The sequence below is a fragment of the Peromyscus californicus genome, unplaced genomic scaffold (genome assembly GCF_007827085.1).
Source record: "Peromyscus californicus insignis strain IS unplaced genomic scaffold, ASM782708v3 Scaffold_8__1_contigs__length_139910024, whole genome shotgun sequence".
NCBI classification, from domain to species: Eukaryota; Metazoa; Chordata; class Mammalia; order Rodentia; family Cricetidae; genus Peromyscus; species Peromyscus californicus.
Window position 1 is genome coordinate 57,199,784 of NW_026294606.1, and position 249,956 is coordinate 57,449,739.

Genomic DNA, 249,956 nt, shown 5'->3' on the forward strand with positions numbered 1-249,956 from the left:
GCCTCTCTCTCCTCAAGCAGACCCTCAGCCCCTACAAAATGGAGCCCATCCCACCACTGCTGAGACTCTCAGAGGGTTCCTAGGGAAGCGTTGAGATGAAGTCTAACCAAGTTTAAACAGAAAAGCTCCCAGGGTGTGAAAAATGGGTAGTTCAGGGCTAGGACTGTATTCAGTTGGTAGAGTATTTGCCTAGAATGCAGGACTCCCTGAGACTTGATCCCCATCACCAATCAAACCCAGCATGGTGGCACACACCTATAATCTAAACATTCAGGGGTGGGGGGCAGAAGGATCGGGAGTTCAAGGTCATCCTCAGCTACACAGCAAGTTTGAGGCCAGTCTGAGCTATGTATGAAACTGTGGAGAAAGAGACAGAGAGACAGAGACAGAAACAGAGATCTAGAGAGAGGATTGGGGAGGAAGGGAGGAGAAACTGTAATACAGCACAAAGTAAGAAAGGAAGAGGCTAAAGACAGAACAAAGGGCGAAAGCCCTCATGGTGGTTGGACTCTCCCCCAGCCCTCCTCACACCAGCTTCCCTGAGTCTCTGGCAAGAGCTCTCTGGAAGTACAGGCCCATGCTCACTCCTGCCTGGGCCTGTCTCTCCTGGCCACTTTGGGCTGCAGGAAAGGCAAGATAAGGAGAACCATTACCCTCTTCGTTTATTCTTGCAATCAAGTGTGAAGTAAACAAGAAAGGACTTAATCTTGGTTGTGCAGATGAGGAAATGGAAGCCCTGAGGGGTCAAATGATTTGCTCAGGCCACTCAGCAAGTGAGTGGCCGCTGCCAGAACCTGGCCCGGGTCCCAGGTTTGTGGCCTCAGTCCCTGGCTTGTGACCTCCAGAGCAAATGTGTTTTTCACCACAGGGCCCTGTGTTCTGAGCGCCACAACCTGACCACCAGAACAAACGGTCCCAAATCCTTGTAATTCCACATTCTTTTTTTTTTTTTGGTTTTTCGAGACAGGGTTTCTCTGTGTAGCTTTGCGCCTCTCCTGGAACTCACTTGGTAGTCCAGGCTGGCCTCGAACTCACAGAGATCCGCCTGCCTCTGCCTCCCGAGTGCTGGGATTAAAGGCGTGCGCCACCACCGCCCGGCCCATAATTCCACATTCTTAGAACAACAATCTGCTCCTAACAGTGGCTGACGTTTCTTGAACCTTTAGCACACATGGGTCCTTTTCTGAGCATTTTATATTTATTCTCTTGTTTAACCCAGGTAACAATCTTGAGTAAGGAAACCTGTGAAGGTTGAGAGCTTTACACACACACACACACACACACACACACACACACACACACACACACACACACACACAGCCTGCATTCAAATTCAGGTTAGGGCTGGGTGTGGGATTCTGTTGGTAGAGGGCCTGCCTGACATGTAGGAAGCTAGGTTTTGATCCCCAGTACTGTGTAAACGGGGTCTGGTGGCACATCCTGTAGTCCTAGCACTCAGATGGTCAAGACAGAATGACCAGAAACTCAAGCTCATCCTTGGTACATACAGAACCCCAGACCACCCTAGATACCTGGTCTTTAAAAAAAAAAAAAAAAGTTTTCACCAGAGAAGTGCAGCCATACAAGACAGATACACTTCAGGATCCCAGAATACAGCCCGTCTTCTATAGTACTGGGTTCAAGCCTGGACTGTTTCAGGAATCTCCTGAGAAGCCCTCAATAAAACAGACTTCCAGGCCTCCTTCTGAACCTTCATTAAAACATGAGCAGAAGCAGGTGTTTTTAAGAGGCCCATGTATAAATCTAAAGATGAGTCAAGTGTGGAATCTCAGCCAAGAACCCAGGGCAGGAGGGGGTGCTGGAGAGGAAAGAGCGTATGGAGAACAGAGCACTGACTAGGAACCACAATGAGAAGAATCGTTCCAAGGAGAGCCGTGGCACATGGGAGGTCAAGCTTTACAGGATAAGTGCACTGTGTCCCGTTGGGGGAGGCTGTTCCCTGCCATGAACACAGAGGGCCATGGGAAGAGAGGCCACATTGTTCCAACAGCAAGCTCAGACCTGGCGTGCCCAGTGCCAGGTCACCTGGTAGCACCACACAGCTGGCTGGCCTTGGAGGAAAGGGTGGGTCCCCACTTTGAAGCCATTGGGGCATACTTCCTCCCACAACGACTGAGTGCCCTGGACAGGCCACAGGGACACGAGACAAGAGTCTGGCTCACCTCAATGTCTGTATCACATACAGCAGAGCCAGGAGCATAGCCTGGGCCTCTGTGAGGACTTTTAGGGTATGCTCACAGCAGGGTGCAGAACCCACTTGTCACAAGGAGACCTGGAGAGCCATGTTACAAGCACATCAACACATCAGAGCTTTGTGCGCTGATTCCTTATCCCTGACCTTGCCAATTGCCTTGCTTCTTACTGACCACTCAGAGACAGGTCCCTGCCTTACTTTTTTATTTTTGTTTTTTTCCTGTGCTAAGGATTGAACCCAGGAAACTTGCACATGACAGATAAACACCCTATCATTGCCCTATACCCCAAGATCTTTTTTTTGTTTGTTTACTTGTTTGTTTAATTTTTAAGACAGTGTCTCCCTAGCCTTAAACTTGGGATTCTCCTCTATCAGCCTCTTCAGTAGCTAAAATTATAAGCCGGCAGCAGTACTGGGACCAGTATCTGACCTTACTTTTCAAAGGACCCATGCCTAACATCAAGCCTGGATCACAAAAAGTATGTGATAAGTATTTATCTGAGCTGAATTTTCCTTTTCACATGACTTCAAGGTCCATCTATCTCCATCATTCTATATTCATATCATATGTTGAGGGTTTGACTAAAAGAAATACTGAGGTCTCTTCAATAACCTGCACACAGAAACTGAAAAAATGGCTCAGCTAGTAAATCGCTTGCCTCCTAAGCATAAGGACCCAAGTTCAGATCCCCAGTGCCCATATGAAAAAGCTGAGGATTCAAGGATTAAGTGCACTTGCAGAGAGAGAACTTGGCTTCCCACCTAGTGCCTCACAACTGCCTGTAGCTCCAGCTCTACAGGATCTGACACACTCATCTGGCTTCAACAGGTGACTACATGCACACGGTACAAACACATTCGCTTAGTTGCATACATATATGGAAGATATTTATTTAGGTATGTGTGTAGATGTTTTGCTTGCATGTATGTTTATGCACTATGTGTGGAGGCCAGAAGAGGGCATCAGATTCCCCTGGAACTGGAGTTACAGACTAATGTTAGTGACCATGTGGGTGCTGGGAATTGAACCTGGATTCTTTGGAAGAGCAGCCAATGCTCTTAACTGCTAAGCCATCTCTCTAGCACCCATAAATAAATTTTAAAAAAATAAAAATTAGGCACAGTGACATGCACCTATAATTTGTACTGCTGGGGACATGAAAATAGGAAGATCCCTGGAGCTCACTGGCCAACCAATCTGGCCAAATTAGTGAGCATAACAACCAGTATGAGACCCCATCTCAGAAAAGAAGGCTGAGAAAGTGATCAAGAAAACTCCAGTGTCAACCTCTGGTTTCTACAAACACACACACACACACACACACACACACACACACACACACACACACACACATGCACGCACGCCCCACTAATGTGCATGCTGGAAGAATTTAGCATTTGCTTGATTGGTTGGTATAGAATGAACATCTAGCTGCTTTCATTTATGTGGGTGTTGGTTTGGTTTGTGTATCCAGGTGGACTTAACTGCCACCTTTAGTACAAGACACTCTACCATGATACCCGTAGCCTTCCACCTCCACCTTCCCTTCCATTTCTGCTCTAAATGTAAACGTGTTTGAAGATGTGCAGTTGTGCTTGCCTCTGTCCAACCCTGAAAGAGCTCACTAGGCATCCTAGTTTTACCAGCCAGGTAATCTTTGACAAAATACTAAACCTGAATTCAAATTAACTGTTAAATAGACAAAAAAAAAGAAACACATACACACACACACACCTCGCAGAACAATTAGAAAGACTAAGGTTCCTAAATAAAGCACATGATATACAGTTGCTAGTACGCACCAGCAACTATTATTATAGTGTCGGTTTAGGGACAGCTCAGCTCTGGGACACTGGTGTCAAGTTTATGGTCTCCCAATATTGGAGAACCCTTGATTGTCTTAGGCCTATGAACAGAGAGAAGGGCTGAAATGCAGGAACAGAGCTCAGAGACACAACAGGTATAAAGGATGTTTATAGAATTCAACACCTTGTCAATAAAGCTCTACTCAGTCATAATGACATTGTTGCATTTTTGTTCGTGAATCAGCACACACGTGTGCGACATGCTTTGTTCATGAGTATAAGCAGCATGTCTTTTGGGTGTGGATGGAAGCATTCCAAGCTTGGAAAGATCTGACCAGGCCCAGTGCCAGGCCCCCAGTGCAAAAACATGAGTCCTGTGTTTCTCAGTCACAACCTCTGTTCTCGGGACACAGAGGGAGGCAGATTGCTGCCACTCCTCTGGTGGTAGAGTTGGACGGAAGGATTCTGGGAAGTAGACGCAGTCCATAAATACCTATTAAATGCCTATCATATACAATGTACCAGAATGACATTCTTGAGTGAATAAAAATCAAATTTATTGATACTTTTTTATTATTTGAGTAAGTGAATATTTAATACCAGCTCAATTTGAGTTTTGCAAAGACAGGAAAGGGGGCCTTTGGCCGGGCAGTGGTGGCGCACGCCTTTAATCCCAGCACTCAGGAGGCAAAGCAAGGCAGATCTCTGTAAGTTCGAGGCCAACCTGGTCTACAGAGTGAGATCCAGGACCAGCACCAAAACTACGCAGAGAAACCCTGTCTTGAAAAACCAAAAAAAAAAAGGGGGGGTGCCTTTTACTGGGATACCAGTTCTCAAAGCCCCATAGTGTCTAGCTATGACTAGAGCACTATTCCCAGACATCTACAACACGCCTGCCATGACCTACGAGGGAAACTCATGAGAGTGAGAGAGAGAAATAGGGGGTGGGGGAAGGTCTTGCCGATGAGCCAGGCGTGGTAGTGCAGGCCCAAAATCTCAGCATTTGAGAGGCTGAGACAGGAGAATCACGAGCTTAAGACCAACTTAGGCTACACAGCAAGTTACAGGCCAGCCTGAGCTACATAGTAAGATCCTGTCTTACTCAACAATACACAAGAAAGTCTTGCAGTTGGAAAGTTGCTGCCTGAACAGTCAATACAGGCAGGAATTGGGAGGTAATGAATATGGATCCTGAGAGATGGTTCTATTGGTGGTTCTTTCTTTTGCTTTACATTGCAGACTTAGTGAGGACCAACAAGAAGACTGTGCCATATGATAAATGCTGTCTGTCTGTCCTTTTACACAGTTAAGGGTTTGGGTGGCTTTATTCCTGGTAATATCGAAGAGTCCAAACTCCTCCGCTGAGCCGCTCTTACACTTCCTGACTTTAACAGCAGAGCGGGTTCCTCCACCTGCATCCAGCCTAGCAGGCTGCATGAGCTGGACACCCATTAGAGTCAGGGAGGAAAACCTGACAGCAAGGACCTTAGTGTGCCACAGTCAAGGTTTCCAGTGTCTTCAGGCATTCTGGGTTGCTCCAGCTCTACACATACCAGAGTTGAAGGGATGTTCTCCTCAGAGTTCTGTCAGCAGATTCTTTTCTGCTTCTACCATTGCCAGTTCTGAAGTCAAGTCCCAGCACGTATGCAAACAGCTTTCCAGGTTAGGCTAACCCAGACTCAAAGCCACAGTTCCTCAGAGCCCCGATGTTAGACAGAGTCCCTCTTTGCTTCTTTGTTGATTGACGCCCCTGGGCTAGGACACATTTTCCATTCATCCCCTCTTAGGACAAGCCCCAAAATGCTTCCTTATGTCTCTCCTTGGAACATGCTCAGGAAGCATTTACACACATGGCTTTTGATGCCCGAAAAGCTTCTGGAGCTGATTAGCGTTGTTGTGCCTGCCTGCGTTACAGCGTAAGGAATCTAAAGTTCAGAGAGATTAAATGCCTTGCCAAGGACAAACACAATGACAGGCCACTGAGTCATTCAGTCTGCCCCATAAAAGTTATTTAAACCACATAGAACCCAGACCCTGACAGAAATTAAACACAAGAGAAACCATGCAACATGCCAGAAAAGTGTAGCTAAGAAATAGAGACTTACAGCTCAGACCAAGCCTTTTTTATGAGTAGAAATATTCTCTCCATTTGAGACATTTATGCTGTTGGGTTGGGATTTTGTAGAATGAGCGTAACAACTGAACCAGCAGGGAAAGAGGGACTTGTAGGCCAGTAGACATGTAGAAGTATCCATCGGTGAGGTCAGCTCTGTCTAGCTAGAAAGATGGAGAAACTGGGGTGTTTGATAGCTCATCCATAGAAGAGCTGATGTGTGACAACAAAGGACTCAGTCAGTACAATGCTTGCTTTATAAGCACAAGGGCCTGAGTTAAATCCGCAGAACTGAAAACTGGGTGTGGCTGCACACACGTGTAGTTCCAGTGCTGGGGAAACAGGGATGGGCAGATCCTTAGGACTTAAAGGCCAGTCAGCCTAGCAACCTACTTGGTGAGCTCAAGCCAGTGAGAAAGTCTGTATCCTCCCCCAAACAAGAGAGAGGGGGTAGGGAGAGAAGAAGGAGGAGGAGGCAGTGCCTGGGGAATGACAGCCAAACTGCTCTCTGGCCTCCACATGTGCTTCTACACCCGCATACACATGAACACTCAGGCACATACACATAAACACACACACACACATAAATATTGAAAGCTCTCCATGTGTTAAGATCTGAGTCCCGAGCATTGCGTGCACTGTCTCAAAAGATCTTTACAAAGAGCTCTAACGCATGGACATTGTTGTTGGAGGCCCTGGTGCCTCTGCTGACCCACCCACCAGTGCCGATCGCATCGTTCGCCACAGCGAATCCAGCCTCCATCACACACGCTTGGACTCCACCACTAGCGAAGATGCTCGCTCTGCGGGTGTCACTGCATTTAGGAACAGCACCCCAACTCTATGCCCCTTAGTGCTTCCCACATGGCACACTTGAAGATTGGTCACCGTCCTCCAGACCCGAGGTCAATCTACAGAGTCTGGGGACAACACTTTGTTGTTTCCCACTAAGGAGACATCACAGGGCCTCCTGGGACCTGACACATTTACAAGGCATTCAGTAATCTGAAGGGAAGACATTCCCAGACTGCTCACACCTGCTGCATAGCCAGACAACAGGGAAGAACGAGGCCGTGGGAAACCAGGTGACCTTCCCACTAACTTGACCTCACTCCAAGGGCCAGAAGGTATAACGTCTCCGTACCACCGGTCAGTCTCAGCGTAAAGGCTCAAGGAGGATGCCAGGAAACAGTGGGGTGCAGAGGTCACTGCAGGGCACACCCACCTAGATGGGAGTCAGAATCCAGCTACCTCTGACCCTTGTCAGAACAGCAGTCATAGCAACACCATGCAGAACGTGTGGGACAAGCTCTGCACGTCTAGTAACACATTCCATCCTCACAGCCACTTGTGTGGCCTCGTGTCACAGATGAGAAACTAATGTGACCGTCTGGATCATAAATGTCCCCAAAGGCCAGTCTCCAGTGCTGTTAGGAAACAGTGACACCCTTAAAAGGCAGGGCCTCATGAGAGGAAGTTAAGTCATTGGGGGAATGCCTTTAAACAAAGCATTGGAACCTAACCCCTCCTCTCCCTCCCTCCACCACCACCACCACCACCACCACCCCTGCCACCCTGCTACCGTAAACATCTTTGCCCCACAAAGTACTCTCCGCCATGATCCCAAGAGCTCGCTGGCCAGCTAACCTACACAAAATGGCAAGCTTCTGCTTCAGTGGGAGACTCCACCTCAAGGCAGTAAGGAGAAGAGCAATAGAGGAATATGCAACCAGCTCCAGCTCCCACATGTGCACGCACAGAGGAGCACAACCCACACACTCACTTGCACGTACTGTGATGTCCTCCCCTACCACACAGGCCCAAAGCAATCATGGACTGGAGCCATGATCCAAAATGGATCTTCCCTCCTTATACCATAGTTGATTATCTTATTATTTTGTTACAGTAAACAGAAGATGATAACACATGAGTCACAGAGAGGGTGACCTTCCTGGGGTGACGTCAGCTAGCTGGCCCTTCTTCTCACCGTGCCTCTGCTCTGGTGTGCTCCTGGAAATATTCTGTCTTCCCAGTACCTAGCTAATGATTGAACACATTCCACAAGATCCAAAGGGCACAGAAACATGTGCCCAGTCGCTGGATCACCAGGCACCTGCTATTTTATGGACAGTCATAAATGACAAGAGGGCACAGGGTTCTGGACTCCAAAAGGCAACTCTGAAGACACACAGCCAACCCATATGGACATTCCCTCCTTGGATCCAAGCTTCTTTTGCATGTGAGAGCCCCTGTGAGACTTCCAAACACTGCTCACATATGCAGGACCAATGATGCTCTCCTCCGTGACCACTTCTCCAGAAAGCTCTTCCCTTGGCCTACACTTCTGTCACTTCTGTCTAAAGAGCCTCCTCTGACCCCTCCCACACGGACATAACTGGGTCATGGTGAGAATGTGTCTTGACTCAAATCTAGTTTACTAACTATGGAACAGTAGGTGAAGTGATTCAGTGCTCTGTGCCTCAGTTTCCCCTCAGAGTGTGAGTAAAATAGACCACAGCCCAACATGACTGCTCCTGCTCTGGTCTGGGTGGCCCCTGGCCTTAATATAGCACAGCAATGGTCAAGACATCAAGAGGGCAGAGCCAGGTCATCTGTGTCCCCAGCACCCAGCACAGAGTAGGTGCTCTGTGAGTGGTGTCTCTTTGGTGGAGAGATTATTCTTGATTACTCATACTGAGGCAGGAAAACCTAAATAATCCAAAACAAAACACATTTCTTCTCAATTACAACTTCATGAAAGTCTGTCTCACTCAGAAAACTAGACAGAGTATGGACTGCATTCCACAGCTAAACGATTTTTCAATTTCTTATGGTATGAGTTTATCCTCAGAAGATTGCTTTTACTCAATTCCCTTGTAAACATGCGGGGCAGATGATTCATGCATTGATTCTGCACATAATTCCTTAAAGGAGAAACCACCTTGGCTTCTCTTTGTTAATCTAATTGTGCTGTGGAGTTAACAGAAACCATCTCTCTGCCCTGGTGCATGTGCTAGAGTGAACCCAGAGCAAGAGGGAGGCGAAGAGTCTGCATCCACCAAAGGCCCCCACAGGAACTACGCAGGAGCCCGCGAGGCTTCCAGTCCAGCCAGCGTTTCTCCACCTGCAATAGATCTTAGGAGCAGTGGCTGATCCATGAGCCTCTTCTGAGGGGAGGAGGGTCTACCTGCCTGCTTGGTGCTGGCCTGGTTAGAAGGGCAACTCTCCCTGTCTGTCACTTGCCTCTTGTGCCCACTGGTTCCTCGGCTTCACCACTCAGAAAGCCCCAGGGTTGGTACCAACGTGGGCGGTCAGTTCTGTCTCAGAACAAGGGCAGCTCCCGGCAGAACCCAGCCACTCCCTATCCCGGCCGGCCGTGCTGCCTGCTGTGGCCTTCCTCTGTCTGACCCCAGCCCTCAGACCTTCAACCTCTCTCCCGTCTGTCTCTCAGACTCTGCCCACGTCTCTCCTCTCAGTCTCTATCCCAATCTCTACCTCTTTGTTTTTCTCCACGTGTCTTTCTTTGCTTATCTTTGTTTCGTCTCTGTCACTTCCACCCCTCCCTCTCTTTCTCCTCTAAAGAGGCCACAGCAGACACACACACACACACACACACATACACACACACACACACACACACACACACACACACACACACACACACTCCTCACTCCGCTCTTGGCTTCCTGCCAGACATTTGTTTCCACTTCCTTTCAATGAGGACAAGGAGCAGCAATCAGAGGGATGAGGGGAAAGGGGGGATCGTGCACGTTCCTGGTGGGGGTTCCTTGGACTTTTGCCAAGAGCTAGTCTCCCTTGTTCTCAGAGCCCAGGCCCTGAGCCTGCCTGTCAGGACTTTTAACTCAGAACAGAAATCCAACCAGTGTCCTCTGCATCCCTCATGCAAGGCCACTGAGTGTGTGTACACAAACATTTATGAACCAGTATACTCACAATATTTAGACACACACTAATAGAAACATGTTACACACCCAGACACACATCCAGCAATATAAACACTTGCACACATACTCACAGGCATGTGCTGATACATACAAAGCTCCCACAGTCACACATATACATGAATGCACTGATAGACTTACACACTTAGACATGCCTTTAAGTGTGCACACAATCACACATGTGCACACTCACAAGCATGTGTTGATACATATGCAACACACTCATGTATATCACATAAACATTCAAGCATACACTGGTAGACTTACACACTTAGACATGCTTCCAATTGTTCACACAATCACATACACACACACTCACAGGCATGTGCTGACATACATGCTAGACACTCACATACATTCACACACAAACATACAGGCATGTACTGATAGGTTCACATACTCAGATACACATCCAAGTATTGTTTAGTTCATAGGAAAACACAACACACTCAGACACCTGCAAGAGTATGTGCACACTCACACATATACACAACTCACAGGTATGTCCTGACACAAACAATATATTCATACATATTCATATAATCACAAATATAGTAGGCATGCCCTTCAGGTTCATACACTTAGACATTTCTCCAAGTGCCAATATACTCACATGCTCAGCTACACATCCAAGTGAAAAACACTCACACATGCATTGCACTCACAGGTGTATACTAACACATGTGTTCAGACATATTTATATATCCATATAGGCACGTGCTGACACACAACATACACAGACACATTTGTACACACACACACACACACACACATACACTATCCCATGTGTTTTGTGCTTTAGCATTTCCATAGTTAAAGGAATGCATGACCCCAGCAAGCCACCCTGATTGAATAATGAAATATGCAGTACAATGCAAATGACAGGAAACCAAAAATTGGACCGAATTTAAATAGCTGTGGTCTAGGCCTTAGGTTACTCCATCGCTTCTGTAGTCCATCTGTCCTCTGCTCCTAAGTCAGCACACACTTGGCTTTAAAGTTTCTACAGCTCTCACTGGCATTTGCTCATTTACTATCCCTGCCGCCCAGCGCTCCTTTGACAGTGGAATGGCCTGGAGGAGACACTCTGCAGGGTTGAGGACTCAGACAAGGCTCCAGAGTCAGACCTGAAGGCCAGTGTTGGGGACCAATCAAAGTCAGCTGTGTGTCCCATCTTCCCAGGTCCCAGAGCCTTCCCTCCTCAGGACCCACACACTGTAGTTTAAAGCAGTCAAAAGCCTATTCAGATTAAGGAGCCCTAGGCCCAACTCTTAACTGTAGGAGCATGAAAGAACTTGAGGCCATGTTTAATTGTAACAATGAGTAAGGAGTCATGACTACTAGATGCAATCTATGAAGTTAAGTTGGGTCCTGGACCAAGCTAAAATAATTCTAAAAGACATTACTGGGACAGTTAAAGAAATTTGAACATAGACTACAGATTAGATAACAGAGCCCTATAAATGTCAAACTTTTTTTAAATTTTAATAGCTGTACTATCACAGAGAGAGAGACAGAGACAACAGACAGACAGACAGTCAGCATGTTCATGTTGCAGGGTCTTCCAGGTCCTTTCAGTGGACAGAGGTAGGAATGTGCATACCTATAAGTGTATTTCTTTCTGTCTATAAGAATGCCCACACTCTATGTCTACTGAAAAAGAGAGATAAAGGACCACAAGTTAACACTGCCTCCTGGTACACCGATCCAATACCACAAATATATATCCTACTTTTCTCCATATACTTTCAATTCTCTTTTCAACTGTGAGAAAACTGGTTCTTATCATTGTTTGCTAGAACCCAGATAAACAGAAAATGTTTATAAACTTGCTAATCCATAGTACCAAGATAAAAAAATTCGTTGACTAGGCTCCATACCTTTATAGAGTTTTTAAAATAAATGGACAAGTTTTAATTATATAACTCAAGGAGTTTTGATTTAAAAAAGTATTTGTCTAGTGAAACTTTGATTTTTTTCCAAAATAGATAGAATGTTTCTATCACTCCAGTTCCTTTGTACACCTCAAATCCTCACCAAAGGCAACCATCGACACATTTCTTTAACTGTACATTATTTCTGTGTAAGCTGGGGCTTCATGTAAATGAAGTCATATGCATCGAGATCATGATGGGAGGACGTGCAGAGATGACCGGTCACACTAGTGGAAGCCCATGAACTGTGGACTGGTGGCTGTGGAGCTCCCATGGGACTGGGGTAGGCCCTCTGGATACGGAAGATGGTTGTTTGGCTCAAACTGTTTGGGGGGCACCAAGGCAGGGGGATCGGGATCTGTCCCTGGTCTATGGGCAGGCTTCTGGGAATCTGGTGCCTGTGGTGTGACACCTTTCACAGTCTTGGTACAGTGGGAAGGGGCTTGGACCTGCCTAGGCTCAGTGTGCTGGGCTCTGATGACTCCCCATGGGAGACCTCGATTTGGGGGATGTGGGGTTGCAGGGTGGCTTGGGAAAGAGGGATGGGGGTGGGAGGAGGGGGGATTGTGGAGAGTATGTGGAGTAGAAAATTTCTTAATAAAGAAAAATGAAAAAAAATGAAGTCATTTGTGCACATGTGTGCACATGCGCACACACACAGGTACTCTTTTTGTCTGGACTCTTTTGCTCTGAGTGATGCCTATAAAAACTTTCCACATTGTTTCACACATCAGTAATTTAACTCTTTTTATTGTGGTACTTTTCCATTTATAAGTTACATTTGTTTGTTTATTTACTTATTTGTGAGGGTGAGCACATGGTATGTATGTTTGTGGCACATATGTGGAGATCTTAGGACAATTTGCAGGAATCAATTCTTGCCTCCCACCAGGTAGATCCCAGGGATTGAACTCGGGTCATGAAGCTTGATAGCAAGTACCTTTACTTGCTGAGCCATCTTATAGACCTTCTATTCTCTTTTGCGTGGATATCTGTGTTGCTTCCAGTTTTTACTAATATCATGAATAGCCCTGCTATGAGCATTATTGTATGCATATTTTATAGACATGTAGTCATATCTTCAATAGATAACCTAAGAGTGGGATCATGATTTGGTGTTATGGTTTGATCCTGGCTGCTCACAAAAGCCTGTGTGTTGAAGGTTTAGTCAACACACAGTAGAAACAGTGGGAGGTAGAACCTCATTGAAGAAGATAATTGCTCATGCACCCTTGAAGGATGTCTTGGGAACCCTATTCTTTTCACTGTGTATCTTTGTTTCTGGGCCACCAGGAGATAGTCAACTTTTCACCACCCTGTGCTCTCCAAGAGGATCACAGAAACAAAGCATTCAGGCTAAGGAAACTCTGAAACAATGTCCCCCCAAATTAATCTTTCTTCCTTTTAATTTGCTTCCTCAGGTATTTAGTTATAGCTGGGGTCACAGGAAAGGTATCTGTTAGCTTTGTAACCAATCACCAATTTTTTTCCGTAGTGACTACACCATCTTCTCTCCAACCAGTATGGAGAGGACTCAAGATGCCTCAAATCCTTGTCCCACATAATGTTCTTGTTTTAATTTTAGCCAATCTAGTAGATGAAGCAGTACATACTGTGGTTTGAAGTTATTGTCCTGATGGCCAATGGCTCAAGCATGTTTTATGTATTCGTTGACCAATCAATTATATTCTTTTGGAGTTGTCTAAGTGTTTTTCCCATCTTAAAATTGGGTAGTTTCTCTTCTTCCACCCTAAGTAGTTCTTTATAGATTCTTACTACAAGACCTTTGTCAGACAAAGTTGTGAAAATGTATTTCCCAGAATTTTCTGGGACTTCCTTTGATCAGAAGTTTTTAGTTTGTGTAATATCCAATTCATTGTTTATTTTTTAATGTATCATTTTTGTAGCCTAATAAATAGATCTTTCTCTCCTAGATGATGAATACATTGCCCACATTTTCTTCTAAAAGTTTTGTAACTTTTGCTTTCATATTTGTGTTTATAATAATAAACCTTGAGTTAATTTTCGTGTGGAGAAGCAATAGTAAAAAGTTATTTTTTTTCTAATTGATGTATGCAGTTGTCTCTCAGCACCATTTGTTAGAAAGGCTATTCTTAGAGAGACACTGTGACTCGCTTCTATAATCCCAGCACACAGGAGATGACAGGAAGGATTAGGAAGAGTTTAAGGCCAGCCTGCTCTACATAGTGAGCTGGAGGCTAGCTTGGACTATGAAGTAAAATTCTGTCTCAAACAAATAAACAAAAGACTATCTTTCTGTCCATCAAAAGACTACCTTTTTGTCCATCAAAAGACTATCCTTTTGTCTTTTATCAATTGCCTTGATGATCTTGTCAATGATTAATTGTCCATATAAATGTGGGTCCTCTATTTTGTTTCATTGGTCTGTCTGTAGGTGGTCATTCAGAATCTTGAGGTCAAGTGGTGTCAACCTTCTGAACTTTAGTCTTTTCTACAAATTGTTTCAGTTTTTCTACTATATTTAATATTTTTCAGCAATATTTTGGGGTTTTGTTTCCAGTATTTGAAAAAATATTTGTTCCATCTTCCATTAAATGCATTTCAACATATTTTATTTACTGGAGTGTTGTAATGGAATTGGGTTTTAGTTTATTTTTCTCTGCTTTTATGGTTTTTTTTTTTTAGTTTTTCACAAGTGTGTATTGCATGTTGAGCATATCTCCCCATGCCCACTACCTTCCCTGTTCTTGACCTCCTCTTCCCATTAGTTCCCTCTGTCTCTCTAAACAGTTTTACATCTACTTTCATGCCATACACACACACACACACACACACACACACACACACACACACACACACACACTTTTATGTATCTATGAAAAAGCTGAGAACTTACATCTGAGAGAAAATGTATATTTGTCTTTATGATAATGGATTACTTTGCTTAACATGACTACCTCTAGTTGCACTTATCCTGAAAATGATAAAACTCTGTTGCTTATGGTTGAAAAAAATCCATCACATATATACATAGCATTTTCTTTATCTGTGGAATTGGCTTTTAAAATGCCAATTTCTAATTGATAGTTTTTTTTTTTTTTTTTTTTTTGGTTTTTCGAGACAGGGTTTCTCTGTGTAGCTTTGCGCCTGACCTGGAACTCACTTGGTAGCCCAGGCTGGCCTCGAACTCACAGAGATCCACCTGGCTCTGCCTCCCGAGTGCTGGGATTAAAGGCGTGTGCCACCACCGCCCGGCCTTAATTGATAGTTTTTACTATATAAAATGCAGTGGATTTTTTTTTTTTTTTTTTTTTTTTTTTTTTTTTTTTTGCATCGAGGCCTTTAGTGAGAAGTGTTTTAATGGACCAGAGAGAATGAGCTGTGAGAGAGTGGGTTCAGTGAGTCAGCCTATGTCTGAGTAGCAAATGAGGGAATGAACAGAAACAGAGCTGACACGGACGGCACTCGCTCCCTGCACAGCACTTAGCTGGACATTTTCCATACTTAACTTCTGCAGCACCTTGTGAAGTCATTCAGAGTCCATATTTTGCAGACAAGGAATTATGCAACACCACATGTAGCAAGTGGCAGCCAGATTCCACTCAGAATCTCTGAGCTCTAAACACACAGGCTCTTCCCAGAGCCACTGCAAAGCACTGGAGAGTCCTGTGCTGAGAACTCACAGAGCAACTATACAGAGAAAGGACAGCCTGGGTTACACGTGCTGCCTCTTGCCTAGCCTTGCAGGCAGGAGACTGGAGGGAGGTGTCTGATAGGTGGCCCACCTATTCCTTCTGAGGCTCAAGTTCAATTATCCCTGAGCATGGCAGACTATGGAAGAGAACCAGGGTCTCAACATATTGGAGAAGCAAAGCAGAGCCAGTGGGTCAGCATGAGTCCAGTCATGTGTTTCCATAGAGCCTCCCTGGGGAAGTTCATGAGCAGATTGGTAGAGCTCTGAGAACCAGCCCTCACCACAGGAGAGGCATGCCCCTCTTGAAGTCTGAGAGAATGATAAGAATTTAAACCCAATACAGGAAGGTACCCTTTGTACCTAGCTGCCCCAAACTTGCCCAAACATGCTCAACACTTAGGGCAGTTTTTGCAAATGAGATCCCAAGCTGCTCAGTTTTATCCAGCACCTCTAAGCTGAGGCTCAAAATTCTATAATCTAAACCCATGTTTGTGAGTAATCCCCTAATTAGGACATTTGGGGAAATACAGAGTTGGTGGGGATATTGCTACTTTAACAGATTAGAAAGGAGCTTATGCACTGGGTAGACTGAGATTAGAAACAAGCTCACGGGTTGGGTAGGAACAAGACAGATTGCCTCTGCGGTGTGCATTAAACTCAGGTGAGTAAGTTAGTAAAGAACCTACAGGTAGAAAGAGCTTCTCTTGGAGAGGGGCAGCAAGGCTCAACGAGAGGCTGGCTCCTTGAGGTACTGGATGAGGCTGGAGTGAAGCAACATGGAGAAAAGACAGGACTCGGGCGTGAATTTCAACATCTTTGAAAGAAAAGCATCCCCGCTCTAATTCTCCAGAATTGCTAAAGTCAGATCATGGGTCTTGGCAGCCCGAACAAGCGAGCTTGGCCGCCTGTCTTCAATAGGCTGATTGAACAGAAAAACAAGGAGAAGGCCCAGTGCCGTGCGCCCTCCAGTCCGTCTTTGGGATCCTGATATAAGGTCTAGGTTAAATGGAGGGTAAGAAGGATGCATAAGCAGTTCTGGTCCAGCTGTGGTCACTGACCCATCAGTGTCCAGCTCCAGTCTGTCCCTCAAGACGGTCTGACAAGTTTTTTTTTTTTTTTTTTTTTTGGTTTTTCGAGACAGGGTTTCTCTGTGTAGCTTTGCGCCTTTCCTGGATCTCGCTCTGTAGACCAGGCTGGCCTCGAACTCACAAAGATCCACCTGGCTCTGCCTCCCGAGTGCTGGGATTAAAGGCGTGCGCCACCACCGCCCGGCTTGACAAGTTTTAGAATGGCGTTGAAGATGTTCCTGGAGACTGGCGTTGAAGATGTTCCTGGAGACAAGCTCCCCCTCCGACTGGCATCAGGCTTCAACCTTTTCTTCTCTTAGTATGAGAGATCCCTGGGGAAATTCTGGTTCCTTGGGGACTGCTGATAGTCAAAAAGAGAGGAATAAGTGTCTTTTTAGGATATCTTTTCTCCTGCCAGGAAAGTTACAGTAGCAGCAAAAGTTACCCAATGAGTCAACCACAGTGGTCAGGGCGGGACGAACACTGCCTCTGCCTTTTAAATGAAGGATCAGAACTACCTCAGACCTTATTTCCATTATACTGTACTTTGTTTAGCCTTTTGACACTGATGTTCTCACGTGTGGGAAAGGATAGGAAAAGGAATTCCAGCAGAGGATGGGAGAGAAAGGAGAGCAATTGAAATACAGCCAAGTGTTAGTACAGAGCACACAAAACAGAAAGAGCTTTGCAGGACCAAGTGGACCCCTGGTGATGGGGACACACAGAGGCTCAACCTGGTGGTCCACAGCAGGGGCACTGTGCTGGGGAGCAGCCAGGCCCAGAGGGTGGGAGGTCAGATTCACAGCTGACATTTGGAACAATCACTCCTGAATAGCCACCTTCGCTCACAACAATCTCTGGCCCTCCCCTCAACTCCTTGACTCTTAAAAGCCCGGGTCAAGAGCCTCTAGGCTTTTTTTGTGACCTTTTTCTGCAATGGTGGTTGCCCTGGAAACCCCTGCAGCTGGCTCTTGGCCTCCCAAAGCAGGCACTGTAATGAGAATCTCAGGCAGGTTTGTTCTGCTCTACCAGTTCTGAGGACAATGGGTGGAATGCTGGCCAAAGAGCTCTGGTTTCAGGACCTGTCCCCAGGACACGCCCCACAACTCACCAAAGTAAGGGAGGGAACAGGATCTGGGAGGAGAGGTGAGGAGGGGGATGCAGAAGCTGAAGGCAGGGTGACTCAATATGGAAACTCCCCATCACGACCTTTCTGGAAAGGGGCCGATGCTAGTTACAGGGTGCTGTGTCTGTGTGGGATTACGTAACAAAGATTGACGTCTTTGGGGCCGTGTGTGTGTGTGTGTGTGTGTGTGTGTGTGTGTGTGTGTGTGTGTGTGTGTTCATGTACACACGCATGTGAACAGAGGTCAGCATTGGTGTCTTCCTCAATTGTTCTCCACCTTATCTTTTGAGACAGGGTCTCTCACCAACCAGAGAATTCACTGGTTCAGCAAGGCTGGCTGGCCAACAGGCTCCAGGGATCCTCTTGCCCCTGCCTCCCAAGTGGTGGGATTACAGGTGTGTGTGCCACCCCTAGCTTTTTCTATGATCACTGGGGTTCTGAACCTCATCTCCAAGCTTGCATGGCCAGTGCTTTCCTAAGTCACCTCCCCAGGCCCAGCGCTCACACATTTCATCACTACATTCTTTCATTGTTTTTAAACAGTAACTTGCATGAAAACACACTGCTCAGATCTGTGAATGACCCAAAGCACAGAGGGAGAGATAATCTGTTTCAGATAACACAACTGATACTTAGAAAACAAAACAGAACAGTAAAAAAAAAAAAAAAAAAAAAAAAAACCTTCTCATCTAGGTAGGAAAATGGACTGAGACTCATCAGTTCAAGAAAAACATAAGGAAACCTGTCTGCATGGAAAATGTCTTAAGTGAATACAAGTTAGTAGGGATCTCACGGCTTGGGAAGCAGATACAACTGGAATACGCCTGTATTCTTGCTTAGTTATTATTTGCACCCTTCATATTTTGCCTAGGAGCTGGGAACCCCCCCCCCCCCAAGCGTACATGTCTTAAAAGTCAAGCTGGCCAAAAGCAATTTGAACTAGGTTCAAGTACTGTATTTAAAATGCATATAAATGTGTCAGAATCTCATCAATGCCATTAAATGAATTCTAAAACCAAACTACCTAGGTTCAGAGCCTAGCTCTAGGAATTACGTGTGTGTCTTTGAGGAAGTTACTTAACCTCTCTGTGGGTGTTGCTTGCCTCATCCACACAATGGAGACAAAAAGGCTACCTCCCTCCAAGAGTTTTGGTTAGAACTGAGTGGGTTAAGTTATGCAAAGAAAAGCCTTAAAAGAGGAAGCAAATGCTTGGTGATGTTTCTTTAGTTTAGTGATTTGTGTATGCTTTCAAAAGATGGAGAAACATTTTGCCTGGAGGGATCTAAACTCTGGCCAACCTCAATACACTCAGGTCTCAATTCTGAGTTAATCTCTAGTCCAGGCTAGCCAGGAACTCATTATATTGCTTAGGCTGGCCTTGAACTCTCCATCTTCCTACTTGAGTGCTGGGATAGTAACCATCCTGGCAGGAATAAAGATACTCTAAAGAGACATTGTGTCCTTCCCTTTGGCCATGAGACTCTTAAAATAATGGACCACAAGAAATTGGGATTTCTCCAGGATCTCATGCTAGAAGAAGGAAAAGGCTGAACTATAGCGCCAGCCTGATGGGGAGCTTATCTCCTGGAAGGAGATTTCACTCAATTTTTACAACCTGCATCCTGTAGGATAGATTGAATCTCAAACAATGATGGTTCAATGACCAGGATCAATGACCAATGACTATGCATACCTCTTATCATCTGTTTAAACCTCAACCTCATGAAAGTATCCCAAAGATGGACTTGAGGGCCTTTGGACCTCTTTGTTCCCCTTTCCAACATGCTACATTAGGAAAAAAAAATCTCTTTTCTCCACAGTTCACCATGACTTATCTCTTTAATTGGCCTGTTGAGGACAGGTGGATGAGTCTAGCTCATTAGAGCTGCCAGGAACCAGGATTACAGGTGTCTGCTGCCAAGCACTAACCCCATTCGCTCCCTGTTGTCAGGTTGTGCTGATCCACTCCTGAGAGAGGGATGAGAAGAGCCAATCACCCCCTCCCCAGCACGGCTTGAACTACAGGTGCTTTTATGTTGTCCCTGAGACCTGGAGGTTCCTAGTGAGAGGTCTGTCCCTGTACTGGCTGGACTTCAAAGACTGTCGTCTAAGAACCTGTGGCCACTAGGAAAACACACCTTCCATACCTAGAGCTTAGTGGAGCTATGAGAATTAAGCATCACTACTTTCTCCCTTAGCTACACTTTCTTTTCTTCCCAGTGGGTTTGGGAAGGAGCAGAAAGGCTGTTACCCTGTGAAGATGGAGCATTCTATAAATGTCTATTTGTCCAGAGAAGAAAAACCTTGCTTTGGTTCAAACCCTCAATTTGTTTGTAGCCCAATACATCATCATGCTCAGATCTCAACCAAAATCAGTCTCCTCATGAGCACAGTGGTTTTAATGCCAGGAAAGCCAAGAACCTACACCATCCACCTCCTCTCAACTGAGAACAATCTTGTATCATTGTTTGTAAGAGCAAAGTCACTGTCTAGGAAATAAGCTCCCAGCAGGAGATGCCAGAGCCTTTTGAGGCTTTGGAGGGCGCTGGGGAGATAGAGTTCATCAGTTAAGTGCTGACAAGCATGAGAATGTCAGCTCAATCCCCAGAACCCAGAACAACAACAAAAAAAAGGCACAGTGGTGTGTGTCTGTAATCTCAGGAACTGCGAGGTGGGAAATGGAGACAAGCAAGTCTCTGGAGGCCGGTTAGTCTAGCCTACTTGATGATGTTCCAGACCAAAGACCCTTGTCTCAAACAAAAGATGGAAGGACATGAGGAATGACTCCTGAGGTTGTCTTCTAACCTCCACAAACATGAACACGTGTGAAGAACCACACTGGCATACATATGCGCTCCTGCAGCACCACAACTGCACATGCATGCACACACACACATGCACATGCACAAGCACACACACACTCACATCCAGCTCTGTAGTATTTTCTACATTGCAGAAGCACATCCTTTCTCACAAACTCAAAACAAATTTGAAGCAACCAACACAAAACAAAACAAGACAAAACCCACACTGGAAAACTGCCAGACCTGGTCCTAAAACTTGAATGTGCTTTCTCCCCATTTGCCCTAACATCTTCAGTTCTTCTTACAGGCCATTCATCTTACGAACGCCAAAGCATAGGACACTAGATGCTGTCCTAATGGCTTTGCAAACGATGCCTCATTTAAGCTTTCACACCAGCTCCATAAATGCATGTTGTTATGATCTTTCTCCACATTTTCAGAAGGGGAAACCGAGACACAAATGCATAGCTGTAAGTAGCCACATCTGGAAGGAGACAGCAACAACCAAAGTGTACAGTCTGAACCCGCCCTGCTGCCTTTGACTCTGCTGTGTTCATTGGTATTTTCCGAACAGAATAGACCCTTCCAGAAGGCAGAGATAACTTTTTCGTGGAGTATTTTGTGATAGATACTGAAGGTAATCAACAAATGCATTATGACGTTGCTAGCTGTTCACAGTAGCAATGCTCCAAATCTCATTTACCTTAAGACACTAACTGGGCAGGAGGAATCAGTTCCCTACAATATGTTCAAATGCTTTGGAAACAACGGCAGCCACTCCAGCACCCTGACAGGAGCCAACCTCTCAGGATGTCTGCTCGCTTTGAGGGGAGAGGGGAAGGTGCCTTCCCTGCAACAGTGTGCATGACCTCCCCTGGACCTGTAACCACCACACCCTTTTCAGTTTCCCAGACTGCAAAACACCGTCTTCTCCCGCATTGTTCTCTGAGGAAACTTGGCAGCAGGCTCAGAACATGTTTCTTCCAGCCCCCAGCCCTGCACATGAAAGGCGGGCTGCTGTCTGCAAGGCCCCCAGCCGCCCCTAAGGTCCCTGCCAGAGCTTGCTTAGGGAGTGGCCCTGTCTCTTTTGTCAGTGTCCTGACCTGGAGAGGCTGAGCTGGAGGGGAACAATAGCTGGCTGGCACGGGGCTGGCGGGCTCCAAGCTGCTGTCTCAGCCATTTGGTCTGACCCTTGCCTCCACCCACGCTGGAGACGGACAGAAGGGTAGCCAGGAGGACCTCCAAGAGGCTCTAGCTGATGTCCTTGGGAATGTCCCATGCTTTATGCCATGCAGGATGGCAAGGGGGCTCAGCTCTCCAGCCGGGGCTACCGACTCTTCTCTCCTCAATCCCATTGGGTAAGCAGTCTTTAGCGTCCACATTGGACGTTTTGCTTTGAGAGGTTCTCTGGGTTTACTAGAACAAGGCAGGAAAACTCTAGCTACAAGGCCCTCACTTAAGGTTATGACAGCCAGAAACTCTCTAACTAGAAATGCCTTGGGTGCCCCTCCAAGGCTGGCAGGTGAGGCTGAGGTCTGTCTACCCCAGGGAAATGAGGAGGCAAGGAGCTAAGCTAACAGGCTGCTTCTTTGTGGTAGCACTGTCTCCATCTAAATCATTCCCTGGAAACTGGAGTACATTTCGAAGGTGAAGAAAACACCCCCACATTGCTTGAGCACTGCTCCATCGCGGATGTGCGGTGATTTGGATGTGAAATGTCCCCACAGCTTCGTGTGTCTGAACCTTTGGCCCCCAGCAGAGAACACTGTTTGGGCAGGTTGTGCAACCTTTAACACTGTGGCCCAGCTAGTCGTCAGCCTTGATGATTTCCACTTCGACTTCTGGCTTACACGCTCTGCTTCCTCATCTCCGCCATCACAGACTAAGCTCAACCTGCTTTCAGGCCTTCCCCACCAAGATGAACCATATTCCCTTGAACCATGCACTGAGATGAAGCCTTCCTCCCTTAAATCGCTTTTGCCAAGTGTTCTGCCATTATAGTGAGAGAAGTAACCAATGCAGGGTGGAGGCTTCCTATGCAAAAACTGAGAACCAGAGAAGTGATTGACAGTAAGGCATCCACTCTTTCTCACTTCAGTAAGTACTTTTCCCTTTAACATGTACTTCACACTTTAACATGTTACTGTCAGCTGCGGTCACCCATGCAGGGTGAGGGAAAACAAGGGCAATTACCAGGACCTAAAGAGAAATTTGCACAACTCTGAGGATGAGAACCTCTTAACACTTGGAGCTCAATGGCAAGCATTTGCTCAACATGCACAAGGTCCTGGGTTTGATCTCTGCTCTAGAAGGCAGGAAAGGGGTGGGAGGCTGTTGAGAGGGAGAAGGGGAGGTGGGAGGGTGGGCCTCTAGGAATAGTGGCACACATCTGTAATACCAGCATTTAGGAAGTTGAGGCAGGAGGACTACTAATTAAAGCTAGCCTAGGGTATATAGAGAGACCCTATCTCAAAAATCCAGATGAAAAGGGGGTAGGGAGGAAGGAAGGAAAGAAATCCAAAGGACAGACATCTCCTGCAGTCTAGGAGGTGAACTGGGGCACTCAGGAAGGTAGCTATCCAAGATGAGGGACTGCCTAAAAATAACATGAACTTCAAGTCACTGAGTGACAGTCTCTTCCCAGGCACAGCTGGGTCAGTCAGTGCAGCAAAGTATTGGGGGAACAGGAGACAAGGAGACTGAGCGTCCCCAGGGGAGTTAAGCAAAGCTATTTTGAAGCCAGTTTATTGGACAGCCACAAAGATTCCCACATGTTTTCTCGGTGACCATCAGAGACTCTTCGTGCAGGGAGCTGATGAAGACAGTCAGCCCAGGACAAAACTGACCTAGCTAGAGGTAAGAATACAAGATGGGGAAACAGCACAGACAAGCAAATGGCTGGAGGGGTGGAATTTTATGGGAGGCTTTTAGCCAGAGCAGAAAGCCTCTATTTGGGAGCTTTCTTTGCTCTAAGGAGCCTGGGGACACTCCAGCAACTTGAGGGTTGGCTAGGGAGAGAGGTAGCTGAGGAGTGACTTGTTGGAAGCAGCTGATCCGACTGTCCAGGCTAGTCCCAGGTGGGACTAAGGTGTGTCTGAGGGAAGCAGGAGGAACCAGGCACTAGTTGTCTAGAAGGATCTATCCACTCATGTCCATAGTGCTGGGGATTTTCCAAGTTTCCTCGCCCTAGTGTTCTTTGCAAAGCCAGGTTCAAAGGTTCTGTCTTCTCCAATCTATCATCTGCAGTAGTTCCTGCTGCTCAGATCCCGTGCCCTGAGATCCTATCTGTAGCTCCAGGTGAGTCAATGTCCAAGACTCCTGTTTGTCCCCAACTCATTGGGCACAAGTCCACACCCTGAGATAGGAGGTTACCCTCTTGAGCCCTCTTTCACCACTAAATTCAAATGCCTTCCTGTTGTCGCTGTGCCCTCAGAACATCCTGTATGCAAATAGGAAATACCCATCAAGGTTTCAGTGGCTTGTGTCCCAACCCTAGAGCTGCTATTTGTAGAAGTGATCCGGACTCAGCTTACATCTGTTGAGAAACTACTATGTGCATGCCTGAAGCTTCACGTGTGTGACATCATCACTAACCAAAATGGATGATCTTGTTGGATAGAAGCAGACGGTCACTACTGTGGTATCTGACTTATAATTCTTTATTCTTTTTTTTAAATAAAAGTATGTGGATCCTTTCTTTGTAAAATAATCTTAATAATGATCAAGTCTAACTAAAAAGATTCTCTTTAAGTTTTTTATAGTTTTTCAATTTTTATTCATGTGTTTCTCTAACTCTTTCTCTGTGTGTGTGTGTGTATTTGTGTAAGTGCCCACCAATTCCAAAAGAGAGCACTAGATCCCCTGAAGCTGGAGTTACTGGCAATTGTAAGCTTCCAGATATGAATGCTGGGAACAGAACTCAGATCCCCCGCAAGAGCAACATGTGCTCTTAACCACTGAGTCATCGCTCTAGGGCCAAAACAAGGTTTTATTAGTAGTAAAATAATAATATTAGTATTATTATTTAAAATAATAATAAAAATATTACCAGTGTTATGGTCAACAATTGAAACAAAAGTATAGCATACAGAATCCTACAAAGAACCTCTTTAAAATATGTGAGCACTTAGATAAATTAGAAACTATTTCAGTTCCTATATTTTGTAATACAAACTAGACATGAGGTTTGAAATTATACACAGCTTACAAACTAGGATGGTTAAGAATCAGTATTGAGTGATAGTCATTTTTATTCAGCTCGTGGTTTTGCAGTTTTATGACAGTGTAGAGGTCATGTTCAATGGAAACTATGCTTCTGTTTTTGAATTTTAATCATTTGCTACGCTGGCTCAGTGTGGTATGACAGTCTCCAGCGAGCCACAACTGGCAGTCAATCCCACAATCAAGTGGTATGTAACTCACATTCTATACTGTACTAAGTTCTAAACTGTGATGGCCAATGGATTAGATATTTCAAACGCAATTTCAGCGCATTTTGAATTTAAAAAATTAAAAATCGAGTTACCTATGACCTAGCTATGCCACTCTTGGACATTTACCCAGAGGACTCCATAGCAAACCACAAAGATACCTGCACACCCATGATCCTCGCTGCTCTAGTTGTGACACAAGGACATGGAGCTGTCATAGAAGCCCATCAGCAGATGGATTGATAATGAAAATGTGCTGCAGCTACACAAGGGAATTTTACTCACCTATAAAGAAAACCAAAATTATGAAATGTGCAGGGAAGTGGACGATCTGGAAAGTATAATAAATGAGACAATGCAACCTCAGAGAGTCAAAAGCATCATATCCCCCTCATATGTGGCTCCTAGCCTGTAAAGTATTCATGTGTACACTGTGACTGAGTAAAACCTAAAAAAAACTAGAAAGAAAACCAAAAGAAGGCGAAAATAAGTGATAAAAAAGGATGAGGGGTAGGCAAAAAAAAAAGACAGATGAGATGTGAAACAGAAGGAAACTAGTGGGGTGGGGTAGAGGGGGAGTCCATGAAGAGAAATCAGGGGGAAGCAAGCAGGGGACAATGTGGGGGACGGAGAATTCATTAAAACACACTTTGCTCAGAAATGCCATAATGATATCTAATACCTTGCATGTTAATTTTTAAAAATCGTTTTAAAAAAGTTAAATAAGTTAAAAATAGAAACTTGGACATCTCCCGAGGAACACTATCATCTGATGTTGACTTCTGGTCTCTACATACACCACACACACACACACACACACACACACACACACACACACACACACACGTGCACACCCACACCCACGTGCACACCCACACCCACACAAGCACAAACACACATGCAAATCAATTTTTAAATGTAATTTAAAGGGACTAGAGATGGCTTAGTCAGTAAGAGCTCTTGAGTTGCAAGCATGAGAGCCTGAGCTCAAATCTCCATCACCTACATGAAAGCTGGGCATGGCTGTGCAGGCCTCTAACTCCAGCATTCAGGGGAGGAGGTAAAGACAGATAGATAGATCCTAGGAGCTCATTGGACAGGCAGCTCAGTCTGGCTGAAAGGAGGAGCTTCTGGTTCTGAGAGAAACCTTGTTTCAAGGCAACAATGTTGAGCATGGTAGAGGAAGATGGCCAACATCTTGTTCTGGTTTCTACATGGACACACACAGGCACATGAACCCACACTCTCCCTTGCACATACCACACACACACACAAATGCAATTTCAGCTTAATGAAATTCTCAATTTGCAGTGAGTTTATTGGTGCATCAGCCTGTAATAAGTCAAGGAACATCTGTATACAAGTAAAAGCTTCAGAGGCATGAGAGTGGAATAAACCAGAAGCAATGAGCTTTGCTACAGGCACAGCAACTACAAGGATTCCAGGAAGAACATCCCAGCTGCCAAGGTTGTTCCGAGAAGGCTTCATGCAAGATCTGGAGCATGCGCCGAGGGAACTCACTTTGTCGTGTGTTAGAGTGGGAGCAGAAATCTGAGGGCAGACCCAGAGAGGCCATGAGAAGTAAGGAAGACCACACAATTCATTGAAAAGTTCTGGCAAGAACTCAAGTCATGTACTATGGGGTAGTGCAGACTGTGAGTACAGTCTGAGGCTTGGGGATGGGGTTAAGGACAGATGAAGTGGAATTTTCCAAAGGTTGGTGTAGATATAGTGTAAGGTAGACCACAGGGGGAAGACCAATGAGAAAAAGTCAACTCCAGAGCCCTGTACTAGAAAATCTGGTCACCAAACCGCCTAATGACCCAGTTCGTGTCATGAACAGCTTGATGAAGTGGCCTCTTCTTAAGGGGTTCCATGAAGGGTGAGGCTGATGCCAGGAATTGAGATACTGACAAAGAAGAGGTTGGGGCACATTGTCCTGTCTACCCACCTTCTCTACCTAGGGCAGAGCTGGAGTACTGCCATCTGCACAGAAAATAACCCCAGGGAATGGAAACAAAAACTTTCACTCCCCAGGCGTGGGATCTTGTCCCCAGGTGTTCATCTGTGTGGGACTCCCCAGTGTCCTGCCTTTGGAGAGCCCTGGCTCTATCCTGGATCCCCACACAAAGGCAAAGCCTGCTCTCTATTACAGCCAATCCTAGGCCTTTGGATAGGAGTGACATTTTTTACTTAAACTGATAGCATACTTAAATGGCAGAATTTCCTACTTTCTCAAGATCTGGAGTAGTAGTCCCTCTATAACTGTACCCCTTCTCCAAAATGTGTGCCAGTCCCAGATTATGCCATACTGCCTAGTTGCTGTTTTGTGTCTTTTTACTCTCATACTACCCCCCATTCTTCTCTTTCCCAAAAAGAAACAGAGAGGAGAGTATGTGGGCACCCAGGGAATGGAGATATGTGACAGTCTTCTATGTCACGGAGAGCCAGAACATGTCCTTTAGAATGTCAGGAAGAACATTTAGGACATTCTTCAAATTGATGATTCAAGCTCTAACCACGGTGGAGGACTAGACTCCTCACCAGAGCTTTAAAGGAGTATCTGCCAGAGCTGGGGAGATGGCTCAGTTGGTGAGATGCTTGCAGTACAAGCATGAGCGCCTGAGTTCAGTCTCAGGCATCTGTAAAAAGCCAGGCATGGGACCATGCACCTGTAACCCCAGCACTGGGGAGGAAGAGAAAGGCAGTCCCTTTGGCTGGCTGGCCAGCCAGTCTAGATGAATTGACAATCTTCAGACCAGAGAGAGACCATGACTCATAAAATAAGGTGGAGAGCAATAGAAGACATCCAACATTAACCACTCACCTCCACGTGCATACAGGTGCACACACAGAAACACACACAAAGCAGGGGAGGGGTGTGCTCAGTTTATCTTCCCGTCCTGTTTATGTCTTCCTGTCTATGTGCCTGCACATGGTGGATGGTCCCCAGTGTTCAAGCCTTTCTCTTTCTGTATCACTTTAGATAAATCTCACACACATGTTGGGGACCCTTGTCTTCAGAATCTCAGAATCTAGGCTTGATGCTACCCTGTGAAAGTTAAATACAACTAAATTTACATCTGTTTTTCAAATCTTAATATTCATGAGACACCAATCTTGAACATCAGAAGGGATTGAGGAGGTAGATGACATGGTCACAACTATCTAGAGCTAGCTAGAAGATTTGGAAGGTGTGGTTGATACACAGGACCTGAAACACTCAGGGCTTGAAGTTGTCCCACTGGATGACAAGGGGGCTCATGCCTGAAGAGGAAATGCACTCTTCTGACCCTGCAGCTATCTGGACTCCAGACTAAACTTCCAGGTGGACTGTAACACCTGTCCTGGTTTATCAAGGAACCTTCCAGGGATCTAGTCAGCTTTCCAGGCACAGGCTCAGGCAACCATCAAGGGCTGAGTGCAGGAAAATGGCTTTCCCAGCCCACTTACTCTGAGAGCTGGCCACCCACAGTGGTTCCATCTAAGCTGGGAGGTCTGCTCTGCCAGCAGACGGTGGAATGGCATAGCTAAAGGCTTCCTGGGAAAAATGAGCTGGGCCTGCTTTCACCTGTTGACCACCCCCGCCCCCCACCCCCCACTACCGACAGCTGTACGAGATGAATGAGCCCCACTGGGGCCAGCAGCTAAGGACAGGCTAGCTCCAGCCCCCAGATCAACCCCCAACCCAAGTGTGTCCTCTTGCTCCTGTGCATGTGCACACACACACACACACACACACACACACACACACACACACACACAATGACAAACGTCCTGAAAATGTGGAAAAGACTCAAACTTCACTGAGTACAAGGATTCAGCCCTCCACCCAACCCCAGTGTCACCCCCACTAGGAGCTCATGTGAGGGAAACTTAATAGGGTGTTCACAGGATCTTGAGCTGTATGTTCACGGCCCATCCTTTATGGATTTTTTTTTTTTTTCTGTCTTCTCTCCTTGCATCACTAAGGATGAAGGAACCTAGTCTGTGTAGAGGAGGCAGCAAAGCACATCAGTACCACTTCTGGGAGCCACCTCTGCAGCAACTCTTCCTCAGCCACCCAGGAGCAGATGCAAACAGGTGGCCCATGACCAGGTGACCCGTGGCAGCCATGATTTCTTGCCTTTCCTCTTCATATTTGCCTGCTCAAGAAATATAACCCTGGTGTTCAAAAAAATCTCTTTATACATCACATTTGGCAAATTGTTCCTCCATTCACTTTGGGACCCTTAGAGATTCCCAGCATTTAAGCATGTTGCTGTCTGTGTGATTCAAACACAACTGAATTGTGCATCTGTCTCTCAGAGCTAAGTGGACACAAAGCACAGGATTAGGCTATTAGAAATAGAAATAGAAATTTGGGCAGAAAAAGAAACTAATGGCATGTTTGGGGGTTCTGTGTCTCATAATGTCATATCAGGACTTTTTTTAAAAAATTTGGCTAATTTATTTTTACTTTTATCTTATTTTACTTATGTTTTTTTTTCCTCTCTTTTTTCCCTACAGGTCCTTTGAGTATATATTATGGCTTCCAGTTTAATGTTTTTATAGGACCCCTGAGTGTGCAGACGAGTGGGTCTCTGCATCTGTATCTGTTTCTTGTGCCTTTTATGGCGCTCTTTTCCTTCTATTGGTTTGTTTTGTCCTTTTCAGATGTGTTAGTTTTTGTTCTCTTTTATTTTATTATTATCCCTTAGATGCCTGTTTGTTTTCTAAAGAGAGACAGAAAGGGAATAGATCCAGATGGGAAGTGAGGTGAGGAGGAACTTTGGAGGGGGCGGCACGTGTAGCGGGAGGGGAAACCGTAATCAGGATATATGAGGGAAAAGTCTATTTTCAATGAAAGGAAAAATAAAGATAAGAGAAATAATTTTTTTTTTATCCAGGTGCAGTGATGCATGCTTGTAATCCCAGCAGTCAGGAGCCTGAGGCAGGAGGATTGTAAATTTGAGTCCAGCTTGGTTACATAGGAAGTGCCAGGCCAGGATGGGCTGCACAGCAAGAAAATGTCTAACTGAAGAAGGAAGAGCACGAGGAGGAGGAGGGGGATGGAGGGAGGAGGGAGAGGGAGGGAGAGAGGGAAGAAGGGAGGAAGGGAGGAAGAGGATTTAAAGGGATAATAGTACCAACTTTACATGACTTTCTGACGAAGGAGAGGAGGGGCTGGGGCCAAGTCTGCATGTTCTAAAGCACGGAGTAATGGAATTCCATGTGGAGCGCTGATATTAGTACCAGAAACTAAGAACCATCTTGTTTGTGGAGGAATGTTTTGTAAAATTGTCCAGATCACAGCGAAAAGAAGGAAAAGAGAACCTACCATCGCCATTGCCGGCCCATCAGATCATTTCCTGGGTCTTGCTGGCAATATCTGACCTGGGAGGTCACAGAAAGCCCCTGTGAGAACCCCCCCATTCTAATATTCATAATCTAGTTGTTAAATGTGATCAATATATTTTTCTTGTCTAAATAATTCCTTACTATTCATGGTAGGAAATTTTGAAAGTACAAATAAGCAAAAAGAAGAAAACATAACTAATGTGTCTTCTCACCCGGTGACATGTCATTCTTCCACTTTTTCTGCAATGTCTAAGCTTTCTGTTGTTAAATTGTAGCTTGTAGAATGGTAGCATTGGTTTGAGGCATATCTATATTAGATTATGCATTTGCTATGCATGTTCATATGCGTATGCTATGCTGGCTCAATGAGAATGACACACTGGAAAGAGTTCCTTATAGGAATCATGACCGTTTGACTCACATTACCTCTTGAATGTGTCGTTAACCCAGATGTCTTTGTACAAAGAAAGCTAGGGCCCATACCTATTTGTTTCTCAGCCCCCAACATAATCATCTACCTTAACAGAACTTCTAAGAATTTCCGTTGTTATTATTTGGGGTTTTTTTTTTTCTGTTTTCTTTTGTTTCCAGTGCTGAGAATTAAACCCAAGGCCTTATGCATGCTGAGCAAGCACTCTACCATTGAGCTCCATCTCCAGACACTGCTGAACCCAAACATTATCATTTTTCCCTTTTGCCTTCCAGTGCTGTACGGCTGTGATGCACATTGGATAATGGTACACGGATGCACGTGTAAACTATTTCTTAGAACTCTAATCACTTTCACAGCAATCTATCCACACCGGCAGTAAATTATATAATAGCCAATGTGCCCAGGACTGGTCCTTGCCATGAGAAACAGTTGTTCGTTAGAGTCCACAGATTAGAGACAATCATATAACATGTCAGCAGATGTGTTCACAGGCTTTAACAGAGCTGGAGGGGGACTTAAAAATGAGTATGCACCTTTCTCCACCATGACATCCTTCCCTTTACAGATGGGGACATGTCTGCAGACTCAGCCTGAGCCAAAGGCCTCTTTCAGAAACCCACATGTTTGTTCCTGAGTCCCCGCATGACTTCTTAGTGATCTTTGTACCTTCTGATTTGGATACATGCCTGGAGTTGTCATTGAGTTAACATTAAATCACTTTATTTTGGGGAATTGACCTTCCTTGGGGGAAAGAGGGTGAATAGGTGAGACAGGGTCTCTCTATGTAGCCCTGACTGTTCTGGAACTCACTAAGTAGACCAAACTAGCCTCAAACACAGAGATCCACCTAGCTCTGCATCCCGAGTTCTGGGACTAAAGGTGTACACCACCATGCCTGGCTGGAGGTAATTCTTTACGTAGCCCAGGCTGACCTCAAACTTGTGACCAAGGATGACCCTGAACTTCTGATCCTCCTGCCTCCCAGATTATAGGTACCCAGCAGCACACTCAAGCTCATGCAGTGCTGAGGATGGAACACAGAACGTTGTGCATGCTAGGCAGGCATTCTACCAACTGAGCTACAGCCCCAGCCCCATTGTAAATCATTGTGCTTACACTATCTTCCTCCAAAAGTAAAAAATCACTAAGAGAAAGTGACAAGACTTAGGAACTTTACCAGCCCCAAAGAGTTAAGAGGGGGCTGGTGATGTCAGGGAGAGCCCACGGCTGCCTGGACAGGAAAAGAACTCAGGGCTGTTTTTCTTCTCTGAAAACCAATCCCTGTTGAGTCTCGTGGGCTCTTTAAACCAAATGTCTTTACAGCTTGAAATGAATAACTACATGACCTCAGCCTTCACGCATGCAGGCCCTGCTGTTATACCTGGAGCCTGGCTGCTCCGGGGGCATCCCGTAAATAACCCGGGTCTGTACAACACATGTTGGAGACAAGCTGCCATCAGAAATGGTTTCAGCTGGAAAGCCAGAGACTGTCTCTGTGAACACTACAGTCATCTGGGATCGATTTCTCCACTCCCATTAAGCCCAGACCCTGGCTCCATTTGCATTGCTGAGACCATCATACGGAACTCATTTTTATTGCTTGGATGTTGGTCTCTCAACCACATCAATTACAGCCCTTTGTGTTACCATTGGATGAGTGTGAAATGAAATGTTGACAGCTTTGTTCTGTGAAGCAGTTCACAGATTGTGTGGAGATGGAATACTGTGTTCGTTGTGAGACTAAAGGAAGAAAAATTATAACTATGGACTTTAGGCTAAAAAGACAAATCAACTCCCTCAAAACACAAATACCACCCCCCCCCAAAAAAAAAATCAGTAAATTGTCGAATTGAGTGGAGACTTTTGGCTGCATTCAAACCTAACTTTGTAAACTTTGGGCAAGTGAGTCCTTGAATTCAAACCTAAAGAGTAATTTCCATGGTTATAGAAGTGAATATAATAGCATTGTTATTATTAGTATTAGCAGTGGTACATGAAATATTGAGTGGCTATTTGTTAATCTCACAGAGACTTGGTAAAAGTTTTTTTTGTGAAGTATATTTTAATAATGTTTTCCCTTTCTGAAATTCCTCCCAGATCCCTATCCACCCAAGTTATGTTCTTTCTCTCTCTCTCTCTCTCTCTCCTGCTCTCTTTCTCTCTCTCAAACAAACAAAAAACAAGAGACATGAAAGAACCCCCAAAATGAAAATTAAACAAATAAGCAAAAGACCAATTAAGGGGAAAAATGCTAGCAGGACCCACACCTTTAATCCCAGTACTCTGGAGACTAGGCAAGGAGATCTCTGTGAGTTCGAGGCCAGCCTGTTCTACAAAGCTAGTTCCAGGACAGCCAGGGCTACACCGAGAAACCCTGCCTCAAAAAACAGAAAGAGAGGGCTGGGCAGCAGTGGTGCATGTATTTAATCTCAGCACTCGGGAGGCAGAGCCAGGTGGATCTCTGTGAGTTTGAGGCCAGTCTGGTCTACAGAGTGAGATTCAGGACAGGCACAAAAACTACACAGAGAAACCCTGTCTGTGGAAAAAAAGAGAGAGAGAGAGAACATACAGTATTTGTCCTTTGGGGTCTGTGTTACCTCACTCAGGATAATTTTTTTCTAGCTCCATCCATTTACCCACACATTTTATAATTCCAAAATTTTTTAACAGCTGAATAATATTTCATTATGTAATTGTACCCCATTTTCATTATCCATTCATCAGTTGATGGAAATCTAGGCTGTTTCCAGTTTCTGGCTCTTATGAATAGAGTAGCAATGAACACGTATCTCTTGGATGAGCATGTATATCTGTAGCAAGATGAAGAGTCCTGTGGGTGTATGCCCAAAGTTAGTACAGCTGAATCTTGAGGTAGATCTAGTCCCAGCTTCCTGAGAAACCACCACGCTGATTTCCACAGTGGCTGTACAAGTTTGCACTCCTACCAACAATGAGCAAGTGTTCCCCATTCCTTGTGTCTTCATCAGCATGTGTTGTAATTGTTTTTTTATTTTTAACCTTGGCCATTCTGATTGGTGTAAGTGGAAATCCCAAGGCAGTTTCGATTTGCATTTGCTGATGACTAAGGATCTTGAACATTTCTTTAAGTGTTTCTCAGCCACTCGTGTTTCATCTTTTGAGAACTCTCTGCTGAGTTCTATACCCCAATTTTAATTGGTATATTTGCTTTCTTATGTTCAGCTTTTTGTTGGTGGTGGTGGTTTTGGTTTTAATTTTGGTTTTTAGCTCTTTATATATTTCAGATCCTAATCCTCTGTCTGATGTATTATTAATGAAGATCTTTTTCTGCCATTCTGTAGGATGCCACCTTACCCCAGGTGTCCTTTGCATACAGAAGCTTTTCAGCTTAGTGATGTGCCTTTTTTAATTGTTGTTTCCAGTGCCTGTGCTGACAGCATCCTATTCAGAAAGTCTTCTCCTGTGCCGATGAGTTCAAGACTAGTCTCCAGTTTCTCTTCTACCAGATCCAGGGTATCTGGTCTTAGGTTGAGACCCTTGGTCTATTTGGAGTTGAGTTTTGTGAAATGTTGTAGGTATGGATCTATTTGCATTTTTCTATATGCAGCCATCCAGTTTGACCAGCACCATTTGCTGAAGATGCTGACTTTTCTATAGGTTGTATTTTTTGGCTTCTTTGTCAAAAAGCAAGTGACCATAGAGGTGTGGACTTATGTCTGGGTCTTCAACTCAATTCCTTTTATCAATAGGTCTGTTTTTATGACAATATCGTTCTGTTTTTATTGCTATAGCTCTTTAGTAAAACTTGAAAGCAGGAATGGTGACACCTCCAGCAGCTGTTTTATTATTCAGGATTGCTTTAGCTACTTTGGCTTTTTGAGTTTCCACAAAAAGTTGAAGATTGTTTTTTCAATTTCTGTGAAGAATTGTGTGAAATTTTGTTGAGGATTGCACTGAATCTGTATATTGCCTTTGGTCAAGATAGCCATTTTTATAATATTAATCCTACTAATCCATGAACCTGGACGATCCATTTTCTGGTGTCTTCTTCAATTTATTTCTTCGTTGTCTTAAACTTTTTTATACAAATCTTTCAATTGTTTAGTTAGTTATTCCAAAATATTTTTGAGACTTTTGTGAAAGGTACTATTTCCCTAATTTCTTTCTCAGTCTGTTTGCGATTTGTGTGTAGGAAGGCTACTAATTTTTGTGTGTTAATTTTGTGTCTTGCTACTTTGATGAAAGTGTTTGTTGGCTTTAGGGGTTCCCTAGTGGAGTCTTTAGGGTCTTTTATGTGTAAAATCATATCATCTGTAAATAGGGATACTTTGACTTCTTCCTTTCCTGTTTGTTTCCCCCTTGATCTCCTGCAGGTTCTTTTTTTTCTGTTGTTTTATTTTGTTTTTGTTTTTTGGGGTTTTGTTTTTGTTTTTGCTCTAGCTAAGACTTCAAGTACTGTATTAAATAGGTGTGGAGAGAGTTGGGGCATCCTTATCTCATTGCTGATCTCAATGGAAATACCTTGAGACTCTTTTCTTTTAAGTTAATGTTAGCTGTGGGTTTGCCATCAATATCCTTTATTATGTTGCTGTATCTCCCTTGTATCCCTAGTCTCTCTAGGACTGCCTGATGTCAGATTTTGTCAAAGGCATTTTCTGTATCTAGTGTGATGACCATGTGGTTTTTGTCTTTCAGTCTGTTTATGTGGTAAATTAGATTTGTTGATTGGTATGTAGAATCATCTCTGCATCTCTAGAATGAAGCCAACCTGATCATGGTAGATAATGTTTTTGATGTGCTCTTGGATTTGGCTTCCAAATAGTTTATTGAGAATTTTTGCATCTATATTCATAAGGGATATTGGCCTATAATTTTCTATTTTTTGGTTGGGTCTTTGTATGGTTTGGTGTCAGGGTAATTGTGGCTTCATAGAAAGAATAGGAAATGTTTCTTCTGTTTCTTTTTTGCAGAATAATTTGAAGAGTATTAGAGTTAATTCTTATTTGAAGGTCAAGTAGAATTCTGTACTGAATCCATCTGGCTTCTGGGCTCTCCCTGACCATTCTCTCTCTCTCTCTCTCTCTCTCTCTCTCTCTCTCTCTCTCTCTCTCTCTCTCTCTCTCTCTCCCTGCTTCCAGTTTGGAGAAAAAAAATGACTGCTTCTCTTTTAATAGGGGTTATGGGTCTGCCTATTAGATACTGACTTAACTTTGTAGGTTGCATATATCAAGAAATGCACACATTTCTTTTAGGTTTTGCAGTTTGGGGGAATACAGAATTTAGAGTATGTCCTTATGATTTTCTGAATTTTCTCAATGTCTGTAGTAATGTCCCCTTTTCATCTTTAATTTTATTAATTTGTGTCTTTTCTCACCATCTTTATTGGTTTTGTTAATCTTGTTGGTTTTCTCAAAGAACCAGCTCTCTGTTTCATTGATTCTTTGTATTTGTTTCTATTTCATTGATTTCAGCCCTGAGCTTGTTTGCTTTTTGCCCTCTACTCTTCCCAGGTTTTTCATGCTGTCGGGCACTTCATACCATGAACTTGCCTCTTAGAATGGCCTTCATTGTGTTCCGTAGGTTATATATTCATTCTCATTCATTTCTAAAACATTTTAATTTCCTTTTGGATTTTTGTCTTTATTGATTGGTTGTTTTGTTTAGTAGTGAGTTGTTCAGTTTCTTTGAGTTTGTATACTTTATCTGCTTCTGTTGTTGATAATCAGTTTTAATCCATGGAGGTCAGACGGGATGCAGGGTTTGGGGGTTGGTTGGTTGGTTGGTTGGTTTGCTTGCTTTCAGTTTTCTTATATCTGTTGAGACTTACTTTGTGTCCTAGTATGTAGTCAGTTTTGGAGAAAGTTCCATGAGCTGCTAAAAAGAACATATACTCTTTAATGTTTGGGTGGCATGATCTGTAGTGTCTGCTAGGTTCATTTGACATATGATGTTATTTAGTTCCAGTATCTCTCTGTTTAGTTTTTGTGGGGATGACCTGTCTATTGGTGAGAGTGGGGTGCTGAAGCCTCCTACCATCACTGGGTGAAAGTCAGTCTGTGATTTTAGCTGTAGTAGTGTTTCTTTTATAAACTTGGTTCCCCTGTGTTTGGTGCATAAATGTTCAGAATTGCAATATCTTCTTGGTGAATTTTCCTTTAATAAATATGCAGTGTCCTTCACTATCTCTTCTGATTAGTTTTAGTTTGAAGTCTATTTTGTCAGATATTAAAATGGCTACCCCTGCTTGCTTCTTGGGTCCACTTGCTTGGAATACCTTTTTCCATCCTTATACCCTGAGTTAACATCTGCCTTGATTGAAGCTGAAAGATGGATCCTGTTTTCTAATCCAATCCATTAATGTGTCTTTTTATTGGGGAATTGAGACCATTAATATTGGAAGTTGTCGATGAGTCATATTTATTGATTCTTGTTATTGTATTGTTACGGTGTGGGGTTTTTGTCACGTGTTTTCTGTGGTTTGACCTGGGTTTCTTTTCCTTCCTCGACCCTTGTTTTTCATAGGTGTGGTCTTCTCATGGTATTTCAGATATCACTGATGCTTTGTGCCTGGATATTTTTTAGATTTAACATTTTCTTTGCCTGAACTATCCATTTCTTCTACCTTGTTTTCAAGGCCTGAAATTCTTTTTTCCATGTCCTGTAGTCCATTGGTTAGGCTTTTCTTTGAGGCTTTTTGTTTGATATCCTAAGTTTTTCATTTCCAGTTTTATTTCAGTTTGGGATTTCTTTAGTTAGTCTATTCCCACTTTCGTGTCTTGAAATGCTTCCATTCTTTCACTTAACTGTTTGTGTTTTCAATCTTCACTAATACATTTATTCATATTCTCTATAAGGTTCTTGAACATATTCACAAATAGTTGTTTTAAAGTTGTGCTTCAGCTAACTTTCATTTCTCCAGGCATGTTGCAATAGGGTTATTGGCTTCTGGAGGGGGCATATTGCCTTAGCTAGTCACAGAGGCATGTATACAACACATTGGACCATCCAAGCAGGATTTTATCCTGGTTCTTCCCTGAATTTTTTTCCCCTGTTCTTGGATGTGGAATCCAGATTGAGCCTCAGTTTCTTCTCCTGTCAGGTCAGGGAGTATCTGAAGTCCCATCATTCTCTAACTCCAGGGGACTCTTGGCACCTTTATAAGGTATAGAAATAGAATCATCAAAACATAAAGTTATGGGACTAGGAATGTGGTTCAGGCAGTAGAGTGCCTGGCAGTCCGAGGAGATGTAGCATGAATCTTAAAAAGTTTTTATTAATAAAATCAAACCTGAGCCAGGTATTGGAGTGAATGCTGGAAGATCAGAGAAGCAGAACAAGCCACAGCTACCTCAGAGGTTCAATCCCCAACACCACATAAACTGGGTGTGGTCGCATGCACTTGTTAATCAAGCACTCAGGAGATGGATGCAGGAGAATCAGACGTCCAGGGTCATTCTCAACTACATAGTGACTTGGAGGCCAGGCTGGGCTACATGAAACCCTCTATCTAAAGAAGAAGAGGAGGAGGAGGAGAGGAAGTCATGATGTGTAACTTGTGGAAATCATTAAACTCAAGTAGTAGAGATGCTGTGTAAAGCATAGGACTCTAGTTAGAAAGGCCTGGGTCTCCCTAAAACGAGGTCAATGATAACCCTAGATGGGATCATAAGCATCCTTGGGAGAAGGACTAAATTTGGGTTCCAAACCACATTGTGAAGGCATCTTGGGAGCTGTTCAATGGTGCTGTAATGGTGCTGCAGGCCTTCAACTGCAGTATTAGTCTCCATGACAGACTCCTCCAGGAGAAGAGACTTAACTGGTGATACTGTAGAGCAGGGGATCCTAACAGCACATGAAACACAGACTTTGGTCGTACAGAGAACTCCTGAACATCCTAGAATGGCCTAACACTGTGCAAGGACTCCTGAGCCCCCTTGAGGCAACTCACAGGCCATGACAGTTCCATGGAGCATGGAGAAAAGGGGAATTTGTAATGGGACTTTGCAAAGTGCTTTCTTGCTCCTCTGTTTTCTGCAAATGATTGATGGACACACTTGCCAGGAAGTTGAGCCTGATAAGTCATTTCCTCCTCTGAAGGCTCTTGACTCACCTCTAATTCACCTATGAGTCTGCTCCTGAGCAGACAACCCAGAGATTGGTTTTTCTGAGTTGTAATAGACCGTGGCTTCTTGACTCACAAGTACTGTGGCTTGTACAGGAAACCCAGGCTGGAGCTGAGTCCTAATCCTGTTCTCTGCAACAAATTCCATCCAGCTTCAATTTCTGCTCCACAGGAACTGGGGGATTATGCTACCCAGACTCACCAGAGTTCAGTGTCTAGCTGTAGGGTCCAGTGGAAGCTGCTCACACTTCTGATCGCCACACAAGAAGACATCAGCATGGTGCACAGTGCAACAGCAGCTTTCTCCAGGCTGCAGTCAGCCACAAATATCACCCCTTACGAAAATATACCTGCAGTGGCACACAGTGTGCTTTTCATCAAAAAAAAAAAAAAAAAAAAAAACTTTTAATTATTCAGATACCATATGTCTTCTAGACTTACCCCTCAGAGGCCTTACAGTCTTCAAAGGAAAGAAAAGATTCTTCCACACTGTGCCTTTCTGTTTATGGAATGTATGCTTATATAGGGCCATTGACACACACACACACACACACACACACCTCCATAGACAAACATATTTCCCTTTCTGGCTGTCCACAAAATGTGCCTGCCATGGTCTGTGTATCCTATAGAAATGGCCCTGAAATGACTGAGAGCTCCCCCAGAGCGAACCAAGTTCTCGAGAAGAAAGGACATACTAGCTAACATCACTGAAAACTCTTGGGCCAAGGGGTAAGTCACTGTAGGAGGACTCAGTGGAGCTGAGGGGGAAAAGCCTATCTGCCCATCCCAGAGGAAGGGGAGTCTGAGCAGAGGCTGGATAAATTATATAAAGCCATGTCAGAAGCTTAGACTCAGGGGCTTCCCTTCCAAAGACCTTCACACACTGAGTCTCCACAATGGATGCACCACCCACTAGGCCTACTAAGCAACCTCAGAGGGGATGTCTTCCGATACAATACTCCAGTGCACTGGGAATAGAGAGCAGCTGAGGAGGAGGTAGGAATAGGGGGCCACTTCTGTTTCTTCCCCAGGAGTGCTGACAGACAGCTTCAGACAGTCACCGAAAAGGAGCCTGCTGCCATTTTCATGAGAAATGTAGAAACGTAGCTCGGGAGACTGTTCTCTTTCCCTTCGAATGCTGTGCCTTGATTTAATCCTTGACTAAAAACAGCTGGAATATGAACATCAACCTTTACTGGGTACTTCAGTGTTCCAGGCATGTTCATTATAAATTCATTTAATCATTTAATCCCAAGGGAGGCAAGAGGCAGGGGAGGAACAGCCTCCATGTTTTTCTAGCTTTTGATAGCTAAAGCCTTAAGCCCTTGAGAGGAATGGAGAGGCAGAGTAAGGGGGAGAGAGAGAGAGAGAGAGAGAGAGAGAGAGAGAGAGAGAGAGAGAGAGAAGCATGAACAACTTTGAGGGGAGAAGGACTGGCCCTGGAGAAAGATTTCTCTGAGCCTACAGGAAGGAAGCAATGAAGGAAAACGAAGAGCAAGAGGGGAGTGTGGGGGCTGGAGAGTCGGCTCAGCAGGCAGAGAGATTGCTGTTCAAGCATAAGGATGAGAGTTCAGATACCAGCACCCACATCACAAGCTGGCAGCCAGCTGGGCACGATCCCATGCACTGAGAAGGGTGGAGACAGGAAGGCTGCCGTGGCTCGCTTGCCTGTCAGCATACCTGAAAATTTGAGGCAAGAGACTCCACCTCAAAAACAAAAAACTAAAGGAACAAAGTGATAGAGGGATGTCCTCCACACATGTGCATATACCACACATACACACACTCTAAAGTTTTTCAAGGGGGTGATGGTGCTGGAGATAGGCTTCAATGGTTAAGAATGCACACTGTTCAGAGGACCAGAGTTAGGTTCCCAGTACCTTGGTGGGGTAGATTACAACAGTCTGTAAATACAGTTCCGGGGGGATCCAAAACCTCTGACCTCTGCAGGTACCTGAAGGCACGTGCACTCACAAACACACACACTTAAAAATAAAAATAAATCTTAAAAAAATAAAAATGAATAAAGAAAGTTGAGGGTGAGTACTGAAGAGATGGCTCAGTGGTTAGAGTATTAGTCATTACAAGCACAAAGACCGAGATCCCACAGAAAAATGCCAAGTGAAAATGGCAGTCTACCTGTAGTTCCAGCCTCGGAAGGTGGTGTCAGGGGATTCCCCAAGGCAGGCTGGCTAGGAAGACTAGCTATCTAAGGAAGCTCTGGGTCTGAGTGAGAGACAATGCTTCAATGAATGATGTGGAAGAACAATGGAGAATGATTCCTAACAGCAACCTCAAGCCTCCACAAAGCCATGCACACACATGCACATCCCCCTAGACACACATGCTCACATGTGTGGAACACACACACACACACATGAAAACGGGAAAGGAAGAGGAGTGTGGCTTCTCCGTCTGAATACCTGTGCCCACATCCCCAGCACTCAGGCAGAAAGAACTGGACCCTGAATGAGGCAGATAGACAGAGGACAAAAACCTCCACCTCAAGCCTAGCATAGATGCTCAGAGTGGAAGCCATCAGACAACCACAGGCATCTCATCTCTGCTTCGTAGCTGACTGAACACACAGGGCCACGCGAATCTCTAAGAGTCAGTCAAGAGAGTTTGCCCTCTGTGAGACCCTAAGATTACACCGCATTCTCGCGGTAGAGGAAGTAAAGTCTGTGAAAAAATATCAGGATCAAGTTTCACAGCAGTCTGGCAGAATGTGGGCTTGAAATCAGATGTCTAATTACGTTAGAAAAACTAAGTTCTCTTTCTTTTGCAACTGAGTCTTGGGAAGGAAGTTTATATATGTTATTTGTCTTTAAATTATCAACTTAACACCTAGTAGCAGTTTTCTTAATATTTTTATTGAATATTTGCACCCCAATCCCAGTCATTTTCCAGTCCTTCCATGTCTGCCCTCCACCTCTATAAAAGATAAAAATTAAAAAACAAATAAACGAACCCCATCTTGCTGACCCCTCTGGGTAATGACCTTCTCTGTCAACTGCAGCCTTCTGTGCATACGCCCTGCTGCTCTTCCATCTTGCCTGCCTCTCCATCACATATTTGATCATCGTAAAGGCATTGGAAGTTGCAGTGTGTCACCCAAACAGCTTTACTTGCAAGTATTCGTGACAGTAAGTCATTAGTCTAGTTAAAGGCCTCTGGTTTCTGCTACACCATCAATACTGGACCCTCATTGAGACTCTCAGATATCTTGCTGATTCTCTGGAGATCCTGCAGCCATGGATCCTCATGATCGGCATCTTCTTGGGCTCCAACAGCTCATAGATGGGGTAGATGTTGGGGTGGACCAACTCAAAGCCCTGGGTCTGAGCCTAGGTGGTAGCTGAGTTGGTCAGCCCATGCCATTGAGAGCCCAGCTCTTCCATGCCAGTGGGGCCAGCTCTCCTGAGTACAACGGCTGGGGTACAAAGGACGGGACCTGAGCAGCTCTCCCAGGCCAGCTCTCCCAGGCCAACTGTCCCAGGTCAGCTCTCCTAGGCCAGCTCTCCCATGCTCACACCATGGGGCCACCTTACCCTTGCTGCCCAGGTGAGGGGTGGGGTCAGCTCTCCTGCATAGTAGTAGTAGTAGTTGTTGTAATAGTAGTTTTCTAATGAGTATTTATTGAATGGTAGTCTGAGCTAGAGTGAAAAGAATCGATGGGACATGTACAGATATTCAAGGGGAGTACAGAGAACTCTGAGATACATAGATCTGTTTATAATAATCCTATAACATTTAGATACATTTTTGCTCTCATCTTCTCATGGTGGAGTTTCCAGCAACTCTGTGACCTGAGATTTTGTAACTGATTGAAAGAGGAAGAAGATATGAAATCCCTAGTGCCCTCCATTAATCTAGATGTTAAAAAGATTTGCAAAATATAAAATTATTCCACTCTTTTCACTGATTATGTTCGTGGTACTGGAAGGTACTCTTCACACTACTGGAAGAGAAACGTAGCCACCAATCCAACTACAAATGCTGCAATCTGCAATGGTGACCTGCCTGCATGATTTGCTGGTGTGATAGTGGCACAAACACTGTGGGAGTAACCAACCACTATCTGATTGGATTTAAGGTCCACTCCATGAGATGGAACCCATGCCTGACACTGCTCAGGTGGCCAAGAACCTGAGACTAGATAGGCCCTGGACCAAGGGAAAAACAAAATACCAGTATTCTGCTAAAGCAGTGATTCTCAAGCTTTGGGTCATGACTCCTTTGGGGATCACATATCAGATATACTGAATATCAGATATCTACATTATGATGCATAACAATAGAAAATTACTGTTATGAAGTATCAATGAAATAATTTTATGGTTGAGGGTCACCACAACATGTGGAACTGTATATTAAAGGGTCACAGCAGTAGGGAGGTTGAGAACCACTGTGCTAAAGGAACATAGGAATAAAAAACGACTCCTAACAGCATTCTGCTGTATCCATTATCCAGTGCCTCACTCAACCACCATTAGAGAAGTTTCCTCCTACAGCAGATGGGAACAAATACAGAGACCCACAAATGGACAGTGTAGACAGTGAGAGAGAGACCTTGGAACACTCAATCCTAAATGGGATACCTTCATCAGATCCAGCCCTCAGGGCTTAAGGAGTCACGCAGAATAGAAAAAAAGAAAGATTATAAGAGCCAGAGGGGATGGATGACATCAAGCAAACAGTGTCTTCCAGACACAGTAGAACTGAAGCACATATGAACTCATAGAGACTTTGGCAGCATGCACCCATCCCTAACCAAGCTATCTCCAATCGATAACTTCCTACAACGGAAAAATTAATTTTCTCCAATGGAGTGACCCTGGGTATACAAATCACACTTAAGGGCAGGTCCCATAACCACCAGTAGATGGCCAACACAAAACAAACTCAATGGTATTTTCGGAGATTTTATGTCTCATAATTGCTTTGTTTTGGCGTTTTTTATTTTACTGGTCTTTTGCTTGTATAGTATGGTTTTCGATTTTGTGTTTTTATGGGTTTTGTTTTTTATGTGTGTGTCTCTGTGAATATATGTTTCTCATGATTTTTTTTTTCTGTTGTTTGTTTATCCTTTTTTAACTTGCCTGTTTGTTTTCTAAAGAGAGAAAGAAAGAAAGCATGCAGTTGGATGGGTGCAGAGGTGGAGAAGGTCGGGGAGAAAATGAGGGAAGGAAAACCACAATCAGAATACAGTGTATGAAAAAATATTTATTTTCAATTAAAAAATAAAGAAAATAAAGTAATGCCATTTTCACTATTTTTGTATTTAAATAACACAATTATCATATTTTATTATAATACTTTCCCTGTATGTATGTATGGTTCTCAGATGTACTTATTAACTTACTTATTTTAAGATGAGTCTTGCTATGTCACCCAGGATAGCTTCAAATTTATAGTATACCTGCCTAATTTCTCAGCTTTGTATGTGTGTGTGTGTGTGTGTGTGTGTGTGTGTGTGTGTGTGTGTCTGTCTGTCTGTCTGTCTGTCTGTCTATGTCTCTGTGTATGTATGCACACTTACGTGTGCACCACTGCCTAAGCTCCTGTGTATGTGAATGCAGAGGCTATAGGTAAACATCTTCATACTGAAGTCTCTCTCAACTTTGTTTTTTGAAACAGTCTCTCACTGACCTGAAGCTCACCAATTCAGCTACAGTGGCTGCTCAGCAAGCCCTGAAGACCCTCCTACTTCCACTTTGCTGTCACTGGGATTACAGGCATGCACCACCATGCCTGACTTTTAATGTAGGTGCTGGATCTAACTCAGCTCCCCATATTACAAGGCAAGGACTTTATTTGCTTAGATATCTTCACAATCTCTCAGATTTAGTTTTTCATGGTATATATTGACAGGCACAATCCATACAGGTGAGACCTTGTGCCAGCTTACTTTCCATTACTATGATAAAATACTCTGACCAAAAACAATTTAGGAAAAGAAAATGTTTAGCTTAAATTTCCAGATCACATCCTATCATTGAGGCTGTGGGAAGTCACGACAGGAACTTGAAGCAGAAACCATGAAGGAACACTGCTTGCTTGCTCATTTGTTGGCTCATTCACACTCACAGTCATCTGGCTTCCATATATATATATATATATATATATATATATATATATATATATATATATATATATATATATATATGCCACCTGCCCAGTGGACTGGGCCATCCTACATCAATTAAGACAATCAAGATCATTGCTCACAGACATGCCCACAGACCAACCTGAATTAGACAGCTATTCAACCAAAACTCTTTTCTCAGGTGATTCTAGGTTGTGTGAAGTTGAGAGTTAATGCTAACTAGGACAACTCCTTTGGGATCGTCACCAATTTTCCAGTGCCTGGGGATTTGGCTCAGTAGGTGAAGTACTTGCAGGTCAAGAGTGCACCATTGTCTAAATCACCTTTTCACACTGTTAATTCATCTCCAGTTAAAGGACCTGAGACGAATCCCCAGCATCCATGTCAAAAGCCAAGCATAGTGACATGCAGTTATACTCCCAGTTCTGGGGATGCAGAAACAGAAGTTTCTCTCAAGCTCATTGGTCAGCTAGTCTTAGAAAATCTGTGGGCTCCAGGTTCTGTGAGAGACCCTGTCTCAAAAATTAAGGTGGAAAGAACAGCATAGTGATGACACTAGCTGACATGCCAGTGTGGACAGGGGAAATTCCACACGGTCCCGCCCCAAGATGAAGAGCTACACATGGTCAAAGCTACACATGGTGGAATTAATTTCCACCAGGGAAAAGCTACTGCATAGGATGTCTAATCTCCAATCCCAAGTGGTCAGACCTGGACACAAGTACACACAAGCAATGTCAATTGGACTCATTAGGTTGTATACACACACACACACACACACACACACACGTAATGATAATAATTAAAGAAGAGACTGCATTTTGGAGGGGGAACACTGGGAGCAGTTTGAGCAGGTGGAAGAAGTAATCTAGATACAGTGGTCATGTACAAAGTTCTCAAAAAAATTAAATTAAAAAACAAACAATAAGGTGAAGAGCAATACCAGAAGATACACAACACCTATTTAGCCTCTACACACACACATACACACAGGAACACAAATGCACACATATACTGCATGCATGCCCATACACACTTACACACAAATAATTTTCTAGAGTGCAAAGGGTTCCTGAGGGCCACTTCTTGGGGAACAACTAAGTAAAAGAAACAGCAATCTGTAGGAAGTCTAGGAGGGCAAATCTACAATTGGCTGTTTAACCTTGAATAGTCCATTCAATCTCGCTGGCATCCTCTGCCCAATGAAGATGCTAGACCAAATGTGCTCCAAATCCACCACCCCCCTCTTTTTTTCTGTTGGTTTTTCAAGACCCCGGTTTCTCTGTGTACACCTAGCTGTCCTGGAACTCACTCTGTAGACCAGGCTAGCCTTGAACTCAGAGATCGGCCTGCCTCTGTCTCCTGAGTGCTGGGATTAAAGGTGTGTGCCATCACCACAGTGTTGCCTTCATCCCTTATACCTCATTCTTGGTTCGTTCTCAGGCAGAGATATGAACTGAAAGTTCAATGGAGTCGAAGGCCCTTCCTGAAAACTGGCTCCCTGAGTACACCAAGGGAATGCCAATGGGGAGGGTTTGCAGGCTAAAAATAACTGCCCTAAGACCTGGGGGTCAGAGGGTTCCTCTCAGGGCTAGAAAAGGAATGATGTCAGTGCCTGGAACAGTCAGCATTCCTGGGCAGCTCAGGTCTGTGGGTGACTGCTCAGGAATTCATGATCCTTTTGTGCCTCCAGAAATGTCAACACTGTCTCTGCCTGAGCTCAAAGTATCTGTGCGTGAGTGTGTAAGTGTGTGTGTGTGTGTGTGTGTGTGTGTGTGTGTGTGTGTGTCTACACTTCATCAAAATGAAGTAGTAATCCGATTTAGGCTCTAACATCCTTTCCGGGAAAGACTCACAGAAAAACAAAGCTCAAGTCTTGTTTTTCAGTACCCACCCCTTAGCCCTGCAACCTCAGCTGAGAGGAGGGCGGGGTGTAGCTTCTAGCAGTGCCTGTATCCCTCCCTGCTCAGGTCCCCTCTGCAGCCTCCTCCGCTATTGCTGGAGCCCATGATCCTTCATGGGCTTACTGGAAACCAACTCTGAAACACTGTTATAAATATCCAACGATAAATAAACATGAGTTATTTCTGAAATGTACCCCAGAATAGCCAACTGCCCAAACAGCCAAGGTTGTGCTTCAGATCCTGGGAAAAACAGAAATGTGGGTATGGTTTATATTTCCATTGCCTAAAGCAGAATCATTGGTCAGGTATGTCTAATTTTAGTTTTCTGTTTCCATTCTTCTCCTCTTATATTGAGGAAAGAGGGAAGAGAAAGGAAAGACAGGAAGAGAATGGGAATAAAGGACTGTTCAAAGAGAAAAGGGAGATTCTATTATTCAACTCTGGTGCTTATGGTGGCCCCAGAAAAACAACAAGTCTAGAGATCTTGATGTTCCCTTGACCCTCTAAGTACAAATTATAAAGATCCAAGACGGTAGAATGTTCTAAGTTTCCAAGTTCTAAAAGAATGTATTTCCAATGAATGGAAATGCAGGTAACTAAGATAAAGCAGAAAAGCCCCCAATGAAGCCCAGAGCTAACTTGAAGCATCAGAAAAGGAGTTTGGAATGAAGAAGAAGGGTCTGGACTTAAGACCTGCCTCACAAGAATCCCTAGGTCATCAGTCATTGTTCTGTTTGTTATTATGTTATTATGGAGTCAAAGAGACCCGATAAATTCTCTCAATGCCCTGGCCGATGTTCTCAGCCACAGAAATGTCCCCACTCTCCCCATGCACGCTCTTCACTCTTAAGTCTCAGCAAGTTCAGCAGATCACTGAATCATTGCCAGGAGAATGTTTTCGACTCTGGATGAGTGAGCTGATGATACTGGCAGGAATGTCCCTCTTCTAGGGAAACAGAATCATGCCCTAGGTATCTCACAGGGAAACAAGCCTGACATGGCTGAAATTCCTCCTGGCTGGGTCGTCCAGGGCCAGGACAAAGACCAAATCGTCCTAACAGTAGGCAGACATGCACCATCTGCCCAAGAAGTTGGCCTTGGAACTCTCCAAGAAGTCTTAGGATCACATGAACCCCTCATTTGTTCCTAATCTGCTCTCTTCAAATTCCATCTTCATCCAAGCCGGAACAACCTTCCCTAACTGAAGTTGGCTTCTGGCACTTTGCAGATTTGACCTCAGCCTTTCTGGTCTCAACTCTCCCCAAAGGCCCCATGGACCTGTTTCCTCACTCACTGTGCTAATCTAACTCTAGGTGCTTATGCACTCAGCACTGCCCTTCGCTCTGGAAGAGTGTGGTCCACGCATTAGTACTCCGCTTTTAAAGCTCCAAACACATTATTCTTGCTTTACCCTCAGCACAGACTCAACACCTGTGGGTTTCTCCACCTGATGAGGTGTCTGCTAGAAGTCAGGAAGTCCACTCACCTTCCAGAGAGCACTGAGCATGCAGTCATCAAATCTTAAGCACTGTGAAAAATAATGACTCAATGAAGAGAGAAACCATTCCATGGGTCACTAAAGGCCTTTCTCCAGAGCTGTTCTCATGATTGACAGAACCCTTGACCATACTACACCAAAAAGCTAACTCTAGAACTGCAAGTAACTGGAGCTTTAAGAAAGTTTGTTGGGTCTAACAGATTGAAATTTTTAGTGAATTATAAATTATGCCAAATTTGGATGCCAAAAAGAAATCATTGACACTTGGTAGAAATCACAGTAGCTGGACATAGTGGCATACACCTTTAATCCCATCCCTTCAGAGTCTGAAGCCAGAGCTTCAGGAGTTTGGACTACACAGAGAGATTCTCTCATAGAAGACAAAGGGACTGGAGAGGTGACTGAGTCAGTAAAATGCTCGCTGGACAAGCATGACGACCTGAGTTTCACTCCTAGCACCCATGTAAAAAGTCGGTAAAGCAATGTGAACGTGCAATCTCATCACTGAGGAGGTAGAGACAACAGGATCTCAGGGCTTAGTGAATAGCCAGTCTAACCAAATCAGCAAGCTCCAGGTTCAGCGAGAGATCCTGTCTCAAAAACTAAGGTGGAAAACCTAAAGAAGACATGGCCTTCACACACACACACACACACACACACACACACACACACACACCAACACCCATATTCACATGTATGTGCACATATGCCACACAGTCTCTCACACATGCACACACACACACGTACAGACACACATAGGCAAACACCAATACACACATAAAGAGATCAGTTAGTCGTCTCTGATCTTTAGCGAATCATATAACTTTCCAATGCCAAAAAGACTGTTCTTCCGTTTGCCAATATCACAAGAATGGCCCTTGGCTAACATTAGCATGAACATTGAGATGTTTATCAATTAGTGGCAACAGATGTTTAAGACCATCACATACTCTCTCATCTGATTATTCTGGGACAATAGATTTGCAAAAGGTCTCAGAGAATTTAGGGCATAGTCTGTGGTTATGGAGCAAATTTAAATCAACTGCCCCAAATGAATCTCAAACCCTGATGTTTATTTATAAGTCTTCTACCACATCCCAGCTGTGTGCTTCAGCAAGCTACATAGAAAAAATCTCTGGTAACATAAACACTTTCTCTTCATCCTAAATGCAATGAGTTTGAGTAACAGAAACAACCTCCATCAAAGACTTGTTAACATAACTCTGCCTTTTATATTAAAAACTACTCTGGGGGCTAGTGAGATTACTTGGTGGTTAGTAGCACTTGCAGAGGACCCGGATTCAGTTCCCCACAACCAAATGGTGTTTCACAACCACATATAACTCCAGTTCCAGGGGACCTGACATCTTTTTCTGGTCTCCAAAGGCACCTACAAAAATTCAGGTTAAACGTTCATACACACACACACAAAAAAAAACTTTAAAAACTTACTCTGCTTAATATTATCTTCACACTGAACAGTTTCTCTATTGGTCATTCTATGGTAGCTGTTTTGTGGGTGAAATTAATCAACTTCTTTTTTACATTTACTTTAGTGTGTTACATTTTTCACATTTATTTATTTTGAATGTATATAGGGGTCAGAGGGTAGTTTTCAGGAATCGGTTCTTTCCTTCCACCAGGTGGATTCCTAGGATAAAACTCAAGTCATCAGGCTTGGTAGTGGATAATGCCTCTATGCACTGAGCCATCTCACAGGAACAAAAACGAAACAACTCTTTAACACAGAACTTCCTTGGGTTATAAGACATAGTTTACACCATCTTCATCCCCTATGGAGTGATGGGTTTTGGAGAAGACCATTAATTGACCTTAAGCACTGAAATCTGAAAGCCCTTCCTATCTCTGACTATGACAAATTTCACCTTTGATTGAGTTTAATTTTGTGCAGGATATTTCCTAAAAACCTAAGCCCACTGTGCTCAGGGTTTTTGATTTTGTTGTTAGTGCCTCAAACCCAAAAGGGAAAGCACAGGTGAGCAGACAGAGAAAGCATACCTGTGACAGCTTCCTGGACATAGCAACCCAACTGTATGTCTGTGCAGCTCCGTGATGAAGAGTGTCCAAAGAGACACAGAGCTATGAGCCGAGTCACAGTTGCAGTTTTAAACAGGGAAGACTAGATCCTAATTGCTGAGACTGGGAAGTTGTGAAATCCATTCACAGTCTCATTAGGAAGGAAGAAGGGGGATTGAAGAGAACTGCCATTGGGTGTGAGAAACAAATAGTTTCTTGACTTTGTGATTTGTAGGTTGCTTTACAATTTTTTTTTTTTTTTATAAAACACATGACTTTTCACAGCCGAGCAAGCAGGCAACTCCACTCCAAGATCACTGCAATCTTTCACTACTGAATTATCATCCCTCTGGAGACTTTTTTCTTTTCTTTTCTAAATTACTGGGTCAGGAATTTAGATTGGAGCAACAACAATAACAACAAGGCCTCCAGGGTCCCATTATGGTTTCAGTCTGAAATGTCTCCTCCAGGCTCATGTTTTGAATGCTCAGTCCCCAGCTTGTGGCACTATTTTGCAAGGGGGTAGAGCCTTTAGGAGGGATATCCAGCCACTAGGTGTGGACCTGTGAGGGTTCTGGCTATGGTCTTTGCTTTCCAGGCTGCTGCTACCTGAACAGCCTTCCACCTTCAAGCCCCTATGCTTTCCCACTGTGATGGACTGAAAGCCCTCTGAAACCGGGAGCCAAAACAAGCCTTCTCCCATTAGCTATTTTGTCACAGCTGAGGAGAAAAAAATAACCAATACAGGCCTTAGTTTCAGTACCAAAAACTAGTGGCTAATAAACAACCAAGATTTCTCTCTCATGGTTATAGAGTCCTAAGTCTCAAGCATGGGAGCCATCGTGGTCAGATTCCAGCAGGATCTACTTTCCTGGCTGCAAATTGTTGACTTCTCTTTAGACCCTCACATGGTAGAAAGAGAGTGAGAGCACTTTGGAATACCTTTTAGAGGAAGACTAACCCCACTCTTGAAAGCTCCATCCATAGGACCTAATCATCCCCCAGGGGCCTCACCTCCTCATCCTGTCACTTTGGGGTGAGGACTTCAACAACATTCAACCACAGCACCAGGAAAAAAGAGGTGTGTGTGTGTGTGTGTGTGTGTGTGTGTGTGTGTGTGTGTGTGTGTGTGTGTGTGATATAATATAATCAATGGGGACCCTGAAGCATCAATACCATTTGGTTTCTTTCATGACAACATGGGCAGAGTTGTTCTCCCTAGTGTTAGGTATACTGAAGCTTAGGTCAGAGTCTCAAAGCTCTGAACAATGTCTGGGAAACTAGCTGTAAAGACATTACAAGTTTCTCTGGCATTGAGCTAAAGCTTTCTCTGAAAATGTTCCCTGCTTTCTTTCTATGCAGTCCTATAGGGAGATGCTGCTGGGATTAACATTCTGAACGCATTGTTTTAGTTCTGGATATTTTTCCAGAGTTGGGAAAAAAATTCATTGAGCAAAAGGCTCACCATGCACACTTCCATTTGCCTCAAGTCTAAGAACAGATAAAGATAATTTCATTCTGTAAGTCAGAAGTGTGGCTCCCCTGGGTGGTAGAAAGGAAGTGAGAATCGGAGGACTCTTGGGGTTTCTTGTGTGGTTTCACCAGTGTTGTCTCGTCATATGTCAACTAGCAGAACACTTCAACATGTAGCTCTCCCTAAATACACCAGGTGAAGTTAAGACAGAAAGAGACACCAGCATGTGCAAAATTCTCTTCAAATGTTGGAAGTTCCTGTAGTCTGGGCTTATCTTTATCTCCTAAGAATGGCTCCCTTCTCAGCCCCCCATAATGATAATAGCATTTTATTTCTCAAATTACAGAAGATCTGCTTGACTTAAGGAGAAACCAACTCCCCAGCTTCTCATTTCTTTATAACCCAGTGCCCTAAGGAGGTTGTACAGTGAGTCCTCAGACTCTGCAACCTCACGAAACAGGCGTGTGATACAGCATCCCCTATAGTCAGCACTCTGGGTAGTTAGGACTCTGGGAAAAGGTCCTTTCTTTGCAGACATAAAAAACAGGAAGTGAAGAAAGTGCAGGTTCCCTGCCAAGACCCTCCCCACCAGCCACGAGGCCACTTCATTGCAAGATTCTACTGAGGAAGATCTGGAATGTGAGATGGAAATGGAGGGATCCGAGCAATAATCTCAAGGCAATGTGATCCTCAAAACTCACACAAAAACACCACATTATAAGTAAACCGAGTGCTACTCCATGTAAAACCTAGTCAGCAATCCATATTGTCACCTAAAAAATAAAACCCAGTTTCCAAACAAGCCCATGGGGTTACCAGCAGCCTACCGTGAAAGGGAAATGGAAAGACTGGATTCCTGCTGTCAAAAACAAAAACAAAAATCCTGCCAGCCAGTGAGTGTGGACCTAGTAGAAGAGCCCTAGAAAAACCACTGCAAGGGATATCCTATAACACAGCCCCTGCCAACCAGATTGTCACATAAACTCCTCTAACCAGAATCCTAGAGTTCATGATGCCTCTCACCACAAACACCAATGAATGGAGACCAAAGTGGAACCTTTAAATTGTGCTTTATTCAGAGACCCAGTGATCTGAGAAACCAGTGTAGTAAAGCCAGTCCTAGAGAAAATGGGCTTATCCATCGTCTCCAGTCAGCAGACTTTATGGGGGGTAGGAGAGGAACAAAGACAACAGTCATTTATTCCAGAGCTCAGTCTTAGCCTCCTGATGAGGTGGTCAGCCACTTTTCTGAGATTTATGGTGGCCATGGCATCCCTTCCCCTCTCCCCTCTTGAGGTACTGAGTCTAGTAAGTACGGGCTGGTACCAACCTCATACTCCTCCAGGAGCACCTGAGCTGTGGGTTAACTCACAACAAACCAAGCCTTAGCCATGTTTGTGTGCTATTAGTAACATGTCTATGCAGATACTTTCCTACAATACAAAGCACAAATGTGTTTATACTGTGGGATATAAAAGTGCACATATCTGTCCCTCCTGTCACTCATGTATAGATATTCTGGGGCCACTGGGTGGAAACTCCCTGAATTTCTGTCATTGTAACTCTACGTGTACCTACAGTATCCTGAGAACCGTGTGTGCACCCTTTAGTGTCCTCAGCAGACTGAGTGATGCAATGAACGAGATATTTCTAGAAGATCATCTGGCAGCACTATTCAGAAGGTTCTGAGAAGCAGAGAGACTAGAAGCAGAAAACACAGCTGGGAACCATGTTTTGGCCTAAGGAAGGTGAAAGAGTAGAAGAAAAGGCTTTAATGGTATTAAGTTGAGGAGCAGAGGGGCTAGCTGTGAGTCTGGTCTCACTCACCCTGAGCGCACTGAATTCTTCTGCAAGAAAGAATGGTATGGTGTGAGCAAAAGGTGGACTCAATGGAAGGATACCTGAGGAGGAGGGATCAGGGAAATAAGAAACAGGGGTGAATGAAGGGGAAGAATGGGTAAAATTAAGTTTGCATGAAAAAGCCATAAAGAGATTTTCTACCTCTTCATGTTAATTAAATTAAAGTAAAAGTTACATCGGAAGGTTGTGTGTGTTGGGAAGGCCAATTTGGCCATCCAGTTAAATGAACCACAATGCTTGCATGGTTGAAATTGAGAAAGAATTCTCTTGGGTTCAACAATTTACAGTTCTGTTGTTTGTTTTTCTTTGGTTCAGTTGGTTTGGCTAAGTATGGTAGATCGTCAGAGCAGCAAGTGGAAGATGATTTACAGGAATAAGAACATGAGAAACCAATCCTCCTCTGTGGCAGCAGGGATGGGGACGAGGATAAACAAGCTCCTCCCATTCCCTCCTAAAGCCCCAGCGGGGTATGCACCAGATACCACCAGTGCCCACAAACTGGCAACATGGCTTGACTCCAACATGAGTTAAGTTCAAGCAAGAAGGTCTTACCTTCTAGGTGTTCAAATATCAGTGAGGCAGAGTCTTTCTGAGACATACTGCTTACTATAAAGCAGCTACTAGGCATTAAGTGTGGCAGTTTGAATAAGAATGGTGCCCTAGGCTCATATATTTGAATGTTTGGTCCCCAGTTGGTGGAAATGTTTGGGAAGGATTAGGAGATATGGCTTGTTGTGCTCTCTTATATACCTGGAAAGTTCCCCCATTGGGTCACTGAAGTACTGACAGAGCCATGTAAGGTTAACGGGAAGGGCGTCTTTTCTCATTACTATCAACATTCAACTGTTTATTCATTAAGTGTTTGCAAGCTCTAATTCAAAGGCCATGGCCCAGCAGCAGTTTCTCCAGTGCCTCCAGTCATAGTGAGTGAGTCCATGGTCAGGGACAGGCAGGGAAGTTCTAGCTTCGAAATTCAGGAACTCAAAGTCAATGGGTGCAGCATGAACAAAGTCCAAGAGAGCTTTCTGGCAGAGTTGATGCTTGCAGTTATGAGTGACTCACAGGTTAGGGGAAACTGAATCATATTTCAGCCTCCTCATTTCCTGGGAATCTGGGTATACTGTTATCATACACTTTCAGACTTGTGCATGAACAGCATATGGCAAGGCTGGTACAGCCTTTTCAAAGAGAAAAGGCCAAGACGCAAAAGAAAACCAGGAGTTAATCAATGACAGAGCTAAGTATAGGATCCAACTTCCACTTCTGGATTTCTACACACTATCTGTCTCAGAAGGCAGTGAGAATTTTCTTATTTTATCTCACTCCTCACTGCTTGAGTAACAGGTATACTGGGTAGTGATCACCACTCAGAACAGCTTCTAACAGCTGGATTTGCATTTAGAGCCTGAGTTACATCTCTTAAAATCATTAAACTTCACTATACAGTCACCGGGCTGTTGTTAGGTCCTAAAGAAACACTACCTGGACAATCTCTAAGAACTGTTCTGGGATGGCTAACACTGACTGTCCAGTTGACAGACCTAGAATCAGCTAGGGAACAAAGCTTTGGCTATATCTGGGAAGGTATTCTACACTGGGTTCATTGAATGAGTGGTACCATTCTGTGGACTGGGGGTCCCAGACTGAATAAAAACAAGAAAGCAAGCTGAGCACCAGCATCCATCACTATATTTCCTGACTGGAAAGGAAGTGTGGCCAGCTGCCTAATGTTCCTGTGGAGAGTGAATGGAGTCCTGAGTGAATGTGTATTAGTGTCATGAGCACAGTTACATGTTGTCAAAGACACCAATGCCTCAGACCCATGGAAATGGCAAAGCCTTTCTCTGGTCCAAGTACTGTTGTTACAAATTACTGACTTTTAGAAAAAAACAGTGTATGAGGAAACTTCCTTCTCCCAGATGCTTGCTAGCTGAAATTGATCCCCTATGGCAGTGATTCTCAACCAATTAAAACAGTTCCTCAAGCTGTGGTGACCTCCAACCATAAAGTTATTTCATTGCTACTTCATAGCTGTAATTTTGCTACTGTTATGAATTATAATATAAATACCTGATATGCAGGATATCTCACACATGGACCCTGTGAGAGTTGCGACCCACAGATTGAGAGCCTCGCCCTACAGAGCCCTCCTACCCAGTTAATTAACCCATCTACTTGTTCCACTGAATACAATAAATCTGTCTCCTCATTCAGCTGTCTACAATAAACCTATCTCCTCATTCAGCCATAGACAATAAACCTAGCTCCTTCCTCGGTGGTACGTAATAAACATGCTGAGCTTCCAGGATGTCGTTGGTGTGTCTGAGTAGAGTGCATGGCCCACCTGGTCTGAACTTTTCTGTACATGTGTCAGTGTGTCTGTCCTTTCATTGCTCCTGTCAAGTCAATCCCTAAAGCTGAGCAAGTTGTGGAACTTGCCACCATGCCTTCCTTACCATTGGACAGCACCTTCAAATTGTGAGCCAAAATAAACCCTCTCTCCCTTAGGTTGCTTCTCATCAGATATTTGATCACAGCAGTGAGACAGGAAGCAACACATCTAGCAAGCTGAGAAGCAAGCAGACACCTTAGAAGGATTTCTGGATGAGGAAATGCACACAAATTTTGGCATAAGATAACAACTCAACTTTAAAAGAAAATAGTTTATTCAAAGCCAAGTATGAGTGACCACAGCTCAGGGACATGCATTCAATTATCCTGAAATGACATGTTCCATGTTACATGAAGTTGTCTAGTTACAGAACAAAAGAAATCATAAATCAACACATGTCCTAGTTATATTGATGGGCTCAGCAGTTAAGCTCCAGAATGGCAGAGCAATCTAGTCTATAAGATTCATGTGTCATGTTAACAGCCTGCTTAACTTTAGGGTTGCTGGAGGCCAGAGTCTGCAGGCTTTGCTGTGTATTCTCAGAGTCATCTAGTAGCCATGAAGGTTCAGGGTTAGATGCAGAGGTTGGCATAAATGACTATTAAAAGGAACTAAAGATAAGCCCAGGCCAGCTTTGGCTCTTGACTTCAAGCTCTCCACAATCACCAAGTTCTCGATGGCTGAGGTCAGGAAGTCTATGGCTTCCTTGGTATTGATATGGCTTTGTCAGAGAACTTCAGTTTGTACAAACAAGCTAACATCTTGCGATTTCCTTTCCCAGCTCACACCAAACTGTAGAGAGAAAGCTGCAGCATGGAGAGATGCTGCAGGAACAGTCCTTTGTTGTTCACCATACTTCCACCCTAAAATTTTCTTCTCAGCACTGGACCCCACTAGAGACTGGCTTTGATGTCCCTCCAGTTCTTCACTCCCCTTTACCTCCCTATAAGCAATGAGTAAGCCAAATGGCTTATATTCATTCATAAGGCTGGGTGAGTCCCCAGTTGGAGAGTACCATGGGGCTTCCTCGTCCTTTATTCTACAAGTGATCTTCATTTTTGTAAAGCTTCAGGAGCTGGAGACTGGAGGGGAGGCATATGCTGCCTAGCTGATCTGAGTGCTTGGGTGGATAGCTTTGGTTTCAAGAAAAGAATATCTATAGATCCAGTCTGGGCTGTAGAAATGAAAAACTCAGCTCTAAAAGACAAATAAGGGACTGGGAATGTAGCTCGGTTGATAGAGTGCCGGCCTGATGTGCACAAAGCCCTGGGTTCCATCCCTAGTACCACATAAGCCAGGCACATCTGTAATCCCAGCACTCAGGAGGGGGAAGCAGGAGGATCAAGAGTTCAAGGTCATCCTGGGCTACATAGTGAGTTCAAGATCAGCCTGGGGTACAGGAGACCCTATCTATAAATATAGAAATAAATAAAATCTTTTGCCAGTTTTTCTTTTAGAATCCTTATTTATTGCATACAAATTCATCAGTCTTAGAGCTACTCCTTCTGTGATGCTGTAAGAGGGAGGCTTATTGTGGTTTTCTAAGCATTGGGACCACTTTGTAGGTTTTTCAGGAAATCCAGATCTGCCAGGAACCAGGAAACTGGGTGTGTTTAGCTATTCATATTGGCCTAGATGGTCATGGAACAGTCCAGAATTCCACATACCTGACCCACCCTAAACTCAGTATTTTGGTTAGGTGTGTTTTGTACCACCTCATCACTAACCCTGTGGTTTTCAAATGCCTCCTCCCTGCTTCTGTTCCGCCAGGTTCCTCTTTCCCCAGAGGGGTCTACTGAATGGAGCCAAAACCAATACTGAGAATTGGAATGGATCAGGATTTTTCCAAGGGAGGGGCTGCCTGATGCCTTTTCCTCTATAGTCTGCATTCTATCTCCACTTTCATGTTAGCTGCACACCCCAGCTGGAATAAGAGCATCTCCCCCAGCTCCTGACTGTGAAGATTCTCAAGTTTCTTTAGATTGGCGACAAAAGGGAGACATTGCAGCACTGGAAAACAGTGTGTCCTTTCATCTGTCTCAGACCTCAAAGCGTCATGATCCTCAGATACAGAGAAATCAGTCCTTCCGTTTGCCCACCATCTCAAGTGTGAGCCTTTCTGCTCTGCAGCAAGATTCAAGAAAAAAAATGAATAACAAAAACTCCACCAGGACGTGGATAACCACCATCAAATATATTTGCTTCAGAACTATGGTGACAGCTCAGTAGAGTGATTGTCTTGCAAGAACAAGGATGTGATCTTGATATCTAGAATCCAAGCCATATATGGTGAGGCACACTTGTAGTCCCAGCACTGGGAAGTCAGAGAAACATTCCTGAAGGCTCACCAGCCAGTCAGCTTTGTCTATTTAGTGAGTTCAAGGCCAGTAAGGGACCTTGTCTCAAAATTTAAAAATGTGGACAGCTCTTGAAGAACAACATCTGAAGTTGCCCTCTGGCATTCACATATGTGCATATACATGCACACACACACACACACACACACACACACACACACACACACACACATGCATCTTGTGGTTGGAGGTACAGCTCAATGACAGACCATGTATTTAGCATGCATGAAACCCTGGGTTCAATCCATGAAACGAAACTAGTTTATTAAGTAGTAAATACACAAGTTCCAATTTGTATTAGTTATCTCTGTCAATATCATTCTTCCCTCAAGAACATCAATGGCCTGTATCTGACACTACTAAGGTGGTGAATAGGAAGTAATACGGAACAGCCCTTCCAATTGTGGTGTAGATTACATGAGATGTTGTCTTTAGATGCCTGGCACACACACACTCAGCCACTCAAACTACTAGTAGTGCAGTAGATGGGCACTAGTTTATAAACACAGCTCATGAAGCTTTCTCAGACCACCTGTAGTGGTTTGAAAGAAAATGTCCCCCAAAGAGACTGACACTATTTGGAGATGTGTCCTTGTTGGAGGAAGTATGTCACTGTGGGTGTGGGCTTTGAGGTCTCCTTTGCTCAAGCTAAACTCAGTGTGGTACACAGTTCACTTCCTGTGTATCAAGATGTAGAACTGTCAGGTCCTTCTCCAGCACCATGTCTGCCTGCATGCTGCCATGCTTCCCACCATGATGATAATGGACTAAATCTTTGAAAATGTAAGCTAGTCCCAATTAAGTGTTTTCCTTTCTAAGAGTTGCTGTTGTTGTTGTGTCTTTTCACAGTAATAAAAACCCTAAGACACCAGCCATGGCTGCCAACTTCTTTCTTCTGTCCAAACTCTGTGATTCTCATTCAGCCCCTATCATGGGTAAAAGTCCAATACGATATCTTGTATTTACCAGTGTCCAGAACAGTGTTGTGTCACCAAAAAGATTAAAAACAATAGCACTGTCTAATTGATCCTGAATGTTCTCTACCGACAACACTGGGTATTCTCAATTCTCCACTCCACATGATCCCACTCTCCCTTCGTAACTGATCACAATGGGTTAGCATCTCAGTGAACACAAATGCAAACCAAATGTGACCAACAGATATGAGTGGATATTTATACCTGCAGCAGGTAAGGAGAGCATGGGTATTATTTCCAAAGTAATGTTCTCCTCAAACCAAAGTACTACAGTGTAGAAGGAAGTTTTCCTGTGTCCCGCCTGGCCCACAGCTGCTTGTAAAATAATCACTCACAGGCTTAATATTAATTACAAACTGTTTGGTCAATGGCTCAGGCTCCCTGCTAGCTAACTCTGACATCTTAAATTAACCCATTTCTATAAATCAATATTTTGCCAGATGGCTGTAGAGTTACCAGTGTCCTGGCATCTTGTTCTTTGGGCAACTGGATGGTGTCTGCTCTGACTCTGCCCTTCTTCATGCTGTATCTTTGCCTGAATTTCCTGCCTGGCTATAACCTGTCTTGCCATAGGCCAAGGCAGCTTCTTTATTGACCAATGATAGCAACACATATTCACAGCATACAAAAAGACCATCCCACAGCACTACAGGAATTTTATTTAGGAGGCTGTATATACTCATATAGCAAAGTATTTTAGGAGGGGGTCACATTCCTGAGCATGGTCAGTTTACAGTTATAGTTTAAGAAAGGAAGATAATGTATACTTTTCAGAGCATGCTTCACTCAAGACCATGTATGGGGTATGTGCTTGAAAGACTAACATGAAGCATAGGAATGCCTCTGGGAATGGTCAGCTTGTATCACACAGATAGTGGACAAGAACGCCCCTGGGTGTACAGCTTTCGCCAAAGTTTTAGCTGACAAAAAAAAAAAAGTAAAGATCACTTTGAAGGTGCATTAATGCAGGAGTCTGTGTCTACCAATGCCTCCCTCACTGAGTGGCTAACATCTCCTTTAAGCAAAGCCAGGTAAAACAGACAACCCTTCAATACAGAATGAAACAATTCCCTTGAACAATTGCCACACACACACACATTTTCCACAGTCAGTTTTGCACATAGGAATTCAAGTGTTTTGCAGTGTGAGGAGACTGCCATGGTGAGCAGTCATGGGTGGAAGTTGAGGGACTTTCTAATCCCTCTACTGTCAGAGAGAGGCCTTGTTAGAAAAATGAGCTAAGCTTGGATCTCAGTGGCAAGGGAACCATGGGGAGAGTAATGAGATCATGTCTGCAGAGGCCCCCCAGCCCCTTGGAAAAAGATCCTTCCATCACTTCTTAGAACAGACTTAGTCCTCCAGCCATTTCTGCTCACACCATCTCAGTTTTCCTGTCTGGCTACAGCCACCACCAGCAGCCTGTCGGATCCTGCCAAATTTCCATTTACTTGGCCTCTGGTCTTTTCATGCTGTTAGGTTTCTCCCCTCAGGACCAGATGCGGGTCTGAGCATATGAGCAGAGTTTGAAAATGTGTGGTCCCCACCAATCATTTAATCCTTCAGATAACTGTAATAAAGGGTACCTGGGGAACTGAAGCTGCATGTTTAGTTCTTTTCTATCTTTATGCATTCCCTCCATCTGTCTGGATGTAGGGATCTGAGGGAGGAAAAGACAGTGGGTTTCTTTGTAGGAGGTGTGCTATTGGGGAATATAGTAACTCAGGCTTTCAGGATCCTTTGTTGGCCTTCAGCTCTGTGTGGTTTCCATTTAATGGTTTCTCATTGCACTCAGGTGGCTGTAGATGGGGAACCCCTGGGGCTCCTTAAACAATTCTACCCCAGACACCATGGGACTGGGCTCTAATTCCACCTCTCATGTTGATTTTTCTTGGTGATAGATGATAAATCCCTTTTCAACTCTGGTTTCTGTCTCCCATCTGGGAGACAGCCATCCCTGTCTGGGAATGGTAAGATACTTGAGGAGGTTCACTAGCCTAAGGAGCCACTGGAGAAGGAGGATGAGGATGGATATGTAAATGATAGGAGCAACAAAGGGTTACAGATGTTGCAGTAAAATGGAAAAGCCAGCTACTGGAGGTAGGGCCAGGAAACACTGGCTTTCCCATGTTGGATGGCAGCAGAGGGACAAGGAAAGATGAAGACAGTTGAGTAAACAGGGGCATATAGGCAGGGCCTTCAATACTGTGCAAAGATTTTGAAATTTCCATTCAGGACCAAGAGTTCTAAGCAAGATGTCAATGGAGTTCGGCAAAATCAAAGGCAGAAAGACTCAGCCAGGCATATTGGTACACACCTTTAATCCCAGCACTCTGGAGCAGAGATAAGTGAATCTCTGTGAGTTCAAGGCCAACTTGGTCTATGTGATAAGTTCCAGGTCAGCCAGGGCCACATAGTGAGATTTTTGTCTCAGAAACAAAAACAGGCAGAAAAACTCACCCAGTAAAGGATATTTTGGAGGCATCACGTGAATAGGAGACACTCAAAACAGTCCAGCAAGCGCCTCAGTCAAAGTGCAGAAAATAAGTGACTGCGGAATGCTCACCTCTAAGTGGGACGTCTGTATGAGAACCATCAAGGAAGAGGGAGAGGCAGATGGTAAGACCCAGAAGTTGTGGGGGCACTAAGGTCAAATGATGTCTTGTAGACATGACAGAGTCGTTGCACTCACGAACTCACAACACCTTTGACTGCCTGTATAATGCCTGCTCAGGATCAAGCGGATCCACATCCCAGCATGGAAGGGAATAGGCGCCCCAGCCCCTATCTCTAGCTGAGCAGTTGGTGTCTACAAAGGGAGGAAGAGCCCATTTTCTTTCGGTATATGGACCCCCTGGTAGGTTAATCCTGCTTCCATGGATGGGCCCCACCCCCATGCACATGTGAGCAGCATTAATTAGGCTCTGTGGGTTATTTAAAAAATGAACTGGAGAGGGATGTGGGAGGTGCATTGGGAGGAGTTGGGGGAAGGAGCGGGAAGTGAATTGCTCAAAATGCATTGCTGACGGTATGAAATCCTCAAGAAATAAATCAAAATAGTATATTTAAATTTTTTTTTTAATGTGCCTTACGGCCACATGAGAGCAAAGGTCCTTGCCCTGTACCCAGACAGCTCAGGCACGATTGTTCTTCCACTGTCACTCTCTACACATATCTCATCAGCTCATTGCTCAGTGCAGCAGGCAACATCAGGACAGGACTCGGTGTTCTCCTGTAAAGATGAAGCCCGTGAACTCCAAAAGGAGGCGGGGGTCTTGGCTGCTTGCCTCCCTCACTGGGAGACGGAACAGATTAAATGTGTGGATGGAGTGATTAAAGTGTGGATTCTGGTATCTAATGCCCTGATGGGAATCCAAAGTGTTCAACTTTGACACTATGTACCCAGTGTGCATTTCTTGACTGCTCTGGAACTCCCTTCCCTTCCTAGTGATCTAGACATCACAAAAATATCTAGCCCATAGAGATGTTCTTTGAAGTTAACATGCTAATCCATGCAAAAAACTTAGGACCACACTTTGCACATTAAAGTTGCCACTAAAATTAGTTAATATGCCGATTGTCTTTGCATCAAATAAATAATAATAGCTTTGAAAGAATTTTGGAGGTTAGGGCTGGAGACATAGCTTAGTCAGCAAAACGTTTGCCACACAACCATGAGGACCTAAGTTTGATCCCTAGAACCCACATAAAAAGCCAGGAGTGGTAGCATAGAATGTGCAATCCCACTCTTGGAGAGGTGGAGACAGAGTATCCTTGGGGCTTGCCTTATCTCCAAACCCCAAGTTGCAGTGTAAGAGCTATCTCAAAAAAAAAAAAAAAAAAAAAAAAACCCCAAGGTGGACAGATCCTAACAAGACCTTTGGCTGACCTCTGGCTCCCACATCTGCATGCACAAGCATACACATGAACACACGCACATATGCACGTGTGGACGTGCGCACACATAAGAATTTTGGAGGCAAAAAGTACAACTAGCCCCAAGTTGTTGGTGAGTAAATAGAAGATCAGAGAGTTAAATAACTTGGCCAGCATCTCCCTGTCCTGAAAGGCTCTGATGACCTACTTCTCATCACAGGCATGGCAAGAAAGAGGTTAGTTTTACATTGACCCAGCTCATGTTCAACAAGCACAGGCGATAGGGAGCCACGTGCTTGAGTCCTTGCTGGTGCTTTTTCAGTCCAGGCCCTTGGACAGGCAGTATAAAGAGCCAGCTCCCAAGGCCCAGGCCTTGGAGGCCAAGCCTTGGCTTGTTCCATGAAACCACAAGCTTGTACTTTTTCTCTATAATTTGTGGGAGGCATCAGCATTTCCTCTTTGGAGAAAGGGCAGCCAGCCCTCCAGGGCTGAGGCAGGCATGGTAATCAGTAACAGCTGCAGGCCTTGCTGGCCAAGGGTCAAGGCTCCAGCCCCGTGCTTTTCCCTATGGTTTTGCAGCCTGGCTGATCTGGAGCTCAGAGCCGCCACCAGAGCACCAAGCACAGAGCCCCATTCTGTCTTGAGCCAAGCTGTTTATATTAGCCCACCTGTCAATCTACAAGGAGAGACTAGAATCACACAGGTCTCCATTCAATGCTGAAAGGATGGATTTGCGAGTCAATGAGTGAATGCATCTTTCTACCTCTTTCTTCCTAAAACACAGTCTCAGGGGAGCTATTGCTCAACCTAATTGGATTTTCAGCACTGTGCTGAGATGGGAGTCAACCAGTTTCATCTCTGAGTCTCACCAGTCAGAGGAGCAGACAGTTCTCTGACCCCCCCTCTCCCCAGACCCTCTCTCCTGCAGAAAGGGCTCATGTCTACTTCCCACTGCACAGCCAGTGGCCATGCACTTGAGCAGACAAAACAGGAGGGAAACACATCTCCAAGCTCAGCACAGACCCCTGGCTGTGGCTGGACAGGATGCAGAGGCAAGCAGAAACAAGAGGCAGTTCTGTGCAGAAGGAATAAATGAATAAGCCAGGACTTAGGTGTCCCTGAGCCTTGGCCCTTCTCTCCCGGGGGCCTATGAAGAAAGGGCTAACTTAACCAAACAGGCCAGGAGAACTTCTGCAAAGAGTTAACATGAAAAGCCACCAGAAGGCCATCTCAAGAGAGGCTGTGGTTGCCGGAAGCCAAGGAAAAGGAGGGGAGAAGCATTAGACAGGAGAAGGCTGCCTCCCAGTCAGAACAGCGCAGAGGCCGTCTGCCCTGTGCTCCCAGGTGACCATTTTCTCTCCTGTTAGCTGGCTCAGAGTGGGAAGCTCTGCCTGAGGGACCATCCCCTCTCTTGGTGCACACACACCCCCTTCACACACTCCCAACACTGACCCTTTCTTCAAGGCTGGGGATGACCCCACTGAAGCTGAACACACAGCCCATGCATCTAAGCCTTGTCTCGTCGCAGCTTGAAGTGGTTTGGAAGTGAATCTGTTTCTGGGTTTGTTTTGAGGCCAAAATGCTTGTTTTTACTTACTCTGCTCTTTCTTTTTTTTTTTTTTTTTTTTTTTTATAAACTTGTTATGACTGGTTCTGGAGACTTTATGGAGAAAACAGAATTCACAAGCCCTGGAGAAAGTGGTCAGTGTTCCCCTGAGGAGGGCCCATCAGCCTGAAGGAAGATGTAGGAGGTACTTTTCTGCTTGGTGTGACAAAACCCCCGCAAAGGCAATTACTGACGAGAAAGGTTTATTTGGTTCCTAGGTCAAGGGTTCAAGCCCTCATGGCGGAGAAGGCATGGTAGCAGGAATATGACATGACTGGTCACATTACATCCACAATCAGGAAGCAGAGAGAGATGAATCCTGGTGCTCAATTTGCTTTCTCCTTTTTATTCAGTCAGGGATCCCAGTCAGCCCATGGGATAGTGCTGCCCACATTTTGGGGTGGATCTTCCCATCTCAGTTAACCCAGTCTAGAAGCTCTCTCACAGATATGCCCAGAGGTTTGTCTTCTAGGTGACTCTAGACAAGTGGTTCTCAACCTGTGGGTCACGACCCACTTGGACACGTATCAGAATTTACATTATAATTCATAACAGTAGCAAAAGTACAGTGATAAAGTAGAAACAAAGGTAATTTTATGGTTCAGGGTCACCACAACATGAGGAACTGTATTAAAGGGTCACAGCATTAGAGAGGTTGAGAACCACTTCTCTAGATCCTGTCAAGCTGACAGTACTGACCATCACAAGAGGCCTTGGATAAGGAGAACGAGCAGCCATAAGGGACCTTACAGTCTCAGGAGCAATGACGGGAAGGTGGGAAGAGCCACCTAGAAAGTGCTTCATGTTGACTAGCGAGTCTGATCACACATGAGGGACCATCTGAAGCCCTTACTTTGTGTTCTAACCTCACACACTAGGAGTCCTTCACTTCTCATTTGCTCAGAATGACACAAAGGCAGAATTTAGGTTCCAGTCTACAGAGCCAACCAGGACCAAAGAAATGAGTGTCCTGGGCCAACCCTGCATTTGGTGGCACCCTACTAGCCCTGTGCTTAGGTCTGACAGCAGGAGCATATGGATTGTGTGCACAGGGATGGCTGTGGGGAGCTAAGGAATATGTCACCAGCAGCATTCCACTGCAGTCCTGGAACAGCCAGCACAGCACCCCAGACTAAACAGAAGATGGGGAAACACTGCTTCCAAAGAACTGTTATTTTTACATCCTCTTTTCCAGAATTGTATACAATGTACCAAGATATGAATCCAAATCAAAAGAAGTGGTCAAAAGGGAGCAGAGGGCAGGGAAGATACCCATGAGTGAAAAGGATTCATTCCTTCCTCCCACTGGCAGAGTGTTATTTCACCTGGGTGGCTATGGCTTAAAAGAATGCAGATTCTAGGACCCCCATCCGAGACTGACAGAATCATTCCAGGAGCAGGGATGATCTAAGGACTGTGTGTCTCCAGTCAAAAGTTCCCATAATTCTCTGCACCACTGCTCGGAGGCTGTGACCCAGAGAGATATCTAGATGCTTAAATGCAAGACAATCAACAGCATTATAAAAGCACTTTAAAGTGGCTAGAGAAGTGTCACAGGCATCCACACAAAAGTGTTAGGACTTCCTGTCGTCATTATCCTAAGAGTGCCCAATGTAACAGGGCTGTTCTGTGTGGTGCTCCACCTTCATGGATGGACTGATGCTAGTAATTAAAGGCCCAATCATGAAAACCTAGAAAGAGAGAAAGAAAGAAAGAAAGAAAGAAAGAAAGAAAGAAAGAAAGAAAGAAAGAAGGAAGGAAGGAAGGAAGGAAGGAAGGAAGAAAGAAAGAAAGAAAGAAAAAAGAAAGAAAGAAATGCAAGCACGTTAAATTTGATTTTATTATTTTGTGTATATGGATTTTTATTTTATTATTTTGTGTATATGGTGTTTTACCTACATGTATGTCTGTGCACCGGGTGCATGTAGTACCCCTGGAAGCCAGAAGAGGGTGTTGCAAACTCTGGGACTGGAGTTACTGAAGGTTGTAAGCCACTATGTGGGTGCTGGAAGTTGAGTCCAGCCAGGCCCTCTCTGCAAGCACTCTTAACCACTGAGACATCACTCTAGCCTGTATAAAAACACTTTAAATGGAAGCTGTTGGTCTAAGTTGCAAAGTTGCTCATCGGCAGGGGAAGGGTTGGAGGTTCCGAGACAAACCACCTAGAGTTACTGTTGTGTTGTTGGCTTGTTATGGTTGTTGCAAGGAATGAGTGGAAGGTGTGCCCGGAGCTCTGTTTTGTTCTAAATATTTTTTTTCCCTACCAAAATTCAGCCACCTTCCCACCCCATCTCCAACCCTTTCAACTTGACCTCTGGAGCAAAATTTCTGGTCTATAACTGATGCTATCTCCAAACACCACCCTGCAAAACAGGCTTCGATGGAAGGCCTTTCTCAGCTCACAAACTTGGAGCAGATTTCTATCCTATTCCCTAAGGAACACTCTTGGACAGGCTCACGGCACCAAGACAGGACAGGGCTAGCCATGGACAGAGGTAGAAACTGAGATGGCAGGTGACGTACCTAAGGTCACACGGACAAAGGAAAGGCCAAACAGTTGTCAGAAACCAGGGGAGCCATGGAACAGAAGCTCAGCCCTGGCCTAGTTCCTGCAGAACTAAAATCTGAAATGGAGGCTGGAGAGACAGCTCAGCAGGAGGACCCTGAGTTAGGGTCCCAGCACCTATATCAGGCAACTCACAACCACCTGTAACCTCACTTCCTGCGAATCTGATGCTTCTGTCCTCTCCTTGTGCCTGCACTCACATGCCCATACCTACACACAGACACACACATATAAGTTATGCATATACATACCTAAAATTAATTTTAAAAATAAACCTTTTTTAATATGGCCATATTAAGACACATGTATGGTTCCAGCACTGGAAAGGCAGAGACAGAAGGTTTCCTGGGGTTCACTGGCCAGACAGCCTATCCCAACTGGAGAGGTCCAGGATTCATGAGAGACACTGTATCAAAACCTAAGGTAAACCAGGCAGTGGTGGCGCACGCCTTTAATCCCAGAACTCGGAAGGCAGAGCTAGGGTGGATCTCTGTGAGTTCGAGGCCAGCCTGGTCTACAGAGCAAGATCCAGGACAGGCACCAAAACTACACGGAGAAACCCTGTCTTGAAAAACAAAACAAACAAACAACAACAACAACAAAAAAAAACTAAGGTAGAAGAGCTGGAGAGATGGCTCAGAGGTTAAGAGCACTGACTGTTCTTCAGAGAACCCGGGTTCAGTTCCCAACACCCACACAGCAGCTCACATCCTTCTGTAACTCCAGTTCCAGGGCATCTGATGCCCCTTCTGACCTCTTCAGGCGTCTGCACATACATGATGCACATATACACACACAAACACATACACATAAAATTAAATTTAAAACATAGAGAGTGATTGAGGAACAACACTTGAGGCTAACCTTTTGCCTCTGCATGGGTTCATATTCGCATGTGCATACACACACACACACACACACACACACACACACACACACACACACACACATACATGCATACACTGAATTAGCCCAAGTGTGAGAGAGTTCCATTACACAGGATGAATGTGTCATTTGAGTTCTACAGCACAACCTGGTGACTACAGTTAGCAGTCCTAGGCTGTACGCTTGAAGTTTGCTGAGTCCTCCTAAACGGTTCCCACCACACACAGAAATCATACCAGACACAATAACTACTTTGGCTGCGGTGATGATCTCACAGCAGACACGTGTCACAATATCACATTGTATCCCTTAAACTTACACAGTGCTGTCGATTATAACTCTACAAAGCTGGGGAGAAAACTCAAATTTTCAATTTCAGTTAAAAGAGAGAGAGAGAGAGAGAGAGAGAGAGAGAGAGAGAGAGAGAGAGAGAGAGAGAGAGGAACCTAAGGACAGAAAGTGTCCTAAGAAATAGGTCTTGTCCAAAACCTGAGTATTACAAGTAAACAGTCCAAGGGCCATGGAAGTAACACTCCCCCTAAAGAGACTAACTCAGTTGTGACGTGTGAGATAGCAGTCCTGCTTCAACTCCTAGGACTGAATTGCATTCAGTGACCCCAGAGTCACAGAGGTTACTAAGGACTGGAGAGCAGTGAGGGGGTCTTCTCAAGGACACCCTATCAGGCCCAAGACTCTGCAGCTTGGAGGACCCCAGCTACCCTTTCCCAGCAGTTGACACAGACAGCTGGGAACCTCTTTGACAGCACCAGACTGGTGCTTTGGTGCCTCCATGTGGCCAAATGTCTGAACAGAAAACTGGCTACAAATTAGGACTGGGAAGCCTGCCCTTCAGAGCATTGCCAAGGCCATTAAGAAAATCTGTGCATATTGACAACTCAAGGCCATAAATTTGTGCTCAGCTCTTGGCTGACAATATTTTAACGTGATTCCTTGACTCACCCATACAATGGACACCACAATCTGTCCCTTCCCCAAATTAATGACGTTTGGTTTTCTTTTGTGACCCATTTAGTTTAACCATCTTGTGACTATTAGGTTGGGACTGTCCACTGGAGCCTGACGGGATCACTATTGGGTACATAACAAAGGCAATGCTTCCCGATTCCCTGAGTCTATCATTAGGAAAAGTTCAGCACCAAGTGGTGGCACTCCCCGAGCCCCTCTTTCCTTGTGTCTGTCTATGGATGAGCACATTCTTTTGCAAACCCAGCACAATCACATACAGTTGTTGAAAGTCACAGTTCTGAGTCCTCTTTTTTCTTTTTTTTTCTTTTTTTCTCATTTCTTTGGTAGATGGTGAACCACGAAGAGCCACGGGAGGAAACCTGTACAGGCAGCAAGATGGCGGTGAAGATCTACAGAAGAAACAAGGAATCCAGGTGGCCAGGTTCTGTTCTAAACGTTGCTTTCTCTGTTTCTAGCTTTGCTGACTCTGGATTGAGACAGGAGCTATTAGCCTCTTTGACCCTGTTCTACAGTTATGCCAGGCTCATAAAGGCCAGGGCTTTCTGCCAGACATCCTTGTTACCCTGGATTTCAACCAACTCACAACAGTTACTTATTCACCCCTCGACTCCATAACATGGCTAAAATTTAGAGTCTAGGTTTCAAATACTATGGAAACCTTTACCCATTGACCCCAGAAACACTCTCTCCAAGTAGGAGCCTTTGGACCCCTTGGCATCTCCACAGGCCCCACCAGCCACCCATATCAAAGCTAGGTCTATCTGGAGGATGAGAGAAAATGGCTGCTGAGATGCTGGGGCCCTTTGCTGTATGGAGAGCATGTGCAAGATCCAGTAAAGTCAAAAGTCTGATGAGGATAAGCAGGTTCCCTCCCACATGCAGGGGTAGCCATGGACCCTGAGGACCACTGTATATGCTGATCTCCTCCCCTTAGCAAACACACTAGAGCTCATTCTCTGAGCCAGGTCACGGACTGGGGATAGGATTGGGGGATAATGGTACACAGGACCTCAAAACCCTTCCTGTTTGAATACATATAAAGGCTCATTAGGAAATTATTAGAATCAAGTATGAGTGTGACTATTATCAAATCAGACTAAAAACCAAGTATTGGGGTATAGTTACAAGCCATGCCCACAGAGAACCAGAAAGGGAATGATTCTTCAGGGATGGTCTAAGGAGGTGCACCTGGGTTGTCAATCAGCTGAGCCCTGAAAAAGAAAAGGGATTTTCCTGTAGCTAAGAAACTTTTGTGCCCACTGAAATCTTTTCAGAGTGAGACACAGGCTGGGAAGTGACTGTCTGGGTATCTGTTGTTCTGCTGAGCCTCTCTGCCTCTTACTTGTATTAGTTACTTTTGTGTTGCTGCAACCACGTATCTGACAAGAAACACGGTGGAAGAAAAAGGTGGAAACATGGTGGACGAAAAAAGTGGAAACACGGTGGAAGAGAAAGGTGGAAACACAGTGAAAGAAAAAGGTGGAAACACGGTGGAAGAAAGAGTTGACTTTGGCTCCCAGTCTGAGGGGATCCATCCATCATGGCAGAGAAGGCATGGCGCAGGAGTTGGAGGTAGTAGGTCAAGAAGCAAAAAGAGATGAAGGCTGGCACTCAGCTCACTTTCTACTCTTACTCTGTCTGGGACCCAAGTCTATAGGCTGGTGCCACCTACATTAAGGGAGGGTGTTTCTCCTAGGTCACTCTAAATCCACTCAAGTTGACAATCAAAATTCCCCCTCTCACTATTTTTGCATGGATATCTAAGAATAGTGTTCAGATTACATCACCATTTACAAATTTTAGCCGCTAGAGCCACAATATCCAGACCCTACATGTAAACCCACTGCTTTCAGGACTTCTGGGGCAGGTTGAGCATGTCTCAGTTATCAGCTTCATCCATGACAAAGTACCATAAACTCAACATAGACATTTATTTTCTTGCAATTCTGAGAGCTAGGAGTCCCAAGATCGAGGTCACAGTGGAGGTCCAGTTAAGCCCTGCCTATGTATGACTGCCTTCTTGCTGTGTCCTCACATAGATTTGGCACTAAGGGACAGATCTCTGATGTTTCTCCCTCTTCTTGTATGGGGTAGTCCTATCAGACCAGAGCCCACTGTTGGGACTGCATTTACTCTTAGTCTTGTCCTTCAAGGTTTCTCCTACAACCTTCTGAGAAGGTGGTGCTTCCAGGTACAAATTTTGGAGAGAGACAAAACTCAATCCCCACCAGGCATGCTAAGCAATGAATTTAAAAAAACATGTAGAGCTGGAATGGGCATGATGGTGCACAAGCCCAGCGCTTGGGAGGTTAAGGCAGGAGGATCCCAAGTTCTAGGTCAGCCTGGGCTACCCTATCTCAAATAATAATAATAAATGAGTAAATAAATCATGCAAAAAGGAAGAGACCATGACCAATTTGGGTGTCAGGCAGAGTTGTTGAATTTGTGCAATAACTGGGAACACACACCACCAGCTAGAGCAGCTCCTAAATCACTGGGGAAAGCTTGAGGGGAATACCCTGGCCTTTTCTGTCAGCTCTATTTGAGTAGGTGCTGACTCAGGCACTTTTTTTTCTCATCCTATCCTGTTTTCACTAAAAAGAGGCATTTGGGGAAATTGGGAAGGATTGATGACAAAGAACAAAGTTAGAGAAGCTGTTATATTGGAGGACCCTGAGTAATGCAGCTGTCCCTGGGTCTGAAAATTGAGGGGCTTTCTACTACACCAGGTGGCCTGAAAGACTGATAGAGGACTGGGCATGTAGCTCAGTGGTTGAGTGCTTGCTTAGCGTGGACAAAGCCCTAGGTTCAATACCCAGCATCTCGCACTCAGAGGAGAAGGAGAGAGAGGGGAGAGAGAGAGAGAGAGAGAGAGAGAGAGAGAGAGATGGTCTCGTCTCATCTCTCATCTCTGTTGGAAAGACCATGGAAAATGTAGCAATGCCTGGCTTTTGAGTAGAAGCCCTGTCTTTGCAGAACATGCTTTTGCATAGCATTGAAATCAGTGATCAAGTGGCATCATGGAAACTACTTCTCCAAGCCTTTGAATGAGCAGAGCAGGTCACTCCTGGTACCCATCACACACCATCAGTCACAGCCTGGAGCTGCTTTGAGCTCACCACTCCACTCTCCCAAAGCTGCTAGCTATTACTGCCACATGAGCAATGCTTAATGTTCTCTTTCCTGCCTTGCCTGCCTCTTCCTGTCTTTTGTTCTCCACCTGGAACTCCAAGAAACATGAAAGGGGTTGTTGAAGTGTTTGGAGTGGTTTGCACCTTTCTAAACGGGTTGGAAATTTTAAGTCACCTTTTTGTCAGTTGGACTGGGAGGTTGCCTTTTTCTCTAAGTACTGAATAATGGAGTGGTTAGGTAAGACCAGAAACAAGAAACTAAGGAGTCTTTATAGACTGAGTTCCTGCACCAAGCTTCACACAGTACTTTTCTAAGACTTGGAAGATTTAAAAGAGGGGAGGGGGCTGTCCTGGCAGCTGGTGAGGCTATGATCTGCTTGATTCCTAGTCTTTCTTAATAAGACAGCCTTATGTTTGTGAATGTCAATGCACCATATCAGCAAACAACAATAAAAAAAAAATGCTGTAAATAAGGTATCCTGAGCAGGCAAACACCCCTTTATTCCAGCTTTTCCTTTTTCTTCCTGTCTAGAACATGGATAATGTTGACTGGTGCCACGGCACCCATTAGAAGCTATGAAAGAAAGGTTAAGAAAATAATAAAAATGTTTTCCTTGATATATTTAAGCTTATATCCAAAGGGTTGCCCAACTATGGTCCATGAACTAAATCTGGATTCACCACTTGTTTTTGTAAATAAAGTTTTATTGAAACAGCCTCATGCTCACTTGTCTAAGCTGATTTTGTCTAAAATGGCAGAGAGAGATTATGTGGACTACAGAGCTAAAATAATTTACTATCTGAGCCTTGACAGAAAAGAATTGGCAGCCTCTGTAGTAAACGACAGGTTCACGGCCTACTCCCAGATCTGTTCTGTAAAAAAAAGCAATCTTCTGGCTTTAAGTGGGAGATTTGCGATTAGCATCTGTTACTCATAGTCAGATTAGTACAATATTAACTCTTTATAGTTTACACAGTTATGGGAGCAGAAAGAAATGAGAAAAACACAAAGGCCAAATTCCCTCCATTATGACAAGTTTCATTGCCAACAAGCTAGACATGGCCTTACGTAACCCCAGAAGGCTCTGTTCACACCATAGCATAGTCCTTTCTTCTTTTCTTCCCTCCCTCTCTCCCTTTCTCTCCTCTCATTCTTCCCTCCTCCTCCTCTTTGACCTTGACAGGGTGGTAAGTCATCCAAACTGACAAGGAACTCAGTAAGATGACTTGGAACTTCTGACCCTCCTCCCTTCGCCTCCTGAATGCTGGGGTTACAGATGTATGTTATCACACCTGGTTTAAGCGGTGCTGAAATTGAGAGCATGCTAGACAAAACTTTTTTTTTTTTTTTTTTTTTGGTTTTTCGAGACAGGGTTTCTCTGTGTAGCTTTGCGCCTTTCCTGGAACTCACTTGGTAGCCCAGGCTGGCCTTGAACTCACAGAGATTCGCCTGGTTCTGCCTCCCGAGTGCTGGGATTAAAGGCGTGCCCACCACCGCCCAGCTAGACAAAACTTTTTATTTTTTAACTTGTAGCACTCAACAGAGTAGTTGGAGGTCTTTTTAAAATGCAGATTCTCAGCTGGGCAGTGGTGGCACATGCACTTAATCCCGGCACTTAGGAGGCAGAGGCACTTGGATCTCTGAGATCAAGGTCTACAGATCGAGTGTCAGGACAGCCAGGGCTACACAGAGAAACCCTATCTCAAAAACAAATTTTTTAAACCTTTAAAATGCAGATTCCTGGGCTCACCATTTGAGTTTCAAGTAAGTCTCAGGTGGGCCCAGGGGTCAGCTTTTTACTAGTTCCCAGAGGTGCTAGAGGGGTGTGTGTGTGGAGGAGCGACCCTTTGAGAACCACTGTTTCAACCAATTGCATTCTCCTCCATTCCATCCTTTCACTTCGGCTTCCAGCCCCAGTTTACCTGGTGGTCTGACAGTCTAGTGCTTTAGAACGCCTGCTGCTCAAATCTCATGGGGTTAGATTACTAGGCCACAGCTAAGGCCCCTTTTTATCTGTGACCTCTGCTTTCTGCTTCCTGGAGAAATATCCCCTAACTAGGAAACACACTTTGCAGATCTTAAACCTGTGTTTCTTTTTGCCATCTGCTGCCCTTGGTTAGACTTCCAGATTCAGGCAAGTACTGTATGTACTTTGTGCCCACGGACAACTGACGGTTACCTCAGACCAGGTGTGACTCATTACTTTCTTCCTCGTGTTCTGAACATGGTAGTAAATGATTGATGAGCGGAAGAGAACCAAAAATTTTCGCCCTATCTCTACCATGTGGATGAATAAGGACAAGCAGCCCTGAACTGTGTTTCTTTTTTGTGTGTATTGTATTTTTCCAAGTGGATCAAAGCCCTCTGTAAAGTTTTCCCTTAGAGCAGACTCAGGAGGAAGGAGCTACTTCTATTTTTCACATGGAAACAGTAACTCAAAGCAAATGTCCACACAGCGGATGGTCACTGGCAGACAGCCTCACATGTCACTGCTAACCCTGAGATGTAATGACTGTGTGTCAGGAAGCCACTGCTTCCAGCCAAGTGACAGAGTGGGGACAGTTTCTTTCCTCATTTAAAAATATTACTCTGAGATGAGCCTTTGGCTGCAGGCTACTTTCTTAGGAAACCCTATTGCAGAAACTGGAGCCTCTGGACCCTCAGAGAAGTCAGAAAATCTGTGGGTGAGTGGAGTGTTCTCAGGTGAATACACTGAGGAAAGTGACTCTCTAGTGCCAGGACTGTTTTCTCAACATGTTCAGGAGAGTACAGGAAGAGTAGGAACCCAGGGATCCACCTGTCTCTACCTCCCCATCACGGGGATTTTACACTTACACACACACACACACACACACATGCGCACACTACCACACATAGCTTTTATTTTTTAGTAGATTCTGGGGATTAAACTGAGGTCCTTGTGTTTGCAGACATTTTGTCAACCAAGCTATCTCCTTAACATAAATAATCTATTTTGAAAAAAGTCAAAATAGTTTGAAAAAATTCAAGACACGATCCATATTAGGCAAACTTCCACAGCCCACCCAAGTCTCAAAATACTTTCAGCATTTAGATCAAAGTTTCTCCTCATTTCTGCTCACCCTCCTTCTGCTTTTCTCAAATTCAGTGTAAGGTAAAAACCTGTATTTTAAATTGTACTTTGTGTAGTCACTTTAGGTATAATAGTATTTGTTCACCCTTTGATCTTCCAGATATATCATAATCCCTTCCTGCAATGAGACATACTCCCATGATGTCTTCCCCACAGTCCCGGGCAGAACAGTACCTTTGGTGGCTTGGCAGCTCTTCTTTATTACCTGGACAGGATGTGGCCAAACCTAAGCTCTGTCATAGTCGGACAATTATTAATAACTGTTAACTGAATGCAAAAGCATGCATTGTGATTGGCTGGCTGAGGAGACAGGAATCACTTAAATTATTTGCTTCTGTAAAGAACTATGTTCTGGTTTGTGCACGGCACTTCTCATCTCTTTATGTGATGAAAGGGATCAAGCAACTCTCTGATGACTCTTTTATAATGACACTACTATCTCTTGGATGTAAAGGTGCCCCCCACCCACACAGGCTCCTGTGTTTGAATACATGGTCCCCAGTTGGTGGCACTGTTTGGGGAGGTTGTGAAACTTTAGGAGCCAGGGCCTTACTGGAGGAAATGCATCACTGGGGGATGGCTGGCCTGGAGAGTTAGAATCCAGTCCAGTTTCTTGTCTGCATTCTCTGCTTTCTGATGGTCCCAGATGTGGAGCCATATAACAAGTTTCAATCCAGCCTCTTTACCGTGATGGACTGAGTTCCCTCAAACTGTGAGCCAAGATAGACCCCTTCTCCCTTATGCTGCCTCTGTTGGGTGTTTTTGTCACAGCAGGGAAGAAAGTCACTTTTTTACTAAGGTTCCACCCTCCAAGTTCATTCCTCCCAGAAGCTTCACACCCTAACACCATTCCACTGGGAGAGAAGACTCCACCCTGTGAAACTAGACCATGGCCAGCCACACGAAGCACACAGTATTCACTCCTGTGCCTCTTCCCTTGAGGGAAAAAAAAAGACTCTGAAATCCAAGATGAGCCCTGTTTCTATGTCTCTTTTCAGACCATTAGTGCTCCCTGGAGAATGTGAAACAAAACACTGGAAAAGGAGGGATAAAGGGAAAGCTAAGGGGGGATAGATGGAAAAAGGGGCCATGAAAAGAGTAAAGGTTCCTTCCTGACTTGCCTCACTCATGTCCCTCAAGGAGCAGAATGAGCCTCAGGACTCAGGTTAATACCAAGAAGTGGGAGTTGCCTTTGCTGAGCCCTTGGCACGCAAACTTATAAACAGGGGAAATGTCCTGGATTGGGGCTCAGGAGCAAATCCTCCCCAGCTTCAAAGGCTGTGATCACAAGAAGGGTACACCTGGAGACCAGCTGCAGGGGAATAAAATCTTATTTAAACAAATAAATGAAAGCAACAGTGAATATGAATCTCTTCATTTATTCACAGTTTGGAAACTTTAGGCTTCTCAGAGACACTGTTTGGACTGTATCAACTGGAAACATGTTTTCATTCAAATTGCCAAAATAATATAAGACTTCCCTGATGCTGTAACTGAAGCCTAGCTAGAGAAGCCATGTGGGACCATAGTGGGTAAAAGAGAGAAGGCAAAGACTCTAGGGGCTTGGAGTAACTTCTAGGCCCTTCCACGAAACATGGGGATGCCCAAATGGCAGGCACAGTCCATAGCTTGCCAATGTCTTTGTGGTACAGCCTTAGCCTGTGGGCCAGCTCAGCTGCTTGCAATATGAGTGAGCTGGAGGGCTTTGTTCTCAGACCCATTTTTATGCTCGCTTTGGTGAATAAAGGAATTTCACTGCTCAGAAAGGAAGGGTATCACCCCGGGAAGAAAGTTTACTTTTTAACTAAGCAACCCAGGGAAGAACCAAGCATGCCAAGGTATTCTTTTTGTCACAAATGATTTCCGAATTCTCCAAAGACTTACCTAGAAGTTGGATGGATTATTGTAGGTAGCATTTCAGAGATACAGGAAAAGATAACACCTTACCTGGGAGACTATAAGGCACCCAGATACAAACAGTTTCTTGGATCCATCAGCACCCTTTTTTCCCCTCCAGCCCCATGCCTCAAACCTGCAGAGACCAGGAGGCACTCAAGAATGGGGGTGTCTAGCAGCCTGCACCGCACAAGCTGGGAGAGCTGATGCAACTGCGGAATGGTCCCTTACTTAGAAGCATTACTTTTTTATCTCTCCAAAGGCAGGGCTTGAAGATGGGGACTTTGTGCATAGCACCTCTAAAACAGAAGGCTTGTCATCATCTAAGGGGTGAGCCATGTAGGAGAAGTAGGGCTGAACCCTGAGTGGTGTTTTATCCAGCGCTTTCCTTCAGAGGAGATGAGAACAAATCTGTAAGCCAAGCAGCACAGCCAGTGTCGCAAGGTTTAGTTTATCTATGAGTAGGTCCAAAATAAAAGTCAATGCCTATAGAGGAACAGAGATCACATGATCCAAACAACTGTTTCACAGCACAGAGAATCCAGTTTATAATAATCATACAGTTCTCTCCTTTGTATTTCTTTTTTTTTAAGGTATTTTGCCTGTTGATGATGCTTCTTTATGCATTAGCTATTTCTGAAGAAGAGCTGGAGATTCAGCTCAGCAGTTAAGAGCACTGGATGCTGTTCCAGAGGACCTGAGTTTGATTCCCAACATCCATAAGATGGCTCACAACCATCTGTAACTCCAGTTCTAGGAGATCTGACACCCTCTTCTAGCCTCCACTGGCACCAGGCACACATGCAGTACACAGATATATATGCAGGCAAAGCATTCATACACATACAATAAAAATAAAAAAGAAAAAACACTGAAACCCATTGGTAACCTCTTTCCCCATCTCCCCCTCTCTGTCTCTCTTTGTCTCTGTCTCTCTCTCTGTGTGTGTGTGTGTGTGTGTGTGTGTGTGTGTGTGTGTGTGTGTTGAGATAGAATTTTACTATGTAGCCTTGGCTGTCCTGGAACTTGCTATGTAGGCTGGCTTCAAATTCAAAGAGTTCCTCCTGCTTCTGCCTCCTGTGTTGGGATTAAAAGTGTGTACCTCTACTGTGGGATATTAGTTTAAGATGTGTTACATTTGTTTATGCTTTGGAACATTTGTTTAATGATGCAAAGATGTGCTGCATTCTTTTATGTTGCACTTGTTTAACTCTGTGAAGCTGTGTTATTTTGTCTGCCTAAAACACCTGATTGGTCTAATAAAGAGCTGAATGGCCAATAGCAAGGCAGGAGAAAGGATAGGTGGGGCTGGCATACAGAGATAATAAATAGGAGGAGAAATCTAGAGAAGAGCAGGGGAGGAGTGAGAAAAGGAGGAGAGGAGGACACCAGGGGTCAGTCACACAGCCAGCCACGGAGTAAGAAGGAAAGAAAGATATATAGATTCAAGGTAAAAAGCCCAGAGGCAACATGTAGTTAAAGAGAAAGGGAATAATTTAAGTTAGAAAAGCTGGCTAGAAACAAGCCAAGCTAAGGCCAGGCATTCATAAGTAAGAATGAGTCTCTATGTATTTATTTGGGAGCTTGGGGCGGGCCCCCAAAGAGTAAAAAAAAAAAAAAAAAAACTAGCTACATACCATGTACAGCTAGTTTTATATTTTTGATTATGTTACTTATTTTATACATTACAAATGTCTTCTCCAAACTTTCAACTGCACATCAAGTTTCAAGGTGTCAACAGAGCTCCTGAAAGACATGGCACCCTCCCAAAGTCAGAAGAGAATGATTTAGATAGGCAGAAGATCTACAAACATCAACAAAACCAGAGATCAGCCATAACCATGTACCTTTCACACTTGAGCACTTTAGGCTTACCAAAGCATCCTTCAGTTACCTAGCTTCAGCCCCACAAAAACCTACGAAGATAATGGATCTCATTTCCTCACTTAGAGTAAAGAAATCAGTCATTGGTTGGTCAGGATCATCTTAGTGATCCAAGCCTGACCTGTTACCGCAACTGAGACAAGTCAGGCTCAGAGAAGCAAAGAAACTTTTTTTATCATCACAGCTCTGCTTAATAGTGGACAAGGAGCCAGGTGTGATGAGATGTGCCTTTAACCCCTGCACTTGGGAGGCAGAGGCAGGTGAGTCTCTGTTGAGTTTGAGGCCAGCCTGGTCTACGTAGTGAGTTCCAGGATGGCCAGAGTTACACAGTGGGGCCTTGTCTTGAAAAAAGAGTGGTCAAGGACCCAAAATGCTAGTCATCAGGTCCCTAGGACAGGGAGTGGCCTTACTCCACTCTCACAGGATAAAGCCCATCTTAGCATCTGTCCTTGAAAATAAGACACAAGGACAGACTTCATTCAACCACTTTTATTGGGTAATAATGGTGAAGAAACCTTATTCTATACCAAAAGATAAACTGGATGGAACTGCTATTGGGTTTTATTGCTAGAGGCAAGATTCTGTTACAAAGATGAAAGAGGCAGAATCCAATGCCTTTTCGAAGTCATTGTTATTACTATTACATGCAGAAACGTGGATTTATTTAAAACTTGTACCTAAGACTATAACTGAAAGAAACTGGCTTTTCTTGGTATAGAATGACTAGTTCTTGGTATGGAATTCTCCAGTTCTCCCTGTTGTATTATTAAGATATAGAATGTTAATCAGGAAAATTCAGTCTGAATGCAAGCCTTAATGTTTCACCCATAATGTAGGACTCATTTTTATTACTATAGGAAGCCATTGTGCCCACTTTCCTTTCCTGCCTTGGCTGACAAATCTCGTTCCCATCTGATTCAAGTCTTGCACTGATGTCTTACATGTGATAGATATTCCAGAAGCATCTGCAAGAAAAATGAATTCATGGGTGCTGAGGTGTTGCCATTGTACTTTACTAGTTTTGTAGCTTCGAGGAATTAGCTTAAAAGGGTGGGTGAAGTCTCCATTTGGCAAATAGAGAAACAAATGAAAAACAATCCCGAGTCTTCAAACAGCTAGGCATGGTGGTGCATGCCTTTAATCACAGCACTCGGGGGGCAAAGGAAGGTGGATCTCTATGAGTTCAAGGCCAGCCTGATCTACATAGCAAGTTTCAGGCCAGCCATAGTCAGATGGTGAGGCCCTGTCTCAAAAAAAGTCTTCTAACAGCCCTTTACAATGGAAATGGCTATCCGTGGGAATACATGCCACCAGGCCTTCATATCACCTATTGTTTTTATTGTTTGCATGGCTCTTTACAAATCTTGTTACAACATATATATATATATATATATATATATATATATGCATATAGAGAGACATATATACATATACTATATATATATATTCTAAAGATTTTCCAACTTTCTAAAAGATTTCATTTTTATTTATGTATCTCTCTCTCTCTCTCTCTCTCTCTCTCTCTCTCTCTCTCTCTCTCTCTCTCTTCTGTGTGTGTGTGTGTGTGTGTGTGTGTGTGTGTGTGTGTGAATACTTGAGGAGGCCGGAAGAAGGTGTCGGATCCCCTGGAGCTGAAGTAATAGGTCACTGTGAGCTGCCTGATGTGGATGCTGGGAACTGAACTCTGGTCCTGAGCTATCTCTCAGTTCTCAACATAAACTTTTTAAAAAGAGTTGGGTCCTAATATTGGAGACAATTATTCCAAGAAACACTGCTAGATGGAGGGATACAAAGACTGAACTTTCCCCACTCTGATCTGTAAAGCCCCTGAGTGATATACCTGGGTGCAGGTAGACCTTGGAAAGTGCAGGCTGCTGCCCCAGAAAGACTGTCCAAGTGGCAAGATGCCTGCAGAATGGTCATCCTAGGCCACAAGGTCAGGTGCTTAGAACCTGATGCTTCTGTGGCATGCACCCAGATACAGGAAAATCAACATCAGTGTCCTGAGTCCCCAGTATTCCCTGTGCACCTTGAACTGTCTGTCTTGAGTGCCTTAGAGGGAGGTCAGTGCGAAGAGGAAACCTGGAGAACTGAGCCCAGCCTAGGATGACAGCATTAGTTCCAGAAGACTAGCAAGGGTTACATCCACAACTGTGATGTCAGACACGGCCACCTGGTGCTCCAGAGATCTTCTCCAGGGTTCAGAAGACATCGAAAAGGACAGCCAAAAAGAACATGGAGGAGCGTCAATCTATCTACAGCAACAATAGTGTTTCAGAGAAACAGACAGAACTCTTTAGGGCCCAAGGCTAGGCACAGCAAGGTGATAGCCAGGCAAGTCACAAGCCTTTCCAGCCACCTGCTTGCAGCTCAATTGTAGGAAAGGTAGTCGATGAGCCGTGGAGGGATATTTAACTTGGCGACTTTCTCTAGCCCTCGAACGCCAGTGGCCTTCCTCAAGCTCACCCTGCAGAGCTGGGAGAGGGTAAGAGGTGTCTCTGGAACGAAAGGATCAAGGAAATTCATCAGGATAATTTCTAGAAGAAGCACATCCTGCGATCTAATGAGTGCTAAGGCAGAACCTAAAGAGCCTCCCTTTCCCCCTAGAATTAGAATGGATCCTGTGTCATCTCTGGAAGGTCAGATAACCAGGAACCCGAGGAATGAAGCCAGGCAATAAGGTTCTGGTGATATCCACAGGGATCCATTTTGTGGGGTTGGGTCTTTCAAGACAGGGGTCTCTTGTTTTGTTGGAGGGATTGTTGGTTTGTTTTGCTACTTACTATTTGGCAAAGAGACTTATCAGCAAATAACTAATTTGTGGCTAAGAGGCTCACTTGTCACAAATGAGGCATGAGTAAGGGGTTTATGCCAGGGAAGGAGCTAGCAGCCTGCTCATGCTACTACAGGCTTCCTTCCTCCATCACATGCCACAGGAATACAGCAAGAGCCGGTGCTTCAGGACAAAACAGTCCTTAGAGACAGAAGTACCCCTAGTACATCCTAGTGACCAAGGACAGGAGCTCAGGACTTGATTCAAAGAGGTCAGCACAAATTCAAGGAGAACTAGCAAACTGGGGGCCCAAGATGAATGCTGGTGATTCCTGGCAGCCTGGGTATATTGGCTGGGTTTGTGTCAACTTGACACAAGCCAGAGTCATCAGAGAGGAAGGCGCCTCAGTTGAGGAAATGCCTTCATGAGATCCAGCTGTAAGGCATTTTCTCAATTACTGGGCAGTGAGGGAGGGCTCAGTACATGGTGGGTGGTGCCATCCCTGGGCTGGTGGCCTTGGCTTCTATAAGAAAACAGGTTGAGCCAGCCCAGGGAAGCAAGCCAGTGAGCAGCTCCCCTCCATGACCTCTACATCAGCTCTTGCCTCCAGGATCCTGCCCTGTTTGAGTTTCTCTCCTGACTTCCTTTGATGATGAACAGCAATACAGAAGTATAAGCCAAATAAACCTTTTTCTCCCCAGCTTGCTTTTTGGTCCTGGTATTCCATCACAGCAATAGAAACCCTAACTAAGGCACTGGGATATGGGAATATTTGCACAACAGAGCCTGGCTCACTTTCATAGTATTCAAAGCACTTGGCTGGGGCGCTGCTGCTCCACGTGTAGTCCGAGGGCTTCTTCCCCCGGTTGTCCCGGGCGTAGATGTTGCCTCCAAACTCTATGAGCATCTCGATGAGGTCAACGTTCTTTACCTTGGCCGCATGATGAAGGGCGGTCTCGTGAAGTTTTGCTGCGTTCACATTGGCCCCTGGGGGGCCAGAGCAGAGAATGTCTGTCACCAAAGGGAGAACGTAGAACCAAGAGGAAGACCAACCTACACATCACCCTTCAGCAGAGCACAAAACAATCCCCGCCCAGACAACAAAATCAGGACAGACTCTACTGTACCTTCTCAAAATCCAATAGTAATAATTATTTTTCCTTATGAAAGTGAGGGCAGCAGTAATTATATATATTAATATATATATATATTCCCCCAAAAAAGCAAAATAAAAGATTTCTAATGGGCCAAAAGTCTGTTCTGAGGTGCCCTGTAGTATGTCCTCACAGGTCCCTAGATTTCTAGAGGCTCATCCTGAGTCACCCAAATGCTGCAGTCTATACTTGGACACAGACACGCCAGCGGACACAGCTGCTCTACCACGGGCACCGTGAACTCAAAAAGTAACAGGTCGGATGAAAGAATGAATATTCCTTAGATATATTCTTTCATACACTTGGAAAGATAGAGGGGAAACAGATAATGTGCTTGAAGGTTAGCTGTGAACTCAGCTGGGGCATACAGAAAGATTCAAAGATTTAGTAAGAAAATATAGCATTTAAAATACATTAAAAAATAAAGACTTAGGCTCGCAAGATGGCTCAGCACAAGCCTGGAAAATGAACTCAATCCCCAGAACCCACAAAAAGCAGGAAGGAAAGAACCAACTCTACAAAGCTGTTCTCTGATCACACGAATGTGCTATGGCATGCACACCTGAACTCATGCATACAATCACAATAAATAAAAATTTAAGGTAAATGTTTAAAAGTTAAAATTTTTTATTACAAAATGGTCTCTGTGAAACGTCCTTCTTAACACATAACAATCACTGGTCCTATATAATGGATTTTCTAAGGCCTCAGAATTTGTATAGAAGATGTTAACTTCTTTGAAGTCTCCTCCTGAACCAGTAAAGAATTAATAGATAACAATTAATTCGGAAAGATTAAATTATTTTAAAGAAGCCGGGCGTTGGTGGCGCACGCCTTTAATCCCAGCACTCGGGAGGCAGAGGCAGGTGGATCTCTGTGAGTTCAAGGCCAGCCTGGTCTACAGAGCTAGTCCAGGACAGGCTCCAAAGCTACAGAGAAACCCTGTCTCAAAAAACAAAAAACAAACAAACAAAAAATTCCCCAAATTACAGTTTCAAACCACAGTGGTAAAACCACGGTGGTAAAACCACGGCTATGCCAGCAATATGCCACTGTTTGAGTGAGCATTTTCTGAGCTATTTCTGCTACTGGAAACATTGTTGGAAAAGCCCAGCTTTCTGCTTTAAAATGTGCTTACTTCTCTGGAATTATGAGCTGTACTCATTACAATGAGCACAGTGTGATCCTGAGAACGCTCTCCACTCCTCCTGGGAATGAAGAAAGCTCAGGTCAGGAGGGACTGCCTGCTGACTCCCTGAAGGAGAAGCTTTGAATCACACACAGGAATTACAAAATGGCATGAAAGGGAAATCAGGAAAACTTGTCCTGCAATCCAGTCACTCTATTCCCTCAGACGGTTTTCTTTTAATACTTGCTTATAGGAGTGAATAATTTTTAGACTGTTGCAATCATTATGCAAAAATAAACTTTAATGCTAGATACACAATTTGTAATGAAAACTAAATTGTAAAGATCACAGAATCTAAAATCCAAGTGGCTTTCTCATATTGATTCTTACAGTATTCTTGCCAACCAGGAAGGAATGTGATTATCTCAATTTTAACAATGGAGAAAAAGACACAAGGAAGCAAAACACCCTCAAGGTCGGAGAAAAAAAGGAAGCAGGAAAGATCTGGAACATACACCCCTCCTTCCTCACTGTTTGCTACCTTGGCTCCTGAGATAAGGCCTTGGACCATGAGTGACTCTTTCAAAGTGGCCTTCCCAAAGTCAACAATAAAGTTTTTCCATAATGTGTGCTTGGCATTATTTGATTGGTTAGAAAGGAAGGAGCAGAGGTAGAGAGATGGCTCAGCGGCTAAGAGCACTAGCTGCTCTTCCAGAGGACCCGGGTTCAGTTCCCAGATTCCCAGCACCCACATGGCAACTCACAACTGTTTGTAACTCCAGTTCCAGGAGATCTGACACCCTGACACTGGTGAACATAAAATAAAAAGTTAAATTAAAAAACAAAACAAAAACACAGAAAGAAAGGAAGGAGGGTAAAAGAAGGAAGCCGACTGGAAACATCAGACCAAGTGTGTGCACAGGAATATGCATGGGTTCAAGTTAGGGCTCAATGAAAGCAGAAATGTGAGATATGACCAACACGGGGAGATTTTCATTAGAAAGCTGGAGCAGGAACAGAAGGAGAGGGAGGGAAGAATGTCAGAAGGGAGTGACTTTGAGGCACAGTGGCCAAGTAGTGGGAGGTGGTAAAGCACCTTCTAGGCATTAAGAACTGTCAATTTCATGCTTCAGAAAAAGGGGTCAAAGCTAGCTCATTACCAAAATCCTAACTTCAAAACAAAATAGGATTAATGTGATTTGGAGGAAAACCAGTGAAATGAGGGTCACCCCAACACACCCTAGCACACAGCTGAGAACAGCCACAATCCTGGGACATCAGCCCGAATGACTCAAAACACACTCACATGGGCTCTGCCAAGGAGATGGAAGTGCAAATAATCCTTAACTACCCAGTTCTGGACGCTTCCAGAAGAGTTAAATATTTACTATTAGTGGTCAGATGAAAAATTACTTAACTGTAATAACTGGACTTTGATCCTCACCAGTTCTCTTCCTCTGGAAACAGTCTAGTTCCTTAACTCAGCCTCTCTACCTACAAAAAGAAAAGGAGCAACCGCCTCTGTTCACCTGCACAGTTCAGTATGACCACTCCATATATAGCTCAGCACCTCCAGCTGAGCCAGGACCTCTGATGTCACTGCAGAAGCACCTACTGTATGTTTCTGGAGTTGTGGAATGTGGCTCTCCTTGGGTTTTCCAACAGGCCTATGACTCAGCCTCCGCAGTATAAAATCTCATTGCTTATGTAAGACTCCATGTGTGAGGACCTAGGACTATGCTATCTCACTCTGCTTCTACAGAGGTTGGAAATTCTTTACAATGAGAAAGTAGTTCAAAGGGAAAATACTTAAAAGACAATCCTGTTGAGGGAGCCCATGAGAAATTAAAGTGGCTTCTAGTCTACCTCTTCCAGACTCCTCCTGTCTTCAGTTCCTGTTTGGATCAGGGCTCAGGACCCTCTTTTCTGCTTTTCTGGTACATTCTGCCCAAACTGCATCTTTTCTTAATGCTTAATTGCCTCCATGGAGAAAGGAGATGCCCCCTGCCCGAAATTCTACTCATCCTCAATTTCCTGGATATATAGACATTTCCCTTTAAAAACTATTGGGAATTGGGGTGTGGTGAGCGGACAGACCTACCCTCAGCTCCAGGGTGGGTTCTGACTGATACAATCCCTTTCCCTCTACCATAGTACTTGGTTCAAGTAATCCAATCAACATTTGACAAATCTGGACTAGAGGGATCAGGTTTGGACACAAGACCTCATTTAAGTCAATGGAGCATTGGGGGAGGTACACTAGCGACCCAGAGAGGGAAACTCTTCACTCTTCTGAAAAAGCTAAGAGAGAGCCTTAAATGTAAAGGGCTGAAGGGCTGAGAGATGCAGTTCTCACAACTGCCTATAACTCCAGCTCCAGGGATTTGATTTGATGCCTTCTTCTGGCCTCTGCAGGCACTCACATACATGTGTCTCTCCCTCCTCCTCTCTCTCTCCCTCTCTCTCTCTCTCACACACACACACAGCTTTTATCAGCTGCATCCATTTATCCACTAACATAGCAAATAGCTAACACTAAGAAAAGCAGATTTCAAATTCAAAGGCATAGTGACACTCTTGAACCATGAGATCAAAATGACTATACTTCTGCTACACTTCTCACATTTTGTCACATGAACCAAAAAACGACCTTCATTGTTCACCCAGTTGTAATTGGCTTCCTCATTCCAACAGCCATCTTGGTGCGGTTAGATTCTGTATTCACGGAGCCAACCAGCCAAAGATTTAAGTATTCAGAAAACCAAAAAGATTTCATCTATCCCAAACATGTGTAGACCTTCTGTTCACTTTGGGAATCTCTCTGCAGGGAGCTTTTTTCAAATATCCACCACAAGCCAGATTATACGTGCTCCATTCTCCTATATGCCGCCAACCCCATTTCCCATTATACCTCTGACTCAGATTCAGATAGAAAACCTCATCAGGCAGACATTCTGAACAGCTGCCTGTGTTCACTAAAAATAACCATTCACAGGCCTGAGGAGACAGCTCATCAAGCAGGAGTACTTGCTGTGCACAGAAGAGGACCTGAGTTCGAATCTCCAGGACCCATATAAAAAGCACGGCTCTGTGGCCTGTAACCATGTTCTGGGAGGGGTAGAGAGAGGAGGATCACTGAGGCTGCTAGCCTATCCTGAAATTCAGTGAGAGACCCTGTCTAAAGGGAATACGGCAGAGCAGAGAGTGGCAGAGCAGGACATCTGATATCCCCTTCTGGTGCATGTACAATACACACACACACACACACACACACACACACACACACACACACACACACACACACACAAATAATAAAGTAGTCACATGCATTTACTAAGTGTTGACTGTATACCAGACATTGCAGAAACATTATTGAGAATATTCCTAACACCTGGAAAAATAGATTTTCTTTTTCTAGTTCTATAGATACAGAGGCTAAGGCACAAGGTCTCTCTGAGTAGTAGGAGAACCAATTTCAAACCCTTTTCTGTCTGCTTCCACTACCCAGACCTCTGCTAGCAAAGCGCAGGTAAGTCATCCACTCAGGTAAATGCTAGTTTGGGTAAACAGCAGCATACCTGCATTGAGCAACACTTTAACACAGTCCAAATGCTCTCGTGCACAGGCAACATGTAGAGGGGTCCCGAAATGGCAATCGTGAGCTTCCAGATTGGCCCCAACGTCAATAAGAAGCCTCACACATTCAGAACTCCCTTAAAAGAAATGGAGAAAGATGGAAATGTTCATGAATACGTATACTGGAGATGGTAACTAGAACAAACAGCAGCTGAAAAGGTGGTCCTGCAAGGAACAGAGGGTAAACAGCCTATATTTCTGTGGAGGCCCACAAAGGTTTCCTAGTGAGATCTGAGCTTGCTTTACCCAGCAGAGCTGCATTAGAGGATTGCTTGACCATGTGCATGGTTTCCAGGTGACTGGGATGGTCTGCACTTAGCTGTGTTGTGGGGAGGTCTTTTGCTCCACCCCTTGGCATTCCTATAAATAGCCCTTTCAAAGAGACAGGAGGGGGCAGGTGGATAAGGATCTAGGCCCTCCCGAGGCTATCCTATGTTTCTGTTTCTCTCCCCTCTATCCTTCTGTCTATATATCTCTTATCCCTCTCTCCTCAAGAGTACCCTGGGGTAAAATGTGGGAGCCAGTCTCCCAGCTGGTCCTCCACGTATGTCAACATACAAAGTGGTTGGTAACTCTGCATGGCCCTAGAAGAATACAAAGACATCTCTCCCCTCAGGAGTTCACTTGGTAGTAAAAGGAAAGGGTCACAGCTGCTTCCCTGCTGAGTACAGAAAACATGGGAAACCACTTGGACACAGGGATCAAAGACTATCCTGATCCTCATCTCCAAGTTCCTGGGGAACATCCAGGCTATAGAAAACACACATAGCTGCTGGCATCCCACCAGTCTCCTTTCTCTGGCACCTCTCTGGCCGCTTCCTGTTCCTCCTGTCTTCAGAGCCAGTTTGGATTGGGGACCTGTTTCTCTCCTTTCCAAGAAGATTCTGCCACAGACTCCATCTTCTCTTTCTTTCTTTCTTTTTTTTGCTTTTGTTTTTGTTTGTTTGTTGTTGCTGTTGTTTTTTTCGAGACAGGCTTTCTCTGTGTAGCCTTGGCTGTCCTGGAACTCACTCTGTAGACCCTGCCTCTGCCTCCTGAGTGCCAGGATTAAAGGCATGTGCCACCACCACCGGGCATCCATCTTCCCATATCACTTAATTACTGCCTTGTTGCTGATAGCTGCCCAGTAACCATCCCCATCCCTAAAACCTACACCTACTGCTAGCCACACTCATCTTAACATTACAACCAGCACATAGTCAGTCCTCTTTCCCAGAGGTCCCTGCTCCTAGATAAACTCTTTTCAGTCAGTGCCATTGTTCCCAGCTTAGCCTGAGTCACTTCTTATCTCATTTTTGAACCTTTCCCTCAGATCAAATCCTACTTGATATTGGGTGGGCAAGGAGTTAGATGTGAGGTAACCAAGTACATCTTAGCAGCTGTGTCTCCTGATGGTCAAGTATCCCTGGTGGACAGGCATCATTGAAGCTTCAGTTAGGTTGTTCCCAGTGTATCAGAGATGAAGGCACGAAGGCCTTTCCCCACACATGCACGTTAATGAAGGGTCCACATCCCCAAACCTGACATCATTAATACCGCTGGCATTGAGGTTTTCGACATACTCCTCTCCTTTCGTGGGGTTTGTTTTCTTAGAGTATCAGAAGAAATACCCTAAAGTGGAAAGTCTGGTCCACCATAATGTAGGAGGAGAATATGCTTCCTACCTCACAAATGTTCATAAAATGTCTTTACGATCCACAACTCAGAATTCTCTGGGCTGCTCACACCTGGGGATTGCCCATTCCAATCTTTCTGTGGAGTGTTTGTTTTGCTTAGCTTCGATAAATAAACTTCTGCTTAAACTCTGTTTCTTGACTGAATTCTTTTCTTCAAGAAGACAAGAACCGAGAGATCCTACTGGTCCCTCCCCGCATCCACACAGGCCACCCACACAGGCCACCAGGCTCCTTTGTGCTCTAAGTGCTTCGTCCCGGGCCATTCAACGGTCCCTATCACGGAGACTCACCACTCATGCAGGCCTCGTGTAGCGGGGATGCTGTGTACAAAGGCGGGTTGACCTTCGCCCCATAGGACAGCAAGAGCTTCACACACTCGATGCTGCCTGAGGCACAGGCATCGCAAAGAGGGGTGCTGCCATCAATGTTGCGTGCATCCACCTCAAACAACAGAAGAAACCAACGTCAAAGGGTGAAGTAAATGAATGTGATGAAGCTTGTAATCTTTATACAGATTCATCTTTGCAAAGATGATGTCTTAAAATTACCAGTTCGCTGCTATGCGCCAAGCCAGGCAAGGGAGTTCAAAGCGAAAGACGCGTGGACTGGAGGCAGGAATGCGTAGGAGTCTCTTAAACCTCACTGAAGGTTTGCCCCTCCCTCCCAGGGCAGGATAAAACCCAGCCTCACCCTCACTACCAACCCAGGCAAACAATAAACATAGGGCAGAAAGGAGAGGCTGAGGTTGCAAGCTGGAGAAACGGGTATCAAGATGAGTTTTAACTCAAGCTTTGGCTACAAAAAAATAAAAGTGCTCCATACTGCTTAGCATGCCTCGCGAAAAGAAGGCAGCTCCCTGGACAGGGAAAACACACTTAGAATTTATCTAAGTTTGGCTTCTGCATGGTTACACACTGAAAACTGTGAAACTTGGTCAATTCCAAGCTTTGGGGATGAGTAAATGGTGCGTTGCCTTGGCTCTGCTCTCATCTGGTGAGCTCCAAGACCAGAGCCTGACATTCTTTATAAGCACCAGCACAGGGGATGGTGCAGATCCTGACAGCTCCGCTAAGCAGGCAGACAGCCTGCAGAATGGAAACCACTGGCAGCTAAAACTAACTGTGCTGTGTGTGAACTAGGCATGCGGCGAAGGCATCCAGGTCAGAAGTTTGTTCTGTTACTTTCGTTCCCTGATCCTGAGTCAGTTGTTTTACCAGCACCTCCCTTGGATAACTTGGAATCAAGAACTCTGTTGGTTAAACCTACACAGCAACTGTTCAGCCCAAGCCCAACTGCTCTCAGAGAGTCTGTGCCTGGTCCATGGCTGCCCTGCTCTGCCCTGATCATCTCAGAGCAGAGTTATGCTAAACCACTTTGCTAAAACTGCCCCATCCATAAACACTGCCCTGCTCTGGTCCACAGCAACCATCCCACCTCCTCCCATGGCTTTCAGCAACCTAGAGCACCCTGTCTATCCATGTTTGCACGAGCTTAGAGTCTTTTCTTCTCTCTAGTGTTCTCCTGAGCCTGGCCCATCCACTCCCACAGCTGCAGTTAGGTAGCTGTCAGTCCCATGTGGTCACCCACCTGGGCACCAGCTGCCAGCAGCAGCTGCACACACTGGGCCTGGCCCTGCAGACTGGCCGCATGAAGAGGTGTGATGGAGTCCACGGTGACCTGATTAACACATGCCCCGCTCTCAATCAGCTGCTGAAGCTGTAGGCTCTCGCCCCGCTGAGCTGCCTCATGCACAGGGGTGCGCTCCACCCAGAAACCTGCAGAGGAAACAGAATGCTTACTAAGACCCTCCTACTTCCATCAGAACAAATGAATACACATGAGGCTCCAGGGCCCATTGGCAGCCAAGACACCATATGTGACCATGCAACTGGTCCCAGTGCTCCTATTAAAATCCATAAGCAGGGCTGGAGAAATGGCTCAGCAGTTAAGAGCACATACTACTCTTCCAGAGGACCCAGGTTCAATTCCCATCACCCACATGGCAGCTCACAACTGTCTGTAACTCTAGTTCCAAGGGATTCAACATCCTCACACAGATATATGTATGCAGACAAAACACCAATGCACATGAAATAAAATAATAAATTAAAAAAAGAAAGTTCCATAAACAATCCCAACTAGCTAGAGTGCACAGTTCAAAGTCCTTGCCAGGGCATATAAGGATGTTTGTGCTATGGATCTGGCTCACACTATGATCCCATTTCCCACCCCTGGTCCTATATAGACACAGCTATAGCTTACTGCTGTGCCTAACAGTTCCACACATGTACCTCTGTACACTGTACCTTACCAAGAGGGATGTGCCTCATAAGCAGCAATATACAGTTTGAGAAAATAGTGAGAAGTAGCTAGTTAACAATTTAAAGTCAGTGTGAGAGAGGAAAACCCCAAAGCAAGAGAAGTTGCATGCAACTTTAAAAAGAAGAGGACCACAAGGTAAGCCTTAGGTTTGTATTGGGGTGGTGAGAGGGAGAAGAAGAGGAGGAGGAGGGATAGGGGAGGGGAGGGAAGAAAGAGGAGGGGAGGGGAAAAGAGAGGAGGGGAGGGAAGGGCAAAGACCACCCGGACCAGAACAGGCAGGCCCTGAGGCGGAACCATCGCATCACGTGCAGGTCCTGCCATGTATCATTCCTGGCATATCTACAAAGGATCAGCACACTCCACTTCCATGCACAAAGATGTGTAAGATGCAACAGGTAGCTCCTAGTTAGGGGTAAGGTGAATGCAGAAACAATTCCAAACACCGCAATAATGACAATGGGAAAGCGCCTCCAGAGATAGGAATTCAGAAGCCATATCTCCCAGACACCCAGGCAAGTGCATGGAAGCATCACAGAGAAAGACAAGCTGTGACTGCACAGGTCAAGCTTTGCTTATTCATCTCTGTGTTCCCCGCACCTAGTATGCATGTTGCTTGTGTTCACCTGTATGATGGAAGGTTGCATGAATGGATGGAATGGCTTCAGTGAATTTTCCTTGTATAAAATACACAATTTGAAAAAGACAATCTAACTTTATTTCTTTATATGACTGTCTTTAGAGGAAATGCAATTGCTGGTAACCACATTTTCCAGTAAACAAATACCAACTGCAATAGTCTTAGCAGCAACATGAAGGACAGAAATCAGAAGCAGCAAATGTGCCAGTCAAAAGTGGAAGGGAAGGAAGCAGAGAAGGAGCAGGAGGAGGAGGAAAGGGGAGAGATTCCAGTCCATCAAAGGGCACAATCAACAGAGGTAAAAGACAATGCATAGAATGAAAGGAAATATTTGCAAATTACATATCTGATAAGAGATTAATATCAAGAATATATAAAGGACTTCTACAATTCAACAACATCAAAAAGTTCAAGTTTAAAATGGGCAAAGGGTTTTAACAGACATTTATCTGAAGAAGACATACAAATGGCCAATAAACACAGGAAAAGATTGTCAACATTGCTAATCATAAAGAAATGCAAACCCAAATCACAATGAGATGCTACTTCTTACTTATTTGTTGTATAGCAGTTTTTTTTTTTCCTGAGATAAAACATTCAATCCTAGAGGGAAGCTCATTAAGACTATTGATATTCTGGATATTCTAAGTGAAGGTAAAACATTACATTCTGCAAGAAATCTTCTTAAAACCCAGAAAACAAACAACTCAATAGCATCAGGAAGTTCCTGAAACTGACCAGATTCACAAGGTCTCTCACTATCTGGACATACATAAATAGTAAGAACTGATAAGAGGCCGGGCGGTGGTGGTGCACGCCTTTAATTCCAGCACTCGGGAGGCAGAGCCAGGTGGATCTCTGTGAGTTCGAGGCCAGCCTGGTCTCCAAAGCGAGTTCCAGGAAAGGCGCAAAGCTACACAGAGAAACCCTGTCTCGAAAAACCAAAAAAAAAAAAAAAAAAAAGAACTGATAAGAGACACTCTCAAATAAGCCAAGCCTAGAAGAGGCTCAGACCAACTGAGCTGCCTGGAAAGGACACTCTCCAGTGTGGAGCTGCAGTTGTGCAGTGAACTCCAGTTTCCAGCTTTCATGTGCCATCATCCATGCTGCATTTGGTAATGCAGCTGTTTTTGAGTTATCTCTGATCCTGTAAGTAACCCTTCATCTATACTCTTATAAGTAAACCCAACAAACTCACCCATACTCTGGCAATTAAACACAACAAAGATAGAAATAATACAAGTGTTTATCAAGAGATGAGTGGATAAGCAAAATGTGGTATACACACATAACTTTACATAAGAAGAAAATCCCAGCACTTGTGAGGCAGAGGCAGGCGGATCTCTGTGAGTTCGAGGCCAGCCTGGTCTACAAAGTGAGTTCCAGGAAAGGCACAAAATTACACAGAGAAACTCTGTCTCAAAAAACCAAAAAAAAAAAAAAAAAAAAAAAAAGAAGAAGAAGAAAATATGAACACATGCTATATGAATAAACCTTGAAAACACTATGTTAAGTGAAATAAGTCAGTCACAAAAGGTCATATGCTATCTGATTCCATTCACATGAAGTACCTAAAGGAAACACAACTGTAGGGACAGAAAGCACCATAATGGAACTGAGGAAGGTGGAGAGTTATTTTCTAATAGCTGTATGGAGTCAGTTTTGCATGATATAAAGAGTTCTGTGGGTGAAAGATGGTGATTGTTGTGCTTAATATGCAATGTACTTAATGCCACTGAACTCTACATCTGAAAAGGTTAAGCCGGTAACTTTTTGTTATATGCTCTTTACCACAATCTAAATGTTTAGAAGGGAGCTGGAGTGCTGGATCAACTGTTAAGAACACTGGCTGCTCTTTCAGGAGGCCCAAGCTCAATTCCTAGCACCTCCATGGTGGTTCATAACTGTAACTCCAGCCCTGGAGGATCCAATATCCTCTTCTGGCCTCTGACGGCAGTGAATACATGAGGTACAGAAACATATGCAGACCAAACCCCCACACACATATAATAAAAGTAAAATGTTTAAAAATGTGTTTAAGAGTAACTATATTAGTTACTTTTCTCATTACTATGTCAGAACATCTGACAAATGCAACTTGAGGCAAAGAGGAGTTTATTTTGGCTCAGGGGAAGAGATAAAAGCCACCACGATGGGAAAGACAAAGCAGCAGAGCATAGGCAGCTCACACATTGTGTTCACAGTCAGGAAGCAGAGAGAGATGGATGCTGGTTCTAGCTCTCTTTCTCCTTTTTTCTTTTCTATTCCATCCAGGACGCCAGCCCATGGATGGGAGCCATCCGCATTCCTTTGGGTCTTAGTTGTACCTCTCTGGAAAGGCTCTCACAGAAATACCCAGAGGTGTATCTCCCAGGTTATTCCAAGTCCAATTAAGCCGACAAGAAATATTAGCCCTTACAGAAACAAAAGGCCAGAGAAGAACCTGAGGATGGAAAGAGCTGCCACCAGCTCACTGACATCAGCAAAAGACAGCTTTATAGCAGGCAGGGGCACTAGTCGTGGAGGGCATATCTGACACTCCTGGCCACTGGAGAGCTCCTCTGGGGTTACAAATTAGGGAGGACTAAGGCATTCTCTTCATAAAAACCAAGCACCAGGAAGGACAACAAAAAAAGTAAGGGGAAGGACAGCTTGTAGGTGAGAACCTTAAATCTATTCCTGAAGATTGAGTGCAGGAAACACAGTCAACTGGGAAACTGGCTGGCCAGGTTTCACGACAGGATGGTCCAACTTAGTGCTAAGACCCCAGTTCTGATAAAGTGCCTCATTCCTGAATCTCAGCATTGTATCCTGAGGGTAGCGTTGTGATGGATATCTGAGACCATGCACTGTTTCGGGAAGCTCCCTCTAGGGCTGGAGCCCCATCTTCAATCCTTGCTATATAATTGGTCTCCCATTACCAGCTTGCTCCCATCTCCCTTCCTCCTCATGTAGCCAAATAATAAGTTGGTCATTTGGGACCTGATCAGAGCCTTTCAGTGACTTCTATTTTCTTTTGGAAGTCAAGAAATTTTTACTTTTAAAATTTGAGCTGGCCAGGCAGTGGTGGAGGCACATGCCTTTGATCCCATCACTCGGGAAGCAAAGGGATCTCTGTGAGTGCAAGGCCAGCCTGGTCTACAGAGCTAGTTCCAGGACAGCTAGGGCTACACAGAGAAACCTTGTCTCAAAAAAAAAAAAAAAAAATTGAGCTGCTTTTGTGTTCAAGGTATTTCTCAACCATGTCTTTTTAAAAGTTTTAATTATGAATCTCCAAAATATCTTTGCACAAAAAACATAATGTAAGTGACATGCAATGTGACCCACTCAGTGTTTAAAAAAAAAAGGAAAATAATCCCAATCTATATTTTTTTAAAAAGCATACAATGGGGTAAAAAAACAAAATGTTTGCCTCCATAAAGGGACTAGGGAGTTGTAACTTAGAAAGACTAGGGAAAAGAAAATGAAAGAGAAAGAGAAAGTGAAAACAGATTGCCTAAGTGGTGACAGAGCCAGGGAACACCGGACCTTCGTCCTTTCCTTCCTGGCCACATCCACTCACCCTGTAATTTGCCGCCTGTCTCCTTCCCTGCTGTTAGCCACCTAAGATGTTAATACATAAGGGCACTCTCCCTTAGTCCCCAAGTCCCAGACGCAGGCACGCAGAGCACAATGAGCCTGGGTTTCATGGCACAGAGCCCTGCACTCTCACTCTGTCTTCTCTGGTTTTTATTTTGGTAGTAGTCTGAGCTGGCCTTGAACTCACAACCCTCCTGTCTGAGCAGCTGAGATTACAAGCATGCACCTCCATGTCTGGCTTATCTTATCCATTTCTGTTGAAGAACTTTGGAAAAGGTTTTCATTTGAAATCAGCAGCCTTAGTTTTCTCATGAAGGACATAACTTTTTACAGGGCCACGTTATGGAGAGAAGATAAGGATGCATGCTGTTTTGTTCATTGAAAGTGGGTTTATTACTGTTACTTCCTTTGAAACCCTTTTTTAGTCTCAGGTATGCTTTTCTTGCTTGCTTGTCAACAACATCTCTTTGAATTCCTATTTTAGGGTAAGTTTTCCATTCCAACCCTTCAAAGTATCACTCTAAGCCTTGGAAAACATCCTGAATTCTTGCTAAGACTGGTGGTCACAGAAAAAAGAATGAAGCTATGGGGTTCCCAATGATACATGGAAGATCTTTTCTGTCCCTTCTCTCCAAAGGCCTCATTAAATTGAGAGAGGGGGAATCCATCCACATAAGCAAACAAAAACAATCTAAAAAGTGGTATGGATAAGTATTTTGGTTACAGCAGGAATATAGAATTATAGGTCAGAATGTTATACAGGTAAAATTCCTATGGTGGCCTCCAGGACAGTGATACTGTTTTGATCTAATACATTCAGTTTTTTCATTTAGACCAGAAATACAAATATCCGCAAGACATAGTTTTGGAGAGCATATTAAATTTTTTAAATGACAATCTCAAAAATATCCAGGACAGTAGAGGTGCAAGCCAGCATGCCTTTAATCCCAGCTTTTGGGAAGCAGAGGCAGGTGGATCTTTGTGTTCAATGCCAGTCTGGTCTCTAGAGTGAGTTCTGGGACAGAGAAACCCTGTCTCACAAAAAAAAAAAAAAAAAAAAAATCCAAGAACCCCAACAAGTATGCACCCACTAATTGAGAATATGATTTTCTTCTCTACAAGCTATGCAGAAAATATACTTGGGAGTGATGTTTTTAAATATTTATTTTTTTAGAAACAAGGTCTTGCTATATAGCCTAGGTTGGCCTGGAACTCATGCCCCTACTTCCTCTGCTTTCCAAGGGATAGGATTACAGGTGACTGCCACCATGCCTGGCTCTGATGCCATGCTATCCTCTACCTGAACAAAATAAAATGTATGCTTAACAGGCTTCCATGGTTAGCCATCCATTGCTATTCACTTGAATCAAATACTGATCACGCTATCAGGGTCAAAGTCTTGGACCAGCCTAGGGTGCCAAGAAAAACAGATGTTCATTAAAGGTTTTTGATCATTCTGAAGGTGTTTGTTTTGCAAAAATCAATTAAAATATTTATCTGCTTTGTTATGACTGCAATTTCCTACTCAGCTAAATTAACTCTTAAGATTTTTTATTTTCTTTACCTTACTGTTTTTACTCCTGTAAAAATGCTGGGGTAGGGTGGACGTTTTGGTTTGTTTAGCTTTGTTGTTGTTTTGTTTTCTTTCCAAGCTTTCACAATACACTTTCATTTATCGTATTATTACTTTGTAAGCAAGAAAAAATTTACTTCTCCAAAGAATGCTCCTTCACCTTCGAATCCACACTATTCTAAGGGTGCCCTAAAGGTAGAGAACACTTCTTGAGCGATAGGCATGTCCCAGTGTTGGGCCGTGTCCTCATTCTGGAGCAGCTGGAGTACAGGTAGGATGCTGTGACCCTGCATGCACACTGCACCAAGCGCCCGGAAGGTGGTGCAGCACCCGCATTGGGCTCCTGCTGAGGCTGCCAACCAGTGTGCCCAGTGCACACACACTTCCCAGGTTCTGCCACGGAACTGGGCAACGACCCGCGTGATCCCCAAAGTGTGCGGTGCTCGGGTGAACTGGCGGTTCTGAATCCCACACCTGGTACAACACAGGGATAACCAGCCCCGCAGTGCACAGGACTGGAATTAAGATGACAGACATTAAACTCCGATCTGAGATGCTCAGGATCACCCGGACCCTGCTCGAATCTCTACATCCCACCCCACCAACTCGGAGCGGGGAGTGCTGCCCATCTCCGGGATAAAGGCCATCCATGAGCTTATTCTGTCCCTAGGAGCTGATCTCCTGGTCCTGGCTCCAGCCCCTATGTGGTGCCCTTGGCCTCTGCGGCGCGAAGCACGTACCCACATCTCCCAGAAAGCAGCCGTCCCCGGCGCGCGGCTCCATGCGGCTTGCCGGCTGGGGGCCCCTGCCTACCGGCCTTGTGACTCCGGGCGCTGGGACCTGAGCCCGGACTTAAGCCAGGACCAAGCCAGGACCTGAGCCGGGACCTACCCCCGAGCGCAGGCCGCTGGGCGTGGCCTGACTGCTTCCGTAGCCACCTCTGGGAGTTGTAGTTTCTGTTGATTCGCAGAGCGCAACTCGTGCGTCCCATTCTGCTGTCACCACCAAAGGTGTGCATACTTGCACATGCAGACTGAAGTGTGCAAAATGTGCGCCCGTGTTCACACGTTACACGTGTGAATACGTGTCTATTAACAAGTCCGATGTTTAGACGAAAAGCCCGGATACCTGTGTCCGTATGTAAAATGTTTGGTTCCTAAAACGCGTACCCACTTGCAAAATGTGCCTAGCTGCCAAAACTGGCCTTCTATAGTTTACACCAATCCTGCTGAGCAAAGTATCCTGACATTCATGCCTTTAAAAAGAACCTTCCAGTGAAGCTAGTGATCAAAATGCCTGATTCTTTTCAAAATAAATAATAACTTTCAAATAGTTGAAGTTCATTGACGAAAAACACATTTCTTGGTGGACAGTTTTAATCTGGTGTCTCGCTAACCATTTTAGCAGAAGCAAGCTGGCGTGCCATGAGCAGCCAGGCAGAAATGAGAAACCAGTCTTCCCCGGGGATTCCGAGTCAACCAGTAAGTGAACAGTACTATGCTTCATTATGATTTTCTTTCCTTTTCTTCTTTCAGAAGACTTAATCTTATCAAAGTTAACTGCAACCTCTTGGGATATTCTCTCACTTTAACCTGTATTGAGCCTCAGTATAGAAATACATTCTGACTTGAACATGAAAACGTCAGGATTGTTGGAAACAGCACTAGAAGTCATCCTCTGAGGTAAGAACGCTTGGATGACCCTAAACTTTATATGCATGTTGGACCACAGGTGCTGCATTTATTTAGGGGGCCTTGAATGCTATCTGTTGAAGATCCAAACTCCTGGGGAAGTCTTGGAATAAAATTCCAAGCCTTTTAGTAATGTGTGTTTACTACATCCTTTTGGCCATTTGTCTATCAAATTTTGGCTCTTGTAGTTGTTTGTTTCATTCTTTGTATGATGTGTATGTGAGTGTACCTGTTGGTATGTATGTGCCAGTCAGAGGATACCCTCATCAGTCCTCGCCTTCCACTTTGTTTCAGACAGGGTCACCTGTTCACCCCTGCAAATGTCAGGCCTGTGAGCTTCCACGGAGCCTCCTGCCTCCTCCTCTTCCTCTCATCTAGGTACAGGAGTGCTGGGATTATGAATGACTGGCTACACCACTCAGCTTTTATTTGAGTTCTGAGGATCTAAACTCAGGTCCTCACAGATGGTGCAGCAAGCGCATTACCCACTGAGCCATCACCTCAGCCCTTTTGCATGTTTTCTTGCAAGTTTATTGCATTTTTAAACAGATGTAATGGGCTTTGGGGGGGGTCTTTTTGCTTTGTTTTGGCTTTGTTTGGTTTGGGGTTTTTTTTTTTTAGTTTTTGGAGACAGGATTTCTCTGTGTAACAGTCTTAGCTGTCCTGGAACTCTCTTTGTAGACCAGAATGGCCTCAAACTCATAGAGATTCACCTGCCTCTGCCTCCTGAGTGCTGGGATTAAAGGCGTGTGCCACCATACCCAGCTGTAATAGGCTTTTATTTTATTATTTTAACATATTTGCTGTAGAATTCTATATTCCTTCTTGTCAGTGTGATATGTCTGCATGTTCGTATTTTCTTCAACATTTCTTCCCTGACAAGTATTCTGCAGATCTGAGTATATGCCACACAGAGCATATATGAATATATACATGTATGTATACAAGTTTTATACTAATGCTTTCTACATGTTTCTTAAGCAATCATTTGCTTATTAATTGCTTGTGGTGTTTTTCCTCCATTCTGATGGCTGACTTTAGTATTTATTGCAGAAACCCTTCCTCTTTTTTTTTTTTTTTTTTTTTTTTGGTTTTTCAAGACAGGGTTTCTCTATGTAACAGCCCTAGCTGTCCTGGAACTCAATTTGTAGACCAGGCTGGCCTCAAACTCACAGAGATCTGCCTGCCTCTGCTTCTCTAGTGCTGGGATTAAAGGCGTGCAGCATCACACCTGGTGAAGAATTAATTCTTATATCTGACCAGTGGAAGGGAAAAATTAGTATAACCACTTCGACAAAGCTGAGTCAGATTGGTTCCCAGAGTGGTCCCCAGGATGCCATTCTGGAAGAGCTTCAGGATCCAATTTCTCTTCCGCTCCATAGCTTTAAGTCCTTCCTTTATCAGCACGGTGGCTGACTTCTTGCTGTCAGAAAGGAAAAAAGTGATTTGAAAGCTAGCATCTGATTGGTCATTTATTCAACAAGTTCTTTCAGAAGGACCACTCAGAACGGGACAGTTCTCAGCTCTAATGTACTGGTAAATCCCCATTGGTCACCATAGACAGGAACATTTCTCAGAGGTAAAGGTAAGAAATGTGGTTTTAGCCAGGCGGTGGTGGCACATGCCTTTAATCCCAGCACTCGGGAGGCATAGGCAGGCAGATCTCTGTGAGTTTGAGGCCTGCCTGGTCTACAGAACAAGTTCCGGGACAATCTCTAAAGCTACACAGAGAAACCCTGTCTCGAAAAAAGAAAAGAAAAAAAGGAAGGAAGGAAGAAAGAAAAAAAATGTGGTTTTAAGAAGAAGTTGTATTTCATTCCACCTGCCAGGGAAGGAAGGCATTAGCAGGTTTTAGGCAAATGAGAAGGTATTGTATCTTTTTAATGATCAAAGAATTATCTTACTGAACTTTCCCTCTGTAAAAGGGAAACACCTATCACTCAGGCGCTAATGTAAGATCATAAAGTCTCTGAAATTTGTAAAATGTTCAAAATTGTTCTAGGAAGTTCAAAGGCTTCTTTTTGCATTCAACAAATCAGGATAAAAAGTATACAAGCCTGAAACACCCCCCACCCCTTTTTAAACTAATATAGAATCTTATCTTTCATTAGCCAGTCACACTTTTATGAAACCGCTGAACTCTTTTATGAAATCCATGTTTTGACTTGTAGACTTCAGTGATGTAATAATCCTTGTTCTGGTTCCCTCTCTGCTTTATTCATTTCCCACCTTCCCTCCCCCCTCCATCCCTCCCTCCCGCCTTTCCTCCAGCCCCCTTTCCGTCTTTCCTTTCTTAATTCCTTCTCTACCATAACTTTGTAATAAATTCAGAAATCAGAGCGAGTGAGTCAATTTCGTCCTTTCCTAATGTGTTTACAGCTGTATTAGAAGCGTTGCATTCACCTGAACTATAAGATCAGATTGCTTATTTCTGCTAACGGAAAAATCAGTTGGGATTTTGATGAAGAATGCATTTAACTTATAGGTCATTGGGGAGGCACTGTCTCCTTAACAGTGTTCAATGTTTTGGCTCAAAGCATGGAGTAACTGCCCATTTATTTGTCTTTCTTTCAAAATTGTTTTGTAGCTTTCAGTATTCATGTCTTCCAATTCTTTTGTGAAATCTATTTCTAAATGTCTTGTTTTTTGTAGTATTGGAAATGCCTTTCTTAAATTTAATATTTTTCAGTATAAATGTAGAACACATGATTGATAATGGATTTTTTAAAATATTGACCAATTCGACAACCTTGCTGAATTCATTCATTAATTCTAATTGTGGTTATGCACATGTGCATTCTGGAGATTTGGGACATATACAAACATGCTATGGTCACCTTTTCTAATATAAATGAATTTTTTTATTCTCTTTGCTATACTTCTAGTACAATATTGAAGAGAATTCTTGGGAACAGACAGATCTAGTCTTATTTTTGACCACAATGGGAAAGCATTCAGTGTTTCACTATTAAGTATGATATTAGAATGGGTGCTTTATAGACATCTCTATTAAGGAAGCCCCCCTAATTTACTTTTGTTTTTTTTTTTGTTTTTTTGTTTTGTTTTTTTTTGAGACAGGGTTTCTCTGTGTAGTTTTGGTGCCTGTCCTGGATCTCGCTCTGTAGACCAGGCTGGCCTCGAACTCACAAAGATCCGCCTGCCTCTGCCTCCCGAGTGCTGGGATTAAAGGCGTGCGCCACCACCGCCCGGCCTAATGTACTTTTTTTTTTAATCATGAAAGGATGTGTTTTCTCAAACATATCCTTTTGAATTGGTATAATAACCATAGTTTTATACTTTTGTATCATGTTGATTGCCATTGGTATTAAAATGTCCTTGCACTTAGATGTGATTTATTCTGTTATGCTGTTTAATCATTTTAATTTTCCATGTGATGCTGGCTTCAAGGTTTTTAGGAGTTTTTGCATCTTTATTTATAAGAAATGTGGTTTGTAATTTTCCTGTTATATTTTGCTAGTTTTGGTATCAAGGTAATGAACTCATGAGTGATTTTGGAAATTTTATCTCATCTGGTTTATAAAAAGGGGTTGTGAAGCACTGATGTCAGTCTTTAAACATTATTTTAGAATTCACAGTGAAGCTCCCTGAATCTGGGATTTTTGTGTGTGCAAACTTTTAAATTACTGACTTAAACCTACTTGAGATCGGTTTATTCCCATTTTCTATTACTTTTTAAAATTTTAATTACACTTATTTATCTGTGGTAAGCATGTGTATAGTCATCAGAGGACAACTTGCAAGAGTCAATTCTCACCTTCCACAATATGTGTCCTAAGGTATGAACTCAGACTGTTAGATTTAGAGGCAAGTGCCTTAGCTCACTGAGTCATCCTGCTAGCCTACATTTCTATTTCTTCTGGGGTCAGTTTTAGCAATCTGTTCCTGTTTCAAAATTTGTTTATCCAATTTACCTAATTTGTTGTCATGAGTTGTTCATAGTAGTTCCTTAGAATTTTTTTTTCTGTGTCTTTATCATTGTTCTATTTCTGTGAAGAGACACCATGACCAAGGCAACTCTTACAAGAGAAAGCATTTAATTGGGGGCTTGCTTACAGTTTCAGAGGTTTAAGTCTATTAACATCATGGCAGGGAGCATGGTAGCATGCAGGCAGTGCTAGAGCAGTAGCTGAGAGCTACTCCATGACCATTAGGGAGAGGGGAGTGGGGCTTGTTGACTCAAAACCCACCCCGAGTGACACACTTCCTCCTAAAAGGCCAAGCCCTGTAATCTTTCTAATCTTTTCAAAGAGTTCCACTCCCTGGTGACAAAGTATTCAAATATATGAACCTCTGGGGGCCATTATTATTTAAACCACCACATTCCATTCCCTGACTCCTATAGGCTTGCAGCCTTATCAAAATGCAAAAATGCATTCAGTTCAACTTCAAAGTCACCACAGTCTATCACACTCTCAACACTGTTTAAAAGTACAAAGTTCAGCCGGGCGGTGGTGGCGCACGCCTTTAATCCCAGCACTCGGGAGGCAGAGCCAGGCGGATCTCTGTGAGTTCGAGGCCAGCCTGGGCTACCAAGTGAGTTCCAGGAAAAGGCGCAAAGCTACACAGAGAAACCCTGTCTCGAAAAACCAAAAAAAAAAAAAAAAAAAAAAAGTACAAAGTTCAAAGTCTCTTCTGAAACTCATGTAACCCCCTATAAAATCAAAACCAAAAAAAAGCAGATTGTATACTTCTAACATACAGTGGCACAGAATATACATTACTATTCAAAAATGAAGGAAAGAAGCATAGTGAGGAAATACTAGACCAAAGCAAGGCTAAAACTCAGTAAGGCAAACTCCAAATTCTGCATCTCCATGTCTGATGTCAAAGGGTGCTTCAGATCTCCAAATCCTTTCAGCTTTGTTGACTGCAACATATTTTTCTCTCCTGTGCTGGTTCCATACCCAGTCTGCAACTTTCCTTGACAGGTATCCCATGATTCTGGCATCACATATCTTGGGGTCTACAACATAATCCAGGATTCACCCTCACAGTTTTTATACATATCCTCTCTTGGCCTCCATGCTGAGACACCCCTGACCTGGCCTGGCCAGCTTCCCTTAGCTACAAAGGGAAACTCCACAATCCCTCTCTTGTATCCTTGACTATAAAGCCAGAACCACCTAAATGCTCCCACTATTCCAGTCTCTCCCTGAAGCTGCCAAGTTCCACTGATTGATAGGGCTGGAACTTGGCCTCCTCCTTCAACTGCATTTGCAAGAGCTTTCTCTTTTTAATGGTTTCCTTTACTGCTTAAGCTTTTCTTTAATTACTTTCAGGAGTTGGAAGCTTGGTCCGGTGGGGCTTTCCCCTGAGGCCAAAACTCCCTTTATTCCATTTAGAATCAAGCTTTTTTCTTTTCTTTTCTTGTTTGTTTTTGTTTTTTGAGACAAAGTTTCTCTGTGTAGCATTTGGAGCCTGTCCTGGAACTCGCTCTGCTGACCAGGCTGGCCTTGAACTCACAGAAATCTGCTGGCCTGCCTCTGCCTCCCGAGTGCTGGAATTAAAGGTATGCACCACCACCGCCCAGCTAGAATCAGGCTTTTCTTTAAACTTTTTGTCTTTTTGATCACAGGACTTGGCTCTAACAAAACACTTCCTGGTGCTCCTTTTCTCCTCGAACTGCACATTTTCACTTTTCTTTGTCTAGATTGCTCTTTTTCATTATAGATCTGCATAAGAGTGACTACTAACAACCACATGACTAAGTCAATACTAGACTGTTTTTTCTTTATAAGAGAAATGAGCAACCTGTTCCCAAGCTGGAAAGACTGACTTACAGTGTAGTTTGAGGCTACCTGTCTACCTTATCTATCTCTGTTACTTTCCAGTAATGTGATAATCACATACCGGCCATATTTTTGCACTGAACTCATTTTGTGTGGTTATGCTTTATTTTGTTGTAGACACTTCTTGGGATTATGCAATGTGGCATAATAGAAGGCCTTAATTTTTTTTAATTTTATGTATTTTTGCCTGCACATATGGCTGTGCATCACTTGTGTGCCTGGTGCCTTCGGAGGCCAGAAGAGTGCATCAGATCTCTTACAACTGGAGTTATAGAAGGTTGTGATTTACCATGTAGATGCTTAAAACAGAACCTTGGTCCTCCAGACCCTCAGGAGGCCTTCTTTTTAAAAACTTTTATTTTTTTATTTTTTTTTTTTACTTTGGAGAGTAATGTGATTAGATAATTTCAGATAAAACAAAAATTAGATAAAATCCTTCCCTTTCCTGCTTCCAAACCCTCCCCTATACTTCTTCTTGCTCTTTTTCAAATTCATTGCCTTTTTTCATTGTTGTTACATATGTATATAAATACACACACACACACACTTAAATACGTAAGTACAACCTGCCCAGTTTGTATAACGTCATTTGTATGTTTTCAGGGGTGACCATTTTTAGTATTGAATAACCAATTTAGTGTGCTCTTTCCAGGGGAAAGCAGTTTCTTCAGATTTCAGTCTTATTTAGCTACCTGTAGTTCTTTCTGTAGGGCTGAGGCCTCCTGGGATTTCTCCCTTTCATGTTAGCTCTGCAATCTTTCCACCCACTCTTCCACAATGTTTCCTGAGTTTTAGGTGATGGAGTTGTATTGTAGATGTATCCATTGAGACTGGGCCTCATTATTCTGCATTTTGATTGGTTGTGGTTTTCTCTAATTGTCTCCACCAGTTGCAAAGAGATGTTTCCCTGATGTGAGACTACAATTATCTGTGGGTGTAAGAATAAATATTTAGAGCTCGGCTGTGGTGGCATATGCCTTTAATCCCAGCACTCTGGAGGCAGAGGGAGGCAGAGGGAGGCAGATCTCTGTGAGTCTGAGGCCAGCCTGGTCTACAGAGTGAGGTCGAGGACAGGTTCCAAAGCTACACAGAGAAACCCTGTCTCAAAAAAGAAAAAGAAGAAGAAGAAATATTTAGAATATAGTTGGGGATTAGGCTGGTAAAGTAGTTATAGTTCTCCAAGATTCATGATATCACCAGCCCCAAGAAATTGGCTAGGTTCCCAGTACCAGGCATGATTGCTTTCTTACTGAGCATGTCTTAAATCCAATTAGAGAGATGTTGGTTACTACATATGTGTACCATTATTGTACCCTAAGGGTTATCGTGCCTTGTTGGTCATTGTTGTGGTTCATAGGTGTCATAGCCGGTTAGGTTGATTCCCTCTTTTGGAAGCTTACATGGTGCCTTCTGGTAATCATCAACTAGCTTTCAGGTCAGTTACAGCTCAGGGGCCTCTGGGTCCTGTGTTTGAAGTGCATGATGTCTTCAGTAATAGGAACTCACTTTCCACCCCAGGAAGCCTTCTTTACTAAGAAGCCATTCTCTTTCTAATTTCCCCCTCTTTTGTGAATTGTTTACCTATCATACAAAATAATGGGTACATGTGCTTTCAGTAAGAATGGCTCCCAGAAGTTCATATATTTGAATGCTTAGTCACCAAGGAGTGGCACTATTTGAAAGGATTAAAGGGAATAAAAGTTAAAGGGAATTAAAGTTGTGACCTTATTGGAGGAAGTGTGTCATTAGGGACAGGTTTTGAGGTTTCAACAAGCCCCCTCTCTGCCTAATGATTATGATATGAGGTAGCTCTCAGCTACTGCTCCAGCACTGCCTGCATGCCACCATGCTCCTTGTCATGATGACAATGGACTAAATCTCTATAAGCATGCCCCCAATTTTTTTTTTTTTTTTTTTTGGTTTTTCGAGACAGGGTTTCTCTGTATAGCTTTGCATCTTTCCTGGAACTTGCTTTGGAGACCAGGCTGGCCTCGAACTCACAGAGATCCACCTGCCTCTGCCTCCCGAGTGCTGGGATTAAAGGCCTGCGCCACCACCGCCCGGCTGCATGCCCCCAATTAAATGCTTTCTCTTATAAGAGTTGCCTTAGTCATGGTGTCTCTTCACAGCAATAGAACGGTGATTAAGACAGAGTATTATGACATGTGTCTGTGTTTATGCATATATATTTCTTGTTCTTTGCACGTATTCACATCTGAGATTGCTATTATTCAAATGAGAAAGTAAAATTAGCAGCTAACTTAAGAGCAGATTTGGAACAAGAAGATTTCAAGTAACATAAATCATTACTGGACCAATTTTACAGGGCTTTCCCCCCAAAGCAGTGGAATAATTAACTCAGTATGCTCTGGTTCTTTGAATGCACTGTTCTTTGTTTTCTTCCACTGGTTCTTTCCTCTTTCTACTGCAATGAAACACACTCAGTAAGTCGGTATTTACATATTAAGATTGTTTGGAGTAAAATTTTGTACAAGGTACCATGGGGGACGGGAAAGAAATGGAAACTATAATCCAAAAACCAAGTCTATTCTAGTTTCTTCCTCTGCCTCACTCCCACACCTCCAAACTGTTGTAGAATATTATTTTAAGATGTGTTACATTTGTTTATGCTGTGGAACATTTGTTTAATGATGCAAAGATGTGCTGCATTCTTTTATGTTGCATTTGTTTAACTCTGTGAAGCTGTGTTACTTTGTCTGCCTAAAACACCTGATTAGTCTAATAAAGAGCTGAATGGCCAAACAGCAAGGCAGGAGAAAGGATAGGCAGGGCTGACAGGCAGAGAGAATAAAGAGGAGGAAATATCTGGGAGGAGAGAAAGATCTAGAAACAAGAGAAGGTGGAAGACTCCAGGGGCCAGCCACCCAGCCAGCCACAAAGTAAGAGTGAAAGATATACAGAATTAAGAAAAGGAAAAAGCCCAGAAGCAAAAGGTGGATGGGATAATTTAAGAAAAGCTGGCAAGAAACAAGCCATGCTAAGGCTGGGAATTCATAAGAAATAATAAGCCTCTGTGTGATTTATTTGGGAGCCGGGTGGCGGGCCCCCCAAAGAGACCAAAGAGTAAAAAACCAACAACGTCAAACCCAGTGTGTTATGTGGTCATTAGAGTATTTCCAAAACACAGATCTCATCAGATCCCATCATATATCTGATGCACCAGAAACCTGGCAGTGGGCTATTTCTTGCCCTAACTGGTTTAAGACAAACCATTAAGGTGTACAGTCTGTGCAGTTTTTGACAGGCACTCTTGTGGTTTGGCCTAGGCTCAAATTTGCTATGTAGCTGAGGATGACTTTGAATTCCTAATCTTCTTACCTCCACCTTCAGAGATTATATGCCTGCACTACCATACCCAATTTATGCATTTCTGGGGATCAAACCTAGAGCTTCCTGCATACTGGATAAACAACTGAACTACATCCTTTGCTTAGGTTTTATGTACTTTTATTCTGTCTGTATGTAGATGTGTGCAGGTGCATGTTTGTGTGTGGTGCATGTGTGCAATATGTGTGGGGATCACAAGTCAACTTCAGGTGTTGTTCCTCAGCATCTGTCCATATTATCTTTTAAGACAGGGTCTCATTGGCCTTGGATTCACAAAGAGACTAGGCAGGGCTTACCTGCTTCCCCTTTCTCGGTGCTGGGATTATAAACTGGGCCACCTCTTCCCCTTACATGAGTTCTGGAGACAGAATTCAGATCCTCATGCTTGTGTGGTAGGCAATTGCCTGACTGTTCTCTCAGCTCTTAGGCACTGTGAATATCTTCTGTTTTTTCACTTTTCAGGGATCCTTCTTGGATTCTTGAACACTTATTTTCACCTTTGTGGGGGAGGTTACACTTGTTTTCCTTTCTGCTCATAAAACTCTACCTCAAAGGATTCATTTGGTCACTTTTATCTTTGAGTTTTAACTTCAAGCATTCCCTTTTAGGTGCATCTTAATCGTCCTTCTTCTTCTGTTCCAGTCTCCAACTTCCAACTCCATTTACTAGGTTTTCACAGCACATTATTACCTGAAATAATTGTGGTACCTTATAATTTAATTCACCTCTACAATGAACTCAATTATGAATAGGGTCCTTCTTTTCCTTGTTCATGGCCCTAATCTCATAATATAGCACTCGGCACAAGTATACTATGCTATTGAATACCTAAGTCTCATTGTAACAAATATTTAAACCATGGCACATGGTCTATGGCTTGGTACTGCTTAATTTCTTTCAGGGATATTTATCTCTAGTGAGGAGAGACCAGAATTGTTACTTATAGTCACCTCAACACTTTCCACATAGATAATAAACTTCAAGTTGGTTTGGGGAATTCACACAATGAACTTAAGTTTTGTGTGGATTTAATATTCAGTAAATTCAAACAGCAGTGAGGTTTCTGAAATGTCACACTTGGGCCAGACCAACCCACCCAGAGTCACCAGAGATGATCGCTCAGTTGATGGCCAGTTGATAGTCTTTACCCAGCTGGCTGAGACTATACTCAGGTAATTGGACCTAAGTGTAGCCTCCAACATTTACACTAAGGGGTTTTTAAGGGCAAAACTACATGCTGGTATTTCACTCAGCAGCTGCAGGGGGTAAGGTATGAACAAGCAAGCAGTTAAACAGAAGCTAAATTAGCTGGGGCATGGGACCTAGAATAGAGTTGGCTAATTTTCCACAGAATTCTCCATGAAGATCAGATTCCAGTTAAACCTGAAATGGCCTCAGCAAGAACACAAGATGGAAGAGTCATTGTACTATCTTGTCCTGTCACATTATAACACCTGGTACACGAAACACCGGAAATCTGGCTTAAGCAACCCGCAAGACACCAGAGGCTGACCTGACTCAGGATGCTGGCTTCCTGTGCACGCCATCCATATCCGGCCGCCTATGTCCCGCGAGAAACGACGGAACTGGCTTGGCTGTCCAATCCAGAGCGAGCGGTGGCCCTCGCGCCTGCGCAGAGAGGAAAGGCAAGCGCAACGTGGACGCCGCCGACGGTCGCGCCTGCGCCTCGGCGTCCTCCTTGTGATTGGCCGGCATCTGTTAGGAGCCCACGGGAGCTTCAGTTTTCACTTTCTGTCTCTCCGGCCCCCTCCCTTTTTCCTCGGGCCACGAGGTTTTACTTCCGGTTGCTGGCGCCGGGGGCCAAAAGAGTCGACCCGTTCCCAGCGCCGGGGTTGTTCCGAGGGCTGCTACCCGCCTGTGAGGCTGAGGGAGTGGAGCGCGCGCAGCCGGGAGGCCCGGGTTTGTGAGGAGAGGTCGGGAGACGCCGCAGGACGAGGGGCCAGGAGGAGAAAGGGACGGGCCGGCCAAGCATGGGAAGGACACTGAGCGGCGAGCTCAGCTCCTCGGGGAAGGCGGCCGCGCCGGGGACAGGTAACGCTCCCTCGGGTCGGGGGGGCGTCTCGGGCGAGGCCCTCCACAGACAGCCGTGGGCAGGGGTGAGCTCCGCCGGGATTGAGGGCGGCCGGGCGGGGGTGGGCGTCGCTCGGGGGCCACTGGGCAGACCCCTCGGTCGCCCAGGACAGGGAGCCACGCTTATTTTTGCTCCAGCTCGGAGAAGGTAGTCCTGGTGCGAGCCCGTGGAGGGCTTCGGAAGTGGTCTCTGCACTTGGGGGCGGAAGGACTCCGGAGCGTTTCGTGTGTGTGTGTGTCGCCTGTCACCGGTCAGCTCCATTCCCGAGGGATGTGGGAAATACTGCGCTCAAGTTTTCCCTGTGTTCGGGGCGGACTGGCTCGTTCCTGGAGGTTTCTTAGGGAAACGGCTCAACTCAAGTTTGTGAAGTCTGTGGAATCCAAGGCAACACGTGGCATTACTTATTTATTTATTTATTACGTGTCAATGGGCCTCCCCATATGGAAGTCAGCAGCCGGCTGGAGGAACGTTGAAGGAATAGTGGTTGGTCCCGAAGTTGGTTAGAAGACAGTATCAGCCAGCACTTGGTAGGAAAACGTGGCTTAACTTCAAAATCGGAGATTGAAAGTTTTCGAGTTTCTTTTCATCGCGATTTAGCAGTTTGAAATGCCTAACTTTAAGCAACTCTAACGAGTATTCTCTCTGAAGGTGAAATTAGAATGGGGAAGTTAATGAAAATCTTTCCTAAACTTGTATAATACAAATGACCTGAGGACTCACAGTGTTCCCCCCTAAGAAAGCAAAAAGAAAACGGATGTATGTATAATAGTATAGAATCTGAGATTGTTGGAAATCCTACCTAACAGGTTTAGTACAAAGCACATATACCTGATAGTGTAAGAGAATGCTTTTCTATTGGAAAATTGTCTTGTAGTAAAGGAGAGCTCCATTGTCACCAGTATATCAGTCAATACCTAGTGAGCCCACGTTGAAAAAAGAAGATAACTATTTGTCTGTAATTATTATTATTATTATTATTATTTTTTTTTTTTTTTTTTTTTTTTTTTGGTTTTTCGAGACAGGGTTTCTCTGTGTAGCTTTGCGCCTCTCCTGGAACTCACTTGGTAGCCCAGGCTGGCCTGGAACTCACAGAGATCCGCCTGGCTCTGCCTCCCGAGTGCTGGGATTAAAGGCGTGCGCCACCACCGCCCGGCTGTAATTATTATTTTAAGGAAGAGGATGTTTGAAATGTGTTGCTAATACGTTTCCTAACCATTACATTCTTAAATAAAAAAGATAAATGACAGGCATCTCTTCTAGCCCAAACATTTGTTTAAATAAATTGAAATTTGAAAACTGCCAGGAAACTTGCCTGATATTGTTACCCATAGCATATCTATTTAGTACAAATATATTAGACATGTTTATTCTTTGTGTCTCATCAGTGGACATTTTAACATTCTCTTTTTTTAAAGATTTTTATTTATTATCTATACAGTGTTTTGTCTGAATGTACATCTGCATGCCAGAAGAGGACGCCTGATCTCATTATAGATGGTTGTGAGCCACCATGTGGTTGTTGGGAATTGAACTAAGGACCTCTGAGCCATCACTCCAGCCCTGTTTTAACGTTTTCTTATAACAATACTGTAAGCTGTGATTCCCCCCCCCCCTTGCAGCTATTATAAACATGCTTTAGGTGCTGCTGATAATGTTTCTGTAGAATCAAATTCTTATGAGAATGCTGGCAGTCTGTTAAATGCCCTGGAGTGATTGTATTTTTAAATTTTCATTTCCCCTTAGGTATGGTTTTCATTACTGCTAGGCAGCACTGGATGGTAACAGTGTTTTCTAAACATCTTTACCCATCTAATAGTTAATAGGTCTTATTTTAATTTTTAATCTTGCCTAGTGAGTAAGAAAGTCAAACATTTGGTACAGTCCATTATCCCTTGTTTATGACCTTGGATCTGAACCCTCCTCTTTGACCTATTTAGCAGTTACCATACTGTTTTAGTTATGGTAGCTTTATAACATACATTGATACTTTATTTTGGGGGACCAGGGAATGCTGTGGATTCTTTTTTAAAGATTTATTTATTTATTATGTATATAGTGAGTGTTCAGCCTGCAGGCCAGAAGAGGGCACCAGATTTCATTGTAGATGGTTATGAGCCACCATGTGGTTGCTGGGAATTGAACTCAGGTCCTCTGGAAAAACAGCCAGTGCTCTTAACCTCTGAGCCCTTTTTTTTTTTTTTCCTTTTCTTTCTTTTCTTCTTCCAGATGAATCATCTCAATTTCTATAGAAAAATCTCATTGGAATACTTGTGTTTGCATTGAATAGCTTATTCATTGCATTTATAAGTTCATTTAAGAAAAGATATTGTTTTTCCCCCCTTCTAAGAGAATAGATTTTTATTGTGTGTGAAAATGCATTTACAAAAAAAAGGAAGACTGTCTCTGCACCTTGCTTAGTAGAGCACTACAGATACCTTAGAAATGGTTTGTGTTGTGTCTATTCTAGAAGGAAAGTATTGTTGAACTGTCACCATGGTCTTCCTTTCATTAACCCACAAATATTCACCTGTTTTGAACTTAAAGAGAATCATATTTTATATTCATGTTTTGTTTTATATGCCAAGATTTATGTTACAGCATGTGTCCATGGTCTTTTACACATTTTTTTAAAACTGTAGCCCAGGCTGGCCTTGAACTTATGTAGCAAAGACTGGATTTGAACTCTTGATCTTTTTGCTGCCTTCTCTTAAATGCAAGGATTACAGACATACTGCCACGCTAAATTTATGCAGTGCTAGGGATTGAGGCAGGGCTTTGTGTATTCTAGACAAGCACTCTACTACATCCTCAGCCAACTCCTTTACAGTTCTAAAACTATTGCACACTCCAGTTATATCTGTTTAATGATAATGCATTAGATGTTAAACTGATTACTTTCAAACATATTTATTGGTATCTTTAAGAACTAAACTGATTACATCTTGACTTAGGTAACATTTTTAATGAAAAATAGCTATTTCCCTTCCAAAAAAATTAGTGATAAGAGTGGCATTGTACTATGGTTTTGCAAATAGTTTTCATGTGACCTTTAATTGCTCAAGTATTACTTCTGCACTGACATTGGCTAGCAAAGTGTTTGGAAATGGAGAGACATTTTAGTGATATTTTCAGATAGTTGTGTTTTCTTTCATATTCATCAATTTTGATAATATAGTTTCTTAAAAGTTGCCTACAGTGTAAATTTGAAACTATGAATGAACTTATTAAAATCTGTTTATCTAGTTTGTACTTTGAAGGGTTTTCATTCTTCCATTAGTCTTTTGGGAAAATACTGGTTCCCTAAATTGTACAGGTCTTCCAAATGATGACATGTGTGTCTGTGTGTGTGTTTTCACATTAATTAGCATAATCACCAAGAATATATTCTGTTCCTCACCATACCTCCATTATTGGACTGCTCCTAATCACTGCTGCCATAAACATTTGTCATTGCATTTAATAATTTAATTGATCCTACAGTTTTGTTGGTGGCAGATGTTAGGCTAGTGGTTTAATCTCTTTAGTGGTTAAGGGCTACTCAGATTTTTTTAAATTAATTCAGGGTGTCACATTTGGTAAATTAGATTTTTCTAGGTTTTTTTTTAATATTTGTCATCAGAGTTATTATAGGTACCTTCTTACTATTGAAACATCTTACTATTTTACATCTCCTTTTTAAATTTTAATATTGAGTATCTCCTTTTTTTAAGACTTTTTTTTTAAAAGATTTATTTATTTATTATGTATACAGTGTTTTGTCTGCATGTATGCCTGCAGGCCAGAAGAGGGCATCAGTTCTCATTACAGATGGTTGTGAGCCACCATGTGGTTGCTGGGAATTGAACTCAGGACCTCTGGAAGAGCAGTTGGTGCTCTTAACCTCTGAGCCATCTCTCCAGCCCCTTAATATTGACTCTCTCTTACTGCCCAACTTGTTTTGATTCATCTTACCTCTGAGTTTATCATTTATATATTTGGTATATATAAATATATTTATATATATTTTATCATTGGTATATATACCAATGGAAAAATATATTTTAAATTTCTCACTAAACGATTTTTATATGCCTAGATGGTACCTACACTTGTATATATTGTTTGTTTATTTATTCATTTATTTTGTGGTACTAAGAATTGAATCCAAAGTTTAATAAAGACCAAGCTACAACTGAGCAATATCCCTAGCCCTATACTTTTATATTTCAAGTAAATACTTAAAAGGGTATATGGAAGGGCTCTAAATGTTGAATAATAGAACATATGCCTAGTATGTGCACCATACCTAATAAGTAAAAAAGCATCTGTTAGAATTTTCTTTCTCTTTTTTTTTAGACTTCATTTTTATTTTAAGTTTTATGTATGTCTGTGTGAGGGTTTATGTACTTGAGGGCAGGTACCTGTGAAGGCCACAACAAGGTGTTGGATCCTGGGATCTGGAGCTATAGGAGGTTGTGAGCCACCTAATGTGGGTGCTAAGAAATGAATTTGGGGCCTCTTCAAGAACAATATGTATTCTTAATCACTGAACCATCTCTGCGCTGGCTGGAGTTTTGTGGTTGGTTTGTTTGTTTGAAATATCTTTAGGGGCAGAACATTATAATTTATTTGCATTAATATAGTTCTTTGTATTTTGTTTGCCCTGTCTTATGTTTCTAGTCTTTTCATTTTTACATTGATTTAAGATCCCCTGTTTTTTTGATCTACTTGTTTGGATGTTACATATTTTCCTACAATTCTCTGTTCTTGATTTTTCACAATTAAATTTACAAACATCTTTATCTTAGAATTGTTAACTTCATTAACCCTCTTCACAATTTATATGCTATTTTTGTCATGTAATAGAACTCTTTTTAAATTATTATTACCAGATAGCTGGAAGCCTGTTTAGAATTGTTGGGTTTCATAGCCAGTACTTAATATCTCCCACATTTCTACTATGCTCTCCGTTCATTACTGTGTTTATACATCTGGAGCTATCTTTCTTGTAAAGAAAGTACTAAGTACTTCTTTGTAGATACTTTTATTAAAAAAAGGGGTTTTGTTTTGATGATAAACTTATGGTTCATTGTCATTCTTGGAAAATGCTTTTGCTGAATATAAACATTGTACTTTGATGATTGTCTTTTAGCATGTTGGTTTTAGAAAATGTTTTTGCTGAATATAAACATTGTACTTAGATGATTGTCTTTTAGCATGTTGGTTTTGAATACTTTTTACATGTTCCTGAGTAGCCTCATTTCTGTCTTTGGCTTCCAGTATTGCTACTAACTCACCTGTTAGTCTTTGGGTTTCTTTTTCTCTGACTGCATTTAATATTTTTTTGTCTTTAGCATTCTACTATATCACTGTAGTGTGTCCTTATCTTGCATGAAATGATTTGGCTTTCTAAATTTGTAAATTGAAAGTGTTTTTAATGCTTTGTGGCTATTAAATGGCTCTTGAAATGTGAATTCTCATTTTTTTAATTCTGCTGTCTTTATGTATTAGTGTACGTTTATGTATTAGTGTACGTCTTTCATTATCTGCGTAGTAAATACTCTCTTCAGATCTTTTGCTTTTCTTTCTGTCTTTTTAAATTGGTTTCTGTTTTAATTACTGCTTTTGTCATAAGAAATGTGCCTAGGGTATACTTTCTGTTTTCCCTTAATAAGATATAATAACATTTAATTGGAGAACTAAATCCCTTGCTAATAGTCAGTACACTGATGCTTGATGAAATACATCCTTTAATGTACAGCTGCTCCCTCGTTAGGAGAAGAGATATTTGACCTCAGCTCTTAAGGCCTAGTTCATTTGGTACAGGACCTATTTCACCTCTGTGGAAATCCCCTGCTTTGTGCTCAGAGCATTTGGGGTAGACTATATCTAGTGGTGAAAGCAATTTAAAATATTATCTTAGTTCTGCCACTTGCTTTGTAAGATATAATGATTGAGAGAATCAAAGATGAATTTTAAAATGTAATTGTCACAGGAAAAAATTAATGTTCTCAATTTTTTTTTTTTTTTTTTTAGATTTCTTCTAAGAGAAAAACTACTTTATCTTTTTGGAAGGTACTCTACCAATGAGTTTGGTGTAACCATTTCACTGAAAATTAATAGTTTAATGCTAAAGCAAAAATTCATAAACCCAATTTGATGAATTAGAACATTGGTCACTGAATTTATATGGATGTCACCTTAAAGGACTGGGGGAGGGGGTAGAGCAGTTAACATGTTGAATCCCCAGTATCACAAAAGAGAGTGGGAGAATGCACACACCACATACATTTTAAAATAATTTTAATCAGAATTATATGATCTTGAACAATTAATTTATGTACCTTTTGTACATCATGTCAAAACAAAAAAATATTTTTTTTTTTTTTTTTTTTTTTTTTTTTTTTGGTTTTTCAAGACAGGGTTTCTCTGTGTAGCTTTGCGCCTTTCCTGGAACTCACTTTGGAGACCAGGCTGGCCTCGAACTCACAGAGATCCGCCTGGCTTTGCCTCCCGAGTGCTGGGATTAAAGGCGTGCGCCACCACCGCCCGGCTAAAACAAAAAAATATTTTAAAAATGAGAAGTATCAGCCAGATAATCAAAAACTTTGTAAATCAGTTTTTTTTTTTTCCAAGACAGGGTTTCTCTGTGTAACAGTCCTGGCTGTTCTGGAACTCGCTTTGTTGACCAAGCTAGCCTTGAACTTACTGAGATCCGCTGCCTCTGCCTCCCAGGTGCTGGGATTAAAGGCATGCGCCACCGCCGCCTGACTGTAGATCAAATTTTGAGGATATTGAAAACAATCTTCAAAAGTTGAATGTTGCACTTAGGAGGTTGGGACAGAAAGAGTGCTACAGTTCAAGGCTGGCTTGGGCTATGGAATGAGAAGGATCCTGTATCAAAAATCATGGAGGAGGGGGCAAGATAGCTCAGTGGATAAAGGCACTTGGCCCAACCTGATGGTCTGAGTTTGACCTCAAACCTACATGGTGGAAGGAGAGAACCAGCTCTTTCCACTTGCCTTCTGACCTCCACATATATATACATGAAAAATAAATAAATGTAACTTATATTTATTTTTAAAGTTGAATATTGAACCCAAATGTAAGCAATTTGCAGTCAGATGAAAAAGTCATAATTTATAGATATAATTTGTTTATTCTACATGAGCTTGTTTTGAGATGAATATGCACAGTGAACAGATTGTATATTGCTTTGTAGATTATATGAATTATATTTTAAGAATTATAATTTTCATTTTAAGATTTGTAATAAGCAAAATAGTCCCATAGGCAAAATTGGAATGTCAGCATACACTCTGTGTTGGCCGAGTGGTATTACCACTCTGAGCAGTCCAGCCAGATGTAGGTCTGAGGAAAGCGATTCTCTTCTTCTACAGATGAAGTGAGGTTTAGTTATTTCTCTGAGATGGCTATAATAAAAGATTCATTAGTGTTAAGCAGGTCATAATCTTCAATTAGAAGTTTAGGCATAATTGAATTTTGAATCTAAAATGGTATTTTTCAGTGCCAAGAGATTGATACTTTGTTAAGAATCTTATACCATTGTAATGACATAAGAATAGAGAACAAATAGATCTGAGCAAACTTGACAACTGTGGAATGTTAGGGGTAAGCAAGAATATAATGTTTTCAGCATACTGTAGTGGTACCCTGAGTAGAAAGGAGACAAGAAGAAAAGATTGACAGGGAGATAAATAGGTAATAGTTAAAAACATGATTTGCATGAAAGTTTTATGCTAGGTTTTCTCATTTGGAAAAATAGATAACTTTGTGGGATTACTGTAAGGATTAAATGACATTTAAAGTCCTTAGCCAAAGAACTTGTACTTAGTAATTTCTCAGTAAGTGGATAGGTACTACTTTTATGAATTAGAGAAAGACTCAGCCTTTCATGTTTCTGAAACATAACCTTATAGTGATAAAAGTAGTTTAGGACGGGATCCACCAAAACCAGGGTTGGGGTAGTAGTTGAAGCCAGGGCATCATTATGTGGAATGTATAGAAGGAGTAGATGGCCAAAATGTTTGGGACATTAATGGAACTAGATAATGGGGAAATGGAGGAGCATGTGTAGCTCAAAGCAGCAGGAACTCAAGAAGAGAGTGTTTAGCAGTGCTCGGTGAAAAGTAAAGTAACTATGAGGACTGAAAAGGATCATTATGCATGCTGGCTAGATTTCTGGTGATTTTGGTTTTTAAAATACTTCCCAGTAGTTCCTGTGCAGTAGTATTCACCCATTTAAACTATGTAGTCTAGCAAGTGTGTTCTCATGTATTCAGATTTTTGAAACAATCACTGTGATCAGTCACCAACCCAGGCACCTAATCTATTTTCCACCTTTTTGGATCTGTCTGTTCTAGATATTTATGTAAATAGGACCATACAATATACACATTTGTTTTTAGTTTGGGTATGAGTGTTTTGTTTACACATGTATCTGTATACTGTGTGAATGCCTGGTGCCCAAGCAGGGCCAGAAGAGGGTTTCAGGTCCCCTGGAACTAGAGTTACAGTCAGTTAATAGCTATCATTTGGGTGCTGGGAATTAAACCCAGGTCCTCTAGAAGAGTGGCCAGTGTTCTTAATCATTTGAGCCAGCCCCTGGTCTTCTATTTAATATTTTTTATTAATTACTTGAGGATTTCATATAATGTATTTTTCTGTTTACTCCTCTTAACTCTTCTCAGATTCATCTCTTACTTCCCCACCCTCTCTCAACTGATGTCCTTTTTTTTTTTTCTAAGTAACCTGTCTAGTCCAATTTGTGCTGCCCTTATAACCATGAGTGTGGTGTCACCCACTTGGAGTGTAGTGGACATATGGGGCTACACCCTTAAAGAGGACTCTCCCTACTCCAGAAGCTATCAACTGTCAGTAGCTCCTCAGCTAGTAGTGGAGGCTTATGGGCCCTTCCCCCTTTTGCACTTAATCATTCTATGACATTTCATCATATGTTAAAACTTGACTTTTTTTCCTGTTGCTAGAAATCAAACCAAGGCCTTGCCCATATTTGCCCGAATTAGGCAAGCACTCTACTACTTAATTATACTCCTAACCCCAGTAAAATTGACTTTTAATCCTTCATTTCCTCTGTCACAGGAAATACTGTTGATCATTCAGTGGTCAAGGACACCTGCCTGTGATTCACATTATTACATGTTCTCCCCTAGAGGACTTTCTGGGCACTGGCATAATTTACAATCCATTAATACTTTGGTTTGGAAACTCATCTTCTGATCATTTAGATTTCATTTGTTATATTCCCTATTACAATCACTACATAGCCGTTCAGTGAAGTTTCATTAAAGATAATTGGTCTGATCATGTATTCCTTTGGTATTGTGATGAAAACCTTAGACAGATACCCAAGCACAGCTATTTTTTAAAGTTTTAAAGTGCTTATATGGGTGATTAAAACCATTAGTGACCCTAAGATGATAATTTTTCAAAGAAGCATGAATTTTATTTTGGTTACTGGTGAAAAAAACACATCTACATCCCTATGTAGGCTACTTTTAAAATGAACCCTACTGTTAAGGCTATTGCTAATTGAAGATATCTGATGAGTCTTAATGTTTTCATTCTAGGGAAAAATCAAGTTTGTGTCTGAGAATTATACAGGTAACTACCCTAGGCCATCTTCTGGCTATGTCTGCCATGTGGCTGCAGATACCTACACATTTTCTTACAAAAGAAGTCATTTTCGTGCCTTCGAACTAAGTCAGGTATAGTCACTGTGAATAAATTACACCTAAAACAAACATTTCTTAACCTAATGTTCTAAATTTCAGGTTTGGCTAGGGTTGGGATAAACTTTATTCATAGGCAGTTCCATAGTACTAATGATACTTTTTTTTTCCTTCTTTCAGAATTACCTCTATGAACTTTCAGGCAACGCTGTTATTAAATGACCCAGACAGACTTTTCCTTATATAATTGTAGCTTTTCAATACTGGGAACCTAAAAGATGGCAGCACCCACTTATAAAAGCATGTGAGTTTAAAACCTTTGTACTTATAAAACTTGTGTACTTTGTTTACTTGGCTTTCTCTAATAATAAAAATACTCTTTGTTTCTTTCTAGACTTGAACTCAATAAAAATGGTAAGAAATAATTAGTTCTTGTAGTTTTTGTTGTTGTTTTAGTAAATGTTTCACAAAGTAATCAGGTTCTTTTTGTCCTCGTTTTTTAAAGCTCTCATCTCTCCATGGAAAGGGCAATTAATTGTTCAGGGTTGTTTGCTGTGTGATATAACTCTTTGGTCTACTTATGGCACAGTAATTCCAGTACAACTGTAAGTATTACATTTGATGTCATCCTTAATGCATGTTTTGTTTTTCCAGTGCTACTCATTTCAAGGTCTTAATGGGTAGCACTGGTATGAAATATATTTTATATATTGTACTTGGTTTTAGGTTAGAATACATTTGATTGAATATGTAGAGTACAAATACACAGGTGACCTAAATTCTAATCCTTAAAGGGAAAATGGTATTTCTCTTGTTGTAGTTGAGATGAGATCTTGCTATATATCGTCCAGGCTGGTTTGAAACTTATAGGCCCAAGTGATCCTCCCACTTAAGCTTCCTGGATAACTGGGACTCCATGAATCTATTACCATGCCTGACTGAATTATTTTATGTTAGGAGTTTGCCTTTCCTCTAAAACAAATGAAATTTGTTCAGAGAGCTATACAGCAAATTAAAGCCTCTCAATCCTATTATTGAATCTTCATTAAGATTTATAGCTTCTGATGTTCTAATATTCACATGATTCCCTTACAAAAATACTAAAAGCAGTTAATTTGTTTGTAGTATGAGAAGTTTTTGTTTCTCTCTCTTGGAGAACTGTGAAGGATATCTTAAGAAATCTTTTTGTCAGGGCAACAGTGATGCACGCCTTTAATCCCAGCACTCGGGAGGCAGAGCCAGGCAGATCTCTCTTGAGTTCAAGGCCAGCCTGGTCTACAGAGTGAGATCCAGGACAGACACCAAAACTACACAGAGAAACCTTGTCTCAAAAAAACAAAACAAACAAAAAAAAGAAATCTTTTTGTTTGGTCTGTTCATACTTTGTACTTAATATCACTGAAGCATAGACATAGTTTAATTGACATATGAGAACTTATCTCTGTCAGAATTCATTGTCTGTTGGCTGTTTGTAAGAACAGAGAACAGGGATAGTGTAGCTCATAAATAATGAAGTAAGAATTTTGTGAAAAAAAAATTTTAAAAGAACAGCTCTTTCTTGCTATAGAATGTAGTTACTAAGCGTAGGAAAAATGATAGGATATAGTATTCAAGTAGATAATAAAAATAGGCGAAAATTTGGTTATTTGTGTGTCTTTCAACATTGTGTATGTATCTATGCCTTGTGTGGGGGTTTGTGCATATATGTGCAGATGCCAGTAGAGGCCAAAAGAGGGAGTCATGAGCTGCCCATTGTGGATGCTAGGAACCAAATTCGGCAAGAGCAGTACACACTCATAACAACTAAGCTATTTCTCTAGTCCTTTATGAACTTTTTCATAGTTAGACTTATGTTTGCATTTGAGTTAGAAAGTGATCAGATCGTGTCAGTATTTATTACGCTGCTTGATACATTTTTGTTTTTTAGACCACGGGAACTAGATTTTAAGTATGTAATGAAAGTGTCTTCTCTGAAAGAAAGCCTCCCAGAAGCTGCCTTTAGAAGACAGAATTACTTGGAGCAGAAAGGTCTGTCAAAATGTAATGGCACACTGCATTGCCTGGGCTTACTGCAGTTATTATCCACTTTGTCGTCCAAACATTCACATACATGTCTAAATTTTATCTTAAACAATGCATAAAATGGTCTTTTGAGACAGTTGTAGAGTTACCATGTTCTCTACTCCTTCAAAGCCAGTTAGAAACTAACAGATTGATTTAAAATGACAGACTTTAATATAGAATGCTCAGAGAATTGAGCAAGTGTACTGAAGAAAAAAAAAAGCTGAAAACTCAGACCCATTCCTCTCATGTATAAGTTTGTTTGTTTGTTTGTTGGTTTTTCTAGGCAGGGTTTCTCTGTGAAACAGTCTTTGCTGTCCTGGGACTCAAAGAGATCTGCCTGCCTCTGCCTCCCAAGTGCTCTGATTAAAGGTGTGTGCTACCACCAGGCCTTGTTTTTTATTTATGCACTGATAAGTTCCAAACAAATATGAGGAGGCAGAGGCAGATGGATACTCTTGGAGTTTAAGGCCAGCCTGGTCTACATAGTAAGTTCCAGGCCAGCCAGGGTGACATCGTGAGACCCTTTCTCAAAACAAAAATAAAACAAATGAAGAATATTGGAATTTTTCCAGGGGCCTGCCCTGAGGAAATCCTTCCCAGAGACCTGGGGAATATACTACATCCAGCGGGGGGGTTATCTGAGGGAAAAGAATCTATGTACACCATGCTCTTTTGTCTATTTACTTTATTTCTCTAAGACAAAATTCTGTCTGTACAGCTTCAGTTCCATCCTAACACTCAGTTCCTCTCTGTCCCTTCTTTTTCTGTTCTCTCATAACCTAATAGTAACTAAGTTCTTATGCTTTCGGTCTCATCTTTGTCCTCTGTTCTTTCACCCTCCATCTTTCCTTCCTCTTCTCCTCTCCTGAGCTGATTTAAATCCATCTACAAATCCACAAAACTTTTCCTCGGCCTGAGCCAGTCTGCCTTACTATCCACAGAAACTCTACCTTGTTCTCTTCTCTCTTGCTACACGACTCTGACTGGACCAGGAATTCTGTCCCAGCTTTCACTGGCACCTGGATATGCAAAAACCCTTTTTCTGAGTCAAATACTCTGGAATGCCATTTGACCAGTCTGGGGAAGGAGAGTCAGCTTCATTTGCACAAGAAACAAAGCCATGTATGCATCTACAGTCCACCTGTCTTCTAGGCGTTGTAGGGATGTTACCTAGTTTAGATCAGCAGTAGGTCTGAGAAGTTTATGCTATTTGCCATGTGGCCTGGTAGTATATGAGCGCACAAGAAATTCATAGCAATAAACAGCTGAATATTAAAAGCTGAATAACACCAAATATTCCTTAATAAATGGCTTCCATCTAGAAAAGATTCCTTGATCTTTCTAGGTATAGCTTTATTATATACAGCTGAATTTCTATAATATATATATTCTTGTGACTTACAGCAGAAGAAAAAATTGGTCATTTACTTCATGGAACACTGATATTTTTGTCTAGTATTTGTTTTGTTAACCTTGTAGTAATGTAAGAGAGAATATTTTTTGTTTTTGTTTTGAGACAGGTTCTTACTGTATAATTTTGGCTGTCCTGTAGACCGGGCTGGCCTCAAACTCACAGAGATCCTTCCTGCCTTTCGAGTTCCTGGTATTAAAGTACATTTTTAAAACTAAATTGTGAAAGTTGTTGTCCCCTCCCATTCCAGTTGTAGTACTCTCTCCCTCCATCCTCCCCCAACCTGATCCCTCCTGTTCCCATCCCCCCCATCCAGCTCCCACCCACCCATCCACAGGCTATGACTGTTCTATTTACCCTATGCAGTGAGATTCATGTGTCCCCCTTTGAGCCCTCCTTGTCACTTAGCTTCTCTTCAGTTTATGGATTGTAGCCTGGTTATCCTTTACAGCTAATATCCACTTACAAGTGAGTACATACCATGTTTGTCTTTCTGGGTCTTTGTTACCTCACTCAGGATGTTCTTTTCTAGTTCCATCCATTTGCCAGCAAATTTCATGATGTTGTTGATTTTAACAGCTGAGTAACTCCATTGTGTAAACATACCACATTTTTCTTTATCCATTTTTCGGTTGAGATTGTGAAAATTGTTTTTTAAGTAGATTAAAAATAAAAGTTCTCTGTGCCAGGCACTGTTGACTCCCCATGGGAGACCTTACCCTTTCTCAGGAGTGGATGGGGGTGGGTTGGGGAAGGTGGGAGGGAAATGGGAGAAAGGGAGGGAGGGGGAACTGTGGTTGGTATGTAAAATGAATTTTAAAAAAAAATTTTTAAAATAAATAAAAGTTGTGGCTTGGCAGTAGTGGTGCATGCCTTTACTCCCAGCACTAAAGAGGCAGAGGCAGGCAGATTTCTGTGAGTTCAAGGCCAGCCTGCTCTACAGAGCTAGTTTAGGACAGCCAGGGCTACACAAAGAAACCCTGTCTCAACAAACAAACAAATAAGTGTTCTGAGGCAAAGTTTGGTGGCACATGCTTTTATTCCCAATTCTAAGGAGACAGGCAAAGAGGTCTCTGTGGGTTCAAGGTCACCCTGGTCTATATAGCAAGTTCCAGGCCAGCCAAGAAAACATAATGAGACACTGTCCATACATGCGTGCGTACATACATACATAAGTATATGTCTTAAAGAGAGGGCAGTGGGAGTGTATGTGATCAAAACACTTTATATACATTTATGGAATTGTCAAAGAATACTTCTTAATTAAAATTTAAAATGTTCTATATTTCTGATTCCCTCTACAGTCTGTTGCCAGGATTTATGCTTTGATTTATATGAAGTGGAACTGTCAAACAAACAAGGGGAAAACATAGATAAGCTAATCGAGTACATTAAAAATAAGCAATTGGTAAGAATCACTAATTTCAAGTATAATTATTTTTTCCTTAAACTGGGAAATTGGTGCCTAAGTATTAGCTGAATTGTTTAATTTATTGGTAGGGTTTTCACTGTTATGTATACTGACATAACTGACATTTTCATTTTTCTTACAACTCAGCTTACCTTTTTGTCTCATTATTTAGTTTATACTCTTGACTAAAAGAACAAGAGGTTCCCCCCCCCCAAAGTCTTTATTGTTTTTTGGTACATTGATTAGTTATGTAGTGTGTTTGTATTAGTCACAGTGCCATTTCTGAGATGCTTCTTTGAAAGGCACCTTTTACCATTATCCAGGGGTTTATAAAAATTGGTTCTTCTGTTTCCATAATAGAGGCAATAAAACTGAGGAATAACTACTGGTTCAAAGAATTCTGTCATGTTTGCCAGGGTTTCTCAGTATGAAAATAGAAATAGATGCTTGACCCAGAGTTTGAGCTAACTTTTGTGAAGAATAATTTCTAAATATTACAAAGGAAATGATGCAAATGTTGGACAGTAATGAAGCAAGTCATGCCTTGTCTGTCCCCATAATAGACATTAAGAAATCAATAAAGTGGGCTGGAGAGAGGGGCTCAGCAGTTAAAAGCACTGGCTATTCTTTCAGAGGTCTTAAGTTCAATTCCCAGCAACCACATGATAACCCACAACCATCTATAATGAGATCTGGTGCCCTCTTCTGGCATGCAGATGTACATGCAGGCAGAACACTGTATACATAATTAATAAATAAAGAAATCTTAAATCAGTAAAGTAAAACAGACCATGCTTTATGCATCTGTGTTGGGACAGTACCTGTCTTAATGATAGTGTTGGTTAAAATACTTGGAGTTGCAAATAACGTTAGTTTCTGTGTGATAGTTTTGTCCTGTGGCTGCCAGTTAGGGTTACATGCTTCACTTCCACATGGGTGGGAAGAGACAGAGCCCAGCCTGACCATCATTTTAGTTTCATTAGGAAGGTTTGTATAATCTGCATATCCTTCAGTAGCTGGAAGTGGCATGGGTGACACTGATAAGTAGAAACTTTTATGGGAGCCCATCTTTCAAAAATGAGCATCAGTCCTACTCAGTCTACAATAGTTTTCCCAGAAGTAAAGATTGAAGAATCCTCTTTTATTTATTTATTTTTTTTAATTAGGCAATCATCAAATGCTTAGAAGATAGGGGATTTTTCATTTTACTTACATCATCAACCTTAACACCAGAACCAGGTAGGACCAAGTTTTTTTGGGAAACAATTTTTTAATGAATTTACTTTTGTTTCATAAGATAAACAACCTACATTTTCTTCTCCTGATTCTTACTCTTACAGATTTTGGAGATGAGCAGATGAGTCTACATGGTTTACATTTATTCCATTCACCTCAATCAACAGGTGAGGTTACAGTGGTACCCAGTTCAGTCAGCCTGTTGGGTACTTTCCAGTCCTCATCTTATTTTGACTTCTTAGTAGCACAGAGCATTTGTTAACTGTGTATTTTCCCTTAAACATTTGTCCTTCTTTAACCTTCCTACTTGACCTTTACAAGTGGATTCTAAGCTTCAGACTTATGTTTCCAACTATTGACATATCTAGCATGCCATCTAAGCTTCCTCAGATTCAACATATTCAAAATTGAATTCATTTGTTGTTCAGTAGTAGCTAGGACATGCTTTTTCCAAAAACTATGACTTGGAATTTTCATGGCTACCCTTCATATCTAGACTGGGTCTTTGTATTTGGACTATGCATTCCCAAGGTGATATTGAGGACAAATATTTGTTAGAGAGAAAAAAAATAATCTTTTCTTTCTTATTTTTTGAGACAGGCTGTCCTGGTACTTGCTCTCAGGCCCGCCTCAAACTCAAAGAGATCTTCTTGCCTCTGCCTCCCAAGATCTGGGATTAAAGGCATTCACCCCCACCACCTGGCCTCAAAAAATAATATTAATCATGTATTAGTGACTTTTCTATTGCAGTGATAATGGCTAAGGCAACATAAAGAAAGAAGAGTCTATTTGGGCTTATGGTTCCAGAGGACTTGGATCTATAATGGTGGATGGGAGGCAGCAGGCATGGGGGCTAGAACAGCAAGCTGGGAGAACATAACTAGCAATGGCAAGGGGCTTTTGGAACCTCAAAGCTTGCCTCAGTGACATACTTCTTTCAGGAAGGCCACACCTTCAAACCTCCCAAACAACTGCTGTCCATTGGGGGCCAACACTGAAGCATCTGAGCCATGAAGGACATTCTCATTCAGAATACCACAAGTCAAGTCATATAGTACCTAAACAGTTATACATTATGTTGCATGTATCATGTTGCAATGAAAACACTTCTGGGATGGGCATGTAGTTCAGTTGGTAGAGTGTTATTCTCCTAGGCATAAAGCTCTGGATATGATCTCTAGGATTGCATATCCTGGGATTATAGGTATTTGCCACCATATCTGGCTGTGCTTATTTATACAAATACATTAATGTGCCTGGTTTGGTTTTTGGTTCATGATGCTGGGATTCTGAGCATGCAGTTTACCACTGGTCTGCATCCCAGCATAATGTCTACTGTGGTTGCATTCTGTATATTCAGAACATATGTGTCAGACATCTAAAAAAAAAAAGTTTGCTAAGCAAAGAAATGTAACAGCAATTTTTGTTGTTTAAATTATACTATATGTGTTTAAGGATGATGCTAGATTTAGTATTTCTAAATTTATAGCCAGTATAAAATGTTTTTAAAGTGGATTTAAAAAAAAAAAAGATTTGGCTGGGCGGTGGTGGTGCACGCCTTTAATCCCAGCACTCGGGAGGCAGAGCCAGGTGGATCTCTGTGAGTTCGAGGCCAGCCTGGCCTACCAAGTGAGTTCTAGGAAAGGCGCAAAGCTACACAGAGAAACCCTGTCTCGAAAAACCAAAAAAAAAAAAAAAAGATTTACTGTATGTGTATGAGTATTTTGCCTACATGTTTGTTGTACACCACATGCGTGCAGGGACCCTGAGGCCAGAAGAGGACATTGGGTCCCTAGGAATTGGAGTTTGGGGTGGTTTTGAGTCTGTGGCTGCTGAAAGCTGAACTCAAGTCCTCTGGAAGAGCAATCACTGCTCTTAATTAATGAGCCATCTCTATAGCCCCTTAAAGTTGATTTTTAAATATGTATACACAGGAGGAGATCAAAGAAGAACTCAGTACTTTTTAATATTTTGGAGCAAATAAAAAAACCAGTTATATAAACAGATTGACAAAGGATATTCACATTTATTGTGATATGTATTTTTCCAAGTATTACTGATTTAGCAATCCTTAAAGTATTCTTTATAATCATTTCGAAGATGAAGAAACAGATTTGCCCCATATCAACTGTAGCTAGAGTTTTTCTGGTCCTGCCTGGCCCACAGTCAGGACAAATCTCTCTCTCCCACCAGTCCCGCAGCTGCTTAGACCCAACCAAGTAAACACACAGAGACTTATATTGCTTACCAACTGTATGGCCGCAGCAGGCTTCTTGTTATCTAGTTCTTCTATCTTAAATTAACCCCTTTCTATAAAGCTATACCTTGCCACGTGGCTCGTGGCTTACCGGCATCTCCCATGTTGCTTGTCACGGCGGCAGCTGGCAGTGTCTCTCCTGACTCAGCCTTCCTGTTCCCAGAATTCTCTCTCCTTGTCCTGCCTATACTGCCTGCCTGGCTACTGGCCAATCAGTGTTTTATTTATTAACCAATCAGAGCAACACATTTAACATACACATCCCACAGCAATCAACCTGATTCTAGGGCTGCCTCTCAACTAGCATACTGTGTTACTTTTTTTCTCTTAAGATTTTTTATTTTGGAGCTGCAGAGATGGTTCTGTGGTTAAGAGCACTTGCTGCTCTTCTAGAGGACCCAAGTTTGCTTCACAGCACCCACATTAGGTAGCTCTGTCTTCAAGGGGTTCAATACCAGCATTTGCACATACATGTGTAGTTGCACACACAAAAAGTAAACAAATCTTAAAAAATAAAAGATTTATGGTTACATTCTTCACTTTTTGTCATCTCTAACTTCCCTTTTCCCCACTTCCTTTCTTTTCTGCTGGAGATTGAATCCAAGGCCTCATGCATGTTTCTTGAACCCTGTCCTACTGAGCCACATCCCCAGCCTTCATTTCTCCTCTTTAATTATAAACCACCAGTCTGATAATGATTACTTGTACCCAGGAAAAGCACAGGAATGCTCTGTGAATGAATAAAACAGTGTTGGATTACTTTTTCATACCTTCCTCATTGAGACAGTTTTTTGTTTTCTGTTTTTGTTTGTTTGTTTTTTTTTTTTTTGTTTGTTTGTTTTTTGTTTTTTTTTTTTTTTTTTTTTTTTGGTTTTTCGAGACAGGGTTTCTCTGTGTAGCTTTGCGCCTTTCCTGGAACTCACTTGGTAGCCCAGGCTGGCCTCGAACTCACAGCGATCCGCCTGGCTCTGCCTCCCGAGTGCTGGGATTAAAGGCGTGCGCCACCACCGCCCGGCCTGTTTGTTTGTTTTTTAAGATTTATTTCTTCATTATGTACACAGTGTTCTGTCTGCATACCAGAAGAGGGCACCAGATTACATTACAGATGGTTGTAAGCCACCATGTGGTTGCTGGGAATTGAACTCAGGACCTCTTGTAGAGCAGCCAGGGCTCTTAACCTCTGAGCCACCTCTCCAGCCGAGACAGTTTTTACTTATGTTCATTTAGAGCTTTAGGTACTTCTTAAATTGAAATTTTGCTTAGCCAACTTAATATTCTTCATAAGTTTTTGTGATAAGTCTACTAGAAAGCATATTGACTCTTCCCCCCACCCCCCTCTTTCTCTGGGTTTTTTTGAGACAGGGTTTCTCTGTGTAACAGTGCTGGCTGTTCTAGAACTCACTTTGTAGACCAGGCTGGCCTTGAACTCACAGTGATTCACCTGACTCCGCTTCCCAAGTACTGGGATTAAAGGCGTGTGCCACCACAGCCCAGTGGCTCCTGCCTTTCTTAGTTGCTTCTGGAAATAGTGAAGTTGCCTAGGGAATGTTCCTTTTTCATGAAACTGTCTTTATAATACATCCAGACCTTTTCTATATTTTCTTTTTATTTATTTTACTCTTTATTTTACATTTTCTTTATTATTTGACCTTTTTGCCTTTCCTAATATTTGCTACAGTGTTAATGTATTTAACTAGGACTAATTTGCTATTTCATAATTCTGTAGTTACTTTTTAAAAATTTCTTAATTCCTATTTCCATTTAGTAGACACTGGAGTTGTTTCTGTAGATTTATATTACTGCTAACTGAGATGTTTTAGACTTTCGTTAACTGGTTCATACAGATCTGGCATTCTCCTTTTTTCTCATTTGTTAGGTTATTGATTTGCTTTAAAAGCAAAAAAAGCAAAATTAATCAGAGTGAGCCAGGGAAATGAGGTAAAATACAAATTAGACAGTTCAGTTAATTTTTAAAATATGTGTAAAATATAATTTGAGTTACATTTGAAGCTTAAGGCCTTTGTACTTTTCAGTTCAATTTGCATTGTAGCCTCTTTTTTTTTTAAGATTTATTTATTATATATACAGTATTTTGTCTGCATATAAGACTACAGGCCAGAAGATGACACCAGATCTCATTACAGATGGTTGTGAGCCATCATGTGGTTGCTGGGAATTGAATATTTTGTCTGCATATAAGACTACAGGCCAGAAGATGACACCAGATCTCATTACAGATGGTTGTGAGCCATCATGTGGTTGCTGGGAATTGAACTCAGGACCTGTGGAAGGACAGTCAGTGCTCTTAATCTCTGAGCCGTCTCTCCAGCCCAGCATTGTAGCCTCTTAAAAGAATATAAGTGAAGTAGGAAACAAGCTGCTTGTCCTTAGGGCAGTGCTGCTACTATAAGGTCCACTGGGCTCTGTCTAAACACCCTGTAGGTGACATGGAGCTGGAGGCAGTTATTTTACTCATTGTAATGTAATATTTGCAGATCAAATCATTCTTTTTCAGTGTTGATGTGTATGAGAGATGTAAGTATATAGAGATATATATTCATTAAATTTACTCATTAAGTTTTTACTAGTTACCACTTAGGTTTTCATTTGCAGTATATATATTTAACCTGGTAATAATTTTGAAATCTATAACATTTTTCCTGTATGTCTGAAACAGTATCGAATTCTTAATGTATGTGTATATGTGTTTTAGGAGCAAAGGACTTGAAAGTTGAAGATGACATCTCTCTGAAAGTGATACCTATTTTACCTGCCCTTGGTTGTGCACTTCTGGAAGCAAAGAAGTCACTTCCTGAAAAAGGAATCCCTCCAAACATCTTAGTAAAGCATAGTTTCCATGACCTGTATAAGGTGGACAAAAGCCTTTCATTGATGGCTCCTCAAGATATAATGAAAGACACTGCATTCACTGGGAAACTGTCCCATGCTTTTGACTTGGCTCCCCCACTTGAAAAGTGCCCTTTAGAGTCTCTGACTCAGTTGAAGAGTTATTTTTCAGACCCTAGTGGCTACACTCTGGATCTGTCTACTGCTTTAGACTTGTTAGCAGAGCCTCCTCCGTTTCCTTGTATTTCAGATGGGATTTGTGATGCTGGGTTTTCTTTAGTTATGACTCCAGATCCTGAATTTCTTGACTCAGAGATGGAAATGAGAAAAGAAACTGAAACAACAAAAAAATGTGGGAAAACATTGAGAGTAAAGAAGAGAGCTGTGACTCCATTGACTCCAGCTTCAAATCTGAGAGTTCAGCCAAAGAGAAAGGCCAGCACGTCAGCTGTTGCACTGCCAAGTAAACGAGTGAGCCTGGGCCGCCCCCTTTCCAAGAGAGCTGCAGCCAGAGCAGACAGTGGACCATGCAACCCGACTCTCAAGTTAGTTAAAGGGCAGTTTCCTCAGAAGAGAAAAAGAGGTAAGAATAACGTATGTGATTATCATAACTATAACTGGATTCGTGTGAACTAGAGCTTAGCAGTGTGTTAGAAGTTTGTTAGAAATGCCATTTTTTTCTGAGTGGTTCATATGTATATGAAAACTAGAGAGACAGTGATTTAGATAAGAGCTGGAGACCAATAAATGAAAAACATTAAGATCTCAAGAGCCTGCCCACCAGACGTTTATGTTTCTCTAGTAAACCTTCAGCTAGTTCTCACATTTATGTTCCATTCTTAGAAAGATGACTATCTGATTTCTGTATTGTGCTCTGGCAGTGGTAGGAAAAGGGGATCCTCTAAAAATAATTATGCCAGTAACGGCATCCATTAACCAACAGCCTAAATAAACACCTATAAAAGGGAGAAAAGGTGGTTTTTTTATTGGTGGAGGTGCAGTGCCCACAGAAACCAGAAGAGGGCGTCAAACACGCACATGCACACACTGGCCCCAGGAGATGGAGTTCCAGGCTATTTTGAGCTGCCTAATGCCCAGGTGCTGGGAATCCACCACTAGTCCTCTAGAAAAGCAGTATACTCTCTGTACCACTGAGCCAACTCTCCATCCCCACCATTTATTTTTATTGACAGTTATACTTTAGTCAATATGGCCAACTATAGGACTTCAATATAGCATCAGCTCAAGTTACATCTATTGTATTTTCTCCAAAACTAGGGAATTGTATTTTTTATGGGACTTCTAAGTAAAGGAGTCAACACACTATATAACCAAGGTTTTCATTCATTCATACATAGATCATATCTGGCTCTGTCACTTTATATGGGTAGAGTTGGAAAAGTAAAGCAGAGATCATATGACCTTCAAAGCTGAAAGTATATACTTTCTGTTTCTTCATGGGAAATGTTTGCCAATCGTTTGTTTTCTTTTCTGGGTTTTTTGTTCGTTTGTTTGTTTGCTTGCTTGCTTTTTTAACAATGGAAACAAAAATATACCTAAAAGCGAAGCTTCTGAAAAAACTGTTTGTTCTTTCCTATCTTATATTGTTCCTCAAACTTGACCTTGGCTTCCCACCTGGCCTTGGGTGTCAGGGCTGGGTCTCTAAAGGCATCCTTGTTGACAACAGTTTTGATGTGGGCATGAGGTGACTGTAGTTATAAACTTCCACAAAGGACGTGATCTTTGATCTTTTGGCAATTTTCTTTTTGCCCATGGCAGCTGTCACTTTTTGGGGATAGCAGTCAGTTCCAGCCACAAGGGCATGGTTATAAGGACCGTCTGAAGTGCCATCATCAATGTTCTTCATGATGACAGCTTTGTGTCTGGAGTAGTGTCCAGCCAGGATCAGGACTATGTAGCTGGAGAGTTTTTCTCCAACTCCCGCCAATCCCCGGCAGTCCCACAGCCCACTTATAAAATAAACACACAGAGTCGCTTATATTATTTAAATTGTTTGGCCTAATGGCTCAGGCTTCTTGCTATCTAGTTCCTATATCTCAAATTAACCCATATCTAAAATTAACCCATATCTATTAGTCTGTAAGTTGCCATGTGGCTGGTGGCTTACCAGTACCTTACATCTCGCTTGACATGGCGGCAGCTGGCAGCGTCTCTCTCACTCCGCCATCCTGTTCCCCCCATTCTCCTCTGTTAGTCCCGCCTATCCTTCCTGTCTGGCTACTGGCCAGTCAGCATTTTATTTATCAGTCAATCATAGCAACATATATTTACAGCATACAGGACATCCCACAGCAGCACCACTTTCTGGGGTTTCATGAACTTGCCCATTTTGACAGCAAGCAGTCGGTCTTGTTTTCTATTTTTAGTTTGAAAATGTTGGTGCCTATGAAGCATATAAAATATGCTGATTGCCATGATCTGAATGTTAAGTTTGACCCTGTAATTTAACCACTAGTCATTTCCCTGCGTTTTGCTTTATTTTTAAAATCCTTTCTTGATACCCAGAACTTTCTAATGTATTTCCTAGTATTAGTTAGCCCTACCACCCCCAAATAAAATAAAGGGAAGGGAGGGTTATGGTGCTAAGTGTCTGGGACGGGGACACACACACACACACACACACACACACACACACACACACCCTTAAAACAGTCTTGTCTTTTCCGCATAAGGTGCAGAAGTGCTGACTGCACAGTTTGTACAGAAAACCAGGCTGGACAGGAAAAAAAGAGAAACTTCTGTATCTAAAGATGCTCCAGTGGCTGCAAATGCTAAAAGGGCAAAGAAACAAGAGAAATCTCCAGGTAGAGTTGTTTCACAGCCTAAACCACCTGTGAAAAAATCTCCACAAAAACGGAAGGTAAATGTAACAAGAGGCCGTCGGAATCCCAGAACCAAAAAGCAGCCCCAACCTGGTAAGAAATTCTCTTCCTGTAAATATGAACACTATAATACATGTCTAACAAATCATAAGAAAATAAGTACGTAGTAGCAATTGAAATGTATCAATAACACTATATTCTTTAGTCCAGACATAAACAAAAATAATTTGATTTCTTATAAGTTTTTAGTTTTTCAAGACAAGGCTTCTCTGTGTAGCTTTTGGAGTCTGTCCTGGAACTCACTTTGTAGACCAGGCTGGCCTCGAACTCACAGAGATTTACTTGCCTCTGCCTTTCAAGTGCTGGGATTAAAGGCATGTGCCACCACTGCCTGGCTCTTATAAGTTTTAGATTTGTTTTATGTGTATGAGTGTTTTACCTGCATGTATCTCTATGTACCGTATGTATGCCGTACTCATGGCGGCCAGATGAAGGGATCTGGTCCTCTAGAACTGGCTTAGAGATGTATGTGAGCTACCATGTGGTTGCTAGGAACTGAACCCAGATCCTCTGCCAGAACAGCAAGTGCCCTGAACCACCGAGCCCCTGGTTTCTTAATTGTGCTGTTTACTTAAAAGATTGAAAAGTAAAATAACTTAAAATTAAATTGCTGCCTTTTAAACCAAATACATTATTTTAGATTATTGGCAGCTTTGAGCAAACTACACATAATTTTCTTTAAATAACTTGGAAAACCTGTAAGATTCAAACAGTAGCTTCTAATTTTAAACCTAAACATGAGTTTTATAAGAGTTAAAGTATAAACATCCTCATTTATGACTAAATATTCTTGCAAGTAGTATCTGCTAGTGTTAGTCTTAATTACAATCAATTAGCAAAGGCTGTAAGGTTATCTAAAAATAATTACAAGTAGTAATCAAAAGTATATTTGCTTTAAAAGGTGATGTAATTTTAAGGTAGTTTACTTTTGATATACATAAGCTAAAAGCTGACTGTTGTTGGTCTTATATTCCCACCTCTTAGACATTAATTCTTTATCAGAAAGTACTGTTGTTATCTCAGCCTTAACCTTGATACGACCGAACATACAACACCCTACCCTTAGGTCTATTTTTCTTGTTAATTTTAGTCTTCTGTATATGATGTTTTTCTTCCAAATGGCAAAGTCTTTGTTGTTTTTCATTTTATTTATCTCCTACCCCTGTTGTTACATTTTTAATTGATTTAGAATCTGTACCAAGTCAATAATTGTTCTAAATTAAATTATACATGCTTAAACTACTTTTCTTGTCACCAGTAGTCATTATCATAGTAGCCATAACTTACAAGTGATACTCTATATAAGAAATAGATGAGTATATGTAAACTATAATGTTAACAGAAGTAGACAAAAATCAGTATCACTTAAGAGTATCAGATCATAAAATAAATTCAGTATTTCCAGTGCATCTAGAGGGCCAACAAGAAAATTCTCTACTCTGACCCTTTTCTGTCTGGCTCTCTTAGGTTTTGCTATTTTAAACAACTCAGCTGTGTTTATTTTTTCCTCCCAACGCCCTTCTCATTCCAAATGATACATCATAGGCCAGAGTTTTCCTCTCCTTAAATGCATTAATTAATTGAATGTATAAACTGGCCTTTTGTAGGCAGGTTATTCATTTCAGACATTCTGTGATTGATTACATAGAGTTCATTTGGCTTTTCTCTGTATCCATTTACCTGCAAAGGAAATTGTTATATAGTATAGTTGTGAACTTAATTTTTTATAATAACAGTGTTTGTGAAAGATTAATGTACAGAGAATGCCTTGCAAACCACTGGAGAATGTAATTTTTCTGATAAAGGCAAATGATTAGATTCTGTTATTACAGAAAGAAAATTGCTAGGAGATTGCCTCCTTTGCAGGTAATAGTGCCGTTATTGCTAAAAAGTAAAGTTTTTAAATGTAAAATTAATTAAATATTAATTGATGATTGAATATTCACCACTTTTATAATGTTTTATACATAAAAAGCTAAATGGAATTGTTTCTTGGGAATAGTGTCTGAGAAAGTATGTTAGCAAATTCTATAATACGTATTTCACATTTCTAAAGTACATCTTAACTAGAATGTAAGCACACTGAAGGCAGGACTCTGGATTTTTGCTTTGCCCACCCTATTTTTGTAACTGTTGTATTGACTATTAATTTTCAGTTAAGTGTAGGAATATGCAAGATATCTAAGAAAAACAAATATTATATCTGTCCTTTTTGTTTTTTTATTACGAAGCCGAAAAAGACATTGCTTTACATCTTCAATCAGAAATTTCATCAAATGGTCAAAAAGATGGAATTAACCTAAGTACAGTTCAACAAGAAAGTATTGCAATGATTCCTAAAGGTTTTCCTGAAAACTCGATTATCAACTGTGACTCCCAGGCACTAAATATGTTAGCAGATCTGGCATTAAGCTCTGCTGCTTCTTCTATACCACCATCTTGTGAAGTTAGGAACCTTTCCTGCTTCTCTGAACTGCCACAAAACAATGTTTTATTCTCTAAAGAAAATTCATTGCACGGTACCTCTGACCATGAATATCATAGGGGAGTTAAAAGTCAAAAAGGTGTACTACTACCTAAACCATCCTCTGATAAGAAGATTAATTCAGAGTCAGACTTAACTGTTGGCCAAGAAGAAAACTTGGTACTTTGTGATCAGCCTCTTGCTATTGCCCAGCCAGCACCCCCTGAGGAAGCCCGAGAATCCTCAGATGCAAGTCAAAACTCTGTTGCTGTGGAACATTCCTATGCCTTGCTCCTTGCTGAACAGTCAAAGAAACATCTGTATCAGAGAAAGTTACCAAGCCCTGCTTTTGCAAAGAATGGGGCAAAAGGCCCCGAAGCTGGAACTCCTATTGGAAAGGTCATGCCATTTCGGCATCTACAGAACACCTCCCCTCTACAAAAGCTTTCTGAAGATTCATTGACTAAGCGCAAAAGTCTGTTTGTATCTTCCATCCTCAAAGATTTTTTTTGCTCTCATACCGTTCTTAGTTGTGATGGCTCCTTAAAGATCACTTTCAAATGTGAAGGAGAATATGCATTCAGCTTAGATAGCAGATACACCAGCAACCCATTGGAGAAAACTATTGTGAGAGCATTACATGGGTAAGTAGGAGGGGTACAGCTTTTTGTTGAGATCTGTATAATAAGATGGAAGACTCATGCCTGACTTTGGGGAAAGAGAAAATGTTGTAAAGCCATAATATAATATAGTATCAAATGTGTGTTTACTGAGAGTTGAAAATGACAGGTTTTGCCACTGTTGATCACATGGAGAACTTGTAAAGATATCTTTAGTCTTGTGAATGGATTTTCATTTGCAGTGCTTGTTCAAATTGATGGGAGTGAGCGATTTCAAGTGAATGAGTGCTTCTGTAAGTCTTCCTTAAGAAGATTCATGGGGCCGGGTGGTGGTGGCAGCAGCGCACGCCTTTGATCCCAGCACTCGGGAGGTAGAACCAGGCAGATCTCTCATGAGTTCGAGGCCAGCCTGGTCTATAGAGTGAGATCCAGGACAGACACCAAAACTACACGGAGAAACCCTGTCTCGACAAAACCAAAAAAAAAAAAAGGATTCATGGAGCCGGGCAGTGGTGGTGCACACCTTTAATCCCCCAGCACTCTGGAAGCGGAGGCAGGCGAATCTCTGAGTTTGAGGCCAGCCTGGTCTACGGTTTGAGGACAGTCAGGACTACAAAGAGAAACTCTGTCTCAGTGGTTAAAAGCACACTGACTGTTCTTCCAGAGGACTTGGTTTCAATTCTCAGCACCCACATGGCAGCTAACCTTGATCTCTGACTCCCAAGATTTGACACCTTCACTCAGACATACATGCAGACAAATACCAATGCAAATGAAATAAAAGTAAATTATTTTTAAAAAGCAACAAAAAAAAAGGAATCATGGCAATAATAACGGACTTAGTAGCACTATAGGATTTTGGAGATTAAACTGATAGCTTTCCTAGTTGAGTCTCTTGTGACCTGGAATAAGTATGTTCTTCTAGGCATTAATTCTCTTTTTTTTTTCTTTCTTTTTTTTTTTTTTAAGATTTATTTATTATGTATACAGTGTTCTGCCTACATGTGTCCTTGCAGGCCAGAAGACGGCACCAGATTTCATTATGGATGGTTGTGAGCCATCATGGCTGGGAATTGAACTCAGGACCTCTGGAAGAGCAGTCAGTGCTCTTAATCACTAAGCCATCTCTCCAGCCCTAGGCATTGATTCTCAAGTTTATTGTATATATACAGTCCATTTAGGAATCTCATTGAGCTACAGATTCTGGTGCATTCTGGGGTCTACGTCTCTTAACAGATTTCAGGTGTCAGTGGTGGATTAAATATGAAGAGTGGTTTTTGAGTATAGGTAACAGCATGGAATGAAATTCAGTTATCTGTGAACCATTTCATATTTACTACACATTCCACATTACCAGATTTCTTCTTTGCATGGGTTCACATACACAGAGGTAGTTGACATCCTAATTAGTCTGATTCCTGTATGACAACTGAAGCCTAACTCCAATTCAGCCCACTTCAGCTGTCTGTTGTCTTTCTGCTAAGAACAGTATTGTTTTGTGTCTATCTAGAACTGTAATCTGAAAATGGTACAGTGTTTGCTACATTGCCCAGAGAATATTCTAATCATCATAGTTTTCCAGCTATTATAAGGGATAAAAAATGAAAACTGACTACAAAGCAAGTGCCAGAACTGTTACACAGAAAAACCCTATCTCAAAAAAGAAAAGAAAAAAAAAAGAAAGAAAACTAAGTTAATTAACAAGTCTCGGCCAAACTAAAATAATAAGAATTTGGGTACTTGCTAGAACCATTAATCCCAAAATAAACAGGCTGTCTTCAGAGTGAGTTCGTGTGGTATGAAAGGCAAATGCTAGGCCAGGAATCAGAAGACTCAACTGTTCTTCCATATAAGTTTTGTGATTTGAAATAAGTCACTTAATGTTCTAATTCTTTGTTTTCTTCTCTTTAAGATGAATGGGTTATACTTCATAATCATTTGTTAAATCAACTTACTGTTTCATATTTGTAATATTTAAAAGTGAACACAAATAATTTTACTCATAGGAACTTGTTTATGATAATTAACTAAAAATAATATTTCAATTATTTTTTGTGTGCTCTTTAACATCTCAGACCCTGGAACACTGATTTGCCTGAAAATATGGAAGATGTGAAGCTTTTACTTCATATGTGGGTAGCTCTGTTCTACAGCAAACAGAACAAAGTCATGGGGTCACCTCGAAAGGTGGTAGAACACAGAAACCCAGCAAAATATGTATGCATAAATAGGTCTGTAGAATCTTTTGACCAAAGTGACATTGAGGAGTTTTCCAGTGTGGAAAGATACTCAGTAGACCCTCAGTTGGAGACTAAGGAAGCACATGAAGGTCATGCCACCAATACGACCTTTCCTGGACCTAACTGCGTGCTTCCTTTCATTAATCCACCAACCACCAGAGACTTGGAACTCTGCTTACAGAATGAACAGAAAGAAATGTTTACAGGAGAGTGTCACCTGGATACTTCAGGAAGCCAGAGTTGCATCTATTCTTGTAATAATGAGGTGAGGTACTATTATAAATGCTGCTTTTTTTTTTTTGGCTAGTTCTTCATTTTATATGTAAACATTTAAAACAAGGTACTATTTAGAAAAAAAATGGATCTTCCAGCTTTGTAAAGGATTTTAATGCCCCAAACACAATTTTCATAAAATGTTCCTCTGTATTGTCCATAGGTAGGTTTTATCTACCATCTTCATTGAACAAGATGCAGAAATCAGATATGTGGGAACCCAGCTTGATTGTCATTTATTAGTATTATAATTTGGGGCAAAGTACTTGTTCTGAACTTGTTTTAAAATAACTGACTATAAGAACTAGGGAGATAAATTGCTTGCTGTGCAAGCATATGGACCTGAGTTCAAATCTTCAGCATCCATGTACAACCTAGGCATGGCCGTGCACATCTATAACCCTAGCACTAGGGGAATAGACGGGGTAGACACAGCTTAATCCCTGGAGCTTGCTGGCGCTAGCATAGTCAGTGAACTCCAAGCTCGTGAGACAATACAAGGTGAATGATACCTAAGAACAACAATCAAAGTTGACCTCTGACCTACACACATATGCACCCACAGGAACACACACAAATTACTAACTTGTTATGGCTTACATAGATATTAAGGATCAAATGTTAGTGATAAATATTAGTGATGCTTTGATAGATTTTGATACAGCAGGCTAAAATTGATTATATTTGAGTGAGTTTGGAAGGCAAATAATGGAATAGTAAAGTATCAGACCTATAAAGAAAAGTAATTTGTGAGTATTGACACAATTTGGACAGCATCTGGTACTTGTCCTTACATTGAGTAGACTGTGTTGCCGTACGTGAGGTCAGTGGGGACTTGCAGAGCCAAGAATGAACCTAGGAAGGTGAGTATATTCAAGTGACGGTCATTATTAGCAAAGTTAACATATCTACAGCACTATATACCAAATAATGTTCCAAGCTCTTCCCTCACAATAACTCAGGTAATTCTGAAACAAAGCCAGTGAAGTAAAAACTGTTAGCTTACTAAACTGTGATGAGGCCAATGAAGTTCTCTGAAGTCACATAAATTGCAAAACCAAGGTTCATATCCAAACAATCTAGTTGTTTCTGTGTCATATTCTGGGGATGTAATTGTGTACACATCCAGATGAGTATTTTATACATAGTGATATGGTTTTTTGTTTTTTTAAATAAGATTCAGAAATTTTGTCCTATTCTCAAGGATACAAATAAAATCCAGTTAAGAGCAACTATACATTAGACTAAGAAAATACTTAGTAAGGCAGATTTCAGTTACTACCTAGGTTCATACATACTCCATACTAGTTTCTCTCTCTCTCTCTCTCTCTCTCTCTCTCTCTCTCTCTCTCTCTCTCTCTCCCTCTCTCTCTCCCTCTCTCCTTTATCTCCCCCCCCCATCTCTCTCTCTCTCTCTCTCTCTCTCTCCCTTCTCTCTTGGCTGTCCTGGAACTCACATGAAATAAGACATAAAGAAGACTAAACCTGAGCTTGGTAAGGTGGCTCACCATGTAAAAGCACTTGCCATGCAAGCCTAACAAAGACGTATGTTTGATCCTGGAATTCTCAGTGTAACAAAAACCAGCTTGTAAAGTTATCCTCTGATCTTCGTACATGAATGAGCCTTGGCATACGTTGCATGAGTGCGAACACACACATGGAATAAAAATAATAAATACTTTTTTTTATTTAAAAAGAAGAGTAATCCAGGCATGGCACAAGCCTATAATCCTAGCACTTGAAGTGTGAAGACAATAGGCTCAGGAGTTCAAGGCCAGCCTCAGCTACATGACATTCTGTCTCTAGAGGGGGAGATTAAGGGCTGAATATGTTCAAAATGTATATATTTTTTAAAATTTAACCATTGAGTAAAATTATACTCAATGTTTATGTGAAACAAATTCAGAACCTATTCATAGTTATTCAGGAAATTTTCTAAGTTGGGGATAAAAGAAATAATTACAATGAATGATTTTTAATTAATATTAAATATTTATAGTATACACTGGTTAAGTACTTCTCCAAAATTTTTAGGACCAGAAATGATTCAGATTTGAGAGAACTTCAAATTTTAAGAATATTGCATAGACTTTACTCATTGAACATCACTGTCAGAAAACTCCAGTATTGGAAGTGTTTCACACAAAGTTTAAGTATCATGTCAGCACGTAAAGGCTTTGTATATTGAAGTATTCTGGGTTTCAGATTTTCAGATAACAGATGTTCCAGCTTACGCTTCTAAGAATATTTTGAGAGTGGGAGGCTGGGGATTTTCTTGAGTATTATGCCTGCACATAAAAGCATGTGACTGTACTATAACATTCCCTTGTTCCACAAGTGGACACACTGGCACAAAAAGCTCTAGAGGCCAATAGCATGTTGCTTGCGGTCACTTGACCAATTTTTTTTTTAATGTATTTATTATGTATACAGTGTTCTGTCTGCACGTGTCCCTGCAGGCCAGAAGAGGGTGCCAGATCTCATTAGATATGGTTGTGAGCCACCATGTGGTTGCTGGGAATTGAATTCAGGACCTTTGGAAGAGCAGCCAGTGCTCTTAACCTCTGAGCCATCTCCCCAGCCCCGACCAATTTTTAAATAGACATTATTTTAGAAATACTCTATTGTGTCTGCAGTTAAATATATATATGTAAATATAAATACACCAAGATTGTCACAACTAGCATTTCACTAAGATGCATAGTTTTACAGTTTTGGTTGGATATTTGCAGGCATGGTGTTACTGGGAGGACCACAGGAAAGTTCTCAGTCTTCCACACTACTGCCATCTCCGTTCTCTACCCTAACTACTAAAGTATCTGATACTTCGTTGGTTGAGACAGGTTTTTTTTTTTTTGGTTTTTCGAGACAGGGTTTCTCTGTGTAGCTTTGCGCCTTTCCTGGAACTCACTTGGTAGTCCAGGCTGGCCTCGAACTCACAGAGATCCGCCTGGCTCTGCCTCCCGAGTGCTGGGATTAAAGGCGTGCGCCACCACCGCCCGGCTTGAGACAGGTTTTTAATGAGTTGTGCCCTCACTTCCACTGTATGCCTCTAGGCACAGCAGGCAGTCTGTGGGCATAGTGCTCTAGACATTGCCATGTGTGGTCAGTTGTCTTGATTTCTGTTTTTCATGGTTTATATAAGATCATGTGGGGACTTAACAAAACAACTGTCTCTAGCTTTACACAAAGAAGTAGTTAAGGATTGAGGAGGGACTCTTCCTTACAGAATCATTTATTCAGAGTTCATGGGATAGTAATTATTTACTGTCTTGTGGGAAAATTCCAGATGGCAGTGTTTATACAGTATAATTAGAGATTGCTCTTTAAGAAGAAAAGGTTGGCCGGGCGGTGGTGGCGCACGCCTTTAATCCCAGCACTCGGGAGGCAGAGCCAGGCGGATCTCTGTGAGTTCGAGGCCAGCCTGGGCTACCAAGTGAGTCCCAGGAAAGGCGCAAAGCTACACAGAGAAACCCTGTCTCGAAAAAACCAAAAAAAAAAAAAAAGAAGAAGAAGAAAAGGTTATTTACAGCCTTAATAGTTATCATTTAATTTCATTAACAACAAATTACTTTACTTCTCCAGTGCTCTGTTTCTGTATTGACAGATGACACATTTAAATTTGGGGGTAGGAGGGTGAGTGAGGGAGAGAGAGAGAGAGAGAGAGAGAGAGAGAGAGAGAGAGAGAACACAGAACTATGCAGCCCTCAGAGATCTATCTGCCAACCTCTGCTTCTCAACTGTTAAAGGTATGCACCACTACACCTTGAACATTTAAGATCTAGTATACTGGTCAATAAAGTATGGAACTCTGGTCTGTAATATTTGTTTATTTTTTTTTTAATGTTTCTTTGAGACAGGCCTTGATAGCCAGGGACCATGAATTCAGTATTTTCTTGATTCAGCCTTCTGAGTGCTGGAATTAACAGGGATGTGCGTCACCACCCCCACCTCATCTGTGAATATGTTTAAAGGAGAAAAACAGTGAACTGGGTATAGCTAAGAAGAAGAGTGCTCGCTTAATGTGCACAAGGCCTAAGTTCAATACTTTGCACCACAAAAAGAGAAAACACACCCCTAATTTGGTGGGTTTGCTTATCCTCTACCATATGATAATTTCTTAGAGATTAAGAAAGTTCAAAAAAAACAAACTAAACTTAACCCGTGCCTTTTTTTCATATATGTAATTTTTCTTAATCTGTTTAACGTTTTGTTTTTTAAAAACTTTTGTCATTTCAGGTAACTGGAAATAAAGCCAAACAAGAATTAACAGATATACCTGAGACTTCTAATGTTGTGCTTTCTGGTGTTGCAAGTACCCAAAGTAATGGATCTTGTATTCCCAGTGAAGAAAAAACCTTCCAGAGCACAAAGATGGTTTCTTGTAATGACTCTGTCACACAGGACACCTTGACCACAGCTTTTGATGAGGCCAGCAGTGATTCAATAATGTGTCAGAAGTCTGTGTTCAGCACCCTTGAGAACAAAGTTGATATTTTTCATCCATCACTGCTGATAAAAACAGGTGCTGTACAGGATGTTACCCAGCATAGCAGCGCCATCAATAACAAATGTCCACCCTCTGTGGAAAGGACAGATGATAATGTGGAATATATGATGATTAATCTGGAACCAGTTCCTCTTGCTTTTGAAAAAGCTGCCTATGCACCAATACAGAAAGAAGTAAATAGCGCTGACAAACCTACAGGCTTTAATAGCGAGCTGGTTAAACAAGTATCCCCTGCCTTGACTAGTCAGTATCCTGTGTCTACAACGGAAAAGGCACAAACACAGTGCCCTAGGGACGTTCCTTCTCTTGCCATTTCAGAATATAAAGAGAGTAAGTGCCTTTCTGCCTCTTCCCTAAAAAAGGAAACACCTGAAAGCCACTGTCCATTACAGAAAGAGATTCCTCCGACATCAGCTGATGAAGGATTGATAACAGAAGCACTGTCATTAGTTAAAAGTTCTAGTTATTCATTTGCCAGTGACAGAACAAAATGCCCACAAGATGCCTTTCTACAGACGCAGAATGGCTTCAGCATGTCTTTAGATGAGGTTCTAGAACCATCACAAGTTAAAGTAGTGTCATTATCAACCTCTGCTACCCTGGAAAACAGGCAGTCCCTTAACTGTATTCCAGCAATAAGTAATATATCAGATGGCTCTACAGAAGTAAGGAATAATGACAAGAGTAATCTAAACCAAGAAAAGACTTTGCAGACATTGAATTCAGTATTTCCCCAACAAACAGAGCTGTCTGTGAGTAAAGAAGAGGTTAGCATGGAGTTGTCAGGGGAAGGTTCTGATACTGACCTAACTCTAACAGTATCACCACCTATAAGCCCCAGGGAGGAAATGGCAGCTTGTGAAATTGAACAGTTACAGAGGGCCCCAGTATCAAATTTAGGACTACAGAATAGAAATGAAGAAATGATTGACTCAGAAGCACAGGTGAGCCTCATAAAAAACAAAGAAATAAATTTAGCTAGCTGTATGTCAGTGTATCCTGTGGAACCTAAAGAACCATTAAAAGAGACACAAAGCAATGATTTAAAACCAGGTACATTAATACTTTCTAAAGAAAATCATGCCCCTAAGGTTGCAGAAGAAATTAAAGTTTCCTCAGGCTTCCCCTTTGGGCCTCTAATAGAAGAAGTATCACCAGCTTCTAGTCCTGATCCCATAGTACATACTGAAGAAACACAGCCATCTCCATGTTTAAAACTTCATGATACACAGTCTGAGAAAAGTAACAAGTTCTACCAAATTAAGTCAGGAGATTTAACCATACCAGAAAAAGAAAATTCTTTTGTTGATCCTAAGACTTCAATATCACAAGGACAAGTGCAGCTCTCAGCTGAAATACCACAGGTACTAACTAATGCAGGAATAGAAGGCAGAGTAACTGTGCCGGGTGAGATAACTGAGTTCATTGTCCCAAGTGAGCACAAAGAGAGTTTATCTTTCTCAGAAAAGGTGCAGTGCAATGATAAAGAATTAAGCAAGCCTACCTCGCCCCCTAAATATGGAGGTAACTTCAAGCCTCTTGAAAAACTGGTAAAATCAGGAAACCCATTGCAGGCAATTTGTATGGAGAACAGAAATCAGGACACAAAACTTCCTGCCTTGGAGTCCAGTGTACCCTTATGTGGTCCTAGAAAAGTTGAAAATAAGTCTTTGACAGACACATTGGTTTCTATAACCACCGGAAGTGGAATAGTGAATGTGTCATTAAAACAGACTAGCTCTAGAGATGATGAGAAAAATGTCTTTGACAGTGATTTGAAAACAGAAGCTGATAATACTATGCAGCCTGGGTCAGTGAACTCTGCCTCTGTTGACAAAACTGATGTACAGACATACATGTACCCAGAAATCTCAAAGTTTGTTTCTTCCTCTGACAATGCTCAGTGTACCTATTATACAAAACCAGTAAGTGTAGAGCCAGGGTTTCAAACACAGGAAATACCAGTAGTTAAAGTGGCCGGCTTACTTAAGAATATTGGAACTGAATTACATGAAGAAAGCATGGATCTCAGTTCTACTGACCTTCACCCTAACTCCACATCTACAAAAGATGAACAAAAAACAATTCATGTGCTGCAAGACACATCAAAATGTGAAGAAAAAACGCCCTTGAATGATGGAGTTTTCTCCAAAATTGCTCATTCTTACCAAAATACAACAGACATCAGTAAAAGTATCAATGAAGGGCCTTTTGCTTCCTTTGTCCTAGAATCCATTGACTCAGTTTGTGGCATCTACAGAGAACATATTGTCAGTGAAAACTCTAACATGGGACATAAAACCAAGGCAGATTCTGAAACACTGAACAGAAATACAGAGATAAATGGAAATGCTTCCATGTGCTATGGAGCACTTTCTGGAGACACTGATCAAGAGTCTCTTGATTGTAGAAACTGTAAATTAGATGTGGAGAATTTGTGTACTTTGAGAGGTAGTCATGGAAGCCAAAAAGATGCTGTAAAAAATAGCACTGACTCTTTCACAGGCTTAAACAACAGTGATAAAGACACTTGGATCTACTCTAGCAAAATTTCAGAGCTGGAGACACACATTCCACCCAGAACCTGGGAAATGGAACCATGCCCTATCTCAACAAATAAGTGTATGCCTCACTACGTCCAGATCCCAGATTCCCATGGTATCCCCAGGACTTATGCTAACTTTACTATAACAAAAGAGTCCAAAGATACCACAAGAACATTGCATAGCCTGAAGAGGCATCGGAATTTCACTGCAAACTGTGGCCTTCTTAGCTCCTGGATTAGCACTTGGCATGTGGCAGATGACCTAACACAGAATACTTTAGACATGGAGTACTTGCGTTTTGATCATAAGCTAAAACAAGTAAGAAAGAAGGGGGATTCTCGGCAATCTTCTCCTTCCACCAACATCTTCCCTAAGGAGTCCCTTATCCGAATCTCAGTTGGAACATGCCCTTCATCACAAACATCTGATCCCTCACTTCTGCATCTTCCACCTAAGAGCAGAAGCCCCATTCTGGTGACAGTTGTACACTCAGACACCAGGCAGCAGAGTCATTGCCAAAGAGGCCACTCACCCAGCAATCTAGACAGTTCTCCTTTTTGGAAGGAGAAACATAGTCAAAGTAGAAATCTTAGAAATTCTGAAAGAAATCAGACTGTTCCAGTCCACCTAAATAAACTGAAATACAACAGCACTTTGAAAGAAGCTAGAAATGATATTTCACTTATTCTAAATGAATATGCTGAATTTAATAAGGTCATGATGAATAGCAACCAAATTGTTTCCCAAGATAAAAGGTTAAGTGTAGCTTCTGCAGAAGCTGTGTCCCAGGAGACATGTCAGTCAAGACAGTCGGTATCCTACAAAGATGTGATCACAGACTTGTGTGCCACTCTGCATCTCAAACTAAAAGGAGTCATGAGGGAGGCTTGTAAGAGCCCTTTCTGGTTCTACCTCGTTGAAACAGAAGATAAGTCATTCTTTTTAAGAACAAAGGTAAAGTACCAGCTTACTCTATACTTCATTATATTCTAAGTTTAGTTTATTTTAGAAGTAATTAACTTAAAAGTTGGGGTTTAAAAGAAATGGTATGGGAACGTGATATGTTATCAGTAACTCAAATAGAACACAAATTCCAAAATGACAAAAATGTCAGTAACTCAAATAGAACACAAATTCCAAAATGACAGAAATGAAAAGCTAATGGTGATTGAATCAAGACAAATGCTGGGCTCTCCCAAGTCAGGTTTTCACCATATTTACATCCATTTTCAGTTACCACCTTCTTACCTTAGCATTCAGTTTTTGTTTGTTTGTTTGTTTTTAAGAAAAATTATATTCCAGGGATGAGGAGATGGCTCAGTGCTCATACAGAAAGCTGTGCACATGGGCAGTAATCCAAACACTGGGGAGACAAAGGCTGCCAAATCTCTGGGGCTTGCTGGCCAGCCATTCTAGCTGAATAGGTAAGCTCTAGGTTTGGTGAGAGACTGTCTCAAAACAGTGGAGACAAATAGAAGACTCTTGATGTCAACTCTGGCCCCTATGTTCATACATACACAAAAATCACATACCAAAATGTCTTTTTCGTTGATGTATACACTAGAGGAAAATAGTTAATGATAACTTCTAAAACGAAGACATGTCTACCATATAACATTTTGTGAAAAGTAAACTTTGTAAATAATTTAGACACATCCTACAAAGGGCTTAGTGCTGCATAAGGTGGCAAGAAACAAGGTATGTGTGACACGAGCCCAGCAAGTGGGGATGGGAGACCTGGTCAACACCACTGGACAAAAGAGTTTACTGTCAAGAGATGAGTTTGGTAGCCGGGAGGTAATGGCTCATGCCTTTAATCCTAGCACTCAGGAGGCAGAGGCAGGTGGATCTCTGTGAGTTCCAGGCCAGCCTGGTCTATAGAGTGAGTTCTAGCCAGAACTGTTTTCAAAGAGAAACTATGTCTCCAAAAAAAAGAAAGATGAGTTTGGAGACATTGAAGACCCATGCTAGGAAAGGACTCACTAAGATACATTATCATATTTAGACTTCATCCTGAGGTCACTGGAAAGACTCTTTAAAAAAACAGATTCTTAAAAATAAATGGCAGGGATTGGAGAGGTGGCCCAACAGTTAAGAATACCTACTGTTCTTAGGACCTGGAATTGGTTCCCAGCACCCACACAGTGGCTCATAACCATAGGCACCCTCTTATTTCTATACTGAATGTATTGAAAATATTGACAGTATTTCACCATGTGGCTACTATTTATAATGAAAAGCACACATTTGTACAAAGGTACAATTTTTAATTGAACACATACTAAAATAAACTTCAGAATGACATTCCTTCAAAAGCACAGTGTTTGTTGGGTGTGGTGGCTGACACCTGTAATCCCATCACTTGAATGGCTGAGATGGGAGAATCAGGTTTGAAGCCAGCTGAGCCACAGGGTGAAATCCTGTCTCAGGAAAACAAAAAACAGTACAGTTTTTTAAGCCTTGGAAACATCCTGAATAATACTGGCAAGTCCTAAACTCTTCTTTAGTGATAGGATACAGACCTGTTTGTAAGATGAGAATCTGCAGTGACAACTCAGTCTTAAGTATTTCAGTTGACTCTTTCCTAAAAGAATTTTCTTCAAAAATTATGTTGTCCCTTTTGAGTGACAATGAAATAGTCAAAAGTTCAGCTGTTTGGGATTCAGGGCAGACAAAGTAATACATTGTAAAGAAATATTCTGACTGTCTGGAGTGTATTTGGGGTGTATAATGGCAAGCCATAATCCTTCCTGAAAAAGCATCATGTAAGAGTCATGATGGACAGGTGGTGGTGGTGGTGGTGGTGGTGGTGGTGGTGGTGGTGGTGATGGTGGTGATGGTGGTGATGGTGGTGATGGTGGTGATGGTGGTGATGATGCACACCTTTAACCCCAGCATGGGAGGCAGACAGATTTCTGTGAGTTCAAGGCCAACCTCATCTACAGAGTGAGTTCCAGGACAACCAGGGCAACACAGAAACCCTATCTTAGGAGGGAAACAAAAAAAAAGTCATAAGGGAGATGGGATTGAGGAAATTCTTTCATGATGCACATTCACCTTCCCAGTGAGACTTCACAAGGAGCCACTCTGACATAACATGCAGTTCCTTATAAACATGTAGTTTATGTTACCCTTTTATTCGGATATGGACATCCAAGGAACAATTAGCTCTTCAAATTGATTCCCATTAATGATAAAGAAATGCACTGGTAGGTTTCTAAAGTTCTACCTGTATATTATATATTAAAATAATGGCATTATGTAAACACTCAGCAACCCTGTCCTGTCTCACTCCCTTGAAAGTGAAACTGCATTTATGTGAATTAGTTTGGATTGCTTTTTTTAAATCAGCCTTTGATATTTTATAGACATAAACTGCTTTATCTTTTTTTTTTTTTTTTCTTTTTCTTTTTTGGTTTTTCAAGACAGGGTTTCTCTGTAGCTTTGCGCCTTTCCTGGATCTTGCTCTGTAGACCAGGCTGGCCTGGAACTCACAGAGATCCGCCTGTCTCTGCCTCCCGAGTGTTGGGATTAAAGGCATGTGCCACCACCGCCGCCGCCGCCGCTGCTTTATCTTTAAATTAAACTCCTTGGGCTGTTGAAATGGCTCAGTAAGAGAAGGCACCAAGCCTGACAGCCTGAGTTTGATCCCCAGGACCTACATGATAGGAAAGAACCAAATCCTGAAAGTTATGCCTTGACCTTCACATGTTGTCCATGGTATGTGTGTGCGCACCCACCTACTTACATACATACATACATACATACATACTAATTTTATAACTAAAAACTTAAATCCTAGTAATATATGTGTATGTTTATTTAGTAATAAGACCAGTAGCTATTTATGTTGCCTTGTAAATAGGATTTGCTTTTTTGATGTATTGTTCTTTTTGTTTGCTCCATATTGAGATGTGTTGCTGAGTAGCTGAGACAGACTAGAACTCATGATCCTTCCTCAGTCTCCCAAGTGCCAAGAATGTATGTACCGCCATGTCTAGCTGGTGGCTTGTTTTTAATATAAATAGTTGTACCACCCGGGTGGCCATGGCACACACCTTTAATCCCAGCACTTGGGAGGCAGAGCCAGACTGATCTCTGAGTTCGAGGCCATCGTGGTCTACATAGTGCATTCCAGGACAGCCAGGGTTATACAGAGAGACCCTATATCAAAAAAAAAAAAAAAAAATTCTGTACAAGTTTCCTTTTTTAGTAATATCTTTGTAAATCTTTCAGAGCATTCTAAAGAAAGGAGGCCATACAGAAATTGAACTTCTGGATTTCTGTCAAGCTTTTCACAGAGAGAGTGAGACACTATTAGTTATCATCAAAAATGAAGACATAATGTCACGTTTGCATCAGGTAAGTTTGGAATCTCACAGAAAAAAGGAATATATTCTAGGCACTGAACTTGTGTAGTATTGTGACTCATTCTTCCTATTCTGTATAGGTGAATAGCTGACATATACTTCCATCGGAACTTTAGTGGGAAGATACTGGGGGAAGGTACAGTGTGGCATACTCTAGAATCACCAGGTGTCTGTGGGGCAGGTTGATATGTTAACTGAGGGAGAACTATGAAAAAACTGTGAGCTAATGCTAAATATTCTCACTTGAAAAATTGATGTCTATTAAGAAAATATACTTTAAAAGGACTTGCCTGCTGGTTGACAAGAAATAATTGCTTGTCCCAAGGAGCAACTTGTGGACACAGGATAATGACATGAGCTTGGGGTGTTGGCACCACTAGGTGAGTTGGAAACAGAATGAGTTTGTGTGACTTAACTATTTATAGGTCCCTTTTACTTAAGACATGTTCTTTTCTCATAAACTATTTGTAGAGTCCACTTTTTAATTAATTTTGATGAGCTAATGGCTACTCATGATAAGGTGAGAACTGCTCTTTGTGTGTGGCAAAGTTGTCAGTGGTCCTGGTTGAAGACATTTTCAGCTGCTCATGGTCCTTGAAATCTATGAATGTTCAGTGTGCCTACGTGTACCTTTCTTCATGGAAGTCCTTTTATGTCTAACAGATCCCTTCTCTGCTGAAGCTAAAGCATTTCCCCAGTGTCATCTTTGCTGGGGTGGACAGCCCTGAAGACATTCTGAATGACACCTATCAAGAGCTGTTTCGCTCAGGCGGCTTTGTGGTATCAGATGATGATATACTAGAAAATTTGACATTAGGTTGGTCTTTAACTTTGAAATCTAGTCAGGTCAATTTCTCTTTACCCAGTAACTAACACAAATACTGTAAGAATCAGTTCTCGCCGGGTGGTGGTGGCTCACGCCTTTAATCCCAGCACCTGGGAGGCAGAGCCAGGCAGAACTCTGAGATTGAGGCCAGCATGGTCTTCAGAGTGAGATCCAGGACAGGCACCAAAACTACACAGAGAAACCCTGTCTCGAAAAACCAAAAAAAAAAAAAAAAATCAGTTCTCTGTTTCTGATGACACAAGGCCTAATATCTTAATAGTAACAAAAATCTTTATTTAAAAATGATTTCCAAAAGTCATCATGGTTAAAACTTTGAACACTCTAATGTAGAATCACATCAGAACAATTTGAGTACCATTTCAGAATCAGTCTGCTTTCATCGGCATAAATTCTTCATGGAAACTAGGTTAATAAAAGTATAACTTTTCTATTGCACTGGGCTCCTGCTTCTGTTCTGTCATGTGGGCTGGTTCAGAGCGCTAGCTAGCTGCATGTGACCCGCGTGCTCTTGCCCCTACACAGTTGTTTCCCATTATAGTATGACCAGGTAGAGGAGTCACAGGTTATGCGTTTATGAGACTGGACATTGCCCAGACATAGAAGAGGTGGCGACATGCGTCTGTTTGTTCATAAGTGACAACTGACCTTGCAGGAACAACAAAAACTAAGGTACATCTTCTCTTTGCTGACCTTATTCTACAGTTCAACTGAAGGAAATTGTTAAAATCCTGGAAAAACTAAATGAAAATGGAAAATGGAAGTGGCTGCTTCACTACAGAGAAAATAAAAAGCTCAAGGAAGATGTCAGGTAAGTACATGTGGAGAAAGGTGCAAATACTCCAGTTACAGTTTTCCATGTGCTTTAGTCAAGCACCACAGCCACGAAAATAGTGTCAGAATGGACATCCCCTTCCTAAGATTTAGGTCTGTTGGTTAGCTTTGGGATTTGTTTTCACAGTAGGGCATCCAGTGAAAGGTGTATTTACAGCAACGTTTTGAGCCAGTCTTAAAAATATCCATAGTTAAGTCAGGCTCTGCTGCCATATGCAGAAACATGGGGAACTGTGACCTTGGTTCTAGTGCTTTTTTGGATACTGATTCATATTTTGAGTTGTTAGGGTATTGGATTTAAATAGGAGACAAGCGTCTTAAATCTAAAGCAGTAATTTGTTTTAATTTCTTTATTATTTTTTTGCAGCCCAGTTTCCACTCCTTCCTTCCTTTCTGCTCAGTCCTCCTCTCAACCTTCCTTCCCCACTCCTTTCTCTTCAGAAAAGTGCAGTCCTCCCATGTATATCAACCAGCCATGGCATATCATTACTGCAGTGATTTGTGTGTGCAGTATATGCATGCATTTGTGTAGGTTACACATTTGTATGCATGCAGCCTGGCAGTCCATGTCAGGTGTCTTCTATCACTGTCCACCTTTTTTTTTTTTTTTTTAAAGGTTTACTATGTATACAGAAGAAGGTGCCAGCTCTCATTACAGACGGTTGTGAGCCACCATGTGGTTGCTGGGAATTGAACTCAGGACCTCTGGAAGAGCAGTCAGTGCCCTTAACCTCTGAGCCATCTCTCCAGCCCTTGTTTTGTTTTGTTTTTGTTTTTCGAGACAGGGTTTCTCTAGCTTTGCACCTGTCCTGGATCTCACTCTGTAGACCAGGCTGGCCTCAAACTCAGAGAGATCCGCCTGTCTCTGCCTCCCAATGCTGGGATTAAAGGCGTGCGCCACCACCGCCCGGGCTTCCACCTTATTTTCAAAGAGGTCTTACTGAATCTAGAACTCATCATTCGAACTAGGCTGGTTGGCTGGCCAGTGAGCCTACCCTCACCTTCAGTGTTGGAGTTATAGGTGTGTGCTACCACAACTGGCTTTTTATATGGATTCTGGGGGTCTATACTCAGGTCCTCATGCTTACCCAGCAGGTACTTTACTGACTGCACCACATCCCCAGCATCAAAGTAGTGATTTTTTAAAAAAGAAAATTGGTTTTGATTATTTGGCTTAGGAGACCTGGAGCCTATGAGAGTTTCTGCCCATTCAGAGTGTGACTTCAAGTACTCTGGGAACAGTAGGAAAGGAACTTAAGTAGATTGAGAAAGGACAGAATAGATGACATTGTTAAAAAGGTACTAAAGGATGCTTTACATGGAACAGTCTCATTCAAATTTGACACCAAAGAGGAACACAATAATACCGAGAAAACAAACCTGACCATGAGCAAACTACTAGTTAGTTTTAGGGCTAAACATCAATTCCAGACTTTGAGCACTAAATTATTGAATACTTTTTTTTTATAAGATTTATTTTTCATATATACAGCATGTATGACTATAGGCCAGAAGATGGCACCAGATCTCATTACAGGTGGTTGTGAGCCACCATGTGGTTGCTGGGAATTGAACTCAAGACCTCTGGAAGAGCAGTCAGTGCTCTTGACCTCTGAGCCATCTCTCCAGTCCCCTTTTAAAATTGCTTTCTTCAGACACTAGGAGCAAGTATAGCAGGAATTGTGTGAGTGCATGAGACCATTAAAGACAGTACAGGCTGGAGAGATCAGTTAACAGCACTCGCTGCTACACAGGAGTTTGGATGTTAGCGCCTGTATTAGGTGACTCATCTAATAAGTAACTGTAACTCTAGCCCCAAGGGATCCAGAGGATTCTGTCCTCTTTGGGCACCTGCACATTCATTTGCGCGTACACTCACACTGACATGCAGATGCACACAGACACATACATTTAAAGACAGAAAAAATTCCAGGTTTTCCCTTGGTGTAGAAGCTAGCCAAGAAAAGGTTCACTAACAACATTGCATGAAGCAAAACAGACTGAAGGGTATGGCCAGAAAAAAGCTGATGAGCTTTTTAAAAAAATTGTGTATGGGTGTTTTGCCTACATGTATGTACCACATGCATACAGTGCCCCCAGAAGCCAGAAGACGGCATCAGATTCCATCAGTTGTAGCCACCATATGGGTGCTGGATCACACCAGTGCTCTTCACAACTAAGCCACCTCTCCATCCCCAGCTAACCAGCATTTTAGAGGAAAAGCTTAATATCAATAATAAGCATGTATTAAAGCTATCAGGTACACACCTACAGGTAAATAAATTCAAAGAACTAAAGACAGATTTTCCTCTAGATGAAAAAAGGAAAAGTAATGTTATTACATAGGTGAGAAATTAAGACAATTTTGGCTGAGATTGGTAATGTGGCCACAAGTCTTAATATGAAGCATAAATTAGACCTATTACTGTCAGGCATGGCAGCACATGATGTGATCCCAGCACAAAGGGCAGGAGCAGAGGGCAATCTCTGGACTACAGTAATTATAACTGTGGAGCAAGACCTTTCCCCCACCCCCAAGAAAGATTTGTTTACATATAATTAGTGCAAAAGTCCACTAAGATCAGTGAGAAAGCGTAGTTGTAATTGTGTGACTGCCTGAGAACTTTGAAGAACCTTTAGTTGCCAACATACAACATACAACAAGTGGGAGTAACTACAAGGATTGTGTCTCTGTCTTAGAACGTGGTCCAAGGTTGCAGTCTGTACTTTCAAAGGAGTCATTGTTGAAAAGTTTAGAGGCAACTGATCAGGACAGTGCATACATGGTGGCCATTATGCCATGAAAACACATCAAGAAAAAGGACATACAACTAGTTCTTAATACAACTAGTTAAAATGAAAGCAGAGAGAGGACTAGCTTGGTAGTTGAGAGATGACCCAAGTTCAGTTCCCCGCACCCACACAGGGTGGCTCACAACTGCCCTTAACTGTAGATCCAGGGGATTAGACAACCTCTTCTGGACTCTTAGGACACCAGCACTAACATATGCACATTCTTTCAAACAGAAAATCTTCCTTTCTTTTAAATGAAAGCAAGAAAAGCTACTAACATTTATTTCTATTTTCCAGGGTAGATTCAATTGCACATAAAAAGAACTTAATTCTAAAATCATACCAGAGTGTAAATATCATTGAATTGCTTCATTATCACAACTGTGACTCTCCATCACCAACGAAAGCTGAAATTTTGAAATGCTTGCTAAACCTGCAAATTCAACATATCAATGCCAGGTTTGCTGTCTTCCTAACAGGTAAATTTAATCTGAGTTCTAATCTTCATTACTCAGTTAATGCTAAAACAGAAATATCCTTCTTAAGTAGTTATTGAATGCCTTAGATGTATGTGGTATTACCCATAGCCAGTAAGTAGTGCATCATGTGTTTTGACAAATTACCCTTAAGTCCAGAGGATGCTTGCCAAGGAGTGCCAAGTTTCTCTCATTAATAGTCTTCTAATTGTTATTCTCGGGTCCTCCAAGACTTTTTCACGTTTTCTGTGAGCTGCCTGGTTTACTGAAACCAGTACAGTTGTCCATTATATCCCTTCCCTCCCCCACGCTGCTGCCATTTGTCTTAGTTTTTCTTCTTATTCTAATGAATTCCGCTACCTCAAAAAAATGGGTATACTAGCTTTTGTCACAGTTTTTCTTCTTTACAGACAAGCCCAAAGTGTCTACAGAAGTCTTTGAAAATAATGGAATCCTTGTTGCAGATGTAAACTACTTCACTGAAAATATACAAAAGATAGCAGCTCCATTTAAGAGTAGCTACTGGTAAGAACTTTTTGTAAAACTCCTAGTGTAAGCTGGAATTACTGGCAGTAAACAGTGCCACTGAGGGAAAGAAAGCTGTTCAAAACTGCACTTTTTGTTTTTGTTTGTAGTTATTTTAACCAATGAGTTGAATTCCCATCAGCTTCTGTGATTACCACAAATGAGATTAACCAACCTGTTCCAACATGAATAGGCTTTTCCCCACTAGGTAGTTATCCCAGTTATAAGTATTTCTTGGTCATTTTGCTTTACCAATTTTGTGTTCCTACAGGTGATTGGAGTTGAGACTAGACATGGAAGATAACAACAATAAATAAATTAGTATTTTCCCGAGTCTGAAAAACTTCAAATACATACAAACAATCCTCATCTGAAAAATCCATGTTTCATTTTTCATGCTTTGCTAGAATGTCTCATTTCATCATGGACCATAGTTGCCATTAGCTTTGAGTTACAATGGTTGAATACTGCTGTAAATTATTTTCATTCTAAACATCATGCCTTCAAAACTATTGAGCTTGATATTAAAATTGAGACCTTCACATGTTTAACGTAGCTAAAGTAAAGTCTATTTTAACAAATAGCTGTTTTTGCGTGTGGTCAGAGGCTTATCAAGTGCATGTTTCAGATGTTTTACCACATTGTAAAAAGTACAGTCTGTAATGGTTTTGTTTGCTGTTTCATAAAAAACACTACAAAGAGAAAAAGCATTTTTTTCCATAAACAACAAATTTATACACTTTTCCACTTACTGGGTTTTTTTTTAATGCTGCACTACAAAAATCAATCTGATCAAATTATTTATATTAGAACTTTCTTAAGTCTTTAAAATACACACAAGAGAAAAACCATTTGTATACTATCTATTTGGAACAAAGGCTTTTTATACCTAGTTTCGGGTTGGGTTGGTTTTGTTTTGGTTTTTTTTTTAATAAAGATAATTAAAATGCAGTTGTTTGTGCTGTGATTCAATCTGCGTGCAAGGCCACTGACCAGTATGCCTAAGAAGAATCCTACTACAATGAGCCTATATTAAGAATAAAATGGCTTCCATCTAAATCTATCAGGTAATACATTAGCTCACCGGAAGGCAATATAAGCAGAACACAGACAGACAATATGCGGGACAGTGGTTTCCAGAGTTTGGCTTTATTTTGCAGTACAGAAATCATTTGGAGCCATTTTGAGACAGACATCATTGAAATCAAGGCTCTGTCAAATCAATACTGCATTGCAGCTTGGTCCATTGAAGAAGCCATACCTGGGATAAAAGGTGCTTCTATGTTTTCCCTACTTACCATAAGGTTCCTTTCTCCTTCTCAGCAATTGTAGTAGGTTAACATACCACATACTGTCTTCCCTCCAAACAACTTCCTAAGTCTGAAGTTTGGTTAGAAGTTTATACCCACATGAACAAAATATGTGGGTCTACTGTTTGGGCCCTGCTTTAATACTTCACATAGCAAAAGCGAGAAAACTTTGAATGTTTTCCCAAACCAAAGAATATTCAATTTAGACTCCCAATATCAAGATGGCACAAATTGTATAGATCCAGCTCTTGAGCAGAGGCACCCAATCGCAAAGGCTACACTGATTAAAAGATACAAGTACTGTATCAAGTTCTCTATCAATATTTGTTTAGAACAGCTCCTTCACTAAAAAAAAAAAAAAATCCAGTCTGGTTAAACTGAACAGAAACCACCAATTCTGACTAGCCATTCCATGAAAACAAGTTAATACATGATATTAGAAAAGTGAAGGGAAGTAGTATTCACTGGTATAGCACTCTTCAATCTCCAGTTTGATCATAAAAGCAGGGCTTACAATATTGATTTCATACAATACACATTATTTGCCAAATTTTGTTTGTCCTAATTACATATGTACTGCTGTTAGTCTTCTCCATAAATGTCATTCTTCTTGCGCTTCATTTCTTCAAAGTCAAACTCAGATCCTGTCATTCTCTTATAGATATCTTTAATGTCATCACAGGTTGTCTCAAAGTGAGTGGTAGCATCATAGGCACGGGAAATAAAGATCTGGAATTAAGAATTATAGAGACTTCAAACTACTTAGGGATGCTCCCCAATAAAGACTGGTAATGACTTTTTTAGATCATGACACTCACCTGGCTCTCTGTTCCCAAATCTTTCGGTACAAAGAGGTCACTGATGCTGACAAATCTAAATGGGAAGAAACAAACCAGCATTACTGCTTTGCCTTAAAGCATAAGACCGACAGGACTAAGGATTCACAGCAACCAATGGCTGCCCTGTCTTGTTCTCAGAATTACCTGACCATGCAGCAGACACCAACACCTCAGTTTCAGTTGACATGAATGAGCACAATACTCACTTCTGTTCAATTGGTTCCAAGAGTTCCAAAGCTGGTCTGATTTCTTTCTCCGGTTCCTTGGTCTCCACAGTTGTACTTACAATGGCAATATATTTGCCCTGTGCTGCCACATTGTGTGCAAAGGATATCATGCAAACATAGATATCTAAAAGCAAATAACAACATACACCTTGGCATTTGTAAACCTTGGGCACAAGTGCATTCAAGTATCATGGTTTCATTGCATTATAAATTAAAATTACTTGGAACAGGCAGTGCTGTCTAAACTTCTTATTTACGGAGGTAAACTAAGTAAGTCTTAGTAAGTTACAAATGTTTACTAACTGAAATTTCTCTTACCCACGTTATGGTTTGTATATAAAATATCACCCAAAATAGATTCATACTCTGAAGGATTGGTCCTTTGCTGGTGGTGCTTTTGACAGATGAATGGATCAGGCAAGTGCTAATGTCATCAAACCATCCAAGAGTTCAGAGCTGAATGGGCTGTTAGGAAATAGGATCTAGCACAGTGGTTCTCAACCTTCCAAATGCTGTGAGCCTTTAATACAGTTCCTCATATTGTGGTAACCCCCAACCATAAAATTACTATTATTATGAGGTTTCTTCTTTTTTGAGACAGGGTTTCTCTTTGTAACAGTCTCTGGAACTTGTTTTGTAGACCAGGCTGGACTTAAATTCAGAGATCTGCCTGCCTCTGCCTCCAGAGTGCTGGGATTAAAGGCATGTGCCACCACCACCCAGCCAAAAAAGGGCTCCTTCAAAACTAATTTTGCTAGTTATGAATCGTAAAATATCTGATATGCACGATATGTGATCCCTGTAAAGGGCTGTTCGACCACCAAAGGGATCATGACCCATAGATTGAGAACCACTTTAGCAGGAGGAAATAGGTCATTACGGGCATGTCTTTGAAAGGGTATGTATGATCTTATGCCCAAGACCCTTTCTTGCTTGCTGTCTGCTTTCCTAGTTTCCATGAGGTAAGCATATTTTGCTGCCACATACTTCCACCATCATTAGACTCTGCCTTGTCCTCAACACAAATGAGTCAGCTGACCACACTGAAAACAGGAGCCAAAATAAATCTTTAATCTGACAGGGTGGTTTTCCCACGGAAAAGCTCACTAAAACCTTAAGAGATTGAGGATGTATGATGACTATAAACTGCTAAACCTAGAGATAAACTCAAACTTTAGATTTGGCTAAAGGTTTTGAATGGAGGCTTTATTAAGTACTGATGTCCTCATTTACTTATTGGAAAATTAATACATATTACCATAACTAACCACTAAATATAATTTCAAATGTAGAAACAATTTTTGGAATTTTTAAGTTTTTCACAGGTCTAAGAGTGTGCATGAGAATCACTTAAAAAAAAAAAAACAAAGGGGCTGGAGAGATGGCTCAGAGGTTAAGAGCACTGCTTGCTCTTCCAAAGGTCCTGAGTTCAATTCCCAGCAACCACATGGTGGCTCACAACCATCTGTAATGAGATCTGGTGCCCTCTTCTGGTCTGCAGGGATATGTGCAGACAGAACACTGTATACATAATAAATAAATAAATCTTTAAAAAAAAAACAAAACAAAACAAAACATGTTTCTATCTTTCTGTTCTAGTGAAAATGCTCTGTGGTGTGGTTTCTTATGTGGAAGGGAAAAAAAATGATAATACTGAAAACTCCTTCTGAATGAAATGAGATGTGAGCATTCTAACCAAAATACAAAATACAGTTGAAAACCACTGGTTATATCAAAATGGGAATTGAAATTTTAGACCAAGTCCTGACTTGAATCACAGAAATGAACACTGTTTTCTAGCACGTTGCTAAAATAAATACAATCATTAAAACCACAATGACACAGAATCGGCTCAAACACAGTGATGTCGGTTGGGCTAATAAATAAGCTGGAAGCCTGCAAGAGCTCACCCATGCAGTCTGTTCACTCTAGACATGAAGCCGGGATTCATGGCAATGGATCCCAGGCTGACATCATTTCAGTGTACTGCTGCTAGAAGGACCACATCTGCCTTCCTAGGTCTGCTTCCCATATCAAACTAAAGTCTCTTTATTACAGTATGGAGTAAAGCCATTCTACCCTCATTGGCTGGTCTCCAAAACGCACCTGACTTGCGGTTGACTTGGTTCTGTGGAATGATGATCTGGCAGGAATTGGCATCATTGGTGTTCTTGATAGGGTGGTTAAGGATACAGATCACTCTGATTACCTGGCCCACTTTTTCAACCCGATCTTTTACATAGCTGGGGTCGCAGATGAGCTGCTTACAGCGAGCAATCTGTAACAAAACATTAAAAGAGACATTATAAAGAAGACATGGAAACATGGTAATATGTCCCACATTCATGTATTAGAAGGTTAAGCTCTCCAAATCAACCCTAAAATGGATAAAATCTTAAAGACCAAATTCATTAATAACTAGAACTGAGAAAAGAACACAGATGAAGGACTCCACTAAAAAACAGCAGTCAATACAGTATGATACCCAGTACTAGCACAAAGATAAGGAACAGAAGAGAAGCCAGAAATAAGCCTTCATACTTTCAAGTGATTTTTGACAAAACCAATTATGGGATGAGGAAAAAATCTTAAAGACTTGTAGAGCACAGCTGTAATCCCAGCACTTAGATGCAGAGGTAGGATCAAGTTTAATGCCAACCTGTTCTATATAGTTTAGGCCAGTGAGGGCTACCTGCACGAGATTCTCAAAAAAACACAGAACAAAACCTTTAAGACTGATAAAACTGCATCTGCTAAAAAAAAAAAAAAAAAAAAAGCTAAAATTTACCCAAAACCCTACATAAGGATTGAGACCTGAAATTATAAAAATTCTTAGGGGAAAAAAAAAGTAAGGAAAAAGCCTCATTTATTGTAATAACTTTTTAACACACCAAAGACTCACTCACAAAATGTACTTAATGAAAAGTTAAAATTTGTGTATCAGATATTAAACTTTTTTCGAGACAGGGTTTCTCTGTGCAGTTTTGGTGCCTGTCCTGGATCTCAATTTGTAGACCAGCCTGGCCTCGAACTCTCAGAGATCTGCCCGGCTCTGCCTCCCAAATGCTGGATTAAAGGCATGTGCCACCGCCGCCCGGGTAGATACTAAACTCTTAATGCAGTTAAAAGCAAAAGGAAACATAATGAGAAGAAATATTTGCAAGTAATATATCTGATAAGGAATTAATATCCAAAGTATATCAAGAATTGCTAGAATTCAGCAATTTAAAAAAAGACTGGATTTAAAAAATAGGCAGTAGCGGGCATGCATTTAATCCCAGCACTCAAGAAGCAAAAGCAGGTGGATCTTTGAGATCAAGATCAAGGTCAGCTTGGTCAACAAAGCAAGTTCAGGACAGCCAGGGCTATGCAGAGAAACTCTGTCACAAAATAGATAGATAGATAGATAGATAGATAGATAGATAGATAGATAGATAGATAGATATAGATAAATGGCGGGGGGGGGGGGGGGGGGGGGGCACCTGTCTGTAAAGATTTTCACAGACATTTCTCCAAAGCTCTACAAATGGCCAAAAACCATATCACCAAGCACCAGTGATGGGAAATCAAAACCACAAGGCCCCTATTAGGATGGCTACTCCGAAAACAGAAAGTGACAACAGGATATGTGCACTCCTCATGAGAATGTAACATAAAATGGCTGATGTCACAATATGGCACTTTCTAAAAAAAAAAAAAAAAAGTAAGTAACAGAATTACTGTTTAAATACCACAAATGCAATGAATACCACAAATGTAATCAATGAATACCAGAATTACTATTTAATCCAGCAGTTTAACCTCTTGGTATATAACCAAAAAACTGAGGACTGGGTCTTAAAGATAGTTATTTTGCACAGCAGTGCTCATAGAGCATCACTCAAAACAGCTATTTGGGAAAAAGTAATTTATAATTTACCCATTCAGTGTTTACAGTGTTTTGTTTTGTTTTGTTTTTTTAAACAGTGTACTGGGAATGAGGCTACAAAGACTAAGGTCCTAGATTCCATCCCAAGCACCACCAAAAAAAAAAACCAAACAACACTATAAACCACCAACAATTATATTTACAGTTTTCTCTGAATCTATTTATTATCTTCATAACTTAGTTCATTATTACTGAACTGCAGGTAACCATTTAAACTAGCTTTGCCAATAATCAATGTTGAGCAGTTGCAAGGTACTGAGAAGTAATTCCAATCCTGGCTCTACTTGACCTCCAGAGATTATTGTTAGACTGTCATATATGTCCTAGTAGAAAGTAAATAATCAGTATATGATAGAGTATTGAAAAGATGTTGTCATCTTAAGGCTTAGTTGCATGACAAATGTATTACAGTTACTTCTGTTTCATACCAACACCCTGAAGCTCCCCGAGAGAACAGCTGTGTGAAGACTTAAAGAAAAAAAGAAAGAAAAAACTGTAATAAGAGCTTTAAACAATGAGTGAGTGAGAGAGAGACAGAGAGAGAGAGAGAGAGAGAGAGAGAGAGAGAGAGAGAGAGGCGCGCCCAAGATATAATATCAGTGTCCACACCACATTAAATATATAGCAGGCAGCACATTTTAATTAACAAGAATAGTTACTTACCTCTCCTTCAGATTTTACACCAACCACTTTTCCATTTTGCACAATGATTTCTTCAATTGGTTTATTCAACATGTAGGTACCTCCATATATAGCACTTAACCTAAAAAAAAAAATTAACCAATTATAATTCACAATTATTTGAATTGTTAAAATCTCCCTTGAATCTAAATGAATTATAGTACCAACTAATTAAAGGTAATGGACCATAAACAAACAAAAAGACATGAAAGTGTGAGGGAGAACTGTTGGGAAGAAAGGGTTTGACAGCAGCAGAAAAAAACATAATAGGGGATGAATAAAGAAAAAAGTGTGGCTGGGTATAGACAAAAATGAAATTATGTCAGCTATTAAAAAAATACATGGACCTGAAAATCATGTTGAGCAAAATAGAGACTTAAACAAATCACATTTTTTCTCAAATGACTTAGCTCTGAATAACTATCTCTATTTACAATATATAAAGTAATATATTAACAAATATACATATACACATACATGTATGACATAAAGTAGAAGGGGGTGCTACGTGAAGAAGAGGACAGAGAGTGAGTAAAGAACAAGGGAAATTAGTGGGAGACGAAAGAGTAAACTACTACAACATTTTTCCTTCATATGGAAAATAAAGATACAACTACACACACAAAAGAAAAACAGATGACCAGAGCCTCACTGACTCGGGGAATGGTGTAATGCCAAGGGCCTAACACACAGGAGATTGGTGCGCCAAAAGAAAAGGAGAATGGGGCCACATAGCTGAATAAATAATGACCTAAAATTCTGAGTTTGGTTCTTTTAAAAGTAATCTAAATATTCAAACAGCAAGGCTGTCAAAAACTGAAAAAAAGCGGGCGGTGGTGGCGCACGGCTTTAATCCCAGCACTCGGGAGGCAGAGGCAGGTGGATCTTTGTGAGTTCGAGGCCAGCCTGGTCTACAGAGAAAGATCCAGGAAAGACACAATGCTACACAGAGAAACCCTGTCTCAAAAAACCAAAAAAAAAAAAAACCAACAGCAACAAAAAAACCTGAAGAAAACCCTGAAAGCTAGATCACTGACAGAAGAGAACAACTCAAAATACCTGAAGAAAGAACTCCTGGGATCAAGGACAGTTACTTTCTCATTCAAGCCAAACCAGCCATGGGGAAAGCTATCTCCAATGTGCTAACTGAAAACAGGCTACAACCAACAAAGTCCTTCAAAAAGAAGGTAAAAATTTTCAAATAAACAAAAGCCAGGCTGAGGATATAGCACAGTCATACAGGGCTCACCTATGTGCCACACACCCAGCTCCAAAACTCAATTTTATGTAATTCAGTATATTAACAGCATACAAAGAAAACCTGCACCATTAACTAACTCACTGTTAACCCATTCACAATTAAAAGCTGTCCGAACTATGACGAGAAAAGAATTTAATCTCACGAAACAATCCAAAAAACTACTAAAAACAAAACACTAATAGAAAATATTTAATATTTTTTCTAAGACTGGGAACAAGAATGTTTGTTCTTGCCAGTTCAACATTTTTCTAGTCCTAGCCAGTACAATAAAAGCAGGAGTGGAGCCGGGCGGTGGTGGCGCACGCCTTTAATTCCAGCACTCGGGAGACAGAGCCAGGCGGATCTCTGTGAGTTCGAGGCCAGCCTGGGCTACCAGGTGAGTTCCAGGAAAGGCGCAAAGCTACACAGAGAAACCCTGTCTCGAAAAACCAAAAAAAAAAAAAAAAAAAGCAGGAGTGGAAAGGGGGCACAATGCACACAGATTTAAGCGGAAAATCTAATCTCTCTCTACTCATGGCTGACATAGCTGTGTACATGGAAAATTCTGATGTCTATCAGAATGACTGAACTAGTAAAACAGACAACAAGGTTAATATACAAAAATTAATTGTGCATTATATATATTAGCAGTAAACAACTTCAAAATAAAGAATTAACTAACAGCAGTATCAAGAAAAAAATACTTTGTTTTTTTGGGACAGGGTTTCTCTGTGCAGCTTTTGGAGCCTGTCCTGGACTCCCTCTGTAGACCAGGCTGGCCTCAAACTCACAGAGATCCACCTGCATCTGCCTCCCCAGTGCTGAGACTAAAGGTGTGCACCACCACTGCCCGGCAATAAAATACTTTAAATAAATTTGAACAAAGTTATATATAAAAGCATAGTGGAGACAAACTCTAAACACAGGTGTGGGTAGAAGACTCAGCATTAGTACAATGGAAATTTGTCACAAATTGATGTTCAGACAATTCAGTTCCAATAAAAACCTTGCAAGCTTTTCTAGAAATCAACAGCCTGGTTCTAAGAGATATGAAGAATCTACAATGGCCAACATAAATTTTGAAGACATACAGTACAAGTGTTACTTGACTTCTTGACTTGACTTCTAGGAATTAACTACAAAATTATAATAAGCAGGGCAATGTGGTAAAGGCATAGGAAAAACTCTTAACAAAAACAGCCTCCAAACTAGACCTAAACATGTGTCTAACTCATTTCACTACAAGACCATTGGGAAAGAGAGACACACACACCCAGTAAATGCAGCTGGAACAACTAAATACCAGGGATTAGGCTCAAACTGTACCTCACTTAAGCATCAACATTCTTTCAAGGTGAATTATAGCTGTTACATAAAAAAGCAAAACCATAAGCTTCTCTGGTCTTTAGGCTAAAGAAAGATTTCATAGTACTCAAAATGCATTCAACAGATGTAAAAATAAGTTTGACATACTGGACTTTATCAAAATGCAAAACTTGTTATAAAAGACAAGCCACCATCAGATGTGGTGGTGCACACCTTTAATTCCAGGACTTGGGAGGCAGAGGCAGGCGGATCTGCTTTGCTCTGCAGAGAGCGAATCCCAGGACAGCCAAGGCTATACTGTCTTAGAAAAAAATAAATAAATAAAAACAACAAAAAAAGACAAGCCACCAACTGGAAGGAAATATTTGTAGTACATTAGATCTGGTAAAAGATTGGCACCAGAATACATCAAGATGACCCACAAATCAAAAAAAAAAAAAAAAAAAAAAAACCAACAACCCAGATCTTTAAAACTGTGCAAAAGACTTGGGCAATCACAGCACAAAATTACAAATAGCTCATGAAAAAGTAGTAAACATTAGTTTTCTAGATAGGCAAATTCAAGCCATAATGAAAGTGAGATGGTTCAGCTCTCTCAGCAGGGAAAACTTTTCAGGCAAACTTGATGGCCTGAGTTTGACCCCTTGAGCCCACATGGAAGGAGAGAACAGACCCTAACAAGTTGTCCTCAGCTCCACATGGAAGGAGAGAACAGACCCCTAACAAGTTGTCCTCAGCTCCACATAGAAGGAGAGAACAGACCCTAACAAGCTGTCCTCGGCTCCACGCGATACCCACGTACTGGTGTTGGTTTTGGTTTGGTTTGTTCTGTTTTTTCAAGATAGGGTTTCTTTGTATAGGTCTGGCTGTTCTGGATTTCGTTCTGTAGACCAGGCTGGCCTCAAATTCACAGAAATCCACCTGCCTCTGCCTTCCCAGTGCTGGGATTAAAGGCGTGTACCACCACTGCCAAGCTTAAAATGATTTAAAAGATAAAATGATAATGATGTGGCATATCCCACCCACTTGGGTGTTAAAACATAGGCTCAATCTCCACTGCTAGGGGAAAAAGTCTATTAAAAATAAAGATAAAACATGCCTTTAATCCCAGAATGTGATAGATGAAGGTAAGAATATCCCTAAGAGCTCAAATCCAGCCTGGTCCACGTAACAAGTTCCAGGATAGCAAGCACTACACAGAGAGACTTTGTCTCAAAACACCAACAAACAAAACAATAAACAGCCAGAGAGATGGCTCAGCAGGTAAATACACTTGCTATATCTGACATCCGAGTTCAATCCACAGGACCCACTAAGTAGGAAAGAGCAGATGTCCATCCACAAATACACCCAATTAAGAAATGTAATAAAGTGTCAATAAACAGTACCAAAAATATATATCCACGAGTATGGATACATAAAACTCTCAAGCAGTTTATTACTTTTAAAAACATACTTTTGACATCAGTCAGCAATACCAGATGTACAAAACTCGTATAGTAGCTTCATTTGCAATAGCCCCAAACTGGAAATCTAGACATCCCACCAAGAAGTGAGGTATAAACATTATTCATGTAACACTGTGACTCTCAGCCCATGTACTAACCTAAAGGAATCTCATAAACACAAAAACAGAAGCCAGAGGTAGATGAGCATAGATTGTATTTTTCTATGGAGAGGGGTTACTTTGTGGGGGAAGGAAACATTTTTACATTAGTTGGAATTGTAACAACACAGGTCTATAAAGTCTACACACTTTTCAAACTGCATTTCATTTTATTGAAGCTCTGTGTTTCTTTCATTGTGCATGAATTTAAAAAAAAAATAATAATCTCAGCTAGGCAATGTTGGTACATGCCTTTAATCCTGGCACTCGGGAGGCAAAGGCAGGAGGATTTCTGAGTTTGAAGCCACCCTGGTTTACAGAGCAAGTTCCAGGATGGCCAAGGATACATAGAGAAACTGTCTCGAAAAACCAAAATAATAATAATGATAATAAAAACATAAAAAACATAAAACAAACAAATAGCATCTCATTATTCAGAGCCATTTTTCACGTTCAGTAGTAAGGATAAAGTCTAGGATCAGCAGGGCTATAGCTAGTGGGTTAAACAGGTGCTCACCTGGCAAATCCTTGTGGCAATTCTCCAAGGCCATAGAGCGGATAAAGGTACGGGCTTTTACCATATCTTGCCAAAGACTCGCTGTAAAGTTTAATTCTATTAATGGTATCATAACACGGCTGATCTAAGTAGCTGGGAAAAAAATAAATAAAAGAATATTAGAAAAAGACTACTTCTTGTTTATTTTAAACTCTTTTTCTGAAGCAATTTCAAATTAACACCCTCTCATTTCTCTTAAAGTGCCCTAACACTAATTTGCAACTAGAACCTCTTTCCCAGGCCACACAATAGCATACAATTCCTAAGTCTCCCATTTGGAAAAACCAAAGATTCAGTTGAGAGTTTCAAGGAAAATATGAATCTGGAAACCGAAAGTTACTGCCTGGATTCCTCACTCTGTTGTTGATACTCTACAGTAAATGTAAGCAGACTAGAAATTGTCTACGATATAGAACAGGAACTGCAAAGTGGTCCCAAATCCACTTGTGGTAAACAGACCTCCTATCACTGCTGGCAAGTATTATCCAGCTTTTGCCAAGCCCTCAATGAGATTCATTAGCCTACTTACTCATCTGTTCTGTACAGTGCAAGAGAATGGCCAGTGAAGTCTATAACATCTTGGCCCAAATCAAACTTCTTATACACATCTCTCATTGAGGTCTTCTTAGGGTCAATGCCCTCAAAAGTTCTAGGATCTTTTTCATCAAAGTTGGCAACATAAACTAGGAACTTCCTGAAGCGGCGTTTTTCAAACAGTCCCATTAAGCCTGAAAAATATTTTTTCAAAAAGCACATAATCACAATAGGACACTGAGAAGAAAAAATATGAGAGGATACTTTAAACATCAATGTCATTACTCAACAAATGTAATTTATACAATGTGAAATCTAGACAACATGGTCTCCAGGGGCACAACAAAGATCATTCATAAAGTCTGCAATTTTAACACACAATTTCAGGTAACTAGTACATATTTGGAGAAGCTAAAACTTTGAAAAAAAATTGTTCCAAAGGCATCTATACCTATATTCACTCTTCCTCTAATAATGCTGATCTGTAATTCAACCAGTTCCCAAAACTATGAATGCTGCTCCTTTGCCCTCTTTCGAATGTTATGACACATTCTTAGACTTAATGGGAAAAGTCACTGAAGGCACCAGGGAAGAGTTAACAGCAGCCACCTTGAGAAGATGACTGCCCTGGAGGTCACTTACTTTAATGAAATCTTAAACAATCAATGCGCTCCTGCTCTACACACTTTTTAAAAACAGCTATAATTAGAGCTAGAGAGACAGCTCAGCAGGTAGGAGCGCTTGCTGATCTTGCAGAGAGGATCCAAACACCCCACAGTGGCTAATGAATATCTGTAACTCCAGTCCTATAGAGACCTAATGCCTCCTCTTCTGGCCTCCATGGGCACTAGGTATGCATGCGGTGCACACATATATACAGGCAAATAATCACACAAAATAAAAATAAAGTATCTTTAAAAGGAATACACTGGCTGTGGTGGAACACACGAACATACAAGGGGGGTGTGTGCCATATGTATACCCCAGCTCTCTCTGAGTCAGTACTCCTACTAATAACATATATCTGGTAGTAAGATAAAGCTGAGAAAACTTCTGGTTTTATATCCTTTCCCCTCCTCCACTAAACGGAATAAAACATTAAAGTTAATTGGTGTATGCCTAACTGCCTAAAATAGTGTCTGGCATATAACTGATAATTAACTATTTTTTGACTAGATAAATGGGTTTCTGAGACTCCTTTTCACCATAAAACCTCATCATTCTGATAAATACAATGAGAATTACTTACTAGATGCCAGGGCTTCTGCTTCGGTGGAAGGAACCTTGTAGATTTTTCCCCCCTTATAAACAAAGCTCCCTTCAATCACTTTGAAATCCATATAGCGAGTGACCTCTGTGTAAAGCAGCATCTTCACCAACTGACCTACAAAAGTCACATAATGCAAGCTGTCACTGAAATCTTACTACCAATAAAAATTAGCAGATATTGCTATTAAGGGCTCCCAAATTTTCTCCTAACTTTGTACTGCAACTCTTACCAAGAATCCCCCCAAAGCCACATTTTCAATGGTACGACTAAAATACACGCCTCAAGCACATGTTTAAGCTTAATGTTATAAATTGTAGGCTACTGAAGCTCATCAACTTGGCTTTGCAAAGGCCATGAAATATGTACTAGCAGTGAGAAGAGGTCTGTTTCACTGCAAGTGGATTTAGGTAACTTTGCAGTTCTATATCAGTCACAGACAATTCCAAATATTTCAATTTCTAAATCAACTTATATTTATTAGAGAATATCAACATCAGATAGAGAAAGGACTACAATTAGGAATACCATCTGTCTATAAGCCTAAGGAGGCTCATGTGCCCAAATCAGCCAAAATTTTTGTAAAACCAAAACCATTTTAAAGCTGATTTGAAAGGATAACTACAACCGGGTAATCACATCTTTTTTTAAGTTAGAGCTGAGGGACATAACTCAATAGAAGAACATTTGTCTAGCATGTATGAGACCCTGTATTCAAACTCCAGAACTAAAACAAAAATTTAAGAAATAAAATATGAGGAGATACTCATGTAGCAGAGATGAAGGTACACTAAACAATTCTATTAACAGACCCCAATATTAAGACTAGTGACTAAGAATTGAATATAGCTAGACATGGCACACCAATCCAACTCAGAAAGCTGAGGAAGAAGGATCGGTTCAGTGTCCATGCTGCCTGGGCTACACAGAAGACCATGTTTCAAAACACCACCAAAGTCTACGAGTTCATAGAATAGAAATTCAAATCAGCCGGGCGGTGGTGGCGCACACCTTTAATCCCAGCACTCAGGAGGCAGAGCCAGGCAGATCTCTGTGAGTTCGAGGCCAGCCTGGTCTACAGAGTGAGATCCAGGACAGGCACCAAAACTACACGGAGAAACCCTGTCTTGAAAAACCAAAAAAAAAAGAGTACTATTATTAAAAGCTGATAGAGGTACCAGGAAAGGCAAAAGCCAAATGTGGCAATAAACAGAAAAAGCTTCTGAAAGAGATCCCTAATTCTCTCCTAATGGTACACAATGCTATCTGTCATCAGCTTGCACACATTTCTTCCCCCCTACTTATTGCACCCCTACACACATTAATACACAGGCTGGAAACTCCCTGTTAACTGGGACTATACATACATATACAAATATGTAACTTGAAAATCAAAAGATTAAGCATAATTAAATCTAAATGGTGGTTCCATCCCTAGCACTGCAAAGAAACAAACCTGGATAGTGCGATTCTCACTATGCAAATGCTGTTTCCTTTTTGCTTAGTGTGTTACCTAAATTATACAAACTTGTTGATAATTTACCCCAGAAGAATTCAGTTATTATTTAAATTTATAAGAACAGTCAAATAAAGTATCTATTAATACAAACTATAAAACATAACTCAAAAAAGGAAAAAGAGTAGCACATACTTTATTTCATGGGAAATAAATTTGTAACAAAAAATTTAGTTTTTCACTGGAGAGATGGCTCAGAGGTTAAGAGCACTGGCTGCCCCTTCCAGAGGTCCTAAGTTCAATTCCCAGTAACCACATGATGGCTCACAACCATCTGTAATTTGATCTGATGACTTCTTCTGGCCTTCAGGCAGAACACTGTATACATAATAAATCTTTTTTTAAAATGTGAATGAAATAAACTATTTTATTTAAAAAAAAAAAATTTTAAAAAGGGGGGGCTGGAGAGATGGCTCAGCAGTTAAGAGCACTGACTGTTCTTCCAGAGGACTGGGGTTCAATTCCCAGCACCCACATGGCTGCTCACAACTGTCTGTAATTCCAGTCCTAGGGTACTAAAACACCAATGTACATAAAATAAATGTTACTTAAAAAAAGAAAATTTAAAAAATTTAGTTTTTCCTCTTTTTATTTTTTATTTTTCCAGACAGAGCCTCACACTATGAGACCTGGCTGACCTAAAATTCACTTGCAGCACAGGCTAGCCTCAAACTATTAGCAATCCTCCAGCCTCAGCTTCCTGAGTGCTGGGATTACAGGTGTACACCACTGTACCTGGCTCATTTTTCAATATCATCTTAGAAAAAATACAGATACCACAAAATTTTAAGATATTTCAGTCCTCTAAAATACTGAAAAATTAGGTAATCTCAACAGCTTGCACACTAGAAAACCTTTAAAAACAACTATTTAAGACTCAGGTTCGCAGGCGGTGGTGGTGCATGCCTTTAGTCCCAGGACTGGGGAGGCTGAGGCAGGCAGATGTCTGTGAGTTCCAGGCCAGCCTGGCTACAAAGGGAGTTCCAGGACAGCCAGAGGTGTTACACAGAGAAACCCCTCTGGGGGGGCCGGGAGTGGGGAAGACTCAGGTCCCTCTACACCATTGCCTACTCATTAAGAAGAAAGTCTCTCACAGATACTTACAATGTTATTATATTTAGAATCCCCATTTCTACTACACCACACTGGATTTGCAACAAATGTTTCTACTGTGTGAAATGTGTATAATTTCTTATAAAATTTAAATAACAAAATCTTCAATTTTGGTGCACTGTGCCACATCATGATTTTGTTTCTTTCCAGAACTATTTACTATACCCCCTTCCCTCCATTCTTAATTGACCCAGGACACTTTTTTTTTTTTTTTTTTGGTTTTTCGAGACAGGGTTTCTCTGTGTAGCTTTGCGCCTTTCCTGGAACTCGCTTTGGAGACCAGGCTGGCCTCGAACTCACAGAGATCCGCCTGGCTCTGCCTCCCGAGTGCTGGGATTAAAGGCGTGCGCCACCACCGCCCGGCGACCCAGGACACTTTTAATGGAGCATATTACTAAACATACTGTTGACATCAACAAATTCCCCAGGGGCTCAGACCTGGGTAATATTCTCTACTTCCAAACCAGATTCCATATACTGCTATAAATTATGTTAGAATTCTTTACCATTGGCCATAAGGAACTTGGGAATTAAGTCAACATTCCAGTCTCTTCCTCTCCCCATTGATGCTGGTGGTTGTCCTGGTAATTTAAACCTTTTGTATAACTAAAAGTACAAAAAAAATATGTATCAATAATGTAACAAGATGTAATTTTCACTAAAACATGAATAATTTTTAGATTGAGGGGCTGAGGTGTAACACAACTACAAGAGGTAAAGTACAAAGCATTTTATTTTTAGTCAGATAAAACTTTATCTGCCAGATAAACTTTTATTATGTCAGATAAGACTTGTAGGTCTCCATATAGTATGTAGTTAAATATAGTATGTAATTCATGAATACTAAGATGAACAAGCATTGCGTAAGTCTTTTCTACTTACCGTGGAATCATTTAAACTCATTCCCCTAAGTTTGCTTCTCTAGCTACACAAGTTTAAAAAAAAGTTAAGTTCTTCAAATCTAGAAAAGATAGTTAAAACTAGTTCTTGTTAACTTGTAGCTTTTAGGCTTGACTGAAATACAACTGATATATAAATAACTTCACACACAAATATAAACACTTTGATAAGTGTGAACATAAGCACACACCAATGACTCCATCACCAAATACTAAGTACACATTCACCTCCAATGAGTGTCTCTCAGCATAATACAGTAGGAAGTAATCAACAATTTCCTTCAAACTAGAAGCCTGTACTTCTCCAAAGAAAAAAGGAAGAGGAGAAAGGTGGTGAGACTTGTAGATTAAGAGAACAGAGAAGAAACACGTATGCATAAAACTTTAGTTAATACTGGTTTTAAAAGAACAGAAGTCGCCGGGCGGTGGTGGCGCACGCCTTTAATCCCAGCACTCGGGAGGCAGAGCCAGGCGGATCTCTGTGAGTTCGAGGCCAGCCTGGACTACCAAGTGAGTTCCAGGAAAGGCGCAAAGCTACACAGAGAAACCCTGTCTCGAAAAACCAAAAAAAAAAAAAAAAAAAAAAAAATAGAAGTCTACTGAAGAGCTAAATATCACTCTCTGAGTTACTGGAATCTGAATATAGTCTAAATATTGTTCTTTTTCATACATGTAGTAGCATTATGATACTGTAGAAAATGTCATTCTTAACAGATGGAAGTTGAAATATTTATGTCAAGTGCTACAATGTCTTTTTTACTTTCAACTTTTCAAACCCCTAAGAAAGCTAGGTCTAGTGGTGCAGACCTATAAACTTGGAAACTGAAACAGGGGGCTCTTGAGTTCAAGGTCAGCTAGGGCTACATAATAAAACTGACAATTTTAAAGAAAAAGTACAGCAATAGTAACAAACAAAACCCAATCAAATGCACTGCTGGATTCAGACGGGAGGTTCTGCTACACTCTAACAAAACATTCTTTCAACTCTTTCTTCAGCATTCCTAAACACAAGAATAAACTTCTTGGTATAGGTATTAAACATAATCAGCCAGTGATTTTAATACTCATGGAAGTGTACATTATTTCACAAAAAGTGTTAATCTTCATATATGTAAAAATTTACAAGCTCCAGACAAAGAAATAAATTTAGAAAAATTCACTTATAAAATGAATCATGTGCACCACCTCCCTCCCAAAAAGAGGAAAAGGAAAAAGCATAGTGGAGAAAACAGCATTAAGCTTGGATTTACAGTATGACTGTAAAAAATATTTATTTTTATTTCATTTGTATTGGTGTTTTGCCTGCATGTATGTCTGTATGAGGGCATCAGATCCCCAGGAATCAGAGTTACAGACAGTTGTGAGTTTCCATGTGGCTACTGGGAATTGAACCTGGGTCCTTTGGAAGAGCAGTTAGTGCTCTTAACCACTGAACCATCTCTCCAGCCCACCACTATGATTTTTTTTAACCCTGCAAATACAACTCTGTAATATGGAAAACAGGGATAAAGAATGCACAACTTTAATGGACTGAGGAGGCCAGCCTGGTCTACAAAGTGAGTTCCAGGACAGTCAAGGCTACACAAAGAAACCACCATCTCAAAAAAAACAAACCAAAAAAGATTGAGGCAATAAATAAAGCCAGGTGGCGAGTGATGGCATTCTGCTGGCATACTGGGCACCCCTCCCATTCTTCCCAGTCCACACACTATACAACCCCTGTAGTGGGTAGCTGTTTGAGCCATGCCCTGAAGCATGGCCCCTAGAGAGGCAGGCAGCTGTAGCTGTTACATCTGCCTATGACCTTGAGGTACTGGCCTCTGGGATGTGGCCACAGGGGACCCTTAAGACAATGGGATGCACATACGCTGGCCCCTCTTGGCGACCTTGTGGTTCTGGATACTGAGATAGACCAAGCTGTTCAGCATGGGGCATAGCTCAGCTTTCCCGGACGCTACGATAAATCTCCTGTGGTTGTGAGTTTACCCCCAAATAAATTCCTTTGATCATTAAATAGACTGGATTTATCCCAATAAGCCGCCAAACTAGAAGCTCCTAAAAATAATAGAGCTGAAGACTTATTAAATATTCTATTTAGTCGGGCGGTGGTGGCGCACACCTTTAATCCCAGCACTCGGGAGGCAGAGCCAGGCGGATCTCTGTGAGTTCAAGGCCAGCCTGGGCTACCAAGTGAGTCCCAGGAAAGGCGCAAAGCTACACAGAGAAACCCTGTCTCAAAAAACCAAAAAAAAAAAAAAAAAAATTCTATTTAATAAGCCAAAAGTGCTAGGCATGGTGTTCCATGCCCTTAATCCCAGCCCTCGGAAGTGGAGGCAGATGGAGCTCTGTGAGTGTGAAGCCAGTCTGGTGTGTATAGTGAGATTCGGGATAGCCAACACTAGGTAGAGAAAGACAGACTCTGTCTCACCCCCCTCTTCCAAATAGTAATAATAATAAGGCAAAACTGAGACCTTCTCCAAGAACTAAAGTGGAGACTCACAAGTAATTCCTACATGTAAAGATACATTGATCACAGAGACTTACATCTTCCAGTGGTGTTATAGATGCACTTTCTCCTCCATAGTACGGGTTCTGATCCATGTGAAGAACCTTCTTTCCATTCACTGACATTATCCCTGACAGGATACATTCCTAAGGGTAAACGTGTATTTTTAAAAGAAAAGACACATACATGTTTAAAGTGTATTCTTTATTAAAAGGCAAACTCACTAAGCAGTCTTAGTAATTCAAACACTTGCTCACCGTGACAAAACTGGTAGGTTTAAAGCTTCTCTTGGACTCCTATGAGTTCTGAGGTGAAAAATTCATTTCACAATAACAGAACCTATCAGTCACTGTTTTTTACTGGTCTGTCATTTATATTAATGCCAAATCACAGGAGAACAGAACAAAGACAGAGGCTTTCAACTACACCCTGCCACTCTATTCTTTTCTATCAGGCATTCACTAAAATCTTTAATGAGCCACTGAAATTTAACTTAAAGCCAGGCAGTGGTGGCACACGCCTTTAGTCCCAGCACTCAGAAGGCAGAGACAGATGGTTCTCTGAGTTTGAGGCCAGCCTGGTCTACAAAGTGAGTTCCAGGACAGGATCCAAAGCTAAAGAAACCCTGTCTCGAAACACAAAAACAAAACAAAACAAAAATTTAACTTAATAAAGGCACATCTGAAATACCCACCTTTGTGAACAAATCGGAAGTACCACAAAGCACTTCCAGCTCAAGGAAAATCTTTGGTGCCACTCATTTACAGGCTGTACGTAGACACTTTGTTCCATGAGTCACCATTTTTATTTGAAAGATCTGACTACGATTACTCAGCTTTGATAAACATTTTTCAAAAATGAACCTCTTAAAAGTTGATACACGTTGGGTATGGGAAAGGAGGAAGCTCTGAGTCCTGAGTCGGTGTGTATTGCTGGCATGACCATGCTCTTGAAAAATGGCAGACATCCTCTCTGACAGAGGCAGGGAAATGGCAAAGCCTTCCCTCCTTGTCCAAGCGTAAATGTTGACAGTGTGTGAAGAAAATGTCCACCATAGCTTTCAGCACCACCACCCACTGCTTCCCAACAGAGACTGCTCCTACTGAGCTTTCCTAAACCTGTCTCCTTGTGAAGTAGAATATTATTTTAAGATGTACTACTTTTGTTTATATTGCATGTGTTTAACTCTGTGAAGCTGTGTTACTGTGCCTGTCTAAAACACCTAATGGTCTAATAAAGAACTGGCCAATAGCAAGGCAGGAGAAAGGGTAGGCGGGGCTGGCAGAGAATATACAGAAGGAGAAATCTGGGGGGAAAAAGTTCTGGGAGCCAGAGAAGGAAGAGGACTCCAGGGGCCAGCCACCCAGCTACACAGCAAGCCACAGAGTAAGAATAAGATTTACAGAAGTTAGAGAACAGGAAAAGCTCAGAGGAAAAAAATAGATGGGTTAATGTAAGGAAAGCTGGCTAGAAACTAAGACAAGCTAAGGACGGGCATTCATAATTAAGAATAAACCTCCATATGTGATGTATTGGGAGCTGGGTGGCAGGCACCCCAACAAAAGAGAAAATAGAAAACAACATCCTTGGTCTGGCAATATACTGTAAATGCTGCATCCTTGTTTATCTGAATGTAAAAGCCAAGCATCCTTGTTCTGCCATATGCAATAACCCCACCTCTGTTCAACTCTATGTAATATACACTCTGAGCTTCCAGAACACTGAAGCTTCTCCAGCAGAAAGCCCAGTCCACTTCTGTTCTTGTGTTTGTCTTTTCTTCAATCCTTTGCCACCCCACTCAGATACATCTCTGGGGCCTACAAGGATCCAGCAGTTGGGGGCTGGAGAGATGGTTCAGAGGTTAAAAATACTAGCTGCTTTTCCAGAGAACCAGAGTTTGATCCCCAACACCCACAAGGCAGCTCACAATCATCTGTAACTTTTAGTTCCAAGGGATATGACTACATTTTTCTAGCCTCCATGGGTACTAGGCAAGCACATGGTACACAAACATACATAGACGCAAAAGACCATAAACATAAAAAAAAAAATAATAATAAAAGGAAAAACTTATTTGTTATCAATAAAGTACAATTTATGAATGCAACATAATTTTGGAATGCTCATCTACCATCATGGGGCCCAATACTTATAGGACTTTTTGGAATGTCATTAGTAACAGCTGATTCTTTCTCATTCTTTTATCTTAAGACTGGGTCTTGCTACTATGTATACCAGGCTGGCCAAGAACGAGTTACCCAACTAGCGATCCTCTTACCTTCCCATCTGAAGTGCTGGCATGCTCCAACACACCATACAAGACTGACTGGACTTTTCATACCATCAGATGAAATACCAGCACTCAAAAGATCTATATTGTTCAGAGTAAGCTAAAAGTTCCTAAGTGAATGGAGAACAATGGTATGAAAAAAAAAATCACAAAAGAATTCCAAGTACAAGCCAGAGCAAAGGATTTTTATTTAATTTTTAAAAACCTTTTTAATTGCCGGGTGGTGGTGGCACACGCCTTTAATCCCAGCACTCGGGAGGCAGAGCCAGGAAGATCTTTGTGAGTTCGAGGCCAGCCTGGTCTACAGAGCAAGATCCAGGAAAGGCACAAAGCTACACAGAGAAACCCTGTCTCGAAAAACCAAAAAAAATAAAAAATTAAAATTTTAATGATTTATTTTATATACATTGATGTTTTGCCTACATGTGTCTCTTTGAGGGTTTTAGATCCCCTGGAACTATAGTTACATACAATTGTGAACTGCCATGTAGGTGCTGGGAATTGAACCTGGGTCCTCTGAGAGAGCAGCCAGTGCTCTTAACCAATGAGCCATCTCTCCAGCCCCTAAAGCAAAGGATTTTAATAGGCCAGAATAAGAAATAGATGCAGCTTGGGTTTCATATTTCAATTAATTTTTTAAAAATTGTCACTTAAGTTTTTGTGTAAATGAAAGAAATTGTCACAAAAATCTGAAAGGCAATTAAAATACTTTTCCCCTTTCCGAATACACAACTGTGAGAGGCCTCATACAAACTTCAGCTAAGACAAATATCACAAGAACATAGACACAGATAGAATAATCTGATTTCCAAGACAGACATTAAAAAAAATTTGCAAAAAATGTAAACCAAAGATTCTTTCCCTATAAATTTCATTTTGGATAATTATATACAATATGTATATACTCTACTTAATAGAGTTGTCATTCATGTTAAAATATAATGTGCTTGTTGATATGATAAATATTTTAATTTCTATTGATTTTCCTTAACGTCTTTTCTTTGTAGACCTGCAGAAGGAACCCAGCCAGGGCTTTATGCACACTGAACAAGCATCATTACTGAGTTCATTGCTAGCCTTGTTTGAGTTGACTTTCTTTTTCTTTTTTCTTTCTTTCAAGACAGGGTTTCTCTATGTAGCCCTGGTTGTCCTGGAACTTGAACTATAGACCAGGCTGGCCTCAAATTTGGAGATCTACTTGCCTCTACCTTCCAAATGCTAGGATTAAAGGTGTGCACCACCACCACCACCACCTGACTAAGTTGACTTTTTTTTTTAATTTTTTATTTATTACACATACAGTGTTCTGTCTCCATGTATGTCTGCAGGCCAGAAGAGGGCTCCAGATCTCATTACAGGTGGTTGTGAACCACCATTCAGTTGCTGGGAATTGAACTCAGGACCTCTGGAAGAGGTGCCAGTGCTCTTTACCATTGAGCCATCTCTCCAGCCCCTAAGCTGACTTTTAATAATGGTAGCTATAATCTTCACAAACAACAGATATTTGATATCCTCAGTTGTATATGTGTTACACATGAATGTTTAAGAATGTACTGGAATATATCGAGCACCTATGTGTGTATGGAAATCAGAATTGTGTTGGGTGTCTTCCTCAGTTGCTACCTACCTTAATTTTTTGAGAAAAGTCTCACACTGATTCAGCTGTACAGCCTGGAAGCAAGTCTCAGAATCCACCTGATTATAGTCCCTCCCTAGTACCCCCCCCACACACACACACATTCAGCTTTTTACATGGGTGTTGGGGATTGAACTCAGGTTCCAATAAGTCATCTCCACAATATTTAATGTATGAGGTTGCCAATGTAGAATGCTTCCTTAGCATGCATGATACACTGGGTTCAATCCCTACTATCATTAAAGAGGAGAGGGGGGAAGGGATTTTTTAAAATCCCAAGAAGGAATGGAGAGAACAATTGCTGCTCTCCCAGAAGTCTGGTTCCTAGCACCCATGTGGTACAACTGCCTCTAGCTCCAATTCTAAAAAACGCCCTCTTTCAACTTCTTGATGCACTCCCATAGCACATATTCACATAGGCATACACATAAATAAAACTTCAAGAAAAAAAAATCCCAAGGCCCAACCTAAAGGAGGAGGCATCTAAGATAATCCTTAATAAATTGACAAATTATAAATGATCACTCTCAGGTGAGTAAGAATAAATATATTAGACAAACCAAATTAAGAAGGAGAAAGAAAAAATTTTAGAATGCAATAAGAAACAGAGATAAGAAACACATTCATTCAAACTCTTATGGTCATGAATGCTTTACAGTTAAGGTAAAGGGAATTCCACAAATCTGTACCAACTGTTAGTGTTCATCAAATCTGGCCACAAGCCCCTAATGAGCTGAACTTCAACAATCAAATCCCCCTCATAGTTTAACTTTAGCATATTTCCTTTTTTCAGCTCAAACAAGTTTCAATACTACCTCTGTAATTTATCTATTCACTTATTTTTAAATGACTTGCCATAGGTAAAATTTTTACTAAAGAATGGACTCCATTTTATTAGCTCAAGAAACAAAACATGATGTTCTAGAATGTCTGTCATTATGAGCACCTTTCCCCATCACTCCCAATCTAACAGTAAAAACTGGTTCTGTCTGTGAACTTTGTAAATAAGAGTCATTCTGTGTTTACTTTTCAATCTGATATATTTTACTCAACATTATTATGTTGGTTATTCTTGAGGGTCAACTTGATTGGGTCACCAATAGGGGCTGGAGAGACGGTTCAATTCCCAGCACCCACATAGCAGCTCACAACTGTCTGTAACTCCAGTTCTAGGGAATCCAATACCCTCACACAGACATACATGCAGGCAAAACACCAATGCACATTTAAAAAAAAAAAATCACCTAGAGGCATACAGTGGTGGCACATGTCTTTAATCCCAGTACTCAGGAAGCAGAGGCAGGATCTCTTCTGAGTTCGAGGCCAGCCTGTCTACAGAGAAAGTTCTAGGACAGCCAGGGCTACACAGAGAAACCCTGTCTCAAAAACAAACAGAACAACAACAACAACAACAACAACAAAAATCACCTAGAATACTGACAAAGCACACCTCGAGGAGGTGTGTTTATGAGGGTGAATAGTTATGGGTAAGACCTGCCCAGAATGTGACAACTTCATCACATGGAAGGATGGTGCAGGAATACGAAATAAAAAGAGGAAAAGAAAGGCAACCAGTGCCAAGTAGTCTCTCTGCTTCTTGTGTGTGACTATGTGGGCTGCTCTGCTTCATCAGAGCTTCTCAACCTCTGAAAGTATAAGCCAAAATAAATGACCCCTTGTGTTGTCAGCTGTCCTGAAGGCTAACCCAACTGTGTTTTTAAAAAGATGAGCTGAGGAGGCAGCTTGGTCCATAATCCTTCCAAGCACAGGGACATGAGTGAGGAGAAGCCTAAAGCCATATGGAAAAAAGCCAGGCATGGTGGCACACACTTGTAATCCCAGTGCTGGGAAGGCAGAATCAGGCAGATCCTCACTGGGCCTCCGTGGTTACCCAGATTCATATACAGTGAGTTCCAGGCCAGTGAGAGACACTGTCTCAAAACAGGTGGATAGTGCTTAAGGACTGACAGTGTGCTTGTCCTCTATCCTCCTCTCACACACACACACACACACACACACACACACACACACACACACACACACACACAATAAATGTGTACACACATGCCCCAAAATAAGATTTGTTCATGTTTTCTGTTGTTCTGTCTCTTGACACAGCATCTCACTGTGTATCCCTAGCTGGCCTGAACTCAGTATGCAGACCAGGTTGCCCTGAAACTCAGAGAGATCCACCTCCATCTGCTTCCCAGGTGTTCATGTGAAAAGTGTATACTGCTTGTTTGTGGTCTTATCAGTCATCACTTACCTACTCTCCTTTCTAGAGCAGGGGCTCCTAGGTACATGGCCAAATCCAACTTACAGACTCATTTTGTAAATCATTCTACAGGTATATCACGATGCTTGCTTGTATATAGACTGCCTGTGGCTGTTTTCTCAGTAACAGAACAATTGTGACAGAACCCACATGGCCTGCAAAGCCTACAATATTACTTCCTACCTGAAAGTCTGCCTACTCCTGCAAGTGGAGGATCTCAAGGCATGTTTCCTGGTTTACCATAATCTGCCACCTTGCTGGGAAATGTACATTCTAAACAGGCTCTGGAAATTCAGGTTGAAATCACAGCTCCAAAGGCTTGATAAAACAAAACAACTGAGCCCCATCTTTTAGGCTGCTTGAGAAGGGGAATGAAAATGTGCATTTCTAACAAGTTCCTAGGTGATGGTGACAAAGCTAGTCCAGAACTGATTTCTAAAGAAGTTACTAAAGTAGCATCTCTCAAGTGACAGTCACCTGGGGCTCATATGAAAATGTAGATTCATATATCTTCCTAATGAAGTAAGTTTCTATGTTTCTAGTAAGTTCTCAGGTGCTGTGGAAGCAGCTAGTCTAGACATGTGCTTCTGATAACAGGGGGCTCCACGGAATGAATACACCATGGGGATGAGCCCAATTTTACATATCCAATCTCCTCTTGGTGGGCCAAAGACTTCCAGTTCTTGACTAGTATTGCTCTGTGGCCATTTTCACATGGGTCTTTCTGTCATACCATTTGTTAAGCTGCATCATAAAAAGCAGACTGTGCCTTTATGATTGCAAACTCACTTGCTCCAACAGTATATGAACATCCTTGTTTCAAGTCCTTTAGTCACTCTGATTAAGATGTTTCATCGGGGCTTCCTGATGAAATGAGGCTGAGAACACTCTATAATTGATTGTTATCACCTCTGTTAGAATTTACTCAAATTTTTAGCTTTTTTTTTTGTTTGAAATATTTCATTCTTAGTTATGCATTTATGTGTGTCTGTGTGTGGATATGTGCAGGTGCCCAGATACTGGGAAACAGCATCAGATCTCTAGTAGCTGGAGAGAAAAGTTGACTGTAAGCTGCCTAATGAACCCGAATCTGGTCACCAACAAGAATAGCAAGTCTCTTAATGTCTGAGCCAGTGCTCCAGTGCCACTGACTCATTCTTTTAAATATTTTTTATTTAAAAAAATTTTTAATATGTATTTTTTTTTTTTTTTTTAAGATTTATTTATTTATTATGTGTACAGTGTTCTGTCTGCACGTATCTCTGCAGGCCAGAAGAGGGCACCAGATCTCATTACAGATGGTTGTAAGCCACCATGTGGTTGCTGGGAATTGAACTCAGGACCTTTGGAAGAGCAAGCAGTGCTCTTAACCTCTGAGCCACCTCTCCAGCCCTAAAAAAATTTTTAATATGTATTTTTTTAACTTTATGTGTATGAGTGTTTTGCTGGGTGTATGTATGTGAACCCCTGGAACTAGGGTTACAGACAGTTGTGAGCCACAATGTGGGTATTGGGACTCAAACCCAGGTCATCTGCAAGAATAACAAATGCTCTTAACTGCTAAGCCACCTGTCAAGCCCCGACTCATTTTCTTAAATGGGATTTGTGTCTTTTTTGTACCACTTAATAAAAGGTCTATGTATTTTAGAGATTCAAAGTCCTTCACAAGTTATATGTACTGCAAAGTATTTTCTATCATGTGACTGCCTCTTCACTTTCTTTATGTCATCTTGATAAACAGAACTAAAAGTATTTTATAAATACAAAACTCAGTCCTAATATTATTTAAAAACAATTCCCTTGTTTCTCTCTCTCTCTCTCTTTTTAATTTTCTTTTCTTTTTTTGAGACAGGGTCTTACTATATAGCTCTGGTAGTCCTGGAACTCATCGTGTAAACCAGGCTGGCCTCTAACTCACAGACATCTGCCTGCTTCTGCCTCTGAGTGCTGGGATTAAAGGTATGAGCCATACCCTTGCTTCTTTTGGTAGCATATTAGATATATTGTGCAACACAGCATATGAAAATAGAGTAATACTTAACAGGCTCTTGCCTAAAAAGAAGAGGAGGACCAAAAAAGGCATTTTCTCACTTAATGAAATAGACTTGAGGGTTCAGTTTCTAAGACAAAATCATAGCAAACTTTGCTGTATAGCTTCTACACTTAACTTGTCACAATCCTACATATAAGCATGACCCATTGGACCATGGCCCTAAAGCATGAAGGCTGAGAACCAAAATAAAGGGCCTATAGTTGAAAAATGTGTCAAACAGCAAAATGTGTAACTGCCTTCAGGGTATCATTTGGAACAAATACCTCTAAACCTTGGTGTTTTGTTTTGTTGTTTCTTGTCTTTTTTTTTTTTTTTTTTTTTTAAATGTAGGTTCTGGAGATGGAATCCGGGTCCTCATTTTTACACAAGCAATATACTGACAGTATTTCCCTAGCCCCGCACACATTTTTACTCTTGACATTTATGTATGTGTACATATATACACTGGGGGGGCAAATGTGGAAGTCTGAGGAAAATGTGAAAGCAGAGAACTGACTCCCATACCTTGTGGATCCCAGCGATTGCAGTCAGGTCTTGGGGCTTGTCAGCAAGCACCTGTACCCACTAAGCCATCTATCCCACTAGCCCCACATCCTTTTATAAAGTCCAATTTGCACTGCTCTCTTCACCTAGAAAAGCATTCCTCCTGCTACTCAAAGCTTACCAACACTTTTTTATTAGTTTGTTTTGAGACAGGGTCTTTCTATGTAGCCCTGGCTATCCTGGAACTCACTATGTAGACCAGGCTGGCCTTGAACTCACAGAGATCCACCTGCCTCTGCCTCCCAAGTCCTGGAATTAAAGGTGTACGCCACCACAGCCCAGCTAAATTAAACATTTTTAGGCTAGGAATATTTGAGTTTAAAAAAAAAAAGGCATTTGAAAACACTGGTCCTATGACCACTCCTGAGAGAATACAAAGTCCTTTGTCCACACAACTCTCACAACTATGGCAGAGGTTTCAAGATCAAGTCTGAGCAAATTTAAATTACAGTTTAGGATTTTCAAATCAAGTACAAAACCTCAGATTTAATTATAATGTTTTAATAAGGAGATATAGTAGGGGGAGTGCTCTGGGATATAAAATAATTTTTAAACATACAATGCTGAGAATGAGTTGTTTAAATATCAAATTACATGTTTCTATTCATAATTTCTAGGTTTACTGTGTAGCAAACAAAAAAGCCTTTGGGAAGCACAAATGGCCGTGGAGTTGGCTCCTCTTTTCAAATAAACTAATTCTAGCACAACTCATTGATTTATTACCAAGCCCATATGAGTTGTGTGTCAATTATGTGATAAAAGTCTGCTTACACATGCTCAAAGCATAGAAATGCAGAAGTTGCCAGTCAACCAACAAAGAAGATGTGGGAGGCAAAAATGAGATGGAATAATTTAAAAGGCAAAACAGCTTGAGACTAGTTAAAGGGGGTTGAAGTCCCTATAAAGCTTACTAGATCTTAATGCCTTCATTATGCTCCAGCACAAAAATTAGTCCTTTTAAAATACTAGTTATCAAAAAACTTATTTTTCTTACTTTGTCATCATGAGGCTTTTCTATGAACTATAGGTTTGGTGGTTTGTTTTGTTTTTCCCTAGAAACAAGGATTTTCTGTGCAGCCCTGGCTGTCCTGGAATTCTGCAGACCAGGCTGACCTCAAACTCAGAGATGGCCTACACACACACACACACACACACACACACACACACACACACACACCATGCTGGAACTACACACACACATACACCATGCTGGGACTGAAAGCATGCACTACCACCACCACCACAGGGAAACCAAACTACAGTTCTGTAAAATGACAACTCTAGTGTTAGAGAATTACACAGAATCTGCCATGCCATTTCTCACAGAGAAGTAAAGGTCTTTACTAAAGTTATTTTTTTTTAAAGATTTATTTATTATGTATACAGTGTTCTGCCTGCATGGATGTCTGCAGGTCAAAAGAGGGCACCAGATCCCATTATAGATGATTGTGAGCCACCATGTGGTTGCTGGGAATTGAACTCAGGACCTCTGGAAGAGCAAGTCAGTGCTCTTAACCTCTGAGCCATCTCTCCAGCCCCAAAGTTATTTTTAATACTTGTGGGTTAATATGAATTTAACTGACAGAAAACAATGCCAATAACAAGGTACACAGAAAACTCAACACTGTTTAAAAAGTAACAAGTTCCCTGCACTCAAAGTCCTTGACACACCAATATTATACAGCATTTGGTACCCACCTTTTTATTAGGTTATTAAATCTTCAGCACTAAATATCTATAAACCAAAGATTAGGGACATCAAATGGTATGTCCACTGGATATTCAAAGTTTCTTCTAATTTGAGTTTTTTTTAACTCTGACTACAGGTCTCTTCAAGATTTAACCTAATTCGCCAGACAGTGGTGGCACAAGCCTTTAATCCCAGCAGGCAGAGGCAGTGAGTTCAAGGCTAGCCTGGTCTACAAAGTTAGTTCCTGGGCAGCCAGGACTGTTACACAGAAAAACCCTGTCTGAAAAAAACAAAAAGATTTAACCTTAATTCAAGATTTCACCTTAAGTCCTACTAATTTCATTTCTTATTATCAACATTATCCTGCTACTATTGCTTCTATCAATAATGGTCCTAAGTCACACATCACACACAACCCTGCACTGATACAATTCTAAAAGAACATATCCCAGAATACATCTTTAAGGCCCACCAAGGAAGAAAGTGAAAATTTAAATAAAGGGTGTTATTTTGTGAAATAAATTGTGCTATCTTTGGAGAAAGTGATACTTCTGAACTAGGCATGTGGAAACTTGCAGGACAGCTCTGCACTCACTTATCTATACTCAAATGACCTGATTAATGGGCAAATATGAGGTATTAGCAATGACAACACAAAATGGAAGTAACTGGCTCTCACAATATGCTGGCAGCCACAGGACCCACTGAGAGAGCAAAATCCACCACAAACTACTTGGAACCCCAATTAGGCACTTAAAATCAGAACCTGCAGGCTACCCTGGGTAGAATGATTCATTTTGGCACCCAAGTCTTCCCAACTCACAACCAAAAATTCAATCACTGGGTGTGGTGGTACATATCTTTTAATCCCAGCACTGGGAAGACAGAGGCAGAAAGAGCTCTTTGATTAGGGCCAGCCTGATCTACATAGGGAGTTCCAGGATAGCTAAGTCTACACAGAAATACCTTGCCTCAAAAAAAGAAGGAAGGGAGGAAGGGAGGGAGGAGAGAAATTCCATCAGACCATTCAAAATAAGCAAATGGCTTTCTAGATAAGCAATGGAGCCCATTTAACAGTCTACTCTCTGGGCAGTCACATGTCGATTAGCCTTGAGCAGGACATCTTGGCCTTGCCTTTAATACCAACACCCAGGAGACAGGGATGGGTAGAGCTCTGAGTTCCAGTCAAGCAAGGCTACACAGTGAGATCTTGTCAAAATAAAATTATCCTCTTTAGCAATCATCACTAATCACTGTAAAGAGAAAAATAAGCTTTTCCAAAAAGTTAAAAAAAAAAAAGTGGTATAAAAATATTGAAGGATTTCTCCAAAAGTTATTTCAGACTATTTTATCTAAAAAATATTAATTTGATCAAAAGATATTTCAATGCATTTCAACAAATTCGAAAGCCATGGCAGTTGAAATGATACTACTGTATGGCATACATATATCAGTGGTCCCAATGAAATAACCCAGTCATAATTTCACAAACACACCCAAATTGATAGTCAAAATGACTGGTTCTCTCTCCAATTTCTTTTGGCAAATGCTCAGCTCTTTTCTTAAACAAGCCAAGAAGGAAAAAGAAAGGTATAGACTTGTCTACATTTTTTGCAGATCATCTAAACATCTCTAAGCAGATAGATACCCACGAAAATAAATATGCTATATATATTACGTTTATATATAATATTACATTTATATATTACCAGTATATTCACGCTGCACATTATTTTCTAACCTACGTGAAGAAACTAGCCTCCCCTCCTCAAACCATTTGTTAAGGGAAAACACTAAGAAACAGTGGTGGCACGCAATAAACCAACAAAAGGACACATGGTAAGGGCCAGAGGTGAGTGTATTTAATAGACAATTCATTTCCCATTCTACGTGAGAGGATGAGAGAACGGTAAAGGAATGCATAAGGCTTATTAGAAAAGTGAAGAGGTTTTTTTTTTTTTAAGAAACTCGTTTCATTATTTTCTCTAGAAACTTCAGTTGGCCAAACTCTATGACAATTACCGATCAGCGATTATCCTTCTGCCTAGCTTTCCCAGCCAATTGACTAGCTAAGCAGCCGCTGCTGCTTGCCACATAGAAAATGCAAGAGCCAGCAGCGACTCCCTCCCGCTCTGTTCAGGGCTTGCCTGCTTCCAATCGGGAGAGGTCATCCACCCAAAAGGGAAGTGGAAGAGCACAAGCTGTTTTCCCTTTCCTCTTCCTTCCTGCAGAAGGACGAAGCTGTTTCTCTCCAGATGTTCGGAGATTCTGACCTCAACTTCCCAATGGGCTAGCTTCCCAGACACCCGTCCCAAATTCCACATCCTGGTTTTTCCTAACACTCGGGCGCCTTCAAATCAGTGCATCCCCACAAGCCATGATCTCCCTCCCCAGACCCAACACGGATGAGGGGGGACGGTCCCCAAAGGTGTGCAGGCACGGGCTGTTCGGGCGCGGGCGGGGCCAGCTCAGTGTGTACCGAAGGGACCCGCCCTCTCCCCCGGGCCCCGTAGAGGCCGGACCGACACGTCTCCCCGCCGTCCACCGCAGCTCACCGTCAGGCCGGTGCCCAGCACGATCACATCGTATTCCTCATTCATGGCGGGGGAAGGAGCGCACGCAGGGGCTCTGGGGCCACCGTAGAGAAAGAAGCGAGAAGTCTGGCCGCTCTGGGCCCCGGGGAAAAGGGAATAGCCGAAGACAGGGAAAGCGGAGCTGAGTAGGAGGCGAGGCCGGCCGCCACCTCAACGGGAAGAGAAGAGCCGGGCGGGGAGGGAGGGGAGGCGGGGAGAGCGCGAGGAGCGGAGAGCGAGCTCCGCAGCCGGGGCGGGGCGTGCGAGAGGCCGCCGGAGCCGTCAGTCAAGCACAGCCTGTCCTCTCATTGGTGCATTTCCTGCTAGTCCCACCTCCCCTCCCCCTCTCTTCGCTGCTCTCGCGAGAGAAGGGCGGGAAGCTGCCATCTTGGCTTCCGGTTTTTCCACCCGTCTTGTGGCACAGTGGTTTGGGCGGCGACACGCGAGGCCCGGCCTTGTAGTTGAATAGAAGGAACAGGGCGGAAACTGCGGCTGGGCTACCACGTGCCTGACTCCCGCGGTGTGGCGTGAGCTGGAGCTCGCTAGTCCTCACGCTCGGGAGCCCGAACTCCGCCCTTGGGACTTTGAGTGGGGTGTGCACCGGATGATGTGTTGAGGGGCCAAGTCGTGAGAACACCCTCTTGGAAGGTCGGCAGCCTCGTTGTCTCTGCAGCTTGGCTCCTGCTTCTGCCCGCGGGGCTGGGAAGAGCTTAGAATTCTTGAATACCCTGTTTTAAACTTGTATGGTTCTGTTCGAACAAATGTGTTCTAAACTGGTACCCATACTTTAGGTAAAATTTGGTCCAGAGTGGCCTTCCAATATAATGGCCTGCATTCTAGCTTGAGATGCAAAGCCGGTTATAAAGTATATATACCCTGGTAACTAAGCAACTGGGCTCAGCCAGTCCCAGGCTGAAGGCTGCCAAAGTGTGCCCATAAAAGGCAAATGCCGAATTGCACTATTGAGGTCATTTTGTATGTTTACTGTGTTTCTACCTCTAAGGACAGTTCACCTCACTAGAGGTGGGGTGTTCTAAACCATCTTTGGGAAGCTACCTGGTTGTAGATCCGGTTCTTTGTTAAACTTTGTTAAATTTTTAATTATGGTTTTTTGTTTTTTGACAGGCAGAGATGTCAGGAGTAGACCTTCCAGCAATCCCCAGTACCATCAAAGCGATATTTGCTTTGGATCTTTAACTCCACTGCCTTCAAACTCACCATACTTATTCTCAGCCAACTTTTATCGTCTTTCCCTTACCCTACATTTTAATAAGTTGGGTCAGTTAAGTGGTCTCATCTGTTGGCTGGGTTAGAATCAGAACTATGCTAAGAATCATATTGGAATGTACAGTTAAGAGGATTGAATCGATTTAACGGCCTTGAGCAGATACTTTTTTAAACGTTTTATTTGAAAAGAGGTAATTATTTTACAAAAGCTCTTTCCAATTCAAGAAGTCCGGGATTTTACTTTCTGGGACTCCCAACTAAAGTTCCTTTATTAAAATCATGAGCCCGAACTATGTATAATTTGGGAGGATATAGGTTAATCTAAACAAACAGCTTGGAAAAGCAGTGACCACAATGGAAAAGGTTTTAGGTTGGAGAGGCATACTGGGGGGGGGGGGGGGGTGTCAACAACCCTGAAAAAAAAGGGAGGAATGTAGCTCAGCAGAGCAGTTACCTAGCATGCACAAGTCACTGGCCTGGTTGGTTGGAATGCCCATTTCATGCTTAGCACCACAAAAAAAATAATTTTTTTTTACGTTCCCTGCCTAAGCAGTAAGTTACAATTTTAATTAGGATGTAGAAGGATCTAAAAGAATAGAAGCTGTGAGCTTGGGTAAAAGTGCTTGCTGCACAAGCATAACAATCTGACTTGCCTCCCAGAACCCACCAAGGTGGAAGGAAAGAGCTCCTAGTTGTTCCCTGGCCTCCACTCATACCCACACGTGCAGGGTCATACACACTTACATACACACGTGCTTACAGTAGTAACAAGTACAAACGGAAAGGGGAATCAAGAGCTGCTTCCTTAAAGTCTTTGGAAAGACAAAAGTCTGAGAAGCACACTCAGGACTGTATTTAACAAACCCTTGACCATTCCCTTTATCTAAATACCGTGAGTCTACAACACTTTAATACAGTTGTCCTTTGCCCTTGAAGACAGACAGATAGATATGCCTTATAAAACTTCTGAGCAACCAGGCCTCCTCCTCCATGCTATGAGGTAGAGCGTGCAGTCATCACAGGAGAATTTCAAAATACAAAGGAAAGCCTTCAAAAATGTACTGAGGATTGCTAAAATTCCTTCCCATGAGGAGCTGTAAACACCTACCCATTCCTGCAGGCCTAAGGACAAACCAAAGTATAATTCCACCATTGCTCTGGTGAGTCATTGGGTTTATTAGGCTTAGTGGGTGAGGGGTTTGGGAGACACTGGAAAGTCTACACACAGCACTCATGAAGCCCACAAACCCCCACATCTTATCTGTGTAGATGGAGTCCCCTCCTCTCATCTTTCCCCACCTATTGACAGTCAAAAATATCTTAAATGTCTTCAGGACTTGTTTTGTGTTGCTTGTTGCAAATGAGTCAATGGTAACCCCAAACAATATGTCACATTCAAACCTGAGGAATGATACAGCTTGGATAATGGTGGGATCCCAGTCTACATCCTGCAGTTTCTGGGAGTGGAGGATATATGTGATGGTGCTGGTCTCACATGGTGCATGCAGATCACCTCTAATGTGAAAAGTTTAGCATAAGTAAACTGGAAAGCCAGATTCAGTTTGGAAGCAGACCTTTACCTACAGAGAGGTATAACTAACTAATCAGGTACAAAAATGATAACTGATCAGTGTATGAAAAGGTTTAAGCCTTGAGCAAAGAATCGTGGTGCTCACAACTTTCTTCCTCCCAAGTCCATTTTTCTTCAACTGTGCTGGATATTGATATTACAGTATGTAGATCATCTTCAACGTTTTTCAGAGTTGATTTGATATTTTTGATTTTATAATCAACATTGCTGAAAGCATTGCCTTCCATAAATATGTAATTCTAAATGGTAGATGTATATCTGTGACTCAGTGTTTTGGTGTGAAATTCAAATCTGCAACTCAGTCACCAAGTTTTTGGGTTTTTTTTTTGTTTGTTTGTTTGTTTTGTTTTGTTTTGTTTTTGTTTTTTGAGACAGGGTTTCTCTGTGTAGTTTTGCCCCTGTCCTGAAATTCACTCTAGCCCAGGCTGGCCTCGAACTCATAGAGATCTGCCTAGCTCTGCCTCCCTAGTGCTGGGATTAAAGGTGTGCTCCACCACCACCCAGCAAGTCCCCAAGTTTTAAAATCAAACATTTTAACAATACAATCCAAAGACACACTAATTTGATACTTAGTGAGTGGTATGGTGATATTTTATTTGTGCTGAAATGTGATTTTATTTGTATGTTAATAAAGTTACCTGGGGGTCAGAGTTAATAGCAAGCCATAGCAGAAGCCGGACGGTGGTGGCGCACACCTTTAATCCCGATCACATGACAAGCAGATATCTGTGTGTTCAAGGATACAGCCAGCATGGAGACACATACCTTTAATCTCAATACCAACCATAGAGGCCTAGAGGTCTGTATAGACAGGCAGTGACGAGGAGGTCATGTGGTTGAGTTTACAACCAATAAGAAGGCAGAACAGAAAGTCAATAAAACGACAGACACACAGGAAGTAGGCCTCTTTCTCAGGGGAAGGACGGCAGCAGCAGCGAAGGGTAAGAAGGTGGTTTTAAGTCTCAGCTCTTAGCTACTGCTCTGACCTCTTGGGCTTTTAACTCTGCATTTGGCTCTGTGTTTCTTATTTAATAAAACCGTTACATCTACAGAGTCATGGTTAAAAAAAAAATATTGAGTCTGTTTTCCCCAATTAAACCATGATTTCTACAACAGCATATAACTTTGTGTGCACAGTTAGGACACTGCAATTTGTAACATACAGTGGTCCTCAGTCTGAGCCAAGGCGTTTGGGGCAGTGCCCATTTGGCATGTACCAGGAAGAATGAACATGCTGTGTCTTCAAAAACAAGGCTGGCTGGGCATAGTGCTGCACGCTTTAATCCCAGCATGTAGGTGGATCTCTGTGAGTTGAGGCCGGCCTGGTCTACAGAGTGAGTTCCAGGACAGCCAGAGCTACACAGAGAAACGTTGTCTCGAAAAAACAACAACAACAAAAAAAAAAAAACAGAAAACAAGGCTGCGTTGAATCTGCATAATTCTATGGGCAAGCGCTGCCTGAAACACCTCCATTCATCATACTGCAATTTTAAATTGATTTTTGATAACTTTACATTCAGGAACTTTTTACTTTTGCCAAATTTTCTACAACTACATTTGGTTAGGCTGTCCCACGTGGAGTCACAACCCACAGTTTAAGATGCTGTGGCCTAAATAAATGATTTTCTTATGGCCATTGCTGCTTGGTGTTTCCTGCATGTGAGTTGCAAAGCCCATAGATCTGATAAATGTTTATATTTCACTCAAGCTTTATTCTCAAGTATAGCTGGATAGTAGCTACTCAATAGTGGTAAAATTTCTTTCCTCATAGTTATAATAATTCAGATTAAAGAATATGTACTTTTATGAATTTTTTTGAGTCAGAATCATGCTACAAAGCCCAAGTTGGCCTCTAGTTGTCTGTCTTACAGCCTCAGCCTTCCAAGGGCTAGAATTACAAGCACAGGAAACTGTCCAGCAACTGTGACAATTGTGACCTTTATTTTATTTTTTTACATTTCTTCACCCCACAAAGAGGGTTTAAGGAGGTATGTTATTAGACAGCAGACCTCTCTAGGAAGGTAGAAGATAGCTATTTAAAACTATACACAACAGGAGGGCTGGGGAACTAGTTCAGTTGGTAAAGTACTTGATCCCTAGAACCCACGTGAAGAGGCACAGTGACACACACTTGTTATCCCAGTACTAAGGAGATGATACCCAAGGATCCTACCCCTAGGCTTGGTAAATCTAGCATCCTTCATAAGCTCCAGGACAGTGAGAGACCCTTTCTCATAAAACAAGGTGAATGCACACACACATACACTCAAAATATTTTTAAGTAAATGAAGCCGCATAGAATCTTAAGTTGATATATATGTTCAAGGCCAAATCAATTTTTATAAGAAATGCAAAATTATGAGATTCTAGCTGAGTGGTAGTGGCATATACACACTCCTTTAATCCCAGCACTTGGGAGGCAGAGGCAAACAGATCTCTTTGAGTTTGAGGCCACCCTGGTTTACAGAGCAAGTTCCAGGATAGCTAAGGCTGTTAAACAGAGAAACTCTGTCTTGAAAAAAAAGAAGAGATTCTAAACCTGACTGTCTGTGGTCATGTCAGAGAAGCAGTGGATGGTAATTGAAGTTCAAGGTGTCAGCCCACCAGGAGGAAAATTCCTGACGGGTAACTCTCAGATAGGCAAGGCCCTGAGACCACAGACCCCAGAATGTCTTTTGCTTCTGCTGTGCCTTTACATGTCTGCTCCTGCCATCTTTCTCTGCTATCTGGCATGGTGTGAATGGGTTTGGGGAGATCCCCACTGCCTGTTATGTAGTATGTTTATCTCATGGAAACAGCCCATTGTACTGGGCATTTTAACCTGTGGATTATTATGAAAATGATTCCTTCCTAAACTGTACTGTCTCATTGATAATAATGTTAGTTTAAATAGAGTTTTGATTATAAAAAATCAAGGACATGTTACACAACTAGAACACATGAGTTTCTATTGAGGAGCCATATAGACTATGGCTTAGGTTAATGATTAAGAAAAACAGCTGAGTTCTAGTGGCCCAGCTAGCCTAAATTCTTTTAACCTTAATGTTGGGAGATGTGTTCATGGGGTTTGGAGTGTATCATAACTGAAACAAAGCTTTGAAAATAACTTAGACTAAGGTGTTTTTATTAAATAGCTTTGAGATTAAAAAAAAAAAAAACCCAAGAAGATAATCTAAAGGTTTAGAAAGGCACATGGTTGAGTGAGGAGCTCTTTAAGGTCAGGGAACAAGAACAAAGCAGCCTAATTATCATTAGCTGATATGCCTTTCTTGCTAGATTGGTTGATGACCAAAGATGATGGTTAATTCCTTATACCTATTTCTGCCCTCAATATCCTGATATATAAGAGTGGGTATAAACGGAGGTGGAATTTTTCTCTCCCAACTGCCTAGTCCCAAATAACTGACTCAGAGGCAGAAAATGCATTATAAATGCTCGGTCGATAGCTCAGGTTTGTTACTAGCTAACTATTACACTTAAATTAACCCATATTTCTATTTATGCTTTGCCACATGGCTCATGGTTTATTACATCATTTTTTACATGTCCTGCTTGTTCAGTAACAGGCTGGCCTCTCTCTAGACTCCGCCCTCCTTCTTCCCATCATTCTCAGTTTGGCTTTCCCATCTAATGTCCTGCCCGGATACCAACATGTCAGCTTTTTATTAACCAATGAGAGTACTACATATTCATAGTGTAGAAAAGGATTGTTCCAAAGCAAGTGGATATGCACTTAAGATTTAAAGAAGACTTCTCTCTGCTCTTTCTGCTCTGCTCTGCTCCCCCCCCCCCCCCCCCCGCCATCTTTCTCTCTCTCCAGGCCTGGCTCTCCTCTTTCCCCTTCTAATAAAGCTCTGAAAAATAAAATAAAATAAAATAAAATAAAAATTTAGGTTTGTGATTCCTTTAAGACTCCTTATAAGATTACCTTTCAAGGTAAGTAACAAAGTAATTGGCCCTTTCTTTTTAACTGCAAAACATAGCCTGCCAGTAAAAGACATGACTGAGAAGATTATCTTGCTTACTCACTGTTAATCTATAACAAGTTGCTTGGGTATGAATGTTCATGGGTTCTTGGGATAATTTGTTTTTCACCTGTAGAATGTTTAATCATCTAAGGGATATGGAAAACATGCTTTTTTTTTAAACTTTTGTTCATTGTAATCATTCACTTGAAAAACAGAATGTAACACATTGTAATTTTTATATTGTCTGAAAGATTTTGGTGGGGTATATAAGCTGTAAGGGAAAGAATAAAGATAGAGTTTAAATGGGTTAGAAGGAGAACATCAAGAATGAGAGAGTTAGAAGGAGAAGGAAAACATCAAGAGAGACAGAAGAGACATTTCTGGAGAGAGATAAGAAAATAGAACACAGAATAAAGAATACAGAAGAATAAAGAAGGAATCCATCAAGAGATGTGTGAGTGTCTTAACCCCCTCAGATAAAAATGTCTAGTACATGCCGACTTTGTGTATTTCCCTTTGAGCCCTGTGCTGCTGGGGGCTGGTCCCCCAGACAGTGATATCTGACTATTTAACAGTGAACATAACTGACCTTTTCCTGGCAAAACAGCTGACACCTTAAGTAGGCTCTGTTTTTAAGGCATCAGAGCCATGATGTCTATAAGTGTGAACTGACATGAAATAGCCATTTTTAAAGTGAACCATAAAAATAGAACTTTATTCATAGTTTGCCACCAGTCTTTGCATATTGTCTTAGGGTTTCTTTCTTACGTCAAGAGGGAAAAATCAGGGCACAGTCACAAATCAAAGCAAAACCAAATTCAACTGTCCAATGGCTGGGATCCACTCAGTATCCCTTCAACGGGCTTGGATCTCTTCTCCAGCTCCACCCTTTGCAGCACACAGAACTTGTCTTGCTCTGCCCTCTGCATCACTCAGAGGTTGTCTTCTAGGCTTCAGCTGGCTCCAACTCCACTGCTGCTGCTGTTCTTGATGGTCATGGTATTGGCATCTGTAAAACGCTGGGGTCTTCTGCTGCAACTGGGTGCACTTTCACCAATAGCCTCTCATAGGCTCTCTAAATGGTGCCAAGCTTCAACTTCTTTGCACGGCCCCTCCAGTCCTGGGCCTTCAACTGCCACTGAGGCTACGCCTTCACCAGTGGGCTTTCCTGGCCTCTCACAGTTTCAAACCTCAGTTGCTCTCCCTGACCCCTTCATGACTTCAAAACCATTACCACCAGAGTAACTCCTACTTACAAATTACCAAGTCCAGTACAGCCTTGGCTGCCTCTAGAACACAGCTTCTTTGTGATCTCAGGAAACACTTCCCTGAAGATCTCACCTGAGTGGTGCTGGTCTCTTCTTTTTTGTTTTTGTTTTTTTCGAGACAAGGTTTTTCTGTGTAGTTTTGGTGTCTATCCTGGATCTCATGCTGTAGACCAGGCTGGCCTTGAAATCACAGAGATCCGCCTGGCTCTGCCTCCCGTGTGCTGGGATTAAACGCGTGCACCACCACCGCCCTGGTCTCTTCTTAATCACCACTAATTTCTTAGCTCCAGCTGACTAGCATCAAGTATTCCAGGGAAGCAGTTTTGCTTTAGTAGTTCTGTTATCTTGTTAATCATAGCTGATTCTTCAGCCCCAGCTAACCAGAACTACAGGATCTTAATTCAAAATAACAAATGGCTCTGATAGAGTCTTTAAACTTCTCTCTGAAACTTCACAAGCCAAACCTCCATTCTCTGCACTGCTCTGAATATTCTTATCTTCCAAGCTCCTAAATAACATCCCACTGAGCCCTTAACACTCAATGGCTCTTCTAGCCCAAAGTTCCAAAGTCCTTGCACAATCCTCCCCAAAACATGGTCAGGTCTGTCACAATAATACCTCAGTACGCTTGTACCAACTTGTCTTAGAGTTTCTATTGCTGTGACAAAGCACCATGAACAAAGAGCAAGTTAGGGAGTAGAGGGTTTACTTGGCTTATACTTCCATTCTATTCACCACTGAAGGAAATCAGGACAGGCACTCTTAACAGGGCAGGATTCAGGAGGCAGGAGCTGATGCTGAGGCCATGGAGGGGTGCTGCTTACTGGCTTGCTTCCCTTGGCTTGCTCAGCCTGCTTTCTCATAGAACCCAGACCACCAGCCAAGGGATAGCACCACCCACCATGGGCTTGGCCCTCCCACAAATGGATGGATCTCAAGGAGGCATTTCCTCAACTGAGACTCCTTACTCCTTGAAGACTGTAGCTTGTGTCAAGTTGATACAAAACCAGTGGTACAGATACTAAAGAGGCTTTTAAGTGCCTCGGGTGCCAGGGGCAGTGGTGGCACATGCCTTTAATTCCAGCACTCGGGAGGCAGAGGCAGGCGGATCCCTGTGAGTTCTAGGCCAGCCTGGTCTACAGAGGAAGTTCTAGGTACAGTCTCCAAAGCTACACAGAGAAACCCTGTCTCGGGAAAAAAAAAAAAACCACAAACAACAAAAAAAGTATCAGTGGAATTTTTAATTTATATTTTAATTACACTCATGATGTTCATTAATTACACTCGTGATAATAATTACATTTGTGGCATTCACTGATTACATTCGCAGTATTCATTCAATAATTATATTTATGATATTCATTAATTACATTAATTTTATTGATTTATTACATTCATTATACCATTATACCATTGTTTTGAATGAACAGCATTTCCTCAATGATACAGTTATCAAGAAATGTAAAGGCCTTTCTCTTCGCCATCTTTCCTCCGGCCTGCCGGCAGCTTTCACCATGAAGATCGAGCTGTGCAGTTTCAGCGGATACAAGATCTACCCCGGACGCGGGCGGCGCTATGCCAGGACCAACGGGAAGGTTTTCCAGTTTCTTTATGCAAAATGCGAGTCCGCATTCCTTTCCAAAAGGAATCCTCGGCAGATAAACTGGACTGTCCTCTGCAGAAGAAAACACAAAAGGGGACAGTCGGAAGAAATTCAAAAGCAAAGAACCCTCCGTGCAGTCAAATTCCAGCGAGCTGTCACTGGTGCATCTCTTGCTGATATAATGGCCAAGAGGAATCAGAAACCAGAAGTTAGGAAAGCTCAGCGAGAACAGGCTATCAGGGCTGCCAAGGAAGCAAAAAAGGCTAAGCAGGCGTCCAAGAAGACAGCAATGGCTGCTGCCAAGACCCCTACCAAAGCAGCACCTAAACAAAAGATTGTGAAGCCTGTGAAGGTCTCTGCTCCCCAAGTTGGTGGAAAACGCTAACTTGGTAGATCAGAGTTTTGAATAAAGATCAATCTCTAACTCAAAAAAGAAGAAGAAGAAGAAATGTAAAGGCACTAGGAGAGAAGAATTAAATGTAAGACTAGCAAGGATCCTTTACACTGAAGTTTAATGTTGGCAGTACAGGTCCAAAAGCCCTGCAGGAAGCAAGACAAGAAGCAAAATCAAACACCTGAACTGAGCTAACCTTTCCAGACTGAGCCCGACCACAACTCTGCAGTCATTCTTGGTTCGTGCATCACGGCCTATCCCAGTTGATAAACAGCTAGTTAAGCAACAAAAACTATGCATGGTGAAGCAACTTTAAAGCCACTAATTGGTTCAGTGAGTTACAAGGCCACAGCTGTTCTTAGTTCCTGCTGGAGTGAAACCTGAATAAGAGGAAGTGGGTTGATTGGTAGAGAATGATAGAAAGTACATCAATCTTAAATATATTTCAAATCTTGACACACTGCAGCACATTGGAGTCTTTCTTTTTTTTTTTAAAGATTTATTTATTTATTTATTTATTTATTTATTTATTTATTTATTTATTTATTTATTTATTTATTCATTTTGAATATAGTATTCTGCCTGCACACCAGAAGAGGGCACCAGATCTCATTATAGATGGTTGTGAGCCACCATGTGGTTGCTGGGAATTGAACTCAGGACCTCTGGAAGAGCAGCTAGTGTTCTTAACCTCTGAGCCATCTCTCCAGCCATCTCTCTGGAGTCTTTCTTATATCTCAGTGCCTAGGAACAATTGTTTGCTGATCTGTTTTTCCTAAGTTTCTATTCTCATTCTACAAAGGAAGAAATTGAGTTTAAGGAAAGAACATGAGAAAGCCTTAATCCAGGCTACTTTCATCTCTTCTGGGCCACTGTGATGGTTTCTCAGTGGGCTTTCCCAACAGTTTTACCCTCTATATCCTATCCAATGTCTTCTAAAAAACGAATCTGATCATGTCCATGCCTCTGCATATAGTATGTATTTAGAAAGAAATGCAAGGCTGGTAATACAACTCACGAGGGATTGCTTCATCTAGCTTCTGCAGGCCCTTCCATTTGTCTGGTGCTATGCCCTTGCTTTTTGATTGGTACAATCCAAATGCATTAGTTTTTCAAGTCCTCGAATCCGGCCTTTAACCATCTAACACTTTTGTACTCTTCTTGGTTCCACAATGATCGACCTCCACTTCCTTCTGAGCATTTTCACAGAGCTAGCCCTTCCCACTTCCCCTCAACCAATATTCTGTCAGTATTCTGCTTATTTGTTTTCCACGGCTTTATCAGATTGCAAATTACTTTCTTCACTTTTCTTTGCCTGCCAACTAAAATGTCAAAGTCCATGAAGGTAGGGATATTATCTGCCTTGTCTACAACTTTGCTTCTAACATTCTGAAAAGTGCTGAGCACATGAGAACTGATCAAATACTTGATGAATAAACAGGATACTTGGGCATGCTGCCATGATCAGCAACGATTAAATGCAATGGAATAAGGTAGTGAGGATATAGTTCAGTAGTAAAGTGCTTACCTAGCTTTTAATCCCTAGTACTGAAGAAAGAAAGAAAGAAAGAAAGAAAGAAAGAAAGAAAGAAAGAAAGAAAGAAAGAAAGAAAGAAAGAAAGAAAGGAAGGAAGGAAGGAAGGAAGGAAGGAGAGAGAGAGAGAGAGAGAGAGAGAGAGAGAGAGAGAGAAGGAATGGGTGATGTGCTTCTCTAATCCCAGCACTCAGGAGGCAAAAGACACTGGAGCCAGCCTAGGGCTATATATAGTGAGACCCTGTCTCAACAATAAAAACAAGCCGGGTAGTGGTGGTGCGTGCCTTTAATTCTAGCACACAGGAGGCAGAGATGGGTGGATCTCTGTGAATTTGAGGCCAGCCTGGTCTACAGAGCAAGTTCCTGGAAAGTCAGGTCTACACAGAGAAACCCTGTTTTGAAAAACAAAAGGAATGAAGGGAGGGAGGGAGGGAGGGAGGAAGGAAGGAAGGAAGGAAGGAAGGAAGGAAGGAAGGAAGGAAGGAAGGAAGGAAGGAAGAGATTTAGTACCAGCTCTTCTGGGTGTTTTGAAAAGTAGGTGTTTCATTTGTTTTGTTTTCTAAAAAAGGATACTAAAATTACTATTTCACAAGATCTCAATCTGTGGAAGATGACTGCATTCTATATCAGCCTGACAGAGGAACTCCAGACCCCAGTGGGACCAGGGAAGTTGCCTTAGGAGGATCCTGTTGCAGCCCAGAGCAGTCAGGACAAATTTACCATTCAAGTTGTCCGTCATAGACAACACTGTTCACAATCTGAGTGGCTGTACATCACCTGCTCTTCTCTGCTCAGCCTCCCATCTACCATCCTCCACACGCAGCAATGCCACACAAAGCAACCTAAGTGGGGCTATAATTGTGACCACCCCATCTCAGGCTTAGGCCTTCTAGCATTAGCTCAGGAGCTGCTGAGATCCACTTGACCCTGTGGTCCCCACGCCAGAATCCCTGAGCACCCAGACACACACAGGAGTTTGAGGAATTAATAAGAATGAATAAAACTGGGGGTGCTAACTGCAGGGTTGGGGGTCCTGACAACCTTTCCCTCAAAGGACCCCACTCTCCTCTCTAGAACTCCTGACACACAATCTGAGAATTTCCCTAAATCTCCAGTGACTTCCAGGTTCCTTTTTCAGTCCTTCAGTGTCTGCCTTGTGGGGACTCTCCTGTCGGCCTCTGAATCTCTCACAGATGTTGAAAAAAAAAACATGACTCTCCACCAGCCAAAAAAAAAAAAAAAAAAAAAAGGAAGGGAGGGAGGGAGGGAAGAAGGAAGGAAGGAAGGAAAGAAGGAAGGAAGGAAGGAAGGGAAGAAAGGTTTTAGTATCAGCTCTTCTGGGTGTTTTGAAAAGTAGGTGTTTCGTTTGTTTTGTTTTCTAAAAAAGGATACTAAAATTACTATTTCACAAGATCTTGGAGATAAAGATTTATAAATTATATATCTATTTAAAACCTTGCAATGAGGATGTAGTTCAGTGGTCCAGCACTTGTGTTCACAAGCGTGGGGAAGACCCTGTGTTCAATCCTTAAATATGTCTTTAAGTCTTCTGTGGGTCTCCACTGCTCTTAAGATAAAGTCCAAATGCCTGATCATTTCCTAACACAGATTGGACCATCTGCTGTTGAATTACCTATTGAACCACATCTCTCACCACAGCCCTCCTCCACCCCCATCTTATTTTCTGACTCAGTTGCTATTTTAGGGTCCAGTCAGAAGGTATTTTAAACACAGGCAATGCGATAAATGGAAGTGTTAAAAAGAATTAGAAGAGTAAAAAGATATGTTTCCCCAGAGACTTGGAGCTGGAGAAGTGTGAAAATGATGCTACTTAGCCTCGGCCAACAATGCTGTCTGTGACTGCTGTGCTGTTGAAGGAATGCAAAGGTATCCACCCTCGTTACCTCCACTGCCAGTGAAGCTGATGTAGTGACCCTGCCATGGCTGCTGGTGAACCCCCAGGAGGATTCAGTCATTGGCTGCTGTTGCTGCCACTAGTGGAGATGCTTGCAATGTGGAAGAACATGGCACACACACATACACACCAAACACCCACCACCATCTTCCTCCTCGGCTTTCCACTGGCAAAACCTGGCCAATAGTCAATTGGCAGAGAGATCAGGGAAATGTAACTTGCTGACTTTTTGTCCCCTGCAATGCAGAGAGAAGCAGAACTGGAGTTGAGAGCCAACAGACAGACTCCTGGCACTTCCACACCAAACATTTTTGCATCCCAGACACTTGCCATGCTGTTTCCCTTATGGACACTTGTTCTTCTGTCTGAATGTACACTAGCATACTTGGCCGCGCTTTCTTCCTGCTTGCTTCGGTTCTCAGTGTAGCTGTCCCATCTTGTAGGGCTCTTTCCTTACTTCTCCTAACTTAGAAAAATTCCACTGTTCTGGGGTCTCAGAATACTCTGTATTATCCTTCTCTAAGCAATCACCACCCTGTCTTGGTTTGGCTTATTGTTTTGCTTTTTTTGTTTGTTTGTTTTTTGAGACAGGGTTTCTCTGTGTAGTTTTGGTGCCTGTCCTGGATCTCACTCTGTAGAACAGGCTGGTCTCAAATTCACAGAGATCTGCTTGGCTCTGCCTCCCAAGTGCTGGGATTAAAGGCATGTGCCACCAACTGCCCAGCTTGCTTTGTTTTTTAGATAGGGTCTCTCATGTATCCCAGGTTAGCCTCAAACATTCTCTGTAGCTGTGTCTGTCCTTGAACTCTTGATCCTCCTATCTTTACCTTCCAAGTGCTGGGACTACAAGTATGTCATGACTGGTACACCCTAGCTTCTAACTGGGTGTTTTCTGTTCTGTATTTGTGGTGGCTTGAAAGAAAATGGCCTCCAAAGGGAGTGACATTATTAGGAGGTGTGGCCTTGTTGGAGGAAAAGGGTGGGCTTTGAAGTCTCTCAAAGCTTTTCCTGTTGTCTGTAAGATGTAGCACTCTCAGCTCCAGCACCACGTCTGCCTGTACACTGCCATGCTTGCTTCCCTTCATAATCATAATGGACTGAACTTCTGAAACTATAAGTGAGCCATACTCAATTAAATGTTTTCTTTATCAGAGTTGCCATGGTCATGATGTCTCTTTACAGCAATAGTAAACCCTAACTAAGACAGTATTGTTTCTAGGTTGTAAACCTTTCAAGAGTAGAATGTTAGCTGGGTGGTGGTGCCACACGCCTTTAATCCCAGCACTCAGAAGGCAGAGACTGGCAGATCTCTGTGAGCTCAAGGTCTACAAAGAGAATTCCAGAACAGCCAGGGCTGTTACATAGAGAAACCCTGTCTCAAAAAACAAAAACAAAACAAAATGTTTACAGATACTGCCAGTGTCTAGGCAAGCAAAATGCACCTGGGTTGAGAACCAATGAACTACACTATTCAGGTTTTCAAATTCCTTGTCAGTTTTCCAGAAGAATAATTTGATTGTCCACTTTGACCAACTAACTGTAGCCAGGGGATAGGATCACATGGTAGAGATATGGCTGCTAGCAGTCCACACCTGTGGGAGGATTAGCCAGTTCCCAGAAGAGAGGGGTGGCCAATATTCCAATGGGTATCAGTTACATTTTCTTTTTTTCCAGTCCCCCCCCACCCCCGGAGCTGAGGACGGAACCCAGGGCCTTGTGATTGCTAGGCAAGTGCTCTACCACTGAGCTAAATCCCCAACCTCCATTTACATTTTCTTAATCACATGCATTAGGTTTCCAAGCCCAACTTTGTGTCCCCTGACTTAGGTAGTTTAGGGGAAATTCCCAGAGATATATTTAAGCTATCTTTTTATCTTTAAAAAAAAAATTAGAAGGTGGGCAGCTCAATGTTAAAGCACTTGCCTGGCATGCTGATTTTAATTCCTAGCACCTCAAAAAACTGAAAACATAAAAAAATTGATCCAAAATTTTCCTTCCAATGGCTTTACATAAACTGAGTTTTAATTTTCCTTCTACTGCGTTATTGAGTGTGCTTCCTCTTTGCCAGGTGTTGGTTGGGCTGTGCCTCAGTGAGCCAGGATAATTGGGTTCTGCAAAAACAGATCCTGCAGGCTCTTGTTTGTGGGGGAGGAAACTCACAGCTAAGAAAGTTTAAATAACTTCTGCAATCGGCTGTCTTCTCTCAGTAAATTATATTTAAATGGCTCTTGGTGGAATCCTGTCAAAATGTATGGTTTGGGGAAGCCTGGCTTTATGCTATTTTTTTTTTTAACTTTTAAAATACTCTCCAAAAAGTAATAGGGAATTTTAGAAAATTAAAATTAAAATTATAAATGTTATGTTTCTTTATCTGTTTGTTCGTTGCTGAGATAGGGTCTCTCTATGTAGTTCTGGGACTCACTCTGCAGACCAGGCTGGCCTCAGACTCAGAGAGCTTCCTGCCTCTGCCTCCCCAGTGCTGGCATAAAAGGCATGTGCCACTGTCACTGTTCTAGAGACAGTGGGACGTGGGAGAATGGAGTCTAGAAATGAGGTGGACTCAAGTCTTATGCAGTAGCCGACTTCACTCAGAGCGTCAATATACTCTGAGGGTTAAGAGGAGTCACGTGGGTAAAGTGTCCAATCACAAGGGCAAGCCACCCATGGCACACAAGCTGATCACAGCAGAATCATGTTTTTCCATAGAAGCATATAAACAAATAACAATAGTCAGTCATAAAGAATAATCTGAAGTAAACTCACTCCTATCTGCTACACCTGGGAGGGGCACGAAAGCATAATCTAAGAACAATTCCATGTTCTTGAAGAAACCATAGTAATAAGACTCTCATCTAGGTTTCTTAGAGTTTTCTCATAAGCACTCAGAAGTCTCCTTGTACAACTCCATTCTTGGACTGTGTTCTGACATGCCACCATGCCCAGCTTCACAGACATGTTCTTACATGTTCTAAACAGAATGGCTAAAACTTAGGGAAAAGATGGATTCAAGATATTTTTTGTTGTCATAGTTTTTCACGACAGTATCTGACAAAGTTCAGGCTGGCCCTGAACTCACTATGTAGCCAAGGTTGGCCTTGAACTTCTAATTTTTCTGTCTCTACCACCATAGTAGTCTTCACCACCGTGTCTCAGTGCCTCTTGCATTTCAGACAAGCACTCTACCAACTGAGCTACACACCAGTTCCTGGATTTGAGATGTATCCAGGGCATGTAAATGAAGAATATTCCAGGATTTGATTAAGTCTTTGTGTTTATTTTAAGGGGGAATAGAGACTGAGTTTCTAAAAGGCCCTCTGGAAACAGTATGAAGACTAACTGTAGATAAGCATGAACTGACCAGAGAGTTCTGGAAAGGTGAACTCTCATTTTGGATCACCACCAGAGCAGTAGTTGTGTGGATGCACCGAAAGTCACTGGACTCACAAAACACAGTGAAAAGAGGGTGGATCTATAGGTTTGAGGTTGAGTGTAAATCCACAGTTAGTCAAAAATGTCTGACATTTTTTGACCTACACAATTTGATGACTGGCTAGAAGAGCTCTCTAGGGGTGTCATTTTGTCACTTAGGGGAGGGTGTGGCAGGACAGAGCAGCTCCTGTTCAGGCCAGCTGGGAGACAGAGTAAGTTGGCTGTGCTTTGAAAGCTGTAATTTAGGTCAGCAGAATTCTTCAGTTTTCAGTCCTATCACTTCAGAGGAACTATTGACACTGAAAAGCTGTCCTTGGGCCTTATCTGTGTGAGGGCGGCTGGGCTGACAGGTGCAGCCCCACTCACTGGTGTGCTCTCTTGATCGGCTTATTGGTTGGCCCAGTAAGAAAGCAGCCAAGACAGAAGTTAAATATGTGCATTTGAGTTTCAGCTTTAAGCTGGGTGTGGTGGTGCATACCTAAAATCCTAGCATTGGGAAGCTTAGGTGGGAGGATTACCATGAAGGTTTGGCCAGCCTGGGCTACCTAGGGTATGGAGACTTTAATCTTAAAACAAACAAACAAGAATGTACTTGGATGCACTATCTTTTGTTTGGTTGGTTTGGGTGCTGAACAAGAGTCCCTTGCCTACATGTCGAACCCCACAATTCTCTCATTTTAGGCCAGTCTTCACTTCTCACATAAGTGTTTAAGTAGCAGTAACTGGAAGGAGAAATGGCCAAAAGGTCAATATTTGTCGTGGTTGATTTTATATTAAAACTAAAAAAGATAGAAATTACATATGCTTTGGGTCTCTTTTTATAAAAACATTTGTATATATCCATTGCACATGGTAAATTTTTTTAAGTTTTTTTTTTTTTTTTTTGGTTTTTCGAGGCAGGGTTTCTCTGTGTAGCTTTATGTCTTTCCTAGAACTCTCTTTGGAGACCAGGCTGGCCTCGAACTCACAGAGATCTGCCTGCCTCTGCCTCCCAAGTGCTGGGATTAAAGGCGTGCGCCGCCGCCGCCGCCGCCGCCGCCGCCGCCGCCGCCGCCGCCGCCGCCGCCGCCGCCGCCGCCGCCGCCGCCGCCGCCACCACCACCTGGCAGTATAGTAAATTTGTTGTTGTTGTTGTTGTTCGGTTGTTTGTTTGTTTTAGCAGGGTGTCTCTATGTAGCCCTGACTGTCCTAGAATTTTCTATGTAGACCAGGCTGGGTTCAAACTCACAGAGATCCACCCACCTCTGCCTCCTGAGTGCTGAGGCTAAAGACTTGTGCCACCATACCCAGCTGCATACAGTGTAGTATAAGGACATTTTCTTTTTTTTTTTTTTTTTTTTTTCTTTTTTTTTTTTCGTTTTTCGAGACAGGGTTTCTCTGTGTAGCTTTGCGCCTTTCCTGGGACTCACTTGGTAGCCCAGGCTGGCCTCGAACTCACAGAGATCCGCCTGGCTCTGCCTCCCGAGTGCTGGGATTAAAGGCGTGCGCCACCACCGACATTTTCACACGTACCTCAGTCCTCTCCCCCTCTCAGCCTCCCTCTTCCATTGGTCCCTTTTGTTTCCCCAGAAGGTTTTCCTTTTACTTTTGTTTTTTAGTTTTAAAAATAAATTTCCAGCCGGGCGGTGGTGGCGCACGCCTTTAATCCCAGCACTTGGGAGGCAGAGCCAGGCGGATCTCTGTGAGTTCGAGGCCAGCCTGGGCTACCAAGTGAGTTCCAGGAAAGGCGCAAAGCTACACAGAGAAACCCTGTCTCGAAAAACCAAAAAAATAAATAAATAAATAAATAAATAAATAAATAAATTTCCTTTAAAGTTTATTATAAAAACACATTGCAAAATTTAAAAATCACAGTACTTGTACTTTCATATAAACATACGTGGTTTTATGTGTCTGCACAAAATCTAGGATCCACATGACAGAAAACATGTGCTATTCATCCTTTTGAGATGGCTTAGTTCGTGCATGTGATTATCTATATTTGCACCCCTTTTCCTGCAGACTGCCCCGGATTATGAAGTCAGCCCCATTTACTCTCTGCACTTCTTTGCTACACTACTTGTTCTTGTCTTTCCTTTTATTTTTTTCCCCCTTTCCTCCCTCTTTCTCTTAGGTCTTCTTCCCATGGGCTCCATCAACTGTAGCATCTTTGGTGCTTCCTAACCTGCTGGCATGAGAAGGCGCTGGTTTGGAAGCCGACCTTCCACTTGCTTGGTGTGTCATGAGCTGCCCGACCCTCCAGTTGATACAGCTCTGTGTTCCCGCCCAGTTCGTCAAGGGGTGGGTTTCGCATGACTCTAATTCCAATTGTTTTGCACACTCTGGTGCTAACAGATCTGACCAGTGTATAGGGTAAAAGAGTCCTGGGACGCACTTTGAGAGGCTTGCCTCCATGTGTAGAAGTCAGGCCTTCACTCCACTCAATATCCGAGGGCTACCTGGGAACACTGCAGTGAAGATCAGAATCTTGCCTGACCAGCTCGATTTGCATATTTGGGTCACTTGGCCCGTTTGTTGTTCTGTAGGAAGTACCTGGGATCCCACCCCGTGGGAGGACATTCTCACCCTACCTGTGATTTGTGAAACATCCCTGGGTAACTGAAGCTGAGCCTGCTTGACAGGAGAGGTCTCCTTTGACTTACACCCCAGCATTTCCACAGTGTTAAACAGTTTACCTTGTGAATTTAGCCTTAAGATGTCAATATTATATGTTTTTATTACGTGTGTGTGTGGTGTATGTGTGTGTGGCACATGCAGGCATGAGAAGGGTAGAGGACAACCTTAGGCATTATCCATAGAAATCCCATCTACCTCTTTTTACACATAGTCCTCTCATTGGCCTGAAGCCTGCTGATTTGGTTCCTTTGGCAGGCCAGGGAAGGGATCCCCAGGGGTCCTCTTGTCTCTGCCTCCCCAGTGCTGGGATTCCAAGCGCATGCCATGACCCTGGGCACTTTTACATAGGTTCTGGGGATAATGCTGGGGTCCTCATGCTTACAAGGCAAGAACTTTACCGACTGAGCTATTTCTCCAGCCGTCTTGTGCTTTGCTTTGGCTTTTAAAATTACACATGGTATTTTGTAAGTCAAACAACACTTAAGTTGGTAAATTTCTTTTGTTCCCCCGAAAAAAACATCTAACAGACATGAGAGGGAAAGTTTATTCTGACTCATAGTTCAGAGATACAGTACCTCAGGTAGGAAGGCACAGTGTCAAGAGCAGTTCGTGGCTGTGGCAGAGGAAATATGAGGGCATTAGTGAGACCCCCTGGGTCATCAGTAAACACACTATGACATCTGGCCCTACATCTGCTGGCTAGGCCTCGGGGTCCAAAGGTTCCACAACCTCCCCAAACAACACAACCACCTGTGGACCAAGTACTGCAACATACGAGTCTGGGGTGGGGGATCATTTTATGTTTAAATTATAGCAGACACAAAGAGAGAGAAGTAGGGTGTGTTTATTCCTCATAGTGAGGCCTCTAGTCCCTCTCCTTGCTATTAATTTCATAGTTTCTTATGTCATTACAGAAATATACTATACAGACACTAGCAGAGTTTATGTGTGTATATGTACGCATATATTAAAGTTAAAGTTAAAGCATATATGTGTGTATATTATATATATGCTAACATAATGGGCAGAATAACATTATTCCATTTTCACTTAATATAGTTGATAGATCATTTCATTTATCCACATGTAGATCTCACTCTTTCTGTATTTTTGATTATAAGCTTAGCCTTTAAGATCTTACTCTTCCTCTAGAGAGATGGCTCAGCCACTAAAGGCTAGGCTCATAAACAAAACTCTAAGATCTTACTTGTTAACAACTGCATAGCAACTATGACTATGGTACAGAACTTGCAAAAGGCCAAGGTTCAATTCCCAGCACCCGCATACTGGCCCAGTTCCAGAGGATAAGATGCCCTGGTCTGAACTCTGCAGGTACTGCATGTGCCTAGTGTATATACATACATGCAGGCAAAATACTCATCGCATAAAAATAAACAAATAAATAACATAAAAAATATATAAAGTGGCAAACAACTTGGAATCACTGTAAAAACCCAGATCAAATTATAACTTGCTCTTTGTTGGTAAAGCATTGCATTCATGGAGGGACAGGGTGAGGTTTTCCTCAGGGAACATGTATTGAGTGGTGGCCCCTAGGAAGTCCTATCTCTGACCCTTTAAATATGCACTGTGACAATATTTGCAAAAGTGTCCTTAAAAGCTAGAGAGGACCTAAATTCCGTGATAGGTATCATTTTAATATAAACATTGAGGGAGATGTTTAAGATAGGCACACTGCAGAAGTCACTGCAGAAGAAACAGGAGTAATACCACTCTATCCAAAGAATGTTTGAGAGCACCAAACCAGGAAGAGACAAGAAAGGACCTAAATCTACAGCCTTCCAAAGGAGACATGGCCTTGCTCACACCTTGACTTCAGATTTCTCATCATTAGAACTGTGAGAGAATGCACTTCTCATAGTTGCTATAATCCATTACCACAGCCCTAGAAAAAACAGGTCACTGATTTATGTACAAGGAGTACTGGCCAAATCCTTTCAAAGTAGGACATTAAATGTGTGGCCTGAGCCAAGCTATCAAACTCGTTCAAGGTTTAGTTTTCTTCATCTTAAAAGACAAGAAGGGCAGGCAAAATACTCTTTAAGTCCTTTACTTTCCAAATGCACCCTGGAAAAGTTAAAGTAACAATCAGATTTAGACACCTTGGGATTGGAAGGCGATATATCCACAAACAAGACAAACTCCTTTTATGAATCCAGAGAAATGGATGTTCTCTTTGGGTGTGGTGTTTAGTGAATGCTCACAAAATGCAAGTTAGAAGAGAGAAGAGAGAGAACTTTGCTGGGTGTTGAGAAATGAAGAGGTGTTCGAGGTATGAGATATGGTGATGGGCCTAGAGAAGACTGGAAGAACACAAGTTGGAGTGAGAATTCACATCAAAAATCATTGTTTCCTTTAGGATTTTCATTGTCTGTTTGACAGGCTCCCACTGTGGAGCCCTCACTGTTGATAGACCTTAATAAGAATTCTGTCATGAAGACATGAGCTTTGACTTTAGTGGGAACACAGAGCCTTTGTCAAGGAGAACGGAGCACTATCTGGAGACTTAATGCTTAGTGTGCAAACTAGTAGCAACTAAGTATGAGGGACACAGGGAGAAGGACACTTTCAAAATCATACACAGAGGTTCATGCCTTTAGTCCCACAACATGGGAGGCAGAGGCAGGTGGATCTCTGAGTCTGAGGCTAGCCTGGTCTGCATAGTAAGTTCCAGGACAGCCAGGACTACATAGTGAGACCCTGTCTCCACACAAAAACCAAATAAAATAAAAATATGAATCACACCCAGATCTTGATTATTGGGAAAAAGGCAAGAGTGGCCGGTGAGCTGGCTCTGCAGGTCTATGCGCTTGCTATGCAAATCTGGCAACCTGAATTCCATTCCCAGAACCAACATAAAGGTAGGAGGAGACAACTAACGCCACAGAGTTGCCCTCTGACCTTTCCATGTTCACTGTGGCATGTGTGCCCCCACCACACACATTGTGTGTATATATACACAATAGTAAAAAAGAGATGCCAAGAAAGGAAGGGCCACGGACGCACCTCAGTAGTAGTAGAGTACTTGCCTAGCATGCACAGGGCCTAAGCTCAATCTCCACCAGAGAGAAAGAGAGGCAGCAGGGTTAATAACGAACCATCAAGTTGACAAAATTAATTAACTTTTTCAAAATGGAGAACTAAATTGAATCTTGGATACATGTAGTGATTCAAAAAGGGTTAGGAGCCTTTTGTTACCACTGCGACAAACAGAATAGCTTAGGAAAAGGGACGGTATGCTGGATGTACACCACCCAGACCTCCCTCTGTTAATAAGAAACTTTTTTACCTAAATGCTTGCAGATACACAGCTAGAGAGGCATTTGCCCAAGGCCATGTCCCTCCCACGGCTGTGTCTCATGGCTGAATGCCCCAGGGACTGATAGCCACAGAGCCCAGAGCCAATGTTCTTGTCCCCACTACTCAGGACTCTTGTGCCCTGTAAAGCTCCCATGGGGCTAGCCGGGCTAATACTGGTGTCTGTCTTCATTAGGGTTATTTAATGCTATGATGAAACACTATGACCAAAAGCAGCTTGAGGAGGACAGGGCTTAATTGGCTTATGTATCCTGAGTCACAGCCCACTGAGGGAAACCAAGATAGGAGCTCAAACCAGACGAGAACCTGAAGGCAGAAGCTGATGCAGAGGCCATGGAGGAGTGCTAAATATCCAGGACTACCAGCCTAGTGGAGGTAGGTCACCCACCATGGCCTGGACCCTCCCCACATCAGCCACCAATTGAGAAAATGCCCTACAGGCTTACCTACAGCCTGATTTTATGCAAGAATTTCTCAGTCTAGATTCCCTCATCTGAGATGACTCCTGCTTGTGTCAAGTTGACATTAAAACCAGCAGCTGGGTGTAGTAGTGCATGCCTTTAATCCCAGCACTCTGGAGGCAAAGGCAGGCAGATCTCTGAGTTTGAAGCCAGCCTGGTCTACAGAGCAAGATCCAGGCCAGCCAAGGCTACACAGTGAGATCCTGCCTCAAAAACAAAACAAACAAATAAAAGACCAAAAAGAATCAAATCAAATTTATGATGCCAAAAGACTATCAAAGTGGATCGAGCTGTTGCTTCCTCCCCTCCCCTGAGCAGTATCAGGTCAGAAAGCCATAATATGCTGATAGGGCAAATTCCTTCTGCGCTCCGGGTTCACCTTCCACCGCCATCATTGTCGCAACATCCTGTATCATGAGCCGTGACCAAGAGCTTGACCCATAGAAGGCAAGCAAATCTGGAATCAAGTTTCCAAGGTGGTCGGTGGTCCCACTGGTGCTCAGCTGGGTGAGGAGCAGTGTCAAGGCTGGGTTTAACTGGAAGTCCAGGAGCCAAGAACACAGGGTACAGAGAGAGACAGGCAAGGCTGGCAAGGCAGCATGGACCTCTGGGACTGATGTCTGCAAAGCCGGGTGTGCAGAGCCTGATTTGCCTTAGTGATTTGTCCCCACGTTTCTGTCTGGATGGTGTCAGATGAGAGCTAAAAGTGCCCTCCAATATCCAAATGAATCCTCTTTTTGTCTTTGAATATACATGACTGACAGACAGGCAAAGTATTTCCTTGGATGTTGGTATCTTGATAGCAATCAATGCCTTAAATCAAAGAAATTACATTCTAAGGAAAGAATTCCAGACTTCTGCTGGGGCTGCACTTAGCAAATACTCTAGAAACCTGAGAGACCTACCTTTATCATAGAGGCAGTTGCCATTGAAGACTAAAGGGTGACAATCTGCACTGAGTATCTGCAAAATGTATGGCTGAGCTCTGAGTTGGGAGGTCACCTACCTCTACAGACATTTATATTATAGCCTCTCTCTCCTGCCCCTGTGCTGGCCCCACTGTGGCATTTACCTAGCATGGGTGGTGACTAGATAATAGACCTGAAACCCTTGAGGGACTTTCCAAGGACTATCCCTGGGAGATGCTCTAGAGGAGAAAACCTAAGCAATTATGCAAATCTAAACTAAGACTGACATTTTTTTTTTTTTCATTTTTCCAGCAAAAATTTGGGGAAATCATGACTATTCCTGGACTGTTAACTGGTAAGTTTTCACGGGACAAGATGCAGAAAAAACAGACCAACTACATTTTAGACACTCTAAGATACCCCTTGTAGGCATATGGCATCATCAGAGGATTTGATTCAAGTGGAAGAAAGTAATTTGCTATGCTCATTCAGTCAATTAATGAAAAAAGTCAACCATTCAGCAGATACTCCAAGGCAACAGCATAGCAGATGCTTTGATGAGGAGAGGCCCAGAGCAGTGAACACTGCAAGTGGATCGAGCTCCTGTTCTGACGAGGGTCTAGCATTAAAGATAAGCATTGCTTCTCTGAGCAGAAATGGGACACTTGTTCCACAGGATATGAAAAAGCAGAAGAGGAGAGGAGAGGGGAGGAGAGAGGAGGGAAGAGGGAAAAAGAGAACAGTGGGAGAGGGAGGAGACTGGGAGAAGAAGATGGGAGGAAGAGAACGCAGAGGAAGGGAGGGCATGAGGGAAGGAGAGGGGAGGAGAGAGGGGAGGAGAGCAGGTCACAGGAGAGGCGTCACACTAATGGCCTCAATGGACACCTTGGTTTTCCATGATTCTCTGATGGAGGTGGACCTCATCTCCAATCTATAGATGGAGAAACTGGAGCCTTGTGGTGTTAGATACCTCACCCAAGGCCATACCACCAATAAGTAGCAAAGCTGGGATACAAGGGTCTGTTTGACACCAAAATATGAGTTATTTTCTCTTTTTGTCAAAATTTACTTTAAAAATTGCCTAGGTGTTGTGGTCCATGCCTATAATCTCAGCACTTGGGATGCAGAGGCAGGAGCATCACAAGTGAACGGCTAGCCTACACACATAGCCAGTTCAAGGCCAGTCACAGCTCTGTGGTGGGGCTCTATCTCAAAGTCAATGTTTTCTCTACAGAAATCCAATTCAGACCATCTTAATAGGAAGAGCAGTTTGGGGTCTCAGAACTTAAGGTGTTCGGTCTCTACGCGTGGCTATATCCAACAGCTGAAATAATAGTGCTGGCACTCTCTCTGTCCTCTTCAAATACCAGACAGCCTCTCAGAGTGACACTCTTGATGATCACCACAGCTTCTGAGCAGGCTACTCCCTCCAGCACCAAGTTTTTTCCATTGGAACCTGGTAAAGGCTTTCATTGCTCTCATTTGGACTATATTGTTATAGAATTAATATGACTTCCCAGAAGTCACTCCACACACTTAAGAGATTAATAATTAAAAAATGAAAAAGCTCTTTAATACAGCACAGGTATGGCTCTGGCTAATGCCCAAAGAAGAGCTGGCCTCTAATAGAAAGTTTTACTAATTTACTTACACCTTAGGCTCACACATTCCCCATACATTGTCATTTTTAAATCTCTTTCAGGTCCTGGCCCATGGTTACACTTTGAACAATTTAAACAGAGACAGGAGACTGCACGTCTGGCCACTTGGGCACATGGGAGATTTACACTACAAAGGCATTGTCAGAACTGTTTCTTAAGCACACCGTGTTGTTCTTTTTGCATACTTGTTACCCAGGTTTATCTTGCCCACCTGGCAGAATGATGCTTTTCCTGATAAGAACACAGAGACTTAATGGCAGACCAGGACTTAATGATGGCTGTCACCCTGCACTGCCCTCTTAAGCTGCCCCTTAGAGTCATGTTCCTTGACTTCATGGCCAGTTGTAAGCCAGGCTTATCTCTTTTTGCTATGGGAATGGAGCCTGTTGGAGGTCAATTTTGGTGAATAAACATTAGCAGAAGCTTTCTCAGTAACCCTAAGCTTCAATTTTGGTACAAAATTTTCCTTTTTATAGTCAATAACAGGCCTGGTTAGTATTCTTTTTGTTGTTGTTGTTTTGTGATTTGTTTTTCTAGGCAGGGTTCTAGTCTTGGCTGTCCTAGAACTCACTCTGTAGATCAGGCTGGTCTTGAACTCACAGAGATCCACCTGCCTTTGGGTTTAAGGGCTATTTTATTTATCTACTTAAGTCATATTGAAAGCAGTGCTCTTTTATCTAAATTCTACTTCATGTAACTTAGTATTTCCTAAGCAAGTGTTAGTTAGTAAATCCTTCCTAACATCAATTTTACTACTTCAGGTTTCCCCTTCTTTAATATACTGCTCATCATTTGTTAATGCAAAACACAGTTCTTACTACAAAAAGAGTAAGAGATAGTTCATCTGAATTAATATGAGTGACTACGGCTGGGAGCATTAATTCATGAATGAAATGATCTACCATGGAAGGGGTTACATGAATTTTATAGTTGTAGAATTTAAGAAAGCCTTAAATTGATGGAGAAACAAAACACATTGGTGAGACATCACATAGGTGGGTCACGGCAGAGTTAAGAAATATCCTCTATAGGTTTCAGATATTGTAACATTCTTAGCTTTACGGTTGGTGGAAGCTAGTAGTCTGCTAAGATTAACAGTGAATCCCAAAAGTTTTACCTAGTCATCATGAGGTTCTTAGGTCAGATTTAGAAATTGATAGTAAATGGTTATTATAGTCATTAAGGATAGCCCAACATAACTTTTGGGTCTTGATCTGTAATATTCCATCTCCTCATAGCCATGAAGTTTTAGTCAGTCAACTAGGATGCAGGATTGACATAGATATGTCTTCAGAAACTTCAGTTCACAAGGGCCTGGCCTGTGACTAGTGGGCAGCAGCAGTACCCCCACCTATATCACAAAGAATTAGGTCTTCTCAAGAACGAGAGATCCTGTCTCCAGAAGGGAAAGAGAAGTTGAACAGGCCAAAGAACAGGCCTACAATGGCTGTGAGCCATTATACAGCATACCACACTCCCCTTCCGATATGTCTACTCTATTTTCCAGAACTCAAAGTGTCTAATGCCTCTAATGTCTTGTGCATGCAGGAGGGAATATGGCAGATGCTGAGAATGAATCCCATTTTCATAAGCCCATCTAACAACTACTGTTTCCTCATTTCTCAGACTGTTTCATGCAGTTTAACTAAGCTACCCTTGTCCAGGCACTGTTCTGGGTCCTGGAATTGAAGCTCCTGTTTTTATTTTTTTTATTTTTATTTTTTATTTTTTGTTTTTTCGAGACAGAATTTCTCTGTGTAGCTTTGCGCCTTTCCTGGAACTCGCTTTGTAGACCAGGCTGTCCTCGAATTCACGAGATCCGCCTGCCTCTGCCTCCCGAGTGCTGGGATTAAAGGCGTGCGCCACCACCGCCCAGCGAAGCTCCTGTTTTTAATGCATAGGCCCTCCCTGCTCGTGAGGAGTAGTATATCTAGCAGAGAAGGAGGGAAATGTAAGAAATTGAAAGGTGGGGCTGGAGAGATGGCTCAGTGGTTAGGAGTACTTGCTGTGCAAGCATGAAGACTGGAGTCAAGTCTCCAGCAGCCATGTAAAAAGCAAGCTGTGGCGCCCATGCCTGTAACTCCAGCAATGTGAGGGCGGAGAAAGGCTACATCCAGCCTGAGACAGACTCTGTCTCAAAGGCGGATCGTGACAGAGCAGGACACCCACACCATCTTCCTCTGGCCTCCATGCATTAGCATATGCACCCCCCAGTATACACACCACACATATTCATTCTCTCTCTGTCTCTGTCTCTCTGTCTCTCTCTCTCACACACACATACACACACTCACTCACTACTATTCAGCATAAAAAGAAATGGATCTTGATAAGACTATGGCATGTAATATTATATTAACAACTGCATGAAGCCAGGACAAAGCTCACATATAACGAGATTCCATTAAAAGGAAATATCCAGGGTAAGTAAATCCACAAAAAGCAGATTGATTGTTATGAGGGCTGATAGGGATGAGAGTAAAGAAGGATAGCTAAGAGGTCCAGGAGTCTATGTTGGCGTAAGGAACCTATTGTGTGACTGTTTCCTGGAGAGACATGGACAAGTGTCAATTCATCCCAGACATGATATTGACCATGGAGCAAAGAACAGTCCCTCCCAAGTCTAGCTTGGCTAACTGATGATGAGTTTATTGGGTTTGCTTACAGGAGCATGGGTGAAGGGTTACTTACAGAAGCAAGGGTGACCCTTCCCCCAACCCCGCCTGCCGACAGCATCACTGAAAACTCTCACCCCTGCATGAATGACAACTTCCTTTCATTCCTCTTCAGTAAGCTTTCCACCATGCCACTGAACGGTTCCTTTACATTTTTATTTTTATGTTCTGTGAATTGCACCCCAATAAAAAACAACAGGCTTATGAAACTGTTGAGCTATGTAAAGCATAGGCAAAGGCCAGCCAGAGAAGGAGTGCTTATCCCCATCCTATGGGAGTTATGAAAAACCTCCTGCAGAGCCCAGATTTCTCCTGGCAATAGAGTTTCGTCTGAGCTCTTCAGGCAAACACAGCTGTGCACAAGACTCAAAGCTCCCATTTCTTTGAATGCTCCAAGATGGCGCGTACTTCTCCCCTGGAGGTAGGTCTTCATTTCAGGGTCAGACCTCAAAGCGCGGGTTGTATTTGCTGGAGTCATCGTCAGCATGTTTGTTACTTTGATTTAGATACTGGCATAAAGAGCCATTATCAAAGGACTGCATGTTCTCTGCCTGGTCACTGCAGGCCTGCACAGCATCCCTGGAGGCTACAAGTTTACTGATGGGGAACAAAGGTACCATTGTTGTGCACACCAAGCAGTTAGAAAGTAGATTTCTCTTTGCTGGCACTATGAGGCAGGACATTCTATTTCCATTCTTCAGAACATTTAAGTGGGGTCTGTGGGCAATAGTGTTCATTCAATCCAAGTCTGCTTGCTCCAGAAAGCAGGGAATGGGCCTCACATAGGCTTATCCAATTAATACAAGCCTTACCAGCCACTCTCCTAGAAACTCTTTGATGGCTGGAAGAGTCAGACAAGGCATGATAGGATGCAGCCTTCCCAGAGACAGTGCCATGTGTCCTCACAAAATCTTGTACATAGCAGTTGACTTGGCAAGACCTTAGCACAGTGAGGGGTCAGCTAATGACTATCCCTAATTGGAAGCCACCCAGGCTTATGAAGTCAGGCTCATTTCTCCTCAACCCTCAAACTGTCTCTTTATTTCCAGCATTTGCTTCCTTTCTGGAAGTGCCATGCCCATTCTGAAGTCCTTTAATAAACATCCACTTTGCCTAGCAGCATTCTTCATAAACACAGTGTCACGAGGTACATGATCCAGCGCTGCTTTTTGGTAAGGTTCTCTGGCACAAATTCCCACCAGTGCTTCTATTTTGGGCAGGCCCTAGCTAGGTATCTGATACATACTGCTTTATATAATCCTAGTAATTACCACTTAAAAGAAACTGACTCAGAGAGGACAGGGTTTGGCCAGGGTAAACAAACCTTTAGAGCTATGGGGATGGCGCTGCAGGTAAAGGGGCTTGCTAGACAAGCCTGGCGATCCGGAGCTCTGCAACTGTGAGTAAAGTAATCTATTTCCTCCCTTTAGTTGTTTCTCTTGGGTATTGTGTTCACAGCTTTGCAAAGTAGTTAATATATTATTTTATCCAGGGCTCTTTCAGTCAGGGAGGAAAGGGGCTAGGGAAATGGCTCCACGGATAGAAGCACTGTCTGCTCAATGGCCTTAGTTCTACCCAGGTAACCCAGGTAAAAAGCTGGATGCAATGGTGGGCATCGTAATCCTAACACTCCTGTGGTGAGAAGCAAGGTAGAGACACGGGAATCTACTAGAAGCTCACAGGGCAGCTAGTTTGCAGTATGCAGTGGTGGAAGAAGCCACTCAGGAAAGTCATTTTCTGACCACCACACACATGCTGTGGTGTGTGTACCTACACACACACACACACACACACACACACACACACACACACACACACACCAAGTAAATAAAAATGTGAAAAGAGGAAAAGTGGCTGGGCAGTGGTGGTGCATGCCTTTAGTCTCAGCACTCAGGAGACAGAGGCAGGCAGAAAAGATGCTCAGCCTCATCCATCCCGACAGAAACACCAGTGAAGCCTACCTGGGATGTTGCTTCACATTCCCTAAGATGGCTAGTCTCACAAGTCAGATAAGGGTGGAGAGGTTGTTGAGAAACTGGATCCCTTACGCGCTGTTGGTGTCGGCGGAAATGAGAAATGGTGCAATCACTTTGGAAAACAGGCTGGCAGATTCTTGAATGATTAAACAAGCACTTGAAAGAATGTTTGACAATAGAGACAATAGCCAAAAACAAGTCAAGAGTAATGGCACACACCTGTAGTCCCAGAGCTTAGGAGACTAAGGCAGGAGGATTGTGAGTAAGGCTACCTTGAGTTACATAGCAAGACCTGAGATGGCTCAGTGGTTAAGAGCACTGGCTGCTGGCTTCCAGAGGACCCTAATTCAAGCCCAAGCCCCATATGACAGCTCACAACTGTCTATAACTCCAGTCCCAGGTGGATCAGATACCCTTCTTCTGACCCCAACATGCACCTCATATTCCCAGTACATAGACATATATGCAGGCAAAACACCCATACACATAAAATAAAAATAAAAGTTAAAAAAATGTTTAAATAAAATAAAAAATAGAAATAACCCATGCCAATATGGTAGTATATGCCTGTAATCTCAGTACCTGAGAAGCAGAGGCAGTGAAATTACTTTTAAACTTCAGGCCATCTTGGTTTACAGAGTAAATTCAGACCAGCCAGGGCTACTTAGCAAGACCCCATCTCAAAACAAAACAAAACAAACAAATCCCATATCCAGTCAGCTGGCAGATGGATAAACCAAACACAATGCATCCATACAATAGATTATCATTTATTTGTCAATAAAAAATCATAAAGCAGTGACTGGCTACTTGAAAATAGGCTCAATTAAAACAGACCAGGCTTGCTAGGCGGCGGCGGCGGCGCACGCCTTTAATCTCAGCACTCGGGAGGCAGAGCCAGGTGGATCTCTGTGAGTTTGAGGCCAGCCTGATCTACAGAGCGAGACCCAGGAGAGGCACCAAAACTACACAGAGAAACCCTGTCTCGAAAAAACAAAACAAATCCCCCAAAAAACCAGACCAGGCCTAAAGATCAGTTTTTGTTGTTGTTGTTGTTGTTGTTTTGTTGTTTTTTATTCATTTTACATACCAACCGCAGTTCCCCCTCTCACCCCCTCCCCACTCCACATCCCTTCCTCCAACAGGGTAAGTTCTCCCATGGAGGGACAGCTATGCCTGGTACATTCAGATGAGGCAGGACCAAGCCCCTGCCCATTTTATCAGGGGTGAGCTAGGTGTCTGACCATAGGTAATGGAATCCAGAAAGCCAGCTCATGTACCAGGGATAGATCCAGATCACACAGCCAGGGGACCCTCAAACAGACCCAGCTACACAACTGTCTCCTGTATACAGAGGGTCTAGTCTGGTCCCATGCAGGTTCCTCAGCTGTCGCTCTAAAGTTTGTGAGTTCCTTTGAGCTTGGTTCAGTTGTCTCTGTAGATAAAGATCATGTTTTAAGTATAATCATATAATTAATGGAATGCTTAGAATATGCAAATCTAATACAAAATATAAATTATAGCTAGTCAAAGAGGAAGGCAAGGAAGAGGCAATAACTACAAGAATATGAATGTTCTTTCAGGTGGTGAGAAATTCTAAAATTGATTTGATGAAGGATATATATATATATATATCTGTGAATGTGCTAAAAATAACCACTGAACTATATCTTCATAGATTACTCTGTTTTGTTTTCTGAGACAAGGCCTCACTAGGTAGGCCATTCGGGCCTGGGATTTTTCTAGGCTGGCCTAGAACTCACTCTTCATGCCTCACCTCCCCTGTGCTGGATTTACAAGCACAGACTACCTTACCCAGCTCAATTCCATTCTTGAAATGGGTGAACTATGTGATAGATGGATTACATCTCAATCAAGATGTTATTAAACAGAACTGTGGGGTTGGCAAGAGAGCTCAGCTCGTGAAGAGCTTGCCTCAGAAGGCTGACAGCCCATGTTCCACCCCCAGAACTGTGTAAAGGCAGAAGAGGGAACAACTGGGCATACACACACCATACACAGACACACACAATAATAATAAACAAAATGTTAGGGCTGGTGAGATGGCTCAGGAGATAAAGGTGCTTGTCCCAAAGTCTGGTGATCTGAGTTCAATCCCTGGAACCCACAGAGTGAAAGAAGAGAACTGACTCCGATAGGTTGTCCCCTGACTTCCACGTGCATGCCGTGACACACTTGTGCCCCACCAATAAAAATAAAATGGAATAAAAACGCAACGCAAAAGCTTCAGATAAGAATAGGGCTGGCAAGATGGCTCAGAGGGTAAAGGAAGGTGCTGGCAACTGAGCCCGAGGACCTGAGTGCCATTCCCAGAATGCACATGGTGGAAGGAGAGAACAGACTCTATGCATATCCACTCATACACACACACACACACACAAATTAAAAATAGTAAGAATTTTTTTAAGTTTAATAAATGCCTAGACCCCTGCTATAATTCCTCTTCATTTATATTAAATTTAATTACTTGAGTTTTACCTGATATAAAATATTTTAATGCTTCATAGACTTTCTTTTTTGTTGTTGTTTTGTTTTTATTTTGTTTTTTTGAGACAGGGTTTTATTGTGTAGCCCTGGCTGTCCTGGAACTCACTCTGTAGACCAGGCTGGCCTTAAACTCACAGAGATCAGCCTGCCTCTGCCTCCGGAGTGCTGGGATTAAAGGCATGTGCCACCATACCTGGCTTTATAAACACTTTAATAAACACTAAAATTATGTTTACTATCTTTTGAGTTTTATGAATATGGTTTATGCACCTTATATAGAAAACATTTAGTATCTTACCATAAGACAGTTTTTTCCTCATGAAAGATTAAGATTCATGTACTCACAAAGAATTAACATCTCATCCCCATAGTACTCTCTCTATCTTCAGTGTCAAAAAGGAGCGATGTACTTATGGCACCTGCCCTTGTATCTCCGGGAGAGAAATGGTCCCCAGATCGCCCAGCTCCTGCCTGGCCCAGGAGGAATCGAGAAACAGTGAGGAGGATGACCACTGAGATCAAAGCTGACACACACCAAGGATGCTGGAGGGAGCCTAGGAGGAAGGATGGGAATAGACTTCCCAGGTACCAGCTGAGACATAAGACTATCAATACATCAGCTTTCTCTGAGACATGGGCATGACTGTCAATAATAGCCCAGTAGGTAAAGAATTTAAAGACTTTAAAGCAGACACATTTCAAGCACTCAACTGGATAATCTCCAGCAACTTGTAACTCGTTTTCAAGTGCCCACCTTCCTCGGTCTGATTAAAAATCAGCCAGGACTGGCCTTCCAGTGAGTGATAAAGATTTGCAGGCTGTTTGTTAACTAATTGCAACGTTAAAGACGAACCAGTGATAGTAGCTTTAAATGGACCATAAAGGGAAGACAAAAGCCAGTACACACAGTGAGCTAGCCCCACCCAGCAGATCTAAAAGACAAACTGATGACAAGAAACAGGGGTTCTTCCTCTCTCGGACATATCTTGAACTCTGTGTCCTTTTTCCCCTGACCCCAGGGCTAAAGCAAATGATAAGAAGACTAAAATTGCTTTGTTGTTGTTGTTGTTGGTTTGCGGAAAAGGATGGAGCCCCGCTCTCCTGCTGAAGTCACACAGCTCCTTAGGAGAAGGGCAGTTTCATGCTACTTCGAGAAAAACTACAAGGGAGTCTGGGTAGTGGTTAAGCACATATTGCCTGCTCTTTCATAGGACCAGGGTTCAATTCCCCGGTACCCACGTGGCATCTCCAAACCACCTGTAACTCCAGTTCCAGGGCACCTCACTCCCTTTTCTGGCCTCCTCAGGCACCAGAAACACATGTGGTTGGTAAACAGATATACACATAGGCAAAACATGCATACACATCAAACTGGCTGTTTTCATCTGCAGAAGGAATAATTGTCTTCTACTAATCCACCTTCTCTCTTTTAATTTTTTTTCCCCAAAGGAGTGGAGTGGGAGGTGTCCAAGTTGTCTCCTTGGATGTGGTAGTCTGAAAGAAAAGTGACTTCAGAACAGAGAATGCAAGAGTAATTGGGTGTGGCTTAGTTGCTCAGCTTGGTTAAAAGTTACCACATGATGGGGCATCAGGATGGATTAGTGGGTAAAAGCACTTGCAGGCCTGATGACCTGAGTTCAGCTCCCCAGAACTCATGTAAATCAGCCAGACAGTGTAGCACACATCTGTAATCCCAGCACATCTGTAATTCCAGAACTCCTGTGGTCAGTGGGGAAACAAGAGAGCTGCAGGGAGCTTGCAGGCTAGGGACAGTAAGAGAGACCCTGCCTCAAACCAGGTGGACGGTGAGAAACAACTCCTGAAAGTCCCGACCTCTATAATCACATAATCATCACACTGTAACACACACACACACACACACACACACACACACACACACACACACACACACAGAGAGAGAGAGAGAGAGAGAGAGAGAGAGAGAGAGAGAGAGAGAGAGAGAGAGAGAGTTATCATATGAGAAATGCTTAAAAAATAAATGCAACATGCAAGGTTTTGATATTGAAGCCTGGAAGTTGACTAAGTGGCTTCTCTTGGTTTTCTCATCTAGGACATAGCTTAACTTAAGAGAAGCCATGTCATAGGATACTTATTCTTTCCCTTTGGAGACAGAGGCAACAAAATGTAACTATGACCCCTTTTCTTGGAGAGAACACCCTTTCAAATATTAACTCTAAGTTCAGACTCTAACCGAATGTGTCCAACTCTCTGACATTGCAACACAAAACTGCTGTTGTCTATAAAGTTCAAGCTCCAGAACTGTACAACTGAATACAAAACAACAACAACAAAAAAACTACCCAATCTCATAAGGTTTTAAGCAAATTTACAATTTTATGTTGGGCTGCATTCAAAACTGATTTGACTCTACAGGCCCTGGGTTGGATATACTTGCTAATAAACCATAAGCTTCATCTTAATTTTGCCAAAGATATATTTGAGACTTATTATAAAACCAAGTATTTAATTTCTAAGATAGAAAGAGTGAAAATGTTTATTTGCCAATCTGCCCAGGAATCTAATCTGTACTATAATTTTTCCCATGGAAATGCAGGCAGTGTGGTAATTAATCTTCTTTGTCAACTTCATTTGTTGTCTCACCTAGACACAAATTTTTAGGTGTATCTTAGAGAATTACCAGAGAGGTTTAACAGAGGAAGGAAGGATCATCCTTCCTGGATGTGGGCAGCATGATTCCATGAGCTGAAGAGTTCTTGACGAATAAAAAGGGGTAAATCAGAGGCAGGCAGACCTCTTGTGTTCAAGGCCAGCCTGGTCTATAGAGCAAGCTCCAGGACAGCCAGGGCTACACAGAGAAACCCTGCCTCGAAAAACCAGAATAACAACAAACACACACCACACACACACACACACACACACACACACACACACACACACACACACATACGGTAGGGGTGGAGGATGAAAGAGGAAGCAAGCTGAACACCAGCATTCCTCTCTCTGACTGTGGATATGTGGCCTGACACTCTTACCACGGTGCCTTCCTTAAACTGTGAGCTAAAACAAACCCTTCTTTCCATCAGTTGCTTCTGTCAAGTCTTTTATCACAGCAGTAAGAAAAATAACTAGTACAGACAGCTTGTGATTTACCTATGGAAATAACTAGACTAGAGAATGGTTATTTTGCTTATGATGTGGGGATTAACCCAGGACCTCCTCACCCATGCTCGGCAAGCACTCCACCACTGACCCACATCCACAGCCCCGAACGGTATTTTGTTGCTTGCTGAAAATACTCAGAAAGGAGAACTGGTTGCAGATGTTTGTGGTTATACAAGGAGGTCTCTGAAAGCACGCAAAGCCGTCTGCCCACAAAGCATCCCACCTCATCTTTGGGTTCAAAGAAAAGGAGGAATCATCATTTGCCTTTAAGATCTTGGATAGTTTTTTCCTTGAATGTATCTGTTGTTTGGATGCTGGCAGATGGAAAAGGCCACAGAATGAGCAGGCCAAAGATGCCAGAATGGGTCACAAAGCAGAGGAAGTCTGGTAAATTGATGTTATGGTCAACTGATTATCTATCCCTGACCCTGCTTTTCCTTTTCACTTGAAAAAAAGATGCAGTAAAGATAAATCCACCTCAGCTGGCTATTGCAGATGCATAGTTACAGGATCAGCCTCCTGAGAAAGTTCTACTGGCATGGCAAAGTAAAATCAAACTGAAAACCAAACAAGAAAGCAGGAAGAAGATGTGGTTGAAACTATCTGTCTGTTGCCATTAGCAACTCACTTTTAGTCCTGATTGACAGTGTATAGTAAAAGTGCCTAGTACTAGAGGTGATACTATGTCTGCTGGAACAATATTAGTAAGGCTCATCACAGGCAAATTCAGCTCTACTAAGATAAGCATGCAGTTGAAACCAATAAGAAAATGTCAGTGGGTTTCTTGAGTTTTATTTTACAGGACTGTAGTCAGGCAACTAGAATAAGGAACCAGAATCTACAGCCTGGGTATAACTGTCATTCGTACTAGAAAAAGAAATTTCTTAAGTGTTTGAAGGTTGTAGCAAATACAACCCTCTATATTTATGTGGAGCTGCCTGGGTGTGGACATTTGGCAAAAAATTACAGTGTTACTCTGAGGTCAGAGAACCAGATGTGTTTTGAGATCCTTAGCTATGTGATCTCATCTAAGTTGTATAACTGAACTCAGCAGAACCTTGGCTATAATAGATGAAGAATATTCATATACATGTATATAATTAACACTACTGGTCTGTGTTACTATTAGAAAAGCCAATGTCAGGAAGCAAGTCACAGAAATACTTTTTTTTAAAAAAAAGATTTATTTATTTATTATGCATACAATGTTCTGTCTGCATGTATTTCTGCAGGCCAGAAGAAGGCACCAGATCTCATTACAGATGGTTGTGAGCCACCATGTGGTTGCTGGGAATTGAACTCAGGACCTCTGGAAGAGCAGTCAGTGTTCCTAACCTCTGAGCCATCTCTGCAGCCCCCAGAAATACTTAAAAAAAAAAACGATTTTATTTATTTATTATGTATACAGTGTCTGCCTACACACCAGAAGAGGACACCAGATCTTGTTATAAATGGTTGTGAGCCACCATGTTTTTGCTGGGAATTGAACTTAGGACCTCTGGAAGAGAAGCCAGCACTCTTAACCTCTGAACCATCTCTCTAGCCCCAGAAATACTTTTAATAGTGGCTGCAGAGCTGGCTCAGCAGTTAAGAGGACTGGCTGCCCTTGCAGAGGACCCAGGATTGGTTTCCAGCATCCACATGGTGGCATACAACCATCTCTAACTCCAGTTCCAGGGGATATGAGGTCCTCCTCTGACCTCCGTAGGCACTGCACGCATGTGGTACACAGACATACATGCAGACACCCACACACATAAAGTAACTAACTATTTTTAAAAAAGAAATGCTTTTTAAATGACAGATAATAAAATATATTCACCTAATAATAACAGCTGCTTCTTAAGGGCTGTGTGCCGAGCACTGTGCTCTCACATCAACACTCACAGCATTGTGACCTATTTACAGATTCTAAAATTCTAAAAACTAAGGCTGTGGGTGTGGTGGTTTGAATAAAATGGCCCCCATGGACTCACAGGGAGTGGTACTGTTAGCAGGTGTGGCCTTGTTGGAGTAGGTGTGGCTTTGTTGGAGGAAGTGTGTCACTGGGAATAGGTTTTGAGGTCTCAAAAGCTCAAGCCAGGCTTAGTAACAGTCTCTTGCTGAGCCTGTGAATCAAGATGTAGAACTCTCAGCTCCTTTTCTGTCTTCATGCCACCATATTTCCCACCATGATGATAATGGACCAAACTTTTGAACTATAAGCCAACCCTAGTTAATTAGATGCTTTCATTTATAAGAGTTGCTGTGGTCATGGTGTCTCTTCATAGCAATAGAAACCCTAACTAAGACAGAGGACAAATGGACTTTATCTGGAATCTCATAGTAGCAAAAGGCTGGGCTATGATTTTTCGAGACAATGTTTCTCAGTGTAACAGTCCTTATTGTCCTGGAACTCACTTTGTGGACTAGGCTGGCCTTGAACTCACAGAGATCCGCCTACCTCTGCCTCCGAAGAGCTGGAATTAAAGGGCTGCGCCACCACTGCCTGGCAAGTGTGGGTCCTTTTATTCTACTAACCAGTCCTCAACTGCAGAGAACTCTGAGTTTCATGTGAGATGCAATTTCCAGGTCCTTCTTGTATGTAGGTGGAGACACATGTCTACTATTGTTAATGGCACGTGGCTAGAGTGGACTTAGACTCATTCAAGGGCCACGTGACCTCTTACACTGTCTCTTTTGCCACTTGTATGGTAGAGACCAAGGATTCTGAGTTGGTGGCATCACAGGTCTCCTGCAGTTTACTGCTTTAGCAAGCTGTTCAGGAGAGCCACCAACTCAGCTTCATCCTCTTAGGTGTTCTATCAACGAGAAACAGACCCAGAGTCTGTTAAGTTCCCGAGATTTTTTTTTTTTGTTGTTTTTTTGTTTTTTTTTTTTTGTTTTTCGAGACAGGGTTTCTCTGTGTAGCTTTGCGCCTTTCCTGAAACTCACTTGGTAGTCCAGGCTGGCCTCGAACTCACAGAGATCCGCCTGGCTCTGCCTCCCGAGTGCTGGGATTAAAGGCGTGCGCCACCACCGCCCGGCAAGTTCCTGAGATTTTGAGGCTGAGGATTTCAGCAGCTGGTGAGACAAAATGGACTCCACATTCAGTTTTTTTTTTTTTTTTTTTTTGGTTTTTCGAGACAGGGTTTCTCTGTGTAGCTTTGCGCCTTTCCTGGGACTCACTTGGTATCCCAGGCTGGCCTCGAACTCACAGAGATCCGCCTGGCTCTGCCTCCCGAGTGCTGGGATTAAAGGCATGCGCCACCACCGCCCGGCCAAATTCAGTTTTTAAAAAATATTTAACTAAGAAATCAAGTTCATTTCTGTCATTTTGAAAAGAACTCACGGGGCTGGAGAGATAGCTCAGAGGTTAAGTGTATGTCTCTCTTCCAGAAGAGCTGGGTTCAGCTGCCAGCACCCACATGGGGTAGCTCACAATTGCCTGTAACTCCAGTTTCAGTGACATCTGGTGCCTCCCCTGGCCTCTGAGGACACCTGCACACACATGGATCACACACAAACTCACACCAAAAAACACGCAAACACAAAAAATTAAATATTTTAAAAAGAACCTAAGTTGCCATGTGAGTTAACTTCTCATAAAAAGTCACTAAATTCAGTGAATAAAAGTAAGAGGTTATTACTTGAACTTGAATTTGTTTAACAAATACAGTACAAGTATTTTCTGCAAAATGTTTGGGACAGTCTTACTGTAAAAATTATTAATTGACCTGGTGGCGGCTGTAGTACACGCCTTTAATCCCAGCCCTTGGGAGGCAGAGTCAGGCGGATCTCTGTGAGTTTGAGGCCAGCCTGGGCTACCAAGTGAGTTCCAGGACAGGCGCAAAGCTACACAGAGAAAACCTGTCTCGAAAAGAAAAGAAAAGAAAAGAAAAGAAAAGAAAAGAAATAAAATAAACAATTAATGATTTTTTTTTTCGAGACAGGGTTTCTCTGTGTAGTTTTGGTGCCTGTCCTGGAACTCACTTGGTAGCCCAGGCTGGCCTCGAACTCACAGAGATCTGCCTGGCTCTGCCTCCCGAGTGCTGGGATTAAAGGCGTGCACCACCACCACCCGGCTAATTGTTTATTTTAAATTCAGATTCAGTCAAATGCAAGCAGGATGGCCTGCTTCTATTTCTTTAAAACTATTTTGCTGGAGTATGATTGGTATACAAAAACTGTACATATTTAATATACACAACTAGGTGAACTTAGGGCTAATTCATGAAATCACCACTTTAATCTTTTTGGTAAACATAGATTAATCTATGTTCAGCACTTCCAAACATTTTCTACAGCCCTCTTTATGGTTATTTTTATAAGCACTATGCTGCTATGGTTTGAATGCCTATATACTCCCTGTAAGGATTATGTCCTTAATTATGTTCCCAGCCTAAAAAGCAGGTGTGCCCTCTGTGTGTTCTCTTTCCCGCACTCTCTCCTTCCGTTCTCTTCCCTCCGCTCGGTCTCTCTGTTTCTCTGCTTCTCTCTCCCCATTTCTCTCCCAATAAAGCTCTAAAAAGGTAACTATGGCTTGTGACTCTCCTCTGCCAGCATGGCCTCCGCAGGCAGTGGGCAGCCACGAGGGCTGAAGTGTAACCAACACTCCCCCAACAAGGTGATGGCACTAAGCGTTGGGGCCTTTGGGAGGTGACTGGGTCATGAGAGAGGAACCTTTGAGAATTGGGATTAGCATATTAAAAAGACTCTCATGAGATCCCCACCTGTGAGTCAGTGGCCCTCAGCAGAGACTGACTGGGCCAATTCCTTGTTCTTGAACTTCTTAGCCTCCAACACTGGGACAGATTTATTGTTTAAAAGCCACCCTGTTTATTGTATTTTCCTAAAGCAACCTAAGCAAACCAGCACATAACACTTAACAGCAGATTCATCAGTTAGCCAAATTCTAAGTATGCGTGTGCCTGTGTGTGTGTGTGTGTGTGTGTGTGTGTGTGTGTGTGTGTGTGTGTGTGTGTGTTCCTGGTGGTAACTACAGGCACTATGCTATATGGTACTTTTTGACCAGCATCTTCCTATTCTCCACATTCTCTCCAGCCTCTCCAAGGAAACATTTACCCTCTGCCACTATGGATTTGACCTTGAAAAACTCTGCATGCAAGGGTTGGGAGTAGAGTAGAGGTCAGTGGTAGAGTGCCTTGATTCCCTACGAAAGTTAAATCGTGTGTCACTGGAGTGTCCTGTCTTTTTGTGCCTGGTTTATTTACATTAGTAAAATGTCTTCTTGGTTTGCACACATTGTTACAAATGACAGAATTTAAGGAAGGGCTTTTAGAGAGTGAGATCGGGGACAATAATTCTTGAGGAGTGATGTTTATTAGGCTGGGGACAGAAGGCAACAGAAAACACATGACATGCCAAGCAAAGAAATTTCCAGGAAGACACTGAGATAGAAAACCATCCAGTATGTTCTGTTTGAGGAAGTGAAAGCCTCTGCTGTATCAATGAGGCTCAGGGCGGGGGATTCTCTGCACAGATAGCAGGGGCACTTTATCCCAAGTGAAGGAGTTTGCATGAGGGAAGGACATGCATGACCTATTGTTTAGAAGTTTTCCTAGGGCTGTGGAGATGGCTCAGTGGGTTAACGTGCTTGCCACACAAGTGCAGGGATCTGAGTTTGGATCGCCAGAATCCATGTAAAGCTGTGGCAGTGTAGTGTCTGGAATCCCAGCACTCCTACATTGAGATGGGGAGGGGAAACAGAAGCTTCTCTACAGGGTAGAGCCAGCCAGCCTCAGGCACTCAGAAGTGAACAAGATGGAAGGCAAGGACCAGCACTGAAGTTCTCTGATCTCCAGACACATGCCAGCACTCACAAAGAAGATGTACATACAGACACCCCCCCCACACACACACACACTTTAAAAACTAATGAAATAAGCCATGTGGTGGTGGTGGTGGTGGCGGTGGCGCATGCCTTTAATCCCAGCACTTGGTAGGCAGAGGCAGGTGGATCTCTGTGAGTTCAAGGCCATCCTGGTCTATAGAGCGAGTTCCAGGACAGGCTCCAAAGCTACACAAAGAAACCCTGTCTTGAAAAACCAAAAACCAAACAAACAAAAAAACTAATGAAATAAAATTTCCCAGGCTGCTTTGGGGACTGCATGAAGGGAAGCACAAAAGCGGAAGTAGCAAGACCAGTTTGGAAGGCACCTTAACCAGAAAGAACAACACCTCTTCCCATCAAGAGGTAGAGCCAGTCTCCCTCCCCTTGAACTTGGGCAAGACTCTCAATGGCTTTGACAGATGGAATATGAGGAAGTGTCATTGCATGGCTGTCAAAGCTAGCTTATGCAACACAGTGTGGCTTTTGCCTGGCTCCCTCTCCTGCAGCCCACATTGTGGAGAGACTCCAGGAAACCACTCACTTGAAAAGAAACTGAGGTTGCCAAATAATTGTCAATGTCACTTGCCAGATGCCTGTGTGACATCAACTTTCAGATCTAGTTAAGGCCCCAGTTACTGGGGAGCAGAGGCAAACTATTCTTGTCTTTTGTTTGAATTCCTTACCCATAGCATCCAAGACCATGATAAACAGTTGTTCCATGCTGTTAGCTTTAGGGGTTGGTTTTCTATGAAGCCACTGTGACTGGAACAAGGATAGTGCCTGGGACTTACCTGGTGGCAGTGAACTTGGACCTATTAAAGATGTTGCATAGGATTGACAAGATGTACTCATGGGAGGGACAGAGAACATCGTGACTATAAAGATACCAGGAAGGACAGGATAGAATATTTTAAATTTTTTATTTATTTTTAAATTTATGTGTATGTCTACTTGTCTGTATGTACACTGTGTGTGTGCAGTATCTGTGCATGCCAGAAGAGGGCATCAGATTTCCTGGAACAGGAGTTATAGGTGGTTGCATGCTGCTCTATGTGAGTGCTGGAAACTGAACTCTAGTCCTTTGTAAGAGCAGCAAGTGCTCTCAACTACTGAGCCATCTCTCCATTTTGAAAAAAATACTTTCTTATATTTTTAATTATATATGCCTTTCCTCTTGAGAAATTCATTCTTTTTTTTTTTAAAGAAATAATTTGATCTTTGTTCACTAATTTTATTCTTGTGCCTTAACACCTTAGCATGGATTTAAAAATAAAATCAAGTTTTCTTTTCAAGAAAATAGAGGGGTTGGTGATATAGTTCAATGACAGAGAATTTGTCTAACAAGTATAAGTTCCTGTGTTTGATCCTGGCAAAACACACACACACACACACACACACACACACACACACAGAAAAAAATGGAAGGGAGCTAATGAGATATCCCCTAGGAAGGAAAGAAAAAGGCAAACTAGAGACATGAAGTACAAATGGTGTCCTCGAGCCGGACAGTGGTGGCACATGCCTTTAATCCCAGCACTCAGGAGGCAGAGGCAGGCGGATCTCTGTGAGTTTGAGGCCAGCCTGGTCTACAGAGCGAGATCCAGGAAAGGCACAAAACTACACCGAGAAACCCTGTCTCGAAAAACCAAAAAATAAATAAATAAATAAATACATAAATACATAAATAAATAAATATAAAAAAAAATAAAAATAAAACAAACAAACCAAAACCCCAAAACAAACTAACAAAAAACAAAAAAATAGTGTCCTCAAAGTTCTTTCCCATAGTTGAACCCATCCTCTTGATTTGGGGCTGCTGTTAACCACAATGGTTTTAATTTCCTTTTGAAAACTTACCTGCTGAGAAAGTCTACTGTTGCTGCTGGGATACACTGTGGGTGTCAGGCATGCGTGTTGGGCTCTTGCTATGTCCCAGCCCACACATGTTAGCTCAGTTAGTCTTTATGATGAATTGAGGAAGGAAGCCCCATTGTTACGCTGTTGTTAACCAGGAAATAGAGGCAGGAAGTACAACCGCCCCATCCAGACAGCAGTAGTGTGGGGGTTGGCATGATCTTTATGGGTCCATAACATCTTTCTCAGCTCCCGATACTGTCTTTAGAGAATGACTCTGGTATTCCTTACAAGTCTATAAACAAATGGATGGCTTCCTGAGCTCCTGAGCTTTAGAAGTGGAAGTTAGGAAGTGTTATGAGGGAAGAAAGGAAAGGGAGGCAAAAATAACTTCATCCAAATAATCCCAATTAAGGCAGCTCTGATAAAGGCTTTTTCCGAGACTGCTCTCATGGCCCGGATTTCAGTTCTCTCCTAGTGACATACCTACTACAGCCAGTAAGTAGAAAGTGCTGGCTGGAAATTTTGCATGTGCAGAGGATACATGACCTCTCCTCTGCTCTTACTCCTCTCTTCTGGCTAGGGACAATCCTGGTTGCTACAGAAGGGAGGAACACACTCCAACAGAACCACCAGTAGAAGGAACGTGGTTCAGACACCAAGGTCTACTAAGCTAACACCTGGTTGGTCTTGTTGAGTCTTCCATGGGAGAGAAAATGAGCTTGTCTTTACTCACTACTACTTCTGGGGTTAGTAATGGGAGACGAATGTACAGATGATGTCAGCCACAGAGGAGGTGTGAAGGGTGATGCAGAAGGTGAAAAGGAATAATTATATGGCATACTTCTAGTGATCTCTCCTCACCTCTGTGTGTCTCTGTGGGCCTGTTGGTGTGTACACAAAGTCAAGGAGGATGGAGTTTTGAGAAAGGGAATTTGCATGTATGGTATAGTTGATCAGTTTTCTTTGCTTTTTGGAGTGGAATTTTTTTCTTTACCTGAAGACCTCTGAGTCATTTTTGTTTCTTAACAACACTGGATTATAAAACTAAATTACCTTTGTCTACATTGGAAGAAAGGAAGGATCAAACAGATGCAGAGCTGTGTACCCCAAAGGCAGTGCATTGATCACTCCTGTGTCACTATGACCAAATGACTGACCTAAACAATGTTAGGGAGGGATTGTCGCATTTTAAAAATGGTAGGAAGGAGTCACACCATACAACGGGGCCCATGTAGGAGGTTTACTGAGGGCGGGGAGAGAAGGGGGCAGAGACTGGTCCCTGGGGATGAGAGTGAAGGAAAAGAAAGAGAGAGAGAGAGAGAGAGAGAGAGAGGAAGAAAGGGAGAGACAGAGACTGGAGGTATACAAGGCCCGCCTTTTTTTTTTTTTTTTTTTTTTTTTTTGGTTTTTTGAGACAGGGTTTCTCTGTGTAGCTTTGCGCCTTTTCCTGGATCTCGCTTTGGAGACCAGGCTGGCCTCGAACTCACAAAGATCCACCTGCCTCTGCCTCCCGAGTGCTGGGATTAAAGGCATGCGCCACCACCGCCCGGCAAGGCCCGCCTTTTATAAGGAAATGTAGTGAATGCACACAGGGGTGCTCTTAGTGGTGACAGCTGAGAAATATCCTGTCAGGACCCTAAGGGCAGGCCAGTACAGATATTTATTTATTTTGGTTTCAGGAGGTTCAGCATACCATCACTTGGCCCCGTGTCCTTGTTCAGAACATATGGCACTGTGCAGAGAAAAATTCTTCACCTCAGAGAAAAAGGAATGCCAACCCCTGGTTGGCTTTCTCCTTTCCCCTTTTTATTCTGTCTTTGCCCTGACTCTTGGGTGTCACCCATATTCAGGGTGGGTCTCCACATTTCCCCAGTTAATCCTCTCTGCAAAGGTTCTCACAGACACACCAGAAGAATGCTACATCCATCTACTAGATGACTCTAAAGCCAATCAAATTACCAATGAAGATTAATCAACACAGTTAAGATGACCTATAAGTAGAATTTGTTTCTACGATTTTTATGTTCATTTACATCCTGGTTGATATGTCTTCAGCAAAACTAGCAAAAATTAATAAGAGCATGCATATCACACTGTAAGCAGAATAGAGAGGTGTTATCTATGAAATGTTGTTATCTAAAGAATCTGAGCTATCCCATTCCAAACATTTTAGTTACTTTCTGTGTATGTCTGTTATCTATTTGAGCTGTTGTCTTGAAGATTTATTTACATGTATGAGTATTTTGCCTGCATGTACATATGTGCACCAACTTTGTGGCTGGTGCCTGTGGAGGTCAGAAGAGGATGTTGGATCACTTGGAACTGAAGTTACAGACAGTGGTGCGCTGCCATGTAGGTGCTGGGAATCAAGCCCCAGGGCTCTCAACTGTCTCTCCGGCTCCTTGCTTTGTTTTGCTTGAGACACGGTCTGGGTCTGGGCAACCCTGTAGCCTAGGTTGGCCTCAGACTTGTGGCAATCCTCCTGCCTCTGCCTCCCATATGCTGAGATTATAGGTGTGTTGTTGGTCTGGAATTTGTGATAAGACTAGTGTGACCTTGGATTTACAGTAATCCTCCTGCCTCTACCTCCTGAGTACTAAGATTATAGGCATAAAGCTTGATGCTCATCTAAGAATTTTTTAAAGAATTATTTCTATTCCTTTTGTTTGTTGGTTGTTTTCTGTTTGCTTGTTTTTTGATTGGGACGTGTCTTCTATACTGGTCAGGGACATGGCCCATGGCTTGCTTTGGCTAATGGAATTTACGCTAACAGCAGAGTAGAAAAAGTGCTTGAGTAGAAAAAGTCCTTTCTGTGTTGAGTCTCTGCCAATGTCATGAACGTAAGTGTAGCCAAGCTTGACAAAGAGTCTCCAGGGAGCAGAGTCAGATGTGTCCAGCCAACACCATCCTAACCCCAGCTGACTGAGGACGCCTGAGACAGTTCATCCGAAATCCACTGAGTTGCAAATCAGCAACCCACCCAGATGACTTGTAGAATCTTGTTATAATCTGTTGAGTTTTGAGGCAGTCTGTTACTTAGTGTTAGTAAACTGGTTGCAAAACGTGTAACTCTGTGGGTTTGGTGCCCCAGGTTTGGGCACCAAAAATGTTAGTAAATTGGTTGCAAAATGTGCAACTCTGTGGGTTTGGTGTCCCGACTACCTGGGAAGTCAGGCAACACCTTGAGCTGTGTAGCACAGCTGTGATGGCTGAAACTGCAAGGAGACAGTTCATCCCTGGAGGGCGAGGTGTCCCGGACACCTGGAGCTGTGTGTAGCATAGCTCTGACTGCTGGGACTGCAAAGAAACAGCCCAACCCTGGAAGGGAAATTTTTCCAACTTCTCAGGAGAGTCAGGCCTGGAATTGCTTCAGCAGGGAAGGGTATAAGGAGAGTTACTACCCTAGCCGATACATATGCAGGAAGGAGCATTACCTCAGGTCACTTATACATGATATACAGATGGCAGCGCCTTCCTATATGAAGGAGTACGTGGAGTAGGATATGCAATCATCTCAGATACTATAGTGGTCAAAACACAAGCTCTTCCAGCCCACACCACAAATCAGCAGGCTGAATTGATAGTTCTAACCCATGCTTGTCAATTAGTCAAGAGACAACCCCAAAAACTATATACAGACCACCAGCCTGCCTCTGGTCTCAGAAAAATGAGACCTCACCAACCTGTCAAGGCTCATGCCCCACCATATCAGGTCATGCCCTACCTCTTCTCCTTCTCCTTCTTCCCACTCACTCATATTGCTATCAAACTCTACATTTGGAGATTTAAGGTTCAGGAGACATATGCTCAGCAGTTCAACCAGACTACTCATATGGTAGGGTCTGGAGACTGCTGGAAACATAATGCATATGCAGGAAAACATCCTGCCTGCTATGAAGAATGGGGAATCTTTTTTTTTTTTTTTTCGAGACAGGGTTTCTCTGTGTAGCTTTGTGCCTTTCCTGGAACTCGCTTTGTAGACCAGGCCTGCCTCGAACTCACAGAGATCCGCCTGCCTCTGCCTCCCGAGTGCTGGGATTAAAGGCGTGCGCCACCACTGCCCGGCGAAGAATGGGGAATCTTTTACATTCTGATTAAAGACCCATGGCACTCCAATTGGAAAATGGGAGTCATTGGGAAACTTTATTATAGCATCTCTCAAATCCGCCCACCAGATATGCTCAAAATATAGAGGGCACACATTCCACTCTCTCAAACCCTAGGAATGGATAGAGTAGAAGTGGTCCAAGCTCCTCAAACTCTTACATCCTTAATGTCACCCCTTTTTTGATTCCACCTCTTCTCACACCATCTCTTGTTTCAGACCATAACTACCACATATCAGCTATTGAATGATGCTTAGGCTGACCACTTTGGAGAATGCTGGTTATGTGTCCCCCCCAGGGTCAAATACTTACCTACCAGGTTCAGTTGTGTGACATGAGTATGTTCCCGAGATCCGCATACGGCAGAGTACCCACAGCTAAGATGTGAAAAGAGTGGGGAGTCTCATATTGAATGTTTACAACCACACATACAAATCAACCACAGAAAAACAGCAGGGTTGGGGGTGTAATTCCACAGCAGTGGTTTTGCCCAGCATGAGCAAGGATTCCAAATGAGAAAACAAAAACCAACGCAAATGAATGAAAGCAGGAATAAAAACAAATATTCAAAAGAGCACAGAACATTTGGAGGATTATTACCTTTGACAGTGGGGATGGATGGTTTCATGGCATCCATCCATTCCAAACTCATTAACCTATATACAGTGGGGATGTGTGGTTTTTGGTTTATCAGATTTGTTTAAGTAAAGTTGCTGAAAAAGAAGAGAGGGGCTGGAGAGATGGCTCAGTGGTGAAGAGCATTTGCTGCTATTAGGGGTTCCGAGTTCAGTTCCCAGCACCCACATTGGGTAGCTCACAATTGCCTGTATCTCTAGCTCCAAGGAATCGGATCCCTTTTCCTGGCTTCTGTGGACACCCACATGCATTTGTACTTACTTACACATACATATATAAAGATAAAAATAAATCTTAAAAAAAAAGCAGAGAGAGGGCTGGTGAGATGGCTAAGTGAGGAAAGGTGCTTGTTGCCAAGCCTGATGAACTGAGTTTGATCCCTCGACCCTACAGGGTGGAAGGACAGCACCAATTCCCAAAATGTGTTTATCTGACCTCCATATGCATGGTGTGGCACATGTGCTTACATACACATGCAGTGGGTAGCTGTTCCAGCTTTGACCTTGAAACACTGCCCCTAGTGTGGCAGCAAGTAACTGCCACACCTCCTATGACCTGCCCCTGGGGTGTGGCCAAGAGAAGACCCCTTAAGACCTGAGATACATATGTGTTCACTCTCTTAGCTCCTCATGGTCCTGGAGGCTAGATTTGCAGACCAAGTCAGAGTTCCCTAGAAAACTGCACTGGACTGTACCTTATCTCTCCTGGATCCTGTAATCGATCCCTTCTTGGTTGTAAGTTACCCCTGAAATAAACCTCTTTTAATTACCAGATAAACTATGTGGAATTGCCTCATTAATTATAGCAATACACAAACACACACACACACACACACACACACACACACACACACACACACACGATAAATGAAATAAGCAAATAGAAAAAGAAATGCAAGTTCCAGACTCCATCCAGGCCTGATGCTGGGCTGCCTGATAGGCCTCCAGTGTGAGTCTGCAAACCTCTTTTCATGCTTCAGCTCTGTTAGCACATCTTTCTCCCTGTATGTCCACACTGGGTCTTAAATCTCTGCTTGCTCCTGAGAAAAAAGAAGCAACCAGAAGCCCCATCCTATTTCTTCCAGCACACCTCCCCAAGCTCTACTATTTTCCCCTCTTACTACGGGGCACAAGCTGTGGATGCTGGTACTAATTGTCTTCCTGTGTCAGCAAGCTACTCCAAGGATGCACGGTCTGTGGAACAGTCCACAAGTGTGGTGGCATCTCTTGGGAACTTGCTGGAAATTAGACTCTCAGAGCCCTCAAATTAGAATCTATATTTAACAAGACCAGGTGCTTCATGCATGCAGATCCTGCTCTCCTCGGGGATCTCAACCCACCACAACGGTATGTTTTTCTTCAACATATCTCCACTTAGGTAGATCCTTCTGATCCTTCTTCTCACCATCCCAACTGTACATGTAAGTTTCTCTATTAAAAAATATGCCTGCAGAGTTGCTTTTTTAGCTCCAGGTCATCTATCCATTTGTGTGTTTGTGTGTGCATGTGTGCGTGTGCACAAGTGTTCATGCCTGCGAGTGTATGTTTGGGAGCCAAAAGAGGACAACTGTTTTCCTCTTCACTTTATGTTCTTTATAAATGATTTATTTATTTTAATTTTATGTGCATTAGTGTTTTGCTTGCATGTATGTCTGTGTGAGGGTGTTGGATCCCCTGGAACTGGTGTTAAAGATGTTTGTGAGCTGCCATGTGGGTGCTGGGAATTGAACCAGGGTCCCTGGAAGAGCAGCCAGTGGTCTCTCACTGAGCTTGAAGATCACCATTTTAGGTAGGTCAGCTCCTGGGATATGCCTGTCTCTTCCCCCAGTGCTGGGTCACAGGCATATACAGGCATGCTTGGATATTATGTTGGTGCTGGAGATTTGAACTCAGGTCCTTGTGGTTTCAGAACAAGTACTCTTACTTCCTGAACATCCTCATCTAGCACAGCTCCAAGGATTTGAACCAGATTGGAGCAAAGACACAGGGACAGAAAAGCTGGGGTCTGGTGGCCTGGGTTCTCAAGATGCAGAAACCTCAGCACCTTGGAAATGCAGCCCGTTTATTATATAGAGTTGAACCGAGAGGCCGGGTTATTTATTGCATACAGCTGAACAAGGAGGCAGCATTGGTTTATGGTGCACAGCTGGATCAAGGGGACAGGTTTAACTAATCAGTAGGAACAGTCTCTGTCGGGAAACAGTCTTCAGGCTGTAAACATCTTGGGAGAGAAAGCTGTGATGGACATTTTCTGCACACATTATCAACATTCATACTCATACTCCCACCCCCAAGGCTTTCCTTGAGAATCACTTTTTTTTTTGATTTATTTTTTGAGATGGGGTTTCTCCATGTAACAGTCCTGGCTGTCCTGGAACTCACTCTTTAGACTAGACTGGCCTTGAACTCAGAGATCGCCTGCCTCTGCCTCCTGAGTGCTGTGATTAAAGGCATGTGCCACCACCACCTGGCAAGACTCACGCTTATGAGTGAGTGTGTGACTTGCCATTTTTCCATGGGTCTAAGGCTATGGAATCCTTGACATGGCTGTGCCCAATGTCAACGGCATGCTTTTCTTTTCTTTCCTTTTTTTATTATTAAGAAATTTTCTATTCATTTTACATATCAACCACAGATCCACCTCTCCTTCCTCCTCCCACCCTCCAGCCTTCTCCCCCAATCCACCCTTCGTTCCCACCTCCTCCAAGACAAGGTCTCCCACGGGGAGTCAGCAGAGCCTGGTACGTTCAGTTGAGGCAGGTCCAAGCCCCTCCTCCCTGCACTAAGGGTGTGCAAGGTGTCCCACCATAGGCACTGGGCTCCAAAAAGCCCACTCGTGCACCAGGAACAGATCCCGATCCCTCTGCTTGGGGGCCCCCTAAACAGTTCAAGCTAAACAAATGTTTCACCTATCCAGAGGGCCTAGTCCAGTCCCATGGGGGCTCCACAGCTATTGGTCCACAGTTCAAACAGCATGCTTTTCACTCAAGACTAACTCAAGGCTTTCTCTGATCCCTATACTGAATCATCTGCCCAGCCCCTACCATTCTTTCCTGAAGCTGTTCCAATCACAATTTTTTTTTTTTTTTTTTTTTTTTTTTTTTTTTTTTTTTTTGGTTTTTTGAGACAGGGTTTCTCTGTGCAGCTTTGCGCCTTTTCTGGATCTCTCTCTGTAGACCAGGCTGGCCTCGAACTCACAAAGATTCACCTGCCTCTGCCTCCCAAGTGCTGGGATTAAAGGCGTGCGCCACCACCGCCCGGCCCAATCACAATTTTTACTCATTATTTCACTAAAAGCACCCCATGGGGATTCCCCCTTCCCACCAAGCATGAGTGCTGGGCCTCAGCCTACCACCCACTGATCTGCACAGCACTAGTCTCACAGGACACTCCTTCATGATAAGGCCAATTCCAACTTTTAGTTGCCTGCTGACACCCTGCTACTAGGTCTCTGCTGGTTCTTTCTAATCCTCCAGCCTGTGTCCTGTGGTACCCAGGGCTCAGTTCTGGGGCTGCTTCTCTTTAAATCACCTCTGGTGACCTCATTATTCTATGCCACCTGTGTGCCACCTTCCACCCAGGTCATCCCTGGGCTCCCCTTCTCTCCAGCTGCCTGTTTGACTCCTCCACTTGGACATCTATGGGACACCGCACATTGAATCTATGTTCCAACCACACCTCCCTGCACACCAGTGTTCCCTCACTGAGGGAGTGGGAGTTCTGCCCTCCCATCTGCTCAGTCCAAAAACTTAACCTTTCCATCCCTGCTTCCCACATCCAACTGTCAGTCTAAGGCCTGTCATTGAACTTCTGATCCTCCAGCCGTCACCATGGTCTACGTTACTATTCTGCCTCTCAAGAGTTATTACACGGCCTTCCGCCCAATGTTCAGAACCACCCTGCTACAAATCAGCTTAGATTTAATCAGTCTTCTGCTCAGAACCCCCTTGGCTTCCTCCATCTCACTAGAGAAGGTGGCCCACAGGGACCTCTCTGACTAGCTCTGACCTCGTCTTCTGCTCTTTGCTGTCTTACTCATTCCTGCCACACTGGCTTCCTGCCCTGAACACAGCAGACCGCAGCCTCCTCAGCACCTAGGCTGGCACCGCTGTCCCTGTCTAGAATGTTGTCATGGATTTAACTGACAAACTTACCCTTTGGGTCCCCCTCACTGTTTTATATTCTTTCTAGGACTTTGATCATCTTATATACTCTGGATTTCACAAGCTTTTGCTTAGCAGGCTGTCTCTCCCACTACAGTGAATCTAAAATGTTTATCTAGAGCTGGGCCTAGTGCATAGGCCTGTATTCCTAGCCATTGGGATAGATGAGACAGCAGGATCACCAAGTTTATGGCCCATCTGGTCAACTTTGTGAGAGTCTATCTTTAAAAAAAAAAGGTGTTCATAGGGAGAGGGGGCTGCAACTGAGGATAGCTCAATGGGTAGCGCCTGCCTGATGCACAAGCATGAAAATCTGAGTTTGAAGCCCCAAAACACACGTAAAAGCTGGGCAAGGCGGTGAACTCCTGTCTGTAACTCTGGCTCTGGGGAAAAGGGGCAAGCTGATCCCAGAGGAGTTTGAAGGTCATCCAGTCTAATCAAAACACAGCAGGCCACTCAGATGTCTCATTGGGTAAGGGCACTTACTGTCAAGCTTGACAACTTGAGTTCAGTCTCTGGGTCCTACATGATGAGAGGAAAAAGAGACTTCCCTACAAAACGTCTTCTGATTTCCACCATAGTACACATGCACCTTCACTCACACCTCTACACACACACACACACACACACACTGTGGGAGGGGGCAAGTACTCACTGTAGAGTACTTGTCTAGTAATGTTTGATTCCCAGCAGTGCAAGAAAAAAAACAAAACAACCAGAAATGCTTTCCTAGGTTGTATGGTGCTGAATGTGTCTGGCACAGACTAAAATGCTCACAGTAGCCAGGCGTGGAGGATCACTGTGAGTTCAAGGCTAGCTTGGTCTACATAGTGAATTCCAGGATTGGACAAGGCTCTGTAGAGTGATACCCCCAAAACCCCCCAAATAAATAAACAAATAAATAAATAAATAAAGTGCTCAGTGCTCTTCACAATAACCACAATAATATAAAATATCTTGGGGTAACGCTAACCAAACAAGTGAAAGACCTGTATGACAAGAACTTTAAGTCACCGAAGAAAGAAATTGAAGAAGATATCAGAAAATGGAAAGATCTCCCATGCTCATGGATCAGTAGGATTAACATAGTAAAAATGGCCATCTTACCAAAGCAATCTACAGATTCAAAGCAATCCCCATCAAATTCCAACATAATTCTTCACAGACCTCAAAAGAACAATACCCAGCTTCATATGGAAAAAAACCCCAGAAAACCCAGGATAGCTAAAACAATCCTGTACAATAAAGGAACTTCTGGAGGTATTACCATCCCTGACTTCAAGCTCTCCTATAGAGCTATAATAACAAAAACAGCTTAGTATTGGCATAAAAACAATGTGGATCAATGGAATCGAATTGAAGACTCTGACATTAATCCACATACTTATGAACACCTAAGTTTTGACAAAGAAGACAAAATTATACAATGGAAAAAAGAAAGCATCTTCAACAAATGGTGCTGGCATAACTGGATGTTGACATGTAGAAGAATGCAAATAGATCTGTATCTATCACCGTGCACAAAACTCAAGTCCAATTGGCTCAAAGACCTCTACATAAATCCAGATACACTGAACCTGATAGAAGACAAAGTGGGAAGTAGCTTTGAATGCATTGACACAGGAGACCACTTCCTAAATATAACACCAGTAACAAAGACACTTAGATTGACAATTAATAAATGGGACCTCCACAAACTGAAAAGCTTTTTCTGTAAGGCAAAGCATACTGTCAATAAGACAAAACGGCAGCCTGCAGAATGGGAAAAGATCTTCACCAACCCCATATCTGGCAGAGGACTGATCTCTAAAATATATAGAGAACTCAAGAAACTAGACATCAAAAAACAAATAACCCAATTTAAAAATGGGGTGCAGATCTAAACAGAATTTTCTTTTTTTTTTTTTTTTTTTGGTTTTTCGAGACAGGGTTTCTCTGTAGTTTTGCGCCTTTCCTGGAACTCACTTTGTAGACCAGGCTGGCCTCGAACTCACAGAGATCCTCCTGCCTCTGCCTCCCGAGTGCTGGGATTAAAGGCGTGCGCCACCACCGCCCGGCTATTATGTATACAATGTTCTGTTTGCATGTATTTCTGCAGGCCAGAAGAGGGAGCCAGATCTCATTACAGATGGTTGTGAGCCACCATGTGGGTGCTGGGAATTGAACTCAGGACCTCTGGAAGAACAGCCAGTGTTCTTAACCTCTGAGCCATCTCTCCAGCCCCCCAGAATTTTCAACAGAAGAATCTCAAAAGGCCAAGATACATCTAAATAATTATTCAACATTTTTAATAATCAGAGAAATGCATATCAAAATAACTCTGATACCATCTTACACCTGTCAGAATAGCTAAGATTAAAAAAAAAAAACCAACACTTATGACAGCTTATGTTGGAGAAGATGTGGAGCAAGGGGAACACTCCTCCACGCTGGTGGGAGTGCAGACTTATACAGCCACTTTGGAAATCAGTATGGCGGTTTCTCAGAAAATTGGGAATCAATCTACCTCAAGACCCAGATATACCAATCTTGGGCATATGCCCGAAGGGTGTTCAATCTTACCACAAGGCACTTGCTCAACTATGTTTATAGCAGCTTTATTTGTAATAGCCATAACCTGGAAACAACCTAGATGCCCCTCAACCGAAGAATGGATAAAGAAAATGTGGTACATTTACACAATGGAGTATTACTCAGTTGGAAAAAACAATGACATCATGAAATTTGCAGGCAAATGGATGCAACTAGAAAAAAAAAAAATCATCCTGAGTGAGGTAACCTAGACCCAGAAAGACAAATATGGTATATACTCACTTGTAAGTGGATATTAGATGTAAAGCAAAGGATAACTAGGCTACAATCTACAGCCCTGGAGAAGCTAGGTAACAAAGAGGACCCTAGCCAGGCGGTGGTGGCACATGCCTTTAATCCCAGTACTGGGGGGGGGGCCAGAGGCAGGTGGATCTCTGTGAGTTCAAGGCCAGCCTGGTCTATAGAACAAGATCTAGGACAGGCACCAAAACTACACAGAGAAACCCTGTCTCGAAAAACTGAAAAAGAAAAAAAGAAAGAGGACCCTAAGAGGGATGCATGGATTTCCCTGGGAAGGGGAAATAGATGAGATCTCCTGGGTAAACTGGAGGTGGGGAGGTGGGGGTAAGGGTAGGCGGGAGGGGATGGGGGATGGGAACATGAGGATGGGTTGGTAGAGTTGGGGGCAGGACGGGGGAGGAGAGTAATGAAAAAGGTATCTTGATAGAGGGGGCCATTTTGGAGTTAGGGAGAAACCTGGTGCCAGAGAAACTCCCAGGAATCCATAAGGATGACCCCAGCTAAGACTCCTAGCAATAGTGGAGAGGGTGCCTGAACTGGCCTTCCCCTGTAATCAGATTGGTAACTACCCTAATTGTCATCATAGAGCCTTCATCCAGTAACTGATGAAAGCGCATGCAGAGATCCACAGCCAAGCACTGGGCCAAGCTCAGTCCAGATGAAGAGAGGAAGGAGGGATTGTACAAGCAAGGGGGTTAAGATCATGATGGGGAAACCCACAGAGACAGTTGACCTGAGCTACTGGGAGCTCAGGGACTTTGGACCACAGCTAGGGAGCCTGCATGGGACTGAACTAGGCCCTCTGCATGTAGATGACAGTTGTGTAGCTTGGTCTGTTTGTGGGGCTCCTAGCAGTGGGATCAGGACCTATCCTTGGCACCTGAGCTGGCTTTTTGGAACCTATTCCCCATACAGGCAGGGATGCCTCGCCCAGCCTTGACACAGGAGGAAAGCTTAGTCCTGCCTCAACATGATAAGTAACATGCTTTGTTGACTCCCATGGGAGGCCTGCTCCTTTCTGACCTTCCAGAGGTCCTGAGTTCAATTCCCAGCAACCACAGGGTAGCTCACAACCATCTGTAATGAGATCTGGCGCCCTCTTCTGGCCTGTAGGTATACATGCAGACAGAAAATTGTATACATAATAAATAAATCTTAAAAAAGAAAAAATAAATAAAAAGAGATTAAAAAAAAAAGAAAGTGCTCAGTGCATGTTGACTAAGTGAACACTGGTGTTTCCCTTCAGTCCTTATGGCAGACGTATTTAATGCATGTAGTGTCTAGGTCTTGCTATGTAGCCTAGGCTAGCTTAGAAATGGAGCCCCTCCTGAGGGCTGAGATCAGAGGTGTTCGCCAAGAAGACCAGTTATTCTTCAGATAAGGAAGCTGAGGCTTAGAGAGACAGAGTATGTCTTTCAAGGCCACACAATTAGCATGTGAAAAAGCTGGGGTTGAAATCCAGAGCTCATAGTGGTAACAGCTGTGAAACTGAAAAAAAAATGTCTGAAACAGCAAAAATTCCCTATAAGACTGAATTGTTCTTGCTATTTCTTAAACATTGTTTCAAACACCTCAAGGATGCTCTGGGCCTTTTACAGAGTAGAGGGAAGGAGAGCTTCCGGCAAGCACAGCTGTCAATGCCTGCAGCTGTCAATGCCTGCAGATGTGATTCCCAGGCTGATGTGTTCAGGCAGAGAAACCTGCAGAGGCAGGAGCTGGGGAACTGATAAGTGTAATTACTCCCCATTGCTTTTCCAGGAATGCCTAGGGGCAGCCCCATTATTAAGTCAATTACCTTTCTCAAGACTGGAGAAAGGAATTAGGAGTCTGGAATTGCTGAGTGACAGACAAGCAGTTACATGCACCACCCAATCCTTACTGTCCCCTTCGCTGTCCCAGCTGAAGCAGCAGGCCAGGCCTCTCACCTTTCACCTTGTTTTCTTTGCAGTCAAAGCCACATCACCCTTTACACCTGGATCTTGACCTTGGACTCTTTTTTTCCCCTTCGAGACAGGGTTTCTCTGTGTAGCTCTGACTGTCCTGGAACTTAAGCTATAGACCAGGCTGGCTTCTAACTCACAGGGATCCCCCTGCCTCTGCCTCCCGAGTGCTGGGATTAAAGGTGTGTGCCACCACTGCCCGGCACCCAGCTATATTCTTAGCACATCCTTTTATCTTTCATTTTTTGAAAGAATTGAGACAGGTCAGGGCTACACAGAGAAACCCTGTATTGAAAAAACAAAAGCAAACAATAATAAGAAAAAAACCAAACAACAACAACAACAACAACAACAAAAATGAGATAGGATGCATTGGTTACTCTTCTCATTGCTGTGACAAACACTGGATGATACTTAAGGAAGGGTTTATTTTGGCTCACATTTTAGGGGTTCATTATGATGGAGAAGGTATGGAAGCCGGAGAGGTGTGGAGACAGGAGCAGGATGCAGGCTGATCATGTTGCATCAGCTGTCAGGAATGAGAATGCTTACCTAGCTGTCTCCTTTTTATTCAGTTCAGGACCCCTGCCCAGAAGGTGGTACCACCCACATTCTTGGAGGGTCTTCCCTCCTTAGTCAAACCTGCCTGCAAACACCTTCATAGATGATGACCACAGCAGCCTAAATCCCATCAAGTTGCTCATCAAGCTAGTCATCATATGGAATCTAAGTTACCCAGGCTGTTTCAGCACATGCTACATCCTCAGGTCTTGAATGCGGACTCTATGGCCCTGGTAGGCTTTGAACTTGGAATCCTCCTGCCTCAGCCACCTGTGTTCCCAGGCCTGGCTGAAAGCAACTTTTAAAAGTTTAAGACTATCGAATGTAAATTCACATTATTCAGTATTGTAGGAAATGTAACACATACATCACTAGTTGCTCCCAACCTTCCACCCCTACCCACCTGCTTCCCATCTCTCAAGACACTTACGTATCAGTAAGTTATGGCTACACATTCTGCTTTAAACTTTCTCCTCTTTCCCAGGCTTTCCTTTCTTTCTCTTTCTTTTTTTTTTTTTTTTTTGGAGCCTTTCCTGGAACTCACTCTGTAGACCAGGCTGGCCTCGAACTCACAGAGATCTGCCTGCCTCTGCCTCGGAGTGCTGGGATTAAAGGTGTGCGCCACCACTGCCCGGCACCTTCCTTTCTTTTTCAATGCCTCCTCTAAGCAGAAAGTACTCCTTCCATGTTTCAAGCTGAGCCTTCCTAAGTTCACTGACCCTGTTTCTCCTGACTCGCTGAAGGTCCTTGCTCCCATCAGCTTAACCTTCTCATTGTTTGTGTCTTCTTGTTTGTAGACATGCTGTGCTCTTCTCAAAAAAAAAAAAAAAAAAAAAAAAAAAAATTCTGTTTTGTGTCTAATTCAACCATTTCATTATTTATTTGCAGCTTGTTGAAGATCAAACCCAGGACATTACGCGGGATAGACAAATACTCTAACAATAACCTACATCCCTAGCTCAATTTTTTTTTTTTAATTTTTAATTGAAAAAATGTTATGTGTATGAATGCTGTGCCTGCACATATGTCTGTGCACCACATGTGTGCCTGGTGCCAGCAGAGGCCAGAAGAGGGAATCAGACCTCCTAGAACTGGAGCTACAGATGGTTGTGAACCATGTGGGTGCTTGGAATCGAACTAGGGTCCTCTGGAACAGCATCCAGTGTTTTTAACCACTGAGTCACTCTCCAGCCCATTTTTCTCCCCCTATCACTCACCATATGCAAAGAAGCACAGGTTTGCTGGAGCCCTCTGTGGCTTCACTGTTCCTCAGCCATTCGGCCAGCTTCTCCCCTGCAGGTGATCAAATCTAACACTTTTTCTAGTCTGCACCTCGTTTCTGCAGTGGAATCTGACAAATTTACTGATTACCCTGTCTTTATCATACCCAAGAAGTATCTCAGTGATAGAGTGGTTGTCTAGTATGTCCAGGCCCTGGGTATGACCCTCAATACAGCAAGAACAAATGAAGTTTATATGAAATAACTAATATAGACAATACCAAGATGACATATTTAAAAGCAGATCACATAAAATTCTTAGTATAAAGTTAAGGGCAAAATGCACGTACTGCCTTGTCTCACCCGCACTCATTTTGACAGAAAGAGAAGAATAAGAGTGAGTTACTGTGCCTGTGAGATGCCTCAGCAAGCAGAGGCTCTTGGAGTGTGATAGTTAGCTTCAGCTGTCAACTTGATACAAACCTAGGGGAAAAAGGGACCTCAACTAAAGAACTGGCCAGATCAGAGAGTCCTGTGACCATATCTGTGGGAGCATGCTATGGATCACTAATTGATTACTAATTGATGTAGGAGGGTCCAGCCCACGGTGGGTGATGCCATCCTGAGGCAGGTAGACCCAGGTTGTGGCTAAATGTGCACCTTGGAGCAAGCAGTCAGCTGCCATGGT

General features: G+C 42.4%; 4 protein-coding genes and 4 long non-coding RNA genes across 13 annotated transcripts; 5 read left to right on the forward strand and 3 right to left on the reverse strand.

Annotated features, from left to right (window-relative positions):
- Positions 1 to 23,464: 23,464 nt before the first annotated feature.
- LOC128104430 (uncharacterized) lies at positions 23,465 to 32,715 on the forward strand. Of its 2 annotated transcripts, XR_008216000.1 has the most exons (4): positions 23,465 to 23,560; positions 29,107 to 29,232; positions 29,644 to 29,892; positions 30,024 to 32,715. It is a non-coding gene; the product is annotated as an uncharacterized LOC128104430 (long non-coding RNA). The 2 variants fall into 2 exon arrangements; XR_008215999.1 differs by having other exon boundaries at positions 29,644 to 32,715.
- Positions 32,716 to 80,034: 47,319 nt separating this feature from the next.
- Asb13 (ankyrin repeat and SOCS box containing 13) lies at positions 80,035 to 98,933 on the reverse strand. Its single transcript, XM_052726775.1, has 6 exons — positions 98,780 to 98,933; positions 91,516 to 91,703; positions 90,219 to 90,369; positions 88,195 to 88,329; positions 83,129 to 83,320; positions 80,035 to 82,058 (listed from the first exon to the last, which is right to left on the reverse strand). The coding sequence occupies exons 1-6, from the start codon at positions 98,820 to 98,822 to the stop codon at positions 81,931 to 81,933; spliced, it is 837 nt and encodes a 278-aa protein (XP_052582735.1). The 5' UTR covers positions 98,823 to 98,933; the 3' UTR covers positions 80,035 to 81,930.
- Positions 98,934 to 99,060: 127 nt separating this feature from the next.
- Positions 99,061 to 102,073, forward strand: LOC128102881 (uncharacterized). The gene is made up of 3 exons (XR_008215586.1): positions 99,061 to 99,175; positions 99,575 to 99,721; positions 100,025 to 102,073. It is a non-coding gene; the product is annotated as an uncharacterized LOC128102881 (long non-coding RNA).
- A 2,336-nt stretch (positions 102,074 to 104,409) lies between these two features.
- Positions 104,410 to 110,526, reverse strand: LOC128102880 (uncharacterized). The gene is made up of 3 exons (XR_008215585.1): positions 110,402 to 110,526; positions 109,185 to 109,578; positions 104,410 to 106,468 (listed from the first exon to the last, which is right to left on the reverse strand). It is a non-coding gene; the product is annotated as an uncharacterized LOC128102880 (long non-coding RNA).
- Positions 110,527 to 110,671: 145 nt separating this feature from the next.
- Tasor2 (transcription activation suppressor family member 2) lies at positions 110,672 to 158,994 on the forward strand. Of its 5 annotated transcripts, XM_052726765.1 has the most exons (21): positions 110,672 to 110,940; positions 116,996 to 117,034; positions 120,571 to 120,708; positions 120,853 to 120,976; positions 121,067 to 121,086; positions 121,178 to 121,277; positions 122,600 to 122,700; positions 125,452 to 125,555; positions 126,725 to 126,797; positions 126,899 to 126,961; positions 131,765 to 132,481; positions 134,592 to 134,834; positions 137,033 to 137,909; positions 139,961 to 140,390; positions 144,638 to 148,408; positions 151,691 to 151,816; positions 152,488 to 152,641; positions 153,374 to 153,479; positions 156,593 to 156,774; positions 157,182 to 157,296; positions 157,568 to 158,994. In XM_052726765.1, the coding sequence occupies exons 4-21, from the start codon at positions 120,951 to 120,953 to the stop codon at positions 157,569 to 157,571; spliced, it is 7,212 nt and encodes a 2,403-aa protein (XP_052582725.1). In that variant the 5' UTR covers positions 110,672 to 110,940; positions 116,996 to 117,034; positions 120,571 to 120,708; positions 120,853 to 120,950; the 3' UTR covers positions 157,572 to 158,994. The 5 variants fall into 5 exon arrangements, with proteins under 5 accessions (XP_052582725.1, XP_052582724.1, XP_052582726.1 ...); XM_052726764.1 differs by lacking the exon at positions 116,996 to 117,034; XM_052726766.1 differs by lacking the exons at positions 116,996 to 117,034; positions 120,571 to 120,708.
- On the reverse strand, positions 158,426 to 190,080 carry Gdi2 (GDP dissociation inhibitor 2). The gene is made up of 11 exons (XM_052726772.1): positions 189,887 to 190,080; positions 176,883 to 176,990; positions 173,946 to 174,045; positions 170,793 to 170,927; positions 169,539 to 169,737; positions 168,971 to 169,102; positions 164,264 to 164,363; positions 161,779 to 161,950; positions 159,652 to 159,796; positions 159,425 to 159,479; positions 158,426 to 159,335 (listed from the first exon to the last, which is right to left on the reverse strand). Exons 1-11 carry the CDS (start codon positions 189,929 to 189,931, stop codon positions 159,189 to 159,191), a joined length of 1,338 nt encoding a protein of 445 aa, XP_052582732.1. The 5' UTR covers positions 189,932 to 190,080; the 3' UTR covers positions 158,426 to 159,188.
- Positions 190,081 to 190,209: 129 nt separating this feature from the next.
- LOC128102882 (uncharacterized) lies at positions 190,210 to 191,287 on the forward strand. The gene is made up of 2 exons (XR_008215587.1): positions 190,210 to 190,552; positions 191,030 to 191,287. It is a non-coding gene; the product is annotated as an uncharacterized LOC128102882 (long non-coding RNA).
- Positions 191,288 to 199,472: 8,185 nt separating this feature from the next.
- LOC128102879 (60S ribosomal protein L24-like) lies at positions 199,473 to 200,390 on the forward strand. Its single transcript, XM_052726776.1, has one exon. The coding sequence runs from the start codon at positions 199,473 to 199,475 to the stop codon at positions 199,944 to 199,946; it is 474 nt and encodes a 157-aa protein (XP_052582736.1). The 3' UTR covers positions 199,947 to 200,390.
- The last annotated feature ends 49,566 nt before the right edge of the window (positions 200,391 to 249,956 follow it).

Coding starts and splice junctions, on each gene's coding strand:
- Asb13 (XM_052726775.1), bottom strand. CDS start 98,822: ATGGAGCCGCGCGCCGGGGACGGCTGCTTTCTGGGAGATGTGG. Junction 88,330..90,218: donor ACACGAGGCCTGCATGAGTG/GTGAGTCTCCGT, acceptor ATTTCTTTTAAG/GGAGTTCTGAATGTGTGAGG. Junction 82,059..83,128: donor GTGCTTTGAATACTATGAAA/GTGAGCCAGGCT, acceptor CTTTCGTTCCAG/AGACACCTCTTACCCTCTCC.
- Tasor2 (XM_052726765.1), top strand. CDS start 120,951: ATGGCAGCACCCACTTATAAAAGCAT. Junction 137,910..139,960: donor ATTGTGAGAGCATTACATGG/GTAAGTAGGAGG, acceptor TTAACATCTCAG/ACCCTGGAACACTGATTTGC. Junction 148,409..151,690: donor CATTCTTTTTAAGAACAAAG/GTAAAGTACCAG, acceptor TAAATCTTTCAG/AGCATTCTAAAGAAAGGAGG.
- Gdi2 (XM_052726772.1), bottom strand. CDS start 189,931: ATGAATGAGGAATACGATGTGATCGTGCTGGGCACCGGCCTGACG. Junction 170,928..173,945: donor CAAGTTCCTTATGGCCAATG/GTAAAGAATTCT, acceptor TGACTTTTGTAG/GTCAGTTGGTGAAGATGCTG. Junction 159,797..161,778: donor CCAAGTCAACCGCAAGTCAG/GTGCGTTTTGGA, acceptor ATTTGCTTTTAG/ATATCTATGTTTGCATGATA.
- LOC128102879 (XM_052726776.1), top strand. CDS start 199,473: ATGAAGATCGAGCTGTGCAGTTTCAGCGGATACAAGATCTACCCCGGA.